Genomic DNA, 221,759 nt, shown 5'->3' on the forward strand with positions numbered 1-221,759 from the left:
GGTCTCTTTGTTCAGCAACACTCCCTAGGACCTTACCATTAAGTATATAAGTCCTGCTAAGATTTGCTTTCCAAAAAATACAGCACCTCGCATTTATCTGAATTAAACTCCATCTGCCACTTCTCAGCCCATTGGCCCATCTGGTCCAGATCCTGTTGTAATCTGAGGTAACCTTCTTCGCTGTCCACTACACCTCCAACTTTGGTGTCATCTGCAAACCTACTAACTGTACCTCTTATGCTCACGTCCAAATCATTTATGTAAATGATGATAAGTAGTGGACCCAGCACCGATCCTTGTGGCACTCCACTGGTCACAGGCCTCCAGTCTGAAAAACAACCCTCCACCATCAACCTCTGTCTTCTACCTTTAAGCCAGTTCTGTATCCAAATGGCTAGTTCTCCCTGTATGCCGTGAGATCTAACTTTGCCAATCAGTCTCCCAGGGGAACTTTGTCAAATGCCTTACTGTATTCCATATTGATCACGTCTACTGCTCTGCCCCATCAATCCTCTTTGTTACTTCTTCAAAAAACTCAATCAAGTTTGAGAGACATGATTTCCCACGCACAAAGCCATGTTGACTATCCCTAATCAGTCCTTGCCTTTCCAAATATATGTACATCCTGTCCCTCAGGATTCCCTCCAACAACTTGCCCACCACCGAGGTCAGGCTCACCGGTCTATAGTTCCCTGGCTTGTCCTTACCGCCCTTCTTAAACAGTGGCACCACGTTTGCCAACCTCCAGGCTTCCGGCACCTCACCTGTGACTATTGACGATACAAATATCTCAGCAAGAGGCCCAGCAATCACTTCTCTAGCTTCCCACAGAGTTCTCGGGTACACCTGATCAGGTCCTGGGGATTTATCGACTTTTATGTGTTTCAAGACATCCAGCACTTCCTCCTCTGTAATCTGGACATTTTTCAAGATGCCACCATCTATTTCCCTACAGTCTATCTCTTCCATGTCCTTTTTCACAGTAAATACTTATGCAAAATGCTTGTTTCGTATCTGCCCCATCTCCTGCGGCTGCACACAAAGGCCTTTTGCAGCTCTTTTGTTCACATTGGAACCAAGGCTGTAATGATGTCCTGGTGGAACCTAAACTCAGCATCAATGAGCAGATTATTGCTGATCAGGTGCTGCTTGATAACACTGTTGATGACATCTTCCATCACTTTAGTGATGATCGAGAGTATACTGATGGAGCAGTAATGGTCCGGGTTGGATTGGTCCTGCCTTTTATGTACATATCTGGGTAATGCTCCACATTGTTGAGGAAATGTCAGTGTTGTAACTGTACTCGATCAGATTGTTGTGGAGCATAAATCTTCAGTACTATTGCCGGAATGTTGTCAGGGCCCATAGCTTTTACAGTTTCCTTTACATCCAACTGTTTCTTGATACAACATGGAGCGAATCGAATTGGCTGAAGCCTGGTATCTTAATAGAGCAGACCAAGATGGAACATTCACATGTCATTTGTGGCTGGAGATTGCTGTGAATGCTTCAGCCTTATCTTTTGGAAGAGCTGAGCTCTTTCACCATTGAGGATGGGGATATCCATTGCAGAATTCCGTATATGATGGGAATCTTATAGATGACATTATCCCATGAAAGCTTATGACTTACTCTCTCTCTCTCTATTTCTCTCATCTGTCCAATCTGCTATTGTTACATGACTCCAAGATCTCCTCTTCTGAGGAGCTCCTTCTTGCACAATGTACCGCTAACCCTGCGTCTTCATTATCTGTAATGATCCTTATGTATTCTTTACTTGATAACACCTTTGTGATGCTTTACTACCTTTAACATGCTGGAAAAAGGAAGTTGTTGTTGCCAGAATGAAAACAGAAAGGGTTCAATCTTACAGCAAGTTTGGGTTGGGTCAGGTTTTTTTTGGTGGTTTACTAAGATTTCTTTCCCTCTCTCACTGAGCTCGCCTCATTAACAATCTGTTCAGATTATACCACCTCTCATGTTTGGCATCTTTATACCATTGCCACTCAAACTTCAAGTAATTTTCGGTGAATATTAAAATAAGTACTTTACGCACTGAATCAGCATAACATAACAAAGATGCCACTCACTTTATCTCTATACAGGGTGTGGACAATGTGTGACCCCACTGTGGTCTCAGCTGTAAATTGGATACCTCATAGTAGCTGATTTTTTTTTTGCAGGACTCAGGTTGCCTGGTTGTCCACTTAGAGTCACATTGCTAAATTGCATTGTTACAGTTCTAGATAGTGCAGAATTTGTAAGGAGCATCCAGAAGGATTTACTTGAACAGTACTTAAATAATACAACTCAGGAAGGGCACATACTGGAGCTGGTGTTGGGGAATGAGCCTGGCCAGATGGTTGATGTTTCAGTAGGGGATTACTTTGGGAATAGAGATCACAATTCAATAAGTTTTATAATATTCATGGTCAATGATGAGAGTGGTCCTAAAGGAAGAGTGCTTATTTGGGGGAAGGCCAACTGTAGCAAAATTCGGCAGGAGCTGGGGAATGTGGATTGGGAGCAGCTGTTTGAAGGGAAATCCATATTCAATATGTGGGAGGCTTTTAAAGAGAGGTTGATTGGAGTTCCAGAGAGGTATATTCTTGTGAAAATGAGGGATCAAAATGGCATGGTTAGGGAACCATGGATGACAGGTGAAATTGTGAGACTAGCCAAGAGGAAAAGGGATGTGTACATAAGATCTAGGCTACTGAAGACAGGCAAAGCTTTGGAAGAATATCGGGAATGTAAGACCAATCTGAAATGAGGAATTAAGAGGGCTAAAAGGGGGTCATGAGATATCTTTAGCAAACAGGATTAAGGAAAATCCCAAAGCCTTTGTTTCAAATATAAAGAGCAAGAGGGTAACTAGAGAAAGGGTTGCCCCACCTAAGGTCAAAGGAAGAAAGTTATGCGTGGAGTCAGAGAAAATGGGTGAGATTCTTAAGGACTTTGCATCGGTATTCACCGAGGAGAGGGACATGACGGATGCTGAGGTTAGAGGTAGATCTTTGAGTACTCGAGGTCAAGTCAGCATGAGGATGGAGGAAGTTTCGAGGATTTTAAAAGGCATTGAGGTAGACAAGTCCCCAGGTTCGAATGGGATCTACCCCAGGTTACTGAGGGAAGTGAGAGAGGAAACAGCTGGGACTTTAACAGATATCTTTGCAGCATCCTTGAACACAGGTAAAGTCCCGGAGGACTGGAGTATTTCTAATGTTGTCCCCTTTTTTAAGAAGCGTATTAGGGATACTCCAGATAATTACAGACCAGTGAGCCTGTCGTCAGTGGTAGAGAAGCTGCTGGAGAAGATACTGAGAAGGATAGAATCTATTCCCATTTGGAAGAAAGTTGGCTTATCCGTATTGGGCAGCAAGGTTTTGTGCGGGGAAGGTCATGTCTTACAAACCTAATAGAATTCTTTGAGGAGGTGACAAAGTTGATTGACGGGGGAAGGGCCGTAGATATCATATACATGGACTGTGGTGGGGATCAAAGTCAATGGCTTCAGTAGTCTCAATTATGAAGAAATTTTTGTTCATCCAATACTGGATGTCAGGCCAGCAGTCTGAGGATTTAGAGATGGCGGAGAGATTAGAGTGGTGGTGGTGATGTAAAGTTGGGTGTTATTTGAGAGCAAGTGAAAACTTACTGTGCCTTCGGATAATGTTGCATTGATCATGGTGCAGATGGGAAATAGGAAGCAGTCCTTGGGAAACATCAGAGACAATGGGATAGAAAAAGAAACATTGGAAGTGATTCTCTGACCATGACCCAATGGCACCAGGTAAGTGGTTTTAAAATTTCTGGACATACTTACAGTCACAACTAACAGATCAGACTGTGCACACAGAAAGATCAGATTGTGGCAAGACTGGAACAACTGATGGTTCTTGGGGATACAACAAAGGACATAACCAGAATTAAAGCCTTTATGGCCCTGGAGAGACGAGATAACAATAGAGAACAGCATATTACCATAGGGAGCAAGAGTTATTGGCCCGAGCAAAGGTGGCCTCCAAGTACTGGCTGACGTCTACCAGGGTCATCCAGGGGTTTCCAAAATGAAGACATTGGCAAAATGCTGTGTCTGGTGGCCGGGATTAGATGCAGACATAGCATTTTGGTGGGGTAGTGCCCAGAGTGCCAACAAGGACAAAATGTACTGCCAGCAGCTTCCCCACCTTCATGGGAATGGGCAGGTAAACCCTAGACACAGTGAGACGTTGCCTGTACAGGTTCTTTCATTGGCTCAATGTTCTTAGTCATTGTGGACACCCACTCAAAGTGTTGGATGTCCATTGGGTTCATTCATCAAACATGGGGGGCAGTGACAGAAAAAATACTGCTCACATCTTTTGCAATACGTAGACTGCTGGAAGTGTTTGTCACAGATAATGGGCTGTTGTTTACCAGCAGGGAATTTGACTACTTCCTAAAGTCAAGTGGCATTTGACCATATAAGGACAGCTCCATACTACCTATCATCCAATGCTCTGGCAGAAAGAATGGTCTAAATTTTAAAGGCAGGCTTGAAGAAACAGTTTACAACTTCATTTGGTACCAAACTGTCCTGGTTCCTGTTTGTCTATAGGACCACCCCTCATGCAAATACAGGGGTACCTCCAGTAGAGTTTGAACAGGGAGAAGACTCAATATTACGTTAAATCTAATCTTCCTAAACCTTGTGTGGAAGGTGAAATGGCATCAAGAATGCCAATGCCAGGTGCAAAACTCTGCTAAGCGAGAGAGACGGGATACTCAGGGGGTGAAATTTTGTGTAGGAACCATGGGAATGGATTTGATGCATGGTTGCCTTGAGGTCAGGTCCAGTGATGTAAGAAGTTTGGGTCGGTGCAATGGCCCTGAACAAGCATGTGCAATAGATGAAAGCTCCAAACTCACAAACAGAGCGGGTGGAAAATGTGCCTGTCTCCTCAGAACAGTTGGAGATGCTGGTGGAACCCGTGGGTTCGCCCTCTCCATCAAGCATCGAAAGGATCTCAGAATCAGAGACTGACATGATGGATGGTTGCCACCTTGTTGCATTTGTCACCTAAAGAGGAGAAAGAATTTCTTCTGAGGTGCATCGGGCGTAAGAGGCGAGCTACTGTGCATTACCTGCTGTCTGTATCAGAGGCAGGGTTGGAGGACTCTGACTCAGTGCTGAAATGCCACAGGAGAAGGAGTTACAGAATAAAGAACTGGCCTACATCCTCAGACTCAGAGTGGGACGGATGTAGTGATTGTAACGAGGTCAGCTAGATTATGATTGGGCTGTTAATCTAGTCCAATCAGGGATCCCAGGCAAGAACAGGTGTATCTGATCACACAGCATTGCCCTTTAATGTGAAGGGCAGTGCTTGTCACTGGCCAATTGGGTGTTTTTCATATCTTCCTGGTGGTGGAAATTGAATAAAGATTCGTGCACTTTGTGTCCTTCACTGTGTCTCACACCTGTGCACACACACCATGGATGCTGGGGGAAAAATAAGCACTACCGCAGTTAGGCAGGAATGTGGGGATAAAAAAAAGGAAAGGAAAAGAAAAAAAAGAAAAAAAAGAAAAAAAAAGAACAGGTGTATCTGATCACACAGCATTGCCCTTTGATGTGAAGGGCAGTGCTTGTCACTGGCCACTCGGGTGTTTTCCTTTCTTCCTGGTGGTGGAAATTGAATAAAGATTCGTGCACCTTGTGTCTCACACCTGCACACACACACACCATGGGTGCTGGAGGAAAATAAGCACTACCGCAGTTAGGCGGTAGTGTGGGGGTTAAATTAAAAAAAAAGAAAAGAAAACAAAAAAAAGAAAAGAAAACAAAAAAAAGCAAAAAAAAACTGAAGATTGCCCTTTGATGTGAAGGGCACTGCTTAAAAAAAATAAACAGGATTGTTCACACAGCATTACCCTTTGATGTGAAGGGCAGTGCTTGTCACTGGCCACTTGGGTGTTTTTCATATCTTCCTGGTGGTGGAAATTGAATAAAGATTTGTGCACCTTGTGAAAAAAAAGAGAAAGAAAAAAAAAGAAAAAAAAAACAGGTGTATCTGATCACACAACATTGCATTTTGGTTTGAAGGGCCACTGCTTGCCACTGGTCACTCGGGTGTTTTTCCCCCTTTTGGAGAAATTGGATCAGTGTGTGACTGTGACTGCATCTGCATGTGCAAAGACTGTCCCTGGTGCTGCTTGGGGCCTGCCTCACTGCTGCTGCCTGGGACTTGCCTTGGGGCCCCTCCCCAGGACCTCCACCACTGCTGCTGCTGTTGCCTGAGGCCCACCTCCACCACTGCTGCCTGGGACTCGCCTTGGGCCCCTCCCTGCAACCTCCACCACTACTGCTGCCTGGGGCTTGCCTTGGGGACCCTCCCCAACAGGTCAGCCCCCACCGCTGCGGCCTAGGACTTGTCAGAGGCCTGCCTCCACTGCTACTATTGCCTGAGGCCTGCCTCCACCACCGCTGCCTGGGACTCGCCTTGTCCCCTCCCCAGGACCTCCACCACTGCCACTGCTGGAGGCCCACCTCCACTACAGCTGCCTGGGACTTGCCTTGGGGACCCTCCCCAACAGGTCTGCCCCCACCACTGCAATCGAGGGCCTACGTGGGACTCGCCCGCGGCCTGCTTCCATCGCCGCTGTTGCCTGAGGCCAGTCCCCACCGTCGCTGCCTGAGGCCTAATGTTTAGCAGCAGAGTATGGCGAGCCCGAAGGTCGCGGGGCCCAGCCGCACCTACGCTGGGGTAGCCGCTGCCTTAGGCTCGGCGGCCCCAACCCCGGCTGCGACATCAACACCCTTCAGGCACCAAACTAAACGCCTGGGGGTAAAGGCCTATCCCCACCCGAACATGACCATCGAGGCCTGCAGCAAGGCCATGGCTAGTGTGGTCGGCCCACTGGCCATCTTCGCTGCGGCCCGAATGTACGGGAAGGCCGTATTTTTCCTTAGGACCGAGCAGGCGGTCCACCTGGCCGTGGAGAGGGGGCTCACTGTGGGCGGGACACATTTGCCCGTCAACCCTCTGGAGGTTACGGCCCAGAGGGTTGTGATCTCCAACGTCCCGCCCTTTATTGCCAGCGAGCTCCTTCTCCCCCACCTCACCACCTTGGGGGAGATCCGGTCAGGGATCCAGCCGCTCTTGCTCGGTCTGAAGGACCCCGCCCTCCTGCACATCTACTCCTTCCGACGCCAGGTGTTTATTTGCCTGGCCCGGGAGGAGGTCACGGAGGGCTCGTTTACCCTCCTCCACGAGGGTGCGACCTACCGCGCCTTCTGCTTCTGGATGGCGGACGGCGTGCGGTGCCACCTGTGCCGCGAGGTGGGGCACATTAGAAAAAACTGCCCCACCCAGAAGGCTGCCCAGCCCTCGCCAACGGCTGACAGTGGTGCTGCTGCACCCACTCCCCCTCCCCCAAAGTCAACACCACAGGCCCCGGCACCGGAGCCTGAGCCGGAGGCTTCCAATCCTCCAGCCTCTGGCAGGGAGGGGGGTGAGCGTCCAGCCGGCCGGAAGGCGCTGAAGAAGACGCGTCGCATCAGGCCCGCCCACAGGGAGACCACCCTATCCCCTTCCCCGACACCCAGCCCACGACCTGCCCCGCCCCGGCACGACAATGCCCCTGCGGCCGTGCCAGCGTCGCCCCGGCGCGGGAACCCTGACGCCCTGACCCCCAAACCCGTACCCGGACCCCACTGACCCCACATCTACCCCCCACCCCGATGGAGAAACCCCTGGGGCTTCGACGCCCGCCCCAGCCACTGCAACACCCAGCCCGGGGGACCCCGAGCCGAGCCGAGCCCCACCCCACCCCACCCCACCCCACCCTGGCACTAACATGGGGGGAACCACCGCTGCCCAACCTCCCGCAGCGACCGTGTCTCCGGGCCCCGGAAAGGGAACTGAACCCCTGCCCCGCCCACCGTCACTTGATAAACCAGGGGCGGGGCAGGAAGTGACACGGCTGACCCTCCCCACCTTGGCCACGCCCCCTGCCTTCCCCCAGCCAATCGTATTCCAGGAAAGGCTTGGGGGGGGGGGGTGGGGGGGTGGGGAGGGAAAGGCCCATAAATTCCCCCCTGTCTCTCTAGAGAAGAGGGGCTGGCCTTTGGAGGGGAGAGACAGTCCTGCAGCGCGCTGGTGGCGCTGCCCCTCTCCAGGGGACGGGCCCACGGTTCCCCACCCCCACCCCCACCCCCACCCCCACCCCCACCCCCACCCCCACCCCCACCCCACCCCACCCCACCCCACCCCGCACCGCGGCCCTACAGCAGGGCTTCCTGCTGCCTCGACTCCTCTGGCCCCTGGGGAGGACTTTAACAACGACGAGGGCCACGGTGCTGGTGACGACAAAGGACCCCTTACTGGGTTGCTGAGCGGCGGCGGGGGGGAAGGTGTTATCCTCGCTCCTCCCTCCCAGACAGTTTTTCCGGGGGCCTTGGCCCTGGGGGATGACCTTTTCCTGGGGGACGATCTTTTCCCCGAGGAGCCAGGCATCCCGGTGTCGGGAGAGGAGCGGGGCCCCGAGCCTCCGCCGCCCGACGACCCGAACTCGGGGCGTTCCGGGATGGGGTGCGCCGAGGAAGGTACCGCCGGTGACCCTGGGGGTGGGGTCGCCGGGGGTTCGAGGCCGGTTGGCGGCGCCGGACCAGCCCCCATCCTCTTGGTGGGGGAGGGGTCGGTGACCGAGGGCGACCTCCCGGAGGAGGGTTCGGGATCGGTGGCGGACACCGGGGACGACGCGGACTCCGTCTGTAGCGACGTTTTTGAGTCCCAGGTGCCCCCCGCCGATCTCCCCCTCATCCCCCTCGAGGAACTCCGGGAATTTGTCGAAGAAACTCTGGGTCGCCGGGATAGAGCCCAACTGGCGCTCGACCGCTGGAGCTCTTATGAAAAAGTTTATTGGTCGGCCCACGCTGCTCGCCAGGCGCCTGGGCTCGACGTCAACAAGCGAAAGCGAGTCAGGAACTTCCTGGGGGCACTCCTGGTGAGGGTGAGGGACTCCTGTGCCCCTCCCTCGTCCTCCCAGTAATTGTATTTGTTTTTAACTGTACTGGTGGTGGTTGCACAACACTTCCGACATGGAGACAACTATAGCCAGCCTCAACATCAATGGCAGCAGGGAGTCACAGCGCAGATTCCAGACCCTCTCGGTCCTTCGGGACGGGAGGTATGCGGTGTGCTTCCTGCAAGAAACCCACACTACCCCGGGAGATGAAGCCACCTGGCTCCTGGAGTGCCGGTGGGGGGGGGTCTACATGAGTCACCTCACCCGCAGATCTGGCGGGGTGGCTATCCTGTTGGCCCCACATTTTCAGCCGGAGATCTTGGGGGTCAGGGAGCCGGTGCCAGGCCGTTTGCTTCACCTGACGGTTCGGCTGGGGGGCGCGGTGCTTCACTTGGTGAACGTATACGCTCCCCTGGCCGGGCCGAGGCAAGCGAACTTCTTCGAAGAAGTGTCCGCTCATCTCGCTTCCATCGACGAGAACCAGTGCGTCGTCCTCGGGGGAGATTTTAACTGCGTCCTCGAGGGCAGGGACCACGGCGGTGCCCGCACTGGCTGGGCATCGGGGAAGAGGTTGGGGGACATGGTCAAGTCCTTCGACCTGGTGGACGTCTGGGGGAATCTCCATCCCGACTCCATCGCCTTCACCTTCGTGAGGCCTGGGGTCGGAACGTCCAGAATCGACCGCCTGTACGTTTTGCGGGCGTACGCCTCCTGTTTTCCGAAGGCCTCTACGCGGCAGGTGTCGTGCACGGACCATCACCTGGTGTGGGCGGAGCTCCTTCCGTTCGGCGCCAGGCTCGGCTCCGCGTACTGGCACTTTAACAACCTGCTGCTGGAGGACGAGCGGTTCCGGGACTCGTTTCGTCGTTTCTGGGCCGGCTGGAGAAGGAAGCGGGGAAGCTTCCCCTCCCTGAGGCTATGGTGGGACGTGGGCAAGGCTCACGTCCGCGTCTTCTGTCAGGAGTACACGAGGGGGTCGACCAAGAGGCGGAAATCCAGGATCGAGGAGTTGGAGAGGGAGATGCTCGACCTGGAGTCACGCCTCGGTCAGCCCGACGCGGACCCGGCCCTGCGCGGGGCGTACGAAGAGAAGAAGGCCGCGCTCCGGGACCTGCAGCTTGTCAGGGCTCGGGGCGCGTACGTGAGGTCGCGGATCCAGCTCCTCCAGGACCTGGACCGCGGCTCCCCCTTCTTCTACTCGCTGGAAAAAAGGCGTGGCACCCGTCAGCAGCTCCTTGTGCTGCTGGCCGATGACGGGTCCCTCGTCTCGGATCCGGAGGGCATCAGGGCCCACGTTTGAAACTATTACGAGGCTCTGTTCTCTCCGGATCCGTCCAGCGAGGACGCTCGCAGAGTTCTGTGGGAGGACCTGCCGCAGCTCAGCCCGGAGGACGCCGGAAGGCTTGACGCTCCCGTCACTTTAGAGGAGCTGACCGGCGGTCTCGAGGGGCAAAACCCCGGGGCTGGACGGGCTGACTGTGGAGTTCTTCAGGGTGTTCTGAGACGTCCTGGGGAACGACTACGCACAGGTCCTGGGGGAGTGTCTAAATGCCGGACAGCTGCCCCTTTCCTGGCGCAGGGCGGTCATCGTCCTGCTGCCAAAGAAGGGGGACCTTCGTTCTTTGAAGAACTGGCGTCCGGTCTCCCTCCTCGGCACAGACTACAAAATCTTCGCCAGGGTGTTGTCTTCTCGCCTGGCTTCCGTGCTGGCCCACATGATTCACCCGGACCAGTCTTACACGGTCCCGGGCCGGAGGATACACGACAACGTCCACCTGGTCCGGGACCTGATCCATTTCTGTCGACAGGCTGGTCTGCCGAGCGCCTTCCTGTCTCTCGACCAGGAGAAGGCGTTCGACAGGGTTGATCACGAGTACCTACTCGGGACTCTGCAGGCATTCAGGTTCGGGAAGCGGTTCGTCGCCCGGATCCGACTTTTGTACGCCGCCGCAGAGTGTCTGGTTAAAGTTAACGGGTCCCTGACGGTGCCCCTTCGCTTCGGGAGAGGAGTGCGTCAAGGCTGCCCCCTGTCCGGCCAGCTGTATTCCCTGTGCGTGGAGCCTTTCCTGCGCCTCTTGCGGAGGAGGTTGTCGGGGCTGGTTCTGCACGGCGCGGGCGCGGGGGTGGTCCTCTCGGCCTACGCCGACGACGTGCTCCTCACTTTCACCGACCCGACTGACCTGGGGAGGATGCGCGAGTGCCAGGCCGTGTACTCGGCGGCGTCTTCCGCCAGGATCAACTGGGCCAAGTGTTCCGGACTACTGGTCGGTCCGTGGCGGGTGGACTCTCTGCCGGAGGAGTTACGGGGGTTCAGTTGGAGTACCACCCATCTCCTCTACCTGGGGGTCTACCTCAGACGGCTGAGGAATCCTGGCCGGCCAACTGGCAGGAGCTGGAGGCCAAAGTCTCGGCTCGCCTAGGCCGCTGGACAGGACTGCTCTGAGTGCTATCTTACAGGAGTCGAGTGCTGGTCATAAACCAGCTGGTGGCCGCCATGCTGTGGTACCGGCTGGTCACTTTGGTCCCTCCTCCTGGCTTTGTCGCTGACATCCAGAGAACGTTGATCGACTTCTTCTGGGACAAAAAGATGCACTGGGTCGCCGCGCAGGCTCTGAGTCTCCCTATTGAGGAGGGCGGTCAGTCGCTGGTGTGTGTCCGCACCCAGGTTGCGACGTTCCGCCTTCAGACCTTGCGGCGATACCTTTACGTCGAGACTCCTCCTAGGTGGTGTGCCCTGGCGATGTGTTTTTTCCGCCAGGTGCGTAACCTCAACTACGACACGCAGCTCTTGTTCATCGACCGTGACGGTTTGGAGGTCGCCCTCAAGGTGCTGCCTGTCTTTTACCAGGACCTGATCACTGTCTGGAACATGGTCGAATCGCGTCGCGCCTACCCTCCGGCTGGAGTAGCGGCTGTCGTCAGGGTGCCGTTGCTCAGGAATCCGCACCTCCGTACTCGCGGGTTCGAGTGGCTGTCGGAGGGGAGGGCCGTGGCGACGAGGGCGACCAGGGTCGGGGACGTGCTGGGTGCCGGGGGCCTGGGCTGGACGCTGCCGCAGGACATAGCGAGCAGGGCAGCGGTAGACGTCCAGTACATGGCCACCGCCATCCGACGCCTTAAAACAGCGGTGCTCGGACCCGACGTAGTGCACCAGTTGGAGGACGCTCAGGTGTGCGGTGGGATCCCGTCCGCACTCACCCCAGCCCAGACGGAATTTCACATTGGCCCCAAGGTCCTGTACTTCCCGTGGGAGCCTGTGCCCCACAACCTGAGCCGCCTCCGGAATTTTAATTTTGTCCCCTTAAGGGATATACAAAGGAAGGCCCTGTATCGACTGCTGCTGTACACCGTCCACCTCTTCTCCCTCATCCACCGTCCGGACATGCCTTGGCGTGCCCATTTGCCACCGGGCGGTGGAGATCCCCAGTGGAGGGCTCTCTACGCGGGAGTCCTCCCCCTTTTTCTCGGGGATCTGGGGTGGAGGGTGCTGCACGCAGCAGTCCCCTGCAACCGCAGGTTGCGGTGGTTCACGGACTCCCAGCCCAACTGCTTGTTCTGTGGAGTCCGTGGGCCGTGTATATATTGGGTGTGGGCGTTTGCACTCCCTTTTTGATTTTCTGAAAAACCTTCTCCTCTGTTTCTGGCTGCACTTCAGTCCCACGCTCCTGATCTTCGGGCACCTGGTACGGAGGAGGGAGGGCAGGTCCGAGGACCTCCTCGTGGGTCTGCTCCTGGGCCTGGCCAAACTGGCCATCAACAGGTCCAGGCAGCGGGCCGAGGAGGGGGTCGTTTGGGCCGACTGCCTGCCCCTCTTCCAGGGTTACGTTAGAGCCCGGGTGTCCTTGGAGAAGGAGCACGCAGTGTCCACCAACACCCTGGAGTCGTTCAGGGAGAGGTGGGAGCCGCAGGGAGTGGAGTGCATCATTTCTCCCTCCAACTCTATTTTGATTTAGTCCCTACCCTCCCCTTCACCGTTTGATCACACAGCATTGCCCTTTGATGTGAAGGGCAGTGCTTGTCACTGGCCACTCGGGTGTTTTTCCTATCTTCCTGGTGGTGGAAATTTGAATAAAGATTCATGCACTTTGTGTCTCTCACTGTGTCTCACACCTGCACACACACACACACACACCATGGGTGCTGGGGGAAAAGAAAATAAGCACTAGCGCAGTTAGGCGGTAGTGTGGGGGGTCATGGAAAAAAAAAAGAACAGTTGTATCAGCTGTCCTGTTCACTCTGAGAGTTGGTTCTGAAGGAGTTGGATCAGTGTCAAGGACTGTCTGTGTGTAAATAAAAGGTAAAAGGATACTGGTTTCTGTAGAGTTATTCCAAGGAGAAATAATGAAAAAAGATGCTGAAGGACAGGATAGAGAATTAGAGTCCTTTATACACATAAACAGAGTGTAAGGACCCCCAATTAAATGATTTTTAGGCTGAGAATCGAATTGGAATCTATGACACTGTCACCATTATGGAGACATAGCTACAGGATGGTCAGGACTGGGAAGTAGACATGCCCAGTTATAAGGTTTACAGGAGGGATAGAGGAAATGGCAGAGGAAGTGAACTATCATAGAATCCTAGAGTAGTAGCAGGCTATTCAATGTATGAAGTCCACACTGACCCTCTGAAAAGCATCCCCCCTCTAGCCCTGTAATCCCACATTTACCATGGCTAACCCACCTATCCCTGGATGCAACAGGACAATTTAGCATAACCAATCCATCTAATCTGCACATCTTTGGACTGTGGGAGGAAACCTGAGCACTCAGAAGAAAACCATGCAGAGGAATGCAGACTACGCACAGATAGTTGCCTGAGGTTGGAATTGAACCTGGGCCCCTGGCACTGTTAGGCAGCAGTGCTAACTACTGAGTCACTGTGCCAGGCACTACTGCTGCCTCACAGTGCCAGGGACCCAGGCAAAAGTTTGAAAACATAGACCAACAGATTCAAGAATAGTTTCTTCCCTGTTATCTAACTTTTGAATCATATATTGGAGTTGATCTTCTCTGCTTCTTCTCTGTAGCTGTAACACTATATTCTGCATTCTGTTCTATTTGTCTGGATAGCATGCAAAACAATACTTTTCACTGCATCTTGGTACATGTTATTGATCTATTTATTGCCATGCGTATCTAAGTACCGTGAAAAGCTTTGTTTATGAGCAGTAAGCAAGGACATACGGATTATAGGATGAAGAAATCCTTAGATCGAAGCACACAGGTTACATTGCACAGGGAATGTGCTAGGCATGATCAGCTTTATTTGAAGTTAGAGTCCATTCATCAGTCTAATAACAGCAGGGAAGAAGCTGTTCCTGAACCCGCTGGTTTGTGTGTTCAGGCTTCTGTATCTTCTGCCTGAGGGAAGAGGTTGTAGGAGAGCATTACCAGGGTGGGATGGATCTTTGATGATGTTGGCTGCATTTCTGTGGAAATGGACTGAATAAATGGAATGTATGGATGGAAGTTTGGCTTCCGTGATGGCCTGGGCTGTGCTGTAATTCCTTACGGTTCTGGGCAGAGCAGCTGCCATACATGTGACAATAATAAATCAAATCAAATCAAATGTTGGCAATTCAACTCGAGCTCTGGTGTAGAGCTGGAGAATGGATGCAGCTGGATAGCATTCCTTACTGAATGAAGATACGATGGACTGAATAGCTTATTGCACGCCATAAATGTCTATAATTCTGTGAATGTAGATTTCTTTTCCTTGCTTTTTAATTAGTCTACCCTAACCATATCCTACTGTCAGTCAGTTGGCTGAATGGTTGGTTTGCAATGTACAGTGACCCCCAACAGCATGGGTTCAATTTCTGCACTGGCTGGGGTTAGCACGAAAGACTCTCTCCAATGTCTCCCCCCAGCTGAGGTGTGGTGACCTCTCTCTAATGAGGGAGCAGCACTATGGTCTGGTCGTACAATCGTAATTTACTATCAAACATACGGTTAGTGATGTGATGAGGGTTAGCTATTACACAGAATGAAGTCCATCCTATAGTCAAGGTTAGAGTGGTGCTGGAAAAGCACAGCAGGTCAGGCAGCATCCGAGGAGCAGGAAAATTGAGGTTTCAGGCAGGAGCCCTTCATCAGGAACCGTTTCCTGCCCGAAACGTCGATTTTCCTGCTCCTTGGATGCTGCCTGACCTGCTGTGCTTTTCCAGCACCACTCTAACCTAGACTCTAATCTCCAGCATCTGCAGTCCTCACTTTTGCCTCCATCCTATACTCAGGCATGCAATAATATGTGACAACCCGATATCATTGCACTGGAACTCAGCTCAGTGGAACATTTTTTTTTAACCTCAGTAATATTTTTGATAGGTCTAACCAATCTGTTCAGGGCTGTTATGATACATCTCTGAAGCTGGTGAAACTTAAGCCCAGATCTCCTGGCCCAGAGGTAGGGAGACTACCACAGTGCCATCAGAGCCTGTTAATGGTGCATTTATTTTCCTTTCTTATATCCAGAAGCATTGTTGCGCACAACTTATTTTTCCCACCACAAAACCACCAATTTATTTTGCCTCATGTAATGGGGTGAAGCTGTTTAGAATAATTAGCTCAGGGCTTCTTCGTCATTTCAATGATTTTCGGATAAGTATTCCTCTTTTTCACAGGACAGCTGTGCTATGTGTTGAGGGAACTGCAGGTGAGATGTGTCACATTCTTTGCTCCAGGTAAGGCTCCATCCAGGAGTCAGGTCTCAGGCCGCTCAGTGGTCCAACCAGATGCAGTTAGATATGCTGACTAGGTCATGATGACATCATTCCGATATCTCCTCCTTCCCTGCAAGCTACTGGCTTCCATCTATCACTCAATGTGTCCATTGCAAAATACTCCAAAAATATACACATGCTACCCTGCATCTTCTGCAACTTCTTGTAGCTCAACTCCCAGCACAACCCCTCACACAACCCATAGACACAGCTTCGTTTCATTATCCGCAACTGATTTATCTCTCTCCTTTCACTTGTACTCAGCTCTGAAGAGAAAGCAATGCTCCTGGAGGGAAGACAGAATAAAGAACCCACAGAGGAACAAAATCTGAAGTAGAACCATCCAGGTCAATTGATGTCTAAGGCCAAGAGGCAGAATGTCAATTTGGATACCAGCCTGCAGCAAGAGCAAGAGTGAGAGGGTGGAGGGGGAGTGGGAGTTGGAGAGTGAGTGGGTAATGGAGTGGGGGTTGGGTAAAGTGGGAGTGAGGGTGGGGAGGGAGTGGGGGTTGGAAGTGGTGTGTTGGTTTGGAGGGGGAGTGAGGGATGAAGGGGGAGTAGGGGTTTGGAGGGTGAATGAGGCATGGAAGTGGTGTGGGGTTTTGGGGCGGAAGTGAGGGATAGATGGGGATGGGTTTGGAGGGGGCTTGAGGGTTGGAGGGAGAGAGGGAGGGTTGGGAGGAGTGAGAGGCTGGAGGTGGAGTGGGGTTGGAGGGGAATTGGGAGTTGGAGGAAGAGGGGATTTGGAGGGGAGTGAGGTTGGAACAGCGAGTGGGAGGCTGGAGGGGGGGTGTGGAAAGGTGGTGGCAAATACTTTGTGTGGCAGGGAATGAGACTGATTGTCAGAGCAAAGCTGAGTTTTTCCTGGTTGCTCGTTGCGGCCTCGTGTGGAAAATGTTCTCTTCCTTTGAATTATATCAATGACGTTGATGAGGGTGGATGGTGATGAAAAATATAAATTGATAAAATTGTGAGAAATGTAACAGCCATTTGATTATTTCAAAGCTTCTCATTTCAGGATGTCTAATAATCGGTGAAGTCTGAGGTGGTTGCTCTTGGCAATGGCAGCAGCCTTTTCTTCCTGTTGTACCTCAGTGAGGCAGCACGGAGCTGATTACTCCCAGCAGCGAAGGCCAATGGCTGGGCTCCAGCTCCACGCTGAGTCCCTTGCCACCCACAGCCCAAAGTACTCTTCCCAACTGATTACAGAGACCCCGACGGTGTCAGACATATATCAGCCAGGCAATACGCTGCTCAAATACAGAGCAGTGAGTGGAAATTATTGTAGCTTCATTTAGGATTTAGTGATTCTTCCAAGCAGCATTCTGAAAACTCGTCCAAACTGTGCATTGCCAGCGTTGATCCCATGTGTCTAATGAGATTTTTTTTGCTTATCAATGTGCTTATTGTAATATATTTCTTTGCCTGGAATGGTTTCGCTTCAGGTGAAGAACTGGTAGAGGACAAATGTAAATTGACTCATTACATCAAAGTCTGTCTCTTGTTTACTCCCTGGGACAAATATTTATCATTGGCATTAAAAAGACAGTTTGTAACTGTGCTGAGAAATTAGCAAGAGGAGGGACGTAATGATAGTAGAAAATGGCCTTCATTTGATTCATTTCTAGCATTTCACAAAGAGTATCCTGTTAGTGTGGCATCTTCTAGGTGTCCAAGTGATGTGGGCTATGGCGAGTTACATAGCAGCGTAGGATGACACGTGCTGTGACACCCATTTGAACTTCGAGATAATCTCACTCCATCTTTTCTGCTTTTCACTGCCAGCCTGGTGAGATCCTCACTAGGCAATGACGAGATGCCAAATGATGCTCATTACTGGTTGTTAAATGCCTTGTTAATGTCACAGCTCGTCCAATTAATGGTCACATGCCCATCTTACCAAATTCACCAAGCAAGCTCAACATTAGGAAACCGTAACAAGGAAACCAGAGGGGGTATTGGCAGACTCAGATCCTCCCTCCCTTGCTTCTGATACTAGGCAGCAACTGCCAAGGGTATGACCCATAGGCACCACCCACCACCTACTGACATGCATCATCCAGCATCTGCCAACCTCTCTCGATCTTCAGGGCTTCTCTCCCTGAAGCAGGTTGTTCATGAGGCACAAAACCAGCATTGTAGAGCACTGCAGCAACCACCAATGAGAAAGCGGCACTCGGCGCAGGTCATGCTCCAACAGGGGCCAAACCTTCAGGATGAACCAGGCTGTGTCTCCTGACTGTTCACTTGCTCTCATTTTGTGCCTACCTGTGACATCAATGCCTTGCCTTCTCTTCCCTGTTGGCACTTCAGCCATTTTAATGTGCTGTTTAGGAACAGACACACAGCCAGAATATCCATCATGGCTCTCAGTATTGAACTGTCCTGCTGGGGGCGGTGGGGGGGGAAATATCTTAATAAACTACAGATCCAGGAATCAACTTAACACCTGCAGCATGTGCCAACTGCCTGTGTGGCAAACACACTGCACATTCGTTCAACCGACTGATCCTGTTGGAAACAAGTGGGTGCTAGTCCTCAGGCCGGTTGAGTGGGAGGGGCCTGTTGGTCAGGACTGTCCCAATACTGTCACTCACAGACACAGTCTGCAAACAGTCCATCTTGGCACAGTCCCTCTTCAGCTCAGGAGGATCTCAGTCTGGGATCTGTGCCAGTTACAGTGAGGGGAGTAGACTGCGGTCAGTGTTAGAGGGCCAGCAGCAACAGCAGCGACCATACTCAGGGGAACTGAGAATCGTTCGTCAGTCAGGGAGCTGCACAGACACTGGGCAGGCCTCTGCTCAGTCAGCAACATGGGCTCCACTGAAATGTCTCACATAATCAGGTGACCCTTTCAATAGTGAAGCACATCTTGACACCAAGATCGCGAGGGGTCACCTTGGCGAAGTCGCCTTCGGTCTGTAGTCTGAGGTGATTACAGTTCATTGATCCTTTAGGAGAGGTCAGGGGGCACGGGGCACCCTTTGGAGTAGAGGAATCGACGCTATAAGAGGTGGAAGAGTCAAATGCTGAAGGTTTGGAAGCAGAGGTATCTGCAGTTTTGGGAATAAGAGTCGAGAGTGTGGTGCTGGAAAAGCACAGCAGGTCAGGCAGCATTCGAGGAGCAGAGAATCGACGTTGTGGGCAAAAACCCTTTATCAGAAAATCCTGATGAAGGGCTTTTGCCCAAAATGTCGATTCTCCTGCTCCTCGGATGCGGCCTGACCTGTTGTACTTTTCCAGCACCACACTCTCGCCTCTAATCTCAAGCGTCTTACCCTCTTTAGCTGTGAAAATAACCCAGGCGAGATGACTAAGGATTAATTTGATTGATGAACGTGCAGGATCTGCATTTGCTGGATGTAATGACATCACACTGTCAAAAGTATGAGGCAGCCATTTGCAAAGTGCAGTGCATTGACGTCATTTCATCAGCCATTAGCTGTGTGTGCAGTCTGAGGTCTCTTAGTGGTCACATACCGGTCAAAGACAATTCGCTACTTGCCATTGGTACTTGCAAGTTCGCCCTGGGCAGCTTAATGATGTGGGAATGACTTTACAAAAGACCAAAGCTGGCTGAAGGCAAACTCATGATTCATCGCCAAATCCAAGGGTCCCACGTGATGAGCCTTAGAATCCCTACAGTGCGGAAGCAGGCCAATCAGCCCATTATGACTGTCCAAAGTGTATCCCACCAGAACCATCTTCCTAGTCTCTTCCTGTAACCCTGCATTTCCCAGGTCTAATCCACCTAGCCTGCACATTTCTGGACACTATGAGCAACTTAGCATGGCCAATCCACTTAACTTGCATGTCTTTGGACTGTGGGAGGAAACCAGAGCACCCGAAGGAAACCACAGCAGACAGTGGGAGAACGTGCAAACTCCATACAGACAGACAGTTACCTGAGGGTGGAATTGACCCCAGGTCCCTGGTACTGTGAAACAGCAGTGCTAACCACTGAGCCACCATATCACCCCTCCCTTAGCTGTCATGTAAGTGTGGGGAATAAAACATGAGGTTCAATGTTTGATGCAGCTCTGAAGTTTACATGGTGCTGTACATCTGATCTCGATGATATTGGGGTGATCACAGCCAGTGTAGCCCTTTCACTGAGTCCTGCACAGGCTGAGCCTGAATGTGAATGGAGGGTGGAGATATGTCCCTCAATATCCAGATGCAGTGTGTCTCACTGTGTGCCAAAGTGTTCTCAACCCTCCCCTGCAGGCTGTGCTACAGAGAACTCTTCTCAGATCGAATACTCTCTTTCACTTCTTCTGTTCCTAATGGAGGGTCATTTTTAGTGGGAGTCTGACACTTGCTGGGATGTTGGTCCCTGTGACAGTCAACATAAGAAATTGAAGGTGGATGTCAGAGCTACAGGCCCAACAGCGAGCTCCAGGACAGCAGCAGGAGATGAGGAACTCCCAGCTCAGGGAGTAGTTCCTGCTGCAAGACCCCTCAGGATGCATGGGGCATGCTGGAGGGCCCTGACTTTATTTACTGAGGATGAGTGAGGTGCAATGCCAATGCAGGTTCCTTATGTCCTGGCACCCAGTGCTGGAGTGGGACCTGGGGTCTGCAGGAGTGGGAGACCACCCTCTCCCAGTGACTGTGAAGGTCACTGTGGGGCTGAACCTCTATGGGACTGGCTCCTTCCAGGGAACAGTGGGTGATATGTGTGGGATCTCTCAGTCAGGCACCCACACATACATCAGGACTATGACTGACTCCATCAGGTCATGGTCACACTGGGTCATCTCACTCCCCCACGATGAGGTCAGTGCTGCAGCCTGAGCAGGAGGATTCAGGAACATAGCTCAGTTCTCCCGGGTGTAGGGTGCCATTGACTGTACCCACGTGGCACTGAGAGGGCAGGACCACAACATGGTGAAATTCATCAACAGGAAGGGGCTCCCTTCTATTAATGTCTAGGTGATCTGTGATCATCGTTACCACTTCCTGGAGGGAAGCTGTCACCACTCCTACATCCTGGAGCACCCTCATGTACTTGTTTGAGGGTCCAGGTGCCTTACTCGGCTGGTTACTGGGGACAAGGGATACCCACTGTGACCATGGGTCACGACCCCCTGTGTGGAACATGATACAATGCTGCCCATTCCTCACCAAGAGCCTTGGTGGAGCAGACGGTGGGACTGGTGAAGATTCAGTTCTGAAGTTACATGGAACAGTCTTGAGGCTGTGCTCCCTCCAGGTAGAGTGAGCCACATCATCCTGATGTGCTGTGCTCAGCACGATAGGAGCAGGCAATGAGGTGACTTGCTGAATACAGAGGAGCTGGGGGAGCAAGAGGAACCTGTCCTTGTCCACGACAGAGCTCCACTGCCTGGATGCTCCAAGCTGGACAGAATGTCATTGACACCCACTTTCAATAAAAGAGAGCTGGGTGCAGAAGACAAGCATTTACTGTTATCTTGTATGGTCATAATGCCCAATTCTGCTTCACATTATGGGGCAAAGTTCTGTTGGCTTCATTTCTGTTCCCCTTTACCTTTCTGTAAATAAAAGCTCATGTTTCCGTTTCTGTTTGCCCCACTGCTTGTCTGAATGTCATGTTTCTTGATAAGCTAATGATAAGCTGTAGGTAATGGGGTACAGGGTGGTGCTGATTTAGAGATGGGCACATGTAAATTGTGTGGCATGCCCAGTTAGCAATAACAAAGGTCAAAGAACAAGGTTGTGTACCCGAGGGGGTGTCAGCAATACCAGCTGAGAGCCATAGGCAGTGTGGTTTCATGGACGTTGTCTCATAATATTCCCAGTGAGGGGCAACGCTGGATTGCCAATGCCCCAGTGCACAGCAACTTTTCAAAGATGGCAGGGTTTTAAGAGATTCTAGTGTTTTGGCATTTACCAAGTAAGTGGCACATTGTTTTGGGAACAAAGTGTGTGGTAAGGTGGAGCCAGAATCAAACATTTGATTTGATTTATTATTGTCAACCATACCTCAGTACAGTGAAATGTTTTGTTTTATGTGCAGTACAGGCAGATCATACCGTACAAAGTGCATAAGGTTAATAGAACAGAGTGAGGAACACAATGTCACACCTGCAGAGAAGATGCACAAGGATCAAGATCAGAATCGCATACAAAATTTGAGAGGTTCCTTCAGAAGTCTAACAGCAGAGAAGAATCTGTTCTTGAATCTGTTGGTACGTGTGTTTAAGCTTTTGTATCTTCTGCCTGACAGATGAGATTGGAAGAAATTATAACCAGGGTGAGATTATGTTAGCTAGAAGTATAGATAGAGTGGGAGGTTGGCTTGCAAGATGGACTGGGCTGTGTTCACAACTTTCTGTTACAGTCCTGGGCAGAGCAGCTGATGTACCAAGCCATGACGTGTCTGGATAAGAATGCTTTCTATGGTGCAGCTATAGAATAGACGTGCTGAATTTCCTTAGTCTCCTGAGGAAGTAGAGCCCTTGTTGTGTTTTCTTGACCATAGTGTCAATGTGGGTGGACCGGGACAGACGGTTGGTGATCATCGTTCCTCAGAACTTGAAGCTCTCGACAGTCTCCAACATACACAGGGACGTGCACTCCACTCTGCTTCCTGAAGTCAATGTCCAGCTCCTTCATTCTGCTGATGTTGAAGGAGTCTTGACCTGATAGGGAGCACACTGAAGGTCTTTCTCATGGCGATTGGTTACAGTGGGTGGTTTCTGTAAGAGACAGTCATACTGTTGAACTGCTGTTCAGGCTTGGGAGCCTCAGAAACCCAGGAGCATCACTATTTTACAGAATATAATCCTGAATCATGATTTCTGTGTATGGAAAGTGACCGAATCATACCAGAAATTGCTATAAAGGGTACAAGTCATTCCAAATATCAACTGCCTGTGAACAGCTCTGGACTGTTTTCAAAAATCCCTGTTTTGTGATGATAAACAACACTGTAATGTCAGGGAACATTTAACAAAATGTCTTAAATAGGTTTAAAGGCAATAAGCAGCCATCCTTCAAATCCCGCCCTCATTTGACAGCTGGTGAAATTTAATGAATCAATCTGGAATTGAAAGCTAGTCTCAGTAATGGTAACGATGAGACTACCATCAATCAGTTCATTAATGCTCTTCAAGAAAGGAAGTCTGCTGTACTTACCCAGCATGGTATACATGCTACTCCAGACCCAGAGCAATGTGGTTGACTCTGAGTTGCCCTCTCAAATGGCCTGGCAAGGTATTTAGTTCAAGGGCAAGTAAAAATGGACAAAAAAAGCTTGTTTTCCTGTGATGCCCACATCCATTGAAAGGAAATAAAACACCAAGTACATGACACCTGTTCTATGAAGAATGTAGAACCCAGCCATGTGACAAATGCCAGGCTTGTTCAAAACAACTACTTCTCTAGCTGGTGCACAGAGGGTTATCAAAGCTGCTGGGCAGTGGCACCACCACCCAGCATACACCATTCGACATCCAGCATCCTCCATCCAACGTCCACACCCACCATCCAACACTTACCATCTAGCATCCACCACCCACCAACCATCACCCCAACATCTACCATCTAGCACCCTCACCACGCAGCACTCACCATCCAGCACCCCGTACCCACCAGCCACCATTAACCATCCAGCACCCACCATCCAACCCTCACCATCCACCAGCCAGCACCCACCATCCAGCACCCAACATTTACTACCCATCATCCAACACTCACCATGGAGCACCCTCCACCCATCTAACTCTCACCATCCAGCATCCACCACCCACCCCCACCCACCATCCAACACTCACCATCCACCAGCCAGCACCCACCATCCTGCGCCCCCTGCCCACCATCCAGCACCCATCAGCCACCATCCAACAACCACCATCCAGCACTCACCACCCACCATCCAGTGCCCACCACCCGCCATCCAGAACTCACCATTCAACACCCATCACCCAGCAACCACCCACCCTCCACCCAGCACTCACCATGCAGCACCCACCACCGGCAACCACATCCAGCACCCACCACTCAGTGCCCCCTGCCCACCACCCACCATCCAAGCACTCACTATCCACTATCCAGGACCCACAGTGCAGCACCCACCGTCCTGCACCCACCACACACTATTTGACACTCACCAACCAGGACCCACCACCCACCATCTACCAATCACCATCCAGCACCCACTACCTACGATCCAGAAACCACCATCCAGCATCCACCATCCAACACTCACCACCCAGGAACCACCCTCCAATACTCACCATTCAGCACCCACCACCCACCATGTACCATTCATCACCCAATACCCAACACCCATTACCCACCAGCCCGCACCACCTACCTGAATGTGCCTCAGGATGACTCCATTACAGAGTCATACCATGAGACCTTTACCAAGGTGAAGCCAAGCCACATATTGCTGTAGATTTTGTGAGTGGCTGAGATGTTTCAAGTATTCCCTGGCTCACTATCACTTGCCCACCCGATACACCCCATATTCAAAACACAGGATGGCTTGCAGCTCGATTCTGATGCAAATATTTTACCAAAATGTAGAAATTTTTAAAAAGTCAAATTTAAAACTAGAAATCACAGCACAAAGAACATGCCCTTTAGCCCAAGTGCTCAATGCTAGTCCTAAATGGTCTACAACATACAAATAAGGAACAAGAATTAGCCATTCAATCCTTTGAGCCTGCTCCATCATTTAATAAGATCATTGCTGATATGACCTTAACCTCAACTCTATGCCCCTGATAATCTTTCATCTCCTTGGTCATCAAGAATCTGTCTATCTTGGCCTTGAAATATTTCTGCAAAACTGCCTTTTAAGGAAGGGAATTCCAAAGGCTCACAAACCTCAGAGAGAAGAAATAATTTCCTCATATCTGATTTAAATCGTTTTTAAACGATGATGCTTAGTTTAGATTCTCCCACAAGCGGAAGCATCCTTTCGACATCCACCTGGTCATGTCCCCTCAGGATCCCAAGCTTGCTTTCTCTCTGCCTCATCATCTTGTCTTTCTAGTTCTATTCTCCCTCATCTTTTCTCTTCTTGAATGGATCAACATTAATCACCTCAACTATTTCCTGTAGTCGCAAACTCCATGTTCCCTCCACTCTTTGGGTGAGGAAGTTGTTCCTGAATTTCTTGCTGGATTTATTAATGACAATCTTACAATGGTGGCAAATGGGACCAGACTTACTTAGGATATCTGGTTGACATGGACGAGTTGAACCAAGGGGTCTGCTCCCAAGCTCTATCACTCTATAACTTGACTGCTAATTCCAGCCTTGTCAACTGGAAACATTTTCTTCACAGTCAAGAGTGCGGTACGGGAAAAGCAGAGCAGGTTAGGCAGCATCTGAGGACCAGGAGAATTGACGTTTCAGGCATAAGCCCTTCATTAGCACCAAACTCTCGACTCTGATCTCCAGCATCTGCAGTCCTCACTTTCTCCACATTTTCTTCTCACTCAGGTTACCATTTATAATTATGATTCCATTCAAAATGGCTCATTCCTGGGACGATGGGTTGGGAAAGGTGAGACATGTTGGTTCCTTATCGGAATTATGAAAAACAAGAGGTAATCTCATCTAATATTCTGAGGGGACTTTCCAGGTTAGATCCCACAGCATCTTCCCACTTAGAAGGAAGGTGAGAACAGGAGGCCAGTTTCAAAACAGTGGATCTCCCATTGAATGCTGTAATGAAAAATCTTTTCTGTCAAGTGGTGTTAATTTGTGGAAATCTCTTTCTTAAAGAGTAGCGGAGCTTGTGACATTCGATTTATTCAAGACTGAGTCGACAGATTTTTGATTTATAGGGGAAGGGTTTGGGAAGGGGGTGCAGGCAGGAAATTAATTTATAATTGTAAGGACTTTTGTAATTCTAAGGACTTTGGTCACCCCTCAATCTTGCCTTTTCTACAGAGTGAATTTGCAGACTGTTTACTGCTAGCTGAAATCTGATAAAATATCTGATATCTGGTAATAATACTGCCACTTTCTCCAGTGTCTCAGTATCCATTTTGTACTAATGGAGACCAGAAATGTGCACATTAATCAGTCCCTACACTTTATTGCATTACTTTAGCTGACAGCTTGCTGTCCTCCTGTCTTGATCTGATCATATTGACTCTCAGTGTTGCCCAGGGAGTGAGAACAGATGTTGCGAGATAACATAATCCGTGCGGCTTCGATTTAGACCGACATCCTTCAAGAATTCTGCTGCCTGGTCAGGGTGCTGTAACTAAACGATCAAAATTATTCACGGGGTAAGGCTCTGAGTGTATTTTTAAAAATAGGTAGAGGAATGCAGATTGATTGGGAATCCAATACGCCCTGGCTAAAGTAAAAATTCATTCATCAATGCTCGCCTTCAAATGAGCTTAAATAAGACTTTTCTATTTCAGCAGGAAAGACACGACAGGAAGCTGCAGGGAGGAGGGGGTTAATGGGTGGAAAGGAAATGGAGCGAGGGAGTGGTGCAGTTTAGCTGAGGGATGGTGATTTGAGGGAAAAGATAGTGAAGTAGCACGAGGGGAGAGTGAAGGAAGGGTGTGTCAGAGAGAGGGCATATCAAGAGGGCGGAAACTAATGGTGTCATTGGGGTGGTGGGAGAGATGGTGCGTATATTTTGCCACATCCTTAACATTATATGGGCACTGTTGGCATGCCCGGCCGTCTCGGAGGACAGCTAGGAATGAATCATATTGCTTTGGATCTGGATTAACGCGTAGACCAGACTTTCACCTCTAAAGGCATTAGTGAGCAGACGGGCTTTTAAGAACATCTGATGATTGTTGTCATGGTTATCATCACTGAGAACTAGCTTTACATTCCAGATTTACTGGTGAAATGAACTGAAGTTTCACAAATTGCCATGATAGCATTTGAAGAAAGTGAGGACTGCAGATGCTGGGGATCAGAGCTTAAAAATGTGTTGCTGAAAAAGCACAGCAGGTCAGGCAGCATCCAAGGAGAAGGAGAATCGACGTTTCGGGCATAAGCCCTTCTTCAGCCCATGGTAGTATTTCAACCCACATCACCGGGACTTCCAGCCTCAGGATTATGTTCCAGAGCCATTATCACAATTCCATCTCCATTGGAAAGTGTAAAGGCTGGTAATAGTGATGTGGGAGGATTGTGTGTGTTGGAAGATAGTTTGTGGGGGAATCTTTTCACTGGGGATTAAGTGGGAAGTTGACAATTTGTAGGAGAGGGAGGGGAGATGACATGTGATGGGGAGGGTATGTAACTGAATAGGACTGAAAGTAAACTGTTCATCAAAACAAAACTCATCAAGAGGAGAGTCTGCTTTATCCAGCAGTTAGATGGCTCAATCCTAGGAGAGTCAAGAGTGTAGTGCTGGAAAAGCACAGTAAGTCAGGCAGCATCCGAGGAGCAGAAGAATCGACGTTTGTGGGCATAAGCGGGGGTGGGGGGGTGGCTGTGAGATAAATGGGAGGAGGTGGGGCTGGGGGGAAGGTAGCTGAAAATGCAATAGATAGATGAAGATGGGGGAGGAGGTGATAGGACGGAGAGGAGGGTGGAGTGGATAGATGGGAAAGAAGATGGACAGGTCAAGAGGGTGGTGCTAAGTTGGAAGGTTAGAGCTGGGGTAAGGTGGGGGGAGGGTAAATGAGGAAACTGGTGAAATCCACATTAATCCTGTGTGATTGCAGGGTCCCAAGGTGGAAGATGAGGCATTCTTCCTCCAGGCATTGGGTGGCTAGGGTTTGGCGATGGAAGAGGCCCAGGGCCTGGATGTCCTTGGTGGAGTGGGAGGGGGTGTTGAAGTGTTCAGCCACGGGGCAGTGGGGTTGATTGGGGCAGGTGTCCCAGTGATGTTCTCTGAAACGATCTGCAAATTGGCAACCTGTCTCCCCAGTGTAGAGGAGATCACACTGGGTGCACATTGGTAGAAGTACAGGTAAATTTCTGTTGGATGTGAAAGAATTCTTTGGGGTCTTGGCCTCCCTATCATTATCCCTCTGATAACTGTCACCGAATGTCATATATCATTCGCTGTGTTAGACACCTTGGCTGTTTCGATATGGCAAAGTGCTTTATACAGGCTTTATTATTGCAACTTCCAATCATTTTCTATCGCAACCATTTGTCTACTTTGAAGTTACAGTTTTTAGGGGTCCATCAGACGCCCGCTGCTTTAAGAGAAGAAATATCCTCCAGTTTGTGGACCAATTGGCATCTGTACAGGGGGTAAAGCATTCACACCAGCCAATCAACAGTTACTGCTCAGCATTTGTGGGACATGAGTCCATATGTCAGGATTAGAACAGAACTCATTGAAACATACTCTGCTGGCTCCCTGTTTCCAGTCCAGTACAATAACATAAGAAACAGGAGCTGCAGAAGATCTTTCCGTCACTGCTACACCATTCCATTAGATCATGGCTGTAATCTCCTCGACTCTCCGATCAGTTCCCCCCCCACCCAAAACCCTTCCCTGAATCAAAACACTCAGCCTTGAATAAATCCAATGTTACAACCTCCACTGCTCTCTGTGAAAGAGATTTCCGCAGACTGACCACCCCTGACTGAAAAGATTTCTCATTTCATCCTTCGATGGGAGATCCACTGCTTTTAATCTACGCCTCCTGTTCTCAGCTTCCCTTTAAGAAGAAAGTTCCCGCTGGGATCTAACCTGGAACATCTCCTCAGAATCCTGGATGAGATCACCTCTCATTCTTCACAATTCCAATGGATATGAAGCCTGACATGCCTCACCTTTCCTAACCCTGTCACTCCAGGAATGAACCTTCCCTGAGCTGCTTTGAGTGGAATTAGATTCTTTCTTAAGAAAGGAGACCATAATTGTACACAGTGCCTTGCTCTGCTCTTACAGATACAGAGCAGACCCTAGGCCTTTCAGTTCATTAAGTCTGCATTGATCTACCTACACTTATCTCACTTTCCAACACTTGGCCCACAGCTTTGAATGTCATGACATTTCAAGTGCTCACCACAAATTTTTTATGCACTTCCAGGGTCACCGTTGAATGTTGTGAGATAGTATTGTGTTACAGGCTATCTTTATTAACTCACTCACCAGCTCGCCGTATTCATTTATACCGGGCTCCCATTCATTCATTCATAACCCTTAACTAACCTGTTATTTACTATAACATGGTTTCATCCATTCATTCATAAAACGGCAGTTCTGTAGTATCCAAATTTAAAAACAATCCTGTTACTGCATTTTCCATACCTTATCAGGAAACTGGACAATACCATTCCTATCAAGTCTCCATTAAACATTATAATATTAATCAGCCCTTACCTACCATCTCTTGGATCTGAATAGATTAAGTATCTGTTAAATACCTTTTAACTGGGCAATTATCCCTTTAAGAAATTAACTGACAAAACAGCACTTGCATAAGATTGCTTGAATGAATGAAACCCACACTGGCAAATAGTAGATAGATCTCACCACCCAGCTGCAGTTTTATATCCTTTATTCTTTTATTCCAATTTCTAACTTATTTGGAGCATAGAGACTTAGTATTTTTACTAACATTTACTAATTTAAAAGACAAAAGGACGAGCACCTCCCAATTATGCAAGCAGGCTGGACAGACACTCTTCATCCCTGGGATAGGGTACAAGCTCTGAATGTTATTGTAACTAAACGAGAAGGCTGCCACCTCTATGAAGAGGTCAGAGGTGCTCTTGGAGAGGAGGAGCAGGAGCTGTAGGCTGGCTGGACAGCAATAATACTGTGGTTACAAGGGTACGGTCCACATAAGGTTACAAGGATAAACGCCACAGCTTGCTGTCAAAAAACCCCACAGAAAAAGCCACAGAATATGAAGGAAGGTTTAGGATGAAGATACAGGAGTCCCAGATGTGCAGGATGACAGGGATTTTGAAGGTTGTAATTATGGCTTGATGAAGTCTGCTTTTGTGGCCAGACTTAAACCTGAGCTGACTAAAATATTAAAGCTCACCAAACTGGACCTGGATCAGAGGGGGACTAATTACTGTGACTCAGTGGACTGAGCGCACCAGCTCAACTGAGATCTGGGGGCCGAATTGCGAGCCTTCAGGCAGGACAAATGAAACAGATCCTCAATAACCTTTGTAAGACCCAAGACAAATGCACAGTTTTATGAATGAATGAATGAAATGGTGTTACAGTGAATAACGGGTAAGGGTTATGAATGAATGAGTGGGAACCCAGTATTAATGAATATAGTGAGCTAGTGAGTGAGTTATTAAAGATAGTCTATTACATAATATCTCATAACAGAATATCTCACAATGTCAAGGGCAGGAACTCTCTTGAAAATGAATAGGAATTTGGAATAAGTTGCAGGGAAAATGCAAGGCAGGAAGGAAAGAATACAAGGGGAGAATGAAATAGAAGAACAGCAGAGGAAGGCCAGATTTGGTGAAAAGTGACAGTATGACCAATGAGGCTTGAAGAAGAAAGAGCTTCTGTGAAAAAGATGGGAATTAGATGAGGTTGCAATGTCTCTGTGAGCATGGAAGAAGGGGAGGGAAAGGAATTGAGGCATTGAGAATCAGAAATGGATGCAGGAGAGACTGAAAATCAGTAATGGATATGGGAGAGATTGGGACTCAAAATGAATATGGAAGAAAGTGGGGGTCAGTTATGGATACACAGGAGATTGAGAGTCAGTAATGGATGTAAGAGAGATCGGAATTCAGTAATGAGTACAGGAGAGATTGGGGAATGGAAATGGATGTGAGAGAGATTGGGAGACGGAAATGGATTTGCGAGAAGAGATACTGAGATAGCGATCGATTCTGTTGAGAATTTGACATGGTTCTTTCTTGTTACTAGTTAGAAATCTGCTATTTGAGAAATATAATAATGTTTATAAGTGATAATATATTTTGATCATCTATAAGATCAGATCATTTTCTGGTGAAACAGGCCCTCAATTTGTGTGAAAGAACCAAAATGCTTTGCCTCTAAAATTTCAATTTCTCTTCTCTGTTTTCACGTACCCGAGTGCCAAACCTGCTTTAGTCAATTCAGCACATATTCTAGGCTGACATTCCAGAGCTGTACTGAGGGTTGCTGTTCTGCCAAAGGTATTGTCTTGTGGCCCATCCACCCTCTCAGGTAAGTACTCCCCGTTATCCTGGATAAAATGTATGTCTCCACCAATCCATTTCAAGAGATGAGCTGGTTAATTATCACATTGCTGTTTGTGAGAACTTGGTGTGCGCACACGCATTGTGCACAGAATCCTTAAGTCATCCAGTCTTTTAATGGAATTTGTTTCCATTGCCTGTGTTCATTCATCTAGTCATGTTCCTTACTGGGTAAATATTGTTTCTGTATCATTTATTGTTGCTGCAGTTACTGCTGTTGTTCCATTCCTTGCTGTGTCTTTGATCACATGGTCCAATGCCACTTTATCAGTTTCGGTTTGAGACTGACGAGTTGAATTGAAGACAACATCAGGAACTGTCTTCAGACTTAGATTTCAAAGTAACACCATTTATTTTAAATTCTTATTGCAAGAGGCTGAAGCTTTTCATCAGAACTAGGACACAAGAAACCGACTTGGACAGAAATAGACACCATTTCATACAGAATGAGAAGAGGATACTGGCAGGGAAAAGTAGCAAGAACTGGTAGTTTCTGATTGGTCAGGGTGTTACCATGGGGATACAGCAGGGATTGGCTGATTTCAAGACCCCATAATAGCTAAACTCTACTCCATCACCAATACTCAGCTCTGGCAAATATTAGCAAACTCATCAAAGTAACATTTGACTTTTCTGCCAATTCACCTTGATATTGTCACTTACACCTGTTACCACTGTGGCTTCAAAAACATGTTAGCTATTGTGAAATTAAATTGGGTACTAAGGGACAGTAGTCATTGTTCCTGAATACTCTCTACACCTTTAGTAAATGTATTTCTCCACTTGAGGATTACCTTGTCTATATTTAATTTGCTCAATTTTCACCACTGAGTCAGCTTCACTATTTGACGAGGGATAGTATGGAGATTATGTATGGAGTTGCAGATTATCCCATTTGTTCATTAAGTCAACTAAATTTCAGTCATAAACATGGAGCCATTGTGATCTCAATGTCAAGAATGCCATTATGGCTGAAGGATGATTTCAAAGATTTGACAATATTACTCATAATCAATGAAGTCAGTTCATCCAATTGTCAGTGGTCAGAACAATTATCTATGCCAACAAGTTAATCCATGCCTGGAAGAGTGAAGGAATACCCCAAGCTCCATGCATCATTTCAGCAGGTCTGGCAGCATCTGTGGAGAGAGAAACGCAGTCAATGTTTCGTGGCTGATATAACTCTCCTTCAGAACAGTTCCAGAATCAGTCATACCAGACTTAAAATGTTGACCCTGTTTCTCTCTCCAAAGAGGCTGCTAGACCTGCTGAGATTCCCCAGCAGTTTCTGAGTTATTTTCAGATTTCCAGCATCCACAGAGTTTTGATTTATTTATCCATGGCCTGTTTGGGATGACATGTATCATCAATGGCTCTCTATCTTATTTAATTTGAGCTCATTGCAAGAACAGTACTGACTGATATAGTCCTCAATTGTTTGGCGAGTAGACCATGTCCCTTGCCTTCCTCAGACTCGATTATTTGGATGGATTCACTTTAAAATCTCTCCTCTTAACACCTTTCAGATAATGACTCGATTCTCTTTGGACATTATGCTATCTTTGGGCTGTCAATTCAACTCTGAATGCCCAATACTCTCATATATGACATGTGTATCCTTGGTGTTCCAAGGCCATTCTCTAATCACTGCCTCTTGCAATACTTGGAGAGTTGCAACCTTTTAGGGAGTTCACATGACTTGAGCAAGGTGCTTGTCTGTTAGGTTCAATGTCTCAGGACAGCATGTCTGCAATCTACAATGTACATCTGCTTCCCTGAATGTCACAGCCAGGTAGTATCTCTGCAACTGGAGTTACTTTTTTTGAGATACTTTGGAAAAAATAGTAACTGCTTGAAGAAAATGGTTTGAAGTGGCTTGTGAGCAGAGTTGACCATCTCTTGTCTCTTCTAAACAGGTATTAAAGAAAATGCTCGGGGCAAAGATGTTGGCCAGGCAGTCCTTCTTGATTTAAGAGAAGCATCATTCCATTTGTGTTAATAACGTGGATGCAAATGTAACCACTTGTCCTTTCTATATTCATGTTGCATCAAGTCCTCCCTCACTCGCATCACTATGGAGGGTGGCCTCAACATTTATATCAAAGTATTTCAGCAATGGCATTGTTGTCACGTGTTTGACCGTGAGGCGGAGGAGCTGAAGGAGGCCATTCTGCTCAACAAATCGCTCGATAAGAACATTCCAGTTCTGATAATCCCCAACTCCACTTTACTGCTTCTTGCCCATAACCCTTGATTCCTTGTTGATTAAAAACCTGTCTTTCTCAGCCTTGAATTTATTTAGTGGCCCAACATCAACAGCTCTTTGTGGTAAAGAATTCTGTTTGTCTGTTTGTGAAGTGGGGAATTTTAAAGGGGTAGAGTTTAAATTATAGGGAGTTATAAGTTATTGAGTTATGTTTCTTAGTTGCCATTGGTTAATTTGTTCATGATAAAAAGTTATTTGCTTGTTAAATCCAGAAAATGGATGAACATTTTCTATTAACCTGAGTTTGTGAGTCTGGTAAACTGGGGACTTTGGATAGGTTAACCAAATCTTTTCACATTTGTGTAGACTCTAGGAATAGAAGGATTTGATTTTCACTGCACTCCCCCAGTGATTTATGACAATAATTACACACGTTTCCAGTGATGAAAAAGAAAAGTTGATGAGGAGAGATGGTTCAGACTTGAGCATGAGTTGGGGAATGTGAAGTGTAGAGGCCTTCAGTATAAAATGAATAAGTTTTGGCCATAGGACTGCCAACTTTCCCAGACTGGTCTAGAGGAGAACCTTCAGTGAGCCATTGATGAATAATGGGTCCACATGTTGTGTTCTTCAAGCCCTTCAGCTGAATTTTTTTTTAACATTCCCGGGATGTGGAAATCATTGGCTGGGCCAGTATTTATTGTCCGTCCCTAGTTGCCCTTGAGAAGATGGTAGTGAGCTGCCTGCTTGAATTGCTGCAGGCCATGTGCTGTAAGTTGTCCCACAATGCCCTTAAGGAGGGAATTCCAGGATTCTGACCCAGCGACAGTAAAGGAATGGTGATATATTTCCAAGTTAGGATAGTGAGTGGCTTAGATGGGAATTTGCAGGTGGTGGAGTTCCCATGTATTTGCTGCCCTTGTCCTTCTAGATGGAAGTGATCATGAGTTTACAATGTACTGTCTGAGGATCTTTGGTCAATTTCGGCAGTGCATCTTGTAGATAGTACACACTGCTGCTACTGAGCATTGATCATGGAGAGAGTGGATGCTTGTGGATTTGGTGCTTATCAAGCATGCTGCTTTGTCATGGATCATGTCAAGTTTCTTGAATATTGTTGGAGCTGCACTCATCCAGGCAAATGGGGAGCATTCTGTCCCACTCTTGACATGGTGCAAGGTGAGGGTATCAAGGGGAGAGGTGGGGATACATTCGAAGGTTTTGTAACAGTTCAAGGTGTTGACTTTGACAGCCTAGCTGCTGCACAACCAGCAATCACCCCGGTGGAAGTCTCACTGACTTCCTGTCCCCCTGCCAGACAGGTCACTGCTACCTGAAAGCTCTGCCTTTGGACTCAATGATCTGGAGAGGTGTGTTCATGACATGGCTAAACAGCTTGTGTGACAATCTGCCAATTGGTCCAACATGGCAGGCTGTAAGAGTGCAGTAGATTCCTGGCGAGCTGGACAATGGGAAGAAACTGGCACTTATACCAAGATTACAATAGCTTTGGGCTTCAATTTGCATACGAAATGATTAGTCTACCACAGCGACTCAAACTCTTTGGGGTGGGGTCTGGGTGGCTCAGTGAGCTGAACGGCAGTTCTGGATCAGATTGGTACTGAATTTGATTCTCATTCTGGGATGGATTCAGAACATGTTCCTTGCCAGACCCATGGTGGCATTTGCTGTAGGTCCTGTCTCCAGGCAGAGAACCTGAGAACAGGAGATATCACCAATCAAGAGTTAAACAGAAATTGCCAATTGGCATCGCAGACCAGTGGGAGTTTAGTGATAAGGACTACCAATAGTGTGTTATGACTCAGTGTTGTTCTGTTTCAGGCAGTTCTGCCCTCTGCGCTCTCTATTAAAAGAAGACAGCAATCAAACAGATAAATAGTCCAGTATCAAACCAACAATCTGCTCAATTAGTTGTACTTCTCAAAGGTAGTCAGAGCTGGAGATTAAGAGCAGCAATTTAGCTGTTGGATTTCCTCACTGAATGAATGAGTCATTTGTTTTTCATTAAGATCCTGGAACCAAAAAATGGGGAGACAACCCAATGTACGTCAAAACACGAAGAGAGCGACCGCTCTGATTAAGATTCCTCGCTGTGGTTAAATGGAGAGGCAAGCCAGTTAGTTAACAGAACACACCGAGTTAACTGTGTCAGCAGCACAACACCATCACAGTTACAGCTTCAGAAAAGGAGACTGAAAAAAACACGTGTTCAGGAGGAATGGGTCACATTACTGACACACTGTTTGATAACACTAACCAGTACCATTTACTGGTAAAGATGGAAAATACCATGAGGTAGCAGGAGTGAGAAAATACTTCTTGGGTGTAGCAATGCAGATCTACCCCTATCACATGGAGAAAAAAAATCCAGAATACCCAGAAAGAAAACGAATTCTAGTTTTATCATTGATTTCTACGGGAGTTAATGCTTCACGTAGAGTTGTGATGTTCATGAATACATGAATAAAGTTAAGTGAGGCCTTCCTGTATTACAGTACCAGGCATGATCATCTGGATACAAATCATGGCATTTTCAACAATTAATGAATAGAATGAATCAAAAAGATTTAGTTCCCATAGCAGAGATGTCAATAACCAAGGCATTAACTTAAAATATTCGAAGAAGTTTTAGAGTGGAGTTAAACAGAAAACATTTTATGCAGAGGACAAAGGTGGGAGTTTTGAATTTAGTTTGCTCTTCAGGGAAAACATCAAGATTTTGGAGATGGTGAGAGGAGAATGGATGGTCAAGGTAGAAAGTCTCCTCACATTTATAAAAATACTTAGATATTCACTCGAATGGGGCGTCTGGGCTGAATGGCCTCTTAATGTGTCCAATCATTTTCAGTTTCAATCATGACATTTGTTTTTTGTACTGGGCTCTGATCATAGTTTTGTTTTAGATTCCCTATAGTGCAGAAACAGGCCCTTTGGCCCAGCTGGTCCACACCGACCCTCGAAAGAGTAACCCACCCAGACCCATTCCTCTCTGACTAATGTACCTAACACAATGGGCAATTTAGCATGGCCAAATCACCTGACCTGCACATCTTTGGACTGTGGGAGGAAACCCACACAGACACGGGGACAATGTACAAACTCCACACAGACAGTTGCCCGAGGCTGGAATCAAACCTGGGACCCTGGTGCTGTGAGGCAGCAGTGCTAACCACTGAGCCACAGTGCCACCATCATACACAGGTACCAGCATAGAATAATAGAATTATAGAGTTGAAAGAAGACCTGGATTATTTTTCAATATACCATTTCAGTTGCATCACACTATAAACTTTTGCTATAAATTCTGTGTCTTACGATCTTATACTCCACAACCACCTGATGAAGGAGCAGTGCTCCAAAAGGGCTTCCAAATAAACCTATTGGACGTTGTGTGAGTTTTAACTTTGTACACCCCAGTCCAACACCAGCACCTCCAAATCATAATTAGAATTACAGAGTAACAGAATAATTCAATTACAGAATATGAAGGTGAGAAAAAAAAGATTCAGCCAATTTTATCTGTGCCGATGCAAAGTTATCATAATACCGCTTCATTGCCCTGCAAATTATTATTACGTCAACTCTGTTGAAATTATAACTGAATCTGCTTCCAGCCTTTTGTCAGGCAATGCATTTTAAATCATTTATTTGCAAATGTTCACTTCTTTTTTAACTAAGCCTTCTGCCTCTGGAAGCATTTACTGTATGGAAACACTTGCTGATTTTAACACTTCTCTGCAATCTCTCCTTACCTTTCTCTGATCTTGGGAGCACAAACCCAGTACTTCAAGTAATTTCATGTAACTGAGTGAAGCTCTCATCCCTGGGAGCACATTCTGAATAAATCTCCTCTCACCATCTCCAAAATCTTGATGTTTTCCCTGAAGAGCAGTGACCAAAGTGCTACAGCTGAGACTTACCCAGTGGTTTATAAATGTTTAACATAACCTCCTTACTTTAGAACTCTTTGGCTGCAAAACTAATAGAGTTACATAAAGCTAACAGCACTATTATATCAAAGATCTCATTCGATTTCAAACTCACCCGATTCCTTCATATTTTCACTTCAGTGCTATCTGCTCCAAAAGCCTGAGATTCAATCACACCACATGGGATAAAGCTGTCTTTATCCTTCAAACTGTCGAGCGGTTCTTCCCAATACTTTCCTGTGAAAGTATTGAATTCAAATCCCATTTTAGTTTATCTTCAAAGTTTTAACACCATCTGCCTGTTTTTTTCTTATTTGTTTTCATATTTGTCCACCTTTTATTTTCAGGGAACTAAGCCAAGAATTGGATTATCTAGCTGGGATCTTTATTGACCATCCAATAATTGATCGGGTCTCATGGTTGGCACTCAATAAACTGGTAGATGGGCATGGGGATTGCAAATAGACAATTAATCTGTGCCATGCCCTTCCATTCTTAGAGTCATGCAGCACGGAAACAGACCTTTCGGTCCATCTCGTCCATGCCGATCAGAAATCCTAAATTAATCTCATCCTCTTTGCCTGCATTTGGCCCATATCCCTCTAAATCCTTCCTGTTTATGTACCTATCCCAATGTCTCTTAAATGTTGTAAGTGTACCAGCTTCCATCACTTCCTCTGGCTATTGATTCCATGTATGCACCATCCTCTGCGTGAAAAAAGCTTTCCCTTAGCTCCCTTTTAAATCTTTCCCCTCTCACCTTCAACCTTTCTTTAGTTCTGGACTCTCCTACCCCGGGAAAAAGACCTTGGCTATTCACCCTATCCATGCCCCTTATGATTTTATAAACCTCTATAAGGTCACCCCTCAGTCTCTGACGCTCCAGGGAAAATAGCCCCAGGCTATTCAGCTTCTCCTCATAGCTCAAACTCTCCAACACCAACAATATCCTTGTAAGCCTTTTCTGCACCCTTCCAAGTTTAACAACATCTTTCCTACAGCAGGGAGGCCCAAAATAAACTTGCCTGCAATTGGCTAATGTCTCTCTAAACCTTTCAAATTCATGTACCTATCTAAATGTCTTTTAACCTGCATCCATAACTTCCTCTGGCAGTTCATTCCAAATACAAACCACTCAGTGTAAAAAACGTTCCTCTCACTGTAAAAATATGCCCCTTAGGTTTGAATTCCCACACCCTTGACTATTCACCTTGTCTATGCGCCCCATGCTTTTATAAACCTCTGTAAGGTCACCCCCTCATCCTCCTACGCACCAATGAAAGAAGTCCATTCCCCCCGTTCACAATGTTTGTGCTGCCTGCTCATTTTGTAACATGACAAAATCGTCACCACACAGAAGGAGGTCATTCAGTCCATGTTATTTGTGCAAGCTAAATTGAAATCTCAGTCCTCTCAATGCCAGGACATGGCTGCAGGACTTCCTCACGGTTGCGTCTGTAACCTAACCAGTTTGTTTCATCACCATTGGCCTTTCCTCAGTTATTCGGGCAGAGAGATGCAAGCTGATGATTGCATGATGTTCACCACTCGTAACTCTGCAGAAAGATCAGTAGGTCATGTCCAAATGCAGCAAGATTCAGTGGCAGTAGCATCCATCCCTAGTGCTCAGAAATACCCATCTCCAGCTAGAGAGAATTTAACTATCTCCTCCTGGTATTACAATCACTGAATCTCATATTAGTATTGACCAGAATCTTATCTAGACTGGCCATTTAAATACTATGGCAACAACAGTAGATATGAGGCTGGGAATTCTGTCTCCATGGCATAAGTCAGGGGTGCGATGTTATATTTCCCATTTTCCTGGATAAGTGTAACTCCATCAGCAGTCAAACTTCACACTGGGATAAAGCAGACCATGTGATTGATAACCCATACTCCACCTTCAACATTCACCCTATTCGCCATTGATACTCAGTAGTAGCAGCATCTACCATGGACAGCACAGTGTCTCAGTCGTTAGCATTGCTGCCTCACAGAGCCATGGATGCGAGTTCAATTCCAACTTCAGATGACTGTCTGTGTGGAGCTTGCAGATTCTCCCCGTGACTGCATGGGTTTCCTCCAGGTGCTCCAGTTTCCTCCTACAGTCCAATAGTGCGCATGTTAGGTGGATTGGCCATGCTAAATTGTCCAGAGAGTCCACGGATGTGCAGACTAGGTGAGTTAGCAATGGGTAATGAAGGGTTACAGGGATAAGGTTGGGGAGGTGGGTCTGGGTGGAATGCTCTTTGGAGGGTTGGTGTGGACGTAAAGGGCTGAAAGGCCTGCTTCTATACTGTAGGGATGCTATGATCTACAAAATGCACTGCAGGAACACCACTAGACACCTCCAACAGCACCTTACAAACTTATGACCTCCACCACCTAGAAGGACAAGGACAGCAGACATATGGAGACACCTCCATCTGCTAGCTACTTACCATCCTGACTTGGAAATAGATCACTGCTCCTTCACTGTCGCTAGGTCAAAAACTTGGAAAACTCTTCTTACAGGTATTGTGGGTTTACCTACAGTCCACGAAGTGTAGTTTGTCAAGAAGGCAATTCATTTTCCACCTTCTCAAGGGCAATTAGGAATGGGCAACAAATTCTGAATTTGCCAGTACTGCCGACTCCATGAGAGAGTTGCAAAAAACCCTTTAAAGTCATGGATCCTACTTGCCTTTTTAAACAGTCTTTCCAACGTATCCTATCATCTTCAAAGATGTACGAGCATCCCCACATCTCCCTGGTTCTGCATCCTCTTTGAAATCATTCCTTTTAGTTTTGTGTTGCCTCTCCTAATTCTTCAAAACAAATGAATCACTTCACACTTTCCTGTGTTAAATGTCATGTGCCATGTGTCTGCCTGGTTCACCAGTCTTGTCTACGTCCTCCTGAAATCTGTCACTGAAGTCCTCAATTCTCATTTTATTCACAAGTGTTGTCACAATTGCAAACTTTGAAATAATGCTCTGTACTCTCCAAACTGGATCATTTCTACATTTTGCTGTGAATATTCGGGTCATAATTAATATTATTCAGAATGTGACTTTCAGTTTGGAGATGGAAGTGTTAATTCTAAGAAAAATAGAAAAAGCTTAGTTAAGAAACTGATAAACAACTCTAATGTAAAAATAAATCAAACAAGTCTTTCTTTAATTAACCTGTGTTTATCTTAGAGTCAGAGTTGATCGAGAAAAAGATGAACAATAAATGATCCATTTCTAAGCTTAAAATGCTGTCATATCTTCTGGCAAAAGAGGTGCAAAACTCCATCAGCAATATCGATTATTGATATGCATTACACAATCAAAATTGTGTTGTAGGCTAAATAATTCATTTGCATTTCCCTTTGAACAATCACAAAGCATGCCACATTGCCATAGAGATAATGATTTAGACTGGAGCCTTGTTTAGATGCTTCTTCTGTTTAATTTATCTGCATGTGTGTTTGCTGACAGAAGTAAGCAGTTCATTTTGCAGAATAGCCAGGGGCTGTTTCAGTTTGGGAGTGGCAAAAATTGAGGGAGCTAACAGGAAATGATGGACAGCTAGGCCTTGTTTCAAGCAGAGAAAACACCAATTTAGTCATTCGCCAAATAGAATACCAGTGGGTGCTATTTCAGTTCGGATTTCATGAGGGAAAAAATGAGGAAGACTTGCGCAGGCTTTCAGCTAGTGGAAGAAATCTGTAGAGGTCCTCAAAGACCCTTGTAGCAGAAAGCAGTCGGCAGAGTTGGATTGGAAAGCTGTGGAACGCAACCTGAACATGGAGGAGAAAGTGAGGACTGCAGATGCTGGAGATCAGAGCTTAAAAATGTGTTGCTGGAAAAGCACAGCAAGGAGCTCCTGAACAAGGAGCAGAGATATCCACAATCAAGATGGGGTGGAAGGCTGCACATTCAAAATAAAATGAGAAGATCACATCGACCCTCAACTCAATAGATAGTTGGAGCACTGGGGATTAAACTGAATTCTACACGGCTGTGGAATACCTTGGGTTGATCCAAAGAAAAGTGAATGAATTTCCAAGATTCTGTTCAGAAAAGAGAATTCTTGCGGTGTGGAGAGGTGGGAATCAAAAAATAGAACTAAGTTTATCGCACAGGCCTTTGAAAATGATAGAATTAATTTAGCGTTGCTTGATTAATTTATTTTCTCTTTAGGTACAACTCTGTTTTTGTTCAAAAACAAACCCTGTGGTGTAGTTCTGTTGATTCATTGCTGGAAGTTTCAAATTCTTATTAACAGGATTGTAACAACAGGTCCCAACACACACTTATGGACAGCTTCCTACAGACTCTCCTCCAATCTGAGATATATCTGTTCACTATGACTCTCAGCTTTCTATCTCTTGGCCAATGCACTCATAGTACATCACTCATAATTAATCCTATGAGTAATAATTATGCTAGCAAACCTTTAATATGGCATCTTATTGAGCAACTTCATGAATCTCTACCACTTCATCAAAGAGCATGATCAGTTTAGTCAAACATAATTTGTCTTTAAAGAATCTTCTTTTGCTTTTGATTTATGAGCAATGCATACTGATGCTCGAGGCACTGATATCTTTCCATTACAGAATAGGCTAGGAATCTGTCTGGTCTTTACTGCTTGCCACTGCTGTGCATTAGAAGGATTGACAAGTTTATGCTGCTTTTATAAGGTATCCTTCTTGGAGAGGGATCCAAATTCCAAGCTTCTAGCCCAGAGGCAGGGTCACTATCTCTGCACTATGGGACCTCTTCTTCCATAACTACCAAAATCAAATGAGTTTTCCCAATCACTTCCTGAATGACGCTTATTCCATCCACCCCACTTTGTTTTCTGGACCAAAACCAGACATTGCTTTGTTGCTTATTCGATTAGAAACCTATTGAGCAAGAACCTTCCCTCTGCTTTTCGTCCTCCTCTGCTCCGTCCGCACCAATAGTTTCCCAGAGGGTGACAATTGTTCTTTGAAAGAGGTGCCGATGGTGAGATTCCATCTTTACGTTACAGCTGTTGAGTTTTGTACACGTTAATGATGTGACAGGGAGCCGGCTGACATCTGTGTTGGGTTGAAAATCCTCAGCTGTTTTAATGCCATATAACAAGAAGGGACATTGATAGTTCAGGTCACAGTGACATGATGCTTCGTGTATGTTACAAGACGCTTTTTGCTACAACCAAATACCAATGGGTATTACGTGTGTCTCATTAAATTGGAAACAGGATGCAATGTTGTGCTTGCATTTATGGTTTCCTCCTGTCCAGGCTCCATTTGATGAGCCACTCATTTCATGTATCAGTTACGACTGAATTCTTGCAGCATGTGGTACACATATTGATGCATTCCTGGGGTTAACCAGGCTTAATTCTAAAAATAGGACACTAGACATGAGCCAGTGAACAGGGTATAATCATTGCACTGTGCTGAGCGAGTCCCTCACTTTAATGACTGCTTTTCAACCCTTGCCACCCACAGAGGGAGGCACTAGGCATCAGCTTATCTACACCAGCAAGAGGCAGCTGCTCAGAGCAGCTCGGATGCATGCTCACTGTGATTGTGGCAGCCCTTCGGTTCCAGTGATCATAACTCAGCGGCAAAACTCTCCTTTGAGGAGACACAATGATGTTGAGATTTCAAGGGGAAGCATGAGTAGTCGAATAGGGTAGAATTGGCACCCCTTACTCAAATATTCACTCAATGGCACTCAGTAAGCAGCCAGTGTGTGTCGTCTGCAGAATGTACTCCAGCAACTTGCCAAAACTGCTTGAACAATACCTTCCAATCCAGTGACATCCACTACTAAGAGGGACAAAAGTAGTGCTTGCTTTGGAACAACAGCTCCAATACAATTTCCTCCAGACCACACACCACTGTCCTTAATTGGAAATAGATCTCCATTCCTGAATTGTCAGTGGAAAGACCTTCCCAATAGTAACATAGGAACATCTTTACTGCCAGGCTATTTACAGAATCTCAGAAAGCTGAGCTTCTTCCTTCAGGTCTTGTTCCATGTGAGCTCATATAGCGTATCATAGCTCCTCATGCAATGCTTAACAGCTACTGTTAGATAATTCATACAGTCAAGGCTTTAAAGTCTCTGAAGTCTTTATCACCATCTACCATTTACACCTCCTCTTACACTTCCTTCCAGACATCCTGTTCTTGACAGGGGATATTCTTTGGAATGGCTTTACCAATCTCTCCAAATATGTACAGAGTTCAGGTAGAGATTATTGAGCCGTCTGTTGATTCCAACACATTTTCTGAGGGTCTTCATTGTCTGGTTCTATAATTTTAGTTGTTCAATCAAGAACCATTCACTTTGGAATTCCCAGACACTGAACTGCTCTTGTAGCAACAGTACTGATGTGGAGATATTTCAGATCAGTTTCTGGTCAATGGCAATCCTCAGGACATTGATCGTAGAGGACTTTGCAATATTAATACTGTTGAAAGTGAAAAGGAGTTTTCTGGTTTTAGATGACCATTGGATTGCATTTGTGTGGACCAAATATTGCCTGCGACATATTAGCCCAAGCTTAAATGTATTTTCGGTCTTACTGCATGTGGTCATGGACTGGTTAATTAGTTGACTCCCCAAAACCTTTCACCAGTGCCAAGGCACAGACCAGAACATGATAGAATACCCTTTACTTTCTTTGATGAGTGCAGCTCCATAAATTCAAAGTACAGACTAGACCAGTAAATCAGCACTCCATCCAATACCTTAACCAATCAGTCCCTCCACAAGCAATACACTGTGACAACAGCGAATAACATTGAACATTGTGCAACCATCAGCCAACATTCCCAGTCTGACGTTATGGTGGCGAGAAAATCACTGATGAAGATGGCTGGGCTTAGGACACTGACAAGAGGAAATTCCTCCATGTTGTCCAGGAGTGTACATCCTCTGACAAAACTGCAGCTACCGGCTGATATGACTGCAGCCTATGCAGTATTTACTCCTGATTCCTGATTTTTGCTGGGGTTCTTTGGTATCACACTCAGTCAAATGCTGTTTTGATGTCAAGGGTGCTTTCTTTCAAATCACCTCTAGGATTCAGATTTTTTTGACCATGTGTTAGAGGAAAGACTGCCATGAGGTCAGGGCACAAACAGGCCTGGTGGAAACTGAACATCAGTGAGTAGGTTTTGGTGTCTATGTGCTGCTTGGTAGAGTTACAGATAGGGTCATAGAGATGGACAGCATGGAAACAGACCCTTCAGTCCAATTTGTTCATGCTGACCGAATATCCTAACCTAATTTAGTCCCATTTGCCAGCATTTGGCCATGTCCCTCTAAAACCATATCCCCATCCAGATGCCTTTTAAATGCTGTAACTGTACCAGCCTCCACCACTTCCTCTGGCAGCTCATTTCATACACTTCTGCGTAAAAAGGTTGTCCCTTAGGTCCCTTTTAAGTTTTTCCTCTCTCATCCTAAACCTATGCCCTCTAGTTCTGGACTCCCCCACTCCAGGGAAAAGACCTTGTCTACTTACCCCATTCATGCCCCTCATGATTTTATAAACCTCTATAAGGTCACCCCTCAGCCTACGACACTCCAGGGAAAACAGCCCCAGCCTATTCAGCCTCTCCCTATAGCTCAAATCCTCCCAACTCCTGTACTCAATACTCTTACCCTTCCTGGGGTTATCCCATCTCTGTGACTGTATCTGAGACTTTCCCCCCCTTCCTATAACAGCCATTCATCACATACTGTTGCTGTTGCAAATTCCTCATCGCTTCTGTCTCTCTAACCGTTCCACTCGATCTGATAAGATTCGCATCCAACAGCATTTATGGCAGATATAATCCGCAGTAACCCTTAAACTCTCTTTAATCTCCCACATCTGACAAGAAGTACATATCACTGCAAAGGCCATTTCTGCTCCTTCACAATCTACAGACCCAGAATAAGACACCGTCTTATTCCTCTACAAACACTGCCCCAGGTTAAATGAATAGTTATGGCTTATATTTTAAATTCAATCAAGAGACTTATCTCCAATCAAGAAAGAACCCATTGTACTCACTAATACAGCCTTTCTCTTGGACAGATTTAAAACAACCATTACCTTATCTGATTCTGTGCTGTGAACTTCGCCCACAGTTCCTCCAAGATTAGTTGTGAATTTCACTGTTTGTTAATTTTGCCAGATGCACTCCGATGTCCAGCGATACACGAATTCAAACAGCAAAGGTTCTAACTGTGCAGGTTCTCCATCTCTCTCCTGCACTGTCCTCACCATGTGCTTCCTTTGTCTGCTCTTCTCCCTTTTAAACTGCTGTTGTTTTGACTTTTATTTTCCAAAGTTCCAAAACAATGCAACACCATCTAAAACAGTAATTGCTGCTCCTCCTAATATTTCAATTGCTCTCTCTGAAATTTGCAGTTTCTGTTTAATTTCTGATTTATCTTGTTCACTTATTTTCTACCCTGTGCAAATTCTGCTTTATTGTTATTTCCTTTATCCCACTTCAGGACTTGGACACAAAAGTCAAGATTAACACTATAGTCATAGAGATGTACAGCACAGAAACAGACCCTTTGGTCCAATTCGGCCATGCTGAGCAGATATCCCAACATAATCTAGTCCCACTTGCCAGCACCCGGCCCATATCCCTCCAAACCCTTCCCATTCAAGTACCCATCCAGATGCCTTTTAAATGTTGCAATTGTACCAGCCTCCACTACTTCCTCTGGCAGCTCATTTCATACACACACCACCCTCTGCATGAAAAGGTTGCCCCTTAGGTCTCTTTTATATCTTTCTCCTCTCACCCTAAATCTATGCCCTCTCGTTCTGGACTCCCCCACCCCAGGGAAAATACTTTATCTATTTATCCTATTTATGTCTCTCATGATGTATAAACCTCAATAAGATCACCCTCAGCCAGGGAAAACAGCCCCAGCCTATCCCAACTCTCCCCATAGCTCAAATCCTCCAACCCTGGCAACATCCTTGTAAATCATTTCTGAACCCTTTCAAGTTTCACAACATCCTTCTGATAGGAAGGAGACCAGAATTGCATGCAATATTCCAAAAAGGGGCCTAACCAATGTCCTATACAGCCGCAACATGACCTCCCAACTCCTGTACTCGATACTCTGACCAATAAAGGAAAGCATACCAAGTGCCTTCTTCATTATCCTAGCTACCTGCGACTCTACTTTCAAGGAGCTATGAACCTGCACTCCAAGGTCTCTTTGTTCAGCAACACTACCCAGGACTTTACCATTAAGTGTATAAGTCCTGCTAAGATTTGCTTTCCCAAAATGCAACATCTCGCATTTATCTAAACTAAACTCCATCAGCCACTTCTCAGCCCATTGGCCCATCTGATCAAGACCCTACTGTAATCTGAGGTAACTCTCTTCACCGTCCACTAACCGAGTATTGCACCAGCCCAGTGCTTTAATATTGAAAGTACAGGTTTTTGAATGATACTTTGTCTGCTCTTTCAGATGGATTAAGAAGATCCCATTACACTACTGTGGAGGTCTCACCAGTGGACTGATCAATAACTGTCTCTCAATCAACATCATAAAAACAGATTGATTACTGTCTGTTGGAATTAGTTGACCTTAAATTGGTTGTCTCGTGCCTTATGCTATGTCAGTGACCATACTTCATATGGGTTTTTTTTCTTGTAGAAATACAAGTTCTGAATGTCAGTTTGCTTGCTGAGCTGGAAGGTTAGTTTTCAGACATTTCGTCACCATACTAGTTAACATAATCAATGAGCCTCTGGTGAAGCACTGGTGTTATGACTCGCTTTCTATTTATGGGGTTTAGATTTCCTTGGGTTGGTGATGTCATTTCCTGCGTGATGTTATTTCCTGTTCTTTTTCTCATAGGGTGATTAATGGGGTCCACCCATTTGTGATGTGTTTGTTGATAGAGTTCTGGTTGGAATGCCATGCTTCTAGGAATTCTTGTGTGTGTCTCTATTTGGCTTGTTCTAGGATGGATGTGTTGTCCCAGTCAAAGTGGTATCCTTCCTCATCTGTATGTAAGGATACAAGTGAGAGGGGGTCATGTCTTTTTGTGGCTAGTTGATGTTCATGTATTCTGGTGGCTAGTTTTCTGCCTGTTTGTCCAATGTAATATTTGTTACAGTTCTTGCAAGATATTTTGTAAATGACGTTCATTTTGCTTGTTGTCTGTGTAGGGTCTTTTAAGTTCATTAGCTGCTGTTTTAGTATCTACAGGAAAACAACACATACGGACCAAATACTGAACTACAGAAGCAATCATCCCAACACCCAAAAATGAAGCTGCATTAGACAATTATTTCAATGAGCCACCACATACTGCAGCACATAGGAACTACAAAGAGCAGAGGAAAACCACCCATACAGTGTATTCAAAAGAACGGGTACCCAATGAACACAGTCCACCAATTTCTCAGCCACAAACCCAAACAAGCAGACACAATGTGTCCTGAAACCCTAGCCACTCTCCCCTACATCAATGACATCTCAGAAATGACTGCCAGACTACTCAGACCCCTTGGCATTATGGTAGCTCACAAACCTACCAACACACTAAAACAGTCGCTAATGACGTTTAAAGACCCTATACAGACAACAAGCAAAACTAATGTCATTTACAAAATACCTTGCAAGAACTGTAACAAACATTACATTGGACAAACAAGCAGAAAACTGGCCACCAGATAACATGAACATCAACTCGCCACAAAAAGACATATCCCACTATCACTAGTATGCATACGTACAAATGAGGGAGGATACCACTTTGACTGGGACAACACATCCATCCTCAAATAAGCCAAACAGAGACACACACGAGAATTCCTAGAAGCGTGGCATTCCAACCAGAACTCTACCATCAAACAGCTTGACTTAGACCCCATTTACCTTCCTCTGAGAAAAAGAACAGGAAACAACATCACCACCGAAAATGACATCACCAACCGAAGGAGACCTCAATACATAAATAAAAAGCGGGTCTTAATATTAGTGCTTCATCCATAGGCTCACTGATGATGTTACCTGGTATGGTGACAAAATGTCTGAAAATGAACCTTCCAACTCAGCTAGCTAACTTACATCCAGAACCTCAACCTGAGCTACAAGTCTTCTCAAAACACACTAGAAATACAAGTATTTCTTTATAAATTTAGTGTACTCCTTGTTCTTTAATTTATGCTTTGCGATTGTTTATTTATTAATTCAAGCCATTGCTATTGCATAAGTCCTTAGTTTAGCATCTCCCCATTCTTATTTATTACTGAATTACTTACGTCAAACTAATCTTAATTTAAAGCATTTCAGACCCCTTTAACGTTGCTATCCTGCACTTGGTTCATGTTTTTCTTTATCATTCTGTGTCTAAGTAATCACTCTGATTATTTACGTATTTACTTCTTCATTGTTGTCTCCTGATTTAGTATTTCTACCTCCCACGCACACAATCCATTCCCCTCAACACTCCAGTTCACTTACCCTGGGATCACAGCTGGATTGATCTGAAAAGTGCTGCCTGAAAGAGAACTGAAAGCAGATTCAATCACAACTTTCAAAAGGGAATTGATAAATACTTGTAAAGAGGGAAGACAACCAGTATCATGGGGAAGGAGCAGGGAGTCAAGGCTAAGCTAATGACTCTTTCCAAATGCTGACGCTGACACAATAGACTTAAAGACCTAAAGATTAATTGTGCACTTCAAGAACTCTGATGTCAGAAGTCAAACTCCGAAGATCCAGAATGGGTTGGAGAGAGAGAGAGAGAGATTAACTTTAATTTTCTTTTATGGGATGAGGGCTTTCGCTGGCATTGCTGACCATTCCTCACTACCCTTGAACTGAGTGGTTTGCTTGGTCATTTCAGTCAAGGGGTCATGTGGGTTGGAGTCACGTATAGTCTAAACCAACTATGGATGGTCGATTTCATCCCTAAAGGGCTTTAGTGAACCAGATGGAAGTTTTTGACAGTGATAGTTATCATGATCACCATTACTGAGATTAACTGCATATTTGACTGAATTGAGTTTGAATCCCACCTAACATCATGACAAGTTTTGTACCCATGGCCCCGCTCTCTGGATTACTGAGTTTAAATTCGATCGTTTCCACTGCAGTGTCCCCCACACTCTAAGACAAACTTCCATGAGTGAAAATGGCTGAGTTGATGTGTGACATTCCACTGACCACGATAACCTGTTTTTCAGAATGCGTGCATTTAACTTATTGTCATAGACAATCACACTGGGTTAACCTATCTGAACACTCTTCATTTCCCAAATTACAGGTTGTATTATTGCTATCTTATTTCTGTCTCAGACACTGCTTGATTAAGCCCACTGATGGGTATGGCACTTCACTCTGATGCGTGCCCTCTACTGAACAGGTTCTAAGCTGTGTGTAACAGCCCCTTGCTGATCAGTCACATCTCTCTCCAGGAGGCCAGCACTCAACATTAAATCCAACAAAAGCAGCTGTAGTCATGCTATTGAGGAAGTGTTTGAGCTATAAAAAGATTGGTTTTGGAGTTCTTCCCATATGAGGAGAACAATAGGAATAAAATGTGAAAATCCATTGCTTCCATTAAAAAAAATTCCTAAGCTCAGCAATCACTTTAACCACATTTCTATCAATGTGCTGGCCACGAGCATTTGATTCATAAGTCCGGTCTGTTAGAATTGCAGAGACAAAGGTAATGTTTAGCTAAATGAGGCAAACAGGACACCAAGCTAACAGTTATGTTCCTGGACCAGTGCTCCAGACATCTAACTTAATAATCTAGAGAATATGAATTCAAATCCTGCAATGTGAAGAATTTTAATTGAGTTTTTTAAAATGGTCACTGTTAGTCATTGGAGTTGACAAAAGTGGCCACTAACCTACTGGATTGACACAATCACCAGCTAGTTGACGAAAGCCCTTTCGGACATTTGCTTTTCCTAGCAAATCTGACTCATATGTGACTCCATCCCACACTTCTTTCTGGTTGAGTCTGATTGGGTTTCAGAATACAACATAGGACATGAGGCTCTACAACACATAATAAGTGCTGGCCTTACTAGGAAGAAAGAATTTGATCCTAAGGCCACCAACTCTTATATTGATATTCTTACTATCTGTTCTGCATTTACCAGCATTTAGACCACAAGGATACTATCTAGTTATGGCTGTTCAACTGGATGTCTATTAATTGGTTCATTGCCTTTCAAAATAATCAATGCTGGCTATCCTTGAGTAACCCAATCCATTTCTGTATGCTCAGAGATTTACTGTCAATATGTTAAAGGATTATCTGGCCAATCTTGGATATAATGCATGATCCAAAGTATTATGAGGATTGAAGCCATTGTCATTGGAAATTGCCACCACATGGATCTCATGGCTATTCCCAGGCACTGTCTCAGGCCCAAATACTCGTGTCTGATTGAATCACAAGCTCAGCTTCCAATGACATTTTCTCTTCATCAGCCGTAGTCTGATTGGATACGTTTGAAGGGCTAGATTCCTATCTACACGTTTGTCTGCGGCATTATCCGTCTATTCCACTCTAAAAAACAAGTTGCTGGGAATCTGAAATTAAAAAAAAACATAGGGAATGTTCAGTAAGTCTGGCAACATCTGTGGATAAACCAAGTTGAAGTTTCAGGTCATCAGAATAGGCGAATATTTCCAGAAATTTCTGTGTTTATTATTGACTCCTCAAGTGCTTCCTTGTATCATCTCCTATCAGTCATAAATGTCAAAAAATTGAAACATCTGCTGCTCAACTTCTTTCCAACACTCTTGTCTACTTTGATGTACACCATCCCCATGCACCTTGAATTCAACATGCGCATTTAACTATATCCCATCTCCTCTGTCTCTCCACTTGCAATAACCTTCAGTCTTTCTTCCCCATTAAACCCCAAATCCCCATACCTCTGATTGTGATCTATTTTGATTGTCTTCCTTCACTTCACCAGCAGGAACCATGTTGACAGCATGGTTAAGACAAGGATAAATGAATGAGCTTATTGTGAAATAGGAAGCTGGAGTGCAGAGTGGACTGGTGAAGTGGGAGCACATGATGAATGCTGAGATTGTCAAGGAGATCGCCACTTGGAGTGTATCGAGAAAACCGATGGATGATAGTGTGTGCATGTAGAGATTCTGTGATTACAAACCCATCTGTAAAAAGATCCTTCAACTGAAAGAATTTGGGAGTCACTGTTCCATTAAAACCTAATGCTTCAGAACCCTGGAGAGCTCCATCACAATATTAATAATGAATTTTCTGGGCTCAACTTGCCAGGCTCCTGGGTTAGTGGTCAAAAAGTGTGGTGAATACTGGCTGACCAGCTGTGCTTTTTCAGTGCCACACATTTTGACTGATCTCCAGCATCTTCAGCCCTCACTTTCTCCTAAGTAGTGGTAAAGGGGTGGGGGAGTGAGGGATGGGGGAGGGGCAGTAACATAGTGAGGACTCACACCAGGATATTTCCCTATTACTATCCTATTGCCAGGAATATTTTCCAGGGTCGGGATGGCATGGTGTCTCAGTGGTTAGCACTGCTGCCTCACAGTGCCACGGACCTGGGTTCAATTCCAGCCTCGGGTGACTGACTGTGTGGAGTTTGCACATTCTCCCCATGTATGCGGGGGTTTCCTCTGGGTGCTCTGGTTTCCTCCCACAGACCAAAGATGTGCAGCTTAGATGAATTGGCCATACTAAATTGCCCATAGTGTTCAGGGATGTGTAGGTTAGGTGCCTTAGTCAGGGGAAATGTCAAGTAAAAGGGTGAGGGGAATGGTTGTGGATGGGAAGGTTAGTATGGACTTGTTGGGCCTAATGGCCTGTTTCCACACTGTTGGGATTCTATGATAGTCAGGTCCTATAGAGGATCAACAGTTTTCTCCATAGAGGTGGGCAGCACACTGGCATCCAAAAGGCTTCATTTAGAGAGTCCACTTGTACTCTACTGGAGTTTTGTCCAATATCTTCACTGTGTGAGTTTGGCACAGACTTTAATCTCCTGTTGAAGTTTGCAGCATCTCAAACTGATGCCCAGTGCTGGGGTGCAAGTTGAAATCATTTGCATTCACTGTGCAGCTTGCAAACTTTGTACTACCTTCACGTTATTTTGAAGGGGCACAGATTAAATCACACGTTCTCATCCTATTTTCAGGAGTTCTTGAATTTACAGTTTGTTTTTAATTCTTCCCTGGGATGTGGGGTGTTACTTGCAGGACCAACATTTCTTGCCCATTTCCAATTGCTCTTGAACTGGGTAGCCATTTTGGAGAGCAGTTACGAATCACCCACATTGCTGTGGGCCTGGAATTACATACAGGCCAGACCGGGTGTCAGTGGCAGATTTCCTTCCATCAGGGACCATATTGGTGGGTTTTTGGGTTTTACAAGATATGATGCTACCTTCATGGTCAGAATTACTGAGACTAACTTTCAATTCCAGATAGTATGAATTGAATTTCCACCTGACCCTGTGTCCTTGAAGCATTTGGGTGGCTCTCAGGCTTCCTGTTCCTGCACTCAGTGATATTGCCACTGGACCACTGTCACCTCGAATGTCTTTCTACAGCAGGTTTGATAGCACTGCTAACATCTTGAAGCAAAAGCTGTGGTTTCGAATGTCTCACTGACTGAGGGTATGATCTGGGATAACCTTTACCTGTGATGTGCCTTGTGAGACCTTCAGACCCAGTTTGTCCTCTAACAGGGTTGTAAGAATCCCATTGTGCTATCCAATCAACAGAAGGCAGTTGCAGTCTTGTGAGCATTAACCCTCTCAGGGAGCTGTGGACCATCTTCACCTGAAATTACCCTATTTTCATACCCAACAGGGCAATGACAGCCTCTGTGTCTTTTACTACAGTCAAAACAAAGCTTTTGATTGAATGGTTCTGTTGATAAACATCTAGGCATTTGATTGGAATTCTGACATGTTCTGGCTCATTCTGGTCTGTCTTCCTCGGTCTGATCGCTGCTGCTAGCCCCCCCACCCCAGTCACTCTTGCGATTTATGCTGCCTGGTCACCCCTGCTCCCTCCCCACCCCGGTCACTCCTCCTCCCCTCTCTCTCCCTGTTCATTCCACCTACATCCTTCTACCTTGTCACTGTTAATACCTGTGCTTTGCCTAACCAGTAACACAAGTGGATTACGTGCTGTTACAGTCTGTTTTCCAGGGGCTAATGGACTGGTCAGGAGATTTGTTGGATCGCATGCTGCTGTTTGGGCACTGGGGTGATGTTAGAGATCGAAGTATCTTTTCTGTAGCTGCCAGCGAATCACTGCAAATACCATTGGTCAGTCTGCAAGACGCAGCTTCACTTCCTGATAATCACCTTTAAGCGATCAAATTAGGGGCTCTGGGAAAGTGGATTTGAGAGTTGGGGCTGAGGAAAATGGCAGAAAATTCTGGACTCTTGTTCTGCTACTTTGTCTGGTCTGTCTAGCACGAAAACAAATCTCACTGTTTCTCGGTACATGTGACAACAATAAATCAATCAACCAATCATTGGGCCAGCATGACAATATCACAGATGTTGCCAAACCTGCAGAGTTTCTCCAGCATTTTCTGTGTTTGTTTCAGATTCCCAGTATATTTTGTTTGTTTTCCGATTGAAGTCAGAAACTCTTGCAGCTGAAGCGAGAGACCAGTTGGTGTGCTTATGAAGACAATTCAGGTTACTTTTAGTCTTTGAATTCTTTCTTTCCCAGCAATGGAGCAGTTTAATTGTGTCTCCAACCCAGCAGCTTGAAGGTGTGAGTACAATCTGTGGGGATTTCCCAGTGTAACTGACAAACTATAAAGTAATCTGTGATCAGTCACAGTGAGGAGACGCAGACATGGTCAGGTAGGAGACTTCTGTGAAAAGGTCTCCTTTTGTCAGATAGTCCTGTCAGGACCCCACCTAATGGCTTTAAGGTGATTATTAGAAAGTGCAGCCGTGTTTTGCAGAATGACCAATGGCATATGCTTTGGGACAGAGATTATCAGCTGCCTCCGCTATCTAACACTGCATCTATCTCCACCTAGGCTCAGGGTTATGTCCATCACGGTAACACCAGCTGCCATCTACTCAGCCACATTCTTCTCCACAGGGCTCAGGGTTGTGTCCACCACTGTAGCACCAGCTGAACCCTCCTATGCCACATTACCCTGCACTGGGCACAGACAGAAACACAGACAGTCAGCTGGAAATTGGTGATGGCATTGTGATAATGTCATTGAACTAGTAATCCAGAGACCCAGCACATATCCTGGGGGATATGGGTTCAAATCCAGATGGTGCCATTTGAATTTGATTAGAAATAGGATAAAAAGCTAGCCTAATGGGGATCATGTGACCACTGCTGATGTGGAATAAAAACCCCATGTCATTTGCAAACTTCCTTCATGGAAGGAAATCTGCTATTCTCACATGGTCTGGTCTCCATGTGACTCCAGACTGTCAGCTGTGGGATTGACTCGTAACTACACCCTGAAATGGCCTAGCAAGCCACTCGGTTCAAGGGCAGTTAGGGATGACCAATTAATTGTTGGCCCAAGCTATTGATGCCCACATCTCAGAAACATATAGAAAAAGAGACCCCTGGCATGTGGTTTGTAAGTAGAGCATCAGCTGTCGATATACATGAACACTGGTGTATTGGCAGACTTATGGTCTCATTGCAGGACATGCTCACTTCCACATCCTCCTGGAACAAGGAATCTTTCCCAATGGAGCAGGGAGGAAACCCTCAGTCAGAGGCCATCAATGTGCTAATCACTGGAAGGTGATTCTGCAACACCCCATCCTGGATCTCTGCCCCTCACCAAGTTGTGCCCCTTTTCCTGAAAGGAGACCGAGCAGACAGGTGTGAGTTTTCTTGTGCGAAGGGCAACCTTTGTGGAATGTGGATTTCGGTAGGGATGGGTGCGGGTTTTAGCTGTTCTGATGGGGATGAAAGGCACCAGGACAGAGAGCAATGAGTGGTGATGCAAAGTGTGCTTGCGTGAGGTGTGCCATGATGGAGAATGCTGGGAAAGTCAAAGTGCAGGTCATGCCACTCACCTCCGGTGTCCTCCCAAGATGTTATGCCGAAGGGCCTATTTCCGAGCTGTACAACTCTTTAATTCTTGGTTGATGGTTTCCATATTGAAGAGAGCAACCTTACACTGCTGACCTCAGCTGCTTCCATTCTCACCTCCTCATCACAAGGGAATGTCGTCTTCGTCTCATCCTGCAATTGGACCTCCAGGTAGCAATGAGAGAGGCCCAGGGAGCAGACTCAGGTCTCCTAGCCCTGATTGTAGCAGCTCAAAACTCCAAGCACTGGTCTCAGTCAAACTGAACCCCTTTCAAAAAGAATCACATGATCCCATCCACCTCCCAAATTAGTTGAACTCAGACTCGGATTCCTTGCTGGTTGTCCTGGTGATGAGTATCTGGGAGACTCATTCCTCCAAGGGTTGGGTTCACGCCATGGAAATTCTCCCATCGTTTCACCAGTGACTTATGGTGATGAGAATCCACCCATCGTTTCTGCTTCCACATTTCTTTCCACAAGTTGCTCATACCCTCAAATTTAAAATCACACCCTTCTTTTCAAATCCTTCCATGGCCTCACCCTTTGTCTAATTTGCAAGCACTATAACCCAAGAACTTCTGGAATATCTGGATCATTCTAATTCTGGCTTCTTGTCTAACCTCCATTTTAATTGTCCCACCAATGATTCCAGTGGCCTTTGGCTCTAAGCTCTGGAAATCCCTCCCTCTCAAGACCTCTCCATCCTGGAATTCTCTCTTCTCTTCTAAGATGCTCCCTAAGCCCTAGTTATCTCTTTGCTCAAGGTCTGGTCACTTGCCTTACTTGATTTAGTGTCAAATTATGTTTGTGAATGCTCCCAAAATGTGGGACAGCATAGTTGTCTTAAACTACTCTTGTTACTACAAGCATCTGCTTCAAAAAGGTAGGATGGTGACTGTGGGGAGGGTCCTGAGTGGTCTAAAATATCCAGTTAGTTTGCTTTAATCTCCCCTCCTTACCATTCCCCCACCCAGCCAGTACAAAGGAAAATTATGAAGGACAGCCATACTCATTGTATAGAAAAGACACAATAAAATGTCCCTGGGGAGACAGGAGCAGATGGCAAAGGGCGTCCAGGCGAACACTCAGAACAACAACTGAAGCCTTGAATGGGTTATCCCCCAACACAGCAGTTACTGGCAGTAAGGTGAAGAGTCTCTGAAAGGCCCATTTGCTGCAAACCCTGTCACACACAGGCTGAACACATTATGGCGCAGTTGTTAAATTTAGATTAAAGATCAGGTACTCCTTGTGACACACACCTCAGCACAATAACATTTCACAGTCGTGTTACCCTGTCCATCGATAATGTCCCCAGGGACTGACAACAGCCCAGTGCATCACCTACAACAACTCAGGTGTGTTTTTCTCACAAACAATACTCGGAAATCACTTCAGCGTTAAAAACAATTCAAGCTCACTGTTAGAAACCTAACCGTACAGACAGGTTACAGGACAAGGCTAGTGAATGCGCCCATCCCAAGATCTCCCCTAATCTATTCTTTTGTGGAACGCAGGCATCACTGGCCATTTTGTATTGGCAGAGATGCCATGTTTCAGATAGTGTCAGAGAGTCATGCAGCACGGAAACAGACCCTTCAATACAAATTGTCCATACCGACCAGAAATTCTAAATTAATCTCGTCCTTTTTGCCAGCATTTGGCCTATACCCCTCTAAACCCTTCCTATTCATGTACCCATCCAGATGCCTTTTAAATGTCGTAATTGTACCAGCCTCCACTACTTCCTCTGTCAGCTCACTTCACATATACACTGCTGTCTGCGTGAAAAAGTTTCCCCGCAGGTCCCTTTTATATCTTTCTCCTCTCACCTTAAACCTATGCCCTCTAATTTTGGACTCCCCTACCCTGGGGGAAAAAAAAACCTTGGCTATTCACCTTATCTATGCCCCTCATGATTTTATGAACCTCTATCAGGTCACCCCTCAGTCTCCGACCTTATAGATGAGGCCTTAAACCAAATCTCCGCCCATCCTTTCAGATGGATATAAAAGATCCCTGCGTTGTCATTTACAAGAACAGCAGGGGAGCATGTTGTTTGAGTCAATATGTAATCCCCATCCAAAAACTACTCATTATCTTAAAGATGTCTGTGGGAGTTTACTGTGCACAAATTGCGTTTGCAAGTTTACAACAGCAATTACACTTCAAAGCACAGTGGGACAACCTTAGTCTTGAAAAGCGCTATATAAATGTTTGTAATTTCCAACATTGTTTCTTTGCAAATAAAGGGAGGAATAACATAGGTAAGACTGTGAGAGAAAAAGCAAATGAATATGAGAGATGGAGTGAGAGAGAGAGAGAGCAAGAGAGAGAGAGACTGAAAGCTTTGTCAAATAGGCAATAAAGCAAATGACTTTGCCCATCACCTGATAGCATTAGTTAGACAAAGGAGCAAGTTTTCTCACCAATGAACTTGCGCACTAATGGATGATTTTGTCTCATGTTTGCAGCTTAAATTGATGTCTCAACTCTGTCAAGCCATTTGTTTTCTTCAAGCTGGCAACAATAACTTGCATTTGTGAAGCATTTTTCATATTGGCACCTTAATGCACTTCCTAGAAGCAATAATTAAACAAAGTTTGACAGCAAGCCACACAAGGAGATATTAGGACGGGTGACAGAAAACTTGGTGAAAGAGGTTAATTTAAAGGTGCAGCTTAAAGGAGGAAAGAGCGATTTAGGGAGGGAATTCTAAAGCTCAGGATCTCAACAGCAGAAGGTAAGCCGTCTACAGTGTAGAGTTAATGATCATGGATGTGCAAGAGGCCAGAATGATGGAATGCAGAGATTCTGGTGGGTTGGGTTGTGAGAGGTTGTGAAAGGAGAGAGATTTAAAAAAGACATGAAAGCTTTTGCACAGAGGTGGGTTCACGTGTGGGGAATGAACTTCCTGAGGAACAATTACATTGTTTAAAAGACACATGAATAGGAAAGTTTTGGAAGGATATGGGCCAGAGGCAGGCAGTTGGCTCTAGTTTAGTTTGGGATTATGTTCGGCATGGACAGGTTGAACTGAAGGGTCTGTCTCTGTGCTGTATGACTCTGTGACTCCATGACATGGCAAGACCATGGAAAGATATAATCATCATAATGAGAATTACTGCAGCCTCCAATAGACTAGAGATTTGTGTCATTGTTATTTGGTTCAGTCAAATCCAGCTGCTGGGAACTGGATAAATTATTAGTGGTGAATGTATTCATCCCTCCCTTCCTAATATATTACCAACTCCATTGTGAAAAACCCAGAGCCAGAAACTGGAAAACTTCACCACTACTGAAAGAAGTGATATCCCTCCCCTCCATCTCAGCTGACCTAACAAGATTTGAACAAATCCTGCACAAGTACTTCCAGAAATCTGATACCATCTGCTTGGTTACCAAACATCTGAAAGTGCAAACCAGTTTGTGTTACTGAGTTCCAGCGATGCCAATCACTGCCTTGCCAACTTCAAGTACATCAGGAATACTGACAGCAAAATGTTAACAAATGGAGTCAATCTATTTTCCAGAATACAGGCTATATTGCATTTTAGAAAGTAACAAGAGGTTATCTCAATTCCCAGACTGACTCACATGCAGATCTAACTCAGGTCAGGGAGAGTCGAATACAGCTCTCGATTGGACACCTTACTTTGAAATGAGTCACAGTGAATGCAATCCAATGTTGCTCCTTAAGTCACAATCAGGATTGTTGTTAGCACACTTACCTCTGAGATTCAAGGTTTTGGGTTCAAGTCTTGCTCCAGGCTAAAGCAAAAAAAATCATGCATGACATGATAGTGCTGCAATTTTGGGAGCATTGCACTGAGCGAGTGCTGCACTGTTTGGAGTGCTGTACTGTTGGGAATGCTGCATTGAGCGAGTGCTGTATTGTTGGGAGTGCTGTACTGTTGGGAATGCTGTATTGAGCGAGTGCTGTTCTGTTGGGAGTGCTGTACTGTTTGGAGTGTTGCACTGAGCGAATGCTGTACTGTTGGGAGTGTTCTACAGCGTGTACTAACTCTGTCCTGTTTCAGCCCTAACCATTTTCCTGTTGTGTTTTGTGAAACCTTTTGTGAAAACGGTAGATCAGAGCTTATTACAATGTCGGCATGTACATTAAGTATTCTATTTGAACGTACAGTTGAAAGATGGGCGGCATTGTGGTTAGCATTGCTGCCTCACAGCGCCAGAGACCCGGGTTCAATTCCCGCCTCAGGCGATTGACTGTGTGGAGTTTGCACATTCTCCCCGTGTCTGCATGGGTTTCCTCTGGTTTCCTCCCACAGTCCAAAGATGTGCAGGTCAAGTAAATTGGCCATGCTAAATTTCCTGTAATGTTAGGCAAGGGATAAATGTAGGGGTATGGGTGGGTTGCAGGTCGGTGTGGAGTTGTTGGGCCGAAGGGCCTGTTTCCACACTGTAATCTAATCTAATGTAATTGTTGTGTCAGTAGGTTTGCAACACTGTAAGGATAGTGTCGCAGAGTCTGAATATACTGTCTCTCTCTGACCACTTCCAGCCATCAGTCCAGACACTGGAGTGTAATATCTCTTTCCAATACTTGGCCACTGACTTCATTTTATGCTGCCAGATTCAGGTTTAAATGGTGTTGCCATTTGGTGTTACCTTTTTGCAAAGGCTTGTATTCACTTTAAAAATATTGATAAAGATTATTGGCATTTTAATCTCAGACGCTGGTTAATGAAGGCTACTTACACATGACTATATCGAGACACTCCCAAGAATTTCGGTAAGATTCTGATGTCAAGCCAAGATGCAACTCAAGCTTGCTGTTTGTCATTGTGAAGCAAAATTAGACAGTTTTAGTCTATTAAAACTCAGGAGGAGGTCATAACTTAAGCAAATAAGGGCCTTTAATTGATCATATGTGCCCCAACGTATTGAGATTGGACAGAACATAATGCAGTTAGAGCTAACATACTGGACCTTTTGACTTCAATAAGCAAAGAAAGAATGTTTTGTTTCCGGATCTAATTTATATCCATTCAGATACGATCCTAGCTTGTCTGCTACATTCAAAGAAATTGATACAGTAACCAAGAGCTCCACAGCCACATGATGCCTCCCAAAAATACACATTTACATCGCAAATCATCCTGGCTGGAAACTCCAAAATATAGATAAAGTTGAAACTGGGTTCTGTCGAAAATCTTTTAGCAACATTGTTGTTGGCTTCTTTTAAGGGAAGGGGCCACAGGTGACAGAATTTGTAAAGTGCAACTCATCTTTTAAGTGGAAGGCTTTTGAAGCTGCTATTTGGAAGGTAATCCATTTGTGTGATTAAGTTAATGATTCGTGAAGCCAGACTCGTGGGCACTTCACCTTGAGTTAACAAGTGCATGTAATTAGCCAAATGGAGAATACTTACACTCCAGCAATCTTACAGAGGAGCAAAGTGCCTGTCATCAGACCAGCTCTGAATTTGATTTGCTTCACTTCCCCTTCACAAGATGCTCATCAATAATGGTCTAGTGATCTAATATCAATGAGAGGTTATCAGCTCAAATTTAATTTTTTTAAAAATCTACCTATCTCCCTGTTAATAAAGATCTTGGCTTTAAAAACCCATATGACTTCACTGGACTCAAAGTAAATGATGCAAACTGCTGTTTATATCAATTTCTGGGGTCCACCCAAGACCATTGGGTTCCTTTCATTTATATGTGCAATGCCCTGTTCTTGCCACACTTGTATACACTTTATTCCTATTTTTAATTTTTGTGTTGACTTGAATTGTTATAACTGGGTCAGGAGTCAAGCACCACTCATTTATGTCATATTTCATTGTAATAAATATTTTGATTTATTCAGCCAAATCACCAATGGTTTCCCTTTTGGTACTGGCGTTGAGAATGAAAGATACTTTCATCAGGCTTCTTTTTTAATGAGCTCAAAAATAACCCATTTATTGTAAAACAGAACTCGTTTCTCAAAACAAAGGTAAAAATTGATCAACAACAAAGCTATAATTTGGGATTAGAATTATATCTGCTCTTAATCCCATACAACTCAAAAGATGACAAAGGCCCTGCATTTAGTTCAGACTATGGCTCACAAGGAAAATTAGGTTTATATTAAATCCAAGGACGAGACATACAGATTGGCCAAAAAAAAAGCAACAGACCGTAGGATTGGGGAAGTTTAGATTCCAGCCAAGAGAGAGAAAGAGTTGATGAAGAAGGGAAAAGCAGAGTATGAGAATAATCTTGCAGGGAATGTATAAACCAATAGTGAAAGCTTCTGGAGGTATGTGAAGAGAAAAAGACAAATATAGTCAGAGCAAGGGAATTTATAAAGCAGAACAAAGAGATGGTAGACCAATTAAATACATACTTGAATTCTGTCTTCACAAAGGAAGACACAAATAACATCACAATAATATGGGTGAACACAGAGCCTAACGGGTTGGAGAAATTGAATGAAATTAATTTCAATAGGGAAATGGTGTTGGGGAAACTAATGGCAGATAAATCCTCAAAGCCAGATAAGCTTCATCCCACAGGACATGAGTAGCAGATGTGCTCTGGTCATCATTCAAAGTTCTGTAGACAGACTTAGAGAGTAGCTAACGGGACCCCACTATTGAAGAAGGGAGACAGACAAAACAACAAATTGGAGACTGGTCCACTTGACATCGGGAACAGGAAAAATACAACAGTCCATTATAAAAGATGTAATAATACAGCATTTGGAAAATAGGGATAAGATCGGGTCGAGTCAGCATGGATTTTCAAACGGGAAGTTGTGCTGGGCAAAACTGCTGGAATTTTTTTCTCAGGATGTAACTAGTAGAGTGGAGAAGAGGAGCCGGTGAAAGTGATTTACCTGGACTTTCAGAAAACTTTCAGTAGGGTCCTAGGTAAAACATTAGCCTGAAAAACTAAAGTTCATGGTATTGGAGATAGCATGCTGACATAAAACTGGTGGCCCCTTATTCCTGATGAAGGGCTCATGCTCGAAACATCAACTCTCCTGCTCCTTGGATGCTGCCTGACCTGCTGCGCTTTTCCAGCACCACACTCTTCCAGTCTGATCTCCAGCATCTGCCGTCCTCACTTTCTCCACAGGAAATAAAAAGGATGAACAAATGAGTTTTTTTTTCCAAGTGGCAGGCAGTGACTAGTGGGGTACCGCTGGGCTCAATGCTTGGACCCCAGCTATTCTCAATATATATTAATGATTTGGATATGGGAATACAGGTAAGATCTCCAGAATAGGATGTCATAATGCTGGGTAGGAGTGTGGGCTGTGATGAGGACACAGAGATCCTTTAGTGTGATTTGGACAAATTGAGAGAGTGGGCAAATGAATGGCAGGTGCAGACAAATGTGTATAAATGTGAATTTATCCACTTTGGTCACAAAAATGGAAAGGCAGATTATTATCTGAATTGCGATGGATTGGGAAAAGGGCGGGTGCAACAAGACCTTGTAGCTGATGTTGTAAGTAAGTGGACAGGTGCAGCAGGCAGTGAAGAAAGCAAATGGTACATTGACCATCATAACAAGATTTGAGTTCAGGAGCTCCAGGATGTCTTGCAGGGCCTTGAGTGCTGTGTGTGGTTTTGGTCTCCTTCGCTGTGGGAGGATGTTCTGATGACTGAGGGAAGGTTTACCAGACTGACTCCTGGGCTGGCGTATGGGGACAGACTGAATCGGTAAGGACTACATTCCCTGGGGCTTGGAGTAATGAAGGGGGTATATCATGGAAACCTATAAAATTCAAAGGATTAGATAGGGTAAATGCAGCAAGGACTTGGCTCCCAGTTGAAGGATAATCAGGAGGCCATTTAGGACTGAGATGAGGAGGAATAGCTTCACCAGGAGAGTGGTGAGCCTGTGGAACTGTGCACCACAGGAAACTGCTGCGAGTCAAAATATTGAAGACTTTCAAGCAAAAATGTAAATATATTTCTTAGAACTAAAGAGATCAAAGGGTATTGGGGGAAGTGGAAAGAGTTGGATAACCAGCCATGATCATATTGGATATGGAGCAGGTTCAAAGAGCTGAATGGCAAAGCCTGCTCCCATTTCCTATAAATCAGCACTTACCCAAATGTCAGGGTCCTGCAGCTTTCCTTAAGGTAAATCATTACCATACTGAGTCTAATACTGTTCAGTTCTGCTATTACTGCTGGGTGACTGTTTTCCCCTCAATTGCAACCTACTAATTTGGAAAAAATAGTTTCTTCAAAAGCTTAAAAATCACACTCGTGATAGAGATTTTTGCAGAAAGCCCTTTCCCAAAATGCATGCTTTTTTTTAACGCCTTGTAACAATTTAATGAATAGTCCGTGATTATATGAAGGAGATTTCAACAGGAATTCCCAGGTTATGATATCTGGTTGATATGACTATAATCTAATGTAGAATTAGTATTTGTAAATACAATTACTGGTATATTCATACTGGGACATATTCAAACACCATGACTTCAGATCTGTGGATATACTAAGTTTTACAGTTTGTAGACACACACAAACATACTGTATGTATACATACTACAGGGATTCTACAATACTCACTGTGCACTATGATGACGTTATAAGCTTTCTCTTCACAGTGTATTGATAAAGGTTACTCAGTACGTCAGGCTATCCATGTCCCATTGAATGCTGGCTAGCAGAGTTTGGTCAATTTCTGAAAATGGTCCATCACAAATGGGTTTGGCTTTGAAATGTTGGCTTTTTAAAAAGTTTAATCTGTTCTTGCAGATGGACCCAACCCCCAAGTGACTGATTTCTCAGATCATCATTTAACAACTTCTCTTGTTCCTCAATGAACCAGATGGGTCCAGATTAAACCTTAGAGATAGGATTTTCAGGGGGGAGAGTACGTTCACCCACCTACACCTCCCAACCACCTCCCAATGCTCTGCGTAGTCCCAGCTATTCAGCTAAACACAGTGAAACTCAACCTTTAACATTCTGCCCTCACTCCCGCAAAGTGAGGTGCATTCCATTAACAGGCACAGGGCAGAACCAGCACAGGCCTGAGATTTCTGTAAGCCTCATGGAGGCGATGGGCTTCTGAAAGATTGCACTGACTGGGATGGAGCCCATGACAACCAATGTCCTTGAGAACATTTGAGCATGGCACTGAATTCCTCCTTTATGCCCTCCCTCCACTCAGAGCTCAGTTGCATCAGGCCCGATGAACAGGCTGCAGCAGCCTGTTTCTTTTCCAATCTGAATCCCTTCCCTTCAAACTTGATGTTCAGATGCGCAAGAATAATCAAGAGAAAAAAAAATACAACACCACTGATGAAGAAGCTCCATCAAATTTGCTGGTCATTGCAGCTACCAACTCAGACTCTGGCACTGTAACTGACACTGGCACTCCATCTACCCTAGGCTCTCGTCTCGAGTTAAGATCTGCCAGTGGTGAGATTGAGTAAGCAGCAGCCAGGTCAGAATATAGTCTGATTCCTTTGCCAGCTTACTGAAAGGTGAGATGCCAAAGAGTACTGACATAAGGATCTTGATATGGAGAGAGCTGACAGACATGCAGATTGAGCTGTGGAGTGCATTGGCTGGAAGTATCCATGTAAATAAAGAGCTATAAAATTAACATTTCAAATCAATGACATACAATTTAACCTGCCTGGCATTCTGTCAAACAATGAGCAAGAGAATTTCCCCACTGAGATAGCAGTGACAAGATTTAACACAAGGTACAGCATAACTCGTGAGAAACTAAATGCAGGATTAGAGATTTGAGCTGTATGGATGGAGAAACTGGGATTGTTCTCCTTACACCAGAGAGATTTGTTAGGGATATGCAAAACCCTGAGGGATTTGATAGAGGAAAGATGGAGAATATGTTTCTCTTGGCAGGAGAATTGGTAACCAGTGGATACAGACTTGATGTAATTTCCAAAAGAATCATGGATGAGATAAAGAGAACATTCCTTGTGCTGTGAATTGTTCAGGTCTGGAATGCACTATCTGAAATGAGGGTGGTAGCAGATTGAATAGTAACTTTCAAAAGGGAAGTGAACAAATTCTTGAAAGGGAAAGTGTTGTTGGGAAACAGAGAGTAAGCAGAGGAGTGGGGCTAATAGGGTAGCTCTTTCTCAATGAGTGCTGTGAGGAAACCAATAAGCAGATAAGTATAAGTACATTTTGGTAGGGATCAGCACATTCCCCTGGACACAAAATTAAATATTTAGACCTTGGTGGAGGCGAAAGCCTTCGAAATCCTGGGAATATATTTCAAGTTGACTTGAAGTTATTCTTTATTCATTCATGGGAATTCTGCATCATTACTAACCAGGATTTATTGTCCAGAGTTCATTTAAGAGTCAACCATATTGTTGTGGGACTGGAATCATATGTAGGCCAGACCAGGTATGAACAACAGATTTCCTTCCCTAAAAGACGTAGGGAATCAGATGGATTTTTATGAAAATCAACAGCAGTTACATAGTTGATTAGACTACATATTTTAAATTCCAGACTTTTTTTAAGTTCAAATGTCATTACTCACTTTGGTGGGACTTGAATCCCTGTCCCCAGAATGTTAGCCTGAGATGCCTGGTTTCTTGTCCACTCATATGGCCAAGTGGACATTATGCTAAAAGAGAAATAAATAAATGAATGTTTATTCACAGATTGCTTAGCTTTTGAGATTCCACAAACTGTGCAAGCTATATCTGTCCCACCCTGGATGGACACACACACATATACACACATCACCAACATCAAATAAAATACAGGTTATCGCACTGATATCAGTCTATATTATAGAGAACAGTACTTCCTGTCATTATTATAGATAACAGGAGTACCTGTGCATATTGTAGATGACAGATATCCTTGTGTATATTACAACTCATAAACTCTGTAAACAAAAATAATTAATATTTGGTGCACATTTGGAAAATTATTTGTGCAACCTACCAGGTTTCAGAGCTGTTTTAATTTTTGCTTGGATACCCATTCAAGCAGTGAACTGGTTCCCCAATGAAGCTCCAAACTTGTTATCATTGCTATCCAGGAGGGCATGTCATCGGATTGGTCAGGAGACTAGTCCTGAGCAAGGAGGGTGGTGATCTCACTACCACAGTGCCCCAAATTATTCTTATGGGATCTGGAGCATAGCTAGTAGCTCACTAAATGCATTTAGCACTGATTGACGGCTGGATCACCTCCTTTCCATACTCGGTGAATCTGGTCAAGATGTGCGCTGTGGCAGCTCACAGAATTTACAAACTAACTGGTCTTTTAAGGTGCATTAGCGAGTGAAATGTGCCATCTTTTACCCAATATGACTTACATGTCATTCTGGACCCACAATGAAGTGGCTGGCTCATAACTGCTCTGAAATGGCCTAGACCATAATAGGCAATTAGGGCTACAACCAATCCACATTACTAGGAAAGAATCAAGAAAAAAAATGGCCCTGTTCAAAATGACAGAAGACACGTTACTAGTGATAAAGAGCAGTGAAACCACCAACTCTATTTTGTAGATATCATTACATGTTTCTGGAGCAGGTGGGACATGAACTCAAGTCGCCTGGCTCAGCTGTAGGGACACCAACACTCTGGCACAAAAACTCAGTCCCCCAACTCTATTTTGAGACTTGCCATTTTGATAACACCAACTGAAGCAAGTTAGAATTGACCTGAATGAGTCCCCTATCAATTTGACCTGAATTTAGGAATTTTTATTTATGTTTTAGCCTCACCTTCCTCTGAGCTTGATTTTAAACTAGTTCATAAAGTATTCAGAATCAAAATGTTAAATAACCTCAGTGTTTCATTGTTTGCAGCAGATCCAGGAATCGACTAACTGTTCTGCTGCTGGTGTGACATAATCACTATTGGCCAATGTTTGACATTACCTCCAGGGACTGCTGGACCACTTTTAGCAACTGGAAACGGTTCTCACAGAAATTCCTTCGGAGACTGGCCTGGATCATCTCACGATTTGAGTCTAACGATAGGCAAACTCAGGACACAGCCCAGAAACATAGTCTATGGTGTCAAGCCAACTTGCAGTTGAATACAATGTGCCCAAAACACCTCAATATTTTTTTTCCACCATCTATAACTCCCTCAGCCCACATGTAAGTTTGCCTGTAATATTGGCTCTGCCCACTCACGATTCAAGCTAATTGTGTTTCTTCAGAGATTCTCTTCAAATCCTGAGCAAATTATTAGGTGCAGCATGTGACGAAGTCATATACTTGCTTCTTTATTCCAATCTCTTGATTTAAAAAAGATTGTTTTACATACGAAAGTTCAGCCTAAGCAGGTGTTGGTGCTCCACATGAACCTCCTTCCAATCAATATCTCACACTATCTTTTCTTTCTGTGAACATATCTTTGTGACTAAAATCACACTAAAAATAAAAAGCTTCCCTGAATGTGAGTTCTTAAAACTTGCTGCGCCAAATGGGCATGAATGATAGTCAAATAGGTTGAAGATTTAAATTGTTATTTATCAAAGAAGAATAAGCTAGTGCAGTTTATAACCAGGTTTAGGGTTTTACCTGGCCTCCCATTATTAACACTGATTTGTACAGATTTCATTTTCAAAGTTTACAGGGAGTTTGAATGTAACTTAACAATGGCAGGATGTGTGCGGGATCCTGTATTACATTGGGTCGAGCTTTCTCTGGTGGAGAGAATGACCATTCACCTCAATTCAGAGTACCATTAAGATTAGATTTCCTACAATGTGGAAACAGGCCCTTCAGCCCAACCAGTCCACACCGACCCTCCGAAGAGTAACCCACCCAGACCCATTTCTCTCTGACTAATGCACCTAACACTATGGGCAATTTAGCATGGTCAATTCACCTGACCTGCACATCTTTGTGATTGTGGGAGGAAACCCACGCAGACACGGGGAGAATGTGCAAACTCCACACAGACAGTCACCTGAGGCTAGAATCGAACCTGGGACCATGGTGCTGTGAGGCAGCAGTGCTAACCACTGAGCCACTGTGCTGCCCCTAAGTTTTGGTGTTTTGCTCAGAGACACCCAGACACAGTCAGAGACACAGGCACAGATTCCTCCAGATGGCTGACACTGCACTGACCTCGGTAGCAGCCTTGAAGCAGGCCAGTAAGGCCTGGTTGAGAGTGTGGTGCTGGAAAAGCAAGGCAGGTCAGGCAGCATCCGAGGAGCAGGAAAATTGACGTTTTGGGCAAAAACCCTTCATCAGGAATGAGCTGTAGCACGGACCCCTCTGCTGGTCCAGAGAGGATAAGGACATCTCTCCTTTGTACCACCCATCCAGCAGGACCTCAGACCCTTGCCATTAAAGTGGGACACCTATTTCACTTCTCTACCACACCTGGGGGCCAATGTCAGAAACCATGCAAGGCAACTAGTAGTGTAATAGGATCTTTTAAATCCATCTGAAAGAGCAGACAAAGTACCATTCAAAAACCCGTACTTCTAATATTAAAGCACTCGGGTGGTGCAATACTTGGTTAGTGGACAATGAAGAAAGTTACCTCAGATTACAATGGGGTCTTGATCAGATGGGCCAATGGGCTGCGCAGTGATAGATGGAGTTTAATTTAGATAAATGCGAGATGTTGCATTTTGGGAAAGCGAATCTTAGCAGGACTTATACACTAAATAGTAAGGTCCTCGGGAGTGTTGCTGAACAAAGAGACCTTGGAGTGCAGGTTCATAGCTCCTTGAAAGTGGAGTCTCAGGTAGATAGGATAGTGAAGAAGGTGTTTGGTATGCTTTCCTTTATTGGTCAGAGTATTGAGTACAGAGTTGGGAGGTCATGTAGCGGCTGTACAGGACATTGGTTAGTCCACTTTTTGGAATATTGCATGCAGTTTTGGTCTCCTTCCTATCAGAAGGATGTTGTGAAACTTGAAAGGGTTCAGAAAAGATTTACAAGGATGTTGCCAGGGTTGGAGGATTTGAGCTATTGTGAACTGTTGAATAGGCTGGGGCAGTTTTCCCTGGAGCATCAGAGGCTGAGGGGTGACTTATAGAGGTTTATAAATCATGAGGGACATGGATAGGATAAATAGATAAAATCTCTTCCCTGGGGTGGGGGAGTCCAGAACGAGAGGGCATAGATTTAGGGTGAGAGGGGAAAGATATAAAAGAGATCTCGTGGGACTAGATTATGTTGGCATGGACGATTTGGACCGAAGGGTCTGTTTCCGTGCTGCACATCTCTATGACTCTATGACTAACTCCTGACAGACAGTGCTTGTCGAATACACAGTGGCCTTTTAAAGATGGCACAAGCGGCAGGGAGCCAATTAGTTTTGGGATATCCTAGCAATGGCGAGTTGCTCTGGGATTAGCAAGAGGCAAGATGGGATACAATCAGGTGAGAGGAGTTGGTAGATCATGAGCTAAGTTTGGCAAGATGTGCCATGTAATCTCACAAAGGCCCGCAGAAAGAAATCTCCCATGAAACCTGATGAAACTGACACTTGACCAAAACAAAACAGAAGATTGAGCCCACAGTAAAGAAAGACATAGAGACACAGATGGGGACACAGACAAAAATGAAGACAGATATAGGCACAGACAAATATAGACACAGACAGAAACACAGACAGGGAGATTGAAACAGACAGGGAAATAGACACAGACAGGGGCACAGACATAGGCAAGCACACAGACAGGGACAAATACATAGAGACAGACACACACATAGGGACATAGACACACTGACAGTTACTGAACAATGTGAGACACAAACACAAATCGGTCGAATTTTCCTTTCCCAGTGGGGCCAGCCTGGAGGCAGGAAGGCAGCTGAATTACTCAGGATGGTGGTGACCCAGACTCTCCTATCTTTCTGGCTCAGCACCAACTACATTTTGAGTGGGAAGGCTGAAGCTTGACCTTCCTGCCCTGCGACCTAGGCAGGCCCTTCTCTGAAGGACCTATTCCCTCCTTCACTGCCCAGAGCACTGGCTGGAGTGAAAACGTGTGAGTGCCCCCACCCCAGGACTAGGTAACCAAGGACAGCGGTCTATCAATCCCTTCCATCTGCATTCATTTGTACACCATCTTGGGACTCCATGTATGATAGAGAGTGGCTGCTGAGAACCTCTGCCACCCACCATTCCCAGATAAAGAGCATCAACTAGTCCCTGGGTCCTCAGGACTGTTAGCTCTCCTCCCAGCAGCAGCAGCCATTACCTGATCAAGGGCATGCTTCTGACTGGCTGGCAGCTCCTGCTCAATAGGATTTCTGCTTCGAGCAGGTCTGATATTGGAGAAATGTCGGGCACTGCATTCTGCAAGGCATCAGTTTGTGGGAGATATGGAGGGTCTTTCTGTGAGAAGTCAGGCCTGGCCAGCAAGTGAGCAAGACGCTAGGTGACACTGAGTGTTCCAACGAGAGACATTGATACAATTAGAACAACAAACTTAGATAAATACATAGACTCAGATGCCCACACTGTAGAAATCAGGAGGCATAAAGGGGAAAGGAAATAAACCTAACAACTACCACTACAAATAAAAATGCTGGGGAAACGAAAGAGTCTAAAGGCAGATATGTCCTTTGGACTTGATGGGATTCTTCTTATAGATAATGGATACACTGGCATGAAACTTTCAGGTATCCTTAGATTCATGCAAAGCCCCAGAGGACTGGGAAACTGCCAATGTACCATAAGACCATTTGGCCCATCAAGCCTGCTCTGCCATTTCATCATGGCTGATATGTCTCCATACCCCATTCTCCTACCTTTGTCCCATAACTCTTGATCCTCTGACTCATCAAGAATTTATCTGTAGTGATTGGGACCAGGCCAGGTGGATCTCATTGACTATGACATTCTTGATTGGGATTGTTAACCTGGGCCAACTGAGAAGTCCTGCCTGATGTAAGCAAGATTCAGAAAGGCTCCTCACTCTATGGACTGGCTTTATGCTGGATGGTTAGAGCCCATGTACTGTGCACATGTAAATAAAGGGTTATTTGGTGACAGGGTACCAGCTTCAGCACAGTTATTTCACTATATAACTCAGTCTTAGTATATATCTCACCCAAAGACTTGGCCTCCACAGCCTTCTGCAGCAACAAGTTTCATAGATTCACCACTCTCTGGCTGAAGAAATTCCTCCCCATCTCAGTTCTAGAAAGTTGTCCCTTCACTTTGATGCTGTGCCTTCAGATCCTCTCCAGCTTGTAGAAACATCTCCACATTTACTCAATCCAGGCCTCTCAGTGTTCTCTAAGTTTCAACCAGATCCTGCCTCATCTTTCTAAACTTCACCAAGTACTGATCCATCATTCCTCAGACATGGGGCCCAAAACTGCTCACAATATTCCAAATGCAGTCTGACCAGTGCCTTATACAGCCACAGCAGTATATCTCTGTTCTTGTATTCTAGCCCTCTTGAAATTAATGCTAACATTGTATTTGTCTTCTTAACCGCCAACTGAACCTGCTTGTCAATCCTAATAGTATCCCAAACTCAGACTCCTAAGTCCTTTTGCATTTCAGATTTTGGATGCCTTTCCCCATTTAGAAAATAGTCTATTCCTCTATTCTGCTTACCGGTGCATAACCTCACACTTTCCCACATTGTATTCCATCTGGCACTTCTGTTCCCACTCTCCTAGCCTGTCCAAGCCCTTCTCCAGACTCCCACCTCCTAAACACTAACTGTTGCTCCACCTATCTTTGTCACCTGCAATCTTAGTAACAATCCCCTCAGTTCCTTCATCCAGATCATTAATGTATAATATGAATAGTTTTGAACCCAGAACTGACCCCCTGAGGAACTCCACTAGTCACCAGCTGCCATCCTGAAAAAGACCCCTTTATCCTTATTCTCTGCCTTCTGCCAGTCAGCCAATCCTCTATCCATGCCACTACCTTGCTCCTAACATCATGAGCTCTTTTCTAGTTTAGCAGTATCCTGTGGAGCATTTTGTCAGAGGCCTTCTGGAAATCCAAATAGATCACATCCACTTGGTCTCCATTGTCTAATTTACTCAAAACCTCCTCAAAACGTCTAACAGATTTGTCAGGCATGACCTATCCTTGACAAAGCCATGCTGACTCAGTCCTATTTTACTTCCAAGTACTCTGCAACCTCATCCTTAATAATGGACTCTAACATCTTACCAACAGCCAAGGTCAGGCTAACTGGCCTATAACATCTCATCTTCTGCCTCCCTCCTTTCTTAAACAGAAGTGTTATATTAGCCACTTTACAGTCCTCTGGGACCCTCCCTGATTCCAGTAATTTCTGAAAGCGCTCCACCAATGCCTCGACAAACATCTCAGCTATCTCCTTCACTCCTTCAGAACTCTTCAGTGTAGCCCATCCAATTGGGGTGATTTATCGACTTTCAGCTTCCCCAGCATCTTCTCCTTAGCGAAGGCTACACTCACTTATATTCCTTCCTCTCTTGAAGTTCTGGTATGCTACTGTTGTCTTCCTCCGTGAAAACTGATGCAAAGTACTTATTCAGTTCCTGTGCCATTTCTTTGTTCCCCATTACTACTTCCCCAAACTCTTTTTTTAAACTTTTATATAGCTAAAAAAATCTTTTGCAATCTTCTTTCACATTACTAGCTACCTTACCCTCAAATTTCATCTTCTTGCCCTTTATTGTTTTTTTTAGTTACCTTCTGCTGGTTTTTAAAGGCTTCCCAATCTTCTGCCTTCCCACTAATCTTCACTACATTGTATGCTTTTTCTTTTGTTTTTGTGCTATTCTTGACTTCCCTTGTCAGCCATGTTTCCTCATCCCCCTCCCAATTGTGTTTCTTCTACCATGGGATAAGTTCTGCTATACCTTCTGAATTAACCCCAGAATCTCCTGCCATTGCTGCTCCACCATCTTCCCTGCTAAGGCTCCCCTTCCAATCAACTCTGGTCAGCTCCTCCCTCATGTCTTGGTAGTTACCTTGACTCAATTGTAATACCATTACATCTGACTCCAGCTTCTCCCTTCCAAATTACAGAGTGTATTCTATAATTACGGTCACTGGCCCCCAGGAGTTCCTTCACCTTAAACTCCCTATTCAAGTCTGCCTCATTTCACATCATCAAATCAAGAATTCCCTGTTCCCTAATGATTTGGAGATGCCAGTGTTGGACTGGGGTGCACAAAGTTAAAAATCACACAACACTGGTGAAGAAGCAGTGCTCCGAAAGCTAGTGCTTCCAATTAAACCTGTTGGATTATAACCTGATGTTGTGTGATTTTTAACTCTGTTCCCTAATGGGCTCTACTGCAAGCTGCTCCAAAAAAATCATCTCACAGGCATTCCATGACTTCCTTTTACTGAGATCCGCTACCAACCTGATTTTCCCAGTTCACCTGCCTATAGAAATCCCCCATCATTAATGTAATAGTGTCTTTCTTACATACCTTTTCTATCTCCTGATTTATTTTCTGCCCCACTTCCTGACTACTGCTAGGAGGCCTGTACACAACTCCCACCAGGGCCTTTCTCCTTTTGCGATTCCTCAACTCTACCCAGATTTTGTGTTTTCCGACTTGATATCACTTCTTTCTATCAATTTAACTTCACTTCCCATTAACAAGGCAACCCCACCCCCTCTGCCCATCTGCCTGTCCTTTCAACAGGATGTGTATCCTTGGATATTTAACTCCCAGCCCTGATCCCCATACTGACCACATCTGCAGTAAGTGTCAGTTGCTTGAGGAACTCTGGCTCAGAGGTGACGAGTTGAAATCTGAGCTTCAAAAACTGCAATACATCAGGGAGGTGGGAAGAGTTACCTGGGCGCTGTGTTTCAGGAGGCAGTCCCACCCCTTAGATTAACTCCCTCAAATTCAGTCAGTGGTTAGGAACAGAAAGGTGTGATCACAACCAAGTCAGACAGAGGGATCCAGGAAGTAGTGCGGAAAGAACCTGAGCTCTTGAGCGTGGCTAATAGGTTTGAGATTCTTGCTCCATGTCTGGATGGGAGCAGGGGCTGCAGGGAAGATAAGCAAACTGACTATAGCACCATGGTACAGGGAGCCATTCGAAAGCAGGGAGAAAAGAGAAATGCTGTTGCAATCAGAGTTAGTATAGTAGACTGTTCTCTGTGGCCAGGATCAAGAATCCTAAGGCTATGTCATCTATCTGGTGCCCAGGTTCAGGATATCTCATCTGGGCTGCAGAGGAACTTGGAGTGGGATGGGAAAGATCGAGTTGTTGTGGTCCGCGTAAGTACCAATGATATAGTAGAAACAGGAAAGAGGTTCTACCAAAGGAATATGAACAGTTAGGGGCTAAATTAAAAAAGCAGAATTAAAAAGTCAATAGTCTCTGATTTCTACCTGAGTCACAAACAAATTGGAACTGGGTCCACAAGATTAAAGAGGTAAATGAGTGGTTTAGTGATTTGTGTGGGAGAAATGGATTTGAATTCATGGGACATTGACACTAGTATTGGGGAAGGAGGGAGCTGTTCCGATGACAGGCTCCACCTGAATTATGCTGGGACCAGTGTCCTGGCGAACTGCATAATTAGAGCTGGGGAGAGAGCTTTAAGCTAAATAGTTGAGGGGATCGGGGTTTCACTGCATGGAAATTTATGGAAAAAGTTCATGCGGGGGATGGCTCTGCAGAGGTTATTGAAGTTTCCAGAACAAGTAATAGGGCAGAGTATGGAAAGGGTCGAGAATCTAACTTCAGTCACAGCAGTTAAGGGGGAAAGTATGAAAGCATGAAAAGTATGTTAACACAAGGCTGAAGGTGGTGCACTTAAATGAAACAAGGTAAAGGAGCTTTTAGCACAGATTGAAATTGGTTAATACGATATTGTGGGTATCAGAGACATGGCTGCACAGGGATCAGAGCTGAGAACTAAATATCCAAAGATAAACATACTATCGAAAGGAGGCAAATGGGCAGAGGGGCAGGGTTGCTTTATAGTAAGGAATGAAACTAAATCGATAGCAGGAAGTGATATCAAGTTGGAAGGTGTGAAATCTAGATAGCTTTGAGGAACAACAAAGGAAAAAGCCCCTGATGGGAGTTGTGTACAGGCCTCCTAGCGGTAGTCGGGATGTGGGGCAGAAAATACTGTAAATCAGGAGATGGAAAAGGTAGGTAAGAAAGGCACTATTGCAATAATCATGGGGGACTTCAATATGCAGGTGAACTGGGAAAGTCAGGTTGTTAATGTATTTCAAGACCTACTGTCACTAGGTCAAAATTATAGAATTCCTCCCTAAGGGCACTGTGGGTCAAGCCACAAAAGGTGAATTCCAGTGGTTCATGAAGGCAGCTCCCACCTTCTCAAAGGTCTCTAAGGACAGGCAATAAATGCTGTCCAGTCAGCGACACACCCATCCCACAAGTGAATGAAAAAGCATAAAAAGTTATCTTACTATCACCAAGTCTGAATCATAGAATTGCTACAGTGCAGTCAGAGGCTCATCAAGTTTCCACCGACCCTGTACAGAGTATTCCCTCCAAATCACCCTCCTCCCCCCCAACCTATCCCCCCATACTCACTTTGGTTAGACAACCTAGCCTACACATTCCTGGACACTGTGGGCAATTCAGCATGGCCAATCTTGCATGTCTTTGGATTGTGGGAGGAAACCCAGAGGAAGTTCATTCTGGCACAGGAAGAATGTGCCAACTCCACACAGACATCACCCGAGGTTGGAATCAAACCCGGGTCTCTGGCAGCAGTACTAAACACTGAGCCACCATGGTGCCCAGAATCCAGGGAATTAAGGGTAACCCAGTTAAGAGAAAGATGAGTAATTTCTTCTCTTACAGGGTTGTGAATCTGTGGAATTCTTTACTGCAGAGAGCTGTCTAGGCTGGGTTAGTAAGTGTATTCAGACTGAGACAGACAGATTTTTAATCAGTGAAAGATTAAAGGATTATGGAGAAAAGACAGGAAAGCGGAGTTGACGATATTCATGATCTCACTATGATCTCGTTGAATGGCAGAACAGATTCGATGGGCCAAACAGTCTGGTTCTTGAACTTTATAGATGTAACTTCAGCAGACATACCATAGAAATCAAGGAGATCATCTCAGCTTTTCAACACAGTTCACTAAGATAAAGCAGTAAATTGAGTGAAATCCAGAGCAAATTCCTGCTACATTCATACTGATTCACACACACTCAGGTCAGACTGAGAGATACATCCAGATACGTATGTGTTGCAAAGGTCATATTATAGAATCTTCTGTACCTTAACAAAAGCTAGTTTGTTACATTTGCATAAACAATGTGTAACATTAGAGGAATATGTTTGACTGCATCCAAGTCCATGCAAGGTCTGAATGCTAAGCGATCTCTGGCAGCTAAAGATGTTACTCGCACTCTTCCAGATGTTAACCTTTTTGGAGCCTCTGTACAACGCACGACACACACGTACACACAAAACAGATACATACATAAACACCTACATTGTAGATAAAACACAGATACTTACACAAAACACACACACTGCAGATAAAACAGAGACCATGCACAAACACATAACCAGGAGAAAATGAGGACTGCAGATGCTGGAGAGTCAGAGTTGATAAAGTGTGGCGCAGGAAAAAGCACAGCAGGTCAAGGCAGCATCAGAGGAACAAGAGAGTCAACGTTTCAGGCATAACCCTTCTTCAGGACAGGGGAGGGGGAAGGGGGCTGAGAGATAAATAGGGACACTGGGGCTAGAGGAAAGGTAGGTGGGATGGCAATATGTGGGCAAAGGGAGGAGGTGATAGTGATAGGTCAGGGGAAAGTGTGGAGCGGATAGATAGGGAGGAAGATGGACAGGTCGGTCAGGTCAAGAGGGCGGATCTGAGTCATAAGGTTGGATCTGGGATGAGGTAGGGGGAGGGGAGATTTGGAAACTGGTGAATTTAATGTTCATGCCGTGTGGTTGTAGGCTCCCAAGGTGGAAGATGGAAGATGATGGGTGGCGTGGTGTAGGTAGTGAAGGAGGCTCAGCATGGATATGTCCACAGGGGAGTGGGAGGGGGAGTTGAAGTGAATGGCCACAGGAAGGTGGGCTTGGTTGTTCCCTGAACCGTTCCGTGAGTTTGCGCTTGTCCTTTCCAATGGAGAGGACTCCACATTGAGAGCACCAGATGCAATAAATGAGGTTGGAGAATATACAAGTAGATTGCTGCCGGATTTGGAATGATCCTTTGGGACCTTGGACTGAGGCGGGGGGGAGCAGTGTGGGCACAGAATTTGCGCCTCTTACGGTGACAGGGGAATGTTCCAGGTGTGGTCAGGGGTTGGTGGGGATTGTGGACCTAGCGAGGGAGTCGCGTAGGGAATGGTCCCCATGCAATGCAGATAGGGGCTGGGAGGGAAATATATTTTTGGTGGTAGGGTGTCACTGCCAGTGGCAAAAGTGGCGGAGGATGATGCACTGGATTTGGAGGTTGGTGAGATGGAATGTGAGGACCAGAAGGATTCTGTCCTTGTTGTGGTTGGGGGCTGGGGTTCGAGGGCAAAGATACACGAAATGGAGGACATGCAGTTAAGGGCATCTGGGATGTCTCAGAGAGGAATCATTCATCCTGAGAGCGGACACGGTGGAGGCGGAAACACTGGGAGTAGCGGATAGTGTTTTTAAAGGATGGGGGTGGGAGGATGTCAAAGTAGCTGTGGGAGTCGTTTGGTTTGAAAATAGATGTCAGTGTGGAGCTTGAACGGTTCATTCACCACACCAACACCTTCCACCCTGACCTCAAATTCACCTGGTCGATCTCTGACACCTCCCTTTCCTTCCTGGACATCTCTGTCTCTGTCTCTGACACCAACATCTACTATAAACCCTCTGACTCCCACAGCTACCTTGACTACACCTCCACCCATCCCTTCCCTCCTGTAAAAATGTGATCCTCTACTCCCAATTCTTCCATCTCTACCATATCTGCTCTCAGGATGAGCGATCCACCCAGCTGTCCTTCTACTTTAAAGACCGTAATTTTCCCTTCCCCGGTGATCAGTGGTGCTCTCAACTGCGTCTCCTCCATTTTCTGCATCTCTACCCTTGAATTTGAACCCCAACCCCCAACCACAACAAGGATAGAATCCTCCTGGTCCTCACGTTCCATCCCACCAATCTCCAAATCCAGCACATCATCCTCTGCTACTTTCGCCACCTACAGTCAGACCCCACCACCATAAATTTATTTCCCTCCCTACCCATAGGGACCACTCCCTCCGCGACTCCCTGGTTAGGTCTACACTTCCCACCAACCTCCTCTCCACACCCGGCACCTTCCTCTGCCGCCACAAGAGGTGCAAAGCTTGTGCCCACACCTTCCCCCTCACCTCAGTCCAAGGCCCCAACGGGTCATTCCAAGCCCAGTAGAGATTTACTTATACATCCTCTAACCTCATTTATTGCTTCTGGTGTTCTCGATGTGGTGTCCTCGATATCGGAGAGACCGAGCGCAAACTGGCAGAATGGTTCAGGGAACATCTCTAGTCTGTAAGCACCAAACAATCCCACGATACTATGGCCATCCACTTCAACTCACGTTCCCACTCTCCTGAGGACATGTCCATTCTGGGCCTCCTTCACCACTTACACCAGGCCACCCGCAAACTGGAGGAGGAATACCTCATCTTCCATCTCCACAACCACACGGCATGAACATTGAATTCACCAGTTTCCAAACTTCCCCTTCCCCATCCCAGATCCAACTGTCCAACTCAGATCTGTCCTCTTGACTTGACCCACCTGTCTATCTTCTTTCCTATCTATCCACTCCACACTTCCCACCGATCTATCACTATCACCTTTGTCTACCTATCTTTGTCTACCTACCTTTCCCCTAGCTCTATCTTCCTCCTTCTACTTATCTCTCAGTTCCCTTCCTCCTCCCCTGTCCTGAAGAAGGGTAAAGCCTGAAATGTTGGCTCTCTTGCTCCTTAGATGTTGCCCGACCTGCTGTACATTTTCCAGAGCCAGCCTTTATCCACACAAATACATTAAACACATATGCATGATATACTTACATAAAATAAAGACAAGCCCAATACATGAAACACACACACATACATAAAATACACAGCTATGCATAAAACACACACACATACATGAAATACACAGCTATGCATAAAACACACACACATACATGAAATAGACAGAACTCACATGAAATACAGACATACACACATTTACATATACATAAAATGCACACATATAGATACGTAAGAGACAGACACACAAAGCACACACACATGCATAAAACACACAGAGATACAGGAAGCAGATGTATATACATGGACATAGCCATCCACACAGAAACGGAAGGCAGATGCACTCTGATACTCACATATGGAGGAAGAGGAATGTGAGAAGCTGGACAGCAGGAATGTCAGAGTTAGGGGAACATGCAGAGACAGATAGGGAGTTTTGTCTAAAGGCTGCGTGATGAAGCAGTCTTGTTGAAAAACGAATGAGCTGACATGTTTGGTGTAACTGTCTTAAATACATCCCACAGGCTTCAGTGGCATAATGTCACCCGTTAATTACACAATGGCATTAACCTCTATCAGGCATTCACTGTTTAACAAGCAAAGGTTATTAGACACTCAGTACCTGCAGCACTATTACAGTGTCAGACTTGCACATCAAAGGAAATATGGTGGTTGAGGGGAGGTACTCGGCTTGCTAAGTGAACGTAATTCACGATTCAGAGGATAAATGGAATGCAGCCTAATGTCACACAGCAAATAAAAGCAGGTCCTATCACTGGGTCATGAACAGAAATAGTCGAAAAAACGCAGCAGGTCTGGAAGCATCTGTGGAAAGAAAGCAGAGTTAATGTTTCATGTCCAGTGACTTAAAGAATGAGTTCCCACATGTTTTGAGTCCAATATGACTCTTCTTCAAAGAAGATTTACATCAGACTGGAAACATTAACTAATTTTCTCACTCCACACATGTTACCAGCCCTGCTGAATTTCTCTAGCACCGTCTGTTTTTATTTATGATGGTAGCAGAAACTGTCTGGTTGACGCCTCTCAACAATACCTGGGGTGCTGCTGCTGCCAAACTTGGGACAGTAGGCCCACAGAGTGGTCAAGGAATTGCCTGACACAACCATCCTCATACATCTTTTGCCAATAGATGGATATCTGCACGCACAAGCTCCCCCACAACTTCCCAGGATACGCCCTGTATATCTGATAGGATAGACCATGTTGAGATGGCAACACAGTAGCACACAGTGCAGGTGGATTGGCCCTGTGAGTCCTCAATATTGACTTAGAATCTCAAGAAGTCTCATTCCATTAAGTCAAAGCTTCCTGCTGATCACCAGCTACGGTGCCCCTCTCTTCCATACCTTAGCTGAAAAATCTGTCCACCTCCATGTTGAACACCACAGAAGCATTGATGGTAGTATGGAAGCATTGATGGAAGCATTGATGGAAGCATTGATGCAGAAGATAATCTGGGTGGGGGACCTTCAACATCCATCATGATGGGTAGCTCAGTACGACTACCACTGAATGAAGAGGCCAAGTCTTCAGGACGTAACTGCCAAACTGGGACTGCGACAAGAGGTGAGGGAACTAACAAAGGGGAACACCAACTTGACCATGTTCTCACCAATTGCAGACACATCCCTCTCTGACAGTACTGGAAAGAGCCTGGGATCAAACTTTGATTTTGTTTTTGGGGCTCCTCTAGAGTCTTTTCCTTTTCTTGAGGGGACTTCCTGACTTTTGAGAACTATTTTTTGGTTTACAAGGACTGTTTCTTCATTCTTGCTAATATATTTATGAGGTGGTGCACTCACATAGTAATAATGTCTTCTTTATTTTTGTTGATGTATGGGTTATTTGAGCTCACACAGAAGCAGAATCAGAAGAATTTATCAATATCTTCAATAATCATCAGTGCTCCATTAATCTTCAAGCCATAACATAACAATTTCCTAGACCCCAGTATTTAAATTGGTAGTGGAAAACAATTTGTAAGTTGTGAACCTAGTCACTCTGTTAGAATTATGGTGTATTTGAATTTACAGAGTTAGAAACTATACAAGAAAGGCTACAGGATCAGTAGGAGTTCAGCTCTGTGAACCTTCCTGCCCGCAAACCATTATGGGTTAAAAATGAAAGCTGAGGTTGTAGAAAAATTGGTACATTTGTGAGTATTTTCCTCATTTATCTTATTCTATAAAGCCCAGGAAATGTATTAGTCAATGTAAGGTTTCATTGATAAAGTTTCCAATGATAATAAATCTTACTGGTAGCAAAGGTTTGTAAATTATAGGTAAATTAAGACTCAATAAAGGTGGCATGAGTAGTAATGTGTTGTGTCTGCAGGTTATAGGGGCTTCTGGATGACAGTGAAATCCAGGGCAAATGCATTCGTGGTAAGTACCTGGGGCTCAAGGAGGTTTGGTTCGGGGTTAGGAGCTGAAGACCAAGCTGCAGACATAGTGATGCATCAGGGAGAAGGAAACTTTATTCCAGCAGGTAATCACAGTCTGGTATGGGGAAGTGAATTCTAGTTCAGCACTAGTACTGGGAAAAGTAGGATCTATACACCTGAACCATACTGAGGCTGCTGTTCTAGTGAGCAACAGGCTGGTCAGATGGGCTCAACAACTACAAATGGAAGTTAATTTATAAAAGTATGAGGTGATACATTTTAGAAAGACTAACCGGCAAGGCAATACATAATGAATGGTAGGCTGCTAGGAAGTACAGAAGGCCAGAGAGATCTTGGTACACCAAGTGGTATTAATGCTCGACTACTAATCCAGAAATCTTGACAATGTTCTGGGGACCTGGGTTCGAGTCCTGCCATGGCAGATGGTGTAATCTGAATTCAATAAATATCTGGAATTAGGACTCTAATCATGACTATGAAACCATTATCAATTGTCATAAAAATCCCATCTGGTTCATTAATGTTCTTTAGGAAAGGGAGCTGTTGTCCTTATCTGGTCTGACCTACATGTCCAGACTCTCAACAGTTTGGGATGAGCTATAAATGCTGGCCTGGCCAGTGACGCCCACATCCTTGAATGAATTAAAAAACTGTCCATAGATTTTTGAAGGCAGCAGGACAGTTAAATATTGTGATTAAGAAGGCACATGGGATACTTGCCTTTATTAATCAAGACAATAAATAAAAGAGCAAGAAAGTTATGGCAAAGCTGTATATAACGTTAGCTGGAGTACTGTGTGCAGCTCTAGTCACCACCCTATAGTTAGGATCTGATTGCACTGGAAGAGATATAAAGAGGTTCACCAGGGTGTTGCCTGGGCTGCAATGATTCAGCTATAAAGAGAAAATAAGTAGGTTGGGTTGTTTTCCTTAAAGTAGAGAAGGGAATACTGAGGGGGTGTTTGATTGAGGTATGTAAAGTTCTGATGAGTATAGACAGTGCAGATAAAGACATTTTTCATCTCAGTAAAGGGGATCGATGACCAGAAGGAACAGGAGAGAGTGGTTTGGGGAGATTTCAGGAAAATGTTTTTCACCCAGAGGCTTGTGGGTATATGTGGAACTCAATGACTAAAAAGGGTAATAGGGGCAGGAACCTTCAAGACTTTTAAGAACATTCAGATGAACACCTGAAATATAAGAGCATACAAGGTTGCAGGACAGCTGTTGTGGTGGAGCAGTAGCTTCCTTACCTCTGGGCTAGGAGGTCCAGGTTCAAGTCCCTCTTTTATCAGAGATGCGTAATAATATCTCTGGACAAGTTGACTGAAAAATATCTACAAGGTTATGTGCCAAATGCTGGAAATAAGAGTTGTATAGTTAGATGTTTGATGACCAGCACAGATGGGGGACTTGAATATGCAGATGGACTGGAAAAGTCAGGTTGACGGTGTATTGCAACAAAAGGAATTTGTGGAATGTCTACAAGATGGCTTTTTGGAGCAGCTTGTGGTGGAGCTCATGAGGGAACAGGCAATACTGGGTTTAGTGTTGTGTAATGAGGCAGACTTGATAAGGGAGCTTAAGGTGAAGGAGTCCTTAGGAGGCAGTGATCATAATATGACTGCATTTACTGTGCAATTTGAGAAGGAGAAGATAGAATCAGAGGAAACAGTATTACAGCTGAATAAAGGCAACTATAGAAGCGTGAGGGAGAAGCTGGGTAGAAGTGACTGGGATAGGAGCCTAACAGGAAAGACAATGGAACAGCAATGGCAGGAGCTTCTGGGAGTATTTCAGGAGACACAGCAAAAATTCATCCTGAGGAGAAAGAAGCATAATAAAGGGAGGATGAGGCAACCATGGGCTAGCATAAATGCAAAAGAGAAAGCATGTAATGTGGCAAAGGGCAGTGGGAAACTAGAAGATTGAGAAGCTTACAAAGACCAACAGCAGACAACAAAAAAAGAAATAAGGAAGGAGAAGATTAAATATGAGGGTAAGCTAGCCAGTAATATAAATGAAGACTGTAAGAGTTTCTTTAGATATATAAAGGTCAAAAGAGAGGCAAAAGTGGACATCAGGGCATTGGAAAATGACACTGGAGAGACAGTAGTGGAAAATAAGGAAATGACTGAGGAACTGAATAATTGCTTCATATCAGTCTTCATGGTGGAAGATATAAATAATATCCCAAAACTTCAACAGAGTGAGGGGGAAGAGCTGAGTATGGTGGCTGTCACCAAGGAGAAGATGCTTGAAAACCTGAATGGCCTGAAGGTGGATATATCACCTGGACGAGATGGACTATACCCTCTAAGGGAGATAGCTGAGAAGATAGTGAAGGCATTAGCGGTGACCGTTCAGGTATCACTAGAATCAGGGAGGGTTGTGGAGGACTGGAAAATCACTAAAATGACATCTTTGTTCAAAAAGGTAGTAAGACAAAAGATGGAAATTACAGATCCAATAGCTTAACCTCAGTCGTGGGTAAGAACTTGGAATCCGTTGGTAAGGATAACATTTCTAAATACTTGGAAGAGTATGATAACATAAGACAAAGTCAGCATGGTTTCATCAAGGGGAAGTCATGCCTGAAACATCTGTTAGAATTATTTGAGGAAGTAACGAGGAGGTTAGACCAAGGAAAGCCAATGGATGTGATCTACCTGGACTTCAAGAAGGCCTTTGACAAGGTGCCGCACAGGAGGCTACTGGATAGGATAAGGGCCCATGGTGTTAGGATGGATAGAAGCTTGGCTGTCTGACAGAAAGCAGAGAGTGGGGATAAAGGGGTCCTTTTCAGGTTGGCAGCCAGTGACAAGTGGTGTTCCGCAAGGCTCAGTGTTGGGACTCAACTTGTCACTTTATACATTAATGATCTAGATGAAGGAACTGAAGGCATTCTGGCTAAGTTTGCAGATGATACAAAGACAGGTAGAGGAACAGGTAACATTGAGGAGGCAGGGAGGCTGCAGAAGGATTTGGACAGGATAGGAGAGTGGGCAAAGAACTGGCAGATGGAGTAAAATGTGGGAAAGAGTGAGGTCATGCACATTGGTAGAAAGAATATTTTTTAAATGGGGAGAAAATTCATAAATCTGAAGTGCAAAGAAACTTGGGAGTTCTAGTCCAGAATACTCTCAAGGTAAACTTGCAGGACGTGTCAGTAGTTAGGAAGGCAAATGCAATGATGCCATTTATTTTGAGATGACTTGAATATAAAAGTGGAGATGTACTTCTGACACTCTATAAGGCTCTGATCAGACCACATTTGGAGTATAATGTGCTGTTTTGGACCCATATCTCAGGAAGGATGTAATGGCCTTGGAGCGTGCTCAAAGTACGTCCATGAGAATGGTCCCAGGAATGAGGCAATTTTGAGGTCTCTAGCTTTATAATCAATGGAGTTTAGAAGGATGAGGGGGCAATCTAATTAAAACATAAAGAATATTGAATGGCCCGGACAGAGTGGATGTTGGGAAGATGTTTTTATTGGTAGGAGAGACTAGGACCCGAGGGCACAGCCTTAGAGGAAAAGGAAGATCTTTTAGAACGGACCTAAGGAGAAACTTCTTCAGCCAGAGAGTGGGGAATCTATGGAATTCATTGCCACAGAAGGCTGTGGAGGCCAGGTCATTGAGTATATTTAAGACTGAGATAGATAGGTTATCAGGGGATCGAGGGTAACGAGGAGAAAACGGTAGAATTGGGTTGACAAACTTATCAGCTATGATTCAATGGCAGAGCAGACTCGATGGGCTGAATGGCCTAATTTCTGCTCGTATGTCTTATGGTCTTATACAGTGGGTCGAAGGGCCTCTTTCTGCGATGTAAAAATTCTACAACTTTCTAGGGAATTAGGCAGGGCTTCAAAAACCAAATAGTAGGGGGAGAGGGAGAGTAGAGGAACAAAGCGAGAAGAAATGTAAACAATTTGTGACATGAGGGGATAGGGAGTATGCATAACTAAATCAACCGCTAAGACTAGAGGTTACAAAAACAATCAAAGGATAAAGCAAAATGTTCTGCATTTGAATACAGGTAGCAATCAGAACAAAGCAGATGAAGTGAATAAATACTATCAAATAGCTAAGACAAAGACATGGCTGCAGGATGACATAGATTGGGGCCTGAATATTGAAGGGTATGTAACAATTAGGAATGACAGGAAGCTAGAAAAAGAGAGAGGGTGTCTCTGTTAATTAATATTGGTTGAGCATGACAGAAAGGGATGACGTAAGCTCAGGAATGGCGGAGTAGTTTAGGCAGAGATGAGAAATGATAAAGGTAAGAAGTCACTAGTAGGAGTGGTATGCAAGCTCCATAACCATAATGATGTGTTCAGATAGAATATAAAGGAAGAAATAATGGGAGCCTGTCAGGAGAGTATGGTGATAATTATGGGGAATTTTAATTTACATACAGCCTGAAAAAAATGGATGTGCAAAGGTAGTTTAAATGAAAAGTTCATAGAATGTTTTCACGATAATTTCGTAGGAAAGTATGTTCTGGAGCCAATCAGACAGCAGGCTTTACTACTCTCCTCTCTCCTTCAAGCTCTGTACCTAGTGGCAGTTTTGTTACAAAATCTTTAATTAATTGCAACTTATTGCAAAATACCAGGTTTAAGACTATTATTTTAAGCTATTTGAATCAGTTACTGTATTTGGATTTCCAGAAGCATTTGATGAGATACCTTACCAAAGAGTTTTGGGAAAATAAAACCTTACGTTGTAGGGGATGGCATTTTGGTATGGATTGCACTGGAGACAGTTCAAAGGAAATGCACTGAGCTGATTCCGGACATGAAGGGGTCGACTTATCAAGAGCAGCTAAAAAGTTTAGGCTTTATTCATTGGAGTTCAGAACATAGAACACAGAACAGTACAGGCCCTTCGGTCCTCGATGTTGTGCTAACCTTTTATCCTAAGAATAAGCTAACCAACACACCCTGCATTTTACTATCATCCATGTGCCTATCCAAGAATCGCTTAAATGTCCCTGATGTATCCGACTCGACTAACACAGCTGGCAGTGCATTCCACACACCCACCACTCTGTGTAAAATACCTACCTCTGACATCTCTCCTAAACCTTCCTCTAATCATCTTAAAATTTTGCCCCCTCATGATAGCCATTTCCACCCTGGGAAAGCCTTTAGCAATCCACTAACTATGTCTCTCATCATCCTGTACACCTCTATCAAGTCACCTGTCATCCTTCTTCACTCCAATGAGAAAAGCCCTAGCTCCCTCAACCTTTCTTCATAAGACATGCCATCCAGTCCAGGATGCAATCTCCTCTGCATCCTCTCTAAAGTTTCCACATCCTTCCTATAATGAGGTGACTAGAACTGAACACAATATTCCAAGTGTGGTCTAACCAGAGTTAAAAGTCACACAACACCAGGTTATAGTCCAACAGGTTTAATTGGAAGCACACTAGCTTTCGGAGCGACGCTCCTTCATCAGGTGCTAATCACCTGATGAAGGAGCGTCGCTCCAAAAGCTAGTGTGCTTCCAATTAAACCTGTTGGACTATAACCTAGTGTTGTGTGATTTTTAACTTTGTACACCCCAGTCCATAACCGGCATCTCCGAATCATGGTCTATCCAGGGCTTTGTGGAGCTGCAGCATAACCTTGTGGCTCTTAAACTTAATCCCCCTGCTATTGAAAGCCAACACACCATGTGTCTTGTTAACAACCCTATCAATTTGGGTGGCAACTTTGAGGGATCTATCGACATGGACCCCAAGATCCCTCTGTTTCTCCACACTGCCAAGAATCCCGCCTTTAACCCTGTAATCCTCATTGAAATTCAATCTTCCAAAATGAGTCACTTCACACTTTTCCAAGTCAAACTCCATCTGCCACTCCTCAGCCCAGCTCTACATCCTGTCAATGCCCCGTTGTGACCTACAACAGTCCTCCACACTATCCACGACTCCACCAACCTTTTGTGTAATCGGCAAACTTACTAACCCACCCTTTCGCTTTTTCATCAAAGTCATTTATAAAAATCACAAAGAGCAGAGGTCCCAGAACAGATCCCTGCAGAACACCACTGGTCACCGAGATCCAGGCTCAATACTTTCCATCAATTACCACCCCCTGTCTTCTATGGGCCAGCCAATTCTGTATCAGACAGCCAGATTTCCCTGATCCCAGGCTGAACATGTACACGTGAGAGTTTAGAAAAAGAAGAACTGACTTGACTGAATCATGCAGGAAAGGTCTTGTCAGGGTCTATGCAAAAAGGATATTTCTCTGGAATCTAGAATTAGGAACCACTGTTTCAAAATTAAAGGTCTCTCATTTAAAACAGGGTTGAGCCATTTTTTCCTCCCAGAGTGGGTCTTGAGTGTTTGGAGTTGTCTTCTTTAAAAGTGGTAAAAGCAGAGCCCTTGAATATTTTTAAGGCATAGTTAGGTAGATAAGAAAGGGTGTGAAATGTTATGGGGGAAAGAAATGTAGAGTAATCAGATCAGCTATGATCATACTGAATGGTGGAGCAGGCTCCAGTGGACAAATGGTCTATTCTTCTGCTCCTAATTTCTGTATTTCCATATTTCTGGAAGCACATCTATGCATTTTTAAAGGGCTTTGATGAAGCAGCATGGATTAAAGGAATGGTGGTATCTTGTCTCAAGAAGCCTAGGCAGAAAATGGTGACTAGATGTTCATGTGATTGAGCAAATGCATACAATCGGTTACTGTGCTATTGATCTACCCTGAATTATCAGCCAATTAATGGAAGGTGTTATTATAGAGGGTCATAGAGATGTACAGCACATAAGCAGACCCTTCGGTCCAACTCGTCCAAGCCGACCAGATATCCCAACCCAATCTATTCCCACCTGCCAACACTCTGACCATATCCCTCCAAATTCTTCCTATTTATATACCGCGTTATTGAATGACATCAAGAAACAAGTCACTAATATTCAGGGATATTTGGCTCCAGTGATCACTGGTCCAATCCTGGACAAAAGAACTGAATACCAGAGATGAGTTGAAAGTGACTGCCTTTGACATTAAGTTAACATTTGAAGACAGTAGCAAAAAGAAGCCTTTGTAAAATCTAAGTCAACTAATTTTCTCTCCTTTCCTGGATCCGCTCAAAGAACTCCCTTTCCCTTTCTAGTGCTTCCTAATCTCCACTGGTGGACCTATATCCCTCCGATCCGACCCTTTCTGGCCTGTCACTCCCTATTTGTTCTTATTTCTCTATCTCTCCTCACTTTCCCTCTTCCATTTGCTCCTACTTCTCTGCCCATCCAATGCCCTCTTGAATATCTCAACTGACCCTGACCTGAATGCAGTTTTAGGCCGTGCATCTCATACCCTAAAAAGTTATTGTGTGAAAAAGATTTTTCTCACATCACCCTTGCTTTCTTTGCACAATCACTTGAAATCTGAACCTTCTCGTTCTTGTTTCTTTTACAAGCAGAAAGAGTTTCACTCTACTTTATCCAGATCTCGACAAAATTTTCATTCAGCCTTCTTCTCTTCAGTGAGAACAGTCCCAACCTCTTCAATCTATCCTCATAACTGAACGGTCTCATTCCTTCTTATACCATTCTTATAAGTCACTTCTGCACTCTCGCCAATGCATTCACATCTTTCCTAAAATGTGACACACACAGCTGTACACAATACTTCAGCTGAGGTGTAACAAGTGTCTTGCACAACTTTGACATCCTTGCTCATGTATTCTTCCTCTATTAATAAAGCTGAGAACATTGTATGCTTTATTTACTGCTTTCTCCATTTGTCCTGCTACCTTCAACGATTTATCTACAAGTACACTTAGGACCCTCTGGTACTGCACCTCGATTAGATTTGTAATCCCTAATTTGTATTATTTTTCACTGTTTGTCAGACCAAAGTGCATCATTTCACACTTCTCTGCATTGAAACTCGTCTGCCACTGGTCCACTGTTCCACCAACTTGTCATTGTTCTTTGGACAGCCACACTATTCTTTCACAGTTTGTAATTCTTTTAAGCTTAGTGTCATCTTAAAACTTTGAAGTTGTCCTCTGCGTACTAAGGTACGGATCATTAATATATGTCAGGGAAAACTGGGATCCCAATACCAACCTCTGGGAACCTCCGCTATAAACAATTCTCCCAGCCCGAAAGACAACCATTGAGCATTTCTGCCTGTCTCTTGTCACTCAATTTTGTATTGATGCCCCTTTTAAAGCATGATCTACACTTTCTTCACAAGTTCGTTGTGAAGCATTGCATCAAGTGCCTCTGAAAATCCAGTATTTCATATCAAAAGTGTTACTCTCATCAACCTATCCATTTACCTGAGGGATGTTCCCTTTTCCCGTGTCTTTCTAACTGCCCTACCTCTGCATATGCCACCCTCCAGTCTACAACTCTCTATCTGCCTTTTCTTTATCTCCTTTACTCTGTATTCTTTTATTTCACGATCTAACCCTTTTTATATGCCCTGTGTCCCTATCTGCCCATCTTCCATTCTATCTGCCTTTTCCCTCTCCACTCCTCCGACTGTCTTGTTCTCTCTTCAGCAAAAAGGACCAAGGAGTAGGCCATTCAGCCTCTTGAGTTGAGAGTGTAGTGCTGGAAAAGCACAGCAGATCAGGGAGCATCCGAGGAGCAGAAGAATCAACATTTCGGGCAAGAGCCTTTCATTAGGATTCCTGATGGAGGGCTTTTGCCAGAAATGTTGATTCTGCTGCTCCTCAGATGCTGCCAGATCTGCTGTGCTTTTCCAGCACCACGCTCTCGACTTTGAGTTCCAGCATCTGCAGCCCTCAATTTTGCCATTCAGCCTCTTGAACCCACAATAGAATTCAATAAGATCATGGTAATCTGAAATCTGCATTCTTGCCTACCCTGATAACTTTTCACCCCTTTACCTAACAAGAATCTATCTACCTTGGCTTTAAAAAAATGTTCAATGACTCTGTTTCCACTTCTTTTTAGGAAGAGTCCTACTGAAGAGGACTTCAGTAAGGCATTCGACAAGGTTCCCCATGGGAGACTGATTAGCACGGTTAGATCTCTATGGAATACAGGGAGAACTAGCCATTTGGATACAGAACTGGCCATTTGGATACAGATGCAAAGGTAGAAGACAGAGGGTGGTGGTGGAGGGTTGTTTTTCAGATTGAAGGCCTGTGACCAGTGGAGTGCCACAAGGATCAGTGCTGGGTCCTCTACTTTTCATCATTTATATAAATGATTTGGACGTGAGCTTAAGAGGTATAGTTAGTAAGTGTGCAGATGACACCAGAATTGGAGGTACAGTGGACAGCAAAGAAGATTACCTCAGATTACAACGGGATTTTGATCAGATGGCCCAGTGGGCTTAGGAGTGGTAAATGGAGTTTAATTTAGATGAATGTGAGGTGCTGCATTTTGGGAAAGCAAGTCTTAGCAGGACTTATACATTTAATGGTCAGGACCTAGGGAGAGCTGCTGAACAAAGAGACCTTGGAGTGCATGTTCATAGCTCCTTGGAAGTGGAGTTGCGAGTAGATAGGATAGTGAAGATGGCATTTGGTATGCTTTCTTCTATTGGTCAGAGTATTGAGTACAGGAGTTGGGAGGTCATGTTGCAGCTGTACAGGACATTGGTTAGGCCACTTTTGGAATATTGCGTGCAATTCTGGTCTCCTTCTTATTGGAAGGTTGTTGTGAAACTTGATAAGGTTCAGAAAAGATTTACAATGATGTTGTCAGGGTTGGAGGGTTTGAGCTATAGGGAGAGGTTGAATAGGCTGGGGCTGTTTTCCCTGGAGCATCGGAGGCTGAGGGGTGACCTTATAGAGGTTTATAAAATCATGAGGGGAGTGGAGAGGATAAATAGACAAGATCTTTTTCCTGAAGTGGGGGAAGTCCAGAACTAGAGGGCATAGGTTTAGAGTGAGAGGGGAAAGATATAAAAGAGACCTAAGGGGTGGTGCGTGTGTGGAATGAGCTGCCAGAGGAAATGGTGGAGGCTGGTACAGTTACAATGTTTAAAAGGCATCTGGATGGGTATGTGAATAGGAAGGGTTTGGAGGGATATGGGCCAGATGCTGGCAGGTGGGACTATCTGGTCAGCATGGACAAGTTGGACCTGTATGACTCTATGACTCACAGCCATCTGTGAGAAGAGATTTTCATTTCATCTGTCTTTAATGGGTGATGTCTGATTTTCAAACATTGGCCCCTGGTTCTAAACTCTCTCATCAGAGGAAATATCATCTTGAGATCATCCCTCTCAAGACTCATCAACATTTCATATGTTTCAATCAAGTCACCTCTTGCTCGTCTAAACTCCAGCAGATACAAGCCTAGCCTCATAAGAAAACCCACCTGTTCCAGGTATTCATTTTGTAAATCTTCTCTGAACAGTTTCCAGCATATTTACATCCTTCTTTAAATAAGATGAACAATAGTGTACAAAGTATTCCAGGTATAATCTCACAAACACCTTGTATAACTGAAGCATAACCTCCCGACTCTTGCATTTGATTCCCCATCTGGCAAATAATCGTATTCTATTAGTTTTCCTAATTACTTGCTGTACCTGTAGACTACGTTTTTGCGATTCATGCATGAGGACACCCAGATCCCTCTGCATCACAGTCTCCAGTCTCTCACCATTTTGATAATATCATTTATTTCTACTCTTCCTGCCAAAATGTGCTATTACACACTTTCCCACATTGTATTCCATTTGCCAAAACTTTGCTCACTTAACCTATCATTATCTTGTTTATAACTTCCACATGTCTCTTCCATCCCTCAATATATTTATATAAATTATAAACACTTACGGTCTCAGCACAAATTTCTGAGGCACACTAGTTGCTTCATCTTGCCAACCTGAAAACCATTCATCCTAACTCTGTGTTTCCTGTTAGCCAACCAACCACCTCGGTGTTTCAATGTGCTACCCAAACACCATGAGCGTTTTTCTGCAATAACTTTTGAGGTAGCCCCTTGTTAAATGGTTGTCCACTATCTAGAAAGACCAAAGGCACCAGATACATGTGGAGATCACAACCTGAAAGTTGCCCTTCAAGCTACACACCTTCCTGACTTGGAAATAGATGTCTGTTCCCTTGGTTCTAAGGGTCAAAATGTTGAAATTCTCTTCCCAACAACACTGTGGGTGGCTCTACACACTAAAGAATGCTGCATTCAGGAAGGCGGTTCGCCACCTTTCCAGAGCAATAAAGAATAATAATAATAATAATAATACCAGCGATGCCCACATCCTGTGAATGAATTTTAAAGATATGTCTCTGACCCATTTTTCTCTTTCTCATTGCCCCTCACACCGGCTGATCTATCTGCCCCTGTTCTGTAACCCTCTGTCCCTTTTCTTTCTCTGTCTGCCCTCCTGTGGGGCTGTCTGCTCCCCTCGGGATGTGGCAGTGCCACTCACTCCCCCCCATCCCCCTCCCCGCTCTCGGTATTGGGTTCGCCTGTCCCTGCCCACTGTGGCCCGAGCTCCGCCCCAGCTCACCCCCCCACTCCACCCCCCGAGCTCCGCCACTCAGCCCCGAGCCGAGCATGGGAGGCGGCTGCGAGCTGCAGGCGGCACACAGCTCCCGGAGACTGGCACTGCCTGGCATGGGCGAGGGGCTCCCCCCGGCCGCTCTGTGATTGCCATGTCTCCCACTCCCCGGCTCTCCATCCAGGATGGGCAGCGCCGTTTCCAAACGGAAGAACCCGCGGGGCAATGCCATTTGCTCGGCTGAATCCAAGGTCAGGTAAGTGCCAACCTGGGTCGGGAGCTGGGCATCACATTCTCGTACCAGGAGCACCCAACCCCCGTCCCCTGTCTCCCTTTAGAAACGCTGGCTGCTGCAAGCCCACCCTGCTGCACTGCATTTGAGTTGCACCGAAGTTCCCTTTAAAGGGGCTGCAGGATTTACTGCCTGGCTCTATCACATCTCTCCGTTGATTCTCCCCCTTGCACACGCGAAAGTTGATGCTACCAAAGTTTGCTCACTCCTGATCAGCAGAAAGAAATTCCCCGGTGCCGTTGTCCAGGGTGACTGTCCATTCGCCCAGCCTCTTGCGCGCTTCGTTGGAAAGCTGGAAGCCGAGTTCGCGCTCAGGAACTCAGACCAGCTCCCGAGTGGTTCCAATGGGATATTTCCAGCTCCTTGTGCTTCTGTGCCTCTGTCTCTCCCCTGCCTGTTTACATCTTTTTTTTTTGGCTTTGATCGTTTCCTCACTATCTGTCTATTCAGAGGGATTTCTCTCATTCTGTTTAGTTTTATGTCTATTGTTTATTTATTTGCCTTGTGTTGTGTTTGCGCAGTCTCTCTGTTTTGTCTTCCCATGTCTCTCTTCCTCTCTCAAATCTCCGTTCACCCTGCTCACTGTCTCCCTAATCTGTTTCTCCCTGCCACGTTGCCATAGCTCCCCCCTCCACTCTGCACAATTTGCACTTTTAACCTGCAACTTTAGAACGAGCTTGTGTTAACATCCCTGCGTGCGTGGTTTTGCTGTACTGTAGTTGTTGGATCTGTTTTAAAACAAACTGGCTCAAAATTGCACATGCGTGCTCCACGAAGTGCTAAACCTTTGTCCCTAAATGTTGCAGTTATTTTAAGCTTGCTGCTTTCCATTACCTCCACAGCACCACTCATATTTTATTGTCTCCCTGTATTGATTCTCCTAGTGTCTCTCCTGTATCTCTCTTCCTCTGTCACATTTCACACTATGAGGCCAACTCTACCCAGCGATTAAGGTGATCCATCACTTATTGGATTGCTACTGTCTATTTCCTTTTATGAAACATTTAAAAGATGCAGCAGTTGGAAATGTAGAAATATTGAATGTGCTTCATGTCTTCGACAGTAATGGGCTGTCAAATTTAATTGAATTACATTTATTAAGCTGATTGTACAAGAACTGATTGATTTTTTTATCCCCCAATATGTTCATTCACTTTTATCTCCTTGTCGCTGTAAAGTGGGATGAACCCGCTTGTATTTTTGTGTCAATTTTTCATTTGTGCAGCTTTGGGAGGTGTCTGTCTCTCTGACATTTTTATTTTCTCCTTTTTCCCGCTGTGTTGCTATGTTGTGGCTTCAAACATGAAGAGCAGCACAAGCTTTCAGAGAGTATCTGTCGCAGACTGAGCCTAGCACCAGTAGCACCAAGGCATCAGGTAAGAAACTATGCCTCTCATTCACTATGTGTCAGAGTTCCATGCACCCACTTTCCACCCCCTCACAAAGACTCTCCTGCCCCTCTGATCTCACAGTATTCCCGAGTTCCTGTCAGAGTAAGACGGGTTTAGATAGCCTCTCCTTTATTTTTGTTTTTGCCTGGTGCTGTGCTCACATTCTGCATCTCTTGAGTCAGCCTCTTTGTGTTTTGTGATCAGGTTGTTCTCAATCTCAGCAGCTCCCTAACACTTTCTGAGGTGGAAGATTCTGTATATGTATCTGAGAGGCAGGGGAAGGTTGGGCGGGCATTGGCCATTCAACCTCTCCAGTCTGTTCTGCCAATCCATTCAGTGGGTATTCTGTGTCGCAGTTCTAATAATCTGCCTTTCTTCCATCCACCTAAACACCCAGATCTAGCAGTGAATTGTGGATCAATTTGTTATAAAATTTTAAATTATTTCCAGCTTGAGGGAGTGAGTTCAGATTTCTTCCAGCTGTTGTATAAAGTGCTTTTGGATATCTGTTCAAAACATAAAGATCGAATATAAATACTGTTCTGTTTCGTTCTTCAAATCTCGAAGAGGGAAAATAGCTTCTCTGTGACTTCCTTGTAATCGTTAATTTTTCTATCTGCACCTCTCTAAATCTGCTGCTGTTTCTCCTCTCTCAATCTGACCCCTCTGCCTCAGTCTCACACCCCAGTTGTATTGCCAGTTAATCTTCTATATTCAAGGAAATACAAGTCTATTCTATACAACTTTACTTGGAACTTCACCACTTTAACATTGGCCTAATTCTGGTGAATGGGCAACACACCCCCTTTCAAGGTCAATATATCTTCCCTGAACTGTGATACCCAGAACACAGTGCTCCAGATGGGTTGGAGTGGGCGCTTTACTGACTGTCACACAACTTCTACCCTTTTACATTCCAGACTAACATTCCATTGGCTTTGAAATGTTTTTTTACTTGCCCACCAGCTTTCATTGCTGTCTGTACATGGACTCCCAAATCTCACTGCTCCTAAAGACCAAACAGGATTATTAACCTGAGGGGGTTGTGAGAGAGACAGAGTGTGCATGTGAGACGTTTTATGTGTGTCTGTATGAGAGTATCTGTGAGAGAAGGAGATTATAAAAATCAAAGAAATTTGAAACATAGAAAGTGGCTATTTGGCTAATTGTTCCCCTGCTCCTTCCATGAACAAGCTCTCACTTTTTGTGTACAAGTCTTGATTCATCTCCAAACATCTGTCCAATTCACTTTAAAATTATTTCTGGAATGAGCATTTCCCCCAGGTTTTCAAGTAGCATGTTCTTGATCCTAAAAAAAATTCCCCGAGCCTTTCTTCATGCTAAATGTGATTGTATAGACTCTGTCAGACTGTGTCTATTTGCGACAGTGAGTGAAATTTATAAATCTCTGAGATTGTTTGTGTGCAAGAGGAAGAAATATATGGATTTGTCTGTTTGTGAGAGATTGTGTGCAAGAGAGAGATCAAGAGGAATTGTTTGCCTCAGAGATTCTGTGTGTGTCTGAGGGATGCTGAGTGGACATGTGTGCCTGGTAAATTTTCGGAGTATATAACAAGAACGACTGCTTGAAGTCCTCTGAATTCTGGTGTGCAAGAGTGAATTTCTTCAGGTACTTTATATGAATTGTATATCCATGGTTAAATTGTGCCTCTTCCTAAGTCAACTGCACTCCACAGAATACACACACCCGAAAGATCCCAATATCAGCAAAGCAGATGGATACGCAGCTCCGCTAATGTATTTGTCATTTCCAGTTTACTGGGTCCATAGACACAAAGCCAGCCTGGACATGTCCACTGTGCCCAACAACTGGGCCGCTTCAATATTCCACTGAGTGTCTGGCTGATATGTGGAAGGAGAGAATAATATGCAAAAACGGTAGTTAACAAAACCAGAGGAAGACAGACCGGAAGACCGGACTTTCATTTCTCACAGCACCAAATGATAGAATCCCTATGGTGCAGATATAGGCGATTCAGCCCATCAAGTCTGCACTGATCCTCCAAACAGCATCCCACCTTATCCTTGTAAACCCACATTTGCTAGTTAACCCACGTATCTTGCACACTACAAGGCAATTTAGCACGGCCAGCCCACCTAGCCTGCACATCTTTAGACTGTGAGAGGAAACTCATGCAGACACAGGCAGAATGTGCAAACTCCACAGTCACCCGAGGCTGGAAACAAACCAGGTCCCTGGCGCTGTGAGGGAGCAGTGCTAACCACTGTGCAACTCCTGGTGTGAATGTACACAGTCGTTTAAGAATGTAAGAATTAGGAGCAGGAGTAGGCAATTCAGCCCTTTGAGCTTGCTTCGCCATTTAACATGATCATGGCAGATCTAATCTTGGCCTCCACTCCACTTTCCTGCTCTTTCTCCAAAACCTTAATGTTTTAAATTAAAAATCAGTCAATCACCTCCTTAAATTTATTCTGTATCTACCACAATCTAGGTAGTGAATTCTACAGATTCCTGGCTCTTTTAGAGAAGTAATTCCCCTTTCTCTCTGTTTTAAATCTTCCAACACTTAACCTAAAACTATAACCTCTTGTTCTAGATCGCTCCACGAGGGGAAACATCTGCTTTGCGTCTACCTTATCAGTTCCTTTAGCATCTCATATACACACTTAGATCTCTTCTCAACCTTCTAAACTATACCTGGTATAGGCCTAAACTGTTCAACTACACCACAATGACAAGGCTTTCATCTCTGACATTAATTTAGTGAACCTTCTCTGAACTGCCTCCAATGCAATTACATCCTGCCTCAAGTAAGGGGACCAAAACTAGATGTAGTACTCCAGATGTGGCTTTGTACAACTGCAATGACATTTCATTATTTTTATACTCCATTCCTTTCACAGTAAAGGCCAAAATTCAATATACTTTCCTTATTACCTGCAGTACCTGCGTACTAGCTTTCTGTAACTCATGCATGAGGACACCCAGATCCCTCTGCATTGAAGCATTTGACATTTCTCTCCATTTAGATAACAAGTTGCCTTTTTAGTCTTTTGACTCACACTTAGAATCCCTATAATGTGGAAGCAGGCCATTTGGCCCATTGAATCCACAGTATGGGAGAAAGATTCACATTTTTGGATCATTAGAATCTCTCTTGGGGTAGAAGTGACCTGTACAAGAAGGACGGATTGCACCTAAAGGGGAAGGGGACTAATATACTGGCAGGGAAATTTGCTCGAACTGCTTGGGAGGATTTAAACTAGTAAGGAGGGGGGGAGGGGGGAGAGAAGGGCAGGGAGAGGGGGAAAGGGAGAGAGGGAGGGGGGGGGGAGGGAGAGGGGGAAAGGGGGGGGGAGAGGGGGAAAGGGGGTGGGGGGGGGTGGGACCCAGGGACATAGTGAGGAAAGAGATCAATGTGAGACTGGTACAGTTGAGAACAGAAGTGAGTCAAACAGTCAGGGCAGTTAGGGACAAGGTAGGACTAATAAATTAAACTGCATTTATTTCAATGCAAGGGGCCTAACAGGGAAGGCAGATGAACTCTGGGCACGGTTAGGAACATGGGACTGGGATATCTTAGCAATTACTGAAACATGGCTCACGTTTGGGCAGGACTGGCAGCTTAATTTTCCAGGATACAAATGCTACAGGAAGGATAGAAAGGGAGGCAAGAGAGGAGGGGCATTTTTGATAAGGGATAGCATTACAGCTGTGCTGAGGGAGGATATTCCTGGGAATACATCCAGGGAAGTTGTTTGGGTGGAACTGAGAAATAAGAAAGGGATGATCACCTTATTGGGATTGTATTATAGACCTCCTAATAGTCAGAGGAAAATTGAGAAACAGACTTGTAAGGAGATCTCAGCTATCTGTAAGAATAATAGGGTGCTTATGGTAGGGGATTTTAACTTTCCAAACATACATTGTGACTGCCATAGTTTAGATGGAGAGAAATTTGTTAATTGTGTACAAGAAAATTTTCTGATTCAGTATGTGGATGTACCTACTGGAGAAGGTGCAAAACCTGACCTACTCTTCGGAAATAGCACAGGGCAAATGACTGAGGTGTCGGTGGGGGAGCACTTTGGGGCCAACAACCATAATTCTATTAGTTTTAAAATTGTGATGGAAAAGGATAGACCAGATCTAAAAGTTGGGCGGCACGGTGGCACAGTGGTTAGCACTGCTGCCTCACAGCGCCAGAGACCTGGGTTCAATTCCCGCCTCAGGCGACTGACTGTGTGGAGTTTGCACGTTCTCCCCGTGTCTGCGTGGGTTTCCTCCGGGTGCTCCGGTTTCCTCCCACAGTCCAAAGATGTGCAGGTCAGGTGAATTGGCCATCCTAAATTGCCTATAGTGTCGGTAAGGGGTAGATGCAGGGGTATGGGTGGGTTGCGCTTCGGCGGGGCAGTGTGGACTTGTTGGGCCGAAGGGCCTGTTTCCACACTGTAAGTAATCTAATCTAATCTAATCTAATCTAAATTGGAGAAAGGTCAATGTTGATGGCATTAGTCAAGAACTTTCAAAAGCTGATTGGGGGCAGATGTTCTCAGGTAAAGGAACAGCTGGAAAATGGGAAGCCTTCAGAAATGAGATAACAAGAATCCAGAGAAAGTATATTCCTGTCAGGGTGAAAGGAAAGGCTGATAGGTATAGGGAATGCTGGATGACTAAAGAAATTGAGGGTTTGGTTAAGAAAAAGAAGGAAGCATATGTCAGGTAGAGACAAGATAGATCGAGTGAATCCTTAGAAGAGTATAAAGGTAGTAAGAGTATACTTAAGAGGGAAATCAGGAGGGTAAAACGGGGATATGAGATAGCTTTGGCAAATAGAGTTAAGGAGAATCCAAAGGGTTTTTACAAATACATTAAGGACAAAAGGGTAACTAGGGAGAGAATAGGGCCCCTCAAAGATCAGCAAGGCAGCCTTTGTGTGGAGCCACAGAAAATGGGGGAGATACTAAACAAGTATTTTGCATCAGTATTTACTGTGGAAAAGGATATGGAGGATATAGACTGTAGGGAAATAGATGGTGACATCTTGCAAAATGTCCAGATTACAGAGGAGGAAGTACTGGATGTCTTGAAATGGTTAAAGGTGGATAAATCCTTAGGACCTGATCGGGTGTACCCGAGAACTCTGTGGGAAGCTAGAGAAGTGATTGCTGGGCCTCTTGCTGAGATATTTGTATTATTGATAGTCACACATAAGGTGCCAGAAGACTGGAGGTTGGCTAACGTGGTGCCACTGTTTAAGAAGGGCGGTAAAGACAAGCCAGGGAACTACAGACCAGTGAGCCTGATGTTGGTGGTGGCAAGTTGTTGGAGGGAATCCTGAGGGACAGGATGTACATGTATTTGGAAAGGCAAGGATTGATTCGGGATGGTCAACATGGCTTTGTGCATGGGAAATCATGTCTCACAAACTTGATTGAGTTCTTTGAAGAAGTAACAAAGAGGACTGATGAGGGCAGAGCAGTAGATGTGATCTATATGGACTTCAGTAAGGCGTACAACAAAGTTCCCCATGGGAGACTGGTCAGCAAGGTTAGCTCTCATGGAATACAGGGAGAACTAGCCATTTCGATACAGAACTGGCTGAAAGTTGGAAGACAGAGGGTAGTGGTGGAGGGCTGTTTTTTAGACTGGAGACCTGTGATCAGTGGAGTGCCACAAGGATCGGTGCTGGGCTCTCTACTTTTTGTCATTTACATAAATGATTTGGATGCGAGCATTAGAGGTACAATTAGTAAGTTTGCAGATGACACCAAAATTGGAGGTGTAGTGGACAGCGAAGAAGGTTACCTCAGATTACAACAGGATCTTGACCAGATGGGCCAGTGGGCTGAGAAGTGTCAGATGGAGTTTAATTCAGATAAATGCGAGGTGCTGCATTTTGGGAAAGCAAATCTTAGCAGCATTTATACACTTAATGGTAAGGTCCTAGGGAATGTTGCTGAACAAAGAGACCTTGGAGTGCAGATTCATAGCTCCTTGAAAGTGGAGTCGCAGGTAGATAGGATAGTGAAGAGGGTGTTTGGTATGCTTTCCTTTATTAGTCAGAGTATTGAGTACACGAGTTGGGAGGTCATGTTGCAGCTGTACAGGACATTGGTTAGGTTACTGTTGGAATATTGTGTGCAATTCTGGTCTCCTTCCTATCGGAAAGATGTTGTGAAACTTGAAAGGATTCAGAAAAGATTTACAAGGATGTTGCCAGAGTTGGAGGATTTGAGCTACAGGGAGAGGCTGAACAGGCTGGGGCTGTTTTCCCTGGAGCGTCGGAGGCTGAGGGGTGACCTTATAGAGGTTTACAAAATTATGAGGGGCATGGATAGGATAAATAGACAAAGTCTTTTCCCTGGAGTCGGGGAGTCCAGAAGTAGAGGGCATAGGTTTAGAGTGAGAGGGGAAAGATATAAAAGAGACCTAAGGGGCAACTTTTTCACGCAGAGGGTGGACGTGTATGGAATGAGCTGCCAGAGGAAGTGGTGGAGGCTGGTACAATTGCAACATTTAAGAGGCATTTGGATGGGTATATGAATAGGAAGGGTTTGGAGGGATATGGGCTGGGTGCTGGCAGGTGGGATTAGACTGGGTTGGGATATCTGGTCGGCATGGACTGGTTGGACCGAAGGGTCTGTTTCAGTGCTGTACACCTCTATGACTCTATAACTCTCCTGTAATACTGCATTTTCCATGGCTAATTCATCCAGTCTGCATATTCCTGGACACTACGGATAATTTAGCAATGCTAATCCGCCCAACCCAAGTCTTTGGACTGAAAAAGGAAACTGGAGCACCCAGAGGAAACCCACACAGACATGGGGAGAATGTGCAAATTCCACACAGACAGTGGCCTGAGGGTGAAATCAAATCCAGGTAGCTGGTGCTGTGAGGCAGCAGAGCGAACCACTAAGCCCCCATTAAACTTCATTGGCCAAATCTACAAAACTACTCATTCATTCTAAACTATCCCTATCCACTTATTAATTTCTTATTTCTTCATTACAACTTACTTTCCTACCTATTTTAGTGCTATTTACAAATTTGGCTGCAGTACCTTCTATTCCTGCATCAAAGTGTTTGATACAGTTTCTAAATAGTTGGGGCCAAAAGGCCAAACCCTGTGGCACCCCTGTTACATTTTGCCAACCAAACAAAAAATTCATCCTGACTCTTGGCTTTCTGCTAGTGACCCAATTCTTTATCCAGGCTAATAAGTTACCTTTTGTAATAAGTCAACCTTTGTGTGACACGTTATCAAAGGCCTTCTGGAAGTCTAGATATACTATACCTACAGAATTTCCATTATTCACTATGTTTATTACATCTTCGTAGACTTCTAGGAAATTAGTCAAACATGATTTACCCTTCTTAAAATCATGCTGACTCTGATCGGTTGTGTTTTGATTTTCCAGATGCACCATTACCACTTTTGTTATAGATAAGACCAAACACACTCAAAATATATTCACAAGGTAGCCTGGACCCTAACTTATTATTTTATTTTAAAAGTTGTGTTCCACATGCAATTTGATTGGTCAAACTACTGAACTTTAAGTAAAACCCTCTTTATTTTTACATGACAGTTAAAATACAAGACTAGAAATGAAAGAAAAGAATTGATTAAACTACTCAACAGAATAATATATATATATATATATATATATTAACTACTACGAGTTCAGTATTCCAATGTAGTATCAGACCATAAACACACCCTTGGCAAAGACAAATTCACTAAAATAGATTGTCTCACATGTAATTCGAGCAGCAGGAAGAGAACCCTAGCTTTTAGATGTAACAGAGAGAGCAATAAGAGCTTCCACATCTAGGTTCAAGACCCCAGCAACTGCAGAAAGTTAAAACTAAAAATTCTGATTCTGTGGGAGATGGTCTGCATCCATTCAGGCTGCTTCTGTTGTTCCAACTTTAAAAAAGGCCTTGCAAGCTGTTTACTTTATAGACTTTGAAAACACAGCTCAGTACCCCTGTCTCAACCTTTCTTCACAAAAAAACACACAGGACAAAATACATGTCTGAAAGCCGTAGTATCATCGCACTTTCTTAATAATTGATTTCAACAATTTTCGAATGATAGATATTAAACTGGTCAATAGTTTCCTATTTTCTGCCGCCCTTTTTGAATAAAAACTTTGCATTAGCATATTTCCGATCTGTGCTTTTGCTATCCATATCTTTTATTTTGCACTAGCTTTCTTTTCATAATTAATTTTTGCCCTTTTTATTACTTGTTTTGGTGTGCTTTGGTGGTCTTTAAAAGTTTCCCTATCCTCCAGCCTGACATTGACCTTTGCAATATGGTATGCCTTAGATTGGGCCTTTCTGTTATCTTGCACTTACTTGCTTAGCCATGAATGCTTTATCTCCCTCTTACAATTGTCCTTCCTCTCTGGAATATGTTTTATTTGGGAATATGTCCTTAAAAATATCTGTCACCTTATATTTTTGTAGTATTGACAATAGAAAGAAATAAGTACTTGCACTTAAATAGTGCGTCAGGATTTCCCAAAGTGTTTGTAGGGAACAAAATGCTTTTGAAATGTGGTCAGTCTTACCATGTAAAAGTTGTTGTAATGTGGACTGATTGCTGTAATGTCACAGCCAATTTGTACACAGCTACTTCCCTCATACTGCATCATTACAATGATTGGATAATGTGTTTTTATTCAGGTTCATTGAGGGATAAATATTGGTTATTTGGAGAATTCCCCAAGCTTCTTTGAAAAATTGTCATATATCCTATCACATTTGTTTCAGTTGGCAGACATGGCCTCAGTTTGGATTTTCCAAAGAACAGTATCTCTGACAGTGCAGCAGTCTCTCGGTACCACTATGAGCTTCTGTTGGAAGGGGAGGGGAAGTTGAAGGGATGGAGGCACTGTCAACAAACCAACAGCCATCTGACTTAATGTTGAGAGTGCTACCACTGAACTAAGGGCAGACACTACTTTCCATATTCAGGTGCTTTTGGGAATATCGAAACAGCTGGTCATACAATATTGAGGAAAATTACAGAACCTTTAGAGAAAAGGTTCCCAAATGTTTTGACTCAAGGTACACAAGAACAACGAGGACAAAACAGCCTGTATTATCTTCTCACCATTTGCCATTTTTAACGTTCATTTATTTATTTGATCCGAGAAAATGCTGACTCTTCTCTGTAAACCTGTTTATGTTGAGACAAGCTCATGATTGTTCTGTCAAATTTAGTCTTTTTACTAGAAATGCAGCAAGGACAAGGATTTGGCTGGATGGAAAAAGCTGCACAGTGAGGTTAGCTATCACAAACAAGCTAAACCTGTGTCCTCATGTTTAATCTTTACTCTCCTGTCAAGCATCTAGCTCGATGAAGAGTAGTCTCAAAATCTGCTTTCGAGAAATCAAACAATCTGGAATTACTGTTAGATACGGAGGGAAAGAAAGGCAGGCGAGAGGGGGAAACAGAATGAGACAAAGAAAACCAGTGAGATTAAGATACAATGGCATAGAAATGGCTTTGTGTGGGGCAGGTCATGTCTTACGAATTTGATTGAATTTTTCGAGGAGGTGACAAAGGTAATTGTTATGGGTAGAGTAGTGGATTTTGTCTACATGGATTTTAGTCAGGCTTTCCACAAGGTCTCTCATGTCAGGCTGTGCCAGAAGATTAAGATGCATGGGATCGAGAGTGACTTGACCACTTGGATTCAGAATTGGTTTGTTCATGAAGGCAGAGGGCAGTGGCTTCCAGGCTGGAGGTCTATGACCGGTGATGTTCCACAGGGATCCATACTGGAACCCCTGCTGTTTGTGATATATATAAATGACTTGAATGAAAATGTAGATAGTTGGGTTAGTAAGTTTGCAGATGATACAAAGGTTGGTGGAGATGTGGTTAGGGTAGAAGGTCGTCAAAGGATACAGCCGAATATAGATCAGTTGCAGATCTGGGCAGAGAAATGGCAGATGGAGTTTAATCTGAGTAAGTGTGAGGTGCTGAACTTTGGGAGATCAAATGTTAAGGAAGAATATACAGTTAATAGCAGGACCTTGAACAGTATTGTACAGAGGGATCTTGGGGTTCAAGTCTGTAATCTGTTGAAAGTGGTCATACAAGTAGATTGTTGTGAAGAAGGCATTTGGCACACTTGCCTTTATGGGCCGGGAAACTGAGTACAAGAGTCAGGATGTCATGTTGCAGCTCTATAAGATTTTAGTTCAGCCACACTTAGAGTAGTGCATTCAATTCCAGTTGCCACATTACAGGAAGGATGTGGATGCTTTGGAGAGGGTATAAGAAGAGGTTTACCAGGAAGTTGCCTGGATTAGAGAGTGTGAGCTATAAGAAGAGGCTAGAAAAATTCAGGTTGTTTCACTGGAGCAGTGGGGGCTGAGGGGAGACTTGATAGAAGTCAATAAAGTTAAGAGATGCATAGATAGGATTGACAGTCAGAATCTTTTTCCCAGAATTGAAATGTCTAATACTAGATGGCATGCATTTCAGGCGAGAGGGGCAAAGTTCAAAGAGATGTGAGGGATAAGCTTTTTACACAGAGAGTGGTGGGAGTCTGGAACACGCTGCAGGTGTGGTAGTAAAGGCAGATACGATAGGGGTGCTTAAGGGGCTTTTGAGTAACCCATGAGTATGCAAGGAATGGAGGGATACAGACCAAGGGCAGGCAGAAGGGATTAGTTTAATTTGTTGTCATGTTCAGCACAACATCATGGGCCAAAGGGTCAGTACCTGTGCAATGCAGTTCTATGTTTCTGAAATTGAGGCATAGAGTGTGTAAAAGTAAGAAAAACCAAGCAAAATAAAAAAAAGAGTAAAAGAAAGATTGGAAGACAGCGAGATAAAGAAATTAAACAAAAGGTGTTTTATTGTTCACTGCATCGTGGCTGCCACCTGTTCCCTTGAGGTGAGTGCATGATTCCAAACAATGGGAGCAAAAAGGATCATGGCTTTCACCACATTATTTTCTTAGAATGTAAAACCAGAAGTGAACAGGATTTCTCTCACAGGCAGAGCCAGCAATAGGTATGTGCACTCTCGTCCATCGTCCTACTGTTAACTAGCAATGTCCCAACATTAACCAGCATCATTGGGGAAGAAAATACAATGTTTCCAAACTGACGGATCAGCTGATTTATGGGTTTTGCAGAACATTGCATCTCTCAAACACTACACAACCCTAGTCCAGCACAACTCAATCCCACTGATTCAGTACATTGTAGATTGAAAGGTGTTGGGATTGTGTGAGAAGTTTGTTTTAAAATCATTCATGATATCCGAGTATTGCTGGCTAAACTAACATTGGTTGCCCGTTGCTGATTGAAGTTCAACATGTGGTGGTTGAGTACATTCTTGAACTGCTGCAGTGTATTTGGAGTAGGTAGATCAACAGTGTGGTAGGGAGGGAGTTCTAGGATTTTGACCCAGTGACATTGATGGAAAGGCAATAGAGGAACCTAGATTATCTGACATTTGATTATCCGAATTTCAGATTATCTGGCAAGATCACAAGTTCTCAGTGGTTGGCTAAACTATGCTGTCCAGCATTTGATTATCTGACAAAGTACTCCCTGTCCATGCCATTCAGATAATTGAGGTTCCTCTGTGTATGTTCAAGGGAACTTGCTGGTGGCAGAGTTCTCATGTATCTGCTGCCCATGTTCTTATCGGGAGTAGTGTTTTCTAAGCTGCTGTCTAAGGAGACTTTATGGGTGCTGCAGCGTACCTTTTATGTACTATACCCTGCTGCCCCAAGGGCTGTTGGTGGATGGAATGAATATTTAACGTGACAACTGGTGAGAAAATTAGATAGGCTGTTTTGTCTTTGTTGTCGTCATGCACTTTGAATTGACTTGGAGTTTGTAATCATTTGGCAAATGGAGCATGTTTAATCAATCTCTGAATTGTGCCTTGTAGATTGGGAATGAGTCTCTTGGGAGGCAGGAAGTGGGTTATCTGCTCCAGAATTCCCAGCAACTGACCTACTCCATATATGGCTGGTGTAATTCAATTTCTGCTCAGTGGTAACTGGGAGGATGTTATGGTTAATGTTAGCATTTCAGGCTAACGATGCGAATGGATGTCAAGAGGAGCTGGTTAGATTCTCTCGTGAAGTTAAATCCTGTACATATGATAGAAGAGTCAGCATGATCATTCGGTTATGCTCATTTCGAGACTTGTCAGTTGGTGCTGTCTGACATCACTGTCGATGAGTCATTTCCTCACTTTGCTGATGATTAAGAGGAGACAAGTGATAATTGGCTGGGTTGGATTCATCCTGTTTTTTTTGTGGACAGGACATATCTGGACATTTGTTGTTTTGATGCTCGTGTTGTAGTTATACTGCAACAGAGTCAAAAAGTGTGGTGCTGGAAAAACGCAGCCAGTCAGGCAACATCCAAGGAGGAGGAGAATTGACGTTTTGAGCATAAGCTCTTCGTCAGGAATGGGGTCCTTTGCAGATCTGGGAGAGTGTGGCCCTGAGCTGAGGCAAGGCTGACTGCAGGGAGAGTAGGTAGTGGGCACATGGCTGTGAGTGTGGAGCGGAGGATCTGGAGGGAGACCTGTTTCTGGAGGCTTTGGATTTGCTGTACATAGTGGTTGTCCTGGTTAGGTCCAAATTGTGATAGTCTGAATGTAGTTTTGAGTCCATGCGGGATCAGACGGTTGCATAGGCAGGCGCTGAGAAATGAGATATGGTTGTCGTAGCAGGAAGAGCTTATGCTCAAAATGTCGACTCTCCTCCTCCTCCTTGGACTTTGCCTGACCGGGTGTGTTGTTGTAGCACCACACTCTTCAACACAAGTTATCCTGTTTTTCAGCTTTAGAAATACATCATTTTTTGGGAATGCCTGGTGCTGCTCCTGGCAGGTCCTCCTGCACTCTTCATTGAATTAGTGCTGATCCCTGGCTCAATGATAATAGTAGATTGGGGGATATGCCAGATCATGAAGTTGCAGATTGCAGCTTTGCTGCTGATGGCCCATAGCGGTTCACATGTGCCCCATTCTGAGCTACTAGGTCTGTTCAAAACCTACGACATTTAGCACACTGGTCGAACATGACATAGGGTCACTTCAATGTGAACAAGTGATTTGACCTCCAGAAGGGCCACGTGGGATTGATTCAACATGTAGGAGTATTGATTCGTCAACTGATGAAGCAGGATAGGTTATAATCAGAAGCAGGTTTTCTTGCTCATATTTGACCTGGTGCTGTAAGCCTTCTTGGAGTCTGGAGTCGATGTTGAGGTTATTTCTCTCCAGACTGCGTACCAGAGTGTGGCCGTTTCTGGTGATGGAGGTTTCACTTGCCGAAGGGGATATGTATGTGTGATTATATCAGATTGTTGTTTGTCTGGTTTATGGGACAGCTCTCCAGATTTTAGTACAAATCCCCAAATGTTCTTGAGGATAACTTTGAAGGATCAGCTAGGCCGGGTGTGCCTTTGCCCTGTTAATACCAAGGCAACAGCCAGTTTTATTTTTCTTATATCTTTTCATAACAATTTGATGCAACTGAATTATTTTCAGAGACATTTCAGAAGGTAGTTATGAATCAACTGCATTGTGGGCCTGGAGTCACATGCAGGCCACACCAGGTAAGGACGGTAGTTTCCTTCCCAACAGTGCATTAGTGAACCAGTACTTCTATGGTCACCATTACTGAAACTATTTCTCTATTCAGATTTATATCATTAATCACATTTAAATTCCCCAACTGCTGTGGTAGGGTTTGAATTCATGTTTCAGTTACGTTAGTCTGGGCCTCTGGGTTACCAGTCTAGGGCCATACCATTTTTTCTACCGTTCCCTGATAACTGTAGGATTGTGAGACAATATGTACAGGTTTGTGTTTAAAACAGGCAAGCTGTTATCACATTAAATTTCAGAGTGCAAATGCTGGAAACTCTGAGGAGATTGAGTTTTCGAGGGAGAAAGTAGGTAAATATTTTTCAGTCTCACACTATAGGCTTAACAAAATTAAGCCAATTTCTCTCAATCGGACATTCCTTATTATCCCCTGATTTCCAGCATTGGCAATTTTCTTACTCTTTTTATCCATCAATCTATGTCTTCTTCCTGAATAGCTTCTTCCTTTTTTTAAAATTCATTCATAGTACGTGGGCGCCACTAACAAGGAGATGATCTGTTGTCCATCCCAAATTGGCCAGGAGAATGTGAGATTGAGCCATTTTCCTGGAGTCCTTCAGGTCACCGTGTGATTAGGAGATGTTAGGAAGTGAGTTCTGGGAATTTGACCCAGCAATGGTGAAGATACAACAATGTAGTTCCCAAATCAGGATGATGTGCATCTGCTGACCTTGTCCCTGGTGGTAAAAATTGTGGATTTAGGACATGTTGTAGAAGACAATTTGGTGAGTTGCTGCACTACAACTTGTCTATGATACTGCCGATAATGGAAGGAAGAGATGAATATGATGTCAATGAAGTGGGCATTGAGCTTTGTCCTGGAGGGTGTCAAGCTTGTGTGGTGTTAGAGGTGCATTCACCCAGGCGAAGAGAGGTTCTCCCTTCAAATCCCTGACTGGTGCCTTATGGACGGTGGACAGGCTTTGGGAAAACAGGACATGAGATACATGCTGCAGAAACTCTAGCCAACAATATTACACAAAATGAATAAGTCTGATTTAGTTAAGTCTCTATTTACAGGATCTTCTCCAGTCCATAACCAGTTAAGTGTGAAAAGAAATGGGAAAATTCTCTCTTTTTGGAGATTGTCATTGTTTGGCACTTGTGTGACTTAAATGTTGCTTGTCCCTTGACAGCCGAGTCCAGATGTTGTCCAGGTCTTCCTGAATGGGGGCATTAACTACTTTAGTATTGAGGAGTCAGGAGTAGTGCTCAACTTCTGACATTTTGATGGAAGGAAGCTCAGTGATGGAACAGTTGAAGGTTGTTGGATCTAGGACATAATCTTGGGGGAGTCCTGCAAAGATACCTGCGGGAAGGTGATTGGCTTTTTACAAGCCAAACCATTTTCCTTTGTGCTAAACGTGATGACAGTGAAGAGACTCCAACCCCAATCAATGAAGACAACTCAGTGTGTTTAACCTGTCCTTTGGAAGGTTTGTGTGTTTTCCTCATCCTTGGGAACTCTGCATGCTACCCTCAGAAACCTGTGTTGGGTTGACACACGTAGACATATTTTATGCGCTTGAAGAATCCCTGGACTAACTTGAAGTGTTGTGGCCACTCATTGTTATCCATGCTGTATTGTTTCTCTGCTGCATGGAGTGTGAATTAGAAAGGAAATGTTACAATGGATGGTGATGAATGTGTGCTCATGAATTATCCTGTATCTCAGCCACTTGCTCAGTTTCAATACGTCTGGGATGTATTGTGTAAGGATTGGAGAGAAGGGTTGGGGGTGCAGACACATACACAATTTTGTTGGTGGGGGAGGCCAAGTAGGATTTCAAGTATCCATTTCTGAATGCAACATTTTCCCAACAGAGATTTCTATAGCCAGTGATTAGAAGTAATTACATCGAAGAGTCTAATTGGGGCTGTTCACCTGGAGTGAGTTGGCCCAGAGCCTGTTGGCTGCAGACTCAGTTTGATTCAATGAAGGTCAAAAACAAGCTTCAGCCACTTCACAGCTGTGGGGGTTTGTCTGGGTTTGTGTGGATTCCATCTGTAGTTCTCACCATGCTTGCGTCTGTGAGAGTGTGTGTGTGTCCGCATCTGTCAGGACTATATGTGTGGCTCTGTATTTGCATATGAATTTATGTCTGTGGACTTGTATATGTGTTTGGTTTGATCCACGTTTGCGCCTGCACACAAGCTCCGATATACCGTCACCTATAAGTGGAGAGTGTTTGCCTGTATTTTTGTACACATGCAGGAATGTGACACATGAAAGAATGCGTTTTGTTTTATTTACTCATGGGATGAGGCCTTCATTCACTGGACCAACATTTGTTGCTCATCACAAATTGTCCGTGCAAAAGTGGTGGTGAGCTGCTTTCTTACATTGCTACAGTCCTATTGGTTTAGGGACACTCATGTAACTGTTTGGAAAGGAATTCCAAGATTTTGACCCAGCGACACAGAGAAGAGTGATAGAGTCCAAGTAGGTTGGTGAGTCGCTTGGAAGGAAACTTGCAGGTAGTGATGATCCCATCTTTCTGCTAGCCTTGTCCTTCTATGTGGTAGAGTTTGCAGGTTTGGTAGGTGCTGTTGAAGAAGCCTTTGTGAGTCTCCACAGTGCATTTTTCAGGTGATGCACACTGCTGCCACTGACCGTCGGTGGTGGGGAGAATAGATGTTTACTGATGTGGTACCAATCAAGTAGATTACTTTGTCCTGGATGGCGTCAGGTTTCTTGAATGTTGTTGGAACTGCACTCATCCAGGCAAGTGGGGAGTGTCCCGTCACACTCCTGGTTTGTGCCTTGTGTGTGGGAGACAGACTTTGGGCATCAGGAGGTGAGTTCCTGGCTGCAGAATTCCCAACCTCGTGAAGCCACTGTATTTATATGGCTACTCCAGCTCAGTTTATGCTCAATGGTAACCTTCAGGATGTTCGTGGAAGATTCAACAATGGTAACGACATTAAACATCAAGGATTGATGATCAGATTCTCTCTTGCTGAAGATGCTAATTGCCTGGCACTAATGTGGTGTGTGACTGTTACTTGCCGCTTGTTAATCTAAACCGGGTTATTGTCCAGGTCTTGCTGTGTTGGACATATTGATCAGTGTCTGAGGAGTCATGAATGGTGCTGAACATTGTGCAATCTTCAGCAAGCATCCCAATTTCCGATCTTTTGATGGAGGACAGCACATTGATGAAGCATCTGAAGAGAGTTTGGCCTGGGACACTACTGAGGAAATCCTGGAGGGATGTCCTAGATCTGACTTGACTGATCTTCAACCACAAAGGATGAACTCAGATTTCTCCAGTTTCCTCATTTCCCCTCCCCCCACCTTGTCTCAGTCCCAACCCTCAAACTCAGCACCACCTTCCTAACCTGCAATCCTCTTCCTGACCTCTCCGCCCCCGACCCCACTCCGGCCTATCACCCTCACCTTGACCTCCTTCCACCTATCACATTTCCAACGCCCCTTCCCCAAATCCCTCCTCCCTACCTTTTATCTTAGCCTGCTGGACACACTTTCCTCATTCCTGAAGAAGGGCTCATGCCCGAAACGTCGATTCTCCTGCTCCTTGGATGCTGCCTGACCTGCTGCACTTTTCCAGCAATACATTCTCAGCTCTGATCTTCAACAACCACAACCACCTTCCTATGTGTTTGGAATGACTCTAATCAGCGGAGAGATTTCCTTGATTCTCATTGACTCCAGTTTTTCAAGGGCGCCTTGATGCAACAATCTTTGAACAGTGCTGCATTGATGTCAAGGGCAGTCACTCGGACCTCACTTTTGGAATTCAACCCTTTCATCCATGTTTGGACGAAGGTTGTGAAAGGTCAAGAACCAAGAGCTCCTCAGAACCCAAACACAGCGTCAATGAGTAGGTTATTTCTTGTAAGTGCCACCTGATAGCACTGTTCATGACACCATCCATCATTTGTTTATTAATTGTGCTTCTTTAGTGTATGTGTTTGAATGTCTGTGCACATATTTATGTGCACTCTTACATGTGCTTCTACATGAGCCTATGCCTAATCTCTACCTGTGAATATTTCTGTTCATTATTCCTGGAAGAATGCTGTCAGTTTCTTGTCCTATTAATCAAACTTCACTGAAGATTACTCTCCCCAAAATTTGCACAACTTACTCAGCTTCTTCTATTTCAATCGCACTTCACTTTCACAAAGGGGAAATAATTTTTGTATGGACCACCAAGAGGGAGGAGGCCTTAGTAGAGAAAGGCGTTATGATGGGTTCTCACTGTGAAACATATGTTTTTATTTTCAGCCGCAGCACAACCTCAATTCAGTCCCTGCCGTAAAAGGTTCCATAATATCACCGACTCACCAGAGTGTGTGAGCAATGAAGAATGACAGCAATATGTTTCCAGGGTTTAGTGGTATTCACAATTACACAGATGATAGCACATGCTGGAAACATTGAAGTGCATAGAGGTGCCATTAGAAAACATAGGTCTCCATGTTTTGATCCATGACCAATTTGGATACATATAACATTTTTAGGTCATTTGCTTCTTCAATTGTTTTCCCTGTTCTATTTCCTCATCCTGACATTGCTAATTCCTCCTGTGATTCAAATCCGCAGTCACTTTGCATTAAATCTTGTTGAGAAGACTCAGATAGGGGCACTTGAACCTCTAAGTCACAACATCATGTGTTGAAGATCCACTTCATAGATTAGAGCATAAAATCTCAGCCAAAACATTAATGTGATACTTAGAGAGTGCTACATTGTTGGTGGGTCAATATAGAGGGAGTGCTGCATTGTCAGAGGGTCAGTACTGAGGGAGTGCTGCACTGTCAGAGGGTCGGTACTGAGGGAGTGCTGCACTGTGAGAGGGTCGGTACTGAGGGAGTGCTGCACTGTCAGAGGGTCGGTACTGAGGGAGTGCTGCACTGTCAGAGGGTCAGTACTGAGGGAGTGCTGCACTGTGAGAGGGTCGGTACTGAGGGGGTGCTGCACTGTGAGAGGGTCGGTACTGAGGGAGTGCTGCACTGTCAGAGGGTCGGTACTGAGGGAGTGCTGCACTGTCAGAGGGTCAGTACTGAGGGAGTGCTGGATTGTCAGGGGGCTGGTACCGAGGGAGTGCTGCACTGTCAGAAGGTCAGTACTGAGGGAGCGCTATGCTGTCAGAGAGTTGGTACTGAGGGCGTGCTGTGCTGTCAGAGGGTTGGTACTGAAGGAGTGCTATACTGTCAGAGGGTCGGTACTGAGGGAATGCTATACTGTCAGAGGGTCGGTACTGAGGGAATGCTGCGCTGTCAGAGGGTCGGTACTGAGAGAATGCTGCGCTGTCATAGGGTCAATACTGAGGGAGAGCTGCGCTGTCAGACGATCAGTACTGAGGGAGAGCTGCGCTGTCAGACGATCAGTACTGAGGGAGTGCTGCGCTGTCAGAGGGTCGGTACTGAGGGAGTGCTGCACTGTTAGAGGGTCGGTACTGAGGGAGTGCTGCGCTGTCAGAGGGTCGGTACTGAGGGAGTGCTGCATTGTCAGGGGGCTGGTACCGAGGGAGTGCTGCACTGTCAGAAGGTCAGTACTGAGGGAGCGCTATGCTGTCAGAGGATTGGTACTGAGGGCGTGCTGTGCTGTCAGAGGGTTGGTACTGAAGGAGTGCTATACTGTCAGAGGGTCGGTACTGAGGGAATGTTGCGCTGTCAGAGGGTCGGTACTGAGGGAATGCTGCGCTGTCAGAGGGTCAATACTGAGGGAGTGCTGCGCTGTCAGACGATCAGTACTGAGGGAGAGCTGCGCTGTCAGACGATCAGTACTGAGGGAGTGCTGCACTGTCAGAGGGTCAGTACTGAGGGAGTGCTGCGCTGTCAGAGGGTCGGTACTGAGGGAATGCTGCGCTGTCAGAGGGTCGGTACTGAGGGAATGCTGCGCTGTCAGAGGGTCGGTACTGAGGGAGTGCTGTGCTGTCAGTACTGAGGGAGTGCTGTGCTATCAAAGGATTGGTACTGAGGGTGTGCTGCACTGTCAGAGGGTCAGTACTGAGTGAGTGCTGTGCTGTCAGAGGGTCGGTACTGAGGGAGGGCTGCACTGTCAGAGGGTCGGTACTGAGGGAGTGCTGCGCTGTCTGAAGGTCGGTACTGAGGGAATGCTGCAGTCAGAGGGTCGGTACTGAGGGAGTGCTGCACTGTCAGAGGGTCAGTACTGAGGGAGTGTTGCACTGTCAGAGGGTCGGTACTGAGGGAGTGCTGCACTGTCAGAGGGTCAGTACTGAGGGAGTGCTGGATTGTCAGGGGGCTGGTACCGAGGGAGTGCTGCACTGTCAGAAGGTCAGTACTGAGGGAGCGCTATGCTGTCAGAGGGTTGGTACTGAGGGCGTGCTGTGCTGTCAGAGGGTCGGTACTGAGGGAATGCTGCGCTGTCAGAGGGTCAATACTGAGGGAGAGCTGCGCTGTCAGACGATCAGTACTGAGGGAGTGCTGCGCTGTCAGAGGGTCGGTACTGAGGGAGTGCTGCACTGTTAGAGGGTCGGTACTGAGGGAGTGCTGCGCTGTCAGATGGTCAGTACTGAGGGAGTGCTGCACTGTCAGAGGGTCGGTACTGAGGGAGTGCTGCATTGTCAGGGGGCTGGTACCGAGGGAGTGCTGCACTGTCAGAAGGTCAGTACTGAGGGAGCGCTATGCTGTCAGAGGGTTGGTACTGAGGGCATGCTGTGCTGTCAGAGGGTTGGTACTGAGGGAGTGCTGCGGTCAGAGGGTTGGTACTGAGGGAGTGCTGCGCTGTCAGAGGGTTGGTATTGAGGGAGTGCTGCGCTGTCAGAGTGTTGGTACTGAGGGAGTGCTGCACTGTCAGAGGGTCGGTACTGAGGGAGTGCTGCATTGTCAGGGGGCTGGTACCGAGGGAGTGCTGCACTGTCAGAAGGTCAGTACTGAGGGAGCGCTATGCTGTCAGAGGGTTGGTACTGAGGGCGTGCTGTGCTGTCAGAGGGTTGGTACTGAGGGAGTGCTGCGGTCAGAGGGTTGGTACTGAGGGAGTGCTGCGCTGTCAGAGGGTTGGTATTGAGGGAGTGCTGCGCTGTCAGAGGGTTGGTACTGAGGGAGTGCTGTGCTCTCAAAGAGTCGTTATTGAGGGAGTGCTACACCATCACAGTTCCAGTACTGAGAGAGTGCTGCATTGTCAGTAGAGACAGAGAGCTGCGCTGTCACTGAGGGGGTGTTGCACTATCACATGGTTAGTACAAAGGGAGTGCTGCGCTGTCAGACAGTCAGTAGAGAAGGGGTATTACACTGTCAAAGGGTCAATACAGAAGGAGTGTCACTTTGTCAGATGGTCAGAACCAAGAGCCTGCTGCATTGTTGGGGAGGGGTACATTGAGGAAGTCTCGCTCAGTCAGAATGGTTGCTGAGAGAGTACTGCATCTTTGAGATGTTGGATTGAGGGTCAGTGTTGATGCAGCACTGTACCATCAGAGGTTCTGTCCTACAGATGAGATGTTAACCCAAACCTCATAACTATAAGATGTTATGACACTATTTTGAAGAAGAATTCTCACTGGTGTTCTCATCACCAGAGATTCACTGAGGTCAGACAGGTTGTTAGCTGATACACTGCTTGCTCTGTTTGTATTGAAGATGTGTATTTGTGCAAATCAGCAGGAACATTTGATGTGAGCAAATTATCCAGAATGTCCAATGAACAGATTTGAGTTTATTACAAATATACAGTGAACAGAAAAAAAAGTCTAATTAGTCAGAAGTGATTTCCTTTATACTTTGAGGTGGTTAGTTGTTTCGGAGAGTCCAAGAAAGGAAAGTTATGTTCTAGCTGTGTGTTATGTAATGTGAAAATAACTAAAGATCTATTGCTGTTATTCGATAGGAGACATTGCTGGTCCTGGGTGAGTGAGTGTAACAGGATCGTACATTGTGTTAGTGCTGCTGTTAGATTATATTCTATGACGTGGGTTAAGCACCTGTTGCTCTCTCACCAGCTGAGCAAGGAGAATGTATGAAATCTCTCAGCTTTATTATGTCCTCCTAGAATCAGAATTTGATATTGTGGTGAAAAAGGTTCCTGCAGGAAATTTAGATCAAACTGGAACAGTAATTATCAAGATTCATATCTAACTGTGAATCTATTTTACAATTCCGTCCATTAAAATTGTTGATAAGCTGACCTGATTGAATCAGCAATTTTGTATAAATTCTGAACAGCAGCAGCAGTTTCTAAACAGAACCTATTACAAATCCCTGGACTCATTTGGAAATGTAGATGCTTCAAACCATGTCCTGGACTGAAAAGTGACTGCATTTCCAAACTGAGCTACTCTCCGCTGTTCAGCTGCACACTGCAAACAGTGACCAGTGGATGTTGCCAATACTGAAGGAATGCTGCACTGTTGCAGGGTCAATAATGAGGGAATGCTGCAGTGTCGCAGGGTCAGTACAGAGGGAGTACTGTATTGTCAGACGGTCAGTATAGAGTGAGTGTTGCAGAGCATCGGTACAGGGGAAGTGCTGCACTCTCAGAGGATCAGTACTGAGCGTATGCTGCACTGTCGCGCGGCCAGTACAAAGGGAGTGCTGCAATGTTGCAGGGGCACATAGAGGGAGTGCTGCACTGTTAGAGGGTCAGAAACAGTAGCCTGGTTCAATGTCCCCTCCATGTCAACATACCAGGCACCAGCTGGGAACCATGAGGTGTAAGCTGAGTCTGTTCCTGGCCCCTGCCAAGAGCCCCACAGATGAGATCACTGGGGAATCAGTGAATATTGATGGCTAGGATGTCCCAAAGTACACAGCACCCAGGGTGAACTGTTTTGAATTCACTGCGGTAATGTAGATAGCGTAGTCAGTAATCTGTTTACGGCAAGTTCCCACAAACAGCAGTGAGACAAGAGAGGCACGGTGGTTAGCACTGTTGCTTCACAGCGCCAGAGACTGGGGTTCAATTCCCGCCTCAGGTAACTGTCTATGTGGAGTTTGCACATTCTCCCCGTGTCTGCGTGGGTTTCCTCCGGGTGCTCCAGTTTCCTCCCACAGTCCAAAAATGTGCAGCTTAGGTGAATTGGCCGTGCTAAGTTGCCCGTAGTGTTAGGTAAAGGGGTAAATGTAGGGGAATGGGTCTGGTTGGGTTGTTCTTCGGAGGGTCGGTGTGGACTTGTTGGACCGAAGGGCCTGTTTCCACAATGTAAGTAATCTAATCTAATCAAATGCCCAGACCATTTACAAACATAGTAAATAGAAGGCGTAGGCCATTCAGCTATTCGAGTCTATACCACCGTTCATTTTGATCATAGCTGATGATCCAACCCAGTCCTCTGTTCCCACTTTCTCCCCATATCTTTCAATTCCCTTAGCCCTAAGAGCTATATGTAACTCCTTGAAAACGTTCAATGCAAAATTCCATAGGCTCAGCACTGGGAGAGTAAATGTCTCTTTGTTTCAGTCCTAAACGGCCTACCCTATACCTTTAAACTGTGATCCTTAGTTCTGGACTCCCAGTCATTAGGAATACAGTTCCAGTATTTACCCTGTTCAGTCCTGTTAGAATTGTTTCCATGAGATCCTTCCTAATTTTTCTAAACTGAAGAGAATACAGTCCTGGCAGAGCCTCTCTTCACACATCAGTCCTGTCATCACAGGAATCAGCCTGGTAAACTTCTGTTACACTCCCTCCATCATCAGAACATTTCTCCTCAGATAAAGAGAGCAAAATTGCACACAATACTCAGGTGTGGTATCAGCTGTGCTCGGCACAACTGCAGCAAGACATCCCTGATCCTGAACTCAAACTGTCTTGTTGTTTGCCTTCCACGCTGTCAGCTGCACCTGCCTGCTTACTTTCAGCAGCTGGTGTTCAAGAAGCCAGGTTTCATTGCACCTTCCCCTTTCCCAATTTGTTTGCCTGTTCTTGTGACCAAAGTGGATAACCTCACATTTATTCACATCATTCTGCATGGGCCATTCATTTGGACACTCACTCAACTTGTCGAAATCACACTGAAGCATCTCTGCACCCTCCTCACAGCTCACCCTTCCACCCAGCTTTTGTGTCACCTGCTTTTCTGGAGACATTGCATTTAATTCTCATATCCAAATATTAATATATATTGTTATTAGCTGGCGTCCAAGCACTGACCCCTGCAGTATCCCACTAGTCACTGCCTGCCACTTAAAAAAAAGACCCATTTATTCCCATGCCTATTCTGTGCTAACCAGTGCTCTATGCATGTCAGCACTTTACTCCCAGTCCCACGTGTTTAAATTTACAGGCTAGTCTCTTATGTGGGACTTTATCAAAAATCTCCTGAAAGTCCAAGTAAACCACACTCATTAGCTCCCCTTATCTGCTCCACGAGTTACATCCTTGAACTCAGTACATTTGTCAAGCACGAGTTCCCTTTCGTAAAACCATGCTGACCCCTTGTCTGATCCCATCCATTTGTTTTACTGATCTCCATTGCTGGATTAACTACTGATCAGGAAGAAAGAACGTTCTTCTTTGTGCACAGTAATGGCCAGGGATTTCCATGTGAGGGGCCAGACCCCAGAATGACATCTCATCTGCAGCATTGGTGCTTCTGCTAGTGCAGCACACCCTCAGCACTGCACCTGCGGAGCCAGCTTCTCTGAGGCTTGTGTGCCCCAGGTCTTGAGATAAGGGTTGGCCCCACAACCTTCTCTCTCAGAGGTGGGTGTGCTATCAACTGAGCTGAGGTGCAGTTCTCCAGGGAGACTTGAGCTGAGAGGAGAACTTTGACAAAGCTCCTGCAGGGAAGAAGTGTGTGTCTACACACACACATTATATATATATATATATATAAATATATATGTACTTGCGTATGTCTTCCCTTACCTTTCAGATCACCTGGTGGCTGAGACCTTGATGGACCCGGAGGATTCCTCGGAGATCCAACAGCCCGCGCAGAACAAGCGCCGCCTCTCCATGATCTCTCAGGGAAGGTTCGACCGCAGTTTTTCAGAGGAAGGGTCAGAGAAGCCGGCCGACGGCCAGAAGCCGCGGGTCTACACCATCTCAGGCGAGAGCCAGTTGCTGTCAGAGAGGGAGGCAGAGACCGAGGGGACGGTGGCAGCGGCGGCGAGCACCCCCGGCAAGGAGGCGCGGCCCCCGAAGGCGGCCGGAGGTGGAGGTGGAGTGCGCTGCAGGAGCTGGGCGGGCAGCAGGCAGAGCTCCAGGGAGTGCCCGGGCTGTGCGAAGGGCGCGGGCTCCTCGCAGCTGTTGACCGTTGAGGGCGAGCACGTGCAGGGGCGCGAGGCCGCCCGCCACCGCAAGAAGCTCGAGCGCATGTACAGCATGGACAGGGTGTCCGGTGAGTACTGGGGAAGCACAGAGACAGAGCTAAGGTCAGCAACCTAAGCATTGATAGCCGCTGTAGGATCTTTGCAGGAGGCAGGGAGCAGGCCAATCAAACCTGAAGGTAGACCCAGAGTCTGAAGTAGACCCATAACATGAAGATAGACCCAGAGTCTAAAGTAGACCCATAACCTGTAGGTGTACTCCAGACCTGAGGGTAGACTTGTGATCAGAAGATGGATCCATATGTTTAAGAGGTAGTTCCAGGACCTGATGAAGATCCACAACCTGAATAAAGCAAAGACTTGCGGATGATGGAGATCTGAAGAAATAAACAGAACTTTTTGGCGAAACTCAGCATTCAGCTGACAGCATTCAGTGGGAAGAAAGCAGAGTTAACACTTCAAATCCGGTGACTCTTCCTCAGAATTGGTTCAGAACCCGAAGGTAAACCTACAAGGTGGGGAACGGGGAAAAGTTGTGGCTGTTAAGAGCTGCTCATTTTTTTTGAGGTATTATCAGTGTTGGAGCCGGTTTCCTCAAATTCCAGGAGCGGTACTTACTGTTTTATAAGCTGTTACATTGTTTTGGAACTTTGGGAAATAAAATTAAAACAACAGCACTTCAAAAAGGAGGAAGACAGACAATGGCAGTGACCACATGGGCAGTGATTCAAAGCTAGAAAGAAACTTGACACTGCTGTCTGACTCAGCAGTAACATGCATGGCTGCTGCCTTTGCTGTCTGGTTTCAAGTAGCTGTGGACATTGTTCTAAGAAAATACACAGTTGACCTTGGAGAAACCTGTGTGCGGGAGTGCACAACAGCGGAGCAGCTAAGTGACTTTTAAAGTGTAACCTTGCTGGTTTTCTTCTGAAAATCTACAATAGTGAATAGAGTGGGTTTTTTTTAATTACATGTTATTGAGATCTGTCTTTTAACCTCTAAAACTATAAAAACCTAGGTACTCCGCCTGCCTGGAATAGTATTTTTAGAGCAGTAAGACTGTGCTATTTTGTGGGTCTGTAGCTTATTAAGATGCAAAGATGACCTAAACTAGAGTGATGTGGGAGATTCGGGAGTGATTAGATTAGATTACTTACAGTGTGGAAACAGGCCCTTCGGCCCAACAAGTCCACACCGCCCCGCCGAAGCGCAACCCACCCATACCCCTACATCTACCCCTTACCTACACTACGGGCAATTTATGATGGCCAATTCACCTGACCTGCACATCTTTGGACTGTGGGAGGAAACCGGAGCAACTGGAGGAAACCCACGCAGACACGGGGAGAACGTGCAAACTCCACACAGTCAGTCGCCTGAGGCAGGAATTGAACCCGGGTCTCAGGCGCTGTGAGGCAGCAGTGCTAACCACTGTGCCACCATGCCGCCCATGTGCTTCCATGTTAATGATGATTATGTCAGCAGAAAGTGTGTTTGGTTGTGAATCCTACCTAATTGCATGGATCAGTTGGAGTGACAGTTAGAGGCAATGAGGAACCAGGTCCGGAGGGTGTGTGATGGATGGCGGTTACAGGGAGGGAGATAAACCGAAGGTATGGTCAGATAGATGGGTTAACTCCAAGAAAGATAGGAGAGAGAGGCAGGTAGTGCAGGAGTCTCTTGTGGCTCTCCCCATCTCAAACAAGTGTGCTGTTTTGGAAAATGTAGGGAGTGATGCACTGTCTGGGGAATGTAGCACTGACAGCCAGGTTTCTGGTACTAAGACTGGCTCTAATGTAACAAGGGATACACCAAGTTCTAAACAATCAAAGAGTCGATAGGGGACTCTCCAGTCAGAGACATAGACAGGCAATTCTGCAGCCAACAGCGACATACCAGATTGATGTGTTGCCTCCCTGGCGTCAAGATCAAAGATATCTCAGGGAGAGTGCAGAATATTCTCAAAGGAGAGAGGGACCAGCAGGAGGTCGTTGTACCCATTGGAACTAACGACATAGGAAGAGAAAAATATGAGATTCTGTGGAGATAATATAGGACGTTAGGCAGGAATTTAAAAAATAGGTCCTCGAGGATTGCAATTTCTGGATTAGTCCCAGTGCGACAGGCTAGTGAGGGTAGGATTAGGAGGATAGAGCAGATGAACGTGTGGCTGAGGTGCTGGTGCAAAGGAGAGTGATTCACATTTTTGGCCCCTTGGAATGTCTTCTGGGTGGAGGTGGCCTGTATAAGAAGGATGGATTGCATTTGAATTGGAAGGGGATTAATATACTGGCAGGGAGATTTGTTAGATAAACAAGGTTGGGGGGAGATAGTAAGGAAAGAGATAAGTCTAAGACCTGGTGCAGTTGGGAAAAGAAGTAAGTTAAACAGAGCAGGCAGGAACAAAGTAGAGACTGAAAAATTAAACTGCATCTATTTCAAAGTCTAACAAATAAGACAGATGAACTCCGAGCATGGTTAGGAACATGGAATTGAGATATCGTTACAAAAACAGAGATGTGGCTGAGGGATGGACAGGACTGGCAGCTTAATGTTCCACTGTATAGATGCATTAGGAAGAATTGAAAGTGGAGCGAGAAGAGGGGGAGCGGCTTTTTTGATTAAGGATAACATTACGGCTGTGATTAGGGACAACATTACTGTTGTATTTAGGGAGGATATTCTTGGGAATATGTCCAGGAAGGTTATTCGGGTGGAACTAAGAAACAAAGGGATGATCACCTTATTGGGATTATACCGTAGACCCAGAGAAAGTGAGGACTGCAGATACTGGAGATCAGTGTTGAAAGGTGTGGCACTGGAAAAGCACAGCAGGTCAGGCAGCATCCGAGGAGCAGGGGAGCCGACATTTTGAGCATAAGCTCTTCAGGAATGTTAGAGGGGTGGCTGAGAGATAAATAGAAGGTCAGGCTGAGGCTGGGGCTGGGAGAAAGATAGCTGGGAAGGCGAAAGGTAGGTGCAGGTGGAGGTGTTGATGGTGATAGGTCGGAGCGGATAGTTAGGGAAGGAAATTGGACAGGTGAGGCAGTTCAAGAAGGCGGTGCTGAGTTGGAGGGTTGGACCTGGGATGAAATGGGGGGAGGGGAAATGAGGAAACTGGTGACATTAACATCGATGCCGTGTGGTTGAAGGGACCCAAAGCAGAAGATAAGATGCTATTCCTTCAGGCGTCAGGTGGCTAGGATTTGGTGGTGGAGGAGGCCTAGGACTTGCACGTCCATGGTGGAGTGGGAAGAGGAGTTGAAGTCGGCCACAAAGCAGTGGTTTGTTGGTCCCAGCCGTGTTCCCTGAAACGTTCTGCGAGTTGGTGTCCTGTTTCCCCAATCTAGAGGAGACCGCACCGAGAGCAATAGACACAGTAGATGAGGTGTTTGCATGTTCGGGAAAATATTTGCTTTCTGTGAAAGGATCCTTTGGGGCCTTGGACGGAGGTGAGGGGAGAGGTGCGGGTGCAGATTTCACAAGTCTTGCGGTGGCAAGGGAAGGTGGAGGATGGGTTGGTGGGGGAACGTGGACCTAACGAGGGAGTCGTGGAGGGACTGGTCTCTGAGGAATGCCGATAGGGATGGGGAGGGGTGGGAAGGGAAATGTATCTCTGGTGGTGGGATCTGACTGTAGGTGGCAAAAATGGCGGAGGATGATGCGCTGTATCTGGAGGTTGGTGGGGTGGAAGGTGAGGGCCAGTGGCCTCTTTACTTAAAGAAACCCTCTGGTCCTCACCTTCCACCCCACCAACCTCCGGATACAGTACATCATCCTCAGCCATTTCCGTCACCTACAGTCAGACCCACTACAATTCCCTCCCCATCCCTATCAGCATTCCGCAGAGACTATTCCCTCTGCGACTTCCTTGTTAGGTCCATGTCCCCACCAACCCATCCTTCACACCTGGCATCTTCCCTTGCCGCCGCAAGATGTATAAAATCTGTGCCCGCACCTCTCCCCGCACCTCAGTCCAAGGCCCCAAAGGCTCTCTACACATTTGGCAGAGATTTTCCTGCACATCCAAAGACCTCATCTCCTGTGTCCATTGCTCTAGGTGTGGTCTCCTCTATATTGGGGAGACAGGATGCCAACTCGCGGAATGTTTCAGAGAACACCTCTGGGAATCACATACCAAACAAACTGACCACCCTGTGGCTGACCACTTCAACTTCACCTCCCACTTCACCAAGGACACGCAAATCCTGGGTCTCCTCCACTACCAAATCCGAACCACCCGACGCCTGGAGGAAGAATGCCCCATCTTCTGCTTTGGGACCCTCCAACGACATGGCATCAACGTCGATTTCACCAGTTTCCTCACTTCCCCTCCCCCACCTCGTCCCAGATCCAATCTTCCAACTTGGCACTGTCCTACCTATCCGCTCCACCCTCCGCTCTGACCTATCACCATTACCCCCCCCCCACCTGCATCTACCTATTACCTTCCCAGCGACCTTCCTGTCAGCCCCATCCCCGTTCTTATTTATCTCTTAACCCCTTTGCCCACCCCCTTCACATTCCTAATGAAGGACTTATGCCTGAAACATGGACTCTCCTGCTGCCTGACCTGCTGTGCTTTTCCAGCGCCACACTTTTCGACTTGCACTACAGCCCCCCCCCCCCCCCCCCCCCCAGTGGTCAGTGGGAAATTGAGAAACAAATGTGAAAGGAGATCTCAGCTATGTGTGAGAATAATAGGATGGTTATGGTAGGGGATTTTAATTTTCCAAACAAACTAGAACAGCCCTAGTATAAAGGGCCTGGATGGAGAGGAATTTGTCGAGTGTGGACAAGAAAAGTTTCTGATTCCGTCTGTGGATGTACCTACGAGTGAAGATGCAAAACATGACCTACTCTTGGGAAATAAGGCAGGGCAGGTGACTGAGGTGTCAGTGGGGGAGCACTTAGTGATGGAAAAAGGTAGACCGGATCTAAAAGTTAAAGTTTCTAAATTGGAGCAAGGCACACTTTGACAGTATTAGGCAAAAACTTTCAAAAGTTGATTGTGTACGAATGTTCGCAGGTAAAGGGACTGCTGGGAATGGGAAGTGTTCAAAAGTGAGATAATGAGAGTCAGAGACAGAGTGGTGTTTTTAGGATGAAGAGCAAGGCTGGTAGGTGTAGGGAATTCTGGATAACGAGAGAAGTTGAGGTTCTAGAACATAGAACAATGCAGTGCAGAGCCGGCCCTTTGGCCATTGATGTTGCGCCGACCTGTGAATTAATCTCCCCGACATTATCCCACCTTCATCCAAGGGTCGTTTAAATGCCCCTAATGTGGCTGAGTTAACTACATTGGCAGGCAGGACTTTCCATGCCCTTAACACTCTCTGAGTAAAGAAACTGCCTCTGACATCTGTCTTAAATCTATCACACCTCAAATTGTAGCTATACAAGCTGACGTCATCATCCTAAAAAAAAGACTTTCACTGTCTACCCTATCTAATCCTCTGATCGTCTTGTATGTCTCTATCAAATACCCTCTTAGCCTTCTTCTCTCCAATGAGAACGGACCCAAGTTTCTCAGCCTTTCCTCATAAGACCTTCCCTTCAGACCAGGCAACATCCTGGTAAATCTCCTCTGCACCTTTTCCAATGCTTCCACATCCTTCTTGTAATGGGGTGACCAGAACTGTACACAATATTCCAAGTGCGGCCACACTAGCGTTTTGTATAGTTGCAGCATGACGTTGCGGTTCTGGAACTCAATTCCTCTACCAATGAAACCTAACACACCGTATGCCTTCTTAACAGCACTGTCAACCTGGGTGGCAACTTTCAGGAATGTATGTTCATGGACTGCAAGGTCCCTCTGCGCATCCATACTACCAAGAATTTTTCCATTTATCCAGTATTCTGCCTTCCTGTTATTCTTCCCAAAGTGAATCACCTCACATTTATCTGCATTGAACCCCACTTGCCACCTTTCAGCCCAATTTTGTAGTTTATCCAAGTCCCACTGTAACCTGTAACATTCTTCCACACTGTCCACTACTCCACCGACTTTAGTGTCATCTGCAAACTCACTAACCCATCCACCTATGCCTGCATCCAAGTCATTTTTATAAAATGACAAACAGCAATGGTCCCAAAACAGATCCTTGTGGCACACCACTAGTAACTGGACTCCAGGCTGAATATTTTCCATCAACCACCATTCACTGCCATCTTACAGAAAGCCAGTTTCTAATGCAAACTGCTAAGTCATCCTCAATCCCATGCCTCTGCATTTTATCCAATAGCCTACCGTGTGGAACCTTATGAAAGGCTTTACTGAAGTCCATGTAAACCACATCAACTGCTCTGCCTCATCCAAATGCTTGGTCACCTTCTCAAAAAACCCAGTGAGTTGTGTGAGACATGACCAGCCCTTGATGAATCCATGTTGACTATTTCTAATTTGTTGCTTGCTAGATGATTATAAATCCGATCTCTGATAATCCTTTCCAAAACTTTTCCTGCAACAGACGTAAGGCTCACAGGTCTATAATTCCCTGGGTCATCTCTACTCCCCTTCTTGAACAAGGGCATAACATTTGCAATCTTCTAGTCCTCTGGTACTAAGCCTGTAGACAATGACAGCTCAAAGATCAAGGCCAAAGGCTCCAACATCTCCTCCCTAGCTTCCCTGAGAATCCTTGGATAAATCCCATCCAGCCCAGGGGACTTATCTTTTTTCACGCCTTCTGGAATTGATGACACCTCCTCCTTATTAACCTTCATCCTTTCTGGTCTAATATCCATATCTCATTCTTCTCCTCTGCAATATTTTCTTTTTCCTGAGTAAAAACAGATGAGAAATATTCATTTAGCACCACTCTGATCTCCTCAGGGTCCACGTGAAACTTCCCACTTCTGTCTTTGACTGACCCTATTCCTTCTCTTGTCATCGTTTTATTCCTCACATACCTATAGAAAGCTTTAGGGTTCTCCTTTATTCTCCCTGCTAAAGACTGCTCATGTCCTCTTCTTGCTCTTTTTAATTCCCTCATTAAATCCTTCCTGGCTAATCTGTAACTCCATCGCCTCATCTGAACCATCTTGTCTCAACGTCACATAAGCCTTCTTCTTCCGCTTAACAAGAGACGCAATTTCTTTAGTAAACCATGGTTCCCTTACCGTATCACTGTCTACCTTATAGACAGCAGAAATGGAGGGATTCCCTAGAAGAGCATAAAGGCAGTTGGAGTATACATAAGAGGGAAATCAGGAGGACAAAAAGGGGACATGAGATAGCTTTGGCAAATAGTGTTAAGGAGAATCTCAAGGCTAATAAATACATAAATACGTTAAGGACAAAAGGGTAACTAGGGAGAGAATTGGACCCCTTCAAGATCAAAAAGGCCACCTATCTGTGGAACCATAGGAGATTGGGAAGGCAGTAAGTGAGTATTTTCCATCACTATTTTCTGTGGAGAATGAGGTGGAAGATAGAACATGGGAAAATAAATAACGACATCTTGAAAAATGTCCAACTTACAGAGGAGGAGATGCTGGAAGTCTTAAAATATGTAAAGGTGGACAAGTTCCTGGGACTAATCAGGTATGCCCTAGAACTCTGTGGGAAGCTAGGGAAGTAATTGCTGAGTCCCTTGCTGAGATGTTTGTATCATTACTAGCCACAGGTGAGGTGCTGGAAGACTGAAGGTTGGTTAACGTGCCATTATTTAAGAAAGGTGATAAGGAAAAGCCAGCGAACTATAGACTGGTGAGCTTGACCTCAGTGGTGGGCCAGTTGTTGGAAGAAATATTGAGGGACAGGATTTACATGTATTTGGAAAGGCAGTGACTGATTAGGGATCATCAACATGGCTTTGTACATGGGACATCGTGTCTCACAAACTTGATTAAGTTTTTTGAAGAAGTAACAAAGAGGATTGATGAGGGCAGAGTGATGGATGTGATCCATATAGACTTCAGTTAAGGTTCCCCAAAGTAGACTGGTGATGAGGTTAGGTCACGTGGAATACAGGGAGAGCTAGCCATTTGGATACAGAACTGGTTCGAAAGTAGAAGATAGAGGGTGGTGATGTAGGTCTGCTTTTCAGACTGGAGGCCTGTGACCAGCAGTGTGCTACAGGGTTGGTGCTGGGCCCACTGCTTTTCATCATTTATATAAAATGATTTGGATAGGAATGGAGGACGTATGCTTAGTAAGTTTGCAGATGACACCAAAATTGGTGGTGAAGAAGGCGTTTGGTATGCTTGCCTTTATTGGTCAGAGCATTGGGTATAGGAGTTGGGAAGTCATGGTAAGGCGGTACTATGAACCCCCCACTCCAAGATCTCTTTGTTCAGCAACAATCCTCAGGACCTTACTATTGATTAAGCCACTATTAGAATACTGCGAGCAAGTCTGGTCTTCTGACTATAGGAAGGGTGCTGTGAAGCATGAAAGGGCTCAGAAAAGATGTTGCCATGGTCGCAGGGTTTAAGCTATAGGGAGAGGCTGAATAGGCTTTGGCTATTTTCTGTGGAGCTATGGAGGCTGAGGGGTGACATTACAGACGTTTATAAAATCATGAGGGACATCGATAAGGTAAATAGACAAGGTCTTTTCTCTGGGGTGGGGGAGTTCAGAACTAGAGGGCATAGTTCTAGGGTGAAAGGGGAAAGATTTAAAAGGGACCTAAGGGGCACCTTTGCGTGTATGGAATGAGCTGCCAGAGGAAGTGGTGGAGGCTGGTACAATTGCAACACTTAAAAGACATAAGGATGGGTATTTGAATAAGAAGGGTTTAGAGGGATATGACCAAATGCTGGCAAATGGGACTAGATTTATGTAGGATGTCTAATCGGCATGGACGAGTTGAACCAAAGCGTCTGTTTCTGTATATCTCTATGACCCTACGACTCTAATTGAAGGTAGACTCACAGTGGCATGAGGGCTGGAGTTCCACACTTTTGACTCAACGACATTGAAGGAACTGCCATATGTTGCCAAGTTAGGATGGTGAGTGACTTGGAGAGAAACTTGCGATTGCTGGTATCCCCATGTATCTGCTACCGTGGTCCTTCCATAAGGAGGTGGTTGTCGGCTTGGAAGGCGCAGTTTGGAGAGGTTTTGTGATTTGCTGCAGTTTATAAATGGCACACATTGCTTCTGGTGAGGGTTGTGGTCTCATCTATCTGTTGCCCTCCTAATCCTGGGCTTCCTTGTCAATCAAAAATCTGTCAAGCTCTGCTGTCAATGCATTCAATGATTCAGCCCCCACTGGGAAAGAGAATTCAACAGAGCAGCAACCACCTCTGTTCCCTGGCGAATAGGGACAGTTGTAACTTCTTGACTACCCCTCCCCCATATCAAGTTCCAAAACAATTGCATTACCATTCTGACACTATGGCTGCAATCTTATTGAGAAATAATTTGCTGTTGGTTGCTAGGAAACTGCAGTCAGCATGTTCTGTGTAGTAACATATTCCAGGTAACTGGGTTACAATATGCTGTAGAACCATAACAAAACAGATGTACTTGCGATCCTAAATGCTCTGAGCTGGAAGAGTGAAATGTGGATATGAACTGGGGTCTTCCAACCTGGGGTAGTTATGATCAGAATCTGCTGTTTACCACAATAAACTCAGTCACCAACTTTTACAATTGCCTTCTCCTGAAACCTTCCCTCCATCAAAAGCTCAGAGTTGGGGATGTTCATTGATGATTGCACAATGGTCAGCACCATTCACAATTCCTGAAATACTAACGCTGTCCATGTCCCTTGGCAGTATCGAGACTTGGGCTGACAAGTGAAAAGTAAAATTCACATCGCACAAATACCAGGTAATGACCATCTCCTGCAAGACAGAATCTGACCATTGCCCCATGACATTCAGTGGCACTACCATCACTGAATTCCCAATTATCAACATTCTGGGGATTACCATTGATCAGAAACTCAATTACACTCAAGAGTAGGTGGCTTCAAGAGTAGAGGAAGGGCTTTTGCCCGAAACGTCGATTTTGCTGCTCCTCGGATGCTGCCTGAACTGCTGTGCTCTTCCAGCACCACTAATCCAGAATCTGGCTTCAAGAGTAGGTCAGAGCCTAGGAATATTGCAGCAGGTAACTCGACTCTCCAAAGTCCAGGGCACAAATCAGGAATGTGATGGAATACTCCACAGTTGGCTGAGTGTGTGCAGTTCCGACAACACTCAAACATCCACTCCCTGCACCACTGATGCTCAGTAGCAGCAGTGTGTACCACGTACAAAATGCACTGCAGAAACTGAGAAGGCTCCTTAGACAGCACTCTCCAAACCTATGATTGCTACAAAGGCAGCAGTTATGTAGGAGAAAGTGAGGACTGCAGGTGCTGGAGACCAGAGTTGGAAAATGTGGTGCTGGAAAAACACAGCAGGCCAGGCAGCATCCGAGGAGCAGGAGAATCGATGTTTCAGGCATAAACCCTTCTTCAGGAATGTTCAGATATGTAGGAACACTACCACCTGCAAGTTGCCCTCCAAGCCACTCACCATCCTGACTTGGAAATATATTACTGTTCCTTCACTGTTGCTGAGTCAAAATTCTGAAACTCGCTCCCTAAAAGCATTGGAGGGTCTACCTACAGCACATGGACTGCATTGGTTCAAGAGGCAGCTCATTATCACCTTCTCAAGGGCATTTGTTGATAGTGTACAAATGTTAATGACACCACATCCCATGAGGGAATCCAATAAAAACACTAGGAAAATAGACTGTGGGACTCCTCTGAGGATGAAGGTGGCACTGTAGCAATATTTGTTGCTCAATTGTAATTGTCCTTGAACAGTCCAAAAATGTGCAGGTTAGGTGAATTGGCCTTGCTAAATTGACTGTAGTGTTAGGTGAAGGGGTAAATGTAGAGGAATGGGTCTGGGTAGGTTGCTCTTTGGAGGGTCGCTGTGGACTTGTTGGACCGAAGGGCCTGTTTCTACACTAAGTGATCTAATCTAAAAGTAGCTTGCAGCCATTTTCAGAGGGTAGGTAAGAGTCAGGCACATTGTTGCTGTTTGGTAGATACACTCCCCCAACAAAGGACACCAGGAAATCAGATGGGTTTTACAACAGTTGGTGAGTTGTTGTGGTCATCACTGAGGCCATCTTTCAAATCCAGGTTTTATGAATTAAATTCAAATTCCATCAGCTGCGGTGGAGAAATTTGAACCTGTGTTCCAAAAACGTGACCTTCGGCCTCAAGATTTCTGGTTCAATCACATTACCACCAAAACACATTTTCCCCCACCATTGCTATTCAATCTGCTGGTTAGTAATGATTAGTAGAATTTGCTCCAGAGCAGTGAACAATCAAAATAATCTGCTGATAAAGTGTGATTGTCTGTATCCAGGCGAATTACAATCCAGAGAGGAGACATGAGAGATTCTGGAGACAGGACAGCTGAAATCTGAAGGCAGATCTCTTTGGAGTCAAAGCATATCAAATTTTAGGCATAGATCTTTAGGATCTGACCACAGGTTTCCAAGGGTCACAGTGTCTCAATGTGAGACCCCAGGATCGGTGTTTTTTTTATTCATTTATGGGACATGGGCATCGCAGGCTACTCAGCATTTATTGTCCATCTCTAGCTGCCCTTGAGAAAGTGGTGCTGAGCTGCTTTCTTGAACCGCTGCTGTCCATGTGCTTGGGTTGACTCAAATGCCATTAGGGAGGGAATTCCAGGATTTTGACCCAGCGACCGTGAAGAGATGGCGATACATTTCCAAGTCAGAATGGTGCATGGCTTGGAGGGGAACTTGCCGAGAGTGGTATTCCTTTGTATCTGCTGCCCTTGTCCTTCTAAATGGAAGTGGTCAAGAGTTTGAAAGGAGCTGTGCTCCTAGCGTCCGACCTATTTTTGTCACCATTGTGTTAATGTGGGGAGTCCATTGAGTTCCTAGTCAATGGTAACCCTCAGGATGTTGATAGTGAGAGATTCACTGATGGTAACACCGTTGAATGTCAAGGGATGGTGGTTAGATTGTCGCTCATTGGAGATGGTCAGTGCCTGGCATCCGTGTGACGCAAATGTTACTTACCACTTGTGATCTTCTGAAGAAGGGAAGGTCTTTGGTGAAACAAACAGAAGATGGTTGGGCCGAGGACATTACCCTGAGAGACTCCTGCAGAGATGTCCATGAGCTGAGATCACTGACCTCCAACGACCATAACCATCTTCCTATATGCAAGATATGACTCCAGCCAGCAGAGTTAGCCATTGATTCCAGTTTTGCAAGGGCTCCTTGATGCCACACTCTGAATATGGCTTTGATGTCAAGGGCTGTCACTCACACTTCACCTCTGGAATTTAGCTCATTTCTCCATGTTTGAACCAAGGTCGTAATGAGATCAAGAGCAGAGTGGCCCTAGTGGAACCAGAACTTGGCGCCACCGAGCAGATTACTACTGATAGTAATTGATATGCTGCTTGATAGCACTGTTAATGACACCTTCCGTCTTTGAACCGATACTTGAGAGTAGACTGACAGGGTGGTAATTGGCCGGATTGGATTTTTGCTGCTTTTTGTGTACAGGACTCATGCCAAGATAATTTTCCACATTGGGTAGATGCCAGCGTTGTAACTGTACTGGTGAAGGTGACGCAAGTGGCAAGTTCTGTAATGCAAGTCTTCAGTACTGTTGCCAGGTTGTTGTCAGAGCCTATAGCCTTTGTAGTATCCAGTGCTTCCAACCATTTATTGATATCGTGTGAATAAATGGGATTGGCTGAAGTCTGGTAGCGTGAAGGTTGGGGACCACTTATAGAGGCCGAGATGGATCATTCACTTGGCACTTCTGGCTGAAGAATGTTGCATGCTTCAGCCATATCTTTTGCACTGATATGCTGGGTTCTTCTATTGTTGAGGATGGGCAAGGAAACCTTCTGATGATCATCATGTACCATCCTCCCTCAGATGATGAATCAGTATTCCCCCATGTGGACCCTCCTCCAATGAGTTGTTTAATTGTCCACAACCATTCGCGCCTGGATGTGGCAAGGCTGCAGAGCTTAGATCTGCTCCATTTGTTGTTGGATCGTTTAGCTTTGTCTGGCATATGCTGTTTGGCACACAAGCAGTCCTGTTTGGTAGTTTCACCAAGTTGACTCCACATTTTTAGGTATACTGCTAAATATAGTGGTGCTGCTCTTGGCATGTCCTCCTGCACTTTCCATTGAACTCGGGCTGATTGCCTGGCTTGATGGTAATGGTTGAGTGGGGCATCTGTCAGGCCATGAGGTTACAGATTGTGTTGGAGTGCAATTCTGCTACTACTGATGGCCCATAATGCCTCATTAATGTGCAGCGTTGAGTTGCTAGATCTGTTTAAAATCTGTCCCATTTAGCACATTGATAGTGCCACACAACACAATGGAGCGTATTGTCAATGTGAAGGCCGGACTTCATCTCCACAAGTGCTATGTGGTGGTCGCCCTTACCAATGCAGTCATGGATAGGTGCATCTGCAGCTGACAGGTTGGTAAGGATGAGGTCAGGTATGTTTTTCCCTCTTGTTGGTCCCCTCACCACCTGCTGCAGATCCAGTCTCGCAGTGATGTCCTTTACGACCCAACCAGCTCGAACAGTAGTGTTGTGTTGAGGCACTCCTGGGGATAGACGTTAAAATGCCCCACTCAGAGTACATTTTGTGACTTTGCCATCCTTAGTGCTTCCTCTAAATGTTCAACACGGGCGAATACTGACTGATCATCTGAGGGAGGATTGTACATGATGATTGTCAGAAGGGATCCTTGCCCATGTTTAACCTGAAGTCACAAGACGTCATGGGGTCTGGAGTCAATGCTAATGACTTTGGGGCAACTCTCTCCTACCACTGTGATGGTACCTCTTCTGTGTCTGTCCTGCTGATGCATTTGTCAATGACAGTATCAGTAAGAGTGACCACAGCACAGTCCTTGTTGAGACGAAGTCCTGCCTTCAATTGAGAAAGACCTCCATTCAGTTGTGTGGCAGTATCATTGTGTTAAATGAGACAGACTTCAAATAGATCTAGCAACTCAACATTGGGCATCCATATCCACAATTGTACACCAGCACAATCTGCAACCTCATGGCTTGGTACATCTCCCTCTCAACGATTACCGTCAAGCCAGGGGATCAAACCCTGGTTCAATGGAGAGTGCAGGAGGGTATGCCAGGAGCAGCACCAGACATACTTAAAAATGAGGTGTCAATCTGGTGAAGCTACAAAACATGACTATTTGCGTGCCAAACAGCATATGCAGCAAGTGAGAGGCATAGCTAAGTGACATATCCAGGGATAGTGATGGTGGCGTCTGGGACATTGTCTCTAAGATATGATTCTGAGAGTATGGCTATGTCAGGCTGTTGCTTCACTAGCCTGTGAGACAGCTCTCCCAATTCTTGCACTAGCTCCCAGATGTTAGTCTGGAGGACTTTGCAGGGTCGACGGGGCTGTTTCTGCCATTGTCTTTTCTGGTTGCTTGGTCGATGCCAGATGGTCCTTGAAGCTCAAGCAGTTTGATGTTCCTGCCTCATTTAAAGGGTAATCATTATGCCATCTTACCTAGATCCGCTCCTTCTGTCCCAGGAATCTCAGGCTGTTGCCTCCTTCATCATCTCTCTGGCTATGCTTTCATCTGTTCTAATGTGCAATTTCCATACTCACTAGCAAGTAGCAGCAGGCATAATGCAAATGACATGCAGACTGGAAATGTTGCTAGCTACAACTAGGGTAGTGATGGAGTTTGAGAAGACACAGACAGATTGGTGCAATACACGGATATTTGCAAATGAAATTTAGTGCAGAGAAGTGTGAAGTGTTTCATTCTGGGAAAGAAAAATGAAAAGAGGCAGTATAAAATAATGAGTTCAATTCCCTGCATATAAGTCATTGAAAATGGTATGGTGCTGGATGAATGGACATCACACAACGATCAACAGACCGGAGTGTTTCCTCCCAGTCGGAGAACACTTCAGCATCTGGGACATTCGGCCTTGGACCTTCAGGTGACCATCCTCCAAGGTGGACTTCGGGACAGGCAACAACGCAAAGTGGCCGAGCAGGGGCTGATAGCCAATTTTGATAGCCATGGCCTCAACCAGGACCTTGGGTTCATGTCACACTACAAGTGACCCCACTGCACTGCACGTGCGTGTATATACACACACTCCTACGTACACAGACCCATACACTCATGCAGACCCTTTCTCATACGCTCACACATACACTCCCACACTCAGATGCACCCTCTCACAGACTTGTACTCTCTCACACATCTCACACACACACACACACACACACACACACACACACACACACAAGAATTGAATTGAATTTATTGTCACGTGTACCGAGGCACAGTGAAAAGCTTTGTCTAGCGAGGAATACAGACAGATCACAGAGTTAAGGAGCATAGATAAGTAAATAATAGGTAAACAGCAGCAAAATCCAAAACACAGGTACAGGTGAATGCCAAGAGTTTGTGAGGCCATTCAGTATTCTAACAACATTAGGGTAGAAACTGTTCCGAAACCGGCTGGTGCGTGTGTTCAGGATTCTGTACCTTCTCCCCGATGGTAGAGGTTGTAGAAAAGCATTGCCAGGATGGGATGGATCTTTGAGAATGCTGGCGGCCTTTCCTTGACAGCGGGCCTGGTAGATGGATTCTATAGGTTGAAGGTTGGCCTTTGTGATTGTCTGGGCTGAGTTCCCCACTCTCTGTGACCATCTCCGATCTTGAATGGTACAGTTGCCATACCAGGTAGTGATATATCCAGACAGAATGCTCTCAATGGCACCCCATAAAAGTTGGCAAGGGTATTCACCGTCATGGCAAATTTCCTCAGCTGCCTGAGGAAGAAGAGACGTCGTTGGGCCTTTGTAACCAGTGCATCCATATAAAGAGTCCAGGAAAGCTTGTTGTTGATTACCTCTCCCAGGAGTTTGACACTCTCCACTTGTTCCACCTCTGTGCTGTTAATGTGTAGGGGTGGGCATGAGTAACATCCCGCTCAAAGTCAATAATGAGTTCCTTGTTTTTGCCGGCATTGAGAGCTAGGTTGTTCTCAGTGCACTATTTTTCCACCTCCCATCTGTAGTCTGTATCGTCACCATCTGAGATTCGACCAACTATGGTGGTGTCATCAGCAAACTTGTAAATGGCATTAATCTGGTATTTGGCGACACAGTCATGGGTATACAGTGAGTACAGTTAGAGACTGAGTGTGCACCCCTTGGGGGCTCCAGTGTTGAGTGTTAGTGAGGATGAAATATTGTCCCCAATCTTCACTGATTGTGGCCTGTGGGTCAGGGAACTAAGGATCCAGTTGCAGAGAGTGGGGTTTAGTCCGAGATCACTAAGTTTAGTATTCAAACTTGAGGGGATATTAGGTTGGTGGGATGAATTTGTACTTGCAGAATTACATTTTATTTTGCTCAAACACTGCATGAATCCATGTAAGATTCTGTAAATTCCTTTTTTAGATTAGAATCAGTCTGAACATTGGGGCACAGACAGCCTCACACACACACACAAGGCACCTCACCCCTTCTGGGCTGATAGGACACCAATTGCTAAAGTTCCCTTGAGAATGTAACTTTAAGAACATTCTGGGATTTACATATAAAAAAACTGAAACCAATATGCCCATTCTAAAAGATGAGAGACCTGATAAACAATCCAGGTCTTTTTCAATATATAATTTCAGTTACATCACACTGTAAACATTTGCTATAAATTCTGTGTCCTACAATCTTCTACTCCACCTGATGAAGGAGCAGCACTCTTGTGCTTCCAAATTAACCTGTTGCACTATAACTTGGTGTTGTGTGATTTTTAACTTGGTACACCCCAGTCCAACACCAGCATCTCCTAATCATTGAAGATGGTAAGGAGGTTACAAAGACATTCATATGCTTCTCTTTAGAAATAAAAGCTTAGAATATTAAAGCAAGGAAGCTGCAATGAACTTTATGAAAGACTGATTCAGCCTCAACTAGAGTATTGCACCCAGTTCTGAGTGTGGCACTTTGAGAAGGATGTGAAGGCGTTATAACAAAACAGAAAAACTTAAGTATGGTTCTAGAAATGAGGAGCTTCAGCTCTGAGGATTGTTTGGCAAACTGGGAGGATTGTTTATATAGAACATATTTGTGAGGAAATATGATCGAGGGTTTCAAATCCTGATGGTTCAGGAAAGAGTGGGTAGAAAGAAGCTGTCACGGTTGGTGGAGGGGAACCAGAGGACAATGGCGAAAAACATTTGTATGTAGTGAGGTGATAGGATCGGGAAAGTACCACCTGAGAGTGAGATGGGGGCAGATTCAGTTGCGAACTTCAGAAGGAAGTCGAATAGTACTCTAAAGCAAACAAATATTGGCAGGGTTGTGAGTGGGACTAGCTGAGTTGCTGTTACTGAAGGCTGACTCTGACATGATGAGCCCAATGGCCTCATTTTGTGCTGAAATCATTCAACAATTTTGATTCTAAGCTCTGTTAGATTCAATAGCTTGGGATGTTTGCGAATTAACAGGAACAGCAATATATACTTTGTATGTTTTTGATTTGTTCATTGGATATCGACATCACTGGCTATGCCAGCATTTATTGTACAGCCCTAATTATCCTGGCAAAGGCGGTGGTGAACTGCAGTAGGAAGATGCCAGTGAGATTCTAGGCTTTAGTTTTGCAAAATCCGCCCGTATATTTGCTGCTTCCCTGGTTTATGGCAAAGGATTTGCACTCCTGTCGCTGTTCAAGTCCAGGTAGCAAACGTGGCTGCAGCTCCCAGCCCTCCATTTTAAAGTGACCTTTACTGAAATACTTTCTAATTTGCCTACAGATAGTTTTGAGCAAAATAATTTTTCTGTTTCAGATGATGTCCCAATTCGGACTTGGTTCCCAAAGGAAAACCTCTTCAACTTTCAGACAGCAACCACCACAATGCAGGCGTGAGTATGATACAGGGGAGCATGGATTTCCAAAAATATTTGATAAAGTCCCACATCAAAGGTTATTGTAGAAAATAAAGATCTGATGGTGCATTGGGAGGCACGCTGGTATGAATAGAAGACTAGCTGGGAGTAGGCATAAATGGGTCTTTTTCAGGTTGGCAAGATGTAATGAGTGATGTGCCGCAGGGCTCTGTGCTGTGACCGTAATTGTGTACAATCTGCCTCAACTGTTCACAAGTGACTTCGATGAAGGGATTTGGGATGTAAATTCCAAATTTGTTAATGGCACAAGATAGGTAGGAAAGTAAGTTGTGAAGATTAATTTAAGAAGTCACAAAAGATAGATAGGTTACTTTAGTGAGCGAAAATGTGGAATGATTCCAAATGATCGAAGGTTGCAGAGCTCTGCGATATAGGGAAACTGGTTGTCCTCACAAATGGATAGCAAAAGGTTAGTGTGCAGGTACAACAAATAATTAGGAAAGCAAATACAATATTATTTATTGTGAAGAGAATTTAATACCAAAGTAGGGAGGTTATGCTTCAGTTATATGGGTAAGAGCACGTTTGGAGTATGATGTACAGTATTGGTCTCCTTATTCAAAGAAGGATGTAAATATGATGGAGTAGTTGAGAGAAAGTTCATTGGACTAATCTCTGGAATGAGGAAGTTTTCTTATTAGGAAAGGTTGAACAGGCCAGGCTTATATCCACTACCTTTTAGTGAATTAAGATCCTGAAGGGTCTTGATATCTTGATAGGGAGGATAGGGAGGGGATGTTTCCTCTTAATAGGACAATCTAGAACCACTGAGCCACTGTTTAAAAAGCAAATTTTACCCAATTAAAACACAGATGAGGAATTTTCTTTCTCAATAGTTGTGATTCTTTGAACTCTCTTTCTGAACAGGCAATCGAAGCAGAGCCTCAAATATTTAAGGCAAAAGTAGATGGATAATTCTTAAGCAAAGGACTAAGAGGTTACTGGGGTAGGAGAGAGTGAAAATTTGAGGTTAAAATCAGATCAGCTAAGATGTAAATGGACGAACAGGCTTGAGGGGCTGAATGGCCTACTGCTCTGAATTCATAAAGAGACAAAAAAACTGCAGATGCTGGAAACCAAAGTAGACAGGCAGGAGGCTGGAGGAGTAGAGCAAGCCAGGCAGCATCAGGAGGTGGAGAAGTCAACCTTTCGGGTGTAACCCTTCTTCAGAATGGGGATAGGTGTAAGGGGAGCTTCAGATAAAGGGGCTGGCGGGCTAGGGTGGCGACCCGGAGATAGGTGAACACTGATAGAGGGTACCACCTAGTTGGTTGATGGGAGGAATGCAGCTGGTTGGTGGCTGGAAGGGAGGATCGATCAGAGGAATGGAAGGGAATGGGACGGGCTGGGAAGGGAGTCAGGGATGGGAATGGAGGTTATTTGAAATTGCAGAACACTATGTGGAGTCCACCAGGCTGTAGGCTACCTGGGTAGAAGATGAGGTGTTAATCCTCCATTTTGCGGTTTGGTTTGTTGTGGCAATGAAGGAGGCCAAGGATAGCCACGTCAGAAAGGGAGTGGGAAGGTGAATTAAAATGGGTGGTGACTGGGAGGTCAGGTTGGCTGGCCCCCGAAGGCCCGGCTGAAATGCTTGGCGAAATGTTCCCTTAGTTTACATTTATTCTCCCTGATGTAGAGAAGACCACATCAGGAGCACTGGATACAGTAAACTAGGTTGGGGGAGAGGCAGGTGAACCTCTGCTTCACCTGGAAGGACTGATTGGGGCCCTGGATGGAGGTGAGGGGTGGTGGTGTACCAGCAGGCTTTACATCTTTTCCGGCTGCAGGGGAAGGTACCTCAGGGTTTGGTGGGGACTGGTGCGGGCCAAGGTTTGTCGAAGGGAACGATCCTTGCAGAGTGGGGTGGGGAGGAGAAGATGTTTTTGTTGGTGGGGTCTAGTTGGATTGCGGAAGTGTTTAAGAATGATGTGTTGGATGTGGAGACTGGTGGGGAGGTAGGTGAGGACAAGGGGGACTCTGTCTTTATTGTATTGGGAGCAGGCATGGTTTAGAACAGTGGACAAGGAATGGAGGCGGTGCGGTGGAAGGCTGACAGGGGAGAAAACACATTGTTCAAAATGGGTGGACAGCTGGGATTCTTGGGAGTGGAATGTCTCCTCACCTGGGCAGATACGGTGGAGGAATTGGGAGAACGGGATGCAGTTTTTGCAGGATACTTGGTGGGAGGAGGTATGGTGCCTGTGTAGGTACTGTGTAAGCACAGGCACTGTGCCCCAACTCTTCCACTGTTACATCGATGACTGTATCGGTGCAGCGTCCTGCACCCAGGATGAACTGGAGCAGTTCTTCGACTTCGCTCACAACTTCCACCCCGCCCTCAAATTCACTTGGTCCATCTCGGACACCTCCCTCCCCTCTCTTGACCTCTCCATTTCCATCCCCAGCGACAATCTCCAGACAGACGTTTACTATAAACCCACAGACTCAACTACCTGGACTACACCTCCTCCCACCAAGTATCCTGCAAAAACTCCGTCCCGTTCTCCCAATTCCTCCACCGTATCTGCCCAGGTGAAGAGACATTCCACTCCCAAGCATCCCAGCTGTCCACCTATTTTGAACAATGTGCTTAACCCCCCCTCTGTCATCCAGACAGCCCTCCACTGTACCACCTTCACTCCCTGTTTCACTGTTCTAAACCAAGCCCCCTCTAAAAGCAATAAAGAAAGGGTACCCCTTATCCTCACCTATGACTCCACCAGCCTCTGCATCCAACACATTATCCTCAAACACTTCCGCCAACTCCCACCAGACCCCACTATCAAGAATATCTTTTCCTCCCCATCCCTCTCTGCCTTCCGCAAGGATCATTCCCTTCGACGATCCTTAGTTCGAGCCACTCTCCCACGATCCTCCCCAAACTCCAGGTATCTTCCCCTGCCACCGGAAACGATGCGAAACCTGCTGGTACACCACGCCCGTCACCTCCATCCAGAGCCCCAGACAGTCCTTCCAGGTGAAACAGAAGTTACCTGCCTCTCCTCCAACCTCGTTTACTGTATCCAGTGCTCACGACGTGGTCTTCTTTACATCAGGGTGACCAAATGTAAACTAAGGGCATGTTTTGCTGAGCCTCTCAGCCGGGCCTGTGGGGGCTGACCTGACCTCCCAGTCATCCACCCATATTAATTCCCCTTCCCATTCCCTTTCTGACATGACCATCCTTGGCTTCCTCCATTGCCACAACGAATCAGACCGCAAACTAGAGGAACAACACCTCATCGTCTTGCCTGGGCAGTCTATAACCTGGAGGACTCCATAATGAGTTTTGCGATTTCAAGTCACTTCCCCTCCCATCCTTGACTCCCTTTCCGGCCTCTCCCCCTCCCTTCCATTCCTCTCATCGATCCTTCCTTCCAGCCACCAACTGGATTCATTCTTCCCATCAATCAACCAGGTTGTATCCTCAACTTGTTTTCACCTATCCTCAGAACTCTATCCTGCACCCCCCCACCCCACTCCCTTTATCTGCAGCTTCCTTTACTCCCAGCCTCGGTCCTGAAGAAGAGTTACACCTGAAATGTTGACCTCTCCACCTTCTGATGCTGCCTGGCTCGCTGTGTTCTTCCAGCCTCCTGAATTCATCTGTTTAGATGATCACTTCTGAACCGTTGTGCAATAAGCATATATCTAGTGGTATTCCTGTGAAGCCTTTGGTACAATTTACATCAAAGGTGGGATGTAGGTATAAGTTGATACACAGTGCTGAATGGGACTGGGGATCCCCCCTTTCAAACAGTGCCCTGCACAGGAGCTCGTTCCAAGACACAAACATGACGCACAGAATGACAATAGGAATGAATCGTTGCTTTTAAAGCAACAAGTATGTTCAATGGAAAAGTAGAACAGTGCAGAGTACCTGGGAATTCTGAGGTCAGACCGAAAAGAGGGTGGAAGCACTCAGCAGGTCAGAGTTAATGCCTCATCTCAATGTTGTGATGAAAGCCTGTCAACCGCAGTGTTAACACAGTGTTATCTGACCTTTTGCATCCTTCCAGCATCTGTGTGCTCCTATTTTACACATTCCACAGAGCTGACACAAAGACTACTATGTCTGATGAAATGGACTGATTACTCCCCATATGTATGCTATGTAAATGAAGGTGACACAAGATACACACAAACTGTACAGGGTCAACAACAACTTGCGCATGGTAAAATATTCCTATGCATCGCACTGTGATTTAGTTATAAATTGACATTTAACCAAAAATGAGTAGTTGTATCAAAGCTTTGACAAGTGATTGGCTCTAGGGATTGTCTTCAAAGAGACAGAGTTTCAGAATCCCAGAGTTTAGGTGGTAGATGGCTAACAGTGCATTCTTAATGTTAAGTTGAGGGAAGTGGAGGATGTACAAGATGTTAGAATAGGAGAGTACTGACATCACAGAGCGTTGAGGGACTGGGAAAAGTTTCAGAGTTGGAAAAAGTTGAGGCCGTCAGAGAGTTTGAAGTCAAGGAACTGGATTTGAAAATCGAGGCATTCAGAATCCAGGAACAGTATAGGTCAGTGAGCACAGAGTTGAGGGTGAATGAGACTTCACACGAGTTAGAATATAGGCAATAGAAAATTAACATTCTCTATATACAAGTAGAGAAGCTGTGATTGAGACATATGTGAGTTTATAAGTACCAGATGGAATGGATCATTCCTGTTTTCTGTGTTGTTAATAATGAGGAGCTGGTCCTGCATGAGCTGTGCAGTCGCTCCTGTGAGAGTTCCTCTTTATCCAGTGTGTACAGTATATGAGAGCAAGCTGCATCTGAATGCAGTAATGACAGAAACAATATGTACTTGGGCTTGAGCACTGGTCCACATGCTTCCTAGACCCGAAATAGTGTTCCATTAATCTGGAACTAATTGGTGTCACCCAATATTCAAGCCTTTGCTGAAGCACTTTTGACCTATTATTGCTATCAGTGTTTTTTGTTAAATGTGTGAGATTTGCCAGCACTTCAGAGCTCAGTTTGGTGTTTAATGAGCTCACACTGAATATTGAATAGCAGTAGGTTCAGACAGCTAGCATGTACAGCGAGCACTCCATTTGTGAATTTACAACTGAATGTAAATGTAATGTACCAGCTGTGTCCCATGCATTAATGTAATAACTGCAGGCTTTCAGCCAATAACTTTCTTGATGATAATCTATTGTGGCAGCGAACAGATCAAATAGTGAAGGGATCTGTGATTATTCTGATCTTAAATCCACAGTGTTTTCAAAGCCCTGATATTATTAGTTGTAGTTCATACGCTCCAGAATTTCTCATTCCTCTGTGGTACCTTGGCAGTGAGGTACACTCAAAAAAAATTCCCATCCTTTCACCACTTTTGTCACTGATTCAGAGGCCCTGTAGACATTGTCTCAGCTTTAGCAAAGACAGTTGCTGTTTTGAGGTGTCTTGATGTCTTGATTATACAGGAGTTTAACTGTCACAGTTCTTCAGGTACTTGTGCGATGATTTAAGACAGGATTTAAAGGGTAGCACTGCCACGTGATCTGAATCAGATTCATGCAGACCTGTATATTTTCTGGATGTATATTTTCTCAAAACCTCCAAAAGCAAACAGAGTCCGTGCACAGTGACAAGAGGCTTGGTTCAAATTGCTGACTAGTTTTACTTCATTCTTAGCATGAATGTGCGGATCAATATATTTATAATAATAGTCAATTTAACAGATACAATTTTACACAATGAATCATTAACCTGCAGGAAGGATGCTCCCTTGGCTGTAGGAGTCTAGGATTAAGGGACAGGCCATTTAAGATCAAGATGAGGAGAAATTTCTTCATTGTGTGTTGTAAATCTCTGGAGTTCTCTACCCTAAAGGGCTGTGGTGATTCAGTTATTGAGAATGTTCAGGACAGAGATCAACAGATTTCTAGATACTAAAGACAGCAAGGGAGAAGTGACTTGAGTGGAAAAATGACATTCAAGTGGAAGATCAGCCAAAATCTCTGTCTTTGGAAGGACAAGCTTGAAGGGCTGAATGGTCTACATTTGTTATTTCCCATGATCCATATTGGGATTGCCAGTTTTATAAGAATGAATGCCAGCTTGTGGCTACAGTCAGTTTTGGGTTTAAACAGTGCAGCTGTGCAGTCCCTTGGGCATGAGCTTCAGCTCCTGTGATACATAGGCATCTTGCAAACCCAGGAGAAAATTCACAGATGAGTCAGGAGGCTGATCCGAAAAGTGACTTAAATTCCATGACCTCAGATTGCCCAAAACTCTCTGCCACCCATGAAGTACTTTTAAATTATATTCACTGTCAGAATGTAGGAATTTCCCATAAATTGTGAATGAGGTACAGAAATTTATCTGTTTGCAGTATTAGCTGACTTAGGGATGGAACGAGAGAAATAAAGGTCTGTATGGGCAACTAAAATCCCGCGTTGTAATAGTCACAGGCTATGTGTTAAAACAAACATCTGTTTGAGGTGTTTTGCAATAGGTCAATATTGTCAGAATACGTGGAGAACACCTCAAGTTAACTTCTTATTAGAATACCTGTATTCATGCTGCCCTCAAACATTAGTGCTGAACCTATGTGCAAGTCCTGAACACACAAACTCCTGATACAAAGAAAAAAGGAGAAATACCTTGCATCATTTGAGGTACAGTTGACTGAGCTAAAAAAGACAGAGTGATAGGATAGATCAGTTGGTGGAAATGGTAAAGGGATCATTTATCTTGTGAGACGCTATCTCACTTAAGGACTGAATGAGTCTCCACCCTGTCCAATCACTGGTACAGCCTCATCATGGCTCTTCATTTCCTGTCAGTCTCCCAGGGTATTCACACCCAAACTAACGTTGGCCATTCCAAAATGCTCCTTGCACTTGTGGATTTTAACCAAAACAAGGAATTAGTTTAGTGAACCTTTTATAGTTATGAAGGACAAGGATGTGAAATGGTGCTATGTGATAGGAATACACCCAAATGGCAATACAAGGACAGGGGAATTTCATGTAGAGTCATAGAGATTGCCAGAGTGGGTTTTCACATACTCATGCCATGCTCCATCTGCTGACTAATCATAAATGATTTTACAGCACTGTTCAAGGAAAAAAAACAGTATCCTAGTTAATACTTATCCTTCAACTAGCACCAGAAATTGTCCAGTCATCTGACAGGACCTTACTGGGCACAGTTGACTGTTGCAAATCCTTCTAACTACAGTGACTACACTTCAAATGCTCTGCTTTGGCTGCCAAGTACTTTGAGATGCTTCACATTCACGAATGGTGCTAAATAAGTCCAAGTGCTTCCTTCTTTAATAACTACCAGGCAATCTCCCAGCAGTGGTGTGGTGTCTGGGGAGTCAGGACCAAATGAAGCTATCAGATCAAGGAGAGAAGATGTGGAAAGGGAAGGAATGAAATGTGGGAGATAAGACAGGGAGATTAAAAAGATTGGCTTTGGGATTGCCATTTTACTTTAGGGTGTTGGCCGTCTATTTTATTGCAGAAGCAAGTTGTTGGGATCTGTACTGAAAATAGAAAATGCTGGAACTCACAGGTGGTCAGGCAGCATTATGGAGAGAGAGCATGCCAATGTTTCAAGTCTAGATGACTTCTTCAGAGCTGACATGAAGTGTGAAGGGGGCAGCATTTATGCAGTGGTGGCGGGGTGAAGTGCTAGGGGAGAAAGTACTTCATCCCCTTACTGTTGCATAAATATTGCCCACTCCACCCTTCACATCAGCTCTGATGAAGAGTCATCTAGACTCAAAATGTTAGCTTGCTCTCTCAGTGGATACTGCCTGGCCCACCGTGATTTCCAGCATTTTCTGTTTTCACTTTGTTGCAGAATTGCTTTCAAAGACTCTGATATGGATGGAGCTTGAAGAATCAATATCATCCTATAACTGATAGGCAGGTGACATGATTTTTGTCAACACTGATCAGCTGCTTGTACCAATATTCTTCCTCTGGCAAATATGATGGGAATGTATAAATTATCAAAGACCTTGTCATCGATCACCATTACACATAGGACCAGGGACTCACCACCTGCACAGTGCAAATACAGACACAACAAATGTCAATCTGCCACCTTTGAATTACCTCATTGATGTACTGGACCCTACCTGATATGAAGCCTCATCATTCCAAGTTCAGCAATAGCTCAGATCCTCTGAACTTCAAAAACAATCAATCTAATTAAAATCACTAAAAGGGAAAGCTATGTAGTTCAGGTTTATTTCCATTTTGTAACCTCTTCTATTAGGAGATTGAAGAGCTATTAGAACTGCTTAACATAGTGGTGACAAATGTGCTTATTAATGTTCATCCCAGGAACTTGGGCCACATGGTCTAAATATGAATCACTTAAGTGGGAGAACCAAAATAATGAGCAGCATTCTTAACCCTCTTTCTGATAACAAACAGAAAGGTTTAATGCAATGACTGCTAGTTTCAAGCTGGGCTCCATAAGGCAAGATTTTAATTTATAATCCAACTGAGCTACACTGGCGTTACGGGCAATTTTGATGACAAGCATTCAACGAGGACTATTTTTAATCAGTTTTATATCCTCAGAGTAGTAAGCTTTTGCATAAATGTCCCATTAATTAACAAAGAAGTTAATCTTTTTTAACCTGACCGAAGTATCCCCTAAATGAACGGTATCTCATTTGATTGTGCATGTTTAATTCCCTTATGTCTTATTGTCCTTTAGAGTCGGAAATCAAACTGCCCATTTGTTATCTATGTAGCCCCAATCCTACTTTAATGTGGCTGAAGTTCGCCTGCTCTTTGAAATGGCTATTCACTCCATTCTATCCAACTGCTACCGATGGTTTAAGATAGGGGTCCACTACCACATTCAGTGCTCAACTTGGTATGTGCAGTCAATACCAGTCTTTGTATTTCAGTACCAGTCTTTGTATTCCAGTACCAGTCTTTGTATTCCAATACCAGTCTTTCCCAGGATGTTCCTAGCGTGAACCACCAGGATGAACGTTAATAAACACATTTGTCACGATCATGTTCGCAGTTCTAATATCTCTTCAATCTCCTAATAGAAGAATAGATTATAAAACATTGCAAATTGGGAATATATTCTCAAATATCATTACCTGGGAAATAGGGATTTTATGTCAGGATTGTGTAAGGGGCTTAGGGGAAAAGGATATAATGGACTTGTTGGTTTTTGGATTGTGTTATTTAACAACTTGTCTATGATGCTGAATGTCTAACTCAGAATTATTAATAAGATCTTTTTCTCTTTTACTGCCAATCAACCATCCTGTCATAAAGAATATCGTGAGTACTTCTATTTTTCTATTTCCATAGCAACCCTTTCCTTTTTGTCTAGAGAGCCAGTGCTTGATTTTCAATGGTACAGCTCAGTCTGTGGTGAACTTTGATCACATTTTCCCTCAGGGCTTTCCGGGGCTGCATGGAAAGGAAGAGGAGGAAGCGGGAGAACGAATGTGCCACTGTGATCCAGAGGTATGTGGCTCTTAGCCAATTCCTCTGGCTCCACTTATCGGAGACACAACTGGCTGCCACATAACCAGAAAACGTCATGCCTTGTAACTGGTGATATTGTAGTTTAAACACTGTATTCACACTTTAGTTCAGGCAACTGTCTCCTTTCTCCACTGTGAACTCACACCCTGTTAGCATGTACCTGGGGCTTCCTCTGTCCAGTTTTCTGTGTCTGTCGTACAATGTCATCTTGGGCTCAGTATGAATTCATTCTGAGAGTCAAAAATCCACCCCCATATTGGTGGTTCACGCTAGGAACATGAGCTGTCAATTTGCAGAGGTCTGGCCATTAGTTATATGGGGAGGTGATAGCCTAGTGGTATTATTGCCAGACTATTAATCCAGAGACCCAGGTAATGTTCTGGCAACCTGAGTTTGAATCCTGCCATGGTAGATGTTGCAATTTGAATTCATTAACAAAAAGTCTGGAATTAAGAACCTTAATGATTGAATGTCAGAAAGTCATTTTAGGGAAGGTGACCTTACCTGGTCTGGCTTGCAATGTGACGAGCAGCTATGGATCTTAACTGCCCTTTGGATAATTATGGATGGGAAAAAAAATGCTGGCCAAGCCAGTGATGCCCACATCCTGAGAATGAATAAATAAAAACACGTTCCAGGACAATGGAGATAGGATCTTAACAGTTTCAGCAACTGTATCAAATTGGTGTAGTGTTGGATGGTATTGCTGAGACACACTGATGTTGCAGTAGAGCAGAGCGCTCTGAGTCCAGCTGCTCTTGAAATTAGATTAAATGGCAATGTGTTCCATTCCCAAGTTCTGACAGTGTGGGAAACTATGATGTCCTCATTGTTAAGCACTGTCAATGGGCCAAAGGGTGGTCGGTTGCATTCCCAGGCCCCCAGTGATAGCCTGGAAGCAAACACTTCATGGGACAACAAAAACAGAACAGCACAGGAACAGGCCCTTTGGTCCACCAAGGCTGAGCTAATACATGATGCCTTTCGAAATCAAAATCATTCTGCCTCCATTTGGTCCATATGCCTTTATTCCCTGCCTGTTCATTTATCAATTAAGACGCCTCTTAAACTTTGCTATTGTATCCATTTCCACCACTTCCTCCAGCTGTCATTCCAGGCTCTTACCACTCCTAAAAAACAACTTGCTCTCGCAACTCCCTTAAACTTCCCCCTTTTGCCATAAATCTATGTGTTCAAGTAATTCATGTTTCTACCCTCAAAAAAAGACCTTTCTATCATGTCACATTTGTTTAATTCCTCCTGAGTGGCACTAGCAGACCTCCCTGCCAGGATATTGGTGCCCCTCTGGTTTAGGTGCAACCCGTCCTTGTACAGGCCTCACCTGCCCCAGAAGACATCCCAATGATCTGTATACTTGAAGGCCTCGCTCCTATAGCAGCTCTTTAGCAATGCATTTATCTGTACTATCTTTCTATTCCTAGCCTCACTGGCACTTCGCACAGGAAGTGATTCTGAGATTACAACTCTCGAGGTCCTGTTTTTAATATCCTACCTAACTCCTTTCGCAGGACCTCATCTCTCTTTCTGCCTATGTCATTGGTACAAATTTAGACCACAACCTCTGGCTGCTCACCCTTCCCCTTGAGAGTATCCTGTGCTCGCTCAGAGACATCCTTGACCCTGACACGAGGGAGCCAACACACCATCTCGCTTGCAGCCTATGCCTCAGACTGTAGAGTACTCTGTCACTACTGTTTGCCCACACTTGGACACTCCCTGCTGTAGAACAGAGCCAGTCGTGCTACCACTGATCTGGTTGCTACTGCTGCTTTCCTCTGAGAGGCCATTCTATAGTATCCATCTACCAGCCCGCTGTCAATGAAAGGCCGCCAGCATTCTTAAAGATCCATCCCACCCTGGCAATGTTTTTCTACAACCTCTACCATCGAGGAGAAGGTACAGAAGCCTGAGCACACGTTTCTACTCTACTGTTGTTAGAATACTGAATGGACTCACAAACTCTTAACATTCGCCCTGTACCCATGTTTTTGTTTTTGTCACTGCTTACGTATTTTACCATCTGTGCTACTTAACTCTGTGATCTGCCCGTATTGCTTGCAAGACAAAGTTTTTCACTGTGCCTTGGTACATGTGACAATAAATGCAGTTCATTCCCTCCAAAGTATCCAAAATGGTATACCTGTTTGAGAGGGGAATGGCCACAGGGATTCCCGTACTGCCTGTCCACACTTACTCATCTTCCTGGTCGTCACCAAACTCTTGTGTTATAGCCATTACTAGTGGTGTGACCAGCTCACTAAATATGCCCTTCGCGTCATTCACAGCCTCATGAATACTCCATTGTGAGTCCATCTGCAGCTCTGGGGGGCAAACCAGCAGCTGAACAGACGTTCTGCATATGTCATCAGTGTGGAGACTGGAGGTTCCCTAATTTCCCACGCTTTGCAGGAGGAACATTCCGTGGGCCTGGGTTCTCCTGCCCTTGTGAACCTTATCAACTACAGAAAATAAAACAGGAGCAGATGACACAACCTAATCCAGAAGTCACCAAAGTCATCTCATTTCCACCCACCACCAGTTAAATAGGTCACTGGGCCAATGCAACTGACAAAGGAAACTCCTTTGTACCTGCCTCCACTAGGTGACCCCTTCGTAGCACAGTTTGTTGCTCCAGTAAATTGTGCCTGTGCTGTTATTTTCTCTGTACTAAACAGGCATAAAACCACGTATAACTGGAGCCATAGTGATATAATTGTGCAGTTTTGCCCTTGAAGGGGCTTAGGTTAGTTCCTGGTGATTTTACATATCATTTTATTTACCTGCAGAAATTTCCGCAAACATCTTCGAATGGTTGGGAGTCGAAGAATCAGAGTGCAAAGTAAGTCAGAGTGGTCTGTGTATTAGTCCCTCTGTCTGTTTCTCCACCTGTTTCCGTTTCAGTTTATCTCTTAATTTATTCGGATGTTGATCGATCTGTTGGCTGTCAGTCATTATGTTTGTTAGCCTGTCACTTTGAATGTTTGTTTGTCAATGTGCCTGTTGTTTTGCCTGCTTGTGTGTCATTCTACCTTAATTCTACCTGTTAGTGTATCAGTATGCTTGTCATTCTGTCTGTTGTGTGTCAATGGGCCTGCCATTCTGCCTGTTTGTGTGTCATTGCACGTGTCATTCTGCCTGTTTGTGTGTCATTGTGCCTGTCATTCTGCCTGTTTGTGTGTCATTGTGCCTGTCATTCTGGCTGTTTGTGTGTCATTGTACCCGTCATTCTGGCTGTTTGTGTGTCATTGTACCCGTCATTCTGCCTGTTTGTGTGTCATTCTGCCTGTTTGTGTGTCATTGTGCCTGTCATTCTGCCTGTTTGTGTGTCATTGTACCTGTCATTCTGCCTGTTTGTGTGTCATTGTGCCTGTCATTCTGGCTGTTTGTGTGTCATTGTGCCTGTCATTCTGCCTGTTTGTGTGTCATTGTGCCTGTCAATCTGCCTGTTTGTGTGTCGTTGTACCTGTCATTCTGGCTGTTTGTGTGTCATTGTGCCTGTCATTCTGGCTGTTTGTGTGTCATTGTGCCTGTCATTCTGCCTGTTTGTGTGTCATTGTGCCTGTCATTCTGCCTGTTTGTGTGTCATTGTGCCTGTCATTCTGCCTGTTTGTGAGTTGTTGTCAGTATCTCTTGGATTCGGTGAAATTAACAGTCAAATGCTGAGCTACACAGTCACGTAATGGTACTCACTACTTCAAAGTGACAGGAAATAAGCCCGAGGATAACTCTGAGGAACAGAGCAATGGGACTCAGACCTACACCAACTGCTCCCTCTCAGAGACCTTCAGAGTTGCAAATTGGGCACCTCATGCAAACTGCCAAGTGAGGAATGGAGGATTTTTCATTAAGTTCTAAGTATGGCCACGATCTCGAACTAATCCAGAGTCTTGGATTAATACTCTGAGGCAAAACACCCCAAATTCAAATTGCATTCTGACGGTCTGAAAATTTGAGGTGAAAATGAAAAAATAATCAGATGTCATGTTTCATTTCAGAAAACTCTAAATATAGAACCAATGTCCTTGAGGAAAATAGCCCTCATGCCCTTGGTCCAATCTTACCCATGTATTGTGACTCCAGTCCCACATCAATAAATGTTCTTAATGGTCATGCGTAAGGGTTGAGATGCTGTCTGAGATGCCAGGGGAGTAAGGGCTACCAGCGAGTTCTGAATATTTGCAGTTCCCAGAGTATCTCTTACTTAGAGCATAGAACAGTACAGCACAGAACAGGCCCTTCAGCCCACGATGTTGTGCCGAGTATTTGTCTTCATCTAAGGTCAACCTAACCTACACATTCCTCAATTTACTGCCAATCCATGTGCTTGTCCAGCCGTCGCTTAAATGTTCCTAATGTCTGTGACTCTACTACCACTGCTGGCAGTCCATTCCACGCACCCACCACCTTCTGTCCAAAGAACCTAACACTGACATGTCTCCAAACCTTCCTCCAGTCACCTTAAAATTATGACCCCTCATGACAGTCACTTCTTCCCTGGGGAAAAGTTACTTTGTACACCTCTATCAAGTCACCTCTCTTCCTTCTTTTCTTCAGTGTGAAAGCCCGACCTCACTCAACCTTTCTTCATAAGACAAGCCCTCCAATCCAGGCAGCATCCTGGTAAATCTCCTCTGCACCCTCTCTAAAGCATCTACATCCTTCCTATAAAGAGGCAACCAGAACTGGACACAATATATATAGAGCTGCAGCAAAACCTAGCAACTCTTAAACTTAATCCCCTTGCCTATGAAAGCCAAAGCGTCATACATCTTCTTAATAACCCTACAAACTTGGGTGGCAACTTTGAGGGATCTATGTACATGGACCCCAAGATCCTGCTGTTCCTCCACACTGCCAAGTATCCTGTTTTTAACCCTGTATTCAGCATTCGAATTTGACCTTCCAAAATGAATCACTTTGCATTTATCCATGTTGAACTCCATCTGCCACTTCTCAGCCCAGCTCTACATCCTGTCTGTGTCATGTTGTAGTCTGCAACAGCCCTCCATACTATCTATAACCCCACCTACCTTTGTGTCATCGACAAACCCTTCCACTTCTTCATCCAAGTCATTTATAAAAACTACAAAAAACAGAGGCTCAAGAACAGATTCCTGCATGACACCACTGGTCACCAACCTCCAGGCGGAATACTTTCCGTCCAGTACCACTCGCTGTCTTCTTTTGGCCAGCCAATTCTGTATCCAGACAGCCAAATTATCCCATACCTCCTAACTTTCTGAATGGGCCTACAGTGGGGAACCTTACCAAGTGCCTTACTGAAATCCATACACACCACACCCACTGCTCAACCTTCGTCAACGTTTCTCATCACATCCTCAAAGAACTCAATAAGGTTTGTGAGGCATGACCTGCCCCTCACAAAGCCATGCTGACTATCATTATTCAAACTACGTTTTTCCAAATAGTCACAAATTCTATCTCTCAGAATCCTTTCCAGCACCTTGCTTACCACAGACGTAAGACTGACTGGTCAGTAATTCCCAGGGCTTTCCTGATTCCCTTTCTTGAACAGAGGAAGAACATTCACTTCCCTCCAATCATCCGGTAACACTCCCGTGGAGAGTGAGGATGCAAAGATCATTGCCAGAGGTGCAGCAATCTCATTCCTTGTGTCCCGTATATATCTGGTCCATTCCTGGGGACTTATTCTATCTTAATGCTTCCCAGAATTTCCAGCTCATCACTTTCTTGATATCAGTCTCTTCAAGCCTAGTCCACAATGTTCTCACTATCAACAAGGTCCTTCTCACTCGTGAATGCTGAAGCAAAAATCTCATTTAGGGTCTCCCCTACCTTCTTCAGACTCTGTGCATAAGTTCCCTCTGCTATCTCTGATCAGCCCTACCCTCTCTCTTATCATTCTCTTATTCATCGCATACCCAATCCTTCCCGCCAAGGCTATTTTTGTGCCCCCTCGTAGCTCTCCTTAGTCCATGTTTGAGTTCTTTCTTAGCTACCCTGTAATCCAGTAAAGCTGGGCCAGATCCTTACTTCCTCAACCTTAAATAAGCTTCCTTCCTCTTGACGAGAAGCTCCTCTTGTGATCCAAGGCTCCTTTGCCTTACCATTCCTTGCCTGTCTCAGTGGGACAAAAATTATACAACAAGTGCTCCTTAAAAGGCTTCCACATTTCTGTTGTGCATTGCCCGTCGAGCAATTATTCCCAATTTATACTCCACAGTGCCTGTCTAATAGCAGAGTAGGTTCTCCTCTCCCAATTCAATACCTTCCTATCTATCTGTTCCTGTCCCTCTCCGTGGCTATGGTAAAGGTGAGGCAGTGGTAGTCACTGTCACTGAAATAGTCTGCCACCGGGAGACTTGAAACCTGGCCTGGCTTGTTACCTAGCACCAAATCCAATACCCCTCCCCCCAGTCGGCCTATCTATATATTGAGTCAGGAAGGGAATCCTTCCTGGACACACCTGAGAAAATCAGCTCTATCCAGATCATCTGCACTGAGGAGGTTCTAATCAATATTGGGGAAATTGAAGTTACCCATAACAACAACTCGGTTACATCTGCACCTTTTCAAGATCTGCTGTCCAGTCTCTATCTCTCTGCTGCTAATGGGGTGTCTATAGAAAACACCCAACGAAGTGACTGCTCCTTCCTGTTAGTGACTTCCACCCGTATTGACTCTGTAGACAAACCCTCCTCAACAACCTCCTTTTCTGCAGCTGTAATGCACTCTCTAATTAACAATGCTACTCCCTTGCTTCTCCAATGTTACTTCCTTGAGGTTGCTGGTCAATTTGCACATTAACAGTGTAGGCATCATTAACATGCCATCATTTCTTAAGCTGCTGCTAAATGTTAATAATGTTATAGCTGATCCACATAATGAGTGTGCAGTATGACTCATTGAGAGACAAGATGCCACATAAGTGCAAGTTCTTGTGTTAGTTTGGAAGGTATCCTGGGCTAGAGGAAGAGGGCATTGCCTACTATTTCCACCCTTGATTTTTGGTTAGGGTCTCTACACTAAATCTGTAGGTGTTCAGTGCAAACAAGCTCAGACTGTGACACCAACCTGACATGTAATGGAATAACATACCAGCCATTGACAAATAGCTAGTTGACCACTAGGGTAGCTGGCAACCAATAATTTCAAAAGGTGATGCAATTCAGAAAAAAGCTATTTATCCAATCAACAGGGACTACAAAAATACACTTTGGGCTGTGACTGAGGATGGGGCAACAGTTCTGTGTGTAATTATTGATTAAATCCTTTCGTGGATTCATCACCCATTCCCAGCCCAGTTCTTTTATGCATTATTTAATGGTAATCTGCACTTTAACTACCTTATTGCCTCGCTTATGTTAAAGCCTAATTAAATACACCCCCCTCGGGCTCTGGTGTCAGACTTGATTATGAACACTGAGCAGCTCACTCATGACAAGACTCAGCACTAATGACAGACACACGCAGGGGAAATTAATGAAATGGACTGGAGTGAAGAGCGGTCAGCTGTGCGATTGAATTCTGGAATTGCATGATATTCACAGAATATTGTGTGGATCTGCAGCAGAGCGAGTGCCTCAGCACATTGACCCCTTAACTAGCTGACCTCTCTGCACTCTGACCCCACCCTTTGGTTCTCTAAACCCTGAAAATGTTGACTCTTCGGCATGCTTACTTCTCTCCATGCACTGCGTTTTAGCTGAGTTATAGAGTTGTACAGCATGGAAACAGATCCTTCAGTCCGACTTGTCGATGCCAACCAGCTATCCTAAATTAATCTAGTCCCATTTGGCGCATGTCCCTCTGTATCCTTCCTATTCATATACCTATCCAGATGCATTTTCAATGTTATAATTGTACCAGTCTCCTCCACTTCTGCTGGTCACTCTTTCCTTACACACACCACCTTCTATGTGACATGTCTCGGGGTTTAGGTACCTGCAGGTACTCTTTCTGTGAGACTGTTTCCTCCTGATCAATAGTAAGGCCCTTCAACTCCTTCTGTGCTATAACATTCCTTTATTTACATTTGTAAAGAATAGATGATCAAATACAACCCATTAGTGCAGTATCTAAGACCGCCCTCATCACATGCTTGTTCTGGATTGGTGTCATCTTCGTCCCCTTGGGTCCCCTTAACTCTTACCTCTCTCACCTTAAACCTATGCTCTCTAGTTTTGGATTCCCCATCCTGGGAAGAGATCTTGGCTATTCAGCCTCCGACGCTCCAGGGAAAATAGTCCCAGCCTATTCAGCCTCTCCCTACAACTCAAATCCTCCAACCCTGGCAACATCCTTGTAAATCTTATCTGAACCTTTTCAAGTTACACGACATCCTTCCTGTAGCAGGGAGATCAGAATTACATGCAGTATTGCAACAGTGGCTTAACCAATGTCCTGTACAGCCGCAACATGACCTCCCAACTCCTATACTCAGTGCACTGACCTATAAAAGCAAGCATACTAAAAGCCTTCTTCTACTATTCTGTCTACCTGAGATTCTACTTTCAAGGAAATTTGAACATGGACTCCAAGGTCTTTATTCAGCAACACTCCCCAGGACCTTACCATCAAGTGTATAAGTCCTGCCCTAATATTCTTTTCCACAATACAGCTCCTCACATTTATCTAAATTAAACACCTCAGCCCATTTGTCCATCTGATCAAGGTCCCTTTGTATTCTGAGGTAACCTTCTTTACTGTTGACTTCAGCTCCAGAGTGTGTCAAAATGTAAGGGGACTCAGAGCTTGGAGTCGACAAGCATGAAGAATTTATCTTGTGGATTAAAGTACTGCTACTTGCACATTGACATACTGGTCAGAACTGTCTTGGGTTTAGGTACCTGCAGGTACTTTCTCTGTGAGACTATTTCCTCCTGATCAGTAATAAGGCCCTTCAACTCCTTCTGTGCTGTAAGATTCCTTTACTTACATTTGTAAATAATAGATTATCAAATACAACCCATTAGTGCAGTATCTAAGACCGCCCTCATCACATGCTTGTTCTGGATTGGTGTCATCTTTGTTAATGATGTCAGAGTCATGTGGTCAGTTACATCATCCTGATTTACATTAATTCCATTATCCCACATCTCTCCACCCAAGTTTCTCCCTTGTTGGTCTATATGATTCCAGTAGTTTACAAAAACTGTGTAAATGATTAAAATTAATCAGGAAGATCATTATCAACATCATTATTATGATTATCACAGTTACCCCCATTATTAGCATCTTGTCACCAGCCTGACCATTCCCTATTCCAAGGTTCAAATCTCAAAGGCAATGTGGAACTCTGACTGAAGATCCAGTTCTGGTTTGTGTGAGTCTGTCATTAGGCTGATGATGTTGTAACATGTCTGGAATAATTGTGCCACTCTACACTGTGGCTGCCCCATGTCCTATGAAAATCATACTCGGTTTCACTCCTTAGCTCAAGTGATATCTATTCTCTCCTGTTCCTATTCAGGTGTTCTGACATTCTAAGACGTTAGTACATCTGTTTCTCTGATGACCATGGTTTCTGACTTCCTTTCTCTTAACCAGACATTGTCTCCTAGCTTTAAGGTTTGCACTTTTTACCCTGTGACCAGAGTTGTACTGTCTGTGCTACTTTTTCCTGTGGCTTTTCTCTTGTTGATTTATCATGTGGTCTTGAGAGATTATGTTTGGCCTGAGGTTATAGTCTAAACCTGGTTCATCCATTTTAAACCTCTTTCCATTAACCATTCCCCATTATTCAATGCTGGTGAGTCCCCATTATTCAATGCTGTTGCTCTGTAACTAAATCGAGCTACTTCCCAATCTGGACTCCGAGGTGTCACTTGATTGGTCTTTCTGCCTCTCCGTTCGACTGAGAATAGAACGAAGAACATGTCACCTGCTTGAATCCTAAACTGACTCAGTAAATTCCCTGAAATCCTCACATATGAGTTAAGGTCTGACCCTGTTTCTTCCAATAAACCATGTATCACAAAAATCCTTTTACAGTTTTCTGAACATGAGTCTACTGTGGGTGAATGACTAAAGGTGAAGTCTTGCCATTTCAATCCACCTTGAATAATAGTTGACTTGGACTAAATGCGTATTCCCCTCAAATCAAACAAATCGGTTGATTGTCTTTCTTATAGTCTTTCTGGAAATCTTGATGTATTCATTGGCTCTGTAGGCGCTTGGTTGTGTCTGGCACACAGTTGGCATAGCAAGATGCCGTGCTTGAAAACAAAAACCGCTGGAGCTCACAGTGTGTCAGGCAGCAGCCATGGTGAGAAAGCAAGCTAATGTTTCAAATTGAAATAACACTTCATCAGAGCTAAAGTGAAGTTTGGAAGGGGCAGAATTTATGCAATAATAGGGGAGGAGGGAGCTGTTTGAGGCAGAAAGGAGGTTGATAATTCAGATTAAGTGATTGGAATGTGAGAAGGGCAGAACAGTGGTGTCTAACTATCAGACTTGAAAGAACAAACATCCCACTGGGGTGGGAGAGGGGAGAGAAGACATGGTGGCAGAGAATGTAACAAGCAAAGCTAAAAGGAAGGAAGGAATGGGTTCAAAATTTGAAGGTGCTGAACTCAATATTGAGCCTAGAAGGTTGGAAACTACCTAGTTTCTGCTTTCTATCAGTTGACTCTTGAATAAGGACTACTCCTATCGTGAATAAGTCTGGATTGTAATGAATTACATCATTAAAAAGTAACTTCTCTTTGATCTTTTCAAAGATTGTAGTCTGTTCCTGACTCCAGTACTATTGTTAGACATTTATCAAAAGACTAACTGAGTATTCCCACTTGATTCTCCATGTATTTGATTCACTGGAAGTCATTTACACACTTTGCTGGAAACTCAGCAATGGCTATTCTTTTCCTTGGATCTGCCATGATGTCTTGTCTCCTTGGATAATGTGTCCGAAGAATGTAATTGTTGCTGCACAGAATTTATATTTCTCATTCAGTGTAAGACCAATGTTCTGTAGTTAATGCTTCCTTGACCCTTGAAACATGCTCCTTCTTCATTTTAGGATGCAGTGGATGTCATCCATATTGTAATGGCTCCCTGTTTCTTTCCAGGATTCTAGACTTTGCTGTTTAGAAAAGCTCTGGCACAGTGGAGGTTCCAAATGGTAAACGGTTGAAGCAATGTTTCCTGATCAGTGTAATTAATGTAGTCAGCAATGAACACTCTTGGTCTAAGGGTATTTAACAAAACCTGATGTTAGCACCCAATTTTGTGAAAAACCTGTTTGTTGCCAATTTTGTCAAACTATCACCAACAGATGGAATAGAATGGATTTGCCTTCTTACATCTTTGATTGTATGAGAGAGATCCACACACAGTCTTGTCTTGGGGACAGTTAACTGGCCCTGAGCACCATTGTGTCAGTTCTGTCACTGTGACCCAGATATGACCCATTTTCAATAATGTTATCTAACTGAGATTTAACTTTTCCCATGAGAAGTTGAGGAATCTTTCCTGGGCATATACAAAAAAATGGGCTTAGCATCTTCTTGCAGAGTAGTGTGGTACTTTTGCTCAATTTGCCAAGCACTTGAACAGCTGTGAAAGTTCTTGCTGATATTCGATTTTCTGAAATATTGTATTGACTCTGAGGCCGAGATACATACACACATTTATGCTGAACAATGGGGTTTTCTCATTTCTCAATGTATATTTTGTCATCTCTGACTAAACTTTGTAGTGATTTGCCTACCTGAAAATCTGTACCTCCTGGACCTTGGAATTTAATGTTTGCTGGTCTGAATGTCATATTCTTCAACTCTAGTAAGCTATCCCCAAAATTTAAAACTGCTGCTCTAGTGTGGAGCTTACTTTCTGTTCCAGATCCTTTTTCCTTCAACTTGATGATCCAGAGTCTGTTTGACTCTTTCGGACTTCACCAAGAAATGTCGTCTTCATCCTTTGTTTCTGTTCTTTAACTTGGTGAACTTTTTCTTTATTGTGTTGTTTTTATTTCTCTGAAAAAAAAATCCCTTTGCAGAACCTTTCCTTTATTTTAGAGTGATGAAGTTACTGGATGTAGGTTTGCTCGCTGAGGTGGAAGGTTCATTTTCAGAGGTTTCGTCACCATACTAGGTAACATCATCTTCAGTGAGCCTCCAAATGAAGCACTGGTAGTGTAGCACACTTTCTATTAATATGTTTGGGTTTCCTTGGGTTGATGATGTCATTTCCTGTTCTTTTTCTCAGGGGCTGCTAAATGGGATCCAAGTCAATGGACTTGTTGGTAGAGTTCCGGTTGGGATGCCATGCTTCTAAGAATTCTCATGTGTGTCTTTGCTGAAGTTACATTAACGTAGTGTTTTCTAAAACGCCCACCCCAACAGACCAAACTTATGGCACCCTGTCCCATTGCTGGACAACTGTTGCACTTGTCATTTTGATTGGAGCCACAGCTTGTAAATCATTCATTGATGATATCAATTTTTTTTCACATTTTGTCAGTATTTCAAGAGGATGACAAAGCCACTTTGTATGTTGTGGTTCTGTTCACTGAGCTGGGAATTTGTGTTGCAGATGTTTCGTCCCCTGTCTAGGTGACATCCTCAGTGCTTGGGAGCCTCCTGTGAAGCGCATCTGTGATGTTTCCTCTGGCATTTGTAGTGGTTTGAATCTGCCGCTTCCGGTTGTCAGTTCCAGCTGTCCACTGCAGTGGCCGGTATACTGGGTCCAGGTCGATGTGCTTATTGATTGAGTCTGTGGATGAGTGCCATGCCTCTAGGAATTCACTGGTTGTTTGGCTTGTCCTATAATAGTAGTGTTGTCCCAGTCGAACTCATGTTGCTTGTCATCTGTGTGTGTGGCTCCTAAGGATAGCTGGTCGTGTCGTTACGTGGCTAGTTGGTGTTCATGGATGCGGACCGTTAGCTGTCTTCCTGTTTGTCCTATGTAGTGTTTTGTGCAGTCCTTGCATGGGATTTTGTACATTACATTGGTTTTGCTCATGCTGGGTATCGGGTCCTTCGTCCTGGTGAGTTGTTGTCTGAGAGTGGCTGTTGGTTTGTGTGCTAGTAGTCGCAGTAGTCTGTCAGTTCGGAAATGCTCTTGATGTATGGTAGTGTGGCTAGTCCTTTGGGTTGCGGCATGTCCTCATTCTGTTGTCTTTCCCTTAGGCATCTGTTGATGAAATTGCAGGTGTATCCGTTTTTGGTGAATACATTGTAGAGGTGTTCTTCTTCCTCTTTTTGCAGTTCTGGTGTACTGCAGTGTGTTGTGGCCCTTTTGAACAGTGTCTTGATGCAACTTTTTTTGTGCGTGTTGGGGTGGTTGCTTTCGTAATTTAGGACTTGGTCTGTGTGTGTGTCTTTCCTGTAAACCTTTGTGGTGAATTCTCCGTTCGGTGTTCTCTGTACCATCACGTCTAGGAATGGGAGTTGGTTGTCCTTTTCTTCCTCTCTAGTGAATCGGATTCCTGTGAGTGTGGCGTTGATGATCCGGTGTGTGTTCTCTATTTCTGTGTTTTTAATGATTACAAAGGTGTCATCTACATATCTGACCCAGAGTTTGGGTTGAATTTGCGGTAAGACTGTTTGACAATTTGTATGCCACCCATCCAACTATGATGGTTCCTCACAGTACTGAAAGATCCTGAACCCTGATTTCTGCTGCATACTGTGTAGGATTCATCTGTTGATACCTCCTTGGATTGAACAAAGTCTGACAACTTCTCAATCTTCATACTGACATTTTTTTTAACAATCTTTACTTTTTTTTTCACTGCAATACATTTTCTAATTAATTCATCGTTCAAAGCTCCATACCCACAATATTCTCCAAAATTGTAAATCCATTAATTATCACCGGTTCAATTACTAAATCACTGTGGGATTTAAAGTGTGTGTCAAAAGCTTTTCTCAATGCATCATGTAGAACTTCTATGCTTTCTCTTACCAGAACATCATCAACTATTAGACCTATAGCTTATAATATCACGCTGACTTTATGGAGCTGCTCCTTTGCATATAAACCTGAAATCATTCCATGTTTCTTTCTGTTTTGTTTCTAGGTCTTTCTGAGCGACAAGAGAAGAGTTTTGGTCGCTCCTGGAGTGATCCCACACCAGTGAAATCAGATGTGATTGGTGAGCCTCGAGAAAGTAAGTTCATTTGTTACTTTACTTGTCTCAGTTATCACTTTGAAGATCATAAGGTCAAACCTCACTTCCCACTCTTTGCTGCAAAGCATTGTCAGGGCTGGGCCATGTGCCATGTTCAATCCTGAGATAAACAGGTTGGTTTTTGATCAGTAAGAGAATCAACGCAAATGGGTGGCAAGCCAGGAAAGTGGAGTTGAAGATTATCAGGCCAATCATTAAATAATAGAGCAGGCTGAATGGGCAGATTTGCCTACTTCTCCTCCTATGTCTCATAGTCTTAAGAGTTGAGCACACATTTCAGTCTGCCAGCATTGTGGGAATGCTGCTTTGTTGCTAATAAGGTCTTTCAGATGAGACTTAAGTTGAGGACTCAGCTGATTGCCTGTGTATGTGTAAAACTCGTGGAACGCTTTTTAAAACCACCTGTGGTTTGGTCAAAATTACTCCATTGAACAGCTTCACCAGATTGATGATTTAATTAGCTGCTCGTGGGACCTTACTGTGTAAAAATCTGTCAGTATGTTTTTTTTCAGTTAAAAATCACATATCACCAGGTTATAGTCCAACAGGTTTAATTGGAAGCACTAGCTTTCGGAGCGACACCCTTCATCGGTCCAACACTGACATCTCCAAATAAAGTATATTTAGTGGTGGTGTGCCAATGACTATATTTCAGAAAGGGATTGTTTTAAGTGCAGAATTTTGGCACATTCTGGAAACCCGACACTTTTCCGCTGAAGACCAATCTTGCTCTCCTTCTATCTTCCACATCCTCACATCACCAGCATTTTGTGTCTAACATCCCATCTGACTGTTTGTAACCCAACATTTCAGTCTGCAGGTTAAGTGTCTTTCAGTGTTGCACTTACTTCAACAGGAACAATGTTAAGGAGAAGTGCATGGGGTGTTGCCTGGTTTATAATTGTATGCTGGGTTACAATGAGTTCTGCTTCTGTTGCCAGAGTCCTTGGGTGAACGGTGAAGCTGCAGGGTTCAGCTGGGGCAGGGAAAGACAAAACAAAATTGATCACAAGTCCTTCGCCCTGTCCAGCCCTTCGATACCCAACAGAACCTTAGCTCAGGCAGAGTTTCTGTAACTGCAATCAAAGTGCAGAGCAGGGGAGTCACTAAAGGAGGTGATGGCCTGGAGGTATTATGACTAGATTATTAATTCAGAAACTGAGCTAATGTTCTGAAGACCTGGATCTGAATCCTGCCACGGCAGATGGTGGAATTCAGATTCAATAAACAAAGTCTGGAATTAAGAATCTACTGATAACTGTGAAACCAATGCAGATTGTAGGAAAAACTCGTTTGGCTCACTGATGTCCTTCAGGGAAGGGAATCTGCCGTCCTCTCATAGTCTGGCCTACATGTGACTCTCAACTGCCTCTGAAGTGACCTAGCAAGCCACTCAGTTCAAGGGCAGCCTCGGACAGGCAATAAATGCCCGCCAGCCAGCAACGCCCACGTCCCATGAGTGAATTAAAAAACACAGAAAGTGCATTCAGGATAATTTGGGCTCAGACCTCCTGGAACACATCATAGGCATAAAAAGAAACTCAATCCAAGCTGTGTCTGGCTGTTTGTGCTTGTTGGGGACCGCATAAACAAAATCTACATATGTCAAGCTTACGCCGGGACTGTGAATTACATGACCAATGTCCGATCACTGTTGGAATTGACTTTGGAGTGAGTGACGTGATACTGTACAAGAAACTTGCACTGTATCGAGCCCAAGTTGTTTATACCCTGAAAATGTGATGAGACAATGCAAATGCAGCCTCTCCTGTTGTTAATGTGATCTGATGATGCCACAACCCAAAAACTGTTCTATATTTTCCACAGATGTACTTCAACAGATAAATAGAAGAAAAATATTAAAGTAAGATCAGTGGGGGTGGCCAGGAGGGATGTTGTGTTTATTGTGTATTGGCATCTAATGTGGAAAATGGATAATAAGACTTTATTAGACCAGGTCCAATATAAAATAACTGAGTTAAGCCATCAAAGTGGGCCAAAATTGAGTTCAACCCCAATTTATATAATCATGTTCATGTTCCAAATTTGGGCTTTTAGGTTTATCCCTACTTTATAGGAGGATGTGAAATAATCACTTGTTTTCAGTAACTGAATGGAGAAGGCTGTTTAGTTGTACATTTTATAGGCTCCGAAGTTTACAGCTCAGAAGGGAGCCAATCAGCCCATCATGGTTGTGCTAATGAACAAAGCTCTGACTACACTAAACCTTATTTCCAGCTCTTGGTTCATATTCCCGGAGGCTTTGGCAACACAAATGAATATCGGAATACTGGTTAAATATTATAAGAGATTCTGACTCATCTTCCCTTTCAGACAGTGAGTTCCAGATTCCTACTCCAAGTGAAAATAATCCTCCCTAACTCTACTCTTAGCCACCTACTTTTATCATAATCTATATGCCTTGGGTATAGACTTCTTTACGTGGGGAAAAAAGGCTGTCCTATCCAACTTGTCGGTGCGCCTCATAACCTAACATAGCTCCAACAGGTGCCCTCTTGACATTTCCTGTTCGAAAGCAAACAGCATCACCCTCTCCAATCTTCTGTCGTAGCTCAGACTCTCCAATCCAAGCAGCATCCTGGCAAATTTCCTCTCCACCCTGTCTAGGGTAATCGTATCCTTCCTATAAATGTGATCAGAACTGTACACAGTATACAATTTGTAGCATTTTATGAAGTTCCAGCATAACCCTCCTTCTCTTATATCTCGGCTAATAAAGGTAAATTTTCCAAATGCTTTCTTTAACTACTCTCTACTTGTCTTGCTGCTTTCAGGAATCTGTGGATATGCACACCAAGGTTCCTCTGATCTTCAGTACTTTCCAGAATCTTACCTTCATCGTTTAATCCCTTGCCTTGTTAGACTTCTCCAAGTGCATTACCTCAGATTTCTAAGGAATTAATTGCAATTGCCATTGCCCTTCCCACATGACCAGCCTATTGATGTCTTCCTGCAGTTTATGGCTATCCTCTTTGCTATTTACCACCCCCCAACTAATTTTTACGTCCTCCAAGAGCGTTTTGATCATATCCCCTACATGTGAGTCCAAATCATTAACATAGATCACAAATAGCAAGGGCCCCATCACTGACTCTTGTAGAACCTTCAGTCACAGAAACGTTCCCCTACAATCAATCTCTGCTTTCCTGATGAAGAGCTTTTGCCCAAAACGTCGATTTTCCTGCTCCTCGGATGCTGCCTGAACTGCTGTGCTTTTCCAGCACCACTCTAATCTAAACCCTTCCTGCCTCTCAGCCAATTTTGGATCCAATGTGCCACTTTGCATTGGATCCCATGGGCTCTTGCAGTCTTGACCAGTCCAGCATGAGACACCTTTAGACCTTAACCTCTGGATGTTTTCCTACCTTTTGGCTCTCTTTTTATGTCTGTTTTCTCAATTCTGTTTTTGTAGTCAGAAAGGCACTGGAGAATGGTGATTTTTGTATGCCTTTTCATTGTGTTCATCTATTCCTATACTTAAGTACACGTGACAATAAAAATCAAATTCAAGTTATGAAAAGCCTTGCTAAAGTTCATGTAGACCACAAAATGCATTACCCTCATCAACGCTCCTGTCCTGAATACATTTGAAAGCCAAATTTGTCAAACTCAACCTTCCCTATAGGCATCCATAGTGACTATCCCTGATTAACCCATGTCTTTCTAAGTGCAGGTGCACTGAGGTTAGACAGACTGGCCTTTCATTTCCTCTCTATCCCTTCTTCCCTTTTTTAATAGTGGGACAATGTTAGCAGTCCTTCAGTCCTCTGGCACTTCACCTGTGGCCAAAGCTTATTTGAAAATTACTGCCAGAACCCCTGCTATCTCCTCCCTCAACAACCTGGGATGCATCTTATCCAGCCTGCATGTTTATCTACTTTCAAAGCTGCTAAGCTGACTAGTACCTTCTCTCTAGGCCAAATCCTATCTTAGTAAAATTAGCCTTTCCCTTGTTTAGAACTTTTAATCTTGATGCATGCTTATCTTTTTCCATAACGATCCAAAATTAACATTAGTTACGGTCACCATCTCCAAAATTTTCCCTACTTTTACTCCTATCACCAGGCTCATTTCTGAATATTAGGTCTAGAACTGACAACTCCTTTGCGCTTTCTGCACACTACCTAAAAATAGTTTCCTGGATTTAATTTAAGAATTTTAATTTAATTAATTTTAATTTACCTTGCTAAAATTCTTTTAGTTTGTATTTGGATAGTTAAAATCCCCTACAATTTCTTCCTTATTATTATTATTTTCTGAAATTTGTTTACATATTTGACCCTCTATTTCTCTCTGACTATTTGGTGGCAGATAATCAGGATCCAACAGTGTTTTTTTCCCCTTTTGTGTTTTTTTTTTACTTCACCATCTGGTCTCATTTGATGATTTGTTTTCAAGATATCATTCCTCCCTGCTGCTATAATTGATTCTTTGACCATTATTGTGACCAGACCTCCTTTCCGAGTTCCCTCTCTACCTATTCTGGAAATAATTAGGAATGTTGAGTCAAACCTCAGCCATGGTATGAAAGAGTATTTGTTTGTGTGTGTTTCTGATAGTTCATCTCTGTAGTGATCCAGTATTTCTTGTCGCTGGTTGTTAGTCTCTGCATTTATTTCTCTGGTCCTGCTCTGCCTATTCTCAGGAGTGACTGTAATCCCCTCCTCTTGAGGGATGCTCACAGCCTTGCACAATGAAGACATATAACATCCAAGTGACAGATGGGGCACCTTTTGAGCCCAGATCCAACTGCATTGCTTCATGAACATTTATTCAAAAAGGCTACACAGCCATAATCAAGGCCCTGTCTCCATGGTAACCCCTGTCGGATCTCCTTTTTGCATCACATCAGGTCAGGAGTTGCAGAGCTCGTGCTGCGCTTTAGATGATGACTTTGATGATCTCAACTGGGAAGCGGAGAAGGAGCTTGAGTTGCTGTCATGTGATGGTGAAGACTTTGTTCCGCCCAAGATCATGGTAAGATATTATCATTGTAAGTCTCTGTATTCAAAGTCCAAATATTTCAACCTAAAGCTTTTTGATGTCATCAAGCCAGCCAAGTTAATTGCTTTGCATTTGTGCAACTATTCTCTAGCAGCAGGCCAGTAAGAGGCCTAGAGGAATAAGTCTCCTATACATTGAATAACTACTTCAGATTTTCTTCACCCATCACATCTATGGTTGCTAACCTATATTGGCTCTCAGTCAAGCAATGTTTTAAACTTAAAATTCTCCTTTTTGTCCAGACTGCTCATTGGCCTCATCCCTCCCTCGATTGGCCAACTCCACCAAACCCCTCAACCTTCTATAATATCTGCTTCCCTCCACTTCTGGCTTCTTGCCCTTTTTTTTATCTTAGCTGCCTGGATCAAAGACTCTAGCATTCACTCCCTGAATCATGTGCCTGTTTCTTGGTTTTCCTTTTAAAATGTTCCTCAGAACCTACTTCTTTGATAGAGATCCCAGTCACCTAACAGCTTGTCACGTGACTTGATGCTAAATTGTGTCCAACAGCACATCAATGGAATGCCTTAGGATGTGTTACTATGCTAAGATGCTATACAAATTCAAGTTATTGTTGCACCTATGCAATTTAGAGTTGCACTGGCATAAGCTGGCTGGCTGGGGAGCTAGGGACAGTGCTAGGAGTAGGGCTGACAGTGGCTATAACAGAATTGGGCTACCATTAGTACATATGGAACCCCTTCCTTCCACTTCACCAACCTTTCCAGACATTGCTTCAGAGCTTGCCCTATCAGACCAGTAGAATGGCCCATCAGAAGCAACCAGTGAGATTACTGGAAATCCATGCACTCAGCCCAGTCACATGACACTATTGGTCAACAAAATTGTTTAAAATTGTGACTAAAGATTGTAAGATCAAGTAAAATAGAATTGATCCCTGAAAAGCAGCATAAAATCATATATTGGAGTTGTTGCTTTAGTTGATATTTTTTCCAGAATAGTCCAATTTTTTAAAAAATGCTAATTTGTGGTAATATTAACTATGGGATTACAACTACATGATGAAACTTGTGTTTCCTTTATTCCATGTTAATAAGCGTCCTGTTTCATGATGTAAAGTGTGCATCAGAGCAAATTTGCATGTTTAAACTAGCTTGTCATTTTCTCACACAGAAAGTGGTAAAATTACTCTGAAAAGGCTCCCTCACATCATAACCATTGATTCAAATCACTGTGTTGCTTCATTCACAGCTCATTTCATCCAAAGTCCCCAAGGCAGAGTACATCCCAACCATCATTCGCAGAAATGACCCTTCTGTCATCCCCATCCTCTACGTGAGTATCAACAGTTGAGTCTTGGATATTTTTAGCCAGCTTAAAGTTGGGAGAATCACACGTTACAATCAAGAAAGGTTGTCAGCCTTCTGGGGGTTTGGGTTGTCTTGTAGCATCAGGGAATTAATGACAAATCTCTAAAATCCAACTGCAAGCATCATTGAAGCATTAAAAACAAATTCTGTATATTTTCATTTTTGTTTTTAAGATATCAAAGTCCTAGAGAAGGGGAAGAGAAAATGTTGTTTGAAAGAGCCTTGCAAATTTTGCCTTCATGCTTTTTCTTTTGAAAATTATGAATGACTCTGTTTCAACCATCCCTTCAAGCTGTACATTCTGCTGTTTAAAAAGAATTGAATATTCCCACCCAGAGTGCTGAGCTGTCTCTATCACATCGATTGACATGTTACTGCCTTCCCTGCACTTTCTATTTTTATTTCAATATCTGTGATACTGACCTTCTGATCAATCCTTACCTTGAAGAGAAACTAGACTTCACTCTAGAGACCATGGTGTAGGAATTCAGAGGAAAGTGTTTCTATTACCATGATGATCATCCTGACACTGTTACAAATCACACAACACTGGGTTATAGTCCAACAGGTTTATTTGGAAGCACTAGGTTTTGGAGTGCCGCTCCTTCATCTCCACAACCACCTGATGAAGGAGCAGCGCTCCGAAAGCTAGTGCTTCCGAATAAACCTGTTGGAATATAACCTGGTGTTGTGTGATTTTAAACTTTGTATACCCCAGTCCAACACTGGCACCTCCACATCTTGCAATTGCTTTCCAAACCTGTATTCATAAAATGGCAGATTTATGGGGAAAATGAAGGACAGAGTAGAAGGAATAGCATTGTTCCTTCAAAGAGTTGGCATGGGTACCATGGAGAAAGTGAGGATTGCGGATGATGGAGATCAGAGTCGAAAAGTGTGGCGCTGGAAAAGCAAAGCAGGTCAGACAGCATCTGAGCAGCAGGAGAGTCAACGTTTCGGGCATAAGCCCTTCATCAGGAATGTTGTAGAGGGGAAGGGGGCTGAGAGATAAATAGGAGAGTGGGAGTGATGTAGCTAGGAAGGCGATAGGTAGATGCAGGTGGGGGGTGATCGTAATGGGTTGGAGGGTAGCGTGGAGCAGATAGGTGGGAAGGAAGATGAACAGGGGTAGGACAGGTCAAGAAGGTGGTGCCCAGTTGAAGGGTTGAATCTGGAATGAGGTGGAGCGAGGGGAGATGAGGTTGATATTGGTGCTGACTGGTTGGAGGGTCCCAAGGCGGAAGTTGAGGCATTCTTCCTCCAGGTGTTGGGTGGCTTGGATTTGGTGATAGAGGAGGCTCAGGACTTGCATGTTCTTGGCAGAGTGGAAAGGGGAGTTGAACTGGACTTTCTGCATCGGCCTATCCTCTGATATTTCTCTAAACTTTATGTAGTTGTCAATAATAAGAGCACTGGGGTCTAGTGCACCTTAATTCAAGTTCAGCATTGACTTCAGGGTTTTCCCAGGTGAGGTGGAGGTACCTGGATGGATAGAGCTGGTTTTACTCATAACCAGATGCCTTCGTGCCAGTACTCATTTGTGTGATTTTATATTTACCCTGCTACCTTTGTGATCTCTAGGTAGAGTTGCCTGGTTTAGCTTACATGTAGCTTTCATCCCACACTGCATTGTTGACTATCAATGCCCTCAATATGAGAGGAAATGGGCATTAAATACTGCCCACATCCCAAATACAAACTGATGTTGTTGCCCAGCATTAGAAACTGAACTGAGATTGTCCAATGCACTGCAATGAGGGCTCTTGCAGAATTGTCTTGGACGGGGCTGTGTTTCAGCCACAGTTACACAGCTGAAAGGATAATCTCAACCTAGCCAAACATTCTTCCTCCAGGGTACATTAGTGTTTGCTTTTCCTGGTCATAGGGTTCAGAAGCAAGAGAGTTTGGAGCTTTAAATTGGCACCTATACCGTTTGACCATATCTGCAGAAAAGTTAAAAAAAACATCCAAATGAAGAAATGAAGTGAGCAGGGGGTCACTCAAAGGTACTAAACATTAACTAGAACCCCCATTTCTTTGACAGGACCATGAGCATGCTGTTTTTGATGACATCTTAGGTGAGTAGACTTCATTGGCTTTGATTGTTGCTCTCACGTGGTGGTGATAAAAGCATTGAAAAAAAAGCAGTGTTTTGAAATCTCAACTTGCCTTAAATTGTCAATCCGGAACTAATCCGATAGAAAATGCTGCCCTCTGAGGATTGATCCGACTGAATTATCCAATATGGTTCAGTGATAGTTCTCTCCCCTCAGAGCTCGCAGGGTTCAAGTTCCCCAAAGTGAATTGAACGGAACATTTCAGCTGACAGTCTCCTACAGGACTGAGGGAATCCTGCACTGTCTGAGGTGTTGTCTGTCAGATGAGGCATCAAATCAAACCAAGCCTGTGTCCATCCTCTCAGGTTCATGTAAAAGATCCCAAGGTATCTATTTTGAAGAGGTGCCTAGGAGATCTCACCAGTGCCCCGGTCAGTATATATTGCTCAACTACTATTACAAAAATAGATGACCTAGTCTTCCATCTCATGTAGGGCGGCAAATTGTATTGAAGTTGTTTTTTTTTGTGCTTCCTCAAGAGGAGCCCTCAATGTTGAGGGATGTGCTAGGAACTCCCCTGGAGTGGAATGACATCTGAAATGAGAGATTGAATTGACTAGGCTACAATCTCGGGAGCTGATCTCATTAAAATGTATAAAATTCTGAGTGAGCTGGTGTAAGAGGATGTGTTCCCTGGGCTGTAGAGTTTGTGATTAGAGGTTGCTGTTTCAGGATAAAGAATCAGCTATTTAGGACTAAAATGAAGAGAAATGCCCTCACTCAGAATGATTAGATTCCCCTACAGTGTGGAAACAGGCCCTTCGGCCCAACAAGACCACACCGACCCTCTGAAGAGTAACCCACCCAGACCCATTTCCTCTGACTAATGCACCTAACACTATGGGCAACTTAGCATGGCCAATTCACCTGACCTGCATGTCTTTGGACTGTGGGAGGAAACCAGAGCACCCAGAGGAAACCCACGCAGACACGGGGAGAATGTGCAAACTCCACACAGTCAGTCGCCTGAGGCTGGAATCGAACCTGGGACCTGGTGCTGTGAGGCAGAAATGCTAACCACTGAGCCACCGTGCCACCCCGATCCTAAAAATCCTTAGAATTCTTGTGGATACTCAGTTGTTGAGTACATTTAAGACTGAAATCAACAGGTTTTAGAACCGAATGGACGTATGGATCGTTGGAGTTGATGTACAACTTCAGTCCCAAACATATTGAATGCAAGAGCAGGCTTGAGGGGCCAAATGATCAGATTCTGTTAGCATTACCTATGTACTTATGGTAGGGTATGCAACCTACAGCAATTAGCTCCTTGAAGGAAAAGCAGAAGACTGGCTATTGGGGAGCACCTCAGTGAGGAATATATGGTCAGATAGGCCACTCAGTCCCTCAAGGAGAAAGTGAGAACTGCAGATGCTGGAGAGTCAGAGTCAAAAAGGGTGTGCTGGAAAAGCACAGCAGGTCAGGCAACACCCGAGAAGCAGGAGAATCGACATTTCAGGCATAACCTTCACCATTCAGTCCCTCAAGCCTGATCTTCTTTCATTTAGTCTCGACTCATCTGCATCCTAATGCCATCTAACATAATCAATCCTGCAAACCAAACAGCTGCGCTGAGCAAATAAATTTATCAGTCTCAGTTTTAAAACAAGGCAATTGATTCCAAACCCCGACAGCCTTATTATCGGGGTGAGAGTTTCAGATCTTCTCAACCCACTGTGTGAACAAGTGCTTCCTCAGGTGATCTCAGTGCTCCAGCTGTAATTTCAACATTGGGTCGCCTTGCTTTGATTCTGCACATAAAAAGTAGTTCCTCTTCGTGTACCCTATCAAATCTTTTAATTATCTTGAACACTTCAGTCAGGCCACCTTCTTACCTGTACCCAAAATAGAAGGTATAATGCTGGTCCATATAATTTGACCTCTCGACTTTAGACTTTTTGCTGTAGTTGTTAAGGTTGCTGTAGTGATGGGCATTTTCTGCTAATAATGCTCTACAGGGTTAGACTGAGCTCTTGGCCAAATTTCAGATCGAATAATGGCTGTAAGATGTGCCCCTGAGGCTCTTTGGTACCATAGTGGTACAGTCTCAGCTAAGATGTTGAGGTATTGAAAATGGACTGTTCAGTCATGTGGGGATGTTATTGCCCTTTTGAGAACATGTATGGAAGTGAGAACTAACCGATCTGTGTCCCCTGCAGAGGAGATTGAGAAAAAGCTGAATGCCTATCGGAAGGGCTGCAAGATCTGGAAGCTGCTGATCTTCTGCCAGGCAAGTCTGACAGTATTAACGCACCAGCATTTACTGACTCTGCCCATTGTCTGTTGGACCACCACTTGGCCTCTCACCTTCCAACAAGTGCATCAAGTCTGAGGGGTGCACTGGGCATAGTGCCAATCAAGACCGTTCAGTCGTTGATGAGATGAGCATGAGCTCAGTGCTGTTCCTGCTTCCTTTGTTGTCTCAATTTAACGATGTCCTCTTAACACTATTCTGCTCTGTAGTGTGAATGCACTGGACTGGGGGCAGATGTATGTATTACTCTATATTTGATGTTATCATAGCACTTTTGGCAGTTGTAATGCCACAAGGTTGTTTGTTAAATGCTAAAAAGCATCTGCCCAAAACATCCAGGGAGTTTCTTATCTGTCTTACGTGGGGTCTGAGGCCAGGACTTCCGATCCATAGTCCTGACACCTGACTCTTGTTATCTCACCTGCCCTCAACCTTAACCAAGGGTCTGTCAGCCCTAGATGTTCGATATAAGTGGTGTGTTGAATCTCCATGAAAGCAATCCCTAACTGAAAACCAAGAGATCCCACAACTGGGTACTCTCAGATCTCCAGTTAAATGCATCCTGGCAAATTACCTTTTTGACAAAGTTTGTTGAATCAATATTGATGGGGAAATGTTCATATTATTACCATGTCTCTGTTTTCTTTATGGATCCTGTGTTTTGTATGCAGGGGGGACCTGGCCACTTGTACTTGCTGAAGAACAAGGTCGCCACTTTTGCCAAAGTAGAGAAAGAGGAAGACATGATCTTGTAAGCCAATGATATTTTAAATGCAACTGGTATATTCAAGGCATGGTGGGTCAAGGGTTCGTTCCTGTGCTCTCCTGGATTGCTCAACTGCAAGTCTTGAGTTCACTGCAGTGTTGTTTATAGAATCATTTACTTTGCAGAGGAAGTCCATTTGCCTGTTGATTACATTGGCTTCCTTCAGTACAATCCAGTCTGTCCCATCCATTTTCTCTTGGAAATCTTTGTTTCTGCTACCCCACCCTTGTGGGGCAGTGAGTTCACTGTGTAACCTTCACTGGATTGAAAAGTTCTTTCTCTTATTCCCGATGCATTTCTCTTCCAAGACCTTAAATCTGTCTCCTAATCTAGCAACAGTTCTTATGTATCTGCTTTATCTAAATCTGACATAATTTTATAAACTCTTGCCAGAAGTCCCCTGAACCTCTGAAAATTCCTCATCCCTGGAACAGATCTGTTAATTCTCCTCTGTCCTACCCCTCCATCACATCACTCAAGGACCTTCAGATCCTGTATAAATTGTAGTGATCACAATCTCTCAGTATATCCTGGCACCTTTACATTTCAATGTGCTTGCATTCCCAGATCCCTCTTTAGAATGGTGTTATTAAGTTTGTATTGGCTGTCCCTTTCCTTCCTGCCAAAATGCATCACCCTCGTGAATAAATTAATAAGTATACTGGTGTCAGCCCTCTGATAAATGTCACCCTTACATCAATCCCCCTCTGTTCCTCTGCTCTCAATTTGTTATTTAATTTTGCTTGCAGCACCAATGCCCACTTACTGACCACCAGGATCAGTTATGGTGCTCCCTGGACATAGCCCAAGTTTGGAACAGCTTGAACCTCTCCTAATTTATGGTGTATTGAACAACCCAGGTGGATAGAGTTAAGTACATTTACACAATCCTTTATCCGAAATGCTCAGGACCGGCTGGTTTTCGGAATTCAGAGTTTTTCGAATTTCAGAGTAAGTGACAGTTTGATGGTGACATTTTAAACAATCTTACCAACAGCAGATACAATGTGAGTAAAACGGGCCCTGAAACAGAATTGAGGCCTGCCAGTGCTAGGCCACACCTCCCCTCCCACGTTGCATCTGAGTGGGGGTGGAGTTGGGTTAACTGCTTGCACGCCAAACAACCTTGTTAATGAGAAAAAAAAACTTCCACAAAAATACCTTTGGATTTCAGAGCTTTGCGGATTTTGGGATTTCAGATAAAGGGTTGTGTGTCTGTACTGCGTTGATCAAATGTGGATCTGGAAAAAAACACAGTAGGTCAAGCAGCATCGGAAGAGCAGGAGAGTCGATGTCTCGGGGCAGTTCCCTTCAGGGTGCAGGGTCCTGCCTGACTTTCCTGCGCTTCTGATGCTGCTTGACCTGCTGTGCTTCTTCCAGCTCCACATTTTATTGACTCTGACTTTGCAGCATCTGCAGTCCTCACTATCTCCAAGTTGCATAAATACTCTGTTGTCCTGCCTTAGGAGATGTGACAATTCTTATTGCTCTTTAAAAGGGGAGACTCACAACATGTACCAGTCTACGAGAGTACAATGCATTGATGTTTATACTGCATGGGATTCCAGGCAGATACTAAGAAAATCCTGCACAGTCAGAGCATCAGTCATCATCAATGAACCTCCCTTCTGTGTTTCTGGCACTCAAACAACCCTTGAATAATTCCATAGTAAATTTATAACTGAAATAACTCCACAGAAGCTGTTATCCCATCACCAAGTCACCCTTTATTTACACATGGAGCGTCCTTGACCCTGATCCAGCTCCCTCAGAGCCGGCTCTCAGAGTGAACAGAACCTCTAACTCTCCTGTTCATTTATTTATCCTGCTTTTCTATTTGTGTGAGACACAGTGAGAGACACAAGGTGCACCAATCTTTATTTAGTTTCCACCACCAGGAAGAAAGGAAACACCCGAGTGGCCAGTGACAGGCACTGCCCTTCACATCAAAGGGCAATGCTGTGTGATCAAACAGGGAAGGGGAGGGTAGGGACTAAATCAAAATAGAGTTGGACGGGGAAATAATGCACTCCACTCCCTGCGGCACCCACCTCTCCCTGAACAACTCCAGGGTGTCGGTGGACACTGTGTGCTCCTTTTTCAGAGACACCCGAGCTCTAACATAACCGCGGAAGAGGGGCAGGCAGTCGGCCCTAACGCCCCCCTCCACGGCCAATACGACTGCTCATTTTTTTTTTTCTTTTACACAGTGAAAGACACAAAGTGCACGAATCTTTATTCAATTTCCACCACCAGGAAGATAGAAAAATACCCAAGTGGCCAGTGACAAGCACTGCCCTTCAAGCCACAGGGCAATGCTGTGTGATCAAAACAGTGAAGGGGAGGGTAGGGACTAAATCAAAATAGAGTTGGACGGGGAAATAATACACTCCACTCCCTGCGGCGCCCACCTCTCCCTGAACGACTCCAGGGTGTTGGTGGACACTGTGTGCTCCTTTTTCAGAGACACCCGAGCTCTAACATAACCGCGGAAGAGGGGCAGGCAGTCGGCCCTAATGCCCCCCTCCACGGCCAATACGACTGCTCATATCTGTCAGCCAAGGCTTCCTGATTGGACCAGATTAACAGTCCCAATCAGGGAGCTCCTATTCACTGAGGTCTACTTGGTTGACCTTGTTAGAGCAACCATGATAAAACAGCTTTGCAGAACAGCAAGTCAAATCTCTGGTTTGCATGGAGTCAGCTGATTGTGTTTGGGAGGCTGGTAAGGTTGCCCCAGTTAGTAACAATGCTGTGAAACCTGTGAAGAGAACAATCCAAGCCAGTGATCCTGACTGGCAGCGTGCTCCTGATTGGTATGTCCTGCCAGCACTCACCATCTTTACTGTGAACTGAAGCATAGGCAGGATGCTGAAGAGAATGACCTCTACCTGGTTCAAAAGCACAGACACCATGGAACACAACAGCACAAAAGAAAGCCCTTTTGCCCCGCTATGTCCATGTCAGCATTTTGGAAGAACTATCCATGTATTCCTGCCTGCTTCCTATTTCCCCATTATCCCACAAATGTTTCTTTATCCTGCCTTTTCTTGAAGGTTTCTTTACTCTCAGAAAGTGGTAAATCTTTATAGTCCTCTCCCAGAGGGCTGTGCAGACTTGAATATATGCAAGACAGCAAGCAATAGGTTTTTAAATATTAATGATATCAAGGGAGAGTGCAGAAAAATGGCTTGCAGTTCAGCAATCAGGCAGGGTCTAATGGTTTGGCAAAGCAAGCCAGTAGCAGTGAATGGCTTAATTCTATTCCTGTTTCCTATATCCCTCGCATAGGAGTAAATTACTGCAAGTGCTGGAATCTGTTCTGAAAACCACAGTAGGTCAGGCAGCATCCGTTGAGAGAGAGCCAGCTAATGTTTTAGTGATTCTTAATGACCAGCTCTGACGGAGTCATCCACATCCAAAATGTTGGCTTGCTCTCTCTCCATGATGCTGCCTGAATTGCTGTGATTTCCAGCATTTTTTATTTTCAGTCCTATATTCCTAAGCTCTGATGAAAGTTATTTCCATCACCCATTCTGACTTAACATTTCAGATCACTGTGTTTAATAGAAAAACTTTCTTTTATCACCTTTTCACTTTGCTGATTATCTTAAATCTGTGCCCTCAAATGACTAATCTTACCAATAGACAGGTGTTTGCTGCAGAACATGCTACAGCTGCAGTACCACGATCTGAAGCTACGAACTCTGCTGTGCTGCTTTTATATCGTTGCTGTACCTGTGACTAACGTGAAGCACCCATTGAACTTTGGATGTGAAAGACCTATAAAAATGCCAGATTGTTTCTCTTTTCATTTTTGATGAAATTTGACACCTATTACCAAGGAGCACAGTTAGAGGCTAGTTTTTCAAAAGTGGGCCCAGCGGTTGTAAGTTAGCCTGCGGTGAACAGGATTTGGAAATAGCTGTCAAGCTGCTATAAATACAGTTTTCCGTAGTTGAGGAAAGCATTTCTTCATGGGTGGTATGAAGCTGCTGAGATTTGGCAGGTTTGAATCCAAAAGCTTTCTTTCCTCCCCAGCTCAGTAGAGAAGGGGGAACCACCCGATGCTCTCCCCCTACTATTCACCTGCCACCCTCAGAAACTTATGATTCCAAATTTCACCATCAGTGACTGAAATGGCACCTAATAGTTTTGCCTTTGCATTTTCTCGCAGGTTTTGGAAGAGGCTGAGCAGATTGATGAGCAAGATCAACCCAGAGCCAAATGTGATCCATATAATGGGCTGCTATATCCTGGGAAATCCCAATGGGGAAAAGGTAATGCCTAACCAATGATTGGACAGCATTTTGATAGCAGTGGCATAGAGAGAATTCTGCTTCCGTCGGTAATGCTGATTTTTATTTTGTAGTCATTCATGGGAGGTAAATGGTTATCGGCTGAACCAGCATTTATTGCCTCTCCCTACTTTAGCTGAGAAGGTGTTGATGAGCTACCTTCTTGAAGTGCTGTAGTCCCTGTGCTGTATGTAGACCCACAATGCTATAAGGGAGGGAATTCCAAGATTTTGATGCAGTGATACTGAAGGGACAGCATAGGTCAGGACGTTTTTGGAGTGAAACTTGCTGGTGTTCCCATGTACCTGCTGCCCTTGTCTTTCTAGATAGTAGTTTGGGATTTGGAAGGTGCTGTCTGATGAGTCCTGATGAGTGACTACAGTGCATTTTGTAGGTGGTAAGCACAGCTACTAGAGTGCCAATGGTGGAGGGAGCAGATGTTGGAAGTGGCAAACGGAATGCCAGTCATTTGGGCTGCTTTGCCCTGTATGGCTTCTTGAGTGTTGTTGGAGCTGTGCCCCTCCAGGCAAGTGGAAATGCCCCCGGCATAGTTCTGAAGTGATACCCAGGAATGCACCTGATCCAACATTGGGCAGTTCTGTTGCTTATGAACATTGAGTAAAGAAGATTATTTGATGACAGTTCGTAAAGCGGGTAATTTGTATGGAATGCTGAAAGCATTACTTATCACACATTCAGTGAAGGTTGCATCAATGGAACTAACATTTTTCATTCTGATAAATCTAAACAAACACAGAATAATGAATGAATGAACATCTCACTCAAAAGAATGGATCTTGAGCTTCTTAATGGGACAATGGATGAGGGCTACACCAGCTCCATATTGATTGGCAATCCTTGACAGGTTTGGCTGGGAGAGGGGAGGCCAAGGGACACTGCTGTTGATCTCAGCACCTCTGTTTGTAGAGGTGAGACCATTAGACAGTCTACTTGATGCTGTGACACTAGGGTTCAGTCCCCTATTACTGTAGCCTCATTTGTTTTCAACTCTTGAGATGTCTACACTCCTGCAATTCTGTCCACTTGTCTGATGTTCATCTTTGGTCTATCAGCTGCCTAAAACTAAGCTCTGGGCTTCTATCCCTAAACCCCCCCCAGTCACAACAACACTTTTGATTTATGTAGTGCTTTTGGCATTATGAAATGCCCAAAGAGCTTCATGGGAGTCTTACAAGAATGTTGTGACACCAGACCACATGAGCAGGTACTAGGTCAGCTAATAAAAAGCTTGACCAACAAGGTACGTTTTAATGAATGTCTTCTTGGAGGCAAGTGAGGTAGAGAGGTGGAGGGATTCAGAAAGGGATCTCCAAAGTTTGGACCTAGGCAACTAGAGGCACGGCCACCAGAATGATTAAGGTCAGGGATGGCCAAGAGATCAGAATGAGAGAAGGTTGTGATACTGGAGGTAAGTAGGAAGGAGTGAGACCGTAGAGGGATTTGAATACAAGGGTGAGAATTTTTTAAAATCAAGATGTCACTTGATCCAGAACTAGGATGGATCAACACTTGAAAGTGGAACAAGAGGTTGGTGTGAGTTAAGGCACGTGGCCGAGTTTTGAATGAAGGGTCGAATGTTGGTGACCCACTTGCAAGTGGAGTGGATCACCCTCTACCTTTCTGCCTTCCTTTGTGATGGTTCTTAAAGCTTACCTCTTTGACCAAGTTTTACTTCTCTTGACCAAATCAATCTCAGTTTGGTGTCAAACTTTAACACTCTAGTAAAGCAACGGAGGTGCTTCAGTGCATTGAAGTTGCAGTGTAAATAAACGTTGTAGTGCTTATTGATATTTTTATCAGGTCGTTGATAAATACGTTCTGGGCCTTATCCTTAATTTCAGATCCATCTACAATCTCTCCGTTTTACCTGGCAAATGTCCAGGCAGTGTCCACACCCTGTGCACCTCTGCACCATCAGGTTTCAACATGTGCTTCACTGCAGGCCTCCTCTAGATATATTCCCACTCGATCTGTTGCATTTTTGACTGGTGCAGTCTCAATGGGCAGAATGGCCTTTTCTGTGCTGTAGACCTCTGTGATTTTATGACCCCAGGAACAGGTTGGATTTGAACCCAGGTCTCCTGGCTCAGAGATAGGGACTAGCCACTGATCTACAAGAGCCATTGCAGCTTTCCTCGATAAATTTCCAGAAAACGCTTTACCTGACAGTTTAAAATTCATTGAATGGATGTCATTGGCCAGGCCAACATTTATTGTCTTTCTCTAGTTGCCCTTGAGTAAATGGTGGTGAGCTGTCTTCTTGAACCACTGCCATTTGGGAAGGAATTCCAGGATTTGGACCCAAGAAAGCTGAAGGATCAGCATTATATTTCCAAGTCCGAATGAAGAGAGGCTTGAAGGGGAACTAGCTGGCGGTAGTATTCCTATGTAACTGCTGCCTTTGTCTGTCTAGATGGTAGTGGTTGTGGATTTGTAAGGTACTGTCTAAGGAGTCTTGGGGAATTGCTGCAGTGTATCTTGTAGATGGTGCACACAGCTATTAATGAGCATCAGTGGTGGAGGGGGTGAAATTTGAAGATGGTGGATTGTGTGCTGAACAAGTTGGCTACTTTAGAAACAAATTACCACAGATGCTGGAATCTGTACTGAAAACAACAAGTGCTGGAGATCACGGTGGGTCCATGGAGAGAGAGAGCAGACTAATGTTTCGAATCTAGATGACTCTTCATCAGCTCTGATGTAGTCATCTCGACTCAAAAGGTCGACTACTTTAGTATGGATGGTGTTAAACTTCTTGAGCGTTGTTGGAGCTATACTCACCCAGGCAAGTGGCAAATATTCCATCACATTCCTGGCTTGTGCTTGTAGTTCATTGACAAGTGGGGAATTGGGGTATGAGTTAATCACATCAGAATTCCTAGCCTTTATCCTGCTCTTCTAGCTACAGTTTTTATACAGTTCTATATCCGATCAATGGTAATCCCTGGATATTGATAGGAGGGGATTCAGTGATAGTAATGCCATTGAACGTTCCTTTAAAAAGCCCTTACAAAATCACCTTAGATTATCATCTTTAAATTAGATTCTCATCTTTAATATTTTGATCTCTTGCTTAGTGTCTCACTCTCCCCTCAACTTGGTGAAACATCTTTGGATTTTTCCCAATGTGAGGTAAATGCCTATGTTTTAAGCCATCCGTTCAAATAAGGAGTTGCAGTTGGATACAATTTGATTTGGATTGGAAGATTCTGAATGTTGAACCCGTTACATTCAGTGATTGCAGAAAGGGAAAAAAATTACATTTAGAAAGCCATTGTGTCATACTTGTCCTTATCCAGCATCTTTGAGGAAATACATCCCAAGGCAATTCTCTGGAGGATGTTATCAGTCAATATTTGGCACCAGATTGCCTCATAGGTAGTCAAAGGTTCGATTAAAGAAGTCGGTTTTAAGAAACCAAGTAAAGGTGTCGAGTGGAGTGCCAAGGCTTATGGAAGGGATTCCAGAGATTAGTGAGTAGGCTGCAGAAGAGAAGACCCTTCGGGAAATGACTTGGGAATGTGCAGAATGTCTGAATTACAGGAACTCAGAAATCCTGAAGGATTGTACAGATAACAAGGTAGGAGGAAGCTAATGCTCTGGGTGAATTCACAACAAATTCTCATGATGCTTAAGGAGCTTCACAAGGACAGAATTTCTCCTTTTGAAGTGTATTCACTGTTGTGTGCCAGCAAATGTAACAACCAACGTAGTGCAGAACTGCACAACTAACGAACAACTCAATGTTGTTAGTTAAGGGGCGAATGTTAAGCAGGACATTGGCATCTCCTCATGATTCTTCAATTCAATGCAACTGAAAAAGATAGCTTATGACGAATGTCATAATGTAGTAGGGAATCACACTGAATATATCAAGTGTTGAGAATAGAAGGAAATAAAGACGGCAATGGACATTTGACGGGAACGAATAAGTGGGTAGGACCATTGAGTCTTTTATAGCTAAATAAAACAGATAGTTGAATAAAGGTTGGGACTGTTAAAAACTGAACTGCAAATCATTTTGTGTTGACAAAAGGCATTGTAATGTACAAAATGAGGTTTTTGCATCTGCCTTCATTCAAAGAGGAAACTGCAGACACAGGAGCAACTTGAAGGGCTGGTAAATGTAGAAAGGTCAGGAAGGGACGCATCCTTGGTTGCTGAGGGAAGCAAGGATGGAAAAGGCAGAGACGCTAGACACAAGGCTGGTGCCTGAAGACTGATGAGTGTTATATTTAGAAAAGGGAAGAGGTTAAAGCAGTTGATGACAGTCAGTCAGTTTAATATCAGTAGTGAGGATATTTCTAGACATCTTTATCCAAGAAAACATGCATTTTTAACTGTAGACATGCATTATTTAATAACAGGGAGCCTGCAACCACATGGGATTAAGGTGGACTTCACCAGTTTCATCATTCCCCTCCCCCACCCCCAACCAACATAATTGCAGTCCCAAGCCTCCATCTTGGCACTGCCCTCTTGACCTGACCATCACCTTTCTCATCTATCTGCTCCACCCTCCTCTCTGACCTATCACCTTCTACCCCCCTTTCATCTACCTATCGCATTCTCAGCTACCCCCACCCCACCAACCCCACACCCCTCTCATTTATCTCTCAGTCCCCCCCAGCTCACAAGCGTCATTCCTGATGAAGGGCATACACCAGGAATCCTCAGATGCTGCCTGACCTGTTGTCCTTTTTCAGCGCCATACTCGTGACATTAATTAATAACAGCCAATGTAGATTAGATCATGGCAAATCATGTTTGACAAACATGATTGTGTACTTGAAAGAAATATAAGGTCAGTTGATGGAGGCTTTGCAGTTGTTTTGTCTATGGATTTTCAGACAATGTTGGAAAAGTGCCACATATTAGATTTAAAATTTAAGGCCACAGCCTTTTTTTGTTTCATTCATGGGATCAAGGAGGTGGGGAGGTGGGGGGGACGTGAGTTCATTGGCTGGGCCAGCATTTATTGTCCATTCTTAGTCACCTTTGGGAAGGTGATGATGAGTTACCTTTCTGAACTGCTGCAGTCCACGTGTTGTAGGCAAAACCAGAATGTTGTTAGGGAGGAGCTCTGATATTTTGACCCAGCGACACTGAAGGAACGATGGTGAGGATTTGGAGGGGAATTTGCAGATGGTGGTGTTCCCATGTATCTGCTGCTTTGATCTTCTAGACCGTAACGGTCGTGCGTCTGGAAGATCCTGGAGCATTGCTGAATTTCTGCAATGTATCTTGTGGATGGTACACACTGCGACTATTGAGTGTGGGTTGTGAAGGGAGTGGATGTTTGTACATATAGTGCCAATCAAGTGGGCCAGTTTGTTCCGGAAGGTATCAAGCATCTTGAGTGTTGTTGGAGCTGCACTCAGAATTGTTATAATGGAGGAAGGGCCCATTCAGCTCATTGTACCTGAAAAGGTTCTATTGGGTTGTGCCAATCTCCTGTCTTTTCCCAATATCACTATCCAGATGCCTATCCAATGTCCTCTTGAATAATTCAATTGAGCCTGTCTCCATCACATTTCCAGGCATGGATTCTTGCTGTGTGGAAAAGATTTACTTCTATCATTCTTGCTACATCTTCAACTCGCTTTGATTTTGCCCTGTCCTTATTTTTACTTTTTCACACTTCCAGGCAAGTGGGGAGTATTCCATCACACGCTTGACTTGTGCATTGTAAATGGTGTTAGCCAAAGGGAAGTAAAGTTAAATTTAGTCAAGATAAAATAAATAATAAAGAAAAAAGAAGGAAAATAAAATTAATGTAAGTTACTTAAGTTAAATTTATACTTATTCTAAAGGTAACATATAATTTCTAAGTTGAAGAATTTCTAAGTAGAGTGTGCTTTGTGTGGTATGTTTGAAATCGTGGACATGTCATGTTCTCCAGACAAGCACATTCTGCCAAGACGATTCTCAGGGTTTTGAAACTTGAGGAGCAGCTGTGGTCATTGCTGTATATCCATGAGACAGAAGCTTACATGGATGGTAGGTGTAGGAAATGGAGAGGAGAAAGGGAATGGGTGACGAGCAGGCAGTCTTAAGAAAACAAGGCAGGTGGTGCAGCAGTCTCTTGAGTTTATCGTATTTGGCAATCAGTATTCTCGTTTGGAAACTAGTGAAGGCATTGGTTCCTCAGGAGGTCCAGCCAGAGGCATGCCTAAGAAACCAAGAGCATCTCAGTGTAGAGGATTGGAGAAAGAAGAAGGGAAGAGTTATAGTGAGGAAATCAGACAGGTGTTTCTGTGACAATGAATATGATTCCAGGATAGTGTATTAGCATTATGATGCCAGGGTCAAGGATGTCGTGAAGCAACTGCAGAACATTGTACTGTGTAACGGGAATCAACTAGAAGTGTCACGCTGGCATTAACTACATAGGTAAGAACAGGATGAGGGTGAGGTTCTGAAAGAAAATTTTAGTGAGTTAGGAAATTAAAAAGTAGGACCTCATGAGCAGTAATCACAGAATTACTCTCAGTGCCATAAAGTAGTGAGCATAAGGTTAGGAGGACAATGTGTAGAACCAGTGCAGGAGGGAGGGCATTGGATTTCTGAGGCACTGGAACCAGTTCCATGGCAGACGAATAGGTTGCATCTTAATAGGAGTAGGACTGATGCTCTTACAGTGAAATGATCAAGGGCTCTTAGGGTGGATTTAAACTAGCTTGTCAATGCAATGGGAATTTGAGGGCTGTCCCAACTTTGAAGAAAGTTGATCTGGTAACCGGGAGTGGAAAAGCTGCAAAGGAGATATAAAGCAGAGCATCAATTAAGCCTTAAATATGAAATGATGTGGAAAAACAAAGTTAACAGCCTGAATGTGTGCAGCATTTACAACAAGGTAGATGATCTAAACAAGGTAAGTGGTTATAATCTAATTGCTATGATTGAAACATTGCTGCATGGTGACCAAGACTAAGAGCTGAGTATTTAGGAATATCTGACATTTAGGAAGACAGACAAGAAGAGAAAGGAGATGGGAGTTATCTTCATAGGAAAGGATAGGATCAGTACAGTAGTAAGAGAGGATATTAGATCAGAAGAACAATGTATGGAATCTGTTTGGGTAGAGCTGAGAAATAGCTAGGGCCAGCTGACATTGGCTGGAATTATTTAAAGGCCACCAAATAGTGGGGGCATGGTATCAACCAGGAGTTGAGAGAAGCTTGTCGTAATTACAATACAATTATCATGGGTGACTTAATCTGCACATCGACCAGATAAAGCAATTGAGTTGTAAAGTGTGGTGGATGAGGTTATGGAATGTCTTAGGATAGTTTTCTAGAGCACCAAATTGAAGACCCAACTAGAAGACAGACAATTTTAGAACTAGTAATGTACAATAAAAGGGGCTGTTTAAAATAATTAAATGACCGCAATCTAATAGAGTCGTAAAGATGTACAGAATCTTTTGGTCCAACTCATCTATCCTGACCAGATATCCTATTCTAGTCCAATTTGGCAGCATTTGGCCTATATCTCTCTAAACCCTTCCCCTTTGTATACCCATCCAGATGCCTTTTAAATGTTGTAATTGTCCCAGCCGCCACCATTTCCTCTACACGCACCACCCTCTGTGTGAAAAGGTCGCTCTTTATGTCCCTTTTAAATTTTTCCTCCCTCATCTTAAACCTATGCCTTCTAGTTTTGAACTCCCCTACCCTGGGAAAAAGACATTGACTATTTAATCTATCCATGCCCCTCATGATTTTATAAACTTCTATAAGGTCACCCCTCAGCCTCTGATGCTCCAGGGAGGTTAGCCCCAGCCTATTCAACCTCTCCTTATAGCTCAAACCCTCCAACCCAGGCAACATCCTTGTGAATTTTTTCTGAACTTGATAGAATTTTACATTATGTTTGAAAGTGAGATAGTTCAATCTGAAGCAGAGGGTGTTAAATTTGAATAAGGAAATTATGAAAGCATGAGGTACAAGTTGGCTGAGATGGATAAGGAAGATACATTAAAAGGTATGATTGTAAATGGGTAATAGACAGTCTTTAAGGAACTATTATCTGATTTACATCAACTATACATAACTTTAAAGTGCAAAAACTCATCATAGGTCAGTCAACTGGGGCTAACACAAGAAGTTAAGAATTGTATGTGATTAAAGGAAAAGTGGCCTGAAATAATTATAAATTTGAGAACTGGAAAGTTTTTAGAATACAGCAAAGGAGGACGAAGAGATTTACAAAGAAAGTGAGAGCAGAATATGAATACAATCTAGCCACAAATGTAAAACAGGCTGTAAAACCTTTGTTAGATACATACAAGGGAAGTGTTTGACTGAAACAAATATGGATCCATTGCAGACACATTCAGACAAATTTATATTGGGGAATAGAGAAATAGCTAACTGATTACTTTGCACCTATTTCTACTGAGGAAGATTCATGAAATTTCTCAGAAATAGAGATCCAAAAGTCTAAGAATAATCAAAGGGAATTAATATTAGTAAGAAGGTTGTACTGCAGAAATTAATGGTACTGATAGTTAATAATTCCCTGGGACTATATCCCAGAGTGTTGAAGAAGGTGGCTGTAGAGATAGTCAACGCATTTGTGATTGTCTTCCAAAGTTCCTTTGATTCTGGAATGATTCCTACTGCTAGGAACGTAGCAAATGTCACCCATTCACTTAAGGAAAGAATAAGGGGAAAAACTCTTGGAAAAAAATTTTAAAAAGGATAAAAACAGACAGGGAGACCTGTTAGTTTTAGATCAATAGTAAGGAAAATACTATAATCTATTATAAAAGAAGTGATAAATAGATAACTTGACGATATGATCTGATTAAGCATAGTCAATATGGATTTGCGAATGGGAAATTCTGTTTGATAAATTTGTAAGGTTTTTTTTCAGATTGTAACAGCAAAATTGATAAAGGGAAGTCACTAGATATTTGAATTTTCAGAAGGCTTTTGATCAGTTTCCCGCAGGAGATTGTTTAGCAAAATTAAAGCACATGGTACACGAGGTAATGGACTGACATGGATTAAGGATTGACTAGCAGGCAGAATAAAAGAGAGTAGGAATAAATGGGTCTTTCTCACATTGGCAGGCTCTGACTAAGGGTGTACTGCAAGGATCAGTGCTTGTGTCATAGCTGTTCACTGATCAATGATTTGGAGCTGGAACCAAATTAGATGGATTAAGATTTACAGCTGATGCAAAGCTAAGCAAGAAAGTGTGTTGCGAGGAAAATGTAAAATGTTTACAGGAAGGTTTAGTGACTAGGCAAAAACATGGCAGGCAAAAAATATTGTGGAAAAGGGTGAGGTTGTCCACTTCGGTAGAAAGAACAAATGTACAGCTTATTTCCTAAATAGTAAGAAGTTGTAATGGTTTGACATAAAAAGGGATTTGGGTGTCTTAATCAGTCACTGAAGGCTGATATGCAAATACAGCAAACTATGAGGCTGGTTAATGGAATGTTAGCCTTTGTTGCAAGAGGATTTGAGTACAGAAGTAGTGAGGTCTTGCTTCAATTGTGTAGGAGCTTGGTCTGACCACATCTAAAGTACTTTGTGCCGTTTTGGTCTCCTTACCCTCAGGAAAGTTATTGTCATTGATAGAGTTCACCAGACCTGTATCTAGGATGACAGGATTATCCTATGAAGAGACAATGGGTAAATTGGACCAATATTCTCTGGAGTTTCAAAGAGTGCAAAGTGATCTCATTGAAACCTACAAATACTTAGAGATAGACAGTGTAGATGCAGGTAAGATGTTTTCCCTAGGAGGAGAGTTTAGATCAGAGGGCACAGTTTAAAAATAAGGGAGGTATCATTTAGGACTGAAATGAGAACAAGTTTTTTTTAAATTTAGGAAATGGTATATCGTTGGAATTCTCTCCCTCAGAGGGCTGGGGAAGCTCAGTCTTTGTGTTTAAAGGAGAGGTTAATACATTTTTGATTGTCAGTAGTGTAAAAGTATGGAAATAGTATGGGTAAAAGGCAACAAACATGTTTGATCAGCTATGATCTTGTTGAATGGCAGAGTTGTCCTGACCAGCTGAATGATCTACTCCTGTTCCTATATTCCTAAGAGAGTTTCCACTGACAACTAGATCAGAACCAGAGAGGGTGTGAGGAGAATTTAATTTATGCATGAGTTGTTCTGAACTGGAATGCACAGTCTGAAGGGATGCTAGAAACACATTCAGCAGAGGCTTCCAAAAGGAGTTAGATTCGTGAACATCAAAAAAAAAATTGCAGCGGCTATGGCCTTGAGCAAGGGAGTGGAACTGATTGGATCGTTCTTCCACAGCTAGCATAGCCATGATGTGTCAAATGGCCTCCATATGTGCTCGTGTGGAGACTTGCAGCATTGGTGGTAATCTCGAAGCAAGCAAGCCACAATCCTTGTTTATTTGATCTACCTGTCTGTTGCTGAGTGCCTGCAGGTTTTTCCATTTCTGCTGCTGTGTGATGTATGATCCATCATTGATCAGCAACACTTGATAAACCTGACTGACAAAGCAGCCTACTTTTGAGAAGATCATAAATGTGATCAATAAGTCTGAGTTGTTAAGGTTAAAGACGTGACTCCTTTTCTAAATCTACATTTTATATTTGTTTTCTTTGAATTACCCAAAGGAAAGGCAATTGTAATAGTCAATTTAGTCTTGTCCAGATCACCCTGAAGATAAAGTGATTTGCTTTGCTGCAAGCAACAGGCACATGACATTTGTCCAATTGTGAAGATAATTGGGAAGAAGAGATAAACACATTTTGCGAGTAATGTACTTTTAACTTTTAACACCTCAGGTGATGGTACTATTACGGGATATAAAAGGATCTCATCAGCCACTTAATCTACAAGCAGATTTTCAACTACCTGATTGACACGTTCTCCCTTGTCCACCACCTTCTATTCTTCTTCCTTTGTTTGACTGCTTTTTGTGTTTGTCCACTGAGAATTCAGCAATTCTATTATGTTTCAGTCCGTCTCTTTATTTCTGCTTTCTTTGATCTTTCCGACTCTCTCACAAACTCTCTCTTCTGCCTCCTTAGGGTGATCCCTCTCTGTTGATTTCCTTAGCTGCTGCATTTCTTTCTGCCTCGATCTTCGTATGATATTCTGTCTGTGTCTATTTCTTATCACCATGTCTGTGTCGTTCTGATTTTTACCTGACTCTCCGTGACTTTATTTCTCTCTGTCTTTTGATTCTTTCTTTCTCTCTCTTTTTTTCTCTCTAAGATATCTATATATAGATATATCTATATTATAATATATAGTATATGTATCTATTATGTAGAGATATATATAAAACATCTCTTTTTCTCTCTCTCTCTTATATATGTATATATATATATATAAATCTCACTGATCCTGTGTCTGCCTGTCTATTTCTGTCTTGTTTTAAAATTTCTTTATGGGGTGTCACAGAGTCACTCGACCAGTATTGATTTTCCATCCCCAGTTGCCCTGGAAAAAATGGTGATGTGATGTCTTCTTGAACTGCCGTCATCCCCTTGCTGTAGGTAGACCACCAGTGAAATTTGGGAGGGTGATCCCAAACACGCAAAAGGAATGCTGATATATTTCTGAGTCATGATAGCAAGTGGCTTAGAGAGCGACTTGCAGGTGGTGGTGTTCCCATGAATAAGTCACTCTAGTTCAACTAGGTGGTAAGTAACATGGGTTTGAAAGATGCTGTCAAAGGAACCTTGCTGAATTTATGCAGTGCATCTTGTAGCTAGTACACACTGGTGCTACTGAGTGTTGGTGGACTGAGCATCAGTGGTGGAGGGAGTGGATATCTGGAGATAGTACCATTCAAACAGGCTGCTTTTGTCCTGGATAGTGTCAAGCTTCTTGAGTTGGAATTGCACTTCTCCAGGCCATATTGGGAGTATTCCATCACGCTGTTGATTTGTGCCTTGTTGGACAGGCTCTGGGAGGTCAGAAAGTGAATCGGTCACTGCAGAATTCCTCGCCTCTGACTTGCTCTTGAATTTATGTTGTTAATCTAGATCTGTTTATGGTCAGTGATAATTCCCAGGATGTTGTTAGCAGAGATTCAAAGATATAATGCCATTAAATGTCAAGAGGCAATGGTTACATTCTCTCTTGTTGGGGATGGTCATTACCTGGTATTTATGTCATTTCAATATCACTCACCATTTGTCAGCCTACAACTTCACAGACTATTGTTTCTATGTCTGTCTTTGGCTATCTTTCTCTGCCCACTGTCTTTTTTGCATATCTCTGACTTGACATCTCTCTCTCTCTCTGCATGACCCTGCAACCTGCTTGTCTTTCTGCCTGTCTCTCGATTGAGCCCTGTGTGATTGTTCTGCTATCTCCTACGTGTCTTCCTACATGTCTCTAAACGCCTTTGTCTCAGTCTGTTTCTTCCTCACTGTCTTTTCCCTCTCTGCCTACGCTGCTGTGTCTCCTTTCATCTCTGTTTATTCCTTTCTCACTGTATCTTTCTCTATCTGGAACAGGAATAGATCATTCAACCCACAAGCCTCTTCTGACATTCTGTTATCTGTATCTTAACTGCACTTCGATTCTGTAACCTTTGTTACCCATCTCCTGTAAAAATGTATTCGTCTTCATTTGGAATTCATTGAATTCAGTCTTTGTGGGATAGAAGCTTATGGATTTGCACTGGCCCTTTGCCAAGAACTGCATCCTGAGATAGAGTCATACCGCATGGAAAATGACTCATGGTCCAACCAGTCCATGCTGACCATAATCCCAGAATAAACTAATCCCACCTGCTAATGTATTCATAAATTTATCTAAATGTGTTTTAAATATTGTAAGTGTACCCACATCCACTACACTGATGGAAGCATCTGGACGTAGAGGACGCAGGTTAAGATGATTATCAAAAGAGGCTACAGCAACAGGAGGGGAATCTGTTCTTAATCTGCAAGGGTTTAGGATGTAGAATGGCCTGCCTGAGGCTGATTCACTTGAAATAATGTTGAATGATTATCTGAAGAGGCAATATTTGGAAGGATTACAGAGAAAATACGAGGAAGTGAGACTAGGTGATTAAGTTTTGCAAAGGGCCAGTTTAGGACCAAATTTGCATTTTCTGATTTAAAAATGTCATTTGAATACAGTGCTGGTAGATTAGGAATTCTGTCCATCTCTTTCTTTCATTGAGAAAGTTGCCTCTCGCCCTGTCCTTCTCAAAGTATCTCTCTCTGACAATTCAGTCCATACTTTTCTTCAAGCATGTTTTCACTGCCTCCTTGGTCTCTGTCTTCCTCTCTCTTTTAAGAGGTTGGTCATCTCCCTTCCCATATCTTTCTCTCTGGCTCTGTCCTCTTTTCCGTCTTCCTGTGTTTTTGAGATTATCTCTTTCTTTGTTCTGGATCTGCAACTCCCACAAATGCCACCCATCGTCCTCATTTATATAGTTACTGAACAAAGTCTCTGCAAAGATTGCGTCTGATCAGTCAGTCCAGTGTACAAAATAATGCTGAAGAGAGGAGTCAGTATTAGCAACCAGCTATCTCTTTGATTGAGGCGACTAGCTTGCATTGTAACATACTTCCAATTATGGAAGCACATCTAATAATAGACAGACACATTATAAAGTCAACTGGGAGAAAGTGAGGACTGCAGATGCTGGAGACCAGTGATGAGAGTGTGGTGCTGGAAAAGCGCAGCAGATCAGGCAGCATCTGAGGAGCAGGAGTATAAACATTTCAAGCTAGAGCCCTGCATCAGGTTCCTGATGAAAGGTTCTTGCCCAAAATGTTGATTCTCCTGCTCCTCTGATGCTGCCTGACCTGCTGTGCTTTTCCAGCACCACACTCGAGACACAGTATGGAGCCTATTCAACTGATCCACACCTACAGAATCCAAAACATAATGACTACCATTAGATGTTCTTGCACCAGTAAGCAGCACCTCGATGAATAATCCTGACTACATTCAGTTATAGCTATGCTAATGCCTGATCTAAAGTAACGAGTACAGCTTATAATGTGATTCATTTAAACTCACTCGAGACGATGTGCATTCACACACTGACACATTCTCCGCATAGACAAGCGAACTGTGTTCGAACCTTGTATCTTTTTTGAAATACCTGGGAGCTTGGGGAGCCCTGTTGCTTTCTCCAAGGCCATGCCTCGGCCAATCAGACTCAACTGGCTAAGCAGTCAACACCTTTTTCTTCTGGAGGGTAAATTGTTGTGATCATTTGAAATGTAGCATTCTTGCATTTGTCCTGATGAGTACACAACAAACAGCTGAATCTCCCCTTTCATCAAGATTTCGGGCTTGTGCTGCAATTCAGGGCAGTAATCGATAGGATAAATAGATAGTCTTTTCCCTGGGCTGGGGAGCCCAGAACTAGAGGGCATAAGTTTAAGGTGAGAGGGGAAAAATATAAAAGAGACCTCAGGGGCAACTTCTTCACGCAGAGGGTGGTACGGGTATGGAATGAGCTGCCAGAGGAAGTGATGGAGTCTGATACAATTCCAGCATTTAAAAGGCATCGGGATGGGTGTTTGAATAGAAAGGATTTAGAGGAATATGGGCCAAATACTGGCAAATGGGACTAGATTAGGTTAGGATAGCTGGTCGGCATGAACAAGTTGAACTGAAGGGTCTGTTTCTGTGCTGTACTTCTCTATGACCTTCCACCAAGAGGTGAACATCCTGTGTCATTAATGGGGATCTTGTCTGTGAAAGGAACACTTCTGTGGGCCTGTAAACAATAATTATTTTAACTGTTTAACATCTGTAGATCTAAACGGACCGCGGACTTAGATAGTTTGTGAGCTGGTGGTGACACGTTCTCAGGAACTGTATCTTTGGGCTTGTGTACTCCATGTCCTTCACACATTGAAGTTATTGCTTGTTGCTTTCAGCTTTTTCGGAGCTTAGCTACCTTGATGACTCCTCACCGAATATCCTTTGAATCTCCGTTGGAGCTTTCAGCACAAGGTATGAATGAAGTGATCCTGTTCTCTCAAAAGCATAGCAAATCCTTCAGTGTTCATCAGAGAAAATATTCAGAGGATTGAGGCTTTTCAAAACATGTCTCATGGTAGAGATGTTCACTCTCACGAGCTAATAAATGGAAGGTTTGTTCTTTTTGTAAAATTATTGCCGGTTGGTTTGTATAGCTGAAAGATTTTTGCTTAGATTTACGATTTTTTTCTTATTTTACGAAACCCGATCTGAGCATGAGGGAGAGAAATAAAACACCTCGACCACAGTGATGCCAAACAAACACTCGGCTAGATTTTGGGCACACAGATCTTTAAGATAGGAAATGGGGCATGATAACGATGCCAACCGTCCTTTGTGATTGATGCCATGATTGCTGCAGAAGGAAGAGATTGAGTATGAATCACACAGGAAAACAGAACTCACCCAGCTCATTTGGACAAACAGACCTCAGGGTCACGGTCTAAGGGTACAGAGGAGGCCATTTAGGACAGAGATGAAGTGAAGTTACTTCAAGCAGAGAGTGGTGAGCCTGCGGAATTCTCTGTTGCAGGAAGTAGGTTAGGCCAAAGCGTTGAATGTTTTCAATATAGAGTTGGATATAGCAGTTAGGGATCAATGCATATGCAGAGAAAGTGGAAGCAGGGTACTGAGTTAGATCTGAGTACCCTAACAGGGTACTGCGTTAGTTGGGCTTAAGGACAAAGTGGCCTATTCCTGCTCCTATTTTCTATGTTTCAATGTCCAAGGGCTTGACCCTCCAGTTCGGGAGCCACAAATTGATGGAGTAAATATAAACACTGTTGAAGAGCAGGTAAGGTTTACATAACTACCAAAGTCTGAAGTTTTATTTTTAAATCCCATGGTCTTTATATTTCGTATAATCACAGAATTATAGAAATCCCTACAGTGTGGAAGCAGGCCATTCAGTCCATCGTGTCCACACCAGGCCTCCAAAGAGCATCCCACCTAGACCCACTGCCAACACTATTCCTGTAACCCTGCATTTCCCATGGCAAACCCACACATCCTTGCACAGTATGGGCAATTTAGCAAGGCCAATCTACCTAACCTGCACATCTTTGGACTGTGGGAAGAACACCAAGTAGACATTGAATGGCTCAGTGGCTCACATTGCTGCCTTACGGCACCAGGGCCTGGATTTGATTCCACCTTTGAGCGATTGTCTGTCTGGAGTTTGAGCATTCTCCCAGTGTCTGTGTGGTTTCCTCTAGGTGCTCCACTTTCCTTCCACAGTCCAAAGATGTGCAGATCAGGTGGATTGGCCTTGTTAAATTGCCCAGGGATGTGCAGATTAAGTGGGTTTATGATGGGAAACGCAGGATTACTGGAATAGGGTAGCGGTTGGGGGTCGGTGTGGACCCAATGGGCTGAATGGCCTCCTTCCACCCTGTAAGGATTCTATGATCTGTTCTAAAGTGCACATTGCACACAGATAGTCACCCGAGGCTGGAATGGAACCCAGGTCCCTGGTGCTGTGAGGTAGCAATGTTAACCACTAAGTCACAATACTGCCCAAACTTGAATGTGATTGGCAATATCTTGTTAGGAAAGCACTGATTACTGGACAACTTTAATTAGCAGGTCATCTGGTGTAGGTAAGAATGTAGGTAAGAACCATCTATTCAGGCAGTTGCTTGGAGGTCTTTGTTAACATTTCCTGAAGGCTATCATTATCCCATTATGAGTGATTGATCGGAGATTCAAAGCTACGGATTCCTTGGATGTTCTGAGATCACAGTTTGAAAACTGAATTAGCATGGAGGGGCCATAGGGATTGTAAGGGGGAGGACCAGATGGCTTAATAGCTTCATTGGAGATTTCAACACAAGGGATGTTGTGATTTTCTTGTTCTCTCAAAACGGGCATTAGAAAGTTTTTGAAGCGACAGTTTCCAAAGGTTTAGTGGAGCCCTGAATGAAGAAAATCATAAAGTGCAGACTTCCTGATTGCCAAGTAATAAGAATGACAAGATCTAAAAAAAACTTTGGTTGTGTTTTACTGTTAATGTTTCGAGCACTGTCTATGTTGGACCCATTTACTGTAGGTTGTTATTTTGAATTACAGGGAAGCGGATGATCGAGACATACTTTGACTTCCGCCTGTATAGACTCTGGAAATCCAGGCAGCATTCAAAGCTACTGGACTATGATGACATCTTGTGAGGCATGAGAAAGCCCAGAATTGGAATAATCACTTGTAAACGCTCTTATCGAGAACGATGTCTCCTCAGTTCTGGAGGCAAATAGAGGGTCTCGGAAGGGATTGAGAAGAGGCAGAAAACATCTCTGTTATGTCTTGTTCCGACAAAGAAAGGCTTAATGGAAGTCGAGAGAAGAATGGCGTGGAGATGTTAGGGCCCTTTTCTCTTTGAATAGAAGGATCGGGAATCAGAATTTTTATTTCTGCGGAATGTTGCCAATTCAGGTCAAAACAAGTGAGTTCAGGGTTTTTTTTAATTTCATCCTGAACTCCTTACACAAAAGACAGGACTGAATAGTTAGTTGTTGGAATCCTGGGAAAACCAGAGAGTGCTAAATAAGATTCTTTTGAAGGTTCTAGCGATGGAAAATTCTAAATTACCCACAGGCCTGATCTGAAATCTGTGCGCAGACTGGGGTGTCTGCGAGATGTCCTTGAGGACCTCCATGTGAAGGCAGACTTCATGAAAGATAAAAGCTGAAGTTTTTTTTAAATTATTGAATATAGGAACATTGGATTTTTAATTGAGTAGTGCTAATTATAAGAGTTAGTGGCTAAGAGTGTCTCAGTAGTTAGGAGGATATTTCATCAATTTGGCAGTATGATGTAATGGATTCTGTTAACATTGCCTTCAGTTTGTGCTCAAGCAGTAATAATAAGCATGAAAGGCAACAATTGCGTTGTTCACACATTCTAAGTCTGACCTTCCAGTTGGAAGCATCAAAGGGTGATGAAGTAACCTCATAGTTCTTACTGTGTGGAATACAGTTTTAATATTCGTGTGTCTAACAAGTATTCCAGAGTAACGGTAACACCTACTCCAGGTTTTATTGCGTTTTTAGCAACACTGATTGAAGGTGGACCATAATGATCATGAGGAATCAACAATTATTTTAGTGGGTAGAATGATTAATAAAAGGATTACCAGTGGGAGGAGCTGGGTGTAATCCACATCTGTTCTGAACACCAGCACCATGCTTTCATCTGCTTTGGAGATGGTCCTTTTTTTGTCCAGTTGGGGATTCATTTCAACTTGAGGATAGCTTGGTTGCATTGTTGAAGGTCTGAATGAGCTGTTGACATTTATTGATTGACACACTGGCCTTGATTTCATTTGAAGGTCATTTATACTCCATAATATAGTCTTGGAAAAAAGGATTCTTAAAGTGACTGCTTATCATTATTGTGGAAATCTTTTATTATTCTGATCTAGGTTTAGGTTGTCAAGTTTAGAAACTGCCCCTTTATTAAGATATTGCTATAGCCTGAGGTATTTTAGTGAAGAATATTCCAGTGTGTGTTCCATTGTAGTTGTATTTGAAGGGGAAATTCTCAAACTCATTTCCAATAGCTGTGTTTCAGGTAACTCCTTCTGCTCTTCTGATGAGATTTAAGCAGTAAGGCCCTGATTTTTCTTTCAGCAAAATTATTCAACACTTAAGCTCATCTCCATACCAAACTGTAACTGTTGTGTTCACAGGTTCAGTGAAAGCTAATTATATTAACCTCCTGAGGCCCAATACATGCCATGAGCATCAAACTGGTTTCTTAATCACAGTTTTCTTCAATATATCCTTTGTCAAACACTATGATATTGCTGTGAGGTTATGGCAGGTGATCTTTTTCACTACTTTAATGGGAGTTAGTCCTTTTGAAGAAAATATCAGATAGGCATGTTAAATGTTTATATACTAATAAAATTCAACATAATTGCTCACCAGTAATCAATGAAACTAAATATATAAAACTGAAAGCATTGGAAGCAATGTATAAACACAAGAATCTCAAACGAATTGGAGATGTGGAAGACCATTCACTCCATCTTAATTAATCCCTCCAAAGGCATCCAGACATGCTTCATGTTAGTGTCAAGTCGATGTTTTAACTAATTTCAGGGTTTCCTGCTGTTCCATTCCACGAGGAAGGTCATTACAAACATTGAAAACATTTCGTCACAATAATCGGTCTCAGGAATTAAATTTCCTCCAGAAATATTAATGTGAAATCTGTAGAAACATGGAGAGGTGGCATGAACACTGCTAATGCTGATTGTCCAGGAATTCGAATGGATCTTCTATTAGAATGAAAGTAGACAGTCTGGAGACATGAACTCCCCCTAGATATTCATGCTTTTAAATTTACCTTTTACTCATCTAACCCTAAGGCTAAATGTCCTACTTCTACAAGTTAAGTGAATGTAACATTGCAGATTTAACTGATGCACTCGGTTGTTGTTCCCCTCTCTAATCTCTTACAGTACTCACTGACAACTGGGTCACTGCCACCAATATAGGGACTTGTCCATTTATGGAAAGTGCTGGATGAACTTGGTGTTTAAAATGAGTACTTTTCTCCCCCCCCCCCCCAGCTAATGCCATGAATTATTGATGACGTCGATCATTATTGAAGGAGACGTCAGACGTTGAGCCTGATGTCCCTCCCGCCCATCTTTAATCTTGGCAAAATGGTACCCTTAGCTTGGAGAAAGGAGTTAAATCATTTACAAAATGATTTAACATGACGATCCTGGAGTTCCCTCATTTCATTACTGCCTGCATTGAATGTAAATTAACTCATGGCCTACTGCTGCCCAGCACTGAGGCCTGCGCAGTTGCTAAATTCATATCTTAATGGTTTCATCCTTAAATTTGATACTGAGCCAATGGTCTGAAAGTTGATTAATACCTACAACAAACCTTTCAAGATTGAATTAGACTGTTTTTTGCAAAATTGTACTTTTATTGATTTATCTTAATTGTCAATATTAAGCTAATTCTTATGCAGGTTCGATGCAGAGTAGTTGATGAGTGCAATCTTACGGAATGACTTAGCTGATGACAAGCCAAATGAACCCATCTGACCCCAGGAAAGATATGCTCATATAATGATAATTACAGCCAATGTTTGGTTAGAAGAAGGAGATGTAACTTTTGTAGAAACCTTCACAACATCCATACTGAATAATCGAATTGTGATATGAGTGCAGCAAGATTCTGGGGATTTATTGTGCCTAGATCGGTAGGAGATCATGCATTTTGTATGTCTGCATTATATCGATTATATCATAAAAAACAGATGCACATACATCAATGGTAGATGTGTCCCCTCATGGGCAGAATGCAAATTTTTAAGTCTGTTTGACTGATTGTTGAAGCTGAATTTTTTAATTATTAAACTAGATTGACAAGGATAGAAACACATTAACTTCACTTTATGAAGCCATACTTAGTTAAATTGCCAGCGTAAGGGTTATTGCATTGAGTGACTCTGTTGGTCTTGATAGCCTGATATATAACGCTGATGATTCTTGAATTCTTGTTAGTTATGTAGTACGACAATCTTTATGCATTTAATAAATAGGACTAGCACTTGAGGAGCTAAACATTAACTGTATAGTTCTAGAAGAAGGAAAATGAATTTATATTTAATGAATTTTGTTGGGGGGGGGTGGGTGAAGTAGACTGGAGATGGCCATCACAAGTGGAACTTCTAAACCAATTCTAAGGGTGCTGTGCACAGGACAAACATTCCTGCTGACAGGTGCTGCCTGTGAGCCCTTACAATGCGTTGAAATTTATTGATGTGTGTTGGTGACAGTACACCTCAGCAAAATATCATTTAATTGCACTTAATTGGATACCTGTAACTGCTTTACCACTGACATTATCACTGACTACAATTTCAGGTACTCTGTTAAGAGTTGACCTAGTTTTGAAAGAACAAACTTCCCCACTATGGAGCTTGGTGCTGTTTTGTGTTCTAGTGTAAGTGGCTCAGCACTCTCCTTCAAACTCCCTCTATCCAACCACCCATCCAACACCTTTTCACTTAACCATTCACATCTCTCTACCCATTGTTCCTACTACTCCAACAGCCCCACGATTTTACTTGATTTGACGAACCATGCCTAAATTGTAAGTCATTGACACACCCAGCGTTACATACCTTATGGAAGTTGTGAGGGCTATCTATATTGGGTTGGGTTTGAGTTGGATTTTATTGTTTATGCTACAACATGGGAAAGAGAGAGTTTAACAGTTTCATATTCTGATCACACGCCACCTCAATATTTGAGTTTAATGTTGCAAGAGGAAGCAAAGGGACTTTTCTGTCATTTTTCTCAGATGCAACCCCTTAATCAGTTCTACTCACTGTACTTATATTATGCAATGGTCAAACCATCTGCAAGTTACTGAAAATGTTGATAGTCATTCACAGGTGATAAGAATGTTACTTTATAGAGAAAGAGGAAATTGTTGTGATGTGGTAAAGTGCTAGAGACTCCACTCAATGTGCATGCAGCAGGTTTTATATTCTGACTGGACTGAAACTTCAAAATTAATCAATCAGTCAAAAAAAAAGCCTGACCTTTGCCTCGTCCTGGTAGAGAAGCTAATGTGGGATGAATGTTGTCACGACGGGATTTTATTTTGAGGTACCTGAGCCAATAGAATACAGGAGCTCTGATCATTGAAAAGTAAATTATAAATACAAAAAGAAGACACTAAATGGTGCACTTCATTACCTCAAAGAACCTTCCAATCAATGAAGTTGGTTTTGAAGCTAGTCACTGTTGTAATGTAGGAAATGCAGAAGCAAATTTGGACAAAGTAAGCTCCCACAAACAATGCCACACCCTTTGTTTTAGGTATTGGTTAATAGGCAAATACTGGTCAGGTCTCAGATGCTCTTTGAATAGTGCCATGGGATCGTTCATGTTTATCTGAGAGGGAAGACAGGCCCATCTCATCCGAAAGATAGCTGGAGCTCAATGTGATTCAGTTGCTGGAGTAGGACTTGAATCCACAAGTGTCAGACTCAGAGGTGGGAGTGCTACCCACTGTATCACAGCAGACAGTGACTACCACTAAACATGTGCCATATTGAAGCAGTGACTCATCTTGAGATTGGCTGTTGGAATTCACCTGCTCTCAGCATCAAGGTGAAAGCAATTAACTTGCTGCAGTACCCACGTGCTCCTAGTTCCTGCATTCCTGTGCACTGTTCACTTATTCTCAATTTGAATCTCTCTGTCTGCACCACTCAGAAGTGGCTGGAAGAAGTTAAGCTCCACTTAATGCCAGTAGGCGTGTGTAATTGTGGAGGAGACTGTGATTTTCTCACTGAAACACATTGACAAGTAAAAGTAATTATTTGCCTGTGATAAAACAATACAAAAACCCTTTAGCACATTCATTTAGTGTGATCAATTCAAATCCTTTTCATCTTCATATTTGAGCAGTGATCATCTCCCATTTCCTACTTCTTCATGGTCACCCTGCCCCGTTCAATTTTCATTCTCTGATACTGTCAGGTTCTGGTTTGGTCAAGTTGCAGTCCAAGTGTACAGTATATGTGAAGTATTTATCGTGTGATTAGTGTGAGATGGTGATAATTGAGCTTAGGCTATTGTTTAGCAGGCGTTTAGATCTCAGTGCATTTAAAATCCATTGCCAAGTGCTGCTGCCCCTGACTGTGTGCAGTGTGAAGTTCGGCATTTCACAGGCTGCTTTAGGTAAACAGACCTCAGCTGGGCTGCATTTACCAGTGTTAAGAGGTCACATCTTGTGTCGGAGGCCAGTTTATGTTTTAAATCGCAGTTAATTAGCAATCACTTCAAGATCTTGGTGAACAAAATCCTTCTTTTGTTAACTTGTCCTTCCTCTGCTCCTGAATATTTTTCTCACCTCCTATTCCCCAACCCAGTGTGACCTCCTGTGGTAAATTTCACTGGTTACTTCACTCATCGTATGTGGTGTAATTTACCCGAATATTGTGACTCCAGCTGAAGAGGTCACAGTGGTAGGAAGAATGCTGGTTCTGCGTTCAAATAAATCACTACATGTGGTACCTGGTCAAAGGGTAAGTTCAGACACCAAAGCACAAACACCATGTCAGGAGGGTACCTCCCTCAGAAACTGTGCAACTCTTTGCAATCACACTATGTGCCTTGGAATAGTGTGTGAAGAATTAATTGACCATGTGAGGAATCTGGGTTCTGACCTGTTGGGACAGCACTCATGTGAAAGGTATGAAATTGAAGCAGCATGGAAACTGGCTCTGCTTCACAACGTAGACATTCAGCCCATCAGGGGTCACAGGAAGCATTTGAAAAGGTCCGTCAGTAAGGAGCTGTGTAGTGATGTTGATATCAGCAATCAAGAGGTTCCTCAGGACTGTCAAAGGATAAAGCAGCTTTGTGTGCAAATGCAGAACATCAGCCGAGCTTAATCACCGCTGTCTGTGCAGACATCAGCACAGCTCCAGGCGCTGCTGCCTCAGTATGCAGCAACTGAGCCTTCAACCCAGTGCTGTTCGCGTCCAGGATGTATACACATTGACCTATGAACACAACCCATTGATGTCCTCTGTATTTACATTCTGCTGAGTAATTAAATCTGGCTGTTTTGTGCAAACATATTCAGCAGGGCATCAATTCTGTGATTTTGATATTTCATATGTTGTTACCCAAGAGAATTTGATATGCAGCCTCCAATGCAGCTGGTCTGGATTATGAGGAACCTTAATGACCATAAATTGATTTGGTTCAGAGTTGGGTGGGAAAATTAACAAAAAAATGTCACAACATTTTTAAGAAATGTTTATTAGTTGGCACGGTCTTGGTCAAGTTTGAGATTTGGAAAAGTGCGCCTGGGATGATGATTAGTTTTGTGCAGGTTACTGATGATTTGATATTGCTGTCATAATAACCAAGTATAGCTGTTGATATTTGGGACTGGTAGGAATTTGGTATTTGATTCAGTGTCAGTTGAGACACCTTGATTATGATGCTTGTTAGGCAGGTTTGGAATTTGCCACAGTGCTGGTGGTTCATAAAAAACTAATTATTTGGTGTGTTGCAGGTTAGGATAGTTTGATTAGCATAGAGTCGGTTAAGATAGTTTGATATTTCCCATGGAATTGGTTCAGGTAGTTTGATGGCATAGTACTGGTTAGGACTGTTTCAGATCAGTCTTTGGTTGGTTTTCTGGCACATGTCATGTCTGAATTTGTTTCAATTTGCCTTTTAATGGTTTATATTGTTTCCTTAAAACACGGATTTTTCTATTTTATCTCTGAAATAACTGTGTTTAACACTTTGAGCAATAAAGTCACAGTGCAGTGTTGGTATTATGAGATGGCTCCCTCACTCCTTCCCGAACGGACACTACTCACATCAGACCAAACACCTCTTTTCTCTTATTCTGCAATTGCAAAGGAAATGAAGGGAAAGTGGGCAACTTGTCTAATCAAAAAGAAGAGCCTGTGAGACTTGTGATACAGAAGCCCAGCAATGTAGCTACAGGTTGATTAATCCCTCATTCAAATGCTAGTTCTAGGTTGTGTAGGGATTTTCAGCTCTGTCAGGGTGAAAGGTGCCTAGGTTTGAGGGATGGAGTGGGCATTGTCTCATGGGGAGGCAGATAGTCAACAAAGCAAATTGTCCCTTTGAGTTGGTGCAAAGTTGTTGGACAAACTTTACAGAGGAGCTGGGTTCATTTTGTAATTGTAGTAAATATCATTTTCAGCATCTTTCTCATTAACACGAACTGTTTCGATAACCTCAGAATCGTGTAGGTGATCATTTTCAGTCATCCATTCCCATTGTGTCCTGTCTTGCCCTCTTCGTTGATCCTTCCAGTTTGCTCGCTGTTATCAGCCTGCTCTCTAGCCCATTTCATTGACAAACCTGCATCCAACCTAATTCATTCTTTAGCTTGAAGATCACAACTGGCTTTACTCAGTTCTTCCCCAACTCTCTATTTCTGCCCTTGCTCCACACATCTGTTCCCTGCCTTGTCCCCATTCATGTACTCCTCTCAGCTGCTATGTTAGCCAGTTTGATTCTCCCCCAGTCGATGCTGCTTCTTTAGTCAATCTCTAATGGAAACAACACCGCTTTCTGAAGTACAGACTAAACGTGTGAAAATGACCAATGTGCCTCCCTGTTTGGAAAGCTGATGCCAAACAGGTTGTCCCACTGTCCAAACCTCATCCTGGCTTCTCACCAATGTATGGCAGACTCGAGAAAAACCCAGTGCAATGTGGGGAGAGATCAGCCCTGCCTCCATTGATCTGCCACCTCATATAGCTTAGTCTTCCAAAATAAAACGTCTGCCATTTTTTTGCAAGATTGGCCTTAAGAAATACGGTGTGCGGCTAAATTGAGAAGCCTTTCAGTAAAGGCCGAGTGTGGCAGATGCTGGAAATCAGAAATAAATATAAGGTGGGATCGTTCGGCAGCATCTGTCAAGAGAGCAACGGAATTAGCATTTTGGGTCTGTGACCTTACAGCAGTCCTTTTGCAAAGTCTGAGTGTGTTGTAGAACAATGAGTTATGAAGCAGTCTGGCCAGATCCAGGCCGAGGGATGCCATCTCTTTCACTTGTGTGTTTTAGCCACCACTCTGATTAATGTATCAATGTACAGTTTCCTTCTCGAGCCGTCAAGCTCCGCACTTTCTGTATCCTGTACTGATTTGAATAATCTTTATCGTTTTACAGTTTCGAGATGTTATTTAATAAACGGTTTTGGGAGAAAAAAAAAGACGCAAATAGTTCTGCTGTGTTTTATTTATCTCAGACAGCTGTGAGATGATGCACCTTGGAGCAATTCAGTGAGTCACAGGCGAGACTTCCTCCAATTGCCTACATGACAGCAACACCACAGAAGGAACTTAACTGGTTGTGAAGTGTTTCTGAGACACCCTGAAGACATCTTAAAGCCTTACATTAAAATACTCACTTTCTCTTACTCTATTTATCTCATCTTATTGTAACATGCGATTTGAACACATGACAAGCCCAAAGATCATGAAGCAGGGCTTCTTTATTTCGTGGATGTTAGATTATTAAATACAGAAATTGAGATGTTTTGCCCTTTGAGCTTGCTCTGCTATCCCGATGTGATCATTCACTACCTTTTAACTGAAGAAACCTTTCAACAGAATCCTGAAGGTCTAACCAAATCCTGAGACTGTGACTCCTGGTGCTAGATCCCCAACCAATACTCCCTGCACCTGTTTTGTCTAGCCCTGTTGGAATTTTACACATTTCAACTAAATCCCTCCTCAGTCTTCTAAATTCTAGTGAATACAGGCCCAATCAAAACAATCCCTCCTCGTAGGACAGTCCAACTATCCCCAATATCGGCCAAATCAATCTCCAACGACTAGCAAGGGGAATTACAGATATACATGCATGATCTGACTGTGTGGGTCATGTTGGGCTAAGAAATTACTTTGTCTTTGTGCTCTTTCTTCTCGTCAGGCCTCTCCACCAACAACACACTTTCTTTTCCCGCAAGAGTGCATTTGACTGCTCCAGATGTTCCCCCTCACCATTGCCCCCTGTTGCTGCAGGTTCTACTGCATTATCTTCATAAAAACAAAACAGCAGATGCTGATGATCTGAAGCAAAAACAAATTGCTGGAGAGACTCAACAGGACTAACAGTATCTATGAAGAGAAAAAAAAAATTAACTCAGCTTTCTCTGCAAACATGCTGTAGACCTGCTGAGTTTCTCCAGCTTTTTCTGTTAATGTAGAGTGTTTGTTGCCTATCCCTCGATGCTCTGGGGAAACAGTGAATATATTGAACTGTGATGATCCCTTGCATCCGTTACCCTTGTCCTTCAAGATGGGAGAGATCGAAGGTTTGGAAGATGCTGTTGGAGATTGGTGAGTTACTGCAGTGCATCTTAGAAGTATTACACTGCTGCCACTGTGCACAAGTGATAGAGGGAGACAATGTTGAAGGCAATGAATAGGGTGACATGCAGGATGTTTTGTACTGGGTGATATTTAACTTTGAACGTTGGAACAGTTACCAATCAGGAAAATGGACAATGTTCCATTACATTCCTGACTTGTGCCTTGTAGATGCTGGACAGAGTTTTGGGATGCAGGAGATGAGTTACTTACTGCAGAATTCCCTGCCAATCACCTGCTGTTCGGTAGATGCAGTATAATATGACTGAATGCTGGCAGCACACAGGCAAGGATGCCTCATTATTAACTGAATGCTGCAATCATTATCAAACACCTATCTCTGATCTCTTGATGGTAGCAGAAGCAGCTGAAGATGGTTGACACTGAGAATACCATCCAAGAACTCCTGTAGTGTATCCCTGTACACTGCAAGTATCTTGAGGGGGGGATTGTGGTAATAAAGAGATAAGCCATCTTAATTACATTTGCAAACAGTGAGGTGAATATTAACCCAGTGAACTCCTTTGCTACTCTTTGTGGGAGTGTCATAGAATCTTTTATGTCCACTTTGTCAAGGCATGGGATACAGAAAAATAGGATGTAGGAAGGTGGGATTGGGAAAATGAAGTACAGGAGGGTGAGGTACAGAAATATAGAATGCAGGAAGGTAGAATACAAGAATATCGAATGCAGGATATAGGATACGGGATCAGGAATGTAGGATGGAGTAAGGTAAGGAACAGGAAGGTGAGGAACAGGAATGTGGGATACAGAAAGATGCGATACAGGAAAGTTGGAAACAGGAGGATGGGATACAGGAAGGTGAGACACAGGAAGGTGTGATACAAGAAGAGGGGATACAGAAAGATGAGATACAGGAAAGCGAGGTACAGAAGGTGAGATTCAGGAGGGTGACTACTAATTGTCAAGACAGAGATATTGAACCAAGGGCCCTTCCTGTCAACATTTCCTCCACAACACTATGCAAACGGAAAGGATTCCAATAGCAGTATATAAATTCTGAAGATAGTTTGGGAGAAGATTTGTAGCTCGGGTGCTTGTTGTTGTGGTTCTGTTCGCCGAGCTGGGAATTATACCGGCCACTGCAGCGGACAGCTGGAACTGACAACCGGAAGCGGCAGATTCAAATCACTATAAATGCCGGAGGAAAGATCACAGAAGCGCTTCACAGGAGGGTCCCAAGCACTGAGGATGTCACCTAGACAGGGGACGAAACGTCTGCAACACAAATGCCCAGCTCAGCGAACAGAACCACAACAAATTCTGGAGACAGTTTGCATGAGTGATTTTGAGGCAGAGGTAATAATTGAAAAAGGGAAAATACAATGTGCAGTAGATGAGGGGTGCATTGAGGCAGTGGATGGGAGAATTAAATGAGCATGGCAGGTACGGTGCGTGATTTAGTAATGTCACTCTGCTAGCACGCAGGCACAGCCACTATGCTGCCATGTCAAAATCCATTTTCCTGGCCACAGCGAGAGCCTAAGCTCCGATATCTCTGAGCCTACAAGACAGCTCCTCCCTAAGCTCAGAAATTGAGGCAAGGGGGCCATTTGCTTCAGTGCACCACTCGACCAAACCTGAATTTAATGTCATCAACACAGGGAGAATGAGAAGTTCCTTGCAGGAGGGAATTAGATTGGACATATTTTAAGCAAACAAGTGGGACTTTAACCCAGGCCTCCTGTTCTGGAAGTAGGGACACTAATACTGTAGCACAAGAGCCCTGATTAAGTTGCAGCAGCTACATGGTGAGGTTTGAATCAGTGTCATTAGATCATGAACCTGGTCCTCAGGATTAATAATCCAGTAACATTACCCTCAATTCACCAGCTATCTCCTCTTACCCTGAGCTTCAGACATCATAAGGACAGTCTGCAAACTATTGACATCTTCCCAATTCTCATCTGCCAGCCCCCACCGACTACAGCGATCAATAAAGTATCGATTCCTAAAGGGGCCTAATTCAATCATGACTTAATTTTGCTTCAAAGGTCTTTGATTACAAAGCAAAAACAGGTCAGCCAGGAACCAGGTTTAAAAGCTGCAATTTGACCTTCAGAACAATGTTGGTAAATTGGCGAGAAATTTGAAAATGGATAAAGAATCATTGTAGGATTTTGAAGCAGCATTTTCATGGGAAAGAAGTAAACAGAAAGTGAAACTTACACAGTTACAGGGGGTTGGTGTGCCTGTACATACACACACACACACAGGGAGTGACTTTGCCTGTACACTTACAGGGGGTTGGTGTGCCTGTATATATATACACACACACGCACACAGGGGGTCACTTTGCCTGTACACTTACAGGGGGTTGGTGTGCCTGTATACACACACACATGCTTTTTGAGTGTGCTGTTACCACATCCGTCTGAACACTATTTTCATGACAAGTTAAAATTCACATAACACCAGGTTCAGGGCCAACTGGTTTATTTGGAAGCACTAGCTTTCGGAGTGCTGTCCCCTCATCTGGTATCTACTTGATGAAGGATCAGTGCTCTGAAAGGTAGTGCTTCCAAATAAACCTGTTGGTGTATAACCTGGTGTTGTGTGTGTTTTTTAACATTTTTATTTTTAAAAAATCTTTCTTTACAAAATTATAAAATTGCAAAAACACAAAAATATAACATTATGACAACAAAAAGCTATTAATAACTATTGGATTACAGCAATGTTCCGTAACTGACTTCATTTTGTCCAGATACAACAGGACACTTTGCCTGGGAGGCCTTAATGTCCAGCCATGTCCCCACAGGCCCAGTCACTCACAACAGACAGAAGGAAGTTCAATTAATATCTTCTGATGTCCGGGGGATCCACTCCTCCCCACCCCTGGGGCATTTGCAATTCCGTAAGCTTGATAAGGGGCCACTCACGGTGCCAAATAAAATAACTAAACCAACCATGTAATTTCCAAAGCATTTGTCTAGGAAAAAGCAAGGGAAGCCTTCACAGAGGGTGTAATAAGCGAGGAAGAACATTAATTTTAATAAGAGCAACTTGACCTAGTCATGATATTGGAAGGGCCCCCCCATCTTTGAAGGTCTTGTCAAACAAATGAACAAAATTAGCTTTGAAAAACTGATCAAAACCAGGGTAACAAAGACAACCAAATAGGGGGAACCCACCTTCAACGTCCGATATTCCCCGAAGACCCCACATAGGCATCGCTTTTGATTTTGAAAAATTGATCTTGTAACCTGAGAAAACGGGCGGCACGGTGGCACAGTGGTTAGCACTGCTGCCTCACAGCGCCAGAGACCTGGGTTCAATTCCCGCCTCAGGCGACTGACTGTGTGGAGTTTGCATGTTCTCCCTGTGTCTGCGTGGGTTTCCTCCGGGTGCTCCGGTTTCCTCCCACAGTCCAAAGATGTGCGGGTCAGGTGGATTGGCCATGCTAAATTGCCTGTAGTTGTTAGGTAAGGGATAGATATAGGGGTATGGGTGGGTTGCGCTTTGGCGGGGCGGTGTGGACTTGTTGGGCCGAAGGGCCTGTTTCCACACTGTAAGTAATCTAATCTAATCTAAAAAGCCAAATGAATTAATACATAGTATCAAATAAGGCACCGAAACTGCCAGGTTCAAGAGGAAAATAAGAACATCATTCGCATATAGTGTGATCTTATACACCTTTGACTCCACCTTTGGGGCAGCGATATTAGAGTCCCCGTGAACGGTCTCCGCCAACAGCTCAATCACCAATGTGAAAAGCAAAGTTGAAAGGGGGCAGCCTTGCCGACTGCTCCTACCAATGTTAGAATGATCAGACCTTATACTATTGGTGAGAACCGCCACTAGAGGACCATTGTAAAGGACCCTTACCCATCTAGTAAACACTCCAGCCAGGCCATACCGCTTTAGGGTATTAAAAAAATAGCCATTCCACCAGATCAAATGCCTTCTCTGTGTCCAAAGAGACCTCCAACCCTTGAACCAATCGTTGCCAGCACACTTGAATTATGTTAAGCAAACTCCTAACATTAGTAGAGGATCTGCAACCCTATATAAAGCCCATCTGATCCTCCTTACCAATAGAGGGCAAAACCCTTTCCAACCTCAATCTCAGAGTCTTAGACAAAATTTTAAAATCAGAAGTTAGGAGCGAGGTAGGTGTATAAGAAGCACAGTCCTCCGGGGCCTTCACTTTCTTGAGGATAAGAGAGATATTAGCCTCTCTTAAGGATGGTAGGAGGCAATCATGACAATATGAATAGTTGTACATATCTAGCATCGGACACCCCCGTCGAGTACCTCTCCCGATATTAAAGTTATCTGACTTAGTACCATTTGTGATGGCTGCCGTCTTAGGATCATTATACAACACCGCCACCCAATTAGCAAACGCTCACCTCAGAACAAAGCAGTCTAGGACCCCAAACAGGTACGCCCATTCTATCCGGTCAAACGCCTTTTTCGTGTCTAGGGAGACCATCAAACCCAGGATCAATCTTTGCTGGCATACCTGCACTATGTTCAGTACCCTCCTGATATTGTTGAAGGAACTACAAGCCTTGATAAATCCCGTCCGATCCTCTTATATAATATAGGGCAACACATTTGCCAGCCTCAGGGCCAGCACCTCTGACAGAATTTTAAAGTCTCCATTCAACAACGAAATTGGTCTGTATAAGACACATTCTTCGGGGTCCTTCCCCTTCTTTAAAATGAGGAAGATATTAGCCTCCTTAAGAGAGGGCAGAAGACAATCCTGTGAGTATGAATAGCTATACATCCCCAAAAGTGGCTCCACCAACACATTTATGAATTCCTTATAAAACTCACTCAGGAATCATAGGACATAGAACATAGAACAATACAGTGTAGAACAGGCCCTTCAGCTCTGGATGTTGCGCCGATCTGTGAACTAATCTAAGCCCACCACCCAACATTATCCCATCATTATCCATGTGCTTATCCAAGGGTCGTTTAAATGCCCCTAATGTGGCTGAGTTAACTACATTGGCAGGTAGGGCATTCCACACCCTTACCACTCTCTGAGTAAAGAACTTGCTTCTAACATCTGTCTTAAATCTATCACTCTCAAATTGCAGCTGTGCCCCCTTGGACAAGCAGATATCATCATCCGAGGAAAAAGATTCTCACTGTCCAACTTGTCTAATCCTCTGATCATCTTGTAGGTCTCTATTAAATCTCCTCTTAGCCTTCTTCTCTGCAATGAGAACAGACCCAAGTCCCTCAGCCATTCCTTACAAGATCTTCACTTCAGACCAGGCAACATCCTGGTAAATCTCCTTGGCACCTTTTCTAACACTTCCACATTGTTCCTGTAATGGGGTGACCAGAACTGTACACAATGTTCCAAGTGAGGCCGCACTAGCATTTTGTACAATTGCAGCATGACATCACAGCTCCGTAACTCAATCCCTCTGCCAATAAAACCTAATATACTCTATGTTTTCTTAACAGCGCTACCAACCTGGGTGACAACTTTCAGGGATCTATAAACATGGACACCAAGATCCCTTTGCACACTGTCCACGACTCCACCAACTTTAGTGTCATCTGTAAACTCACTAACCCATCCACCTCTGTCTGCATCCAAATCGTTTATAAAAATGACAAACAGTAATGGTCCCAAAACAGATCCTTGTGGCACATCACTAGTAACAAGACTCCAGGTTGAATATTTTCCAATAACCAGCACTCGCTGCCATCTTACAGAAAGCCAGTTTCTAATGCAAACTGCTAAATCACCTTCAATCTCATGCCTCTGCATTTTGTCCAATAGCCTAAATGTGGAACCTTACCAAAGGTTTCACTGAAGTCCACGTACACCACATCAACTGCCCTCCCCTCATCCACATGCTTGGTCACCTTCTCAAAAAACTCAATGAGGTTTGTGAGACACGACCTGCCCTTGATGAATCCATGTTGACTATTTCCAAACAAATTGTTGCTTGCCAAATGTTTGTAAATCCGATCTCTGATAATCCTTTCCAAAACTTTTCCTGCAACAGACATAAGGCTCACGGAGGACAGGAAAAATTTCTGACTGCAACAGCTGCCCCTTTTTTGAGGCAGTTTAGGTGCTGGAGGTGATTTCCTCGAATTCCAGGAGCAGCAATTACTGTTTTAGATGCTGTTGCAGTGTTTTGGAACTTCGGGAAAAAAAGTCAAAACAACAGCAGTTTTAAAAGGGAAAAGAGCAGACAAAGGAAGCACATGGTGAGGTCAGTGCAGGAGAGAGAGAGAAAGAAACTGACACAGCAATGAACCTACACAGTTACCACCTTTGCTATTTGAAATCATGTATCACTGGACGTCGGAGTGCGTCTGGGAAAATTAACAAACAGTGAAATTCACAACTAATCTTGGAGGAACCGTTGGGCGAAGTTCACAGCACAGAATCAGATAAGCGTATTGTTTTTAAGTGTGACCTACAGAAAGTCTGCAGTAGTGAATATAGTGGGTTCTTTCTTGATTATATGTTTTTTGAGATATGTCTCTTGATTAAACTTAAAATATAAGCCATAACTATTCATTTAACCTGGGGCAGTGTTTTGTAGAGGAATACGATGGTGTTATTTTCTGGGTCTGTAGATTGTGATGGAGCAAAAATGACCTTTAGTAGAGTGATATGTGTTTCTTGTCTGATGTGGGAGCTTAAAGAGAGCTTAAGGGTTACTGCGGATTATATCTGCAATAAATGCTGTTGGTTGCAAATCTTATCAGATCGAATGGATCAGTTGGAGAGGCAGTTAGAAGCAATGAGGCATTTGCAACAGCAAATGTGATGGATGGCAGTTATAGGAAGGGGGGAAAGTCTCAGATACAGTCATGTAGATGGGTTAACTCCAGGAAAGATAACAGAATTAGGCAGCTAAAGCAGGACTCTTTTGTGGATATACCCATTTCAAACAAATATGCTGTTTTGGAAAATGTAGGGGGTGATGGATTCTCAGGGGAGTGTAGCACGAACAGCCAAGTTTCTGGTATTGAGACTGGCTCTAATACAATGAGGGGTACGTTGGGGTCAAGAGATCAATTGTGTTCGGGGACTCTCTAGTCCGAGGTACAGACAGACATTTCTGTGGCCAGCAGCAAAAAAGCAGAATGGTGTGTTGTTTCCCTGGTGCCAGGATTAAGGATGTCTCAGAGAGGGTGCAGAATGTTCTCACGGGGAGAGGGGCCACGTTGGAACCAACGACATTGGAAGGGAAAAGGTTGAGACTTTGAAGGGAGATTACAGAGAGTTAGACAGGAATTTAAAAAAGAGATCCTCAAGGGTAGTAATATCTGGACTACTCCCAGTGCTACAAGCTAGTGAGGGTAGGAATAGGAGGATAGAACAGATGAATGCATGGCTGAGGAGCTGGTGTATGGGGGAAGAATTCACATTTTTAGATAATTGGAATCTCTTTTGGTGTAGAAGTGACCTAGTCATGAAGGACAGTTTGCACCTAAATTGGAAGGGGACTAATATACTGGCAGGGAAATTTGCTAGAGCTGCTTGGGAGGATTTAAACTAGTAAGGTGGGGGTGGGGGGGGGTGGGGGGGGGGGGAGGTGAGACCCAGGGAGATAGTGAGGAAAGAGATCGATCTGAGACTGGTACAGTTGAGAACAGGAGTGAGTCAAACAGTCAGGGCAGGCAGGGACAAGGTAGGACTAATAAATTAAACTGCATTTATTTCAATGCAAGGGGCCTAACAGGGAAGGCAGATGAACTCAGGGCATGGTTAGGAACATGGGACTGGGATATCATAGCAATTATAGAAACATGGCTCAGGGATGGGCAGGACTGGCAGCTTAATGTTCCAGGATACAAATGCTGCAGGAAGGATAGAAAGGGAGGCAAGAGAGGAGGGGGAGCGGTGTTTTTGATAAGGGATAGCATTACAGCTGTGCTGAGGGAGGATACTTCCAGAAATACATCCAGGGAAGTTGTTTGGGTGGAACTGAGAAATAAGAAAGGGATTATCACCTTATTGGGATTGTATTATAGACCCCTCAATAGTCAGAGGGAAATAGAGAAACAGACTTGTAAGGAGATCTCAGCCATCTGTAAGAATAATAGGGTGGTTATGGTAGGGGATTTTAACTTTCCAAACATAGACTGGGACTGCCATAGTGTTAAGGGTTTAGATGGAGATGAATTTGTTAAGAGTGTACAAGAAAATTTTCTGATTCAGTATGTGGATGTACCTACTAGAGAAGGTACAAAACTTGACCTACTCTTGGGAAATAAGGCAGGGCAGGTGACTGAGGTGTCAGTGGGGGAGCACTTTGGGGCAAGTGACCATAATTCTATTCATTTTAAAATAGTGATGGAAAAGGATAGATCAGATCTAAAAGTTGAAATTCTAAATTGGAGAAAGGTCAATTTTGACGGTATTAGGCAAGGACTTTCAAAAGCTGATTGGGGGCAGATGTTCGCAGGTAAAGGGATGGCTGGAAAATGGGAAGCGTTCAGAAATGAGATAAAGAGAGAGTCCAGGGAAAGTATATCCCTGTCAGGGTGAAAGGAAAGGCTGGTAGGTGTAGAGAATGCTGGATGACTAAAGAAATTGAGGGTTTGGTTAAGAAAAAGAAGGAAGCATATGTCAGGTATAGACAGGATAGACCGAGTGAATCCTCAGAAGAGTATAAAGGCAGTAGGAGTATACTTAAGAGGGAAATCAGGAGGGCAAAAAGGGGATATGAGATAGCTTTGGCAAATAGAGTTAAGGAGAATCCAAAGGATTTTTACAAATATATTAAAGACAAAAGGGTAACTAGGGGGAGAATAGGGCCCCTCAAAGATCAGCAAGGAGGCCTTTGTGTGGAGCCGCAGAAAATGCGGGAGATACTAAATGAATATTTTGCATCAGTGAATACTGTGGAAAAGGATATGGAAGATATAGACTGTAGAGAAATAGATGGTGACATCTTGCAAAATGTCCAGATTACAGAGGAGGAAGTGCTGGATGTCTTGAAATGCATAACGGTGGATAAATCCCCAGGACCTGATCAGGTGTACCCGAGAGCTCTGTGGGAAGCTAGAGAAGTGATTGCTGGGCCTCTTACTGAGATATTTGTATCATCGATAGTCACAGGTGAGGTGCTGGAAGACTGGAGGTTGGCTAACGTGGTGCCATTGTTTAAGAAGGGCGGTAAAGACAAGCCAGGGAACTATAGACCGGTGAGCCTGACCTCGGTGGTGGGCAAGTTGTTGGAGGGATTCCTGAGGGACAGGATGTACATGTATTTGGAAAGGCAAGGACTGATTTGGGATAGTCAACATGGCTTTGCGCATGGGAAATTATGTCTCACAAACTTGATTGAGTTTTTTGAAGAAGTAACAAAAAGGATTGATGAGGGCAGAGCAGTAGATGTGATCTATATGGACTTCAGTAAGGCATTTGACAAGGTTCCCCACGGGAGACTGATTAGCAAGGTTCGATCTCATGGAATACAGGGAGAACTAGCCATTTGGATACAGAACTGGCTCAAAGGTAGAAGACAGAGGGTGGTGGTGGAGGGTTGTTTTTCAGACTGGAGGCCTGTAACCAGTGGAGTGCCACAAGGATTGGTGCTGGGCTCTCTACTTTTGGTCATTTATATAAATGATTTGGATGCGAGCATAAGAGGTACAGTTAGTAAGTTTACAGACGACACCAAAATTGGAGGTGTTATGGAGAGCGAAGAAGGTTACCTCAGATTATAACAGGATCTGGACCAGATGGGCCAATGGGCTGAGAAGTGGCAGATGGAGTTTAATTCAGATAAATGCGAGGTGCTGCATTTTGGGAAAACAAATCTTAGCAGGACTTATATACTTAATGGTAAGGCCCTAGGGAGTGTTGCTGAACAATGAAACCTTGGAGTGTAGGTTCATAGCTCCTTGAAAGTGGAGTCACAGGTAGATAGAATAGTGAAGAAGGTGTTTGGTATGCTTTCCTTTATTGGTCAGAGTATTGAGTACAGGAGTTGGGAGGTCATGTTGTGGCTGTACAGGACATTGGTTAGGCCACTGTTGGAATATTGTATGCAATGCTAGTCTCCTTCCTATCGGGAAGATGTTGTGAAACTTGAAAGGGTTCAGAAAAGATTTACAAGGATGTTGCCAGGGTTGGAGGGTTTGAGCTACAGGGAAAGGCTGAACAGGCTGGGGCTGTTTCCCCTGGAGCGTCAGAGGCTGAGGGGTGACCTTGTAGAGGTTTACAAAATTATGAGGGGCATGGATAGGGTAAATAGACAAAGTCTTTTCCCTGGGGTGGGGGAGTCTAGAACGAGAGGACATAGATTTAGGGTGAGAGGGGAAAGATATAAAAGAGACCTAAGGGGCAACGTTTTCATGCAGAGAGTAGTATGTGTATGGAATGAACTGCCAGAGGAAGTAGTGGAGGCTGGTACAATTGCAACATTTAAAAGGCATTTGGATGGGTATATGAATAGCAAGGGTTTGGAGAGATATGGGTCAGGTGCTGGCAGGTGGGATTGGGTTGGGATATCTGGTTGGTATGGATGGGTTGGACCAAAGGATCTGTTTCCGTGCTGAACATCTCTATGACTCCATGCTTTATAATTCCCTGAGTCATCTCTACTGCCCTTCTTGAACAAGGGCACAACATTTGCAATCCTCCAGTCCTCTGGTACTAAGCCTATAGACAATGATGACTCAAAAATTAAGGCCAAAGGCTCCAACATCTCCTCCCTAGCTTCACAGACAATTCTCAGAAAAATCCCATCCAGCCCAAGGAACTTATCTTCTTTCAAACCTTCTAGAATTGATAACACCTCTTCCTTACTAACCTCGATCCTTTCAAGTCTAACAGCCCGTATCTCAATCATCTCATCTACAATATTCACCTTTTCCTGAGTGAAAACAGTTGAGAAATATTCATTTAGCACCTCTCTGATCTCCACAGGGTCCACACACAACTTCCTATTTTTGTTTTTGACAGGCCCTATTCCTAGGATCTAGATTAGAGTGGTGCTGGAAAAGCACAGCAGGTCAGGCAGTATCCGAGGAGCAGGAAAACTGACGTTTTGGGCAAAAGCCCTTTAATCAAGCCCTATTCCTACTCTAGTCATCCTTTTATTCCTCACAAAACTATTGACAGCTTTCTGACCCTCTTTGCTCTTCTTATCTCTCTTTAAATCCTTCCTAGCTAATCTGTAACTCTCCATCACCTCATCTGAACCATCCCGCTTCAATGTCACATAAGCCTTGCTCTTCTGTTTATCAAGAAATAGAATTTCTTTAGTAGACCACAGTTCCCTTACCTTATTACTTCCTCCCTGCCTGACAGTGACATACCTACCAAAGACATGCAATATCTTTTCCTTGAACCTGCTCTACATTTCGATTGCCCCCATCCCCTGTATTTTGCTGCCCTGTTCTATGCCTCCTAAGTCCTGACTAATCGCATTATAATTGCCCTTCCCTATCTTTAACTCCTGACCTGTGTCATATCGATCCCTTTCCATCACGAAACTAAACGTAACTGAATTATGGTCACTCTCTCCAAAGTGTTCACCCACCACAAAATCAAACACCTGGCCTGGTTTATTACCAAGCACCAGATGCAATGTGGCCCCTCCCCTCTTGTCTGCCCTTCAATATACTGTGTCAGGAAACCCTCCTGCAGACATTGGACAAAAACTGATCCATCCGACGTACTAGAGTTATAGTATTTCCACTCAATGTTGGGGAAGTTAATGTTCCCCATAATGACCACCCTGTTCCTTTCACCTCTGCCCAGAATCGATTTGCCAATCCTTTCCTCCACATCCCTGGAACTCTGTAAAGGTCTAGAAAAAACTCCAAGCAGTGTGACCTCTCCTCTCCTGTTTCTAACCTTAGCCCATACCACCTCAGTAGACTCGTCAAATGTTTTTTCAGCTACTGTTATGCGATCCTTGACTAACAAAGCCACACCTCCCCCTCTTTTACAGCTTTCGTGATCTTAATGAAAGATCTAAACCCGGGAACCCACAACATCCATTCCTGACCTTGCTCTATCTATGTCTCAGAAATGGCCACAATATGGAAGTTCCAGGTACCTATCCATTCTGCAAGCTCATATCTGACATTGAAGTAGACAGACTTCAAATCAGCTTGCTGTCTGCCAGCACATTCCTGTGACCCTGAAGCCCTGTCCCTGTCCTTCCTACTGTCATCTTCCTGTGCACTGGAACAACAGCTGCGGTTCCCATTCCCCTGCTGAGCTAGTTTAAGCCCACCCGAATAGCACGAGCAAATTTCCCACCCAGGATATTAGTACCCCTCTGGTTCAAGTGAAGAGTGTCCTCTTTGTGCAAGTCCCACCTTCCCCAGAATGAGCCCCAATTATCCAAGTACCTGAATCCCTCTCTCCTGCACCATTCTTGCAGCCACGTGTTTAGCTGATATCTCTCCCTATTCCTTGCCTTGCTTTCACGTGGCATGGGTAACAAACCAGAGATAACAACTCTGTTTGTTCTAGCTCTCAGCTTCTACCCTCGCTCCCTGAAAGCCTGCCTCACATCCCCATCCTCTTTCTATCTATGTCGCTGGTACCTACATGGACTGCGACATGGGGCTGGTCACCCTCTCCCTTCAGGAGCCCAAAGACACAATCCGAGACATCATGGACCCTGGCACCTGGGAGGCAACACACCGTGAGCCTTGTTCATTCCCAACAAACCTTCTCTCTGAGCCTCTAACTATTGAGTCCCCAGTGACTAACACTCTCCTCCTTACCCCCCTTCCCATGTATGCAACAGGGACAGGCTCTGTGCCAGAGACCTGGGCCCCAGTGCATGGCCCTGGTAAGTCATCCTCCTCTGAAAATGTGTTGCTGGAAAAGCGCAGCAGGTCAGGCAGCATCCAAGGAGCAGGAGAATCGACGTTTCGGGCATGAGCCCTTCTTCAGGGCTCATGCCCGAAACGTCGATTCTCCTGCTCCTTGGATGTTGCCTGACCTGCTGCGCTTTTCCAGCAACACATTTTCAGATCTGATCTCCAGCATCTGCAGTCCTCACTTTCTCCAAGTCATCCTCCTCCCCAACAGTATCCAAAACGGTATACTTGCTTTTCAGGGGAACGGCCACAGGGGATCCCTGCACTGACTGTTTTTTATCCCCCTTCTAAAGGTTACCCAGCTCTCTTGGCGCCTGGGAGTCACTACTTCCCTGTAACTCTTATCTATCACAGCCTCTGCCTCCGGAATGATCCGATGTTCATCCAGCACCTGCTCCAGTTCCCTAACGCAGCCTCGGAGGAGCAAGAGTTGGGTGCACTTGCTGCAGATGGATGGGACACTAATGGCGCCCCTCACCTCAAAACATCATGCAGGAGGAACATTGCTCTCCCTGCACTGGCGTCCCTGCTAGTCCCCTTATCAGAAAGTTTAAAAAATGAAGAGAAGCTGACCTGATGTGTCCCTGGTGTTTAAAGTTAGAGGAGGTGGTTGGGTGGAAGGCCCTAAGGGTAGGGTCTTGGGTTTAGAAAACACTCACTTCTTTAGCTGAGGGGAGAAAAACGTCTCTCCTTTCCCAGAAACCCTGCTCTCTGAGGTACTGCCGCTACTTAAAGATTTAAATCAGTGACTCACCTTTCCCAACAGGCCTCTGGTCCAAGCTCCCACTCTTCCTGCCGCTGAAAACAAAAAAAAGAGGGCTCCAACACTCGAGGTAAGCTTTTAATGTTTTAAATCAATCCATCTGGTCCTGGTGCTTTGCCACCCTGGAGATGTTTTATTGCGTCCTGCACCTCTTGTATCGTCAGAGGCCCATTCAACAGGGAGGCCTGCTTCCCGTTTGTACCAGGGAAGTCCAGGTTCTCAAAAAAGGACTGCATTCTCACTGCATTGTCTTCACCACCCTCCGACCGATATAACTCTGCAAAGTACTCTCTAAATCTAACACTGATCTTCTTCAAGATGGGCGGCACGGTGGCACAGTGGTTAGCACTGCTGCCTCACAGCGTCAGAGACCCGGGTTCAATTCCCGCCTCAGGTGACTGACTGTGTGGAGTTTGCACATTCTCCCTGTGTCTGCGTGGGTTTCCTCCGGGTGCTCCGGTTTCCTCCCACAGTCCAAAGATGTGCTGGTCAGGTGAATTGGCCATGCTAAATTGCCCGTAGTGTTAGGTAAGGGGTAGATGTAGGGGTATGGGTGGGTTGCGCTTTGGCGGGGTGGTGTGGACTTGTTGGGCCGAAGGGCCTGTTTCCACACTGTAAGTAATCTAATCTTCAACTTATGGGTAACTGGCATAATGGATTGGGAAGCATTTTGCTTTCTAGCCAGAGATCTCCCTGGCTTATCTCCAAATTCAAACAATCTTTGTTCAGCAAAAGAGACTTCTTTTTTTGCCACCAGTATGTGCAATGAGTCGAGAGCAGGCCGAAGGGCCCTGACCCACTGCAGCTTGACCAATGAAGGCCTATTATAATATGCTTCCTCAGCTACCTTCAGCCGGGCCTCCAGCATCTGCTGCTGCTCCCCCCACCCCTCTTCCTTCTTCTAGTTGTTGAATACAAAATGATCAGACCTTGTAAATATGCCTTAGTGGCCTCCCAAAGTAACAATGGATTACTGGCCGTACCTGAGTTGATATCCCAGAAGGCCCTGAACTCCCTTCTGATGTACTCAACAAATTTGTTATCCCTTAAAAGGAATGGGTCCATGTGCCAGTGCCGTGTATCTTCATTTTAACATCTAAGTACAGGATCGCATGGTCCGAGATATTTGGCAAACCAATGTTCTGTCCAAACAAACCAATGGTGTACGGAACATTTCAATTCGTGTGTGGCACTTGTGTGGGTTAGAATAAAAAGTAAGGTCTCTTCCATTGGGGTGGAAATGCCTCCAGACACCCACTAATCCCAACTTCCTCACACATGTCCACCAGCTGCCCAGATTGCGTGGGTGTATCTGCTGGGCCCCTTGGTACCCTGTCTACCCTGGGATCCATTAGGCGACTAAAATCCCCTCCTACCATTGTGTGGTGCACCCCAAGATTCATCAAGTTAGCAACTGCATCAGTTAGAAATGTAAGAGGGTGCGCCGGGGGGGGGGGGGGGGGGGGGGGGGATAATAAACATTCAGGACGCCAAACTCTTCTCCATGTATTAGAGCTTTAAGAATAATGAATCCTCCATGCTTGTCCCTAATTTGCTCAGTTACCTGGAATGGGAGGTTCCTTCTTACCAGTACAGCCACTCCTCTACTCTTGGAGCTAAAGGAGGAGAAGAATACCCTTTCATAACCCTCCTGCTCCAGCTTCAGATGTTCCTTATCAGTTAAATGCGTCTCTTGCAGCAGGCTGATGTCCACCCTTTCCTTCCTAAGGCCTGCCAGCACCTTCTGTCCTTCAATGGGGAGTGGCTCCTTTTTATATTCCAGGTGCACCACCTGAACAAATCACTAGCCATGGTCGTCCAGGGCAGCCCATGGTTTCCCAAGAGGAGGAAGCTTATCTGAGATGCAATGAGTGACAAAGACATTAACTCTATAAAGTCTAAAAACTACTCCTATAAAAACTCCTACAACTAAAAAACTAGCCACTACCTTTAACTTAAACAAACACCCGAATAAACCCCAAATTCAGTAGAGATCTCCCTCTTGCCCATAGGGGGAAATCTTCCTAATCCTTGCTACCATTTTGGCTCCTTCCAGCTGAGGCCGTGCCCTAGTCCCAGGCAATGCACACATAAAGGAAACATGTTCTTTACATTCTGAGAGTTAACAATGGACCCCCACCCTCTGCCCTCCACACCTCTTCTCCATACATCTTAACCACACGTAAAGCCGCCCCCAATCCAAAAATTAGGATAGCAGCAACCGACCGAAACGATAAATAAATCAGGTTTTACACCAAGGCAGTACAAAAGCTTTAAAACCAAGAACCACAAAAAGGGGAGAGAGGAGAAAAAAGAGGGACAGAAAAAGTAAAGAAAAACTGTACCATTGTCTGTGACAGTGCCCCCCCCCATCCCACTCCTACTCCCCCGTCCCACTCCCCCATCCTACTCCCCCGTCCTACTCCCCCGTCCCATTCCCCCATCCCACTCCCACTCCTAACCCGAGTCCTTTATTTCAAAGAGTTCACAAAGTCCTTGGCCTTTCCTGCTGAATCAAAACTACGTACCGTCCCTCCGTGAGCGAAACGCAACACTGCTGGGTACCTCAAGAAATGTTGAATGTTCAGATTCCTTAATTTTCTCTTAACTTCATCAAAGGCCTTTCTCTTCTTAACTTTGATTAGATTAGATTACTTACAGTGTGGAAACAGGCCCTTTGGCCCAACAAGTCCACACCGCCCCGCTGAAGCGCAACCCACCCATACCCCTAACACTACGGGCAATTTAGCATGGCCAATTCACCTGACCTGCACATCTTTGGACTGTGGGAGGAAACCGGAGCACCCGGAGGAAACCCACGCAGACACGGGGAGAATGTGCAAACTCCACACAGTCAGTCGGCTGAGGCGGGAATTGAACCCGGGTCTCTGGCGCTGTGAGGCAGCAGTGCTAACCACTGTGCCACCGTGGCTCCTGAGAAGTCTTGAAAAACTTTATCCTTGAACTTTTGTATATTAAAGCCTGTCGATCTTTTCCCAGTCTTCTTGCTGTTTCAATCACTAACTGTTTATCGTTATAATCCTGGAGTCGCACTCGGAGCAGGCGGGGGTGCGGATCTGGCCCAGACCTGTGCATTGTGATCCAGTGGGCAACACACCACACTCACCAGGCCCGACTCCAACTCCAGCCCCAGGAACTTTGTGAGCCACTTCTGCTGGAAACCAACGAGGCCCTCGCGCTCCAGGAGACCCATGAGCTGTAGGTTTTTTTCTTCTACTTTTGTTGTCCACTTGTTCCTGAAGGACTCGAACCCTGGTCATCCAGTGTTCGGATCCTTCCCCCTGAGACCTCCGCCACAGTCTCTGATGCAGCAGTCCTCTGCTCCACAGCGTCTACCCCACGGTCCTGTGTTTGAATCTCCTGCTCCTGCTTTTTCAATATGGCAGACATTGGCTCTATTGCTGCTTCAGTCTTTTCTCGGAGTTTGCTAAACTCCGAGAGTAAATGCTGCTGCCCCATTAAATCCAAAGGGGTCACCCTGGGAGTTTGAGCAATGGCTGCAGGCTCCCCTGATGCAGTAGGAGAGTGCCCTGTTTGCTGTACTCCCTTCGGCCCTTTTCCTTTATTCACCTTCATCCTGATCTTAGAGCTGTCAAACTACAATTTTAGGAGCTCCAGGTGTTCAGTAACTTGATATTATTGATTTTTCTCCAAGGGGTGGTTAACAAGGTGGTGGGGGGGAGGATTTGGTAAAGGTCCACCTTGCCAGAGGGTATGGCATAGAGCCCATTATGGCAGACCACTCAGACTACCACCATCTTGGATCTGCATCTGCATTATTTGAACATGTCCAAGAAGTTTCTCGCTTGCTCCGAGGAATCAAACAACCGCACAGTCTCCTCGCAATTAATACGAAGCACTGCTGGGTATCTCATCGAATATTAAATACCAAGGTCCTTTAACCTTCTCTTAACCTCATCAAACGATTTCTCCCTATGAATCACTGCTGCAGAAATGTCCTGGAAAAAACATTATCTTAGTTCCCTGATAGGCCAGGGCCTGTGGGTCTCTCCCCAGCCTTCTAGAAGTTTCCACGACTCTCTGCTCGTCCCTGAAGCATTGGAATCGTATCAGAACTGGGTGGGGGTGCTGACCCTGACCGGACCGACGCACCACAACCCAGAGAGCTCTGTCAACGTCATCTGGTCCACCTCGGCATCCCAGCCAGGAAACTGTGGCAGCCAGTCTTCAAAAAAGCTTGCTAGCTACCCACCTCCCACTCCTTCCAGCAGCCCAACAACCCAGACATTTTCCTCCTACCTCAATTTTCCACTTCATCAACTTGTTCAGCCAAGGTCTGGGACCTGTTTTGCGAGGGTCTGATCCACCCTGCCGAGGACTCGACCTCGGTCTCTGAGGCCACGGTCTGCCGCTAGATCTCTTCAACTCGCTTCCTGAACCCTTCCAACACCCTCACAT

General features: G+C 44.4%; 1 protein-coding gene and 1 long non-coding RNA gene across 2 annotated transcripts; one reads left to right on the plus strand and one right to left on the minus strand.

The window, feature by feature from the left end:
- Positions 1 to 21,772: 21,772 nt before the first annotated feature.
- Positions 21,773 to 93,642, minus strand: LOC140469676 (uncharacterized). Its single transcript, XR_011956201.1, has 3 exons — positions 93,416 to 93,642; positions 65,595 to 65,681; positions 21,773 to 22,422 (listed from the first exon to the last, which is right to left on the minus strand). It is a non-coding gene; the product is annotated as an uncharacterized lncRNA (long non-coding RNA).
- LOC140469675 (NMDA receptor synaptonuclear signaling and neuronal migration factor-like) lies at positions 92,956 to 202,583 on the plus strand. Its single transcript, XM_072566417.1, has 16 exons — positions 92,956 to 93,173; positions 94,518 to 94,585; positions 119,060 to 119,527; positions 137,293 to 137,368; positions 146,698 to 146,703; positions 146,824 to 146,892; positions 149,721 to 149,773; positions 160,940 to 161,029; positions 165,924 to 166,048; positions 167,288 to 167,371; positions 169,451 to 169,484; positions 171,683 to 171,753; positions 172,449 to 172,528; positions 176,721 to 176,823; positions 191,730 to 191,805; positions 193,900 to 202,583. The coding sequence occupies exons 1-16, from the start codon at positions 93,103 to 93,105 to the stop codon at positions 193,995 to 193,997; spliced, it is 1,572 nt and encodes a 523-aa protein (XP_072422518.1). The 5' UTR covers positions 92,956 to 93,102; the 3' UTR covers positions 193,998 to 202,583.
- Positions 202,584 to 221,759: the final 19,176 nt, after the last annotated feature.

Source organism: Chiloscyllium punctatum, chromosome 49 (assembly GCF_047496795.1).
Source record: "Chiloscyllium punctatum isolate Juve2018m chromosome 49, sChiPun1.3, whole genome shotgun sequence".
In the NCBI taxonomy this organism is placed as follows: domain Eukaryota; kingdom Metazoa; phylum Chordata; class Chondrichthyes; order Orectolobiformes; family Hemiscylliidae; genus Chiloscyllium; species Chiloscyllium punctatum.

Coding starts and splice junctions, on each gene's coding strand:
- LOC140469675 (XM_072566417.1), top strand. CDS start 93,103: ATGGGCAGCGCCGTTTCCAAACGGAAGAACCCGCGGGGCAATGCCATT. Junction 146,893..149,720: donor TGTGCCACTGTGATCCAGAG/GTATGTGGCTCT, acceptor ATTTACCTGCAG/AAATTTCCGCAAACATCTTC. Junction 167,372..169,450: donor CTGTCATCCCCATCCTCTAC/GTGAGTATCAAC, acceptor TTTCTTTGACAG/GACCATGAGCATGCTGTTTT.